The sequence below is a fragment of the Furipterus horrens genome, unplaced genomic scaffold (assembly GCF_987537825.1).
Source record: "Furipterus horrens unplaced genomic scaffold, mFurHor1.1.pri manual_scaffold_13, whole genome shotgun sequence".
NCBI lineage: Eukaryota > Metazoa > Chordata > Mammalia > Chiroptera > Furipteridae > Furipterus > Furipterus horrens.
The window spans coordinates 30,892,560-31,180,917 of NW_028327183.1; the positions used below are offsets into that span (position 1 = coordinate 30,892,560).

General features: G+C 46.9%; 8 protein-coding genes and 1 long non-coding RNA gene across 9 annotated transcripts; 6 read left to right on the plus strand and 3 right to left on the minus strand.

Moving 5' to 3' along the window:
* The first annotated feature begins 3,589 nt into the window (after window positions 1-3,589).
* On the plus strand, window positions 3,590-8,276 carry LOC149994372 (speedy protein E4-like). The gene is made up of 7 exons (XM_090259058.1): window positions 3,590-3,698; window positions 4,234-4,446; window positions 5,097-5,155; window positions 5,521-5,606; window positions 7,164-7,335; window positions 7,519-7,593; window positions 8,247-8,276. The coding sequence occupies exons 1-7, from the start codon at window positions 3,590-3,592 to the stop codon at window positions 8,274-8,276; spliced, it is 744 nt and encodes a 247-aa protein (XP_090115184.1).
* Window positions 8,277-8,392: 116 nt separating this feature from the next.
* LOC149994373 (F-box only protein 31-like) lies at window positions 8,393-44,447 on the minus strand. The gene is given in 10 exon segments (XM_090259059.1): window positions 8,393-8,498; window positions 8,743-8,798; window positions 10,849-11,002; window positions 33,324-33,433; window positions 37,462-37,536; window positions 38,121-38,243; window positions 38,245-38,311; window positions 40,575-40,697; window positions 43,375-43,573; window positions 44,420-44,447. Coding segments are annotated over 10 exon segments (1,041 nt in total).
* Window positions 24,547-29,857, plus strand: LOC149994374 (speedy protein E4-like). The gene is given in 7 exon segments (XM_090260871.1): window positions 24,547-24,655; window positions 25,191-25,403; window positions 26,054-26,112; window positions 26,478-26,563; window positions 28,121-28,292; window positions 28,476-28,550; window positions 29,684-29,857. Coding segments are annotated over 7 exon segments (888 nt in total).
* A 6,334-nt stretch (window positions 44,448-50,781) lies between the features above and the next one.
* LOC149994375 (speedy protein E4-like) lies at window positions 50,782-56,804 on the plus strand. Its single transcript, XM_090259060.1, has 7 exons — window positions 50,782-50,890; window positions 52,772-52,984; window positions 53,634-53,692; window positions 54,058-54,143; window positions 55,702-55,873; window positions 56,046-56,120; window positions 56,775-56,804. Exons 1-7 carry the CDS (start codon window positions 50,782-50,784, stop codon window positions 56,802-56,804), a joined length of 744 nt encoding a protein of 247 aa, XP_090115186.1.
* Window positions 56,805-83,509: 26,705 nt separating this feature from the next.
* LOC149994376 (speedy protein E4-like) lies at window positions 83,510-90,164 on the plus strand. Its single transcript, XM_090259061.1, has 7 exons — window positions 83,510-83,618; window positions 85,503-85,715; window positions 86,366-86,424; window positions 86,790-86,875; window positions 88,433-88,604; window positions 88,782-88,856; window positions 89,991-90,164. Exons 1-7 carry the CDS (start codon window positions 83,510-83,512, stop codon window positions 90,162-90,164), a joined length of 888 nt encoding a protein of 295 aa, XP_090115187.1.
* Window positions 90,165-119,682: 29,518 nt separating this feature from the next.
* FBXO31 (F-box protein 31) lies at window positions 119,683-155,504 on the minus strand. Its single transcript, XM_090260042.1, has 9 exons — window positions 155,139-155,504; window positions 141,313-141,384; window positions 133,521-133,597; window positions 130,748-130,915; window positions 130,089-130,163; window positions 125,938-126,047; window positions 124,085-124,238; window positions 122,516-122,841; window positions 119,683-119,964 (listed from the first exon to the last, which is right to left on the minus strand). The coding sequence occupies exons 1-9, from the start codon at window positions 155,485-155,487 to the stop codon at window positions 119,742-119,744; spliced, it is 1,554 nt and encodes a 517-aa protein (XP_090116168.1). The 5' UTR covers window positions 155,488-155,504; the 3' UTR covers window positions 119,683-119,741.
* A 7,299-nt stretch (window positions 155,505-162,803) lies between these two features.
* MAP1LC3B (microtubule associated protein 1 light chain 3 beta) lies at window positions 162,804-175,168 on the plus strand. Its single transcript, XM_090260350.1, has 4 exons — window positions 162,804-162,922; window positions 169,482-169,537; window positions 172,606-172,712; window positions 173,345-175,168. Exons 1-4 carry the CDS (start codon window positions 162,883-162,885, stop codon window positions 173,517-173,519), a joined length of 378 nt encoding a protein of 125 aa, XP_090116476.1. The 5' UTR covers window positions 162,804-162,882; the 3' UTR covers window positions 173,520-175,168.
* A 6,644-nt stretch (window positions 175,169-181,812) lies between these two features.
* ZCCHC14 (zinc finger CCHC-type containing 14) lies at window positions 181,813-240,217 on the minus strand. Its single transcript, XM_090260122.1, has 14 exons — window positions 239,663-240,217; window positions 216,820-216,940; window positions 207,373-207,446; window positions 198,060-198,131; window positions 194,927-195,036; window positions 193,479-193,573; window positions 193,341-193,395; window positions 191,990-192,269; window positions 190,454-190,545; window positions 189,750-189,877; window positions 188,720-188,860; window positions 187,159-188,637; window positions 185,463-185,936; window positions 181,813-183,357 (listed from the first exon to the last, which is right to left on the minus strand). The coding sequence occupies exons 1-13, from the start codon at window positions 240,215-240,217 to the stop codon at window positions 185,881-185,883; spliced, it is 3,258 nt and encodes a 1,085-aa protein (XP_090116248.1). The 3' UTR covers window positions 181,813-183,357; window positions 185,463-185,880.
* Window positions 240,218-251,176: 10,959 nt separating this feature from the next.
* On the plus strand, window positions 251,177-255,447 carry LOC149994380 (uncharacterized). Its single transcript, XR_016507719.1, has 3 exons — window positions 251,177-251,260; window positions 252,365-252,459; window positions 254,068-255,447. It is a non-coding gene; the product is annotated as an uncharacterized LOC149994380 (long non-coding RNA).
* Window positions 255,448-288,358: the final 32,911 nt, after the last annotated feature.

Sequence of the window (288,358 nt, forward strand, 5' to 3'; positions counted from 1 at the left end):
TCACAAGGGGAGTCTCAGAGGAACAGACCCACGGAAATGACTGAATACATAAAGGCACCAACTAGCCCCCAGACCGGGAAGAAAGCCGGAGTGCTTCAGCGCCCAGTCACCAGCCTGGCCCACAGCGAAGCCCCACCGCCCTGCCTGCCTACTTCTCCGTCCCCAACCACACATGTTTCCATGGAGGAGCGCGGCCCTCAGTTCCTGGGGGAGGTACTTGGTAAGAGGACATCACCTGCTCCGCTTTCAATTGACAACAGGGTAGGAAGCGCTAAAGCAAGTAATAACCACAATCTTCCGAGACGGGCTTAAGGGGAACGATGGTCCTTTTCAGAGAGGTGAACAGGTCAACTTCGGGCCCAAGAGAACGGGGTCGCCACGACTTTCTTACTCTGTTCTTTCATCCCCAGTCCTGGGTGCTAATGATGCACGCCACACCCAACAAGGGGGTGAGTGAGCAGGCTGCTCCCTGTGACCCCGCTGCTCCTGGGCGACATCAGCCTTAACAGGAGCCTTCGCAGCCCCCTCCAAAGGGGCACAGAGGAAAGGCTGGCTGGGGAGGCATTTGGGGCTCGGGACACTTGGTGCACTCACGGAGCGTTGCTCACGACTCTACAAAGTAACAGAGCAAAGGACAGAAATGGCGGGCTGGGGGACTGGGAGGCTGGGAGAGGGGCAACACATGGAGAGAAAACTGAAGGAAAGACCACCACAGGGCTGGAGCCGGATGCTGGGCTGGAGTGGGGAGCGGGCCCACAGGCAGCCCCGTTAGCTGAGGGCCTCAGCGGGAGGCTCACGGATGCATTTCTCACTTCCTATCCGCCATCCGCGCATCCAGTCAGGCTGTCGGCCCAGAAACCAAAAGAACGGACCCCTGCAAGCACCCCAGAGCTTCTTCTTAGGGCAGACAAGTTTCTCACATCTAAAGAAGTGGATACCTAATATCCTCTGACGGGATGAAAAGTAAGGGTACAGACACGCCTAGAAAAGCGAGAAGAGAGCCACCCACCCAGTTTGGGCACTGTAACTACCAGTGCTGGCTTTAAAACATCAATCATAACATTAAGATTAAGGTGTCTAAAAATTACACTGAATTTGGGGACAAATTACTTCATTATCCATCGTTGATGCTCATGCTGTCTGGACTTAGAACAAAGTTAATCATGGATCATATTAATTTAGGCTTTGCAAAGATGTCTTGACAAGACAGACCAATGATCTCCAGCTTCTACAACTTTTCACAAAAACCACGCTCTGGAAAAAGAAACATTTGCTAAGCAACACAGCAAAGAAATCAGAACGAAAAGGAAACAAACTGCTAGAAGGCAGAGAATTTGCTTCCTCTGTCTGGTTTCTTTCACTTCACGTAACCCCCTCGAGGCCTCTATCCCCACTGTCCCAGATGGCTGCATTCCGTTCCTTCTCCTACTTGAGTAACGTGCCACTTGAAAAGGACATCTCACGTCTTCTGTACCCGCTCATCCACTGACGGACCCAGGTTCTTTCCACACCTCGGCTCTGCTGAATAATGCTGCAACAAACCGGGAGGTGCACATAGCTCTTCCAAGTTCTCCTTTCATTTCCTTCCAAGAAATTCCCAGACCTGGAATTGCTACGTCATAGAATGTTGAGGAGCTGCCATACCGTTTTCTGGAAGAACTGATGGGACTTCACTCAGGGTTGGTACAAGCAGATTAGAAACATGGACGTGAACAAATAAAAAATACAACTTCGGGTACATCCTGACTGTCTCATCCAAGTGTTCAAATGATGGATCAGAAGCACGACTCACGGCCCAAGGGTGGAAACAACCCGAGTGTCCATCAGCCCATGGATGCAGCAACAAGATACGGTTTCTATAATCGATATCATCCATCCTATAAAAAGAAGGAAATTCTGGCGCATGCAACAACATGCATGAACCTTGAAACCTTACGCTGACAAAATAAGCCTGAAATAAATGTACAGACACTATAGGATTCCACCGATACGGGTTCCCTACAGTAGTCAAGCTCCTACGGACAGGAGGCGCAAGGGTGGCTGGCTACCAGGACCAGGGGGAGACGGATAAAAGTTCATCTTTGTTGGGTGCAGAGTCTCAGTTTGGGAAGACGACAAAGTTCTGCGGACGGACGGCGGTGACTGTAGCACAAGGTGCATGCGTTCGATACCCGCGAATTTAACCTCTGTTGTGGTTAAAACGGTAAACTGAGTATGTTATTTCACCACAATAAGAAAGCAAGGGAGGGAGGGAGGGAGGATAAACAAAAGGAAGTAAAGGGTTCCGTGCCCAGGAAAACAGGAGAGCTGTGAGGCTGGCAGGTGGTTCAGAAACAGCATCCGCTGACCCTGCGGCGTAACGGGTTGGTCGGTACCTTTTCTGCATCTGCCCTCCCCACCTGCACAGGGAACATTCTGTTCTGTCTTCAACTGGAGACCTTTCCACTTAAGTCTTCCTGTGTGGGTGACATTTCATTCATAGGGTACCTGAGCGGTAGTGAAATGTCTGACTCAAGAGTGAAACACAGGCTGAAAACGTGGATATGTGGACGAGAGTTCCTTCCCTGGACTTGAGGGGCAGGCTTTGGGTGCTTCATGGACTCCCTCAAATCGCAGACACCGTCTGAAGCATGTGAGCGCATGTGCGGCTTTCTAGGATTTTAGGTTCTCACAACGTCTCTTGGAATGAAAGCTGCCTGAGGGTTGAGGATGCGTTTCCCCTGCTTCCAAATCCTGAACATCGTTTCCTGAGACATCGAGCGTCGCCAAAACCTGTGCTTGCTGGTGCTGTGCTTGTCGTTTTCCAAAGTGCCTGTACCGCGCTCAACTGATTTTTTTAATAAGATCAACTCATTCAATATTGTACAAGGGAAGAGCTGGGAAGAGAGAAAGAGAGGAAGACAGGGAGAGAAACCGATGTGTGAGAGAGGCAAAGACCGCTTGCACAGGGCCCCAGACGGGGACCAGCCTGCGACCCAGGCAGGTGCCCTGACCGGGAATCACACGGGTGAAACTGTCGCTTGCAGGATCAATGCTCAGTGCAACGAGCCACGCAGGTCAGCGCACCAAATTCGCCGTTTGAAACTAAATTGTCACTTGGCAGGGCCACGGACCCAGGAACTTTTTTACACTTTTACCCTGCTCTTGAAAGGTCTTAGTATTTCTGCTTTACCTCCCTCTCCCGCCAGGCAACACTCTGAAATGGAAATGGGAGAGAAGACCTGCCAACCCAGTTCAGGCTCAGAATGGAGACAACAGCGCACTGGCTGGGGACGAGGTAAAGAGCGATGCTGACACTGGAGGACAGCTCTGGAGGCTGGTCTGAGCTTGTAGGGTCAGCAGCAGGAGACACTGTTTACCCTGACCGTCAGGAGAAGTAAGTGCATGCGTGGCACTTACATGGATTCTATGTATGGCAAGTACATATGTGTGTTTGAGTCTTTCAAACTGGTGGCCGGGTGGGAATAACCGATGACATCAGAGGCTTCCGAACCTCCTGATTGGGAGGATCCATTCCGTGGCGCTAGGCAGCCCAGGTGGGCAACTACTTCTGTGATCGCCCACATTTACGGAAGGAGAACAAGGAGCCATGGCTGACACTGACTCAAGTGCCAACTGTGACCACCTTGGCCCAGAGCCGAGCACCTCAGGGAGCCCGATGGAGCTCAGAGTTACTCGGGGGAACGCAGGACAATCAGGTGAGGAAACGGGGGGCGGCGGGATTTGGCACGGTTGACATTAAGGAGGAAGGGGGCCCTGAGCAGGCTGTGTGTGAAAGAAAGGAGAGATTCAGAGCACCACCGGATTACAGGAGATGACAGGAGCTGGGGACCAGGAGATCCCCATGAAAGGACAGCCTGGGAGGCAAGCAAGGAGGGATAGGAGATGAGATTCAAAGATGAGAGAAGGGAAGGGAAGAAACAAGGACGGTCCTTTTGTCCCCCTTCAATGGGAGAAATCCTCTCAAACGAGGAAGACCTTTGAGGACACAGAAGAATAACGGCAAGGTGAACATGGGGGGCGGTGGAGGGGCGGAGTATTGGATTCACCAAAGGAGGAAGATGAAAAGATGGCAGGGGAGAAGGCCGGTAGCCTATGAGACAAGAAAGAATGGAGGGGTTGGTTTCTAGGGACGGGGGGAGAGGTGGGGTGGAAACGAGGTCGGGTTTTGGTGACCAATAGTTGAATTTCAAAGGCAAAAGCCTTATAACGTACCCTGGGTTCTTAACTCAGGCGCCTGTGTGGAATCCACCACCGCTGCTCGGACAACCGCAGCAAAGCGGAAGAGGGGGCGAGCAGAGAGGCGGGAGGCACAGGAGGAGACCGTCCCCACGCCTAACAACACCTGGCTCGTGGAGGACCGGGACGGTCTCAAAATGACCCTGAAAAGGAAGCGCGGTACAACGGTCCAGAGAGAACACCAGGAGGCCTTTGCCAGGCTTCTCAGTAAGCAGATACCCTGGAGAGCCCCCTCCTAGCCTACTCTTAAGTCACAACTTTGAACAACTATACTTTTCCAACAGAAAAGAACTCCCTGCTGGTTGGTGGGCTCTCCTTCCTAGGTGGGCTCCCTATCGAGTCTCAGTGGGGACCCTTAGATTAGGCTAGACTTGAGGAGGGTTTGCACTGGGAATCACGTGGCCTGTGAGTATTGCACCCTCGGAGACTTCTGAGCTCTCACTGGCCTTTTGAATCTAAATACCTTCACGTGTGTAAGGGGAGAGAAGGAGGCCAACTTCACGCCCTGATGTGACTGTCAACAAGACAAAGGACGGAATGGCTCTGGCATGAATGAGCAGGGCTGCATTCATGCGTGATGGGGGAGCAGCACTGAGTCGCTAAGATCTCAGTCACGCAGATAAGCTGCTGCCACCCTACGTGTCGCTCGGTCCCCCGGGACTGGGTGGGTGAGGGTGGTGACACACCCGCTTCCTTTCCCAGGGAACGATCTCCTCTATCCCTCTTCCTGGCAGCCTCACCCTTCGCCCCGCTCCTCAACCTTCCCCCAGAGCGGCACGCTTCCCCTCTTGAGCCCGGTACGCTCCCACGGAAACTCCGTTGCTGTCATCAGGCTCACACTTGCCCTCTCTTCACAGAGGACCCTGTCATCAAACGTTTCCTTGAGTGGGACGCGCAGCTGAGAATCTCAGATAAGGTGAGAGGGGTTCCTGCTCTACCATCGACCCTCGGATCAGGCGGCAGTTTCCTGAGCCCGCAGTCTCCCCCCCAACCTGCCTTCGGGGACCTAGGCGTGTCTCGCAGTGCGGACGGCAACCCTGCCTCTGCCCCGGCTCTTCTGGGACCTGAGCCCAAGGCTTGTCCCTCTTCTCTCAGCTCTTGGGGACTCCCCCTCGCTCCAGCTTCTCAGAGACCCTCCCGATGCCGGCCGGCCCAAACACAGAGCATCTCTGAGACCCTAGGCGCCTGCCATGCCGGGAGCATCAGCCTTTCCCTTATCCCGCTCTTCTTCCTCTTTCACAATGTGAGTCCTCGTGTGTGTCTTCCTCCTCTTCCCACCAGTACCTGCTCTCAATGGTCCTGGCCTATTTGAGCCGCGCCGTCCTGTTCTCCTGGCAGTACCGGCGCATCCACTTCTTCCTGGCCCTGTGAGTACCGTGCTGAACCCCATCAGTCACTTTCATCCTCTGGGGAGCGCGGGGACACGAGCGGGTCTCCGACCTCTCACCTGCTTTCCACCCCATTTCTACCGTGTACACTGGGGATGAACTTGATAGGACTGGACTACAGCGTGTCTTACACTGTTCTTAGGAAGACCCAACAACACCAATGTCCGTTACAAGACTGAAGAAACCACAAGAAAACATCAGGTCCTCACAAACATTTCACACCACCCTTCCCCTGAGTAAACAGGCTTGAGACGAACCGTTCCTAAGTCTTCTCCCCCACATCCCGCCACACCTCTCGACGACACCAAATGTCACGGTCTTTCTCCTCAAGGCAGGACCCCGTCACATACCACAGATCGATTGTGAATACTCGCCCCGGGTCCCGGGCCGGCCTGTTCGGCTGTCTCGAGTGCCGTGCGGTCCACCGAAGTGTTGCGGGTTCGGTCGCGGTCAGGGCTCCTGAAGGAGGCGACCGATCCGGGTTTCTCGCTCACGTCAATGTCTCTCCCTCTCTCTGAATCAATGCACATCTCCTCGGGGGAGGAGAACAAACAGTAAGACCCAGGGCTCTTCCTTACCAATCTCCCGGAATGGACTTCGAAACACAGCTCTAACCACTTCCCCACCCCCCCACCCAACAAGTCCACTGGCTCATGTTGTTCTCAACCGAGGCCAGAGTTCTCGCTGTGAAATCAGCTCTCTCTGCACCCTCCATCAAACCCGGTGACCACCCTGACACTCCCTTCTTCGTTTCGCTGCTCTTCCCAACACCCTTCCCTGACTGTATATTGTGCTTTCTGTCGCGGTACTTTTACACGCATGTAACTGAAAGACACAATCTCCTCTGAAACTAACTCAAACGCCAAAACCTTCGGACCTCCTCACTTCTGCACCCCGGTAGCCAAGGAAAAGCATTGCTAATTTAAATAAACAAACAAACAAAAAGCACATATATATCAACGGGTTCTTAAAACACTCGGCACCCTCCTCTTCATGTCGCACAATCTGTATGACATTGAGTCTCTGAGGGCATCAGTTTTGCACTTGACGAGGACACAAAGCGTTCGGTCATTCGTCCTATGAAACCTTACAAAGTGCACCTCCAGGGCCAGGGAGTGTGAGGATGGGAGCATTCAGAAGGGCCCCTGAGGGAATGCGCCAAGGAACCCAGTCCTGCCTCAGTCACTTGGTAGGAAACCGTGAGGACTGAGATGGGCCAGTCGGCTCCTGCCCGCAGGAGCTGTCCAGGGGCTCACACGACAGGGAGACGGGTGTGCGCGCGCACGGCAGGGTCAACGAAGGGGGTGGGCTTCCCCACTCAGTTCACTGTATCTGCATCGTCAAGGTAGGAGAGGGGCCCTTCAGCTGCCTGCTCAGCAGGGGCTTCTTGTGCCTGGGAGGCGCTCTGCGACCCTGCATGGGGCTCCTGCGGGTCCTGTGTGAAGGCCGTCCTGCCTGCGTCCTCTCTGGGAAGCTGACTGCAGGCAGGGCCCCTCTCCGTCTGCTCTCAGCTGACACCCTGATGGCTTTCCTCAGCTACCTCGCCATTGACATGGAAGAGGACCGCTGCGCCCCTAAAGAGGCCATCATTTTCTTCCTCTACGGGAACAACAACCGCGCCTGGCGTCCCATGTTCCAGAAGCAGCGGTTTGAATTCTTCCGCTCCATGGGCTACAGGGCATGGGTCACCAAGGAGGAGTGTGAAGAGGTAGGTGGGCGGCGGGGCTCTGGTGGAGGGCGGTGCCGGGCAGCGGAGGGAAAGGGTCCTGGGCCTCACAGCTGGGACTGGGGGGGTGAGAGAGACGGGGGTGGGGGGAAGGGGCGGACAAGGGGAGGGTCGTGGGTCCACCTGGAGAGCCCTCACCTTTTCAGGGACTCTTTGTCTTTCCAGATCCAGGCCTTCGATCCCCAGCTCTGGGTGTGGCGGCGAGACCGTGCCCTCCTTTCTCAGACCCCGAAGGCTAAGGTAGGTGTGAACGGAGGGAGGGCTGTGTCCCCACGGGTGCAGACGGAATCATCTGTGGACCCTGGAGGAAACCCGACACATTTAACTGCACCGCCCATGATCGTCGACCCCATCCCTCTCCGTCACCCTGCCACACGTCTGAAGCACACCCACCAGGCACACAGCCAGGCATGTGCCGGAACTCCTTTAGCTTTACCTTGTCCCAAAAGCACTTCCCCTGCCCCTCCATTCTAAACGATAGCTTTGCGGAATAGAGTTCTTTATGAAACAGGGCATGAAACGCACTCCTGGTGTGGCAGGGCCGCTCCCCACTCCCGGCTCCACTCTCTTTCTCTTGTCTTCAAACTTTCCGCTGCTGTGGCAGGAAGGCGACAGCCTGGAGAGCAGGAAGGCCGCCTGCCCCTGGCCTGCGCTGGCCTGACTGGGACATCCTTCGAGCACACTGTCCTCGGCACCAGGTTGGTGTCTCAGACCCCAGGCTGGGGAGAAACCACGGGAACCAGCCCCTCTGGGCCAGCACTGCCCATCCCTGGCCTTGGTTCAGAATGCACCGACCCTCTGCTGGGCAGAGCTGGGATTCTTCCCATCTGAGAAGTGGGCGGCCTCTTGGGAGCCTATCTCATTTCACCGGCCTTCTCCCAACATCCCCTAAGGGGCGCCACGCCACTACCACTTCTCGGTGAGGTGGCTCACGCAGTCCTCGGTGCATTGGACGGTCTCTTTGACATTCTCTCACAGCAGAGTCTCCGGCTCGGTGCAGCAGGCATTCCTCCGGGTGCTTCTCAGTCACATTCGCGGTTCATTCACTGAGGCTGCTTTCACCCGCGGCAGCAGCTCGGCTCACGTTCTCCAGCATGATCTTTCCAAAGGATGGTTTTCCTCCAATGATGTCTTGTCTCCGGTCCCTGAACAGCCACCAGACAGCCTCCTCTTCTCAGGAAACCAGACACGTTGTTTCCCAGAGGAGAGGCAAGGCCTGCAGGGAGTGGCCTCGAGCTCACTGTGCTCCCTGGGAGCTGGCCTGGCTCTGTGGGAAGGGAGGCGGACAGGTTGCCACACTCCTGGGGCCTGGGTCTCCACCCTGCACTCGCATGAGTGGCCACCCCACCTGGGGAGCACTTGTGAGCCTGCAGGGTACCTGGCACCTACTGAGAGCTCAAGCTGAAGATGAGGCAGACACGGAAGCCATTGTCCGCGCGCTCACACTAAAAAGCCTTCAAAGGCAAGAAGCTGATGAGCATGTCTCGAGCTACTACTGTGACCAGGGTCCTGAGGCCTCGCTTGGGTCCCATGGTGCTGTCATGTGAGCCAGCAGGGAGGGCGGGTCAAGAGCAGCAGCCACAGGGCTGTGGTTTCGCTGCCCGGTGTGTTAGCGGCTCAGCGCACACGGCTGGGTATCTGTTTATTTCATTAAAATAAAGTTTTCTTTTTATTAACCTTGGGGAGAGAATGAGTGATATCAACGTGGATCGTTGTTCCACCTATTTATGTATTCACCGGCTGCTTCTTGGATGCGCCCTGATGGGGGATCGGACCCACAACTTAGGCACACAGGAACGCCACTCTAAGCAACTGAGCCTCTCAGCCAGGGCACGCACATGGCCGTTCACAGTTAAAATCAAGGGTACAAATATCAAAATTCAGAACCTCAAGTGCAGTGACCACATTTCATGTGCTCAATAGCCACATGTGCCTTTTGGCTCCTCTACTGAAAGGTACTGATCTAGAATATGCCACTGTAGAAAGTTTTCCCGGATGGAGCTGTATTACACGGTACTCGCTCAGTAAATAGTAAGGCACAGAGAAGGGATAAAGAGAGTAGCAGGAAAAAAGAGAAGAGGGGGGTAGATGTTGCTTTGTGCTACCAGACTGGAGACCGAGGTGCCACGGATCACGGGAACAACTTTCCCAAAACCCCTTCACAACTGTTTGGAACACATTCTGCCCAGAAGGTCTCAGAGGTCAGGGCGTTACCTGGAGACAGCAGTCCGCAGCCACAGCAGACAGCAGGTAAAGTCGAGGCCAAGCTGGGCCATGGAGCAGCAGCTTCCAGTCCTGGCCTCTGAGGAAGTGCCAGACCAAAGGCTTGCAGACAGCGCCCTCTTGTGGCTCCTCGCGCCAGCTTCAAGAAAACACACACAGGCAGGGAATGCTGGGGCTCAGGTCTCATAAACTACACAGCACCCTGATGGGTGGGGTCACTGCAGCAAAGCTGCCACTGCATTAAGGACAGGTGGCTGTCACTGCCCTGGAGCACATCTGGACCGATTTCTGAACGATGGGACCAAACCCTCCCCCATACCTGGAACAAAATCACCACTGCCGCCACTGAGGCCCAAGCGCCACGTTCTCCACAGCACCTCCCCTGCCACGTTGTCTGCCGTAGCCTCTGAGGGGGTCTCCCTTGTCCACTCGCACCTTGCATCCCAGGCCATCGATTCGGCCATAATGCCTTTTCCCAAACACAAGTGTGACGCACTTGTGATCTTCTAAAAACCCCCCACTGTCTCGCCCCAGCTCCATCTTCTATCGCCGTCCCCTCCCAAGCATGAGTCTCCTACGTGGCTTGCACACCCCGCACTGTCACCTGGCGGCCTCCACACGGTGTGCCTCTGCCCAGACATTCTGTTCTCACCCTTCACTGGTGGAAAATGAGACTCATCTTCAAGTCTCAGCTCAGATGGCCCTGCCCCTCGGAACATTCCCTCACCCTCAAGACCCAGTCAGCGTGCCTTATCTTATCGATGGTTCCTCATCCCAGAGCCTGAGGCAAGGGCCGAGGACCAGGGTTTTAGTGGGAGTAATCCAGGCGGGCTGGTAAGGGAGGGCGGAAGTGAGACAGGGAAGGAAAGGAGCCAGGATAAAGGACATTTCCAGAGGGGGACTTTGGAGGGGGACATTTCCTGGCGCCACCGCAGGGATCTCCAATGTCACAGCCCTTGGGGTCACCCGGGGAGCCTGCGGAAGCCGTACCCAGCCCGCTACCCATTACGTGAGAATCCGCAGGGTGGAGCAAGGGCATCAGTGTTTTCTCTGTGTGGGAAAGACGAACTGCTTACAATCTCCTGAGACCCAGCTTGGGTGCGTCTGGGTCAGGCCTGAGGACCTGGATTCCCAAACACATCCTGGGGAAGCGGTGCTGTGGTCTGGGCCCTACCAAGGAGCCAGGGTGCCTGCCGCCCAAGTCGTGCAACTCCAAGGCCCGCCTGACAAATCCGCGCAGGGCTGAACCCGCCCGGTGGCCCGAGGACTTACCGTGATCTTCGTGGCCCTGGCATGCTTCCCATGGAAGCTGAGCACGACACTCTCCAGGCCGTGGCTGCCGTAGGTGCCTTTGAAGAGGCCCGGCCTGATGAGGTCCTCCGGGTGGCTGGGCGGGAGGTAGATGCGGCGGCAGGTCAGGCCGTTGCTGCGGGGAGGGTGACGGGAGAGCGTGGCAGAGCCGCACGGGGCTGCAGCGGTGCAGAGCCCGCACCTCCCCGCCCCACCGCGGGGCCCAGGCCGTGTGGCTGACCTAGGATGCCACATCCGTAGGGAGCAGGGGCACCCCATGTTCCCGAGCCATGCTCACCCCACCCACAGGTGCACAGCACCCTCACACCTTCTCTGATTCCAATGAGGCTTAACCCTTTGAGCGCCATGCGTCACTGTTAAAGTTTGTAGGAGAAATGCCATGTTATTTTGCTCAGAAATGCAGTTGATGGAAAATGTCTATAAGAGCATTATTCATGGGCTGAAAATTTCACGACATGTAGTAAATACCCCCTTCTTTTGTAAGCCGTGTCCTTTGACACCATTTAGCAAAAAGTTTACTGCATTAAAATTATTTTGTGACAACAATTATTTTAGAAAAAAAACTCTTTCCTTCAATATGGCTTTTGAAGTATAATATGTGGCATAATATAAAACCGATGATTACAATCTGAAGAAACACTGCGCTACAATGATAACAAGCACTTGTCCAAGGCGATTCTTAGAGCAGGAAAAAGGGGCTATCATTTAGTAGTCTCAGGGGTATTGAAAAAACAACAGTGAGGAATGGTGTGGTTGGAAAGAACAAATGCTTTTAATTGGATGCAGAACCAGTGGAGAGGTCCAACTAGTGACTCTTTGGGGAGTGACATACAGCACCACAGCCTAAACAACACACAGAAGTAGTGGGGGTAGAGCCCTGTTTCCTCCCATTTCTCCTGCTCTGTACGGACACGGGCTTGTAGCTACAGACACCATGGCAAACTCGCTGGCACCAAGACCGGGAAGAGAGAGGAGGCCTGGCCCCTTGCCCGCACACGGCTGCCGTACCTAAGGGAGCCCGAGCACACACTCACCTGGATGTGGCCGTTGTGCGGCCCGCTGTGGCCATACATGCACTCCGCCGTGGGTCGATTTCTTCTCCGTCAGGTGAATTCTAAACCAGGGCTTGAATCGCATGGGGTCATCCACATCAGGGCCATGGGGAGGCAGGTACATCCAACCGATAATGAACGAGCCGTCCCACCTGTAGGAAGGACAAGGGCGCACGTCCACAGGAGGGTTACCTGAGGCACCAAGGCAGAGGTTCCTCACCCGCAGCTCTTCACAGTGACCACCCACGTCTGCATGCTCCAGGCCCACGGAGCACCTCAGGGCCAACACACATCAAGATACCCCTGATCTATCACAATGGGACAAGCATGGCCCTGCCCATCAAGTGCTTGTTCATGACAGAGTCGTTATCTAATGAAAAACAACGTGAGCCCTGGCTACTGTGGCTCAGTGGATTGAGTGCCCGACTGCAAACCAAAGGGTCACCGGTTCCATTCGCAGTCAGGGCATAGGCCTGGGTTGGGGGACAGGTCCTCAGGTGGGAGCGTGTGAAAGGCAACCACACATTGATGTTTCTCTCCCTCTCCTTCTCCCTCCCTTCCCTTCTCTCTAAAAATAAATAAATATTTCTAAAAGTCAATGAGACTATACTTAATAACAGTGTATTTGATCACTGAAATTTACTGAGAAGACAACTTCAACGTGAGATGATGGATACGTTAACTACCGGTAGCTAGATGGTGGGACCATGCAGTGTGCCTTAGAAATCTTACATTTTTGTCAATTATATCTCAATACAGCTGAAAAATGAACTCTTTAAATGCAAAAAAAGCAGTTAGACCTGAATCCAAGAAAGCCTTTTAGAAAGGGGAGGCAGCTAAACGACACGAGGAAGAAGCGGAATAATCTCCTAAGTGATGCCCAATAAATAGGGCAACTGACCTGAGAAAAAAACGGGGTGCTGATTTCAACAGGACATCACGAGCAAAACACACAACTACAGCGTGCGGGCCTGCTTTGGGTCCCGATTGGAACGAACCCGCTGTCAAAGGCAGTTTTGAGACTATCGGGGAACCTTACATATGCACAGGGTCTCAGGTAATGTCAAGGAATTACCGCTACTTTTGCAAGATGTGATAAGAACGTGGTGCATATGTAGGGAAATACCCACATTTGTAGAGATCCACATTGAAGGATGAACACATGAAGCAACACAGGCCTGGGATTTGCTTGAAACCTCCTAAGAACAGAACGGCAAGGGGCAGAGACAGAGGCCACAAACTTGGCGCACTACCAGTAACTGCTGAATCCCGGTGGCAGGCATTGGCAGTTCATGCTACCATTCCCGCTATTCTTGTGTGTTTGAACCAGTGACAGATAGAAAGGGACAGAACTCAGATCAAAGGACACGCAGTCCCCACACACACGCTCAGCACAAATGCACCCACATTCTCAGTGCAGGGACACGGACAGCCCGGTCGGGAGGACCCCGTAGTCGCTCCTGCCTGCCCAGGAAGAGCCCAGATCTACAGCTTCTAGCTCTAGCCACGGGAGGAGAGAACTTACTCACTCCTGTGGCTGCCTGTCTGAGACGAGAGCCAGTTGCTGTTATTCAGTCATGGCATCCATTTCCCCTGCTTTGAGAAGCTTCTTTTTATTCATTTTTATGACTCACTGCCAGTATGAAAAACAATTCTCACCCCCACCCCCCACCCACCCCACGACTAAAAAGAAAAACATACGCCCACGCTGGGAGCTGTTGGGTTGTCCCTGAGAAAATGCTTTAATAGCAAGGCTTTTGCCCAGTGATATCAAACGTAACATATGTAAAGTGTGTTTCTTAACGAACGCTCCCACCAAAGAATATAAAGCCATACTTATCCCCGTGCAAACCCCACTCGGTGAGCAACCAGAGTCCCCAGGTGGCCCGCCTGGACCACGCTCGGAAGAGCCACACTGAGGCTGTCCGGGGCCGCTGAGAGGCAGACCCACCACTGTTACATGGCGAGCAGCCGGTCTCCCGGACCGGGCTTCTGGCCTGAGCCAGCGAGAAGGGAAGCAGGGGCAGAACACCAGCGCTCCCCGGGGCACCCGACTGTTTCCACTGGGACATCAGCTACAGCAACACCTGGGCCCAGGCGCCTGCCCGGAGCTGGCAAAGTATTAACCGCACATGCCTGGCCCTAGGATTTCTGTTCAGGAGGCCCTGTTCAGGGCACATGCACACCTCACGGTGGGGGAGAAGCTGCTCTACAGAGAACCACCTAGGGCCGCGAAAAATAACTGATGAGAGGTTCCTTGTGATTGCTCCAATGACATATAGCAAGCAGCTGACTTGCCCCTCGGGTAGAAAAGGCACTAAGTTCCATCCACATGGGGCAGCAGTCCTGACTTCACAAGAAACCACACATGAAGAGAAAAGAAAAGAAAAGAAAAGAATTCACACGCGAGGCTCTCGGACTCACCACCACATTCAGCAGTCCTCCACAGGGCCCGATATCCGGCTGCCACAACCCCGAGATGTGTCTGTATCGGTGGAGCACTACAGGAAGAGACAAAGCGGGTCTTCATTTTAGAGCCAGCCAGTCTTCACTTGACAGTGCATCAGGGGACAGGGCAGGAGGGGGAAGACAGGACTATGAAGAAATTACAAAGGCTTGTAACAGCCTTGCACACAAGGAATTCAGCAAAGCTTACCTACAAAACTTCCTAAAGAATTCTAAGAATGAAAACGTCTTTGAAAAGCATAGTAAAACAGACAACGGAGTCCTTTGGAAACCCAGCCTCAGTGTGAGCAGCTCCAATGACAGGGAACTGCTGTCTTGCAAGACATGGACTGAGCTGAGCGCCTTTGTGAAATGACGAGCCTCGCGTCCGTTTACACAGCTGAGGGGGCACGGGAGTCCTTAAGAGGTGGCGGCAGAGCCCACAATGTCATGGGACTGTACATTAAGAATTAAGTTGGGTCTTCTCTCTTTTTTTAAAAACATCGCACTTCCCCACCTGATTTCAAAAGCAAGGCAACCGTATTCACTGAAGACGACTGGAGAGAAGGAAACCCAGTGCCAACCTGAAATCTCACTAGAGAGAGGACCAGCTGCAGTAAACCTTTTGGAAAATGTCCTTCACTTCAGTTTTCCTCTGCCTTTGCACACGTACTTGTTCGGTGAAAGCTGACTGAATTAATGGGCAACCAACTCACGTAAAGCCCTGACTGCCAGGCGTAGGGTCTGGGGTCTCTGTGCAGGCACTGTGTGGTAGGTAACGTCGTGTACCAACTGGACTGGACCACAGGGTGCCTAGACACTTGGCCAAACATGATTGCACATGCGCCTGGGAAGGTGCTTCTGGCTGAGGTTAACACTTATACCGGCGGACTGAGTAAAGCCGACCGCTCTCCCCACTGGGGTGGGCCTCGTCCAGTCAGGTGGAGACCTGAGTGCAAGGCTGATCTCCCACCAGTAAGAGGGAACCCCTCCTGCCTGGCTGCAAGAGCTGAGACATGGCTTCTCTAACTACAACAAGATAATAACCCTCCTGTGAATGAGGGGGGATTTCCTCCTCCTGCCTGACAGCCTTGAGGTGCACACTGGCTGAAAGTGGCCTGTCCAGCCTCACTGTATACCAAACTCCTTCTATCTACTAGAGCAATTTGGAGCACTGCCAGGATTCTAGGTTAGAACCTCAAAGCCAGAGCCCTACAGGTCGTTATTTTCAAGTTCAAAATGCACTTCAACAGTCACCATCAATTTGCACACAGGGACACGTGGTAGGTATGTCATAAGGACAGCACATCGCCCCATGATGCTTCCACCTTCTTACACACACAGATTAGTAAGATAACACATGGCCTGATATGGAGAAAAAGAAACACAAGTGATACTGCAAAAGCCACTAATCTGAGGCCACAAAGCTCCTGACAGTCCCAATCTGCAGCCTCAGGTGATGCTGACTTGCTTCTCTCTAGGACAGCGTCGTGCACTCGGTCAAGACTGTGGATCCTTTCTGGTCCAGCAGAACACGGCCTAGAGGCTTCTAGAAGACCAGGGGGACACGGGCCCTCAGTAGCTCCAGGGACGGAGCGAACGGAGGAGGAGGAAACAGTGCAAGGTCCCAGGCACCTCGCAAACCAATCGTCACAGCGCTTCTCTGGAACGTCTGGGTAACAACAGAGAAGAAATTCGAAGCTGCACTGCATCAGAACATTTTAGGAGCACTGGGATACTGGGGCGTAGAGAGGTTTGAAATTAGGATTGAAATGACTGTTTTTTCCCCTCAAATACTTTATTTATTTATTTTTAGAGAGAGGGGAAGGGAGGGAGAAAGAGAGGGAGAGAAACATCCATCTGTGCTTGCCTCTCATGCACGCCCGATGGGGACCTGCCTCGCAACCCAGGCCTGTGCCCTCACTGGAAATTGAACGGGCCACCCTCTGGTCCACAGGCCAGCGCTCAATCCACTGAGCCGTGCCAGCCATGGCTCTCTTTTCACACATTATATATTTTTTCCTCATACTCATGGAGGCAAGAGACCACTCAGTTTAAATATGTCCACAGAGAAATGCAGCCAATGCTTACCCACATCGTATTTTCATTATGTTTTCTGGATCTTCCTAATTTCCTACAACACAATGACTACTCCATTTTTATAACTACACCCAAAGCTTAGAGAGGACAGCAATCTCCAGTTAGAACGGTGCCTTCTAAGCTGTTGGCTATCAGCAGCTGGGGGACATCATAACACGTGGCTAAAGTCCAGAGGCCCTGGAAGGCGTGGTGAAAAGTCTGGACTCACGATACATTCTTACAAGCTACAGAAAACGTCCGACCACAACACACGCCCAACACAACTCCAGGCACTTCCTAGCTCCCAGCCCCCGAGCCTCCCTCCCACACGTGGGTCACAATTCCATTCTCGGTCTTGGCTATCAGTTCCAGAGACACTGTTGTTCTAGAAGAATCCCGTGGCAAATGTATGACATAATGACCCTCTAAGTGCTTGTCCACTGCATTTAAAAGCCCGTGCCAGGCTGTTCCCGTCAGCACAGCCATGGCGATTGATCGACAACTCTCATTAAGAAGTGCTACGTCATATTCTCTGCCACGGGCCTGGAGAAGGCACCGTGGCTCACTGACTGCCAAGCAGAGCGAGAGCGGGGCCGTCTAAGACAGAATGTTCTAGAGAGGCTGCTTCCAACAGGTTTTGGAGGAGAACACAATTCATGCCTTCAGATTTGGCCCACCTCACCCCCTTGTGGCCCGGCTCCTCCTGACCGCTTATACACACTCCTGACGAGCCCCCTCGCCACTGGTCTTCACTCAGGCAGCTCAGCTCTGGGCCCGACGACACAAGCACTGTGGGCTGTGCACAGCGCTCAGACACTGCCCCCAGCACGCCCACCAGTCCTGGCGTCTCCACACTGACTCCTGGGGGGTTCCCCGCTGTAAGTAAAATGGGACAAGCGAGCTCGTCAGCCGCACGTCCAGAGCCTGGCAGGGCTTAGGAGAAACGCCACAGATGACTCTATTCCTTGTGTTCCGAGTAGGTTTTATTAGAAACCGTGCCCTTATAAGACTCAGAAGTGGGTCTCGTCCACACAGGCGATGCCGACACGGGGCCCACTCAGCGGGGCTGAGGTAATAAGCAGCAGCGGGTCCCTGCAAGCAGATATTTTTAACATCTTTCTTGACAACTGAAATTCACACTCTGCATCTCAGCTCAACCTAATAAAAACTGGAGATAGCCTTAATCACCATGGAATATGGCTTAGGAAAAGTTCCAGAGCCCAAGTAATGTCCATCAAGAGGAATCCGGTTCTAAATAATTAACTCTTTCTACGGCGTTTTGTCTCACGTGCATGTGGGTACAGGTACGCAATTTCTTCAGATTCACATATGCTGTCTAAACGCAAGTGACTACTGAAGCCTAGGACAAACCACTTACACTACCTTTTGGAATACAAGGGCTTTAGGGCTTCGACCCTGCTCTCTCCGCTCGGCCTTAATAAATAATAGGTGCTAAGGTATGCATCAGAGCGATCGTGCTGGTACTACCCCAAAACACAAAAGATGCTGCAGAAACCTGGCCCGGCCCAGCCCACCGCTCAGGTACGACGCTGGTTACGGCCACCCCACAGGGAACAGAGCGGAAAGGTGAAAAGACAGCACAAGCCAAGGGCAGCTGGCTCTTAGGACCAAAGCGTCCGCGTGCCGTGAGTCAGAGGTCCCTCCCCATGCAGCTTCTCACCATGCTGCCCTGCCAAAGCCAAAGCAGCAGGAGGTACATACGGCAGGTGTACGCATCTCTGTACCTCATGTGCTCGTAACCGGGAGGAATTTTCACGAAACGTCCTGACCTCACGCGAGGGTTTACACCTGAACAGACACAGCAGGGAAAGGGCTAAGGATGGTTCCACTTTCACGATGGTATAAATAGTTTTCATATGACTCAACACCCTTTCCCTCTCTGCCATCGCACTCAATCCCTGGTACCTTGGGAGGCAAGCACTTGTCAAAAATGAGAGGCCTGGCTGGGAAGAAAATGTGCTAGATCTTCATTTTAATCAACAGATTCACACCAGAAACTCATGAGGGAGGGCAATCTTGGGACACTCTCTTCCTGTCCCTGTCATGGATCCATGGAGCTCACAGCAGAGGGCGCAGCCTGTGGGCATTTAGAGTGGCTCTTTTGGGAACCCTTGTGCCCCGACTAAGATATCCAGCTTGTATAATGTATGCCTAGTGTTTTCCTCTGCTTGTGCTCGTTCTGCTGTTGAGTATGGAGGATGTCTGCCAGCTCCTAACTCAGACCCTTCGCTTCTGAATCAAGGCTGGCTCACGCTCCCACCTATGCCAGGGAATAAGGGTGAGTTGCCTTCAAAAGCAAACTCACAAAAATATGCTCCTGCATTGTGAAACCTGCTTTCGTTGGGGGCAGATTAAACACTTTAGGATACCAAATGAAGATAATATAAATTATTCTCTGAATTTCCCAACCGTTTTCAAGGGGTCAAGAATAACCAGTCAAAAGAAACCTCCAGATAGCCTCCTTTGTCTGCCCACATCCCCGCACGCACGTGTGTGTGTTCACCTCGTCATGGCCCTTGTCCCCAGTCTGTTGCTCACATCCTGACCTACCCCTGACCACACCAGTTCCTGCTCCCCAGAAGTCCCTACCCACCTACGGAGAAGATTGTTCTTTGACGTGACTGTGTCTGTCCCACAGGTTGGACCTGAGCCAGAATGGAGGCTCATTTCTGCAAACACCTCTCAGAGACTGGTTGATCAGAAATGATCTTCATTTAGATTTAAATCGGCATCCTCCATAGTCTCCTGCTGTGTACTGGTTCCCAGAACAGGTGCTTGTCCCACCCGGGCCAAACATGTAATTACCTATACCTGGCTGCACTCATGTACTAGTACCTGTGACTTTCACCCCTCTTTCCTATGTCATTCTTTGGTGCTTGCCAAGTGGTGTGGGGATCCATTTCATTCTTCAGCTGCCCCAGACGTACCTCATATGTAAGTTTGGCCAGCCTCTGCTTCAGTCTGCTCCCTGCTCTCCCTTACAGAGGTAGATTTTCCTATCTCACGGCTTTTCCCTGGGTCTGCGTGCACAAACACCAGCTACCTGCCCGACCCCCTACACTCACAGCCAAGACGTGCTCTGCAGGGGCCTTATTGACCACGTATGCTGTCCTCTGGGGGTCACAGCCTGTAATGCCTGGGACACGTGAGCACCTGCCTCCCTCTACGATGCTATTTGGAGTGCTCGCACTCTTTTTGCCTTTTTGAAGATTTTATTTATTTACTTTCAGAGGGAGGGGAAGGAGGGAGACAGGGATGTGAGAGAGAAACATTGATTGGTTGCCTCTCACATGCCCCCAACTGGGGACCTGGCCTGCAACACACGCATGTGCTCTGGCTGGGAATCGCACTGGCGACCCTTCAGTTTGCAGGCCGATGTTCAATCCATTGAGCCACACCGGCCACGGATGACAACCATCTCCATGCTGCTCTAAGATGACATCATCAAATAGCCTCACAACACTCAAAAAGCAGTTATCAAAGAGAAGAACTGGTCATATTACTCATAAAAGCCAGCTGGTCGTCCCTAAGAGTCACACAACTTTTCTTGAGTGTGTGTACACAGGGACTGGTGTAGCGAGCTTGGTTCTAACTCTAAAGAGATTTAACACACTGAGCTATGGACAAATAACAGAGGAACTGAGGGTACAGCCAGGACCACGCGGGCTCCCACAGGATAAAGGCGGGGAGGGCACCGGCGGAGCACCAGCTTCCTGCCCCTGAAATTCTGGGCTTTAGAGGAATCACAGAAGCGTTGTTCTCGCCCATGAGACGAGAGGACAGCAAGGGTTACATTTCCAGGAGAGATGACCACTCGGGCCTCCCCAACACACTTCCTCTGGAGGGACACACGTCTCCTGGGTTGGTGAGATGTGAAGCAGGGGCAAGACAAGAAACTAAAGTCTGGACGTGCACAAGGCAGGAGGATCGGAAGATCCTGAGCAGATCGGCCTTGCGGTGGGACCCGCAGTCAGGGGGGACAGCCGCGCCGGAGGCAGCAGCCAGCATGAGAATCATTCTGAGGGCAAGGGTGAAGCCCAAGGACCACAGGAGCAGGGGGAGGGGATGCTAGGAGCTGGAAGAACTGCAGAGGAAATGTGGCAGGGCAGACGGGTCCCGACAACAGCCTGAGGTTCCCTGAGGCAGACAGGAGGGGGCAAGAGCTTGGAGCGCACAGCTGAGCCACCCAGAATGGCGCATGGACGTGGAAGGCCCATGAAGAACTTACAGTCGTTTGACAGGAAATCGCCCCAAATGTCACCAAATCCCAACCCAGAAACACTAGCCAATACAGCACTCCAAAATGGCCATGTGATCACAGCGTGGAGAGTCTCTGGTGCGATGCGGAGGCAACAAGACAATGAAATCGGCCCAGCTATAGGGACTGAACGTATCTCCCCACACAGTCAGCTGCTCTGCAGGAACGCCACGCTCTACCTGTGCTGGTGGCGCAGCCACGTGAAGGAGGGGCACCTCACAAGGGGAGTCTCAGAGGAACAGACCCACGGAAATGACTGAATACATAAAGGCACCAACTAGCCCCCAGACCGGGAAGAAAGCCGGAGTGCTTCAGCGCCCAGTCACCAGCCTGGCCCACAGCGAAGCCCCACCGCCCTGCCTGCCTACTTCTCCGTCCCCAACCACACATGTTTCCATGGAGGAGCGCGGCCCTCAGTTCCTGGGGGAGGTACTTGGTAAGAGGACATCACCTGCTCCGCTTTCAATTGACAACAGGGTAGGAAGCGCTAAAGCAAGTAATAACCACAATCTTCCGAGACGGGCTTAAGGGGAACGATGGTCCTTTTCAGAGAGGTGAACAGGTCAACTTCGGGCCCAAGAGAACGGGGTCGCCACGACTTTCTTACTCTGTTCTTTCATCCCCAGTCCTGGGTGCTAATGATGCACGCCACACCCAACAAGGGGGTGAGTGAGCAGGCTGCTCCCTGTGACCCCGCTGCTCCTGGGCGACATCAGCCTTAACAGGAGCCTTCGCAGCCCCCTCCAAAGGGGCACAGAGGAAAGGCTGGCTGGGGAGGCATTTGGGGCTCGGGACACTTGGTGCACTCACGGAGCGTTGCTCACGACTCTACAAAGTAACAGAGCAAAGGACAGAAATGGCGGGCTGGGGGACTGGGAGGCTGGGAGAGGGGCAACACATGGAGAGAAAACTGAAGGAAAGACCACCACAGGGCTGGAGCCGGATGCTGGGCTGGAGTGGGGAGCAGGCCCACAGGCAGCCCCGTTAGCTGAGGGCCTCAGCGGGAGGCTCACGGATGCATTTCTCACTTCCTATCCGCCATCCGCGCATCCAGTCAGGCTGTCGGCCCAGAAACCAAAAGAACGGACCCCTGCAAGCACCCCAGAGCTTCTTCCTAGGGCAGACAAGTTTCTCACATCTAAAGCAGTGGATACCTAATATCCTCTGACGGGATGAAAAGTAAGGGTACAGACACGCCTAGAAAAGCGAGAAGAGAGCCACCCACCCAGTTTGGGCACTGTAACTACCAGTGCTGGCTTTAAAACATCAATCATAACATTAAGATTAAGGTGTCTAAAAATTACACTGAATTTGGGGACAAATTACTTCATTATCCATCGTTGATGCTCATGCTGTCTGGACTTAGAACAAAGTTAATCATGGATCATATTAATTTAGGCTTTGCAAAGATGTCTTGACAAGACAGACCAATGATCTCCAGCTTCTACAACTTTTCACAAAAACCACGCTCTGGAAAAAGAAACATTTGCTAAGCAACACAGCAAAGAAATCAGAACGAAAAGGAAACAAACTGCTAGAAGGCAGAGAATTTGCTTCCTCTGTCTGGTTTCTTTCACTTCACGTAACCCCCTCGAGGCCTCTATCCCCACTGTCCCAGATGGCTGCATTCCGTTCCTTCTCCTACTTGAGTAACGTGCCACTTGAAAAGGACATCTCACGTCTTCTGTACCCGCTCATCCACTGACGGACCCAGGTTCTTTCCACACCTCGGCTCTGCTGAATAATGCTGCAACAAACCGGGAGGTGCACATAGCTCTTCCAAGTTCTCCTTTCATTTCCTTCCAAGAAATTCCCAGACCTGGAATTGCTACGTCATAGAATGTTGAGGAGCTGCCATACCGTTTTCTGGAAGAACTGATGGGACTTCACTCAGGGTTGGTACAAGCAGATTAGAAACATGGACGTGAACAAATAAAAAATACAACTTCGGGTACATCCTGACTGTCTCATCCAAGTGTTCAAATGATGGATCAGAAGCACGACTCACGGCCCAAGGGTGGAAACAACCCGAGTGTCCATCAGCCCATGGATGCAGCAACAAGATACGGTTTCTATAATCGATATCATCCATCCTATAAAAAGAAGGAAATTCTGGCGCATGCAACAACATGCATGAACCTTGAAACCTTACGCTGACAAAATAAGCCTGAAATAAATGTACAGACACTATAGGATTCCACCGATACGGGTTCCCTACAGTAGTCAAGCTCCTACGGACAGGAGGCGCAAGGGTGGCTGGCTACCAGGACCGGGGGAGACGGATAAAAGTTCATCTTTGTTGGGTGCAGAGTCTCAGTTTGGGAAGACGACAAAGTTCTGCGGACGGACGGCGGTGACTGTAGCACAAGGTGCATGCGTTCGATACCCGCGAATTTAACCTCTGTTGTGGTTAAAACGGTAAACTGAGTATGTTATTTCACCACAATAAGAAAGCAAGGGAGGGAGGGAGGGAGGATAAACAAAAGGAAGTAAAGGGTTCCGTGCCCAGGAAAACAGGAGAGCTGTGAGGCTGGCAGGTGGTTCAGAAACAGCATCCGCTGACCCTGCGGCGTAACGGGTTGGTCGGTACCTTTTCTGCATCTGCCCTCCCCACCTGCACAGGGAACATTCTGTTCTGTCTTCAACTGGAGACCTTTCCACTTAAGTCTTCCTGTGTGGGTGACATTTCATTCATAGGGTACCTGAGCGGTAGTGAAATGTCTGACTCAAGAGTGAAACACAGGCTGAAAACGTGGATATGTGGACGAGAGTTCCTTCCCTGGACTTGAGGGGCAGGCTTTGGGTGCTTCATGGACTCCCTCAAATCGCAGACACCGTCTGAAGCATGTGAGCGCATGTGCGGCTTTCTAGGATTTTAGGTTCTCACAACGTCTCTTGGAATGAAAGCTGCCTGAGGGTTGAGGATGCGTTTCCCCTGCTTCCAAATCCTGAACATCGTTTCCTGAGACATCGAGCGTCGCCAAAACCTGTGCTTGCTGGTGCTGTGCTTGTCGTTTTCCAAAGTGCCTGTACCGCGCTCAACTGATTATTTTAATAAGATCAACTCATTCAATATTGTACAAGGGAAGAGCTGGGAAGAGAGAAAGAGAGGAAGACAGGGAGAGAAACCGATGTGTGAGAGAGGCAAAGACCGCTTGCACAGGGCCCCAGACGGGGACCAGCCTGCGACCCAGGCAGGTGCCCTGACCGGGAATCACACGGGTGAAACTGTCGCTTGCAGGATCAATGCTCAGTGCAACGAGCCACGCAGGTCAGCGCACCAAATTCGCCGTTTGAAACTAAATTGTCACTTGGCAGGGCCACGGACCCAGGAACTTTTTTACACTTTTACCCTGCTCTTGAAAGGTCTTAGTATTTCTGCTTTACCTCCCTCTCCCGCCAGGCAACACTCTGAAATGGAAATGGGAGAGAAGACCTGCCAACCCAGTTCAGGCTCAGAATGGAGACAACAGCGCACTGGCTGGGGACGAGGTAAAGAGCGATGCTGACACTGGAGGACAGCTCTGGAGGCTGGTCTGAGCTTGTAGGGTCAGCAGCAGGAGACACTGTTTACCCTGACCGTCAGGAGAAGTAAGTGCATGCGTGGCACTTACATGGATTCTATGTATGGCAAGTACATATGTGTGTTTGAGTCTTTCAAACTGGTGGCCGGGTGGGAATAACCGATGACATCAGAGGCTTCCGAACCTCCTGATTGGGAGGATCCATTCCGTGGCGCTAGGCAGCCCAGGTGGGCAACTACTTCTGTGATCGCCCACATTTACGGAAGGAGAACAAGGAGCCATGGCTGACACTGACTCAAGTGCCAACTGTGACCACCTTGGCCCAGAGCCGAGCACCTCAGGGAGCCCGATGGAGCTCAGAGTTACTCGGGGGAACGCAGGACAATCAGGTGAGGAAACGGGGGGCGGCGGGATTTGGCACGGTTGACATTAAGGAGGAAGGGGGCCCTGAGCAGGCTGTGTGTGAAAGAAAGGAGAGATTCAGAGCACCACCGGATTACAGGAGATGACAGGAGCTGGGGACCAGGAGATCCCCATGAAAGGACAGCCTGGGAGGCAAGCAAGGAGGGATAGGAGATGAGATTCAAAGATGAGAGAAGGGAAGGGAAGAAACAAGGACGGTCCTTTTGTCCCCCTTCAATGGGAGAAATCCTCTCAAACGAGGAAGACCTTTGAGGACACAGAAGAATAACGGCAAGGTGAACATGGGGGGCGGTGGAGGGGCGGAGTATTGGATTCACCAAAGGAGGAAGATGAAAAGATGGCAGGGGAGAAGGCCGGTAGCCTATGAGACAAGAAAGAATGGAGGGGTTGGTTTCTAGGGACGGGGGGAGAGGTGGGGTGGAAACGAGGTCGGGTTTTGGTGACCAATAGCTGAATTTCAAAGGCAAAAGCCTTATAACGTACCCTGGGTTCTTAACTCAGGCGCCTGTGTGGAATCCACCACCGCTGCTCGGACAACCGCAGCAAAGCGGAAGAGGGGGCGAGCAGAGAGGCGGGAGGCACAGGAGGAGACCGTCCCCACGCCTAACAACACCTGGCTCGTGGAGGACCGGGACGGTCTCAAAATGACCCTGAAAAGGAAGCGCGGTACAACGGTCCAGAGAGAACACCAGGAGGCCTTTGCCAGGCTTCTCAGTAAGCAGATACCCTGGAGAGCCCCCTCCTAGCCTACTCTTAAGTCACAACTTTGAAGAACTATACTTTTCCAACAGAAAAGAACTCCCTGCTGGTTGGTGGGCTCTCCTTCCTAGGTGGGCTCCCTATCGAGTCTCAGTAGGGACCCTTAGATTAGGCTAGACTTGAGGAGGGTTTGCACTGGGAATCACGTGGCCTGTGAGTATTGCACCCTCGGAGACTTCTGAGCTCTCACTGGCCGTTTGAATCTAAATACCTTCACGTGTGTAAGGGGAGAGAAGGAGGCCAACTTCACGCCCTGATGTGACTGTCAACAAGACAAAGGACGGAATGGCTCTGGCATGAATGAGCAGGGCTGCATTCATGCGTGATGGGGGAGCAGCACTGAGTCGCTAAGATCTCAGTCACGCAGATAAGCTGCTGCCACCCTACGTGTCGCTCGGTCCCCCGGGACTGGGTGGGTGAGGGTGGTGACACACCCGCTTCCTTTCCCAGGGAACGATCTCCTCTATCCCTCTTCCTGGCAGCCTCACCCTTCGCCCCGCTCCTCAACCTTCCCCCAGAGCGGCACGCTTCCCCTCTTGAGCCCGGTACGCTCCCACGGAAACTCCGTTGCTGTCATCAGGCTCACACTTGCCCTCTCTTCACAGAGGACCCTGTCATCAAACGTTTCCTTGAGTGGGACGCGCAGCTGAGAATCTCAGATAAGGTGAGAGGGGTTCCTGCTCTACCATCGACCCTCGGATCAGGCGGCAGTTTCCTGAGCCCGCAGTCCCCCCCCCAACCTGCCTTCGGGGACCTAGGCGTGTCTCGCAGTGCGGACGGCAACCCTGCCTCTGCCCCGGCTCTTCTGGGACCTGAGCCCAAGGCTTGTCCCTCTTCTCTCAGCTCTTGGGGACTCCCCCTCGCTCCAGCTTCTCAGAGACCCTCCCGATGCCGGCCGGCCCAAACACAGAGCATCTCTGAGACCCTAGGCGCCTGCCATGCCGGGAGCATCAGCCTTTCCCTTATCCCGCTCTTCTTCCTCTTTCACAATGTGAGTCCTCGTGTGTGTCTTCCTCCTCTTCCCACCAGTACCTGCTCTCAATGGTCCTGGCCTATTTGAGCCGCGCCGTCCTGTTCTCCTGGCAGTACCGGCGCATCCACTTCTTCCTGGCCCTGTGAGTACCGTGCTGAACCCCATCAGTCACTTTCATCCTCTGGGGAGCGCGGGGACACGAGCGGGTCTCCGACCTCTCACCTGCTTTCCACCCCATTTCTACCGTGTACACTGGGGATGAACTTGATAGGACTGGACTACAGCGTGTCTTACACTGTTCTTAGGAAGACCCAACAACACCAATGTCCGTTACAAGACTGAAGAAACCACAAGAAAACATCAGGTCCTCACAAACATTTCACACCACCCTTCCCCTGAGTAAACAGGCTTGAGACGAACCGTTCCTAAGTCTTCTCCCCCACATCCCGCCACACCTCTCGACGACACCAAATGTCACGGTCTTTCTCCTCAAGGCAGGACCCCGTCACATACCACAGATCGATTGTGAATACTCGCCCCGGGTCCCGGGCCGGCCTGTTCGGCTGTCTCGAGTGCCGTGCGGTCCACCGAAGTGTTGCGGGTTCGGTCGCGGTCAGGGCTCCTGAAGGAGGCGACCGATCCGGGTTTCTCGCTCACGTCAATGTCTCTCCCTCTCTCTGAATCAATGCACATCTCCTCGGGGGAGGAGAACAAACAGTAAGACCCAGGGCTCTTCCTTACCAATCTCCCGGAATGGACTTCGAAACACAGCTCTAACCACTTCCCCACCCCCCCACCCAACAAGTCCACTGGCTCATGTTGTTCTCAACCGAGGCCAGAGTTCTCGCTGTGAAATCAGCTCTCTCTGCACCCTCCATCAAACCCGGTGACCACCCTGACACTCCCTTCTTCGTTTCGCTGCTCTTCCCAACACCCTTCCCTGACTGTATATTGTGCTTTCTGTCGCGGTACTTTTACACGCATGTAACTGAAAGACACAATCTCCTCTGAAACTAACTCAAACGCCAAAACCTTCGGACCTCCTCACTTCTGCACCCCGGTAGCCAAGGAAAAGCATTGCTAATTTAAATAAACAAACAAACAAAAAGCACATATATATCAACGGGTTCTTAAAACACTCGACACCCTCCTCTTCATGTCGCACAATCTGTATGACATTGAGTCTCTGAGGGCATCAGTTTTGCACTTGACGAGGACACAAAGCGTTCGGTCATTCGTCCTATGAAACCTTACAAAGTGCACCTCCAGGGCCAGGGAGTGTGAGGATGGGAGCATTCAGAAGGGCCCCTGAGGGAATGCGCCAAGGAACCCAGTCCTGCCTCAGTCACTTGGTAGGAAACCGTGAGGACTGAGATGGGCCAGTCGGCTCCTGCCCGCAGGAGCTGTCCAGGGGCTCACACGACAGGGAGACGGGTGTGCGCGCGCACGGCAGGGTCAACGAAGGGGGTGGGCTTCCCCACTCAGTTCACTGTATCTGCATCGTCAAGGTAGGAGAGGGGCCCTTCAGCTGCCTGCTCAGCAGGGGCTTCTTGTGCCTGGGAGGCGCTCTGCGACCCTGCATGGGGCTCCTGCGGGTCCTGTGTGAAGGCCGTCCTGCCTGCGTCCTCTCTGGGAAGCTGACTGCAGGCAGGGCCCCTCTCCGTCTGCTCTCAGCTGACACCCTGATGGTTTTCCTCAGCTACCTCGCCATTGACATGGAAGAGGACCGCTGAGCCCCTAAAGAGGCCATCATTTTCTTTCTCTACGGGAACAACAACCGCGCCTGGCGTCCCATGTTCCAGAAGCAGCGGTTTGAATTCTTCCGCTCCATGGGCTACAGGGCATGGGTCACCAAGGAGGAGTGTGAAGAGGTAGGTGGGCGGCGGGGCTCTGGTGGAGGGCGGTGCCGGGCAGCGGAGGGAAAGGGTCCTGGGCCTCACAGCTGGGACTGGGGGGGTGAGAGAGACGGGGGTGGGGGGAAGGGGCGGACAAGGGGAGGGTCGTGGGTCCACCTGGAGAGCCCTCACCTTTTCAGGGACTCTTTGTCTTTCCAGATCCAGGCCTTCGATCCCCAGCTCTGGGTGTGGCGGCGAGACCGTGCCCTCCTTTCTCAGACCCCGAAGGCTAAGGTAGGTGTGAACGGAGGGAGGGCTGTGTCCCCACGGGTGCAGACGGAATCATCTGTGGACCCTGGAGGAAACCCGACACATTTAACTGGACCGCCCATGATCGTCGACCCCATCCCTCTCCGTCACCCTGCCACACGTCTGAAGCACACCCACCAGGCACACAGCCAGGCATGTGCCGGAACTCCTTTAGCTTTACCTTGTCCCAAAAGCACTTCCCCTGCCCCTCCATTCTAAACGATAGCTTTGCGGAATAGAGTTCTTTATGAAACAGGGCATGAAACGCACTCCTGGTGTGGCAGGGCCGCTCCCCACTCCCGGCTCCACTCTCTTTCTCTTGTCTTCAAACTTTCCGCTGCTGTGGCAGGAAGGCGACAGCCTGGAGAGCAGGAAGGCCGCCTGCCCCTGGCCTGCGCTGGCCTGACTGGGACATCCTTCGAGCACACTGTCCTCGGCACCAGGTTGGTGTCTCAGACCCCAGGCTGGGGAGAAACCACGGGAACCAGCCCCTCTGGGCCAGCACTGCCCATCCCTGGCCTTGGTTCAGAATGCACCGACCCTCTGCTGGGCAGAGCTGGGATTCTTCCCATCTGAGAAGTGGGCGGCCTCTTGGGAGCCTATCTCATTTCACCGGCCTTCTCCCAACATCCCCTAAGGGGCGCCACGCCACTACCACTTCTCGGTGAGGTGGCTCACGCAGTCCTCGGTGCATTGGACGGTCTCTTTGACATTCTCTCACAGCAGAGTCTCCGGCTCGGTGCAGCAGGCATTCCTCCGGGTGCTTCTCAGTCACATTCGCGGTTCATTCACTGAGGCTGCTTTCACCCGCGGCAGCAGCTCGGCTCACGTTCTCCAGCATGATCTTTCCAAAGGATGGTTTTCCTCCAATGATGTCTTGTCTCCGGTCCCTGAACAGCCACCAGACAGCCTCCTCTTCTCAGGAAACCAGACACGTTGTTTCCCAGAGGAGAGGCAAGGCCTGCAGGGAGTGGCCTCGAGCTCACTGTGCTCCCTGGGAGCTGGCCTGGCTCTGTGGGAAGGGAGGCGGACAGGTTGCCACACTCCTGGGGCCTGGGTCTCCACCCTGCACTCGCATGAGTGGCCACCCCACCTGGGGAGCACTTGTGAGCCTGCAGGGTACCTGGCACCTACTGAGAGCTCAAGCTGAAGATGAGGCAGACACGGAAGCCATTGTCCGCGCGCTCACACTAAAAAGCCTTCAAAGGCAAGAAGCTGATGAGCATGTCTCGAGCTACTACTGTGACCAGGGTCCTGAGGCCTCGCTTGGGTCCCATGGTGCTGTCATGTGAGCCAGCAGGGAGGGCGGGTCAAGAGCAGCAGCCACAGGGCTGTGGTTTCGCTGCCCGGTGTGTTAGCGGCTCAGCGCACACGGCTGGGTATCTGTTTATTTCATTAAAATAAAGTTTTCTTTTTATTAACCTTGGGGAGAGAATGAGTGATATCAACGTGGATCGTTGTTCCACCTATTTATGTATTCACCGGCTGCTTCTTGGATGCGCCCTGATGGGGGATCGGACCCACAACTTAGGCACACAGGAACGCCACTCTAAGCAACTGAGCCTCTCAGCCAGGGCACGCACATGGCCGTTCACAGTTAAAATCAAGGGTACAAATATCAAAATTCAGAACCTCAAGTGCAGTGACCACATTTCATGTGCTCAATAGCCACATGTGCCTTTCGGCTCCTCTACTGAAAGGTACTGATCTAGAATATGCCACTGTAGAAAGTTTTCCCGGATGGAGCTGTATTACACGGTACTCGCTCAGTAAATAGTAAGGCACAGAGAAGGGATAAAGAGAGTAGCAGGAAAAAAGAGAAGAGGGGGGTAGATGTTGCTTTGTGCTACCAGACTGGAGACCGAGGTGCCACGGATCACGGGAACAACTTTCCCAAAACCCCTTCACAACTGTTTGGAACACATTCTGCCCAGAAGGTCTCAGAGGTCAGGGCGTTACCTGGAGACAGCAGTCCGCAGCCACAGCAGACAGCAGGTAAAGTCGAGGCCAAGCTGGGCCATGGAGCAGCAGCTTCCAGTCCTGGCCTCTGAGGAAGTGCCAGACCAAAGGCTTGCAGACAGCGCCCTCTTGTGGCTCCTCGCGCCAGCTTCAAGAAAACACACACAGGCAGGGAATGCTGGGGCTCAGGTCTCATAAACTACACAGCACCCTGATGGGTGGGGTCACTGCAGCAAAGCTGCCACTGCATTAAGGACAGGTGGCTTTCACTGCCCTGGAGCACATCTGGACCGATTTCTGAACGATGGGACCAAACCCTCCCCCATACCTGGAACAAAATCACCACTGCCGCCACTGAGGCCCAAGCGCCACGTTCTCCACAGCACCTCCCCTGCCACGTTGTCTGCCGTAGCCTCTGAGGGGGTCTCCCTTGTCCACTCGCACCTTGCATCCCAGGCCATCGATTCGGCCATAATGCCTTTTCCCAAACACAAGTGTGACGCACTTGTGATCTTCTAAAAACCCCCCACTGTCTCGCCCCAGCTCCATCTTCTATCGCCGTCCCCTCCCAAGCATGAGTCTCCTACGTGGCTTGCACACCCCGCACTGTCACCTGGCGGCCTCCACACGGTGTGCCTCTGCCCAGACATTCTGTTCTCACCCTTCACTGGTGGAAAATGAGACTCATCTTCAAGTCTCAGCTCAGATGGCCCTGCCCCTCGGAACATTCCCTCACCCTCAAGACCCAGTCAGCGTGCCTTATCTTATCGATGGTTCCTCATCCCAGAGCCTGAGGCAAGGGCCGAGGACCAGGGTTTTAGTGGGAGTAATCCAGGCGGGCTGGTAAGGGAGGGCGGAAGTGAGACAGGGAAGGAAAGGAGCCAGGATAAAGGACATTTCCAGAGGGGGACTTTGGAGGGGGACATTTCCTGGCGCCACCGCAGGGATCTCCAATGTCACAGCCCTTGGGGTCACCCGGGGAGCCTGCGGAAGCCGTACCCAGCCCGCTACCCATTACGTGAGAATCCGCAGGGTGGAGCAAGGGCATCAGTGTTTTCTCTGTGTGGGAAAGACGAACTGCTTACAATCTCCTGAGACCCAGCTGCGGGGAGGGTGACGGGAGAGCGTGGCAGAGCCGCACGGGGCTGCAGCGGTGCAGAGCCCGCACCTCCCCGCCCCACCGCGGGGCCCAGGCCGTGTGGCTGACCTAGGATGCCACATCCGTGGGGAGCAGGGGCACCCCATGTTCCCGAGCCATGCTCACCCCACCCACAGGTGCACAGCACCCTCACACCTTCTCTGATTCCAATGAGGCTTAACCCTTTGAGCGCCATGCGTCACTGTTAAAGTTTGTAGGAGAAATGCCATGTTATTTTGCTCAGAAATGCAGTTGATGGAAAATGTCTATAAAAGCATTATTCATGGGCTGAAAATTTCACGACATGTAGTAAATACCCCCTTCTTTTGTAAGCCGTGTCCTTTGACACAATTTAGCAAAAAGTTTACTGCATTAAAATTATTTTGTGACGACAATTATTTTAGAAAAAAAATAAATTCTTTCCTTCAATATGGCTTTTGAAGTATAATATGTGCCATAAGATAAAACCTATGAGTATAATTTGAAAAAACACAGAGCAACATGGATAACAAGCAAGAACTGTGCCAAATATTACATAAATTTGGGGGGAAAAAAGAAAATTTCATAGCGTACAAGAGAAAGGGACACAAGCAGCATTCACACTAGAGACCTCTATCAATAGATATCAACAGAGAAAAACAGTTTAGAAACAGAATGCTAATTCTATACCGTGAAGCAGTGAAAATGTCCATTAGCAAAAGCTTCCTTATCACGCACGCTGCACAGTATCAACGATTATTGCAAAGATAAATGAAATTAAAAGGACCATTTGAAATGTAAGTAAAAATTAGCCCTGGCTGCTGTGGCTCAGTGGACTGAGCATCGGCCTGCGAACCAAGAGCCGCTGGTTCGATTCCCAGTCAGGGCACATGCCTGGGTTGCACGTCAGGTCCCCAGTTGGGGGCGCGAGTGAGAGGCAACCACACAGTGATGTTTCCCTCCCTCTCTTTCTCCTTTCCCCTCTCTCTCTCAAAATAAAATAAACAAATAAATACATTATTTTAAAAGACAAAATAAAATAAAATGTAAGTAAAAATTATATCAGAATTAATGTCAGAATTGGAACAAACATAAAAGTTCGAAATCTCGATCAACATGAGCAAAAGTTATATCAATACATAACCTGAACTACAACAAAAGAGAACAAAACATAAAATATGAATTCTTCCATTGTTATTTACATTCGTAGCCGTCGAAAACAGAGTTGCTGGGAGCGACGGCACTTTTGGGAAAATTTTCAGCGTCGCTCACAGCGACGTTGGCACTCAAACGGTTAACAGGGGCTCCCGTGTCCCTGCCAGGGGCGCTGCAGTGGAGCACTCAGTGACCGGAAGGGAATGCCACTCCTGCTCTGGCACTCTGGGACAACAATCCAAGACTGCACGGGGAACATGGCAAAGGAGCTAAACAGGGGCTGGAGGGACCGGCTCCAGGGACAGAGAGGTGGGACAGCAGGCCTTCCGGGACGGACGTGCGAAAACAACCCCAAGGATTAGGCGCACACACCAGGGCTGCTGGAGCATCCGGATGCAGACGGTGACGATAAATAAGACGGAAGACATATGGGGGACAAGTGAGGAGGTGGGCATGGGCACCGTGCTCACAGCAGCCAGAGAGGGTGGCACTGAGCTCATGCTCCCACAGAGCGGGGCTGCACTCACCCGTACTGACTGGCGCAGACGAACGTCACCAGGACGAGCTCCCGCATGTGCTCGTGGAAAATGTCCTCCAGCGTCCGCCCCCATTCTTCCCTCAGCCGCGTTCGGAACTCCTTCCAAGAGAATTCAGGTCATGACAACCACCATGACACAGGGGCCCGGGGAGGCTGCTCACTGTAATACTGAGTGGACAAAGCAGCATTTTTGTAGTTCTGGGTGATGCTCTGGGCACACCTATGATGAAGGAACCCACCCGGGTGGACAAATGAAGACGGGGCCGGACAGGAGCATAGCACTCTGCCATGTGTTTGGTGTCCCAGCACCTGGCCTCCCTTCCTGTGGAAGCATGCCACCACTGAAAAATGAGGGGCTCTGGCTCCTGCCTTCCCAGAGCACATGAGCCCACACTTCAGGGGAAGCAGCAGGAACATGGGGTCCCTTCGGGTGAGGCTGGGGCCACAGTCCGTACCCACAGCTCCAGGGAACAGCCGCATGAACCTCACGTCGAGCCCAGCCAGGAAACGGGAGGCTGAGCTCGCTTGACACTGCACAAGCCTCTGAGCCTAGTTCTCGGGCCTCTGCGAGAGCAGGGCACACAACAGGACTCGGTCACTAAACCCTGTGCTGGCTGACTTAGCCAGAGTTGCTTTCTGTAGCTGCTGCTCAGCACCATGATGGGTACAGCTGGAGTCAGGAGACTGCGGGTGGGTTTTCCTTTCTCAAACGTGCCTTCACACTTATGGTGTAGGTTCAGTAAGTATATGCACAAAAAGAGAGCTTTTATAAACACCGAGTCCCCAAAAAGTCCCCAAAACTCACTCATTCATTGTGGAATCGAACACTGGGAAGGATATTTAGCGCTTAATTGCTTGATTCTGCACATTTAACCTAATCCAGAGAATGGAGTTTCTAACTCAAAATAGTGTTTCTAATGATTAGCTAGAATTAGCTCTATAAACAGAAGCAAAAGCAACTTGCCAAAACAACAAAAGAGCTACAATCCGTCAACCGCTTTACTACGTTACTGCCCAAAGTCCGGCAAAGAACAAAAATTGCTACGGTGGCTGAACAAAACTACTGCTATAACTACAAAGTCAATATAGAAAATCAACTGAATGTTTATATACTAGCAGCACTAAGCTATCAAATAAAAATTTTGAACCCAATTTACAATAACCAAAAATAAAACAAACCACAGGACTTGGGAATAAATATTACAAAATATATTCAAGCCCTCCACTCTGAAAACCCCAACACCGCAGAGAGAATCCTAAAGAGGCCTCATACTAGTCAGAGGTCTCTACAGACTGGAACACTCAGCATCAAGTCTGCAACTCTCGACAAACTGACCTAAAGGTTCCATGTCAATCATCATCCCACCGAGCTAGCTTTTCTGGAGAAACCAACAAGCTCATTCTGAAACTCATAGGGAAATGAAAAGAACCTAAACATCCTACGCAGTCTTGCCAAAGAACAAAGCCCAAGGAACAACACTAGTTCGTGTTATGACTTACTACAGAGCTACAGTAATCAAGACGGTGGCATGACCATAAGAACTAACAAATATATTAATAGAACTAAACGGAGAGCTTGGCATCAGACCCACATTTATGTGGTCAGCTGGTTTTCGACAAAGCTGATAGAGCTACCTGGTGGGGAAAGAAAAGTCGTTTCCACAAATGGTACCCCAACAACTAGACATGCGTACGAAGAAGATCCACAATCCCCACCTCACACCATACGCATAAAATCGTTCAAGCTGGGTCACAGACCTAAACAGAATGTGAAGCTACCAAACTTCAGTGAGAGAGACGAAGAACGAGACAGCAAGAGAGAGACAGAGAGGGAGAGAGACTGATTCTCTGTCACTGGAAGACAGGCAAAGGTTTTTAGAACACAGAAACCAATAACCAGAGAACGGTTTTAAAATTATTTCACCAAAGTCAAAACCTTTCACTGAAAAGGCTCAACTCCCGGAGGAAAGGCCCTTCAAAATAAATCAAATAGATAAATAACAGGTAAAAATGGAAGCAAGTGAATGTAATAAACAAGGATTTCAATGTTGCCATGGTGAATAACCAGACTCGACCTAAATGCCGAAGCGCAGACAGCTTGCCGACAGTCACAGTCTTATTTACTTTGCAGGAAAAGGTCAAAGTCATTATACCAACCAGACCCAATTACTCAGAACCAAGAACTTTCAAATACGTATGCTTACTACAGAATAATCTTAGAAGGTGTAGATGCATACGAAAAAACACAGGGGCCCAGAACATATGAGACATATCTGGGGCCGACTCAACCATGTGCTAGCATTGTACAACACTGTCTTAATCTGCACAAAAGGCCTAGGAGATGAGTGCTAACGTTTTCCTTGTTCTACAGAGGCTTGGGACTTATAAAAGCAGAGAAAGCTTTCCAAAGTCACCCAGCTAGTGAGTGACAGAATCAGAGCTAACTCAACAGTCCACGTGCTAAATGGTCTTGCCTCCACCAAGGCCAATACCAGAGCCAATCGGAGCATGGGAGGTAGGGCTTACCTGCCCTGGTGGGCTGTACACAAGGACCATCAAACCGACAACGTGCAACAAGAATCTGGAACACCTTCAAGGCCTTTGACCCTTTGATCTGCATGATCCGAAATCCACATAAGGTTTTTCATGGACTTCAGACAGTGGCATGGCAGGAACAACACTTGGCATCCTCCTGGTGTGGTATCCTAGTCAACTCTCAGGAGTCAGTTGAGGTCCACAGGTAACCACATGGTCTTAGTTTACAGAAAAGGACTGAGGCGCCCATAGGTTACATCACTCCAGCACGTGGTCAAGAGGATAACAGAAGAAATGCGAACAGTTAAGCACAAACCCCATGTCCACCCGCAGCAGCATGCTTACATCCCATTACATCATACCGAGATGACGGGATGCTGTGTTGAATTAAGACTCGGTCTTGGGAACGGTTCTGAGGAGACCGGGAGATAGCTCTGGAGTAACAGCAGTTACGTGAGAAATGCCGAAGCACAGAGGGAGGCTGGGAAATGGGCGTGGAGAGGGCTCCCCGGTGGGGCTGTGCCCGCGCCTTTCCCTCCAGAGTCTGCTGGCTTTGTGTTGGAGGATAAGGCATCGTTTTAGTAACTGGGTGATTGCTTCCCCAACTCTGCTCTTCCCTGCAGCTCCCAGGTGTCTGGAAGCCTCGCGTAGGGGACCTGGACAGGTAGGAGCAGGGCAGTAAGGTGGTGGCGGGGCCTTGGCCATCATCCATGAAGACAAACCAGGCAGCGCCTGCGCTAGGGAGACACAGCCTGGGCAGCCCGAGAGCCACACCGCTGCTCACCAGACAGCCTGGACTTGGCCTTCAAAGGTGCACAGAGCTGGCAGAAATCCTGGACCTAGAGTTCGCATGCAAGCAGGTCGGAGAGTTGGGAAGCCCTGTGGATGCAGTTTATGACTCCACAAGGCTGGCTTCTTGTACCGATGAAGGGTCTAGCCCACATGAAGGGTTGGGCGGGACCACTCACTGGTTCCTTCGTGAGCAGGATGCTAAAGGGACTCGAAAAATGGCTGAGAAATGCACACCCAACAAATGCAAAGAAGCTGTCATGAGGCTTCTGTGTTTGAAAAGTTCAAGTTCTTCTTAAGAAATGGCAATATTTTGCAATGGCAGAATGACACAGATCCTCAGAACACTACAACTCATAAAGATAAGGGACAATTACTCGTGCAAACAAAAGGAAGCACAAGGAAACTCCTGGTGGGACTGACACGCAGGTTTACCCACTGTGCGGCCGGGGCTGAAAATCTCAATCTCCGGGTCCACCTGTGGGAACAATAGCCCCTCGTCTCCCTGCAACTCACCTCCAACAAGAAACCTACATGGCACACAAACACTCTTGACAAAGGGGTGAAGGAGAACGACCCGGTGAAAACTCTTTCCTTTCCGTCATATGCCCTGAGGGTTGGCAGGAAAACAAAATCCTATGCCTGTGCACACACATCTAGGTGAGGTCACTCAGACACACTCTCTGTGCCAGCCACGTGAGGATCAACCGCAGGAGAGGGCCCTCTTGTTGGCGGCACGCTGAGGACGTCCAGCCACGCAACCTCATGTCTGGTCCCTGTGCACAGAAGGGGTACGGGCTCACCTCTTGCCTCCCACCAGACATCCGGTGGTGGTCCGTCTGGTTGCACTTGGTGGAGAACTCGTCCTTCCTCACAATCTTGAGCATTCACGACACAGGAGCGAGGGGAACAAATCACTCATGGCATCTCCACCAGACAATAAGCCCCTCTTGCTGGGTGCACCCCGCTCATCGACAGAAGCCCAGCATCCCTACAAATTGGGACCAGTCCAGAGAGAGGAGCTCGGCACCACCCTGACCGTGCACCTCCTTCTCAGAGGAGCAGTGCATCCAGGAGACAGGTGCTTACGTGTTTCCAAGGCGATTCTTAGAGCAGGAAAAAGGGGCTATCATTTAGTAGTCTCAGGGGTATGGAAAAAACAACAGTGAGGAATGGTGTGGTGGGAAAGAACAAATGCTTTTAACTGGATGCAGAACCAGTGGAGAGGTCCAACTAGTGACTCTTTGGGGAGTGACATACAGCACCACAGCCTAAACAACACACAGAAGTAGTGGGGGTAGAGCCCTGTTTCCTCCCATTTCTCCTGCTCTGTACGGACACGGGCTTGTAGCTACAGACACCATGGCAAACTCGCTGGCACCAAGACCGGGAAGACAGAGGAGGCCTGGCCCCTCGCCCGCACACGGCTGCCGTACCTAAGGGAGCCCGAGCACACACTCACCTGGATGTGGCCGTTGTGCGGCCCGCTGTGGCCATACACGCACTCCACCGTGTGGGTCGATTTCCTCTCCGTCAGGTCAATTCTAAACCAGGGCTTGAATCGCATGGGGTCATCCACATGAGGGTAGGTCATCCACATGAGGGCCATGGGGAGGCAGGTACATCCAACCGATAATGAACGAGCCGTCCCACCTGTAGGAAGGACAAGGGCACACGTCCACAGGAGGGTTACCTGAGGCACCAAGGCAGAGGTTCCTCACCCGCAGCTCTTCACAGTGACCACCCACGTCTGCATGCTCCAGGCCCACGGAGCACCTCAGGGCCAACACACATCAAGATACCCCTGATCTATCACAATGGGACAAGCATGGCCCTGCCCATCAAGTGCTTGTTCATGACAGAGTCGTTATCTAATGAAAAACAACGTGAGCCCTGGCTACTGTGGCTCAGTGGATTGAGTGCCCGACTGCAAACCAAAGGGTCACCGGTTCCATTCGCAGTCAGGGCATAGGCCTGGGTTGGGGGACAGGTCCTCAGGTGGGAGCGTGTGAAAGGCAACCACACATTGATGTTTCTCTCCCTCTCCTTCTCCCTCCCTTCCCTTCTCTCTAAAAATAAATAAATATTTCTAAAAGTCAATGAGACTATACTTAATAACAGTGTATTTGATCACTGAAATTTACTGAGAAGACAACTTCAACGTGAGATGATGGATACGTTAACTACCGGTAGCTAGATGGTGGGACCATGCAGTGTGCCTTAGAAATCTTACATTTTTGTCAATTACATCTCAATACAGCTGAAAAATGAACTCTTTAAATGCAAAAAAAGCAGTTAGACCTGAATCCAAGAAAGCCTTTTAGAAAGGGGAGGTAGCTAAACGACACGAGGAAGAAGCGGAATAATCTCCTAAGTGATGCCCAATAAATAGGGCAACTGACCTGAGAAAAAAACGGGGTGCTGATTTCAACAGGACATCACGAGCAAAACACACAACTACAGCGTGCGGGCCTGCTTTGGGTCCCGATTGGAACGAACCAGCTGTCAAAGGCAGTTTTGAGACTATCGGGGAACCTTACATATGCACAGGGTCTCAGGTAATGTCAAGGAATTACCGCTACTTTTGCAAGATGTGATAAGAACGTGGTGCATATGTAGGGAAATACCCACATTTGTAGAGATCCACATTGAAGGATGAACACATGAAGCAACACAGGCCTGGGATTTGCTTGAAACCTCCTAAAAACAGAACGGCAAGGGGCAGAGACAGAGGCCACAAACTTGGCGCACTACCAGTAACTGCTGAATCCCGGTGGCAGACATTGGCAGTTCATGCTACCATTCCCTCTATTCTTGTGTGTTTGAACCAGTGACAGATAGAAAGGGACAGAACTCAGATCAAAGGACACGCAGTCCCCACACACACGCTCAGCACAAATGCACCCACATTCTCAGTGCAGGGACACGGACAGCCCGGTCGGGAGGACCCCGTAGTCGCTCCTGCCTGCCCAGGAAGAGCCCAGATCTACAGCTTCTAGCTCTAGCCACGGGAGGAGAGAACTTACTCACTCCTGTGGCTGCCTGTCTGAGACGAGAGCCAGTTGCTGTTATTCAGTCATGGCATCCATTTCCCCTGCTTTGAGAAGCTTCTTTTTATTCATTTTTATGACTCACTGCCAGTATGAAAAACAATTCTCACCCCCACCCCCCATCCACCCCACGACTAAAAAGAAAAACATACGCCCACGCTGGGAGCTGTTGGGTTGTCCCTGAGAAAATGCTTTAATAGCAAGGCTTTTGCCCAGTGATATCAAACGTAACATATGTAAAGTGTGTTTCTTAACGAACGCTCCCACCAAAGAATATAAAGCCATACTTATCCCCGTGCAAACCCCACTCGGTGAGCAACCAGAGTCCCCAGGTGGCCCGTCTGGACCACGCTCGGAAGAGCCACACTGAGGCTGTCCGGGGCCGCTGAGAGGCAGACCCACCACTGTTACATGGCGAGCAGCCGGTCTCCCGGACCGGGCTTCTGGCCTGAGCCAGCGAGAAGGGAAGCAGGGGCAGAACACCAGCGCTCCCCGGGGCACCCGACTGTTTCCACTGGGACATCAGCTACAGCAACACCTGGGCCCAGGCGCCTGCCCGGAGTTGGCAAAGTATTAACCGCACATGCCTGGCCCTAGGATTTCTGTTCAGGAGGCCCTGTTCAGGGCACATGCACACCTCACGGTGGGGGAGAAGCTGCTCTACAGAGAACCACCTAGGGCCGCGAAAAATAACTGATGAGAGGTTCCTTGTGATTGCTCCAATGACATATAGCAAGCAGCTGACTTGCCCCTCGGGTAGAAAAGGCACTAAGTTCCATCCACATGGGGCAGCAGTCCTGACTTCACAAGAAACCACACATGAAGAGAAAAGAAAAGAAAAGAAAAGAAAAGAAAAGAATTCACACGCGAGGCTCTCGGACTCACCACCACATTCAGCAAGCAGTCCTCCACAGGGCCCGATATCCGGCTGCCACAACCCCGAGATGTGTCTGTATCGGTGGAGCACTACAGGAAGAGACAAAGCGGGTCTTCATTTTAGAGCCAGCCAGTCTTCACTTGACAGTGCATCAGGGGACAGGGCAGGAGCGGGAAGACAGGACTATGAAGAAATTACAAAGGCTTGTAACAGCCTTGCACACAAGGAATTCAGCAAAGCTTACCTACAAAACTTCCTAAAGAATTCTAAGAATGAAAACGTCTTTGAAAAGCATAGTAAAACAGACAACGGAGTCCTTTGGAAACCCAGCCTCAGTGTGAGCAGCTCCAATGACAGGGAACTGCTGTCTTGCAAGACATGGACTGAGCTGAGCGCCTTTGTGAAATGACGAGCCTCGCGTCCGTTTACACAGCTGAGGGGGCACGGGAGTCCTTAAGAGGTGGCGGCAGAGCCCACAATGTCATGGGACTGTACATTAAGAATTAAGTTGGGTCTTCTCTCTTTTTTTAAAAACATCGCACTTCCCCACCTGATTTCAAAAGCAAGGCAACCGTATTCACTGAAGACGACTGGAGAGAAGGAAACCCAGTGCCAACCTGAAATCTCACTAGAGAGAGGACCAGCTGCAGTAAACCTTTTGGAAAATGTCCTTCACTTCAGTTTTCCTCTGCCTTTGCACACGTACTTGTTCGGTGAAAGCTGACTGAATTAATGGGCAACCAACTCACGTAAAGCCCTGACTGCCAGGCGTAGGGTCTGGGGTCTCTGTGCAGGCACTGTGTGGTAGGTAACGTCGTGTACCAACTGGACTGGACCACAGGGTGCCTAGACACTTGGCCAAACATGATTGCACATGCGCCTGGGAAGGTGCTTCTGGCTGAGGTTAACACTTATACCGGCGGACTGAGTAAAGCCGACCGCTCTCCCCACTGGGGTGGGCCTCGTCCAGTCAGGTGGAGACCTGAGTGCAAGGCTGATCTCCCACCAGTAAGAGGGAACCCCTCCTGCCTGGCTGCAAGAGCTGAGACATGGCTTCTCTAACTACAACAAGATAATAACCCTCCTGTGAATGAGGGGGGATTTCCTCCTCCTGCCTGACAGCCTTGAGGTGCACACTGGCTGAAAGTGGCCTGTCCAGCCTCACTGTATACCAAACTCCTTCTATCTACTAGAGCAATTTGGAGCACTGCCAGGATTCTAGGTTAGAACCTCAAAGCCAGAGCCCTACAGGTCGTTATTTTCAAGTTCAAAATGCACTTCAACAGTCACCATCAATTTGCACACAGGGACACGTGGTAGGTATGTCATAAGGACAGCACATCGCCCCATGATGCTTCCACCTTCTTACACACACAGATTAGTAAGATAACACATGGCCTGATATGGAGAAAAAGAAACACAAGTGATACTGCAAAAGCCACTAATCTGAGGCCACAAAGCTCCTGACAGTCCCAATCTGCAGCCTCAGGTGATGCTGACTTGCTTCTCTCTAGGACAGCGTCGTGCACTCGGTCAAGACTGTGGATCCTTTCTGGTCCAGCAGAACACGGCCTAGAGGCTTTGAGAAGACCAGGGGGACACGGGCCCTCAGTAGCTCCAGGAACGGAGCGAACGGAGGAGGAGGAAACAGTGCAAGGTCCCAGGCACCTCGCAAACCAATCGTCACAGCGCTTCTCTGGAACGTCTGGGTAACAACAGAGAAGAAATTCGAAGCTGCACTGCATCAGAACATTTTAGGAGCACTGGGATACTGGGGCGTAGAGAGGTTTGAAATTAGGATTGAAATGACTGTTTTTTCCCCTCAAATACTTTATTTATTTATTTTTAGAGAGAGGGGAAGGGAGGGAGAAAGAGAGGGAGAGAAACATCCATCTGTGCTTGCCTCTCATGCACGCCCGATGGGGACCTGCCTCGCAACCCAGGCCTGTGCCCTCACTGGAAATTGAACGGGCCACCCTCTGGTCCACAGGCCAGCGCTCAATCCACTGAGCCGTGCCAGCCATGGCTCTCTTTTCACACATTATATATTTTTTCCTCATACTCATGGAGGCAAGAGACCACTCAGTTTAAATATGTCCACAGAGAAATGCAGCCAATGCTTACCCACATCGTATTTTCATTATGTTTTCTGGATCTTCCTAATTTCCTACAACACAATGACTACTCCATTTTTATAACTACACCCAAAGCTTAGAGAGGACAGCAATCTCCAGTTAGAACGGTGCCTTCTAAGCTGTTGGCTATCAGCAGCTGGGGGACATCATAACACGTGGCTAAAGTCCAGAGGCCCTGGAAGGCGTGGTGAAAAGTCTGGACTCACGATACATTCTTACAAGCTACAGAAAACGTCCGACCACAACACACGCCCAACACAACTCCAGGCACTTCCTAGCTCCCAGCCCCCGAGCCTCCCTCCCACACGTGGGTCACAATTCCATTCTCGGTCTTGGCTATCAGTTCCAGAGACACTGTTGTTCTAGAAGAATCCCGTGGCAAATGTATGACATAATGACCCTCTAAGTGCTTGTCCACTGCATTTAAAAGCCCGTGCCAGGCTGTTCCCGTCAGCACAGCCATGGCGATTGATCGACAACTCTCATTAAGAAGTGCTACGTCATATTCTCTGCCACGGGCCTGGAGAAGGCACCGTGGCTCACTGACTGCCAAGCAGAGCGAGAGCGGGGCCGTCTAAGACAGAATGTTCTAGAGAGGCTGCTTCCAACAGGTTTTGGAGGAGAACACAATTCATGCCTTCAGATTTGGCCCACCTCACCCCCTTGTGGCCCGGCTCCTCCTGACCGCTTATACACACTCCTGACGAGCCCCCTCGCCACTGGTCTTCACTCAGGCAGCTCAGCTCTGGGCCCGACGACACAAGCACTGTGGGCTGTGCACAGCGCTCAGACACTGCCCCCAGCACGCCCACCAGTCCTGGCGTCTCCACACTGACTCCTGGGGGGTTCCCCGCTGTAAGTAAAATGGGACAAGCGAGCTCGTCAGCCGCACGTCCAGAGCCTGGCAGGGCTTAGGAGAAACGCCACAGATGACTCTATTCCTTGTGTTCCGAGTAGGTTTTATTAGAAACCGTGCCCTTATAAGACTCAGAAGTGGGTCTCGTCCACACAGGCGATGCCGACACGGGGCCCACTCAGCGGGGCTGAGGTAATAAGCAGCAGCGGGTCCCTGCAAGCAGATATTTTTAACATCTTTCTTGACAACTGAAATTCACACTCTGCATCTCAGCTCAACCTAATAAAAACTGGAGATAGCCTTAATCACCATGGAATATGGCTTAGGAAAAGTTCCAGAGCCCAAGTAATGTCCATCAAGAGGAATCCGGTTCTAAATAATTAACTCTTTCTACGGCGTTTTGTCTCACGTGCATGTGGGTACAGGTACGCAATTTCTTCAGATTCACATATGCTGTCTAAACGCAAGTGACTACTGAAGCCTAGGACAAACCACTTACACTACCTTTTGGAATACAAGGGCTTTAGGGCTTCGACCCTGCTCTCTCCGCTCGGCCTTAATAAATAATAGGTGCTAAGGTATGCATCAGAGCGATCGTGCTGGTACTACCCCAAAACACAAAAGATGCTGCAGAAACCTGGCCCGGCCCAGCCCACCGCTCAGGTACGACGCTGGTTACGGCCACCCCACAGGGAACAGAGCGGAAAGGTGAAAAGACAGCACAAGCCAAGGGCAGCTGGCTCTTAGGACCAAAGCGTCCGCGTGCCGTGAGTCAGAGGTCCCTCCCCATGCAGCTTCTCACCATGCTGCCCTGCCAAAGCCAAAGCAGCAGGAGGTACATACGGCAGGTGTACGCATCTCTGTACCTCATGTGCTCGTAACCGGGAGGAATTTTCACAAAACGTCCTGACCTCACGCGAGGGTTTACACCTGAACAGACACAGCAGGGAAAGGGCTAAGGATGGTTCCACTTTCACGATGGTATAAATAGTTTTCATATGACTCAACACCCTTTCCCTCTCTGCCATCGCACTCAATCCCTGGTACCTTGGGAGGCAAGCACTTGTCAAAAATGAGAGGCCTGGCTGGGAAGAAAATGTGCTAGATCTTCATTTTAATCAACAGATTCACACCAGAAACTCATGAGGGAGGGCAATCTTGGGACACTCTCTTCCTGTCCCTGTCATGGATCCATGGAGCTCACAGCAGAGGGCGCAGCCTGTGGGCATTTAGAGTGGCTCTTTTGGGAACCCTTGTGCCCCGACTAAGATATCCAGCTTGTATAATGTATGCCTAGTGTTTTCCTCTGCTTGTGCTCGTTCTGCTGTTGAGTATGGAGGATGTCTGCCAGCTCCTAACTCAGACCCTTCGCTTCTGAATCAAGGCTGGCTCACGCTCCCACCTATGCCAGGGAATAAGGGTGAGTTGCCTTCAAAAGCAAACTCACAAAAATATGCTCCTGCATTGTGAAACCTGCTTTCGTTGGGGGCAGATTAAACACTTTAGGATACCAAATGAAGATAATATAAATTATTCTCTGAATTTCCCAACCGTTTTCAAGGGGTCAAGAATAACCAGTCAAAAGAAACCTCCAGATAGCCTCCTTTGTCTGCCCACATCCCCGCACGCACGTGTGTGTGTTCACCTCGTCATGGCCCTTGTCCCCAGTCTGTTGCTCACATCCTGACCTACCCCTGACCACACCAGTTCCTGCTCCCCAGAAGTCCCTACCCACCTACGGAGAAGATTGTTCTTTGACGTGACTGTGTCTGTCCCACAGGTTGGACCTGAGCCAGAATGGAGGCTCATTTCTGCAAACACCTCTCAGAGACTGGTTGATCAGAAATGATCTTCATTTAGATTTAAATCGGCATCCTCCATAGTCTCCTGCTGTGTACTGGTTCCCAGAACAGGTGCTTGTCCCACCCGGGCCAAACATGTAATTACCTATACCTGGCTGCACTCATGTACTAGTACCTGTGACTTTCACCCCTCTTTCCTATGTCATTCTTTGGTGCTTGCCAAGTGGTGTGGGGATCCATTTCATTCTTCAGCTGCCCCAGACGTACCTCATATGTAAGTTTGGCCAGCCTCTGCTTCAGTCTGCTCCCTGCTCTCCCTTACAGAGGTAGATTTTCCTATCTCACGGCTTTTCCCTGGGTCTGCGTGCACAAACACCAGCTACCTGCCCGACCCCCTACACTCACAGCCAAGACGTGCTCTGCAGGGGCCTTATTGACCACGTATGCTGTCCTCTGGGGGTCACAGCCTGTAATGCCTGGGACACGTGAGCACCTGCCTCCCTCTACGATGCTATTTGGAGTGCTCGCACTCTTTTTGCCTTTTTGAAGATTTTATTTATTTACTTTCAGAGGGAGGGGAAGGAGGGAGACAGGGATGTGAGAGAGAAACATTGATTGGTTGCCTCTCACATGCCCCCAACTGGGGACCTGGCCTGCAACACACGCATGTGCTCTGGCTGGGAATCGCACTGGCGACCCTTCAGTTTGCAGGCCGATGTTCAATCCATTGAGCCACACCGGCCACGGATGACAACCATCTCCATGCTGCTCTAAGATGACATCATCAAATAGCCTCACAACACTCAAAAAGCAGTTATCAAAGAGAAGAACTGGTCATATTACTCATAAAAGCCAGCTGGTCGTCCCTAAGAGTCACACAACTTTTCTTGAGTGTGTGTACACAGGGACTGGTGTAGCGAGCTTGGTTCTAACTCTAAAGAGATTTAACACACTGAGCTATGGACAAATAACAGAGGAACTGAGGGTACAGCCAGGACCACGCGGGCTCCCACAGGATAAAGGCGGGGAGGGCACAGGCGGAGCACCAGCTTCCTGCCCCTGAAATTCTGGGCTTTAGAGGAATCACAGAAGCGTTGTTCTCGCCCATGAGACGAGAGGACAGCAAGGGTTACATTTCCAGGAGAGATGACCACTCGGGCCTCCCCAACACACTTCCTCTGGAGGGACACACGTCTCCTGGGTTGGTGAGATGTGAAGCAGGGGCAAGACAAGAAACTAAAGTCTGGACGTGCACAAGGCAGGAGGATCGGAAGATCCTGAGCAGATCGGCCTTGCGGTGGGACCCGCAGTCAGGGGGGACAGCAGCGCCGGAGGCAGCAGCCAGCATGAGAATCATTCTGAGGGCAAGGGTGAAGCCCAAGGACCACAGGAGCAGGGGGAGGGGATGCTAGGAGCTGGAAGAACTGCAGAGGAAATGTGGCAGGGCAGACGGGTCCCGACAACAGCCTGAGGTTCCCTGAGGCAGACAGGAGGGGGCAAGAGCTTGGAGCGCACAGCTGAGCCACCCAGAATGGCGCATGGACGTGGAAGGCCCATGAAGAACTTACAGTCGTTTGACAGGAAATCGCCCCAAATGTCACCAAATCCCAACCCAGAAACACTAGCCAATACAGCACTCCAAAATGGCCATGTGATCACAGCGTGGAGAGTCTCTGGTGCGATGCGGAAGCAACAAGACAATGAAATCGGCCCAGCTATAGGGACTGAACGTATCTCCCCACACAGTCAGCTGCTCTGCAGGAACGCCACGCTCTACCTGTGCTGGTGGCGCAGCCACGTGAAGGAGGGGCACCTCACAAGGGGAGTCTCAGAGGAACAGACCCATGGAAATGACTGAATACATAAAGGCACCAACTAGCCCCCAGACCGGGAAGAAAGCCGGAGTGTTTCAGCGCCCAGTCACCAGCCTGGCCCACAGCGAAGCCCCACCGCCCTGCCTGCCTACTTCTCCGTCCCCAACCACACATGTTTCCATGGAGGAGCGCGGCCCTCAGTTCCTGGGGGAGGTACTTGGTAAGAGGACATCACCTGCTCCGCTTTCAATTGACAACAGGGTAGGAAGCGCTAAAGCAAGTAATAACCACAATCTTCCGAGACGGGCTTAAGGGGAACGATGGTCCTTTTCAGAGAGGTGAACAGGTCAACTTCGGGCCCAAGAGAACGGGGTCGCCACGACTTTCTTACTCTGTTCTTTCATCCCCAGTCCTGGGTGCTAATGATGCACGCCACACCCAACAAGGGGGTGAGTGAGCAGGCTGCTCCCTGTGACCCCGCTGCTCCTGGGCGACATCAGCCTTAACAGGAGCCTTCGCAGCCCCCTCCAAAGGGGCACAGAGGAAAGGCTGGCTGGGGAGGCATTTGGGGCTCGGGACACTTGGTGCACTCACGGAGCGTTGCTCACGACTCTACAAAGTAACAGAGCAAAGGACAGAAATGGCGGGCTGGGGGACTGGGAGGCTGGGAGAGGGGCAACACATGGAGAGAAAACTGAAGGAAAGACCACCACAGGGCTGGAGCCGGATGCTGGGCTGGAGTGGGGAGCGGGCCCACAGGCAGCCCCGTTAGCTGAGGGCCTCAGCGGGAGGCTCACGGATGCATTTCTCACTTCCTATCCGCCATCCGCGCATCCAGTCAGGCTGTCGGCCCAGAAACCAAAAGAACGGACCCCTGCAAGCACCCCAGAGCTTCTTCCTAGGGCAGACAAGTTTCTCACATCTAAAGCAGTGGATACCTAATATCCTCTGACGGGATGAAAAGTAAGGGTACAGACACGCCTAGAAAAGCGAGAAGAGAGCCACCCACCCAGTTTGGGCACTGTAACTACCAGTGCTGGCTTTAAAACATCAATCATAACATTAAGATTAAGGTGTCTAAAAATTACACTGAATTTGGGGACAAATTACTTCATTATCCATCGTTGATGCTCATGCTGTCTGGACTTAGAACAAAGTTAATCATGGATCATATTAATTTAGGCTTTGCAAAGATGTCTTGACAAGACAGACCAATGATCTCCAGCTTCTACAACTTTTCACAAAAACCACGCTCTGGAAAAAGAAACATTTGCTAAGCAACACAGCAAAGAAATCAGAACGAAAAGGAAACAAACTGCTAGAAGGCAGAGAATTTGCTTCCTCTGTCTGGTTTCTTTCACTTCACGTAACCCCCTCGAGGCCTCTATCCCCACTGTCCCAGATGGCTGCATTCCGTTCCTTCTCCTACTTGAGTAACGTGCCACTTGAAAAGGACATCTCACGTCTTCTGTACCCGCTCATCCACTGACGGACCCAGGTTCTTTCCACACCTCGGCTCTGCTGAATAATGCTGCAACAAACCGGGAGGTGCACATAGCTCTTCCAAGTTCTCCTTTCATTTCCTTCCAAGAAATTCCCAGACCTGGAATTGCTACGTCATAGAATGTTGAGGAGCTGCCATACCGTTTTCTGGAAGAACTGATGGGACTTCACTCAGGGTTGGTACAAGCAGATTAGAAACATGGACGTGAACAAATAAAAAATACAACTTCGGGTACATCCTGACTGTCTCATCCAAGTGTTCAAATGATGGATCAGAAGCACGACTCACGGCCCAAGGGTGGAAACAACCCGAGTGTCCATCAGCCCATGGATGCAGCAACAAGATACGGTTTCTATAATCGATATCATCCATCCTATAAAAAGAAGGAAATTCTGGCGCATGCAACAACATGCATGAACCTTGAAACCTTACGCTGACAAAATAAGCCTGAAATAAATGTACAGACACTATAGGATTCCACCGATACGGGTTCCCTACAGTAGTCAAGCTCCTACGGACAGGAGGCGCAAGGGTGGCTGGCTACCAGGACCAGGGGGAGACGGATAAAAGTTCATCTTTGTTGGGTGCAGAGTCTCAGTTTGGGAAGACGACAAAGTTCTGCGGACGGACGGCGGTGACTGTAGCACAAGGTGCATGCGTTCGATACCCGCGAATTTAACCTCTGTTGTGGTTAAAACGGTAAACTGAGTATGTTATTTCACCACAATAAGAAAGCAAGGGAGGGAGGGAGGGAGGATAAACAAAAGGAAGTAAAGGGTTCCGTGCCCAGGAAAACAGGAGAGCTGTGAGGCTGGCAGGTGGTTCAGAAACAGCATCCGCTGACCCTGCGGCGTAACGGGTTGGTCGGTACCTTTTCTGCATCTGCCCTCCCCACCTGCACAGGGAACATTCTGTTCTGTCTTCAACTGGAGACCTTTCCACTTAAGTCTTCCTGTGTGGGTGACATTTCATTCATAGGGTACCTGAGCGGTAGTGAAATGTCTGACTCAAGAGTGAAACACAGGCTGAAAACGTGGATATGTGGACGAGAGTTCCTTCCCTGGACTTGAGGGGCAGGCTTTGGGTGCTTCATGGACTCCCTCAAATCGCAGACACCGTCTGAAGCATGTGAGCGCATGTGCGGCTTTCTAGGATTTTAGGTTCTCACAACGTCTCTTGGAATGAAAGCTGCCTGAGGGTTGAGGATGCGTTTCCCCTGCTTCCAAATCCTGAACATCGTTTCCTGAGACATCGAGCGTCGCCAAAACCTGTGCTTGCTGGTGCTGTGCTTGTCGTTTTCCAAAGAGCCTGTACCGCGCTCAACTGATTATTTTAATAAGATCAACTCATTCACTATTGTACAAGGGAAGAGCTGGGAAGAGAGACAGAGAGGAAGACAGGGAGAGAAACCGATGTGTGAGAGAGGCAAAGACCGCTTGCACAGGGCCCCAGACGGGGACCAGCCTGCGACCCAGGCAGGTGCCCTGACCGGGAATCACACGGGTGAAACTGTCGCTTGCAGGATCAATGCTCAGTGCAACGAGCCACGCAGGTCAGCGCACCAAATTCGCCGTTTGAAACTAAATTGTCACTTGGCAGGGCCACGGACCCAGGGACTTTTTTACACTTTTACCCCGCTCTTGAAAGGTCTCAGTATTTCTGCTTTACCTCCCTCTCCCGCCAGGCAACACTCTGAAATGGAAATGGGAGAGAAGACCTGCCAACCCAGTTCAAGCTCAGAATGGAGACAACAGCGCACAGGCTGGGGACGAGGTAAAGAGCGATGCTGACACTGGAGGACAGCTCTGGAGGCTGGTCTGAGCTTGTAGGGTCAGCAGCAGGAGACACTGTTTACCCTGACCGTCAGGAGAAGTAAGTGCATGCGTGGCACTTACATGGATTCTATGTATGGCAGGTACATATGTGTGTTGGAGTCTTTCAAACTGGTGGCCGGGTGGGAATAACCGATGACATCAGAGGCTTCCGAACCTCCTGATTGGGAGGATCCATTCCGTGGCGCTAGGCAGCCCAGGTGGGCAACTACTTCTGTGATCGCCCACATTTACGGAAGGACAACAAGGAGCCATGGCTGACACTGACTCAAGTGCCAACTGTGACCACCTTGGCCCAGAGCCGAGCACCTCGGGGAGCCCGATGGAGCTCAGAGTTACTCGGGGGAACGCAGGACAATCAGGTGAGGAAACGGGGGGCGGCGGGATTTGGCACGGTTGACATTAAGGAGGAAGGGGGCCCTGAGCAGGCTGTGTGTGAAAGAAAGGAGAGATTCAGAGCACCACCGGATTACAGGAGATGACAGGAGCTGGGGACCAGGAGATCCCCATGAAAGGACAGCCTGGGAGGCAAGCAAGGAGGGATAGGAGATGAGATTCAAAGATGAGAGAAGGGAAGGGAAGAAACAAGGACGGTCCTTTTGTCCCCCTTCAATGGGAGAAATCCTCTCAAACGAGGAAGACCTTTGAGGACACAGAAGAATAACGGCAAGGTGAACATGGGGGGCGGTGGAGGGGCGGAGTATTGGATTCACCAAAGGAGGAAGATGAAAAGATGGCAGGGGAGAAGGCCGGTAGCCTATGAGACAAGAAAGAATGGAGGGGTTGGTTTCTAGGGACGGGGGGAGAGGTGGGGTGGAAACGAGGTCGGGTTTTGGTGACCAATAGCTGAATTTCAAAGGCAAAAAAAGCCTTATATCGTACCCTGGGTTCTTAACTCAGGCTCCTGTGTGGAATCCACCACCGCTGCTCGGACAACCGCAGCAAAGCGGAAGAGGGGGCGAGCAGAGAGGCGGGGGGCACAAGAGGAGACCGTCCCCGCGCCTAACAACACCTGGCTCGGAGAGGACGGGGACGGTCTCAAAATGACATTCAAAAGAACGCGCGTGGCAACGGTGCAGAGAGAACACCACGAGGCCGTTGCCAGGCTGCACAGTAAGCAGATACCTTGGAGGGCACCCTCCTAGCCTACTCTTAAGAAACCACTTGGAATAACTATACTTTTCCAACAGAAAAGAACTCCCTGCTAGTTGGTGCGCTCCCTTTCCCAGGAGGGCTCCCTATCGATTCTCACCGGGGACACTTAGAAGTGACACAGGATTAGGTTAGACTTGAGAAGGGTTTGCACTGGGAATGACGTGGCCTGTGAGTATTGTACCCTCGGAGACTTCTTAGCTCTCACTGGCCTTTTGAATCTAAAGTCCTTCACGTGTGTAAGGGGAGAGAAGGAGGCCATCTTCACGCCCTGATGTGACTGTCGACAGAGAAACGACGGAGTGGCGTCAGCAGGGGTGCCATCATGCGCGATGGGGGAGCAGCACTGATTCGCTAAGATCTGAGTCACGCAGATATGCTGCTGCCACCCTACGTGTGGCTCGGTCCCCCGGGGCTGGGTGGGTGAGGGTGGTGCCACCCTTGCTTCCTTTCCCAGGGAAGGATCCCCTGCACCCCTGTGTTCTGGGCAGCCTCACCCCTGGCCCTCACGGTGCCCCCTGGTGCTAAGAGTGACTCGGGTGAAGGCAGGACCATCAGGAGAGGAAACAGGGGGATGAGGGGTACGACAGGGTTGCCATTACGGAGGAAGGGGTACCTGAGTAGGGTGGGTGGGAAAGAGAGGAGGGGTTCAGAGCGTCACAACGTGGAGGAGACTTCGGGAGCTGTGGACCGGAATATCCGCATGAAAGGACGGCCTGGGAGGCAAGCAAGGAGCTTAGGAGTTGAGATTCAAAATGAGAGACAGGAAGGGAAGAAACCATGACAGTTCTTTCGTTCCCGCCCAATGGGAGAACCTACCTCAAACAAGGAAGATTTTTGAGGACACAGACAGAGAAAACAGCAAGGTCAACTTGGGGGTGGGCTGGGCGGAGACAGGGACACCGCCAAAGCAGGAAGATGAAAAGACGGCCGGGGAGAAGGCCAGTAGTCTATGAGACTGCAGAGAAGGGAGGGGTCGGTTTGTAGGGGGTGGGGGCGTCAGTGGGGTGGAGAGGGGGCCAGGTTTCGGTGACCAGTAGCTCAATTCCAAAGGCAAAAGCCTTACATTGCGCCCTGGGTTCTTTACTCAGGCCCCTCTGTGGATTCCAACCGCCCTGCTCAGACCACCACGGCAAAGAGGAAGAGGGGGCGAGCAGCGAGGCGGGAGGCACAGGAGGAGACCGTCCCCGCGCCTAACAACACCTGGCTCGTGGAGGACCGGGACGGTCTCAAAATGACCCTGAAAAGGAAGCGCGGTACAACGGTCCAGAGAGAACACCAGGAGGCCTTTGCCAGGCTTCTCAGTAAGCAGATACCCTGGAGAGCCCCCTCCTAGCCTACTCTTAAGTCACAACTTTGAACAACTATACTTTTCCAACAGAAAAGAACTCCCTGCTGGTTGGTGGGCTATCCTTCCTAGGTGGGCTCCCTATCGAGTCTCAGTGGGGACCCTTAGATTAGGCTAGACTTGAGGAGGGTTTGCACTGGGAATCACGTGGCCTGTGAGTATTGTACCCTCGGAGACTTCTTGGCTCTCACTGGCCGTTTGAATCTAAATACCTTCACGTGTGTAAGGGGAGAGAAGGAGGCCAACTTCACGCCCTGATGTGACTGTCAACAGACAAAGGACGGAATGGCTCTGGCATGAATGAGCAGGGGTGCATTCATGCGTGATGGGGGAGCAGCACTGAGTCGCTAAGATCTCAGTCACGCAGATAAGCTGCTGCCACCCTACGTGTCGCTCGGTCCCCCGGGACTGGGTGGGTGAGGGTGGTGACACCCCTGCTTCCTTTCCCAGGGAACGATCTCCTCTATCCCTCTTCCTGGCAGCCTCACCCTTCGCCCCGCTCCTCAACCTTCCCCCAGAGCGGCACGCTTCCCCTCTTGAGCCCGGTACGCTCCCACGGAAACTCCGTTGCTGTCATCAGGCTCACACTTGCCCTCTCTTCACAGAGGACCCTGTCATCAAACGTTTCCTTGAGTGGGACGCGCAGCTGAGAATCTCAGATAAGGTGAGAGGGGTTCCTGCTCCACCATCGACCCTCGGATCAGGCGGCAGTTTCCTGAGCCCACAGTTCCCCCTCCAACCTGCCTTCGGGGACCTAGGCGTTTCTCGCAGTGCGGACGGCAACCCTGCCTCTGCCCCGGCTCTTCTGGGACCTGAGCCCAAGGCTTGTCCCTCTTCTCTCAGCTCTTGGGGACTCCCCTTCGCTCCAGCTTCTCAGAGACCCTCCCGATGCCGGCCGGCCCAAACACAGAGCATCTCTGACACCCTAGGCGCCTGCCATGCCGGGAGCATCAGCCTTTCCCTTGTCCCGCTCTTCTTCCTCTTTCACAATGTGAGTCCTCGTGTGTGTCTTCCTCCTCTTCCCACCAGTACCTGCTCTCAATGGTCCTGGCCTATTTGAGCCGCGCCGTCCTGTTCTCCTGGCAGTACCGGCGCATCCACTTCTTCCTGGCCCTGTGAGTACCGTGCTGAACCCCATCAGTCACTTTCATCCTCTGGGGAGCGCGGGGACACGAGCGGGTCTCCGACCTCTCACCTGCTTTCCACCCCATTTCTACCGTGTACACTGGGGATGAACTTGATAGGACTGGACTACCGCGTTTCTTACACTGTTCTTAGGAAGACCCAACAACACCAAGGTCCGTTACAAGACTGAAGAAACCACAAGAAAACATCAGGTCCTCACAAACATTTCACACCACCCTTCCCCTGAGTAAACAGGCTTGAGACGAACCGTGTTCCTAAGTCTTCTCCCCCACATCCCGCCACACCTCTCGACGACACCAAACGTCACGGTCCTTCTCCTCAGTGCAGGCCCCCGTCACATACCACAGATCGATTGTGAATACTCGCCCCGGGTCCCGGGCCGGCCTGTTCGGCTGTTTCGAGTGCCGTGCGGTCCACCGAAGTGTTGCGGGTTCGGTCGCGGTCAGGGCTCCTGAAGGAGGCAACCGATCCGGGTTTCTCGCTCACGTCAATGTCTCTCCCTCTCTCTGAATCAATGCACATCTCCTCGGGGGAGGAGAACAAACAGTAAGACCCAGGGCTCTTCCTTACCAATCTCCCGGAATGGACTTCGAAACACAGCTCTAACCACTTCCCCACCCCCCACCCAACAAGTCCACTGGCTCATGTTGTTCTCAACCGAGGCCAGAGTTCTCGCTGTGAAATCAGCTCTCTCTGCACCCTCCATCAAACCCGGTGACCACCCGGACACTCCCCTCTTCGTTTCGCTGCTCTTCCCAACACCCTTCCCTGACTGTATATTGTGCTTTCGGTCGCGGTATTTTTACACGCATGTAACTGAAAGACACAATCTCCTCTGAAACTAACTCAAACGCCAAAATCGTCGGACCTCCTCACTTCTGCACCCCGGTAGCCAAGGAAAAGCATTGCTAATTTAAATAAACAAACAAACAAAAAGCACATATATATCAACGGGTTCTTAAAACACTCGACACCCTCCTCTTCCTGTCGCACAATCTGTATGACATTGAGTCTCTGAGGGCATCAGTTTTGCACTTGACGAGGACACAAAGCGTTCGGTCATTCGTCCTATGAAACCTTACAAAGTGCACCTCCAGGGCCAGGGAGTGTGAGGATGGGAGCATTCAGAAGGGCCCCTGAGGGAATGCGCCAAGGAACCCAGTCCTGCCTCAGTCACTTGGTAGGAAACCGTGAGGACTGAGATGGGCCAGTCGGCTCCTGCCCGCAGGAGCTGTCCAGGGGCTCACACGACAGGGAGACGGGTGTGCGCGCGCACGGCAGGGTCAACGAAGGGGGTGGGCTTCCCCACTCAGTTCACTGTATCTGCATCGTCAAGGTAGGAGAGGGGCCCTTCAGCTGCCTGCTCAGCAGGGGCTTCTTGTGCCTGGGAGGCGCTCTGCGACCCTGCATGGGGCTCCTGCGGGTCCTGTGTGAAGGCCGTCCTGCCTGCGTCCTCTCTGGGAAGCTGACTGCAGGCAGGGCCCCTCTCCGTCTGCTCTCAGCTGACACCCTGATGGCCTTCCTCAGCTACCTCGCCATTGACATGGAAGAGGGCCGCTGCGCCCCTAAAGAGGCCATCTTTTTCTTCCTCTACGGGAACAACAACCGCGCCTGGCGTCCCATGTTCCAGAAGCAGCGGTTTGAATTCTTCCGCTCCATGGGCTACAGGGCATGGGTCACCAAGGAGGAGTGTGAAGAGGTAGTTGGGCGGCGGGGCTCTGGTGGAGGGTGGTGCCGGGCTGCAGAGGGAAGGGGTCCTGGGCCTCACAGCTGGGACTGGGGGATGAGAGAGACGGGGGGGCCGGACATGGGGAGGGTCGTGGGTCCACATGGAGAGCCCTCACCTTTTCAGGGACTCTTTGTCTTTCCAGATCCAGGCCTTCGATCCCCAGCTCTGGGTGTGGCGGCGAGACCGTGCCCTCCTTTCTCAGACCCCGAAGGCTAAGGTAGGTGTGAACGGAGGGAGGGCTGTGTCCCCACGGGTGCAGACGGAATCATCTGTGGACCCTGGAGGAAACCCGACACATTTAACTGCACCGCCCATGATCGTCGACCCCATCCCTCTCCCTCACCCTGCCACACGTCCGAAGCACACCCACCAGGCACACAGCCAGGCATGTGCCGGAACTCCTTTAGCTTTACCTTGTCCCAAAAGCACTTCCCCTGCCCCACCATTCTAAACGATAGCTTTGCGGAATAGAGTTCTTTATGAAACAGGGCATGAAACGCACTCCTGGGTGTGGCAGGGCCACTCCCCGCTCCCGGCTCCACTCTCTTTCTCTTGTCTTCAAACTTTCCGCTGCTGTGGCAGGAAGGCGACAGCCTGGAGAGCAGGAAGGCCGCCTGCCCCTGGCCTGCGCTGGCCTGACTGGGACATCCTTCGAGCACACTGTCCTCGGCACCAGGTTGGTGTCTCAGACCCCAGGCTGGGGAGAAACCACGGGAACCAGCCCCTCTGGGCCAGCACTGCCCATCCCTGGCCTTGGTTCAGAATGCACCGACCCTCTGCTGGGCAGAGCTGGGATTCTTCCCATCTGAGAAGTGGGCGGCCTCTTGGGAGCCTATCTCATTTCACCGGCCTTCTCCCAACATCCCCTAAGGGGCGCCACGCCACTACCACTTCTCGGTGAGGTGGCTCACGCAGTCCTCGGTGCATTGGACGGTCTCTTTGACATTCTCTCACAGCAGAGTCTCCGGCTCGGTGCAGCAGGCATTCCTCCGGGTGCTTCTCAGTCACATTCGCGGTTCATTCACTGAGGCTGCTTTCACCCGCGGCAGCAGCTCGGCTCACGTTCTCCAGCACGCTCTTTCCAAAGGATGGTTTTCCTCCAATGATGTCTTGTCTCCGGTCCCTGAACAGCCACCAGACAGCCTCCTCTTCTCAGGAAACCAGACACGTTGTTTCCCAGAGGAGAGGCAAGGCCTGCAGGGATTGGCCTCGAGTTCACTGTGCTCCCTGGGAGCTGGCCTGGCTCTGTGGGAAGGGAGGCGGACAGGTTGCCACACTCCTGGGGCCTGGGTCTCCACCCTGCACTCGCATGAGTGGCCACCCCACCTGGGGAGCACTTGTGAGCCTGCAGGGTACCTGGGACCTACTGAGAGCTCAAGCTGAAGATGAGGCAGACACGGAAGCCATTGTCCGCGCGCTCACACTAAAAAGCCTTCAAAGGCAAGAAGCTGATGAGCATGTCTCGAGCTACTACTGTGACCAGGGTCCTGAGGCCTCGCTTGGGTCCCATGGTGCTGTCATGTGAGCCAGCAGGGAGGGCGGGTCAAGAGCAGCAGCCACAGGGCTGTGGTTTCGCTGCCCAGTGTGTTAGCGGCTCAGCGCACACGGCTGGGTATCTGTTTATTTCATTAAAATAAAGTTTTCTTTTTATTAACCTTGGGGAGAGAATGAGTGATATCAACGTGGATCGTTGTTCCACCTATTTATGTATTCACCGGCTGCTTCTTGGATGCGCCCTGATGGGGGATCGGACCCACAACTTAGGCACACAGGAACGCCACTCTAAGCAACTGAGCCTCTCACCCAGCGCACGCACATGGCCGTTCACAGTTAAAATCAAGGGTACAAATATCAAAATTCAGAACCTCAAGTGCAGTGACCACATTTCATGTGCTCAATAGCCACATGTGCCTTTTGGCTCCTCTACTGAAAGGTACTGATCTAGAATATGCCACTGTAGAAAGTTTGCCCGGATGGAGCTGTATTACACGGTACTTGCTCAGTAAATAGTAAGGCACAGAGAAGGGATAAAGAGAGTAGCAGGAAAAAAGAGAAGAGGGAAGGGTAGATGTTTCTTTGTGCTACCAGACTTGAGACCGAGGTGCCACGGATCACGGGAACAACTTTCCCAAAACCCCTTCACAACTGTTTGGAACACATTCTGCCCAGAAGGTCTCAGAGGTCAGGGCGTTACCTGGAGACAGCAGTCCGCAGCCACAGCAGACAGCAGGTAAAGTCGAGGCCAAGCTGGGCCATGGAGCAGCAGCTTCCAGTCCTGGCCTCTGAAGAAGTGCCAGACCAAAGGCTTGCAGACAGCGCCCTCTTGTGGCTCCTCGCGCCAGCTTCAAGAAAACACACACAGGCAGGGAATGCTGCGGCTCAGGTCTCATAAACTACACAGCACCCTGATGGGTGGGGTCACTGCAGCAAAGCTGCCACTGCATTAAAGACAGGTGGCTGTCAATGCCCTGGGGCACATCTGGACCGATTTCTGAACGATGGGACCAAACCCTCCCCCATACCTGGAACAAAATCACCACTGCCGCCACTGAGGCCCAAGCGCCACGTTCTCCACAGCACCTCCCCTGCCACGTTGTCTGCCGTAGCCTCTGAGGGGGTCTCCCTTGTCCACTCGCACCTTGCATCCCAGGCCATCGATTCGGCCATAACGCCTTTTCCCAAACACAAGTGTGACGCACTTGTGATCTTCTAAAAACCCCCCACTGTCTCGCCCCAGCTCCATCTTCTATCGCCGTCCCCTCCCAAGCATGAGTCTCCTACGTGGCTTGCACACCCCGCACTGTCACCTGGCGGCCTCCACACGGTGTGCTTCTGCCCAGACATTCTGTTCTCACCCTTCACTGGTAGGATAATGAGACTCATCTTCAAGTCTCAGCTCAGATGGCCCTGCCCCTCGGAACATTCCCTCACCCTCAAGACCCCAGTCAGCGTGCCTTATCTTATCCATGGTTCCTCATCCCAGAGCCTGAGGCAAGGGCCGAGGACCAGGGTTTTAGTGGGAGTAATCCAGGCGGGCTGGTAAGGGAGGGCGGAAGTGAGACAGGGAAGGAAAGGAGCCAGGATAAAGGACATTTCCGGAGGGGGACTTTGGAGGGGGACATTTCCAGGAAGGTGATCACTGTGGGCAGTCGCGGCGCAGTCCCATTGGGACTCCCAGGAGACAGTAGAGAACACAGCTCAGAGGGGGAAAGAGCCTGGGGGTTCAGGCACACCTCCCACCACCACTGGCTGAGGGCTGCTCCCTGGGGTGGCACTCCCCAGCACATCAACCTGTCCCAGCACAGGCTGGCTCCCACAGTCAAAAATCACCGCAGGCAGGGCAAAGTGGCAATGTGGGTAGGATGTGACGTGGATGCGGTCCCCTGCCTCCCACCCCCATGCTCATGTGGAATGAAGAAGTAACGATCTGACTTTGGAACCACCTCCATCACATCGACAGAGAACCCACGACAGGCCTTACCTGCAAGGACATCCAGGTGAACTCCAAGCAGGCTTTCTACGTGGAGAGGTGTGGGCTGAGGGAGAGTCTTCCTCCTCGCTGTCTGCTTCAATGCTGCCTCACATCCTCGCTTGGATCCCTTCTACCTTAGTAATTATGTGACACGAGGCATTCTGGGAGGAGTCTTCATGCCTGGCAGTCCTAATAACCCCCGTCGGAGGCTCCCGCTGGGGGTGTGACAGCTGACTGGTCAGCCCAGGAAACAGTGCCATCTGTGTGGGTCTGAGCTGGGGCGCAGACCAAGCCCTCAGAGGCTCCCATTCTGGGGCCCGACGGCCCCACGCCAGCCTGTCAAGAGCCCAGGCCCACCTTGCAGTCAAGTCTTCGCCCACCCTCGTGTCCTTACCACATCCTGCAGCTTCAGGGGGAGACCTCGTTCATGGGGCTCACGCCCACGGGCAGAACAAACTGGACAGGCTGCTCCTTCAAAGCTGCAGCCCCTTTGTCCCCAGGCTCCCTGACCTTCTCAGTGGGGAGCCCAGCACCCTCGCCGTCCTCAGTGCTGTCTTCTTGCTGCTGCTGCTGCTGCTGCTGCTGCTCCCGGCGCACCTGCTCGTGAACCTCCAGGACGATGCGGGAGAGCTCGTGAAAGCTGCAGAGGTTCTCGGCATCGGGCAGCTGGGCGCGGTGCGTGAAGTTGATGTCTACCGGCTGCTGCCCCACAGGGATCTTGGGGTCACCCTGTGGCGTGCGTGGGTGGCGGTCAGCAGGGCTCAGAGACCAGCACAAAGAGGCTGCAGCCTACATCCTGCCTCTGGCCAGGTGAGCTCACTCTGGTGTTCCTCCTGACTTACAAGCAATCCCTTGAGAAGTAAAAATATTTTAGAAGCCCTTAAAAAATTAGCACCTGGAACAGGCATCCCCTGCTACGTAGGTGTTACAGAATGGGGGTGTCTAAAAATCCCCAGAGCCTGCCGGTTCGGGGATGAGGAAAGGAAACAGCTTTTCAGATGCCTTCCCACGCCTGTGGCTAGTGCCTACTGTCTCTGCTACACAAACGCCTTTGATGCTTCCAAGGCCCCGAGAAGATGGGAGGGGTTTTTGGACCATGGAATGGTACAGAGAGCACACAGAGCCTGCGCAAGGTGATGTGAATGCTCAGAACTGGTTACCACATCCGCTGCATCAAAGAACGCAGTCAGGGCTTCAAAAATAAGCAGCAGACATTTTAGCACCGTTCTCCATGCCATTTTAGAAGAGGGTCTCCATGTGGTTTTGGGAAGAGCTTCTCCATGCGGTTTTGAGAGCATCTCCATGCGACTTTAAAAGGGCAAAGGGAGAACCATGCGTGATCCAGTGCCACATGACACATGTTTTCCTGGACTGTTATACGGGGGGTGATGGCATCGCACCCGGATCCGGAAGGAGACAGCTAGCTGACAGATAAGGGATGGGGAACTTCTGTGCATGTTTTTGGCTTCTAGCTTCTTGGGGAGCATGGGAAGTGCTGGCTCCCATGGGAGAACAGGTCTCTGAGCTGAAGTACTCACTGCCCTCCCCAGGTTGGAATATTGTAAAGAAAAACCTGTTTTCCTCAACATTAGTTGTTGGGTTTTACACCAAGGCGCCACGTGAAAGAACCCCCTTTCGCTCTGCAACAGTTTTGGCGAGCCCGGATGGGACTAATGGAACCTGTGGACTGCTTCGCTCTGTAACTAAGGGATCTTTGAGGCCAGAAAATGTCAGCAATTGCTAGTGACGTGCTGAGGGGTCTGCAGGCACAATGGCCGATCTGTACTCAAAGACCTCTGATGAGACCTGGCTGGTGTGGCTCAGTGGATTGAGTGCCAGACTGCAAACCAAATCGGGCGACCCGACCCTCTATTTCTCCCTCCATTCCTCCCTCTCTAAAAACAAATAAAAATCTAAAAAGAAAAGACCTCAGGTGGGAACTAGCTTGTATGACAGTTGAAGAGACCGGGACTTAGATAACTTCACCCCGGCCCAGGGTCAGGAGGAGGGTACCAGGCCTGAGAGGCCAGCCCACCCTGGTCTGACTGGCATGCAGGAGCTCCGAAGCCTGAACCCCAGGAGATCCCCCAGGCCCTGCAGTTCTACACGAGTCCCAGGAGCACACGGAAATCCCTGCAGGCGAGCCCCACCGTGCCAGGGATGAAGGCCTGCTTCCAGGCTCACAGTCACAAAGGGCTTTCCCAAACGCAGAGGGACCCTGAGGACACAGGCTCAAGAGCAATGCTGCGTGAGGACTTCAGGAGGCTTTAGTGCACCTCCGCAACAAACTATGCAAAGGACAGCTGAGCACAGCCTGAATGGAACTGGACGGGACAACACAGGGCCTACTCTGCTCAACAACCTTCCAACGGCTTGCACAAGCTATGGAAGCCGGGACTGGCAGTGGGGCCCGTGCGCCACCGCAGGGATCTCCAATGTCACAGCCCTTGGGGTCACCTGGGGAGCCTGTGGAAGCCTTACCAAGCCCGCTACCCATTACGTGAGAATCCGCAGGGTGGAGCAAGGGCATCAGTGTTTTCTCTGTGTGGGAAAGACGAACTGCTTACAATCTCCTGAGACCCAGCTTGGGTGCGTCTGGGTCAGGCCTGAGGACCTGGATTCCCAAACACATCCTGGGGAAGCGGTGCTGTGGTCTGGGCCCTACCAAGGAGCCAGGGTGCCTGCCGCCCAAGTCGTGCAACTCCAAGGCCCGCCTGACAAATCCGCGCAGGGCTGAACCCGCCCGGTGGCCCGAGGACTTACCGTGATCTTCGTGGCCCTGGCATGCTTCCCATGGAAGCTGAGCACGACACTCTCCGGGCCGTGGCTGCCGTAGGTGCCTTTGAAGAGGCCCGGCCTGATGAGGTCCTCCCGGTGGCTGGGCGGGAGGTAGATGCGGCGGCAGGTCAGGCGGTTGCTGCGGGGAGGGTGACGGGAGAGCGTGGCAGAGCCGCACGGGGCTGCAGCGGTGCAGAGCCCGCACCTCCCCGCCCCACCGCGGGGCCCAGGCCGTGTGGCTGACCTAGGATGCCACATCCGTGGGGAGCAGGGGCACCCCATGTTCCCGAGCCATGCTCACCCCACCCACAGGTGCACAGCACCCTCACACCTTCTCTGATTCCAATGAGGCTTAACCCTTTGAGCGCCATGCGTCACTGTTAAAGTCTGTAGGAGAAATGCCATGTTATTTTGCTCAGAAATGCAGTTGATGGAAAATGTCTATAAGAGCATTATTCATGGGCTGAAAATTTCACGACATGTAGTAAATACCCCCTTCTTTTGTAAGACGTGTCCTTTGACACAATTTAGCAAAAAGTTTACTGAATTAAAATTTTGTTGTAACAATTATTTTAGAAAAAAAATAAATTCTTTCCTTCAATATGGCTTTTGAAATATATTATATGGCATAATATAAAACCTATGATTACAATCTGAAGAAACACTGCGCTACATGGATAACAAGCACTTTTCCAAGGCGATTCTTAGAGCAGGAAAAAGGCGCTATCATTTAGTAGTCTCAGGGGAATTGAAAAAACAACAGTGAGGAATGGTGTGGTTGGAAAGAACAAATGCTTTTAACTGGATGCAGAACCAGCGGAGAGGTCCAACTAGTGACTCTTTGGGGAGTGACATACAGCACCACAGCCTAAACAACACACAGAAGTAGTGGGGGTAGAGCCCCGTTTCCTCCCATTTCTCCTGCTCTGTACGGACACGGGCTTGTAGCTACAGACACCATGGCAAACTCGCTGGCACCAAGACCGCGAAGAGAGAGGAGGTCTGGCCCCTTGCCCGCACACGGCTGCCGTACCTAAGGGAGCCCGAGCACACACTCACCTGGATGTGGCCGTTGTGCGGCCCGCTGTGGCCATACATGCACTCTGCCGTGGGTCAATTTCTTCTCCGTCAGGTGAATTCTAAACCAGGGCTTGAATCGCATTGGGTCATCCACATGAGGGTCACGGGGAGGCAGGTACATCCAACCGATAACGAACGAGCCGTCCCACCTGTAGTAAGGACAAGGGCGCACGTCCACAGGAGGGTTACCTGAGGCACCAAGGCAGAGGTTCCTTACCCGCAGCTCTTCACAGTGACCACCCACGTCTGCATGCTCCAGGCCCACGGAGAATCTCAGGGCCAACACACATCAAGACACCCCTGATCTATCACAATGGGACAAGCATGGCCCTGCCCATCAAGTGCTTGTTCATGACAGAGTCGTTATCTAATGAAAAACAATGTGAGCCCTGGCTACTGTCCCTCAGTGGATTGAGTGCAAGACTGCAAACCAAAGGGTCACTGGTTCGATTCGCAGTCAGGGCATAGGCCTGGGTTGGGGGTCAGGTCCCCAGTCGGGAGCGTGTGGAAGGCAACCACACATTGATGTTTCTCTCCCTCTCCTTCTCCCTCCCTTCCTTTCTCTCTAAAAAATAAATAAATATTTCTAAAAATCAATGAGACTATACTTAATAACAGTTTATTGATCACTGAAATTTACTGAGAATAGAACTTCAACATGAGATGATGGATACGTTCATTACCGGTAACAAGATGGTGGGACCATGCAGCGTACTTACAAATCCTACATTTTTCTCAATTATATCTCAATAAAGCTGAAAATTTTACTTTTTAAAAAGAAAAAAAAAAAAAAAGGCTTTTACACTTGAACCAAAGAAAGCCTTTTAGAAAGAACTTTGAGATCGAAAGTGTGTGTGTGTTTTGGGGGGTGGGGGGGGTGCGGTAGCTAAACGTCATGACAAAGAAGCGGAATGATCTAGTAAGTGATACCCGGACACCACGCCCAGGGAACTCGGTGGCATGGGGGGTGCCAGGCCTCAGGATTTCGATGACATCATTTTAAACGAAGCAATTGTGTCCAAGCAGCAGCTTTGTTGAAATAGTGAGTTTTATGAAGAGTAAGTTTCCAAATTTGTCCATCAAGTGCGTTTTTACTTCTTGCTGTTCATTCACCTGAGCCTGACATCCCTCAGGAACACCAACCTAGGGACGTACCTACAGAAAGTACATGTGTAACACTAGGCTATTACATGCTACGGTCCCTACATCCAACAATAAAAAGTAAACCGTGACTAGCTCGATCTTCATCCAAATTGACTCTCCAACAAATGGCTTATGGCCACAGCACCGCTGCGTTCTTCATTTCTCCTGGCTCGCCAATCTCCCCACTTGCACAAGGCCACGTTTTACCCTCGAGCAGCTGGTCACGGGGGTTGGTCAGAATGAGCGAGGGTTGAGAAATACTTGCTCCCCCAAGGCTCACTATCACACACACCTTAGACTCACAGCTTTGGGCAGAGCAACAGGCAAAGATTTGGTTTCCGCCTTGGGAACTAGCTCTCTCAGAGCCCGGTGGCTGCCACAACAAAAGACCACAGGCTGGGTGGCTGATAAAGCACAGACATTTCCTTCTCAAGTGCCGGCACAGCTGGGTTCTGGTGAGGACCCTGGTCTGTGCGGCAGACGGCAGACTCCCCGCCGGGCACTTCCATGGTATAAGGGGCGAGGCGTGGCTCTGGGCACTTTTCTAAGGACAATAATCTCATCTGTAAAGCTTCACCCAATGACCTAATCACCTCCCAAAGGCCCCCACTTCTTTTTTAAGGAATCCTCTCCCGAGGGTATGTTTCTGGATTTTAGACACAGAGGAAGGAAGAAAGAGAAACAGACATCGAGCTTAGAAAGGATCAAACCCAAAGCCTAGGGATGTGCCCTGACGGGCGAACAAACCCACAACCTTTTTATGTATGGGAAGACGCTCCAACCAACTGAGCCACCATCACCCTAGTCGTTTTGAATTGGGAGGAACACAGGCACTGTGACTGTAGCGCTAGCCAAGAGCACACTACCTGTTACGGTTAAACTCAGAATCCAGGCTTAGCGTTCGGAGCAGGCCTCTGCGCCCACGCTTTGTGATGCTCATGTGTCAGGAACGTTTGTAGTGTGATTCCAAGTTCAGATTTCCACGTGTACAAATGGACCAAGCTGTGAGTAACGCAAGCACAACTCTTCTGATGCGCGCTGGTCCCCAAACGGAATCACCTCGGGTCCTTGCGAGGATGCAGGTTCCTGGGTATATGAAGAAATTTTTAGGCTCCGAGTCATCACACTTCAACAATCATCATGAAAATGCATGGTTCGAGAATGGCATTGAGGATGGAGAATTAGAGATAAAATAGGATTTGTAACTTAGTCTAAACTCTGGCTACAAGGGACTGAGAATTTAGATAATCTTCCTATTTGGAGATTGGCCTGTTGGAAATGTCTCTCTCTCTCTCTCTCTCTCTCTCTCTCTCACTTCTAGGTCGCTGAGCCCAGGGGAGATTCCAGTGCTCAGCAGCAAGTGAATCCAGGCGCTAATGACGGGCAGGAGGAAGGGAAAGAGGAGCCTCCTGTGCGGACAATCTAACAGAGCCCAGAATATTCTCCAATGAGCTGGACAGTTATCATGTTCTGCTCTTCAGAACACTTTTACAAGCCGTTTAAGGACAACAAGAAACCAGGGTGTTTTCAGGCTTTATCCCTCTCCCAGTCAACACCCAAAATTTCAGATAGTTTCATTCATATCTCCCAGGGCAGAAGCTGGATGTCCCGTTTTCACGCACTTGCTTACAACGGTCTAGAGCCATGTGGAGGTGAAGTTTAGGGGTCGCCATGTTACAGAACCCCTGGGCTGCTCCAATTGAAAACAAACCCACGGGCTCTTTAGTTTGGGGCCCGACTGCCCGCCGCCAAAATCATAACTCTTGATACCAGAGTTTGGCGAAAAGAAAAAGAATAGTTTATTTAACAGTTATATAGATTTAGTTATTTGCGGATTTCGGTTGTTAAGTCTTATGTTCTTTAAAACACCCATAAACACATATTCTTGCCTCCCCCTACCAAACCAGGCCAGTTTTAGAAAAGTCAGAGAAACCGTTTCCCTACTTTCCAAACACAGTTCAGCTTTACCAGTAGCTGCCGATCATTCAATCTGATTGGGGAGACCTCGTCTGTGTTATGGGGTCCACCAGCTTTTAATCCAGAACCTCGTGGATTCTCAGCCTCCTTGTAAACTGCATAGTTAGTCCTTTTGTAATTCGCACAGTCAGCCTCAGCCTCAGTCAAATCCACACAGTCAGCCTGGCTAAAATGTCTCCGCTTATTTTTAAATCCCTGACTATGTCCTCTGATGCAGTGGGTGCGGTAACCAGTTCTGACCATTCACAGAACCTCACGCAGGCTCTGTGTGCTTTCTCCATACCATCCCCTGGTCCAAGTCCCCTCCCATCTACCTGAGGCTTTGGATGCATTAAAGCCATTTTGCAAAAAAAAAAAAAAAAAAGACACTAGCGACCAGCCTCAGGCATTTGGTAGCATTCTAAAAGCTGCTTCCTTCTCCCCATCCCCCAGCAGCAAACTCTGGGGATTTTTGGACTCCCCTGTTTCTGTAACAGGCATAGGAGGAAATACTTTAAAACTATGAACTTAGAGCCCTAAGAGTGTGATAGTTGTATGTATACCATAAATTTTATTGATTTATTTGCAAAATGTTCCCATAGGATTAGTAGAGTTCTTTTCCTGCTTAATATTTATATACTTCTGTTAGTTTTGAACAGTCATAGTTTTGAAAACATGCTGTTTCCACTGAGTATATTAGGACTACTTTTACTGTTATACATAGGTACATTTAATTTTGTTTACGCTTGCAGGGGAGGGGTTTTGTGAATTTATCTGTTACATCATATCAATTATCTTACAGGTAGGTGGGTAGTTCTCCCATATTCGCATCAACATGCATTTTCATTTTATGGTCTCTGTTACTGAGTCGTGGGAATTCATTGTAATTTTTTAACCAGCCTGTGTGACCTGTCTGTATGCTATTTTACAAACATCAGGGAAGAGCACAGGGCAATGCCTCTCTTGAGGAAATAAAATAAAGATGAAGTTCTCACCCTCGTGATGTGTGTCGCTTTCCCGGTTTGATTAGCTGTTCACTGTCAAGTGAGAAGGAAGCGTCGTGGGGTTGCGGTTACTCAACCAAACTTTTAACTCTCTGAAGTAACCCTGAACTGTTTTGCACGTCAGCAGGAAAAACAAGAGATTGAGGCAGATCTCCGGCTAGAGCCCGAGAGCAGGAGAGAAGGGCACGAGATTGAGGTACAAGAATGGAAAGAGCAGAGAAAAGGAAGAAAGCACCACAGGCACCTAGACAATAACCTGAAATTCAAAAGAAAGCACAAGGGTCTCCACAGGACCCGCTTTCCTGGAAATGGGCTGTGACAGGACACGAGAGGACACACACAGTGGTCACTACCCCAGCCCTAATGAGAGTCCATTTCACAACCTCCAATTGCAGCTTCATGTGGTTGAACGACAACTGAGCCTGTGACAAAGCAGCAATCACGAGAGAGAAACGAAGGTATTAGAGAAATTCTGGAGGAAAACAGAAGAGAACAGAGGAAGAAGTAGGTCTGTTAAGTGAAATGGGCCCAGAAGGAGGGGCTAATATTGGGAACACTGGGTCACAGACTAAAGCAAAGCGTCCTGGGAGATGGCATCGTCAGTGAACGCCGGGACGGTCCCCATACCAAGTTCCCGAGTCCTCAGGGAGTGCCTCCCTCACAGCACACAGATGTGTTTCACCCACCAGGGAAGCTCACCTGAGATTCGGTGACTTGTGTTTCCCTTAGGGCTGCAATACGTAGGCAGGGTCTTTTCAATCACTGGCCTCGCGGTTGAGTTCAACCTCCAGCCGCCTCTCCTCCCCAGAGATTGGGCTCTAATCCCTGACCTCTAATCACAGGGTTGGTCTTTCCGGCCTCACTGACCCGCACCAGGACTCGCCTCCTTAGCAGGAACCCAGGGGAGCTACCAGGGCACCAGCACACTTCACAGGCACTGCTGTCACTCAGGAAATTCCGGGGATTGAGGACCTTCCTCCAAGGAAGCAGGGTCAAGGACCTGCCCAAATGTTCCTTACACAACACGTGGAGCACGGTTGGGAGCTCGGTCAGAGCTCTCAGGTGGCCGCGGGGGGAGGGAAACTGGTCCGGGTGCAGGAGCCATTTCAGCCGGAGCTGTGGCACAGGAGACAGAAGCAGCTGAAGAAGTGGGCAGTGAAATAATGGGGTGCTCACAGACCACTGGAATAGCACGGGAGGTGCACAAATTCAGGACACAGGGGCAGCTGATGACATGTGAGTAACTGAGGGACGGGAAGCCAAAGAGAAAATATGGCAGTGTGCCGGGTGTGGGGTTGTTTTTCCCAACGAGCGGGGAGCGGGGAAGAAGTTACCCCAGGTCAATATTCTCCATTATCACAGAACTCTATTCACTAATATTTCAAATAAACCTGTCACTTACAGGTGAGGACGGACACCCCTTTCCCTTATATGTCACTCATTGGCAGACACTGATTCTAAGACGTAAGCTCTCAAGGTAAGGAAAGAACTAGGGCTACGAGACACCTCGCACAGTGGTGACATACAGACAGTCCTCAAAATTACAGGGAAACTGCAGTTCAGGATTCGGATGGACAGTCTCCTACACACAGTGTCTGCGAAAAAGGAGTATGGGAGTTCTTTGTACAATCCTTGAACTGTTGGGTCAGCTTGAAGTTTTTTTAATTAAATGTTGAATAAAAGAGAATGCTATGAAATGTTAACAGGTAGGGAATGTTTAAAACGCACTCTACATCAAATATGAAGTGATTCAAAGATGGACCCACTTAACCATCAAAAAGAGTAACAACTTCGACAGACCAAAAGACCAAAAGGTCACTTAAACCCATGGCTTAACAACGGTAACAAAAAGGAAGAGAAATATAATGCTGTCCATTAGGATTTGGGAGATGTCTTTCTTGTAGGAACCACAGAACCCAGTAGCGAGGACATGGTTTTCTCTAGGAAAGTATTCCAGCTAATGAGGGAAGAAGAGGTGCTAAAGGAGCATGTTACCACTTAATTTCCCCTGACGAATTAGTGGATTGGTGCAATGAACACCAACCGGGGCAATGAACACCAACCAACAGATGCTAACGTCGCACAACAAAGACAGGAAGATACACAGGCCTCCAGGAGAAAGAAGACAAACGCACTGGACAACGGTCTTGCCAAAAGAACTAAACCTAAATCTGAGTACTTTTGGATCTAACTACCAACTTTACAAGCCATACAGACATTTCTTTCTTTAAGTAGAATTAAAGCAGATGGAAATATGATCAACACAATCCAGACTGTGCGAAATTGATGCTAAAAAACCCATTTTCTTCAAAACACAAATGGCAAAGAAATAACAGAAGAAATACAGGGGGAGCTACTACGAAAAGATTTAAAAACCTCTCTACTGACCAAAACATAAGAACTCTCTATCTGTATCCTGACTGAAAAGAGCAAACCAAAAACCATTTGGAAAACTGGGAAACTTTGAACACTGAATATTATTTAAGAAAGAATGGTATCGTGGGGTATCCCACCCACTTTTCCATAGACCCCTTTTCATTCAAAGATACATACAAAAATACTTCCAGGGAAAAAATTTTAAAGCCATGTAAAGGGAGAAAGTATCACTTAGGAGGAAACAGATGTGAGAGGCACGTGCATGGTCGCATGAGGTAAAGGACCGGAAAATGTGTCCATCGGACTTGAATGTAACTACGCCAAGGTAACCTCTACCAACAGATGCGGGAAAGCAGTAAGGGCAAAGCCAACACACTGAGAACTGAAGCGGGAATGGGAAGTGAGGACATCTTTACTAGAGGATATTTTGAGCCCTGGATTGAACAGTATAGATGGAAATGTGTCTATCTGGATGGCACTGTTTTGGTGCCTGGAACAATCACAAGCACCAAGTTCTTCTTGGGCAGGAGGCCCTCTGCTTACAAAAGCGAGAGTAAGCCACACACTGAAGTGACTTCCTGGTTGTGACAAAAGCTATCCGTTTCATATCAGCTTTATTAAAGAAAACTTTCCAAGTCCTCAGAAATCTTTACAACCCACAAATAACAGAAACGGTTCTTCTTCTTGTAGTCTATACAAAACGTATCACGGATAAAACTTTCCTTTTCCTACGACTGTCACGGACATTGGTCCTATGAACATCTCAACTTCCACGGCCCTAAAGTAGCATACTACTTCTACATGCGAGTTGGACAAAGCTTCTCAGCGCTCACCCGATACTGTACCAGCTACGTTTTACATGATGTCATTTATCTATTTCTCTGTCCCCATGTTGAAGCATGGGCCCTTCAGAACCTCCTCAAGTGCATTACCAAGCAAAGTGGGAAAACTCACCCGGAACCCATGCATTTTCTGCTGCTCTTGGAAAAGTGTAGAGATTGTGAACAGTGCACCTAGGGGAGATGAAACAAGTAATGCAGTCATGAACCTCTTGCCTAAGAGCCAGCAAAGAAAGCTCAATAAAATGACATCCTATGAACACTCGGAAGGGCCCAAAAGGGTGACAGAGGACAAACACACACCCGAGCCAATGTAATGCCAAAGACATCCCAGGCAATTCCTCGGGTGGCTCTCTTTGGTGAGCGGAAACCTTGACTCCTGTTTCAAACAGTTGGCCACCACTAAATAAAGGGTGAAAAATTCCCCTGACACTGTTGACAAACTCTCCTCCTGCTGCTTTGCATTTCTAAAACTCAAAGAACCCTTGGAACACAGAATAGGAGCTCCCAAGTGTGGGATTAGTGTGCATCCAAGGCATGGCCTGTTTACCTGACTAAACTCGGTTACCGCTGCACTTAGTCTCTTATGAAAGAACACCGTAGGACAGTGCACAGAACACCTGGCCTGAGAGTCTGAGTGCCTGTAGCAATCCCACCTACAGGCCCAAAGACAGCGGACAAGTCACCACCCTTCTCAGGCCCAATTCCGATCTCTGTCACCGCGGCAGGAGGGGCTGACCCCTGCAGACTTATCCTTTCCTGCACTCTGGGATCCCCAGGGCAGATCCAAGGGCAATCAGCAGTCGCTTCCATCAGAGGTCAAGGGTCCTGATGGATGTGTAGACTCAGCTTTGAAATTCGGGAAGGGATGTAGGAGGAGGAAGGGGTGTTGGCTGTACAGGTAGAAGAGGACATGGGAAATCCACAGCCTAGGCTGTGATCCCCCAACCCCCGTAAGTCACAAGGCCCAGGGGAGCTCCCATTCCAGAGAAGCCTGACCCTGACCTCTGACCCACTCACGCCCAATTCCGGGAATCGGTCAAATGCTAAGGAAGACAGAACACACGCGCGCGGCCTCGGTCCCTTGCTGGTCCCCCCATCCCTTGCACACCGCTGCGCAGAAAGATCAGCAACTGACTCAAGGCTGCAAAGCCCCACCTACCCCTTCGGGGCTCGCTGGTCTGCACCAAGGCCCCTCCGCCTTGCCGGGACAGGGTGCTTTTTCCGGTGCTTCGCTTCCAGGGTCCTCGTCTCTGTGCCTCCCCAGGCCGCCTCCACCAGGAGCCGGATCTTGACCTGCAACTCACCCAGGAGAACGACACGCCCCACTGAAGGCTCGCCAGGCGGGATGCAGCAGGCAGACGGGCTGGGCCTGGACGCCAGGCAGGCCGGCCCAACCGCCCCCCCAATGCACACGGCCCTCTCCCGCGGGCTCCGGGGCAGCGCTCCGGTTCCCCGCTGGACACTCGGCCCACCCGCGCGACCCCTGCCCGCACCTGCGCATGCCCACACCGTGGCGACTCCACGGGACACCGTCCAGCCACCAATACGCCGGCCTCCTCGTCCTCCTTGTCCAACGGAGGCCAAAACCTGGCGAACCTGGGCAGGCCTGGCAGCCACAGCAGCGCGGCGGCGGGGCGCGGCCCCGGGCGCGGGAGCGACCACGCGCACCCGGCGGGCTGCACAGGCGCGAACGGACGCCGCTCTCCGCCTCCCAGGGCCTTCTCAGGGAAGCGGAACAAACGCGGGGACTCTCCTTCCCACTCGTCTACAGCCCTCCAGTTAGGGACCGTCTTCATTGAATCGGCCTCTGTCAGCCCCGTTAGTGGTGCGCAGCTGAGGGGACTCGCCCTCCCGGGACCCCGCAGGCCATTTCCCATTTGCCTTCACTCCTGTTAGGGATCAAGGAAAGGTGTCTGTGTCACTTCCTCCTGCGGCCCTGCTCCTTTCCTCGCTCTGAGACCTTTCCTGTCAGAACGAACCACATTCCCCCACAACAGGGCTGGGCGAAGAGAGGGGCGTTTCATGTCCCCTTAACTCGAGAGGTGTCGCTAAAATAACAGGAAACACTAAATGCCCTCGCCTGACGTAAAGGCGTATTACCAATGTGCGTATGGTCTCTCCGAGGAAGGAAAGGATCACAGAAACATAAACGTTTTCTACATTACACACGTCATGCTGTAATACTGTAAAAAGTCAGAAAACACACACTGGAAAAAATGAAACGCATACCCGAGGCCTCGCCTCTCAGGAAGAATTGGGTATCTGTCAGGCAAAAGTGTCACTTTTCAAAAATGACATCGTAAGGACACGTCTCTGTGGTGAAGTAATACAACTCCGTTTGGGGCCCGTCTTGCCTTCTGTCGTCCTTGTTGTATTTTTTTTTATTATGCTGTTACAGGAGTCCCAATTTCTTTTCCCTTTGCTCCCCTCCGCCCAGCACACACCCTCCATCCAGAAGTCCCACCCCCCTTAGTACATGCCCATGGGTCACGCATATAAGTTCTTTGACTTTACCCTTTCCTGTACTATCCTTGACATCCCTCTGTCTATTCTGCACCCTCCTGCTATGCTTCTTAACTCCTGCACGCCAATTGTTTCTGAGAAGCTGGACAAGGGGGGCAGGATTAAAAATATGTAATCACCTGCCAACCCAGAAAATCATCTCCGCAAATGCAGAGATTTAAAAAAGAAGCATCTGTTTGCTGTCAAATAACCATTAAACCGGGTAGAGGCTGCAGAGAGAGAAACGCACCTCATCTGTTCCTACAGCTCGGCGGGTAGGATCGTTATGGACAAGCTCTCGAGCTCAACGCTAACTCGTCTCATGTCAAAGAACACCACCATTTGCTATACATTCTTTCACAGTCCACTACAAATTCACTGGTAATCTGGGTCTCCATTTGTGCTAGGTAGTTGCCCTTATCCCAAGGAAAAAGGCAACCTCTCCTACTTCCATGACAAGCAAGTAGCGCCTAGCCCAAGGTCCCTGGGTCACAGACATACGGACATTGTCCTCCTTGAGCACCACCTGCAGCATTAAGCTAATCCCGCACCAGGTGTGTGCTACGCGAAATGTGCTTTCGGAAGTGGCTGCCGCGTGCTCAGGACCGGTCTTCTCCAGCTCTTGCTGCCACTGAGTGTGCCCTGTGCCTGAATTCTCACCAATGGGAGGCTGGGATGTGAGTGACAGTGGCCACATCTCTGGGGCTGAGCCAGGAAACCCACAGGGTGCATTTATTTACTTTCTTTTCCTCTTTCACCGGGTAAAGGATGAAAACTGTGCAGAGTACCTTAGAAGGCTTACCGTGAAGATGAGGAGAGCGCCCATCAGCCTGGGTTCCCTGACTCCAGTTCTCACCTGCCAGCGCTCAGTGGAAGTCAGAGGTGCCCTCTGCCCCTTGCTCCCCTCTCGTTCTCTGCCCTGCGAACCCCCGCTGCAATGACCCCTCGGCAGCCAACTCTGTCCTTTTCGCTCAGAGATACGCTGGGTAACCCGAGAGCCTCGTCCCCTGTATCATGGCCTGGACTCTCCCTGGGCGGTGAACTGGACACTCTCAGGAATCGCCTGTTTCTCCAAATAACTAAAAACTGTCATTTTACCTATTTACCCTTCTGAAAAACGTGTTTCAGCTGGATGGGTCTATCTGGACCCCATGATTCCGTCTTGGACAGAAGCAGGAGCAACCCACCTCTTCCTGTGGCTTCATGAAGCTATTTTGTACTAGTAGAAAAAACAGATATTTACCCCAATCCGTCAACTATCTTTTTAAAAGTTATTTATTGGTTTTCTATTGCAGTTCTCCCATTTTCTCTTCCATTGTTTCCTCCCGGCCCACCCCTTCTGCTACAGTCAATCCCTAACCGTTGCCCATGTCCATGGGTCATTTATACTACTTCCTTGACTAGACCCTTCCCCTACTTCATCCCCTTCTCTCCTCCTCTCCTGCACCCTGGTTACAGTGAGTCTGTTCCTTGTTTACATGTCTCTGGTTCAATTTTGTTCATTTCTTTGTGTTGTCATTAATTTCCTGTATTAGGTGATATCATATGGTATTTGTCTTTCGTTGCCTGGCTTATTTTGTTAAGCTGAACTCTCTCGAGTTCCAAACAGGTTATCGCAAATGGTAGGAGTTCCTTCTTTCTGCTGCGTAGTATTCCATTGTGTAAATGTACCACAGATTTTGATCCACACATCTACAGATGGGCACTTAGGCTATTCCCGGCACTTGGCTATTGTAGGTAGCGCCGCTATGAACACAAGGGTGCATAGGTTCTTTTGAATTGGTGTTTCAGGATTCTTTGGGTATAATCCCAGCAGTGGAATCACTGGGTCAAAAGGCAGCCCCATTCTTAGTTTTCTAAGGACATTCCGTACTGTTTTCCATAGTGGCTGCCCTAGCCTTCATTCCCACCAACAGTGCACGAGGGTTCCCATTTCTCTACATCCTCGCCAGCACTCGTTTCTTGATTTGTTGATGATGGCCATTCTGACCGGTGTGAAGCGGTACCTCATTGTGGTTTTAATTTGCTTCTCTCTGATGACTAGTGATGTTGAGCATTCTTTCCTATGCCTATGGACCCTCGCTCTGTGTTTGTTCAGGTCCTTTGCCCATTTTTTTAATTGGGTTGTCTGTCTTCTTGCTGTCGAGTCCTATAAGCTCAGTCCCTTGTCTGAGGTGTCAATGGCAAATATGTTTTCCCATGTGGTTCATTCCATGTCCATCTTGCTGATGTTTTCTTTTGCAGAGCAGAAACGCTATAGTTTGATGTAGTCCCATTTGTGTATTCTTTCATTTATTTACCGTGCCTTAGCAGGTATAGCGCCGAAAATATTGCTACGTGGGATATCTGAAGTATTCCTGCCTGTTTTACCCTAGGCCTTTTATGGTGTCACGGCTTACATTTAATCTTTTACCCATCTTGAGTTTATTCTGGTGTACGGTGTAAGCTGGTGGTCTAGTTTCATTCTTTTGCATGTCCCTGTCCAGATCTCCCAACACCATATGTTGAAGAGGCTCTTTTCACTCCATTTTATGTTCCTTCCCACGTTGTCAAATATTCGTTGACCATACAGACCCGGGTTTCTTTCTGGTCCCTCTATTCTCTTCACTTGATATACATATCTGTTCTTATGCCAGTACCAGACTGTTTCGATTACCGTGTCCTAGTAGTATACGTTGATATCAGGCATTGTAATTTCTCCTACTGTGTTTTTCTTCCTCAGGATTGCTGTTCAGGTCTTTTTTCGTTCCATATAAATTTTTGAAGTGTTTGTTCTAGGTCTGTGAAATATATCAGTGGTATTTTAATGGAGATTGCATTGAATTTATACATTGCTTTGGGTAGTATAGACATTGTTATGATGTTGATTCTTCCCATCCATGAACATGCTATGTGCTTCCATTTATTTGTATCTTCCTTCATTTCTTTCTTCAGTGTCATGTAGTTTTCCGAGTACAGGTCTTTGATCTCCTTGGTTAAGTTTATTCCTAGGTACTTTATTTTTCTTGTTGCTATAGCAAATGAGATTTTTTTTCTAGTTTCTATCTATGATATTTTATTGTTGGTGTACAGAAATGCCTTTGATATCTGAATACTGATTTTGTACCCTGCTCTTTTGCCAAATTCACTTATTAGGCCAAGTAGTTTTTTTCGTGGAGTCTACAGGGTTTTCTAAGTACACGCTCATGTCATCTGCAAATAATGACAGTTTTACTTCCTTTTTTCTAATTTGGATGCCTTTTATTTCTTTTTCTTGTTTGACTGCTGTGGCTAGAAGTTGCAAGGCTATGTTGAATAGGAGTGGAGAGAGTGGACATGCTTCTCTTGCTTCTGACTTCAGGTGGGACGCTTCCAGGTTTTGCCCATTGAGTATGACTTTGGCTTCAGGTTTCTCGTATACGGTTTTTGATCATGTTGAGCTATGCTCCCTCTATTCCCATTTTGCTGAGTGTTTTCATCATAAATGTCTGTTGAACTTTATCCAATGCTTTTTCAGCATCTACTGACATGATCCTGTGATTTTTGTCTTTCATTTTGTTTATGTGCTGTGTTACGTTTATTGATTTGTGAATATTAAATCATCCTTGCATCCCTGGGATGAATCCCACTTCATCGTGGTGTGTGATCTTTCTAACGTGTTGCTGGACCCCGTTTGCCAACATTTTGCTGAAGACTTTAGCATCTATGTCCATCAGTGAAATCTGACCTGTAGTTTTTTCTTTCTTTCTTTCTTGTGTCTCGAACTGGTGTTGGAACTAGGGTAATACTGGCTTCATTGAGAGAGTTTGGGAGTCTTCCTTCTTCCCGGATTTTTGCTAATAGTTTGAGAAGGATAGGAGTTAGTTCTTCCCTAAATTTTGTAAAATTCACGTGTGAAGCCTCCCGGTCCAGGGCTTTTGTGTGCCAGGAGTTTTTTGAGTACCGCTTCAATTTTACTCGTTGTTATCGGTCTACTCAGGCTTTCTGCTTCTTCTTCATTCAGTTTTGGAAGATCATATGGGTCTGGAAGTTTGTCCATTTCATGTAGGTTGTCAAATTTCTTGTCATACAGTTGTTTGTAGTAATTTCATACAATCCATTGTCTTTCTGTGGCATCGGCTGTGATTTCTACTCTGTCGTTTCTGATTTTGTTTACTTGGGTTCGCGCTCTCTTTTTCTTGAGGAGCCTGGTTAAACACTTGTCGATATTGTTTATCTTTTCAGAGAACCAGCTCCTGGTTTTATTGATCTTTGGAACTGTTTGTTTAGTCTCTATGTCCTTTCACGCTGCCGTGAGCTTGACGATTTCCTGCCTTCTACTAGCTCTGGGCTTTGTTTGTTGTTCTTCTTCTAGTTGTTGTAGCTCTAGGATTAGATGTTTTTATTCGAGATTCTCTTATCTTTCTTAGGTAGGCCTGTATTGCTAGGAACTTTCCAGTCAGGGCTGCTTTCACTGTGTCCTATAGTTTTGGGGCTGTTGTCTGTTCATTATCATTTGTTTCCAGAAACTTTTTGTTTTCTTCCTTGATGTCATTGTTAACCTATTCATGACTGAACAGCCTGTTATTGATAGTCCATGAGTTTGAATGTTTTTGAGCTTTTTCCTTGAGGTTCATTTCCAGTTTCAGGCCATTGTGGTCTGAGAAGGTGCTATTGATATAATCTCCATTTTCTTGAACTTGTTGAGGCCTGTTTTCTGTCCTACTACATGGTCTAGCTTCGAAAATGTTCCATGTGCACTTGAAAAGAATGTATATTTTGCTTCTTTGGGGTGAAAAGTTCTACATATACAAATTAAGTCCATTTGACCTAGAGTGTAGTTCAATGCCTCAATATCCTTGGTGTTCCTTTGCTTCGAAAATCTGTCCATTGTTGACAATGGGATGTTAAAAGTCCGCTACTGTGAGTGCGTTGCTGTCGATGTCCTTCTTGTGGTCTTTAAGATTTTCCTGATATATTTGGGTGTTCCTATTTTAGGTGCATATATGTTTACAAGGGTTATGTCTTCTTGATGGATTGTTCCCTTAAGTATTATGAAATGTCCGTCTTTGTCTCTTTCTAATGGCCTTTGTTGTGAAATCTATTTTGTCTGATGTGAGTATTGCTACCCCAGCTTTTTTTTTTTTTTTTTCATGTCCATTTGCTTAAAATCCTTCTTCCCATCCCTTCACTTTCAGTGTGTGTAGGTCTTTTGTTTTGAGGTGTGCCTCTTGTAGACAGCATTTACGTGGGCCGTGTTTTCGTATCCATTCCACTACCCCATGTCTTTTGATTGCAGCATTGAACTCATTTACATTTAAGGTTATTATTGATAGGTATTTCTCACTGTAACTTTTTCACTTTGTTCCTGCATTCCTCTCTCTCTGTTTCTTCTCCTTCTTAAAGCATCCCCTTTAGCATGTCTTGCAATGCTGGTTTGGTGGAGATGTATTCTTTGAGTCTTCCTTGCTCTGGGAAACTCCTTACTTCACCTTCCATTTTGAGAGAGAGCCTTGCTGGGTACAGTCGTCTTGGTTGGAGGCCTCTGCTTTTCATTGCTTGAAATACTTTTTGCCATTGCCTTCTGGCTTGTAGTGTTTCTGTTGAGAAATCAGTGGACTGACTCATCAGGGCTCCCTTGTATGTCATTTGCTGTTTTTCTCTTGCTGCCTTTAGGATTCTCTCTTTGTCTTTGAACGTTGCCATTTTAATTATGATGTGCCTTGGAGTGGGCCTCCTTGGGTTCCTCTTCATTGGGACACTGTGCTTTCTGTACTTCTGAGACCTTTTTCTCTCCTCACGTTCGGGAAGTTTTCTGTCATTACTTTATCAACCACATTTTCTAGCCCTTGCTCATCTTCTCCTTCTGCTATCCCTATGATACAGATATTATTACGCCTCATGCTGTCCTGCAGCTCTCTTAAACCCTCTTCATTCTTTTTCCATCTTTTTTCATTTTGTCGCATTGTCTGGGAATTGTTTTCGACGTTCTCCTCTAGCTCATCGATCCGATCCTCTGCTTCATTTAGCCTGCTTTGGATTCCCTCTACTGTGCTCTTCAGTTCAGAAATTGTACTCTTCATTTCTTCCTGGCTCTTAATGATAGCCTCTATGTCCTTTTTAACGCTGGTGTAGTTCTCAGTGAGTTGCTTTGGTTTCCCTGGAGTCCTTTGTACTTTCCCTGGACTTCTTTGTAGTTCCCCTGGAGTTCGGTGATTGTAGTTTTCTCTGAGTTTGTTGACTTCATTGAGCCTCCGCATTACCATCGTTTTGAGTTCCATGTCTGAGAGTTTGCTCACCTCTATTTCATCTCTCTCTCTCTCTCTCCTTCTGGGAATTCCTCCTTTCCTTTCGACAGGGTGTTGTTTTGTCCTGCACTTCACGTGGCTCTTCTTGTTAGTTTCTGCTTCTTGGGTTGATCTGCTTTTATTTCCGACCTTTGTTCTGTGACCTTCTGTGGTAGGAATCTTGTGGGATTCAATGGTCCAGGCTCCTTAATCTCCTGAACTTGATGCTCTTCGGATGCCCTTTATGCCTTTTTGTTTGGACTCTGGTATTGTTTTCATTTTGCTTGTTGTGGTGCTGCTCTTTGGTGGGTCCTTCCCTCCAATCAGCTGACTGAGAGTCACTCCACCCACCCTGCTTGTAGACAGTTGCTGAGCTGCTGCTACAGCAAAGCCACATGTGCAGGCAACAGTCTCACACTCACAAAGATATCCCCCACCCACAATCACTGTACCAACTGCAAATAGGCCGGTATTAATGAGGACAGAGAGAGCAGGGGACAGAAACGTCCTGTAGAAGATCTCAGTGGCATTGGTCTCTGCAGCAGCTGCTGTTGTTTTTCTTCCACTTCACTCTCTTTCTGGACCCACCCCTGATGTGCCAGGCCGGATCTAGGCAGGCTATTTGAGCCCACTAGCGTCCCACTGCCGGTGACTGTCTCTTATGGCTGTTTGTTGCTCTAGTCGCTGTTTAATGGGCAGTCAGGCTTGATCCCATGGGGGGCGGGGCCGAGGCATTTCTCTGGGATGGGCTACTGCACACCCTCCGGCTGATGCCACTTGGAGCGGAGTAGTCTGCTTAAGAGATTCCCCCCGTAGCACCGGGGATGAGTCCGCACTGGGATCCGGTCCACTGCTCCCCAGCTCTTTCTCCAAAAACAGCGGCCAAAACTTCCCCAAAGCACCTCTAGTTCACCTCACCCTCCTTCGGCCGCAGCCCTGATCGAGCGGGTGAGTGAGCTCCCTCGCGCGAGCCTGTCATCCACCTTCTTATCTTAACTGTTTAATTTTTATTTTCTGTCACGGAGACACTTTTTACTTTTATGCTTCAAATCTTTCACTTCCATTCACCCTTTCATCTGTTTTCACACTGTCCTTGACGAAACCTTTCCCACCTTTCATTATCTCATTCGTTGCCTGTGTTCCCTTCTGTTCGCTTTTTCTCTTCAGTGCATCAATTCAAGTAACATAATTGGCACCTGATTTCAAGGCTTGTCAATCGGTCTTCTCCAACTCAAAGTTGCTTTCTAAGGGTTCACTATGTACAGCGATGGGACACAGGTCGACATGTGGCCGTGCCCTCCCCATCGGCGGGGACTCTTGGGACAACTTGACTTTGAAAGCCTCAGAGGATTCTCTGAGTGCGCGCTTGATCGATGAGACCGCGTCCACCCTGGAAAGTTCACGACCTCATCCAAGAGACATGCAATCCCTGCACTGCCGATGCACAGACTGTTTACCTTGCAGCTTCATCGAAGAATAGCAAGGGCATGAAACGGTAGTTAAAGTGTACATCATGGTGATTTGGTGTCTGCGTACATTGCGACAGGATTCTCCTTCTCCGGAAACATATCCAGCACCTCACGTACGTACCTTGTGTGGTTGCTGTTGTTGCCGTTACTTTTGGTGGGAACCCTTCAGTTCTCCTCCCTGGGCCAGTTTCAGCGACACTCAACAAGGGTGTGATCGCCCGTAGCCGCTGTGTGGGGCGGGAGATCCTCAGACCGCATTCATCTGATAATTGGAAGTTTCAAGGTCTTACCAGCAATTCTCTATGCCCTCACCCACAGCCATCCTCTATGTCACTGTCTCTTACTATGAGCTGGGTTTTTTCCTCCTCTTTTACATTACACATATTAATGATACCATGCAGAATCTGTTTTTTCTCTGCCTCGCTAAGCATTACAGTGAACAAGTCACAAAAAACCAGAAAAGAACTCCTAGAAGGCAGAGGATTTGCTTCCTCTGTCTGGTTTCTTTCACTTCACGTAACCCCCTCGAGGCCTCTATCCCCACTGTCCCAGATGGCTGCATTCCGTTCCTTCTCCTACTTGAGTAACGTGCCACTTTATAAGGACATCTCACGTCTTCTGTACCCGCTCATCCACTGACGGACCCAGGTTCTTTCCACACCTCGGCTCTGCTGAATAATGCTGCAACAAACCGGGAGGTGCACATAGCTCTTCCAAGTTCTCCTTTCATTTCCTTCCAAGAAATTCCCAGACCTGGAATTGCTACGTCATAGAATGTTGAGGAGCTGCCATACCGTTTTCTGGAAGAACTGATGGGACTTCACTCAGGGTTGGTACAAGCAGATTAGAAACATGGACGTGAACAAATAAAAAATACAACTTCGGGTACATCCTGACTGTCTCATCCAAGTGTTCAAATGATGGATCAGAAGCACGACTCACGGCCCAAGGGTGGAAACAACCCGAGTGTCCATCAGCCCATGGATGCAGCAACAAGATACGGTTTCTATGATCTATATCATCCATCCTATAAAAAGAAGGAAATTCTGGCGCATGCAACAACATGCATGAACCTTGAATCCTTACGCTGACAAAATAAGCCTGAAATAAATGTACAGACACTATAGGATTCCACCGATACGGGTTCCCTACAGTAGTCAAGCTCCTACGGACAGGAGGCGCAAGGGTGGCTGGCTACCAGGACCAGGGGGAGATGGATAAAAGTTCATCTTTGTTGGGTGCAGAGTCTCAGTTTGGGAAGACGACAAAGTTCTGCGGACGGACGGCGGTGACTGTAGCACAAGGTGCATACGTTCGATACCCGCGAATTTAACCTCTGTTGTGGTTAAAACGGTAAACTGAGTATGTTATTTCACCACAATAAGAAAGCAAGGGAGGGAGGGAGGGAGGATAAACAAAAGGAAGTAAAGGGTTCCGTGCCCAGGAAAACAGGAGAGCTGTGAGGCTGGCAGGTGGTTCAGAAACAGCATCCGCTGACCCTGCGGCGTAACGGGTTGGTCGGTACCTTTTCTGCATCTGCCCTCCCCACCTGCACAGGGAACATTCTGTTCTGTCTTCAACTGGAGACCTTTCCACTTAAGTCTTCCTGTGTGGGTGACATTTCATTCATAGGGTACCTGAGCGGTAGTGAAATGTCTGACTCAAGAGTGAAACACAGGCTGAAAACGTGGATATGTAGACGAGAATTCCTTCCCTGGACTGGAGGGGCAGGCTTTGGGTGCTTCATGGACTCCCTCAAATCGTAGACACCGTCAGAAGCATGTGAGCGCATGTGCGGCTTTCTAGGATTTTAGGTTCTCACAACGTCTCTTGGAATGAAAGCTGCCTGAGGGTTGAGGATGCGTTTCCCCTGCTTCCAAATCCTGAACATCGTTTCCTGAGACATCGAGCTTCGCCAAAACCTGTGTTTGCTGGTGCTGTGCTTGTCGTTTTCCAAAGTGCCTGTACCGCGCTCAACTGATTATTTTAATAAGATCAACTCATTCAATATTGTACAAGGGAAGAGCTGGGAAGAGAGAAAGAGAGGAAGACAGGGAGAGAAACCGATGTGTGAGAGAGGCAAAGACCGCTTGCACAGGGCCCCAGACGGGGACCAGCCTGCGACCCAGGCAGGTGCCCTGACCGGGAATCACACGGGTGAAACTGTCGCTTGCAGGATCAATGCTCAGTGCAACGAGCCACGCAGGTCAGCGCACCAAATTCGCCGTTTGAAACTAAATTGTCACTTGGCAGGGCCACGGACCCAGGGACTTTTTTACACTTTTACCCCGCTCTTGAAAGGTCTCAGTATTTCTGCTTTACCTCCCTCTCCCGCCAGGCAACACTCTGAAATGGAAATGGGAGAGAAGACCTGCCAACCCAGTTCAAGCTCAGAATGGAGACAACAGCGCACTGGCTGGGGACGAGGTAAAGAGCGATGCTGACACTGGAGGACAGCTCTGGAGGCTGGTCTGAGCTTGTAGGGTCAGCAGCAGGAGACACTGTTTACCCTGACCGTCAGGAGAAGTAAGTGCATGCGTGGCACTTACATGGATTCTATGTATGGCAGGTACATATGTGTGTTGGAGTCTTTCAAACTGGTGGCCGGGTGGGAATAACCGATGACATCAGAGGCTTCCGAACCTCCTGATTGGGAGGATCCATTCCGTGGCGCTAGGCAGCCCAGGTGGGCAACTACTTCTGTGATCGCCCACATTTACGGAAGGAGAACAAGGAGCCATGGCTGACACTGACTCAAGTGCCAACTGTGACCACCTTGGCCCAGAGCCGAGCACCTCGGGGAGCCCGATGGAGCTCAGAGTTACTCGGGGGAACGCAGGACAATCAGGTGAGGAAACGGGGGGCGGCGGGATTTGGCACGGTTGACATTAAGGAGGAAGGGGGCCCTGAGCAGGCTGTGTGTGAAAGAAAGGAGAGATTCAGAGCACCACCAGATTACAGGAGATGACAGGAGCTGGGGACCAGGAGATCCCCATGAAAGGACAGCCTGGGAGGCAAGCAAGGAGGGATAGGAGATGAGTTTCAAAGATGAGAGAAGGGAAGGGAAGAAACAAGGACGGTCCTTTTGTCCCCCTTCAATGGGAGAAATCCTCTCAAACGAGGAAGACCTTTGAGGACACAGAAGAAGAATAACAGCAAGGTGAACATGGGGGGCGGTGGAGGGGCGGAGTATTGGATTCACCAAAGGAGGAAGATGAAAAGATGGCAGGGGAGAAGGCCGGTAGCCTATGAGACAAGAAAGAATGGAGGGGTTGGTTTCTAGGGACGGGGGGAGAGGTGGGGTGGAAACGAGGTCGGGTTTTGGTGACCAATAGCTGAATTTCAAAGGCAAAAAAAGCCTTATATCGTACCCTGGGTTCTTAACTCAGGCTCCTGTGTGGAATCCACCACCGCTGCTCGGACAACCGCAGCAAAGCGGAAGAGGGGGCGAGCAGAGAGGCGGGGGGCACAAGAGGAGACCGTCCCCGCGCCTAACAACACCTGGCTCGGAGAGGACGGGGACGGTCTCAAAATGACATTCAAAAGAACGCGCGTGGCAACGGTGCAGAGAGAACACCACGAGGCCGTTGCCAGGCTGCACAGTAAGCAGATACCTTGGAGGGCACCCTCCTAGCCTACTCTTAAGAAACCACTTGGAATAACTATACTTTTCCAACAGAAAAGAACTCCCTGCTAGTTGGTGCGCTCCCTTTCCCAGGAGGGCTCCCTATCGATTCTCACCGGGGACACTTAGAAGTGACACAGGATTAGGTTAGACTTGAGAAGGGTTTGCACTGGGAATGACGTGGCCTGTGAGTATTGTACCCTCGGAGACTTCTTAGCTCTCACTGGCCTTTTGAATCTAAAGTCCTTCACGTGTGTAAGGGGAGAGAAGGAGGCCATCTTCACGCCCTGATGTGACTGTCGACAGAGAAACGACGGAGTGGCGTCAGCAGGGGTGCCATCATGCGCGATGGGGGAGCAGCACTGATTCGCTAAGATCTGAGTCACGCAGATATGCTGCTGCCACCCTACGTGTGGCTCGGTCCCCCGGGGCTGGGTGGGTGAGGGTGGTGCCACCCTTGCTTCCTTTCCCAGGGAAGGATCCCCTGCACCCCTGTGTTCTGGGCAGCCTCACCCCTGGCCCTCACGGTGCCCCCTGGTGCTAAGAGTGACTCGGGTGAAGGCAGGACCATCAGGAGAGGAAACAGGGGGATGAGGGGTACGACAGGGTTGCCATTACGGAGGAAGGGGTACCTGAGTAGGGTGGGTGGGAAAGAGAGGAGGGGTTCAGAGCGTCACAACGTGGAGGAGACTTCGGGAGCTGTGGACCGGAATATCCGCATGAAAGGACGGCCTGGGAGGCAAGCAAGGAGCTTAGGAGTTGAGATTCAAAATGAGAGACAGGAAGGGAAGAAACCATGACAGTTCTTTCGTTCCCGCCCAATGGGAGAACCTACCTCAAACAAGGAAGATTTTTGAGGACACAGACAGAGAAAACAGCAAGGTCAACTTGGGGGTGGGCTGGGCGGAGACAGGGACACCGCCAAAGCAGGAAGATGAAAAGACGGCCGGGGAGAAGGCCAGTAGTCTATGAGACTGCAGAGAAGGGAGGGGTCGGTTTGTAGGGGGTGGGGGCGTCAGTGGGGTGGAGAGGGGGCCAGGTTTCGGTGACCAGTAGCTCAATTCCAAAGGCAAAAGCCTTACATTGCGCCCTGGGTTCTTTACTCAGGCCCCTCTGTGGATTCCAACCGCCCTGCTCAGACCACCACGGCAAAGAGGAAGAGGGGGCGAGCAGCGAGGCGGGAGGCACAGGAGGAGACCGTCCCCGCGCCTAACAACACCTGGCTCGTGGAGGACCGGGACGGTCTCAAAATGACCCTGAAAAGGAAGCGCGGTACAACGGTCCAGAGAGAACACCAGGAGGCCTTTGCCAGGCTTCTCAGTAAGCAGATACCCTGGAGAGCCCCCTCCTAGCCTACTCTTAAGTCACAACTTTGAACAACTATACTTTTCCAACAGAAAAGAACTCCCTGCTGGTTGGTGGGCTCTCCTTCCTAGGTGGGCTCCCTATCGAGTCTCAGTGGGGACCCTTAGATTAGGCTAGACTTGAGGAGGGTTTGCACTGGGAATCACGTGGCCTGTGAGTATTGCACCCTCGGAGACTTCTGAGCTCTCACTGGCCTTTTGAATCTAAATACCTTCACGTGTGTAAGGGGAGAGAAGGAGGCCAACTTCACGCCCTGATGTGACTGTCAACAAGACAAAGGACGGAATGGCTCTGGCATGAATGAGCAGGGCTGCATTCATGCGTGATGGGGGAGCAGCACTGAGTCGCTAAGATCTCAGTCACGCAGATAAGCTGCTGCCACCCTACGTGTCGCTCGGTCCCCCGGGACTGGGTGGGTGAGGGTGGTGACACACCTGCTTCCTTTCCCAGGGAACGATCTCCTCTATCCCTCTTCCTGGCAGCCTCACCCTTCGCCCCGCTCCTCAACCTTCCCCCAGAGCGGCACGCTTCCCCTCTTGAGCCCGGTACGCTCCCACGGAAACTCCGTTGCTGTCATCAGGCTCACACTTGCCCTCTCTTCACAGAGGACCCTGTCATCAAACGTTTCCTTGAGTGGGACGCGCAGCTGAGAATCTCAGATAAGGTGAGAGGGGTTCCTGCTCCACCATCGACCCTCGGATCAGGCGGCAGTTTCCTGAGCCCACAGTTCCCCCCCCAACCTGCCTTCGGGGACCTAGGCGTTTCTCGCAGTGCGGACGGCAACCCTGCCTCTGCCCCGGCTCTTCTGGGACCTGAGCCCAAGGCTTGTCCCTCTTCTCTCAGCTCTTGGGGACTCCCCTTCGCTCCAGCTTCTCAGAGACCCTCGCGATGCCGGCCGGCCCAAACACAGAGCATCTCTGAGACCCTAGGCGCCTGCCATGCCGGCAGCATCAGCCTTTCCCTTGTCCCGCTCTTCTTCCTCTTTCACAATGTGAGTCCTCCTGTGTGTTTTCCTCCTCTTCCCACCAGTACCTGCTCTCAATGGTCCTGGCCTATTTGAGCCGCGCCGTCCTGTTCTCCTGGCAGTACCGGCGCATCCACTTCTTCCTGGCCCTGTGAGTACCGTGCTGAACCCCATCAGTCACTTTCATCCTCTGGGGAGCGCGGGGACACGAGCGGGTCTCCGACCTCTCACCTGCTTTCCACCCCATTTCTACCGTGTACACTGGGGGTGAACTTGATAGGACTGGACTACAGCGTGTCTTACACTGTTCTTAGGAAGACCCAACAACACCAAGGTCCGTTACAAGACTGAAGAAACCACAAGAAAACATCAGGTCCTCACAAACATTTCACACCACCCTTCCCCTGAGTAAACAGGCTTGAGACGAACCGTTCCTAAGTCTTCTCCCCTACATCCCGCCACACCTCTCGACGACACCACATGTCACGGTCCTTCTCCTCAGTGCAGGCCCCCGTCACATACCACAGATCGATTGTGAATACTCGCCCCGGGTCCCGGGTCGGCCGGTTCGGCTGTTTCGAGTGTCGTCCGGTCCACCGAAGTGTTGCGGGTTCGGTCGCGGTCAGGGCTCCTGAAGGAGGCGACCGATCCGGGTTTCTCGCTCACGTCAATGTCTCTCCCTCTCTCTGAATCAATGCACATCTCCTCGGGGGAGGAGAACAAACAGTAAGACCCAGGGCTCTTCCTTACCAATCTCCCGGAATGGACTTCGAAACACAGCTCTAACCACTTCCCCACGCCCCCACCCAACAAGTCCACTGGCTCATGTTGTTCTCAACCGAGGCCAGAGTTCTCGCTGTGAAATCAGCTCTCTCTGCACCCTCCATCAAACCCGGTGACCACCCGGACACTCCCTTCTTCGTTTCGCTGCTCTTCCCAACACCCTTCCCTGACTGTATATTGTGCTTTCTGTCGCGGTACTTTTACACGCATGTAACTGAAAGACACAATCTCCTCTGAAACTAACTCAAACGCCAAAACCTTCGGACCTCCTCACTTCTGGACCCCGGTAGCCAAGGAAAAGCATTGCTAACTTAAATAAACAAACAAACAAAAAGCACATATATATCAACGGGTTCTTAAAACACTCGGCACCCTCCTCTTCCTGTCGCACAATCTGTATGACATTGAGTCTCTGAGGGCATCAGTTTTGCACTTGACGAGGACACAAAGCGTTCGGTCATTCGTCCTATGAAACCTTACAAAGTGCACCTCCAGGGCCAGGGAGTGTGAGGATGGGAGCATTCAGAAGGGCCCCTGAGGGAATGCGCCAAGGAACCCAGTCCTGCCTCAGTCACTTGGTAGGAAACCGTGAGGACTGAGATGGGCCAGTTGGCTCCTGCCCGCAGGAGCTGTCCAGGGGCTCACACGACAGGGAGACGGGTGTGCGCGCGCACGGCAGGGTCAACGAAGGGGGTGGGCTTCCCCACTCAGTTCACTGTATCTGCATCGTCAAGGTAGGAGAGGGGCCCTTCAGCTGCCTGCTCAGCAGGGGCTTCTTGTGCCTGGGAGGCGCTCTGCGACCCTGCATGGGGCTCCTGCGGGTCCTGTGTGAAGGCCGTCCTGCCTGCGTCCTCTCTGGGAAGCTGACTGCAGGCAGGGCCCCTCTCCGTCTGCTCTCAGCTGACACCCTGATGGCCTTCCTCAGCTACCTCGCCATTGACATGGAAGAGGGCCGCTGCGCCCCTAAAGAGGCCATCTTTTTCTTCCTCTACGGGAACAACAACCGCGCCTGGCGTCCCATGTTCCAGAAGCAGCGGTTTGAATTCTTCCGCTCCATGGGCTACAGGGCATGGGTCACCAAGGAGGAGTGTGAAGAGGTAGGTGGGCGGCGGGGCTCTGGTGGAGGGCGGTGCCGGACTGCGGAGGGAAGGGGTCCTGGGCCTCACAGCTGGGACTGGGGGGTGAGAGAGACGGGGTGGGGGGGCCGGACAAGGGGAGGGTCGTGGGTCCACATGGAGAGCCCTCACCTTTTCAGGGACTCTTTGTCTTTCCAGATCCAGGCCTTCGATCCCCAGCTCTGGGTGTGGCGGCGAGACCGTGCCCTCCTTTCTCAGACCCCGAAGGCTAAGGTAGGTGTGAACGGAGGGAGGGCTGTGTCCCCACGGGTGCAGACGGAATCATCTGTGGACCCTGGAGGAAACCCGACACATTTAACTGCACCGCCCATGATCGTCGACCCCATCCCTCTCCCTCACCCTGCCACACGTCCGAAGCACACCCACCAGGCACACAGCCAGGCATGTGCCGGAACTCCTTTAGCTTTACCTTGTCGCAAAAGCACTTCCCCTGCCCCACCATTCTAAACGATAGCTTTGCGGAATAGAGTTCTTTATGAAACAGGGCATGAAACGCACTCCTGGGTGTGGCAGGGCCACTCCCCGCTCCCGGCTCCACTCTCTTTCTCTTGTCTTCAAACTTTCCGCTGCTGTGGCAGGAAGGCGACAGCCTGGAGAGCAGGAAGGCCGCCTGCCCCTGGCCTGCGCTGGCCTGACTGGGACATCCTTCGAGCACACTGTCCTCGGCACCAGGTTGGTGTCTCAGACCCCAGGCTGGGGAGAAACCACGGGAACCAGCCCCTCTGGGCCAGCACTGCCCATCCCTGGCCTTGGTTCAGAATGGACCGACCCTCTGCTGGGCAGAGCTGGGATTCTTCCCATCTGAGAAGTGGGCGGCCTCTTGGGAGCCTATCTCATTTCACCGGCCTTCTCCCAACATCCCCTAAGGGGCGCCACGCCACTACCACTTCTCGGTGAGGTGGCTCACGCAGTCCTCGGTGCATTGGACGGTCTCTTTGACATTCTCTCACAGCAGAGTCTCCGGCTCGGTGCAGCAGGCATTCCTCCGGGTGCTTCTCAGTCACATTCGCGGTTCATTCACTGAGGCTGCTTTCACCCGCGGCGGCAGCTCGGCTCACGTTCTCCAGCATGCTCTTTCCAAAGGATGGTTTTCCTCCAATGATGTCTTGTCTCCGGTCCCTGAACAGCCACCAGACAGGCTCCTCTTCTCAGGAAACAAGACACGCTGTTTCCCAGAGGAGAGGCAAGGCCTGCAGGGAGTGGCCTCGAGCTCACTGTGCTCCCTGGGAGCTGGCCTGGCTCTGTGGGAAGGGAGGCGGACAGGTTGCCACACTCCTGGGGCCTGGGTCTCCACCCTGCACTCGCATGAGTGGCCACCCCACCTGGGGAGCACTTGTGAGCCTGCAGGGTACCTGGCACCTACTGAGAGCTCAAGCTGAAGATGAGGCAGACACGGAAGCCATTGTCCGCGCGCTCACACTAAAAAGCCTTCAAAGGCAAGAAGCTGATGAGCATGTCTCGAGCTACTACTGTGACCAGGGTCCTGAGGCCTCGCTTGGGTCCCATGGTGCTGTCATGTGAGCCAGCAGGGAGGGCGTGTCAAGAGCAGCAGCCACGGGGCTGTGGTTTCGCTGCCCAGTGTGTTAGCGGCTCAGCGCACACGGCTGGGTATCTGTTAATTTCATTAAAATAAAGTTTTCTTTTTATTAACCTTGGGGAGAGAATGAGTGATATCAACGTGGATCGTCGTTCCACCTATTTATGTATTCACCGGCTGCTTCTTGGATGCGCCCTGATGGGGGATCGGACCCACAACTTAGGCACACAGGAACGCCACTCTAAGCAACTGAGCCTCTCACCCAGGGCACCCACATGGCCGTTCACAGTTAAAATCAAGGGTACAAATATCAAAATTCAGAACCTCAAGTGCAGTGACCACATTTCATGTGCTCAATAGCCACATGTGCCTTTTGGCTCCTCTACTGAAAGGTACTGATCTAGAATATGCCACTGTAGAAAGTTTTCCCGGATGGAGCTGTATTACACGGTACTTGCTCAGTAAATAGTACGAAACAGAGAAGGGATAAAGAGAGTAGCAGGAAAAAAGAGAAGAGGGGGGTAGATGTTTCTTTGTGCTACCAGACTTGAGACCGAGGTGCCACGGATGACGGGAACAACTTTCCCAAAACCCCTTCACAACTGTTTGGAACACATTCTGCCCAGAAGGTCTCAGAGGTCAGGGCGTTACCTGGAGACAGCAGTCCGCAGCCACAGCAGACAGCAGGTAAAGTCGAGGCCAAGCTGGGCCATGGAGCAGCTTCCAGTCCTGGCCTCTGAGGAAGTGCCAGACCAAAGACTTGCAGACATCGCCCTCTTGTGGCTCCTCGCGCCAGCTTCAAGAAAACACACACAGTCAGGGAATGCTGCGGCTCAGGTCTCATAAACTACACAGCACCCTGATGGGTGGGGTCACTGCAGCAAAGCTGCCACTGCATTAAGGACAGGTGGCTGTCAATGCCCTGGGGCACATCTGGACCGATTTCTGAACGATGGGACCAAACCCTCCCCCATACCTGGAACAAAACCACCACTGCCGCCACTGAGGCCCAAGCGCCACGTTCTCCACAGCACCTCCCCTGCCACGTTGTCTGCCGTAGCCTCTGAGGGGGTCTCCCTTGTCCACTCGCACCTTGCATCCCAGGCCACTCGATTCGGCCATAACGGCTTTTCCCAAACACAAGTGTGACGCACTTGTGATCTTCTAAAACACCCCCACTGTCTCGCCCCAGCTCCATCTTCTATCGCCGTCCCCTCCCAAGCATGAGTCTCCTACGTGGCTTGCACACCCCGCACTGTCACCTGGCGGCCTCCACACGGTGTGCCTCTGCCCAGACATTCTGTTCTCACCCTTCACTGGTAGGATGATGAGACTCATCTTCAAGTCTCAGCTCAGATGGCCCTGCCCCTAGGAACATTCCCTCACCCTCAAGACCCAGTCAGCGTGCCTTATCTTATCGATGGTTCCTCATCCCAGAGCCTGAGGCAAGGGCCGAGGACCAGGGTTTTAGTGGGAGTAATCCAGGCGGGCTGGTAAGGGAGGGCGGAAGTGAGACAGGGAAGGAAAGGAGCCAGGATAAAGGATATTTTCGGAGGGGGAGTTTGGAGGGGGACATTTCCAGGAAGGTGATCACTGTGGGCAGTCGCGGCACAGTCCCTTTGGGACTCCCAGGAGACAGTAGAGAACACAGCTCAGAGGGGGAAAGAGCCTGGGGGTTCAGGCACACCTCCCACCACCACTGGCTGAGGGCTGCTCCCTGGGGTGGCACTCCCCAGCACATCAACCTTTCCCAGCACAGGCTCCCACCGCAAAAAATCTCTTTAGGCAGGGAGTGCTTTTCCTTGGGGCAACGTGGGAATGCGGGCAGGATGTGACGTGGATGATGTCCCCTGCCTTCCCACTCCCATGCACAGGAATACTTTGCTCTTAACACCACTGGCAACCTCCCTGAGGGCAACTTGGGGGTCAGGTCCATCTTCTTACACTCTCTCCCGATGACTGGCATATAGTATGCACCCATGTTTGTTGACTGAATGAATGTTTAATGTAGCCCTTGGGGCACTGAAAATATACCCAGGAGAACACAGCTATGACTCCCCAAGGGAAGCCTGGGGGCCCTTCACAACAGCCTTCTCAGAGGGAAGCCACTGGGCCAGTGACTTAAGCCCTCGCCGTCCTGCATGTCTGAGACACCCAGTCCTCTCCAGAGTAGACTTCTCCCTGTCCCTAACGTAGACACCCACTTTCATGCATCCAAGTCTGGTTTCTGTGAATCTGTCTGTTCCTTTCTGCCAGGGCAGCGAGAGAGGTTAGCTCAGCGTGGGGGATTTGAGAGGCTTCTTTTTTCTTCTTTGTACTTTTCTGTATTCTCTAGATCTCCCAAAACAAATTGTACTGCTTTTCTAATTAAACTTTTATCTTGAAATCATTGTAGATTCACACGCACTCACAAGAAACAATAGAGATCCTTGTTACCCTTCATCCAGTTTGCCCCAGTTGGTTACATCTTGCAAAACTATAGTATGATAGCATGACCAGAACACTGATAAAAGTCAAGATACAAAATATCTCCACCACACTATGCCTCATGTTGCCCTTGCATATCCACACCCATTTCCCTCCTACCTCACCTGCTCCTGAGCCCTTGGCACCACTAATCTGTTTTCCATTTCTATTATTTTATCATTCAAACAATGTTATGTAGGACAACTGCATATCCACATGCAAAATAATGAATGCAGACCCCTACATCACACCATATACGAACATCACAAAAATTAACTCAAAATACATTAAGAAATCTAACTGTAAGAGTTAAACTATGAATCTCTGAAGAGACAACTAGGTAAACCTCTGTGAACTTAAATTATGCAATGGTTTCCTACAAATAACCATACGACCTAGAGCACCAGCATCGTAAGATAAAATAGAAAACTGATTTTATTGAAATTACAAACTTTTGCACTTCAAAGGACATCAAGAAACTAATAAGGCAACCCACAAAATAGGAGAAAATATTTTCAAATGATATATCTGATAAATTTCTATCATCCAGAATTCATTCATAACACACACTCAACAGTAAAAAAGATCATCCAATTAAAATATACACAATAGATTTGAATAGACATTTCTCCAAAGAAAATTTACAAATGGTCAAAAAGCACATTAAAAGATGTTCAGCATCATTAGTAGTTACGGAAATGCAAATGAAAACCACAATGAGATTCTACTTTACACCTACAGGGATGGCTAGAATAAAAACAAGAGATAAGTGTTGGAGAAGATGTGGAGAAATCCACACCTTCATGCCTTGCTAACGGGAATATAAAATATTAAATGGTGCAGTTTTCCCCTGTGGAAAACTGAAACAGCTCCTCAAAACATTAAGCAGAGTTACCATAAGATCCAGCATTCTTAGGTACCCACCCAAAAGAAATAAAAATATGTTCACACAAAACTCTGTGCACAAATAGTCATAGCAGCACTAGCCCCAATAGCCAAAAAGTGGAAACAATCCAAAGGTCGACCAACTGATGAACACATAAACAGGATGTGGTTTATCCATATAAGGAAGTGTCATTCAGCCATGAAAAGGCATGGAAGCACCTTACCTGCTACACTGTGCTTGAGCCTTCAAAACATTAAGCTCAATGAGAAAAGCCAGACACGAAAGAGCCACATATTACATTATTACACTTATATGAAGTGTGCAGAATAGGGAATGTCAGAAAGTAGGTTAGTGGTTTCAGGGGCTGAGGAAGGAGGGAGGGAGCAGTGGTTGCTTGGTAGGTACAGGGTTTCTTTCATGGATGATGAGAAAGGTCTAGAATTAGAGCGTGGTTAATATAATCAAAACCACTGTATCATATACTTTAAAAAAGTATATTTTATGGTATGTGAATGGTGTCTCAGTTTTAGAAAGTCAATTCATGAACAATTTTATTCTATTCAAAGTGAGACCCACCTGAAACAGATGTCAAAAGCATTTCAGGTCCCATGTGCAGAGGGTCTGCTGTCCTCAGCAGAGAGAAGGGATACTTGGAAATGGCCCCCATCCCACAGGGACACAGAGGTAGAGGACAACTCACTCATTCATGAGGGAAAATCATTATCAATAAAAGCGTGGCCACTCCAGAGTTTCACAAATAGCATTCATAGACTACATTTAGAACAGAATCTCGCCCACATTCACAGAAACTCTGTACAACCAAGAATCCCCCAATGATAAGCCAAGAATCCCCCAATGATAAGCAATTTGGATTCAATCTTGGGTGTGAATGATGTGATCTGAGAAAACAGTGGCTATCGCAGACTCCTCCTGATTTGATGGCTTTTGTTGATTGACATTTTTGTTGATGTTCTGAGAGAAGCTGAAGATCTCACCTTCCAACCTCCCCCAAATGGCTGGAAAACTAAGAGAAAGGCAGTTACCAGGAACTGTCCCACAGCTGAGCACACACAGCCCTTGCAGGGCCTGTCAGGAAGCCCCCATGTAAGGAGTGTGGAAGGTCCCCCACAGTGGAGGAGGATGTCATTCGGGACCCCAGTGCGCTCAGTCCTGAGGAGCCCAGGCAGAAGAGGTGTGCGGGGAGGCGAGGCCAGGGTGCAGTCTCAGCTGCTCACTTTCCAGCCATGGGACCACAGGCGAGCCTCTCCATCCCTCAGAGCCGGCTCTCTCCTTCTAGAGCAAGGGGAAGGGTCCCAGATTTGCAGAACTGGAAAGGGAGTTGAATGACATGAAAGCTACAGCAAGTCTGATCGAAAAGGCAAGCACTTGACCTCTGCTCCTCGGGTCTCCCTGCTGGGAAGGTTCTGAGCTCACCTGCCCTCCCAGATTTCTGCCAGGCCAACTGACGGGCTTCTCAGATAAGCTGGGTATATAAGTTTGGGGTATCTCACAGGGCATCCCACATACACCCCAGGCAGGATCTCTCTCCTAAACAACGGTTGCTGCCTGCACCTCCTCCCTAAGAGCCTGACTCAAAACCAAATACCTCCCATTAAGCATCAGCAGTTTTCCTTCTGGCCTACCCTGAGCAACTAACTACTTAACAGTCAAGTTTCTTCCTTTGCTGTTCCCAGAGTGGGTACAGCAGAGTCCCACTAAATTTGACATTGAGCTGGCAATCGTAAAAACAAAGATGAATCTTCATGAAAAGCAAAGGGGGAAAACCTCACAATGCTGCCCTACTCATGTTCGCAGGTCACACCAAGCTGACAAACCCCTGCCCCAGCCCCCTTCCTGGAAGCACGCACCCTAGACAGGGTGTCACCCAGCTCCCTCATAAGTGAACGTGCATCACAGGGCTGTTTGTCACTCCAGGGAGTCCAACACAGAGAAGAGACAAGCAGGACACAGAAGAGAGGGACTTCCACTTCTGGCCGTGGCACAATGGTGAAGGCAAAGCTAACCTGGCATTAACAACTAGAAAACTGGGGAAATGACACCTACAAGTGTTTTCAGGTACCGGACATTTTCTAGAATATTCCTCTTACAATTACATGGAGGAGACCATTAAAAAATCAAAAGTCAATACATGTAAATTAGAATTGCATACATTTACATATCAATGTGTTTGCATGTCTTCTATTTGCATATACATGTGTTTACCTACAGGTGTGTTGAAAAGGAATTGGGCTGGATAAAGATAATGTTTGGGAAAGAATGCGTAAACTGTGGCAGGGGCCATTTGGAGGAGGAAGAGGGGCAAGTCTCTTTCAGGGGAGACTCAAGGAAGAAGCCGGGTATGGGGAGGCCCGAGCTTGAACCCCAGTGTCATCCTGGAGGAGGGAATCAGCAGGGTTCCAGGTGAGAAATGTGGAACCTGGCCAAGGTTTGTGGGGGCGGGGACAGGGGAGAAGCAGCCAGTCCCCACCCCAAAGGTGTGCTCCAACCCCAGAGGGCCAGCTGGGGGAGCAGCCTCTAAGATCTGCTTTCAACCCCGACGTGATGAAAATGTATGAGAACTGGAGCTGGTGATCTTTCAGGGGCAGGGGAATTTTAGAACTGGGTGACACAGAAGAGGTGAAGAAAGTAGGTGGGTGGCCCCAGGGTGTCCCGGGCCCCACCATCAGCTCTATCATATCTGTGTTCCTCTTTCAGTAACCAGGCTGAAATGAGAAGACACCTGCGTTGGGTATGAACAAGACTGTGGATGGTGATAACAAAACAGTAATCATGGCCACGCCCATTTTTCACCCTTTTGTTGGACTACAACCAAGTTCTCCCACACCCTAGACTAGACTAAACCCCAGCAGACCCTGGGGGAAGCAGCCCAGGGAGTGAGATGGCCTGGGCCACCTCAGCCCGCACCCCGAGCCTGCTCACCGAATGACAGCGATGACTCTCAAGACATCATGGAGTAAGGTCAGGAGGCTGAGTCAGAAAAGCAGTAGGGAGGTCTGGGGGCTCTCTCCCCTCCCCGGGGCCAGCAGCCCATCCTGGTGAAGGACCTGAAGCTGCTGCCCCTTGAGGCAGAAGCATCTGTTGCAGCAAATCTGTCAGCAGTTGTGCAGGGAGCATGGGTCCAGGGGCTTTCTAGGCAGAGAAAGTGGGGTCAGGCCCAGCCTGGCGTGAAGATGGGCCAGTGCTGAGTTTGTACAATGCACTGCAGACAACCCTGCAGAACTCAGGGCGGGAAGCCCAGGGTGTGGACGCTGAGCCAGCACTCATGGAGATGAAGAGACCTGTTCACTTTTTTCCAGGGTGATCGTGGGGCCTCCTGGATGGGTTTTTTTGTTTGTTTGTTTGTTTGTTTTGAGTCTTTTTTTAGGGCTGCATACTGAAATATTTATGGATGAAAGGATATGGAATTTAGCTGGGATCTGCTTCACATTAATCTTTTCTTTCCTTCTTTTTCATTCTTTCTTTTCTTTTTCTTTTTTCTTTTTTTCTGAGAGGGAATTGGGGTGCTGAAGCTCAGATGAATCCAGGTTCGCAAAGAGCTGATGACGGGAGGGCAGTGAAACATGCGGTTTATCTGAGTGTTTGGAATTTCCCACAGCGAACACTTTAACAGCAACCACAGCCGCCAGTGGGATTCCAGGGGTTCCACCTCCTTGTCACCTCCAGCCTGCTCAAGACTGGCTTTGCCAACATGTGCCCTCCTGATATTACAACTCATTAATTTTTTAGCACACTATTAATATGCAACACTATAAAAGGTACACTCTAATTATACTGATACAAAGATGCACTGTTAATATACAATATAACAAACATATTTTCCCTATAAGAACTTCAACTGCAAAAGTATAGAGAAGAAAAGCATATAAGTCCCCTCGTTACAAGGAAAATACGAGATGAGAAATATGGATTTTCTCTTTCAAATAGAAATCAGCTGGGTAAGAGGCCCAGAGAAACACATCTTTCAGTTCCTCCCTATGAAGTGCGAGAAGAGACACATGCTACTTCTCCGTGTGCAGTGAGACTGCCCTCTCAGCCCTGACCTGGGGACACCTCTGAGGGCTTGAAACACCATTAATATAAACTGCCTGAATTATAAAACCGTGGCTGGAGTAACAGTTAATACTGTTTTTTAACAATGTATCAGCTCTGATACTTATGATTCGGTAATAAACTGAGCTTTTAGCTTTTCTTAATGATGCAGAGTATTATTCAAAACCCAAAACAACCAATAAAGAAAACATAAATGAGTGTGATTATATGGTTAGAATAGCAGTTTCTCTTACTGTTCTTCTCCTACTGGTGTGGAGCTTTTCCAATAAAGCGATTTTGGCTCTTTTACCTGAAACTAGAGCCAAAGCATTGCTTCCTGTTTTGTTCATTATGCATCCCCTCCCCCACCCCAGTCTCTTTGAGGGGCCTTTACCTACCCTCTTCCCTGCCCTCATGGGTTACCAGTGACTGTCAGCCCAGACACACACCACCCAGCCCTTATCTACATCCTGACAACTTTTGCTTTTTAAATTTATATTAGTGGAGTCCTATTGTATGGGCTACAGAGAATTGCTTTTGTTTTTCTCTGTTGCAACGTGTCAGGGGGTCCATCTCATTGCCCCTAACAGCTGCACACTCTAGGTGGCAAATGCCTCATTTCAAACACACCCCCAGGATGTCCATCCTCCCACTGAGAGATGCTTATGTTGTTTCCAATATCTTGCCATGAAAACCACTGCTGCAGATGGGGGTGCACATGGGAGTATCTCCGGGGGTGCACATGGGAGTATCTCCAGATATGACCCAGACATGGGCCCGCTGGATTAAGGTTAACCACACTGGGAAATTTGATAGACACCTCCAAATTGCCCCCCTGGCAAAGGCTGTGACAGTTTACACTTCTCATGTGTTACTTTCATAATCAGGAAAAAATATGACTCTTTTGCAGCATGAAGAGGTGGCTGTGTTGGGTAGCGGCCACTCACTCCCCAAGCTCTCTCCCACGCAGCCCCTCTTGGGCCCTGACAGGGCCGCTCAAATCACTCGCTCGTCACAGGAACCCTGGCCACCTCTCAGATCCGTCCATCCCCGCCTGTGCTTACAGAATCCACCAAGCGGTACTCACTACGCAGCGTCTGGCTACAGCATGCCAAGGGGAGGATGCGGCACAGCCCACAGAACACGTCCACGGCTTTGCTCACGTGCAATGCTGAGAAAGCAGACATGTCAGCCACCAGCACCAGGAAGTCACTTCAGGAGCAAGTCCAGCCCAACCATTTTAGAGACAATACATGTAATGGTCAGGGTGCAGATGCCACCTCCTTGCGCAGTGTGACACGAGTGCGTAACTGACTTTATATACTAGGTCACAAATAGGTACATATATGAACACACTTCGTCATAATTTATGCTCTCATGAACATACAGATGTGTGTAATGTGTCTGTCATGGACATGAATGTATACATACTAGGTCACAAACATGCATGTATGGAGATAGAACACATGATATGTTATGAATATACAACGTAGGAATGTGCACAATGTCACGAATATATAAATATACTGTCATAAATATACATATATACAACACACAATCACACACTATGTCATAAATTATAGATGGTGAGAGCTTTAAAAACACACCTTAAATGTCATCTAACTCCAAAAAGGAAAAAAAAGGATTAAAAAATACCATCTAACTCCCAAATGCAATTTGGTTTCATCTTAAAACCAATCCTGATAGATTGGTAGAGTCTGAGGCTTCACTGGGGTCATTGGGAGAAGATGGTGGGTGATTAGTGATGCCCGATGGTAGCAGGGGTAGGAAAAGTGCTATACGGGCCAATCTGTGGACACTTTTGTGTTACAGGCATCTGGGATGAGAGAAGTCTCCCCATCCCCATCATGAAGATCACAAGACCCCACCTTCCAGGGGGAGACTTACCTTTGATGCTTTTAAAACTCTGCTGCCTTTTCACCGCCTGAAATGAGAGCATGTGGGCAAATGTGTCCACCTGGGTGATTCATGGGGGCAATGATTTGGTCTGGAAACATCCAAAGGGGCCATGGTCCATGCAAAAACATCAACCCTGGTCTCTCTTAATTCTGGAGACAGTTGACTGCTTGATGATGGAAAACCAGCACCTGGAATGTGGGGAAGGCAGAAAGGAAGCCTCTAACTACCACCCAGGACACACATGGGAGAAAAGGAGCCAGGGGGCTAAGGAGGGCAGGACTTGGCCAACCTGCATCAGTGCCTTGGAACCCAGAGCTCTGGAGGGTCAGATCATGTACACCTGGACTTTGGTATATGCTAATCAACCTGGCCCTGGACTTTGCAGTTCCCCAAAGATATGTTTATGACTGACACTTTCCCAAAGGAAATGCTAATAGACTTAGCCTGATATGTTAACTAAGCTGGTGTGGGAGGGGGAAAGCCATGAGATGTAAATGACCTACTGAATAGGTCAATAAGCAAACTCCCCCTTACCGAAAGGTGTATAAAAAAAAGGTGCCTGCAGAAGTGCAGGTGGCGATTCACTAACAGAACCCCTGGGCTGCTCCGATTGAAACAGAACCCACAGGCTGTTTAGTTAGGGGTCCAATTGCGCCGCCAGAATCATAACTCTGAATACCAGAGTTTGGTGAAAAGAAAAAGAATTGTTTATTTACGCAAAGCCCTGCCTCCCCCTCCCAGACCTGGCCAGACTTAGGAAAGTCAGAAACACCGTTTCCCTACTTCCTAGGCACAGTTCAGCTTTACCAGTAGCTGCCAATTACTCAGTGCTGATTGGGGAGGTCCTTTCTGTGCTGTGGTGCCCTCCAGCTCTCAATGCAGGAACGCCTGGATTCTCAGCCTCCTTGCAAACTGCCTTCTTCCTGCAAACCGCATGGATCTCCTCTCCTTCTCAAAGCAGCCTGGCAAGAGCCTCTTCTTAAAGCCGCCTGGAGACCCCTGCTCCAAGCCAGATGGAGGGAGCCCACAAGAGCCAGAGAGTGAGGGCGTGAGGGCCAGAGAGAGCCTGAGAGAGAGAGCCTCCTAAAGCCAGAGCCAGCCCAAAATGTCCGCAGCTCCTTCCCTTCCTCCCTGCCTCCTCTCTCCCCCTGCGTCCTCTCACGCAGTGGGTGTTGCAAACAGTTCTGACCATTCACAGAACCCTACGTAGGCTCTGTCTGCTTCTTCCGTACCAGCCCACAGTCCAAGATCCCTCCCATCTTCCTGAGTCTTGGAATTAAAGCGGATCTTTGCAACAATGTTTCCAGCCACTAGCTTGAGGCATGCAAGGGCATCCTGAAAGCTGCTTCCTGCTGCCTATCTCCCAGCCGCAAACTCTGGGGTTTGTTTTTGGACTCCCCTGTTTCTGTAACACTAGGGCCCACGAGTAGGACCGGGAGCTACCCCCCTCCCCCTGCCGCCGTTTCTCTTGCTCCTACGGGACATTGAGTCAGACTGGAGAATTGCCTCTCCCCTTAACCCCCTTCCCCCTTCCCCCTTCCTTCGGTCCCTCAATAAACCAGTTGTCTGCTCCCACAGCAGTCTCTGGGCGATTTCTCAGAGCAGGGCTACCCTGACATGGAGGAACCAAACAGAGCAAAGAGTGGGGACAGAAACTTGGGAGCAATGGTCGCCCCCTGACATCCTCCCTCCTACCACCAACCTCCATGCCTGCCAGGGCTGGGGCTATAAGCACAGGATGCTCAGACAGGCTGGGAGAACTGGGAGGGGGTGAAAAAGGAGGAGGCAAGGAGGTGAGCAACTAAGCCAGGTGGTGGAAGAGAGGGAAGAGGAGAAGGAGGCACGGGAGAGGAGAGGGTGGCAGTAAAAAGGGTGGGGAAGAGGGCAGTAGAGACAGGCACCCTCTTCAGAGGGCAATATACCCACTTTGCAACCCCCACCAGGAGACATGACTGGGCCCCATCCCACACAGCGACTCTGTGCCCCTTTGCCATGGCTTTCAGAGGACCTCTCCCCCGCAGGACACCAATGGAGGCCTCTGTGTGGTAAGAGCCCTGCACCCTCTGCCCTCATCTCTGGGTCCCTCTGAAGGCCCGCCCTCACTCTCAGGCCTCACTGCTGTAAGACCCTCCCTCTTACCTTCTTGTGGGGCACCCAGTAGGGCATCACAGCCTGATTCATGGGCACTGGGCAGGAGCACACCTTGGTGGCTTTCGGTGCATCAACCCAAAGCTATGCCCCAGACAAACTTAGCCCCAGGGACAGGGCCTGGGGAGCTCCTCTCTACAGCAGCCACATCTGGCCCTGAGCCAACAGATCCTCACAGGTTTCTAGCTGCTCTCGCTCCTCCTTGTCACTGCCACAAGAAGACCGTGCCTGAGCAAGCCCACCAGCCCCAAGATCAGGGACACATGGGGAATTGCCCAGCAGAAGCCCCCTCGGATACACAAGTAATAACAGTGACGGCTGTTTCAAGCGAGAAGTTTGGGTGACGTGTTATGCATCACTGGTGAAAGGGTACGGCGCAGATTATGTCCAGGACACACAGGAGGCCTTGGGGGGGGGGGGGGCAGCAACAGGAAAGGGGGCGGGGGGTGCAGAATTGTGTTCATTGAACTCCTTTGTATGCTGAAATTTCCAACCATGTGGTCATGTCACACATTATAGAAAATAATGAAAACTTTTGAGTGACCCTGTTTGTTACAGAACCCCTGAGCTGCTCCAATTGAAACAGAACCCAAGGGCTGTTTTGTCAGGGGCCTGATTCCCTGCCGCCAGAATTATAACTCTCAATACCAGAGTTTAGTAAAAAGAAAAAATTGTTTATTTAATAGTTACATAGATTTAGATTATTTGTGAATTTCTGCCATTATGTCTTATTTTCCTTAAAACATCCACAAACACATATTTCTGCCTCCCCCTAACAAACGAGGCTAGTTTCAGAAAAGTTAAGAGATACAGTTCAGCTTTACCGGTAGCTGCCAATCATTCAATTCTGATTGGGGAGGCCTCTTCTCTGTTATGGTGTCCACCAGCTTCTAATCCAGAGCCGCGTGTATTCCCAGCCTTTTCTTTCCAAAACCACAAACGTATTCCCCCTTCTCCAAGCCGCAAGGTGTGTGTCCCCTCTCAAAACAGCATGGAGAACCTTCCTTTTTAAAATCGCATGGTCAGTTCCGTTAAAATGTCTGCCGCTTATTTTTAAATCCCTGACTGCGTCTTGTGACGCAGTCGGCAGGGTCCCTAGTTCTGACCATTCACAGAACCTCACGCAGGCTTTGTTTGCTTTTTCCATACCATCCCCAGGTCCAAGACCCCTCCCAGGGCCTTGGATGCATTAAATCAATTTGCACAACAAAGACACTAGCCACCAGCCTCAGGCATGTGAAGGCATCCTGTAAGCTCCTTCCTTCTTCCCATCCCCCAGCCGCAAGCTCTGGGGGTTTTTGGACACCCCTTTTCTGTAACATGTTGACTTCCCAGGGCTGCCCGGAGCACCAGACAGCCTGTGTGAGTTGTGCCGCAAAGCACAGACGACTCTGCAGGGGAAGGGCTCAGGGCCTGAGGGCTCATGCCAAGGGGAAGGCCTGACAAGGCCTGCAGTGCTCGGGCCCCTCCTTCACCTCTGCACCTCTTGCCACCATGGCATGAACACCCCTCGCTTGTGACCCTTTTGTGCGGCAGGAGGAGGACACTGGTCGGTTCTACCCAGTCTGCTAAGCAATTGCTGAGCGCATGCTCCATGGCCGGCACTGTGCTAGAAGCACATAAAACTCCATCAGGCCCCCAGGGGCCACTACACCACACTGTCCTCAAGAACTAATAGATGGCGGGATGCTGAGGAGCAGAAGGAGGTGGGGAAGCGTTCCTGGCCAAAGCATTCCTAGAACGAGTCACTGAGCCAGGTCCCAGGGGGCTGGCTACATAGAGAAGGCGGCAGAGGAGCAGGTGCCTCATCCTCATGGATGAAGATAACAGCACTAGCTTTACAGGGCAGACCTTACAGCTTGTCCGAGTAGCAATCATCTCCTCCCTCTTGTTAAAAGAACCCAAGTTTGCTAATGGGGCAAAGTGCCCCGTCCCAAGTGTTCAGCATCAGCCAGTTGGGGCTTTGCCAGGAATGGGTCTGAGGTGAAGTCAAAGAGATGAAAGAGAAGTTGACTGGGGTTTCTGGGAATTTTTTTAGTACTGCCCTCACTACATGCTCATTAGAGAGTAGCACAACCCAAAGAAAATTATCTGGGAATTTTTTTACCCCTGATTAGAAAGAGGATGGGAGAGTAAGCTTTCTATGCCTTCCTATGAGCTTTCTGCCCTGTGCCTCACAGTGTGAGAAAGCCTCGCAGCCACCATCTAGAAACAGTAGCAGTGACAGCGCCAACACTCTGAGCTGACAGACGAAAAGAATCTGGGTCCTTGAAGACACTGTTAAGCCATAATACCAATCTCAGAAGAATAATCTCTTGCCAAAGATGCTGGTTGAAACCACTGTTGTTCACTTTTCTGTTACTTGCAACCAAACACCTTTTCTCTGATGGAAATTGGAGCCCCTGGAGAACAGGAACCCATGCGGCAAGCAGAAATGGGGCTGGGGAGCCAAGCAGAGGCAAGATCAGCAAGGACCCCAGCAGTTGTGTCAGGCAGGGAGGTCAATACTCTGAGGAAAGCGGGAAAACCCGAGGGAGTGACAGGACCAGATCCTCACAGAGATCCAGAGCACAAAATGGATGGTCACAGCCAGAAAGGATGGAGGTCACAGCTAGGAGGCAGGGTAGTCACTGTGGTGAGACATGTTGGCACCCTGACTTCTATATTCCTTCCACCCTGTTTAGAGCCACCTCCTGCCTGGTCCCAGCTGCACACCTCAGTGGGGACTGGACTCGGAGCCAGGGACCTGAAGTCTAATCCTTGATCTGCTATGGACTGACTGTGTGACCTTGGACAAGGCCCTGTCCCTCTTTGGACCTCAGTTTATCCATCTGTTAAAGGAGTGTGATAATACCTACTTTCCCCAACTTTAAATGATACCGTAACCTAAGGTCATCTTCACTGCCTCGAACAGTATGACCTAGTTATCTTGAAGTCACTGACCCCTTCTTTGAGAGTTTATTAAGAGATGGATCACTACAGATTCTTTTGATATCAAAAGGGTAATAAGAGAATATTATGAACAACGTTATGCCAATAAATTCAACAGCCCTGACCTAATGGAGAAATTCCTTGAAAGACACAAACTACTAAAGCTTACTCAAGAAGAAAAAGATAACCTAAATAACTCTGTATCTATGAAAGGAATTAAATTTGTAGTTAAAACCTTCCTACAAAGGACACTCCAGACCCATATGGCTTTACTGGAAAATTCTACCAAACATTCATAGAAGAAATATTGTCAAGTCTACACAAAGTCTTTCAGAAAAATGATGGTATACTTACCAATTCATTTTTCAAAGCCAGTATTACCCTAATACAAAAACAGAGGTGCTACAAGAAAAGTGCAGGCCAATATTCCTCATGGATATGGATGCAAAAATTCTAATCAAATATATCAAAAGTATAATACATTATGATTAAATCAGGTTTATCCTAGGAATGGTTGGTTTAACTTTTGAAAACTAATCAATGTGATTCATTATATTAAACAAACCAAAACAGAAAAACCATATGACGATCTCAGTAGATAAAGGCAAAATCCAACAGTCCTTTCTGATAGAAGCTTTCAGCAAACAAGAAATACAAAAGGAACCTTTTCTGCCCAGTAAGGGCATTTAAACTTAAAGCTAACATGATATTTAATGGTGAAAACCCGAACGCTATTCCTCTAAGATCAGGAAAAAGACAAGACTGTCTTGTCTCCCACTTTATTCAACAGTGTACTGGAAGCTCTAGCCACTGTACCAGGCAAGAAAAATAAGTAAAAGGCATCCAGGTTGGAAAAGAAGAAATAAAACCATGTTTATCTGCTGGTGACATGATCATCTATGTAGAAAATTTGATGAAATCTACAAAAGAAAAAGCTACTAGAATAAATGAGTTTAGCAATATTGTGGGATAAAAGATCAAAGTACAAAAATCAATAGTATTTCTAAATACAATGATCAATTATAAATTGAATTTTAAAAACAATGTCGTCAAAAATATGAAATACAAAATGGAACTCCCTTTTGACCCAGCAATTTCACTTCTAGAAATTTATCCAATGAAACCTGAGTCACTAATTCAAAAGAATATATGCTCTCTTATGTTCATAACAGTGTTATTTACAATAGCCGTGATTTGGAAGGGGCCCGAGTGTCCATCAGTAGAGGAGTGAATAAAACAGCTATGGTACATTTGCACAATGGAATACTACTCAGCCATAAAAAGAAGAAAATATCACCCTTTGTGATAGTATGGCTGAACCTGGAGAACATTGTGCTAAAGTGAAATAAACCAGTCAGAGAAAGACAAATAACATATGATTTCACTCATATGTAGAATCTGATGAACAAACTGAACTAATAAGCAAAATAGAAAAAGCTCATAGATAGAGAGCAGGTGACAGCTATGGGGGACAGGGGCAGGTTGGGGATGGCGGGATGGAGGAAAAAAGAAAAAGAACTCATGGACACGAACAACAGTGGAAACTACTGGAATGAATCAGAAGGCTGCAGCTATGGGCAACTGGTGATTGGCAGCTTCATCACGACAATGCGCCAACTCATGCATCATGTCTCATGAAGAATTTGGGGGGAAACATCAGACCACCCAGGTGGCTCAGCACCCGCTACGGTCCATATTTGGCGCCGTGCAACTTCTGGCTTTTCTCAACACTAAAATCACCCTTGAAAGGGAAAAGATTTCAGACCATCGATGAAATTCAGGAAAATATGATGGGGCAGCTGATGGTGACTGAGAGAACTGTGTGAGGTCCCAAGGTGCCTATTTTGAAGGAGTCTGCGGTGTCATTGTCTTATGTACATTGTTTCTTATATCTTGTATCTTCTTCAATAAATGTCTCTATTTTTCATAGTATTTAGCTGGATACCTTCTGGGCAGACCTTGTATAATGTTACAGCAACTAGACATCTGTATGCAAAAAACTAACTCAATACACACCTCATACCATATACAAAAATTAACTTAAAATTAACCACAGGAACTAACATGAACTATAAACTATAAAACTTCTAAAAGAAAACATGGAAAAACCTTTTTGATCTTGGGTTAGGCAAAAATCTCTAGAAATGCTTAGTAAGCATAATCCACTCCTTGCCAGGGGTGAGCACACCTAACCAAGGTCCTGAAAAAGGTTAAATTGATAAACTGGACTTTGTTGCGTGAATATTTGTGGAAAGAGATGCAGAGATAATTCCAGCAAGCAGGATGAGTGGCCAGCTACGCACGAAGGACTGTGGCTCGCTCAGGCCATCAGCAATTGTTCACAGCCCTCCGTTTCTTTTATTGGGTTGCAGAAAAAAATTTTTTTTAAGTAAAACTAAATAGAAACTAAAAAGGATTACATAGTAACAAACATTCTTCCCACTAGAAGGGATAAACATTAACCTATAGAGCTACAGAACTAAAAGGCTTACGTGATCCCACTAAGAGGAATAAACATTAACCTATAGGGCTACAGAGCAAAGCCATAAATCACAAAGGTCCAAGGGTCTGTTCCACATCTGATATAGTCGCTAGGGGAGAGGAGAAACTAATTTTCAAGCTTCTTTGTTCTTAGAGACTTGTAAACTGGCCCCCAAGAACTGTGTGCGGGTAAGGGTCCAAGGGTCTGCATCACATCCGACGTTATCACTATGGGAAAGGAGACTTAGGTCTTCAGCCCTCTTTGTTCCCTGGATTCCGTGACTCAGCCACCAGGAGGCACGTGCAGCCGCTGGCGTCGGCAAGACTCGCTTGCAACTTCTTGCAAGCTGAGGTCACAGGACACCTGGGCGGGGGGCCCGCTTGGAGGCCCTCCGGCAGAGGGCTTGTGACTTTCGCCTACAGGACTTCATCAAAATTTAAAACCTCTGCTTTTTGAAAGATTAAGAGAATATAAAGACAAGCAAAAACCATGGAGAAAATATTTGCTCATTCAATACCAGATAAAGGACTTGCATTCAGAATACATAAAGAACTCTCAAAACTCAGTAGTAGAAACAAACAACTCAGTTTTTCTAAATGGGCAGAATATCTGAACAGACACTTAGATATCAAATAAGATATGCAAAATCATATGAAGAGACATCAACACCCTTTGTCATAATAGAATTACTAATTAAAACCACAATAAGATAGGCACATATTAAGATGGCTAAAACTTAAAAGACTGACCAAACCAAGTGTTAGAGAGGATGTGGAGAAACTTGAACTTTATACTACTGGATGTAAAATGGCACAACCAGTTTGGAAAAACAGGTGATAGTATACACCTACTGTATGATCCAGCGATTCCACTCCTAGGCATTTGCCCAAGAAAAGTGAAGGCATGTTCATACAATACAAAGACTTGTACACAAATGTTCTTAGCAGCTTTATAATGTACAAAGTTTCTAAAAGCGATCTAAATGTCCTTCATTGGTCAAGTGGATAACCTGCAGTCTATTCATCTAATGGGAACACTAATCAGCAATAGAAAGGAATGAACTATTGATACAGACAACCACGTTAATGAATATCAAAAATAACTGTGCTGAGTGAAAGAAGCCAGACCAAAGAAAGAGTATATACTATATGATTCCATTTATATAAAATTTGAGAAAATGTGAACTAATCTAGAGCAACAGAAACAGATCAGTGGTTGCCTGGGGACCATGGCAGGGCAGGAAGAGTTAGATGGGAGTTATAAAGCGGCAGAAGGAAATTCTTAAGGGCTGTGTATATGTACATTATCTCAATTGTGGTGGCGTATACATATGTCAAGACTTAGCAACTGTAAACTTTACAAATGTGTAATTTATCATATGTCAATCATAACTCCATGAAACTGGTTTTTAAAAGAGTCTGGTTTTAAAAACCACAAACTATCTCCCATAAATGTTAAAATACCACTCATATAATTCTGATAATTTTTATGATTCTGAGGGAGTGACTGGTCCCCCTGGACCCAGGTGAAGAACCCCTGGTTCAAGTTACCTACCTGCTTTTGGGTTCCCAGGGACAGAGGAACCCACTAAGGTAGCGCTGCCTCAGCCCCGGGCACCTGTATGTGGCCTTTGAATCTAGACTGGTACTCACAGCAGATGGGCTCTTGGTGAACAGTCCTGGGGACAGGACACATCTGAGTAATAGCTAGAAAAGATAAAATTGAACATGATACTGTATTGTGGTGTGAGCCAAGAAACTCTCTGGAAGGGTAAATCATTGCTCAGAGCAAGCCAGGATTGAGGCAGGGTGTCCAAGGGCAGGAACAGGGCCTTGTCTCCTACCATAGATCAGAAAGAGGCCGGCTACAGTGGCTCACTCTCCAAAGTCATTTAGAGGGGCACCACCAGAGCCTGCAGAACAGGTGTGCTGGGATTGATGACCACTGACTGCTGCATTATCATGAGCAAGTCTCAAGTTCTGGCTCTGAAAGTGGGGAAGTACAAACAGCTCTAGTGGGAGATGATTGCTCTTTTTCTGGTTATGTGTCAATCTGCAGACAGTGCTTTCCATTTGCAAAGACTTCCACATCCATCGCATGGGATACTCCCCACACCTACAAGCTGAAGGAGATGGGAAGTCATCCTCTCCAGGGGCAGATGAAGGAGCTGATGCCCAGAGCAGATGCTTTAGGGGGCAGTGTTGGTTCTCCCAGGTCTCCTGAATCCCTGTCTTTGAAGTGTCACGAGGAACTGGAGGTTAGGGATAAGCAGTAGATGACACCCTACATAGAGATTGTTGGGGCTCCATGGTGGCCCCTACAACCATGGACTTCTGTGTATGACACATCCTCTCATGAGATGCTGCTTCTAGGCCCCCATTCTCCACTCTCCCCACCCCAAAGGAGTGTGTCGGGGCTGGGGTCAAGTAGCTGAGGGTTTGCTTTCCTTACTGAAAGATCTGTGAGGCACATTTCCTCCCCAAAGGTTTGAAATGTGTACTTCCTAGAAAAGAAGAAAATGAAGGCTTAGAAAGCTCTGGGCTCTGTGTAAACTGGGGACAGGAGTACTAGGGTGAGGGCCTGGGTCAGCCTTCCTGGGACAGGCTCATACTGTTAAACCCCAGGATAGCAGGGGTCATCCTTCTAAGCCTAAGAGTGGGTTGGGGGTGATAATAACAGAAGGTGTGTGCAGCATCATGTGCTAATGTCTGGGGGTTCCCGGGTGTCGGGTTATTGCAGAATCCTGCATTTCTGAACCTACTTGCTCAGGCACACTCCAGCTAAACCTGTGCCAGGCCCTTTGGGAAAGACAGGAACATTCCAACCTGGTGAGAACTTTCCAAAACATGGAGCTGCCAAACACAACTCCTATGATGCTTTATCAGTCACCCCCAACTTACTTAGAATTCTGAAGAAAAACATTGTCAACACTGCACATTTAATTAAATTCCTTCCAGCATAAACAGCTGGGTGCTTTGTCTCTGGGATGACAGACTCTGGGTTACTCTTCCTCATTCTTACCCCCAAAATTCCAAATGTTGGCCATATGGAATCTCCAGTGGGCATAAATGGAATGTATCAAAAGTGTTTTGTAATATGGAAACCATACGAGTGATACAAGTGTTTCTGTGTTTCATTATCATCATCACTGCAATTTTATTACAGCAATAACATGGAAACCATGAGTGATAATAGTGTTTTTGTGATAATAATTATTATCATAGTTATTGTTGCTATTTTATTACAGCAATAGCTTCAGGTCATTGAGAGCAACTCATCCAGCTAATATTTGAAAACACAGAGGATGTGGGATGTTGCCCTGCACAGCATCCAAGCACCCCGCTGCTAATGACAGCATTGCTGTTTCCTTGGGGGACCACGCCCATCTCAGTTCCTATAGTTCGCGTGGACTGGAACCTCTGTTTCCCCAAGTGGAAAAGTTTGGCCCAGATCATCTCAGAGATTGGCTCAAGATAATATCATCAACCAAGGCGGTGCAATGAAACTAATTCTGTGACTTCGTGCTATAATTACTTGTAAAGACAAGGCACTCTGAGGCCCACCCCTCTGGCACGACCGCCCTTGGGTGTGCTCCGTTCGGCCCCGCTGATTGGTGAGTCTACACCCAATAAAACGCTGCCTCCCAGGCATGTGCACTTAGGTGCCACCCGATTGGTTCTTATGGAACTGACGTCAGGCCTTAGCGGGGCGTGGTAGTCCTGGTGTGGAAGGGAGGTCCAACCCGCGCTGTCCCGACCGGCGTCCTTATCCTTGTTTATCTCGCCCTGCGGCCTATCCGGTTGGGCATCAGCCCGAAAAGCCCTCCTACCATTTCCGACAGATTGGTCTCGGGGCGCTCCAGCCTGGATTGGGGGTGGGAGGGTCTGCCCCCTGGAAGGAGAGGAGGAGGTGGGACCCGCAGCCTCGCAGGGGGTCGCAGACGCGGTCCAAAGGTTGATTTCACGGAGCCAGGCAGCATCTCGGCATGTGTATATCCCACGCAGGATTTGGCATATACTTGTATTTAAATTCTAAGTTGTTTTAATGAAATTCATATTTAACTGTGCATCCCTCATTTCACTTGCTGAATCTGACACCCCTACTGATGGGCTCAAATTGTGACTTTTAGAGAAATGTGTGTTTCTTGAGCACCCTGAGGTTTAAAAGGCCCTGGAATGCAAAACAGCTGTCATGCTGAAGGTCCCACTGCTGTTCTGAACCCTTTGGCCTCTTTTCCTCTGCATCTTAGTCTCCCCTCCCTCCACCCTCACTCTCGTGCACATGTGCGTACTCTGGACAGTTGCTAAAGTGAAAACGGGATTGTCTTTACATTTTTGTAAAGCAAAATGCTTTCTGCCTCTATATGTTAGTTTAGTTCATCACCAACTTCAATCTGTATTTCTTGGAAACGAGTTTTTACGCATTTTTCAGTATTTTCACACTGACTTTAATACTCTTGGTACCAGTGTTTGCCCAAACCATCATAAAAGGAACTATGGAGCTCTGATGGGCAGCACCTCAATGTGCTGTGCTCTAACCATGGAGCAAACAGGGTGCTCAGAAGCACTGCTCAGCTTTCTTGGCTCTGCTCTTTAACCATTAAGGTGGCGACCTGTGATCAGGACTGCTTCCAAGCCCGTACACCTGTGCACGATCTTCTGGCCAGCACCCATGCTGACTGGGCAGTGCCCCTACCGTATTAGCTGCTAAATATCTGAAATGTTACCCCTTGTATCCGTGTGTTTATAAAAGTTATCAGTGGTCTCTTAAGAGCTAATGACAAAATTATCCAGGAATCACGTCATTAACCTAGCATTTTATTTACAGATAACTGTCTTGTTTCTGCCCACCTTGGAGTGCTCTTGGCTACCCTGCTGTTTCAATTCTCCTGAGCCCACTAGAACATGGCTATAGCACAGAGGACAGGCTTAGGCCCCCTGGAAGTCTGGCCATGATTAATGGAACACTTGTCTTGCCCTTTCATGTCAAGAATAGCTCATTGCTGTCCCCATCCCCACCAGGAATGGCTAAAATTAAAAGGACTTAAGATACCAAGTTCTTGAGGATGTGGCAGTTGGAACCCCCATACATTGCTCATGAAATAAATACAATCATGTTGGCAAACTGTTTGGCGGTGTTACAAAACCTAAACATGAATACTTGATGACAAAGCAGTTTCTTGCCCAGGTATACACACCCAAGAGAAATGAGAGCAAAAATATCCACAGCGATCTTCTGTTAATAGCTCCAAACTGGAATGACTCAAGAGTCCATAGGAGAAAATATTTTCTTAAAAAAATGTATGGCATATTCACTATGTGACAGTGAAAAAGAACACACAGTTGCAACCCACAACAAAGCAAATGAATGAAGCACACAAAGAAGCCAAACCCCAAAATGTGCATGTGATTCCACTTGTATGATGTTCAAAGCCATGAAAACAATTCCACCATCACATCAGCTGATGATCCAAAGGAGACCCCACCCACCCTGCCCCAAGTGTTCAGAGTAACAAGGGACCAGATCCCAATCCTCACCCTGCCTCTTGTTCATGATATCAGGCAAGTCTCCTAACTTTTCTAAGCCTGTTTCATCAGTAAACCAGTGATAACTGTAGAACCAGTCCCACAGGCAGTTTGAGATCAGCTAAGACAGCATGAAAGGTTCTGAAGGGCCAGGCACATCAAGCACCACTACGTGGGTGGGGCAAAATTGTATCCTCCCCACCGTTTCCCTTTCCCTTTCCCTTCCCACATGAAGCAAGGGTTGACTCATTGCCACTGTCTCAAGGGAGGGAAGTGAGACCAGAGTAGCCTGTGACTGTCAAACGTGTCTGTGCTCGCTCCTACTTCCCCAACTTCCCAGGTAAGGAAAGGGGGAGAAGAGCAAGGGCTTTAAGTCCCTGAGTCATGGTGCAGATGTGCAGTGTGTTCACCAACGAAGGGTCCCTGCGTGAGAGCATGAGGAGGACTTGCATCTAGCCTGCGTTCAGCCTAAGCGACCCACTACAGGCACAGAAAAGGAGTTCTACAAATCTAAATGCTGTGGTTAAAACACACTTTTAAAATAAAATCTAAGAACTATAATTTTTAAAAATTTCAGTTCTTTATTGGGGGACTTGTGTGTTACGTGCCTGGTCCCACCAGTGGACATCATCCTGTGGAACTCTGCTGCCAAACCCTTACCCTTTCCTCCTGGAATCACAGGTTTCATCGTTCCTCTGCTTCTCCTCGCCTCTCAGTCTGTGACGGTCTAGCACTCTCTCTTCAATGAGCTGTAGAACTTCAGCGTCTTGGTCTTTCTTCTACTTCGCTGTGTCCTCCTACAATCTGCTGGGAGACACAGAACCCACCATCCTCCTCCTTCTGACCATCATCAGAGTGCTGTGAAAGGGGCATAGCCTAACCACAAAGCCAGGCTCTGAGTCTGTTCATTTCCAAATGCCTCTGTCACCATCACATTGCCCCCCCCCACACACACACAACAAGGACCCACATCCTAGTGCTTTCCTGAGACCACCAAAATGTCCTAGAGGAGACCAGAGGTTCTGAGAAGTGTCTCACTTGCCTATGGCGACCAATGAAAGCTTGCCTTCCAATGCAACCATGAACACAGGGAACAGAGAGAAGCTCTGTGGTGATGCAGCGCATCCACTGGGCTCAGCCAGCCTCCGTCTTCATCCTGCATCCTGGAGGGAGCCAGAGGTAAGGGTAAGAATTGGGTCTAGGTCCTTGCCTGCCTCCTGGCCAGTCCACATAGTGCTCAGCAGACACTCTCTGAATGACTGTCTGAACAAGGCTGTCCTGTGAATTCTTCCTCTGTTGCCTGGGTTCCCAGGTTGGGATGGCAGCCGCCCTGAGCCACTGTCCAGGTGTCACCCAAAGTGGGGTTCAGCTGCCCACCGCCACCAAAAGGCAAACTCCAGAGGCAGAGGCTGGTGAGAAAAGAGAGGTTTTTTTTTTTTTTTTTTGGTAAATTTTAATTTTTATTTATTTAGATGCTGCACAAATTAGAAGAAGGGCAGATTTCAAAGCCCATCTTGCAAAACCCACACAAAACACAGCTGTCTTCAGCAAGACCAAAACAAAAGACAAGATTCTACGCTGACCAATGTGGCTCAGTTGGTTGGGCATCATGCAGCAAAGTGAAAGGTCACCAGTTTGACTGCTGGCCAGGACACATGCCTGGGTTGCATGTTTGGTCCTGGTCGAGGCACAGACAAGAGGCATCTGATCGATGTTTCTCCCTTGCATAGATTGTTTCTCTCCCTGTCTTTGTTCCTCCCTTCCCTTCTCTCTACAAATAAATATATTTAAAAAAAGAGTCCACAGTTCCTGCTCCCATTTAAAGTACTGTCCCTTGGGACCCACAGGTGGCTTCTGAGTGGTCAACCAGGTACCTTAGTTTGTTCCTGGCTGCTGTCCAGCTTCAGGCTCTCTGTTTCTGCATGTGGGGTCAGCGCTGTCATTGGCCATGTAGCTTCTACAGCCACAAGGTCCCACAAAAACACCGGCCAGTGTGGCCACCTGGTGAACAAGAGCATTTCTTCATTTCCCTGGGTCTGTATCTGCTTGGGAGGGACCAGGTGCTTTGGGTGGATCCACCTCCCAACCAATCCCTTCTCTCCCCTGGCTAGACCGACAGATCTCCCCTGTTAATATTTTAACTTCTATTTGTGCACCGGCCATCCTTTCCCCTGGTGCCACCCCCAATCTGGTACCGGAAGGGGATAGGAGGGCTTATCCAATTATCTTGCTAGCCTTATGCACGCTCAGTGTAAGGACTTCTTTCTGCCGCCATCTTGTCCTAGTAGGGGAGGCAGGGATGCGCTGTTACCCAGGCAGTGGCCCTCCCTTGGACTATCTCACCTTGGCCCCCAGCTGTTTGCCATCTTCCTGGGGGTGGGTGGGGAGGCCCTTCCTGTCCCTCCACCTTAGCCCACTCCCAGAGGTCTGGACAGCCTCATCAGTATCACAGGCACCTGTTGTCCACTGAGTGGTCATGGTGGCTCTGTGAGGTGGGCTCTAGGACTGAGCCACTAGCAGGCCAGTCCCCTGAGGCCACATTTGGGCCAGTGGCACACAGGGGTGGAAGTGGCATCAGATCTTTCTGATCCCCCCGACCCAGTACAGCAGTCTGTAACTCTTCACCCAGTCGTCACTTCCTGGAGTTCAGGCTGTCATCCCTTACCAGAAGCCCCACAGCAGCCTCCTGGGAGACATCTCCAACCACCTTCTTTACCTGCAGTCCTTCCTCAGCCTGGCAGTCAGAGCCATCTTCCAATCAGAAGTCTCCAGGGGCTCCCAGGGAGGGCCCCGGTCCTCACAATGCCTAGAGAGTGCTGTGTGATGTGTGTTTCCGTGAATACCAGCACATGTGTGCACATCGCATTCCCAAAGACAGTGTCAGGCAAACTGATGGCATTGTGGGGTTACCAAACTCAAGGGATTTGCCACTTGGGGCGTTCTATTCAAGATGGGCATGTGGTGACATGGGTAGTCTGGTTTACTTGCAGCATGTGAACAAGATAGATTCACATCCAAAGCTGTCTCCCCCAAGGGAGGCTTAGCCATTGCTTGTTTATATTATTTGGTCAATTACATGTTCATTTCTTCTTGGCAGTTGGGTTATGAGGTTGGGTTCTCCTCAAGCTCATCCTTTACAGCTGCCTCTGCAAAATACTGTGCTATATTTTAACATTTAGCAAGAATAGCATTTAGTAAAAACTGTTCAGACCTTGAGACCCTTGTGCTATCTAACAGTGGCTTTCTTTTACTCTCTATAAATAGTTTTGAGAGCATTTAGTCAAATTACATTCCAGATCTCAGAAAATAGACAGGGCTTAGCCCATGTTAACACTGGAATGGCCCATGAATTGGGGTGTTTTCTCCTCAAGCCAGGTCAGGGTTACATGAGGACATTCCCACAGCATTCCTAACACTTGGAACATGAAGGTAGTGAACAGAATAAAAGGTTCCAAGGGAACATGACTGCTTCCTCCACGCTCTGAGTCATACATTGGGCTCGAAGTCTATATACCAGACACCATGACTGCAAGGACCTCAGGAAATTCCAAGATTCCTGTGACCAAGTCCACCAAATGACAAGAGACTGAGCAGGATTCTGTTCCTCTCCATCACACCTCACGAGCTCTAAAAAGTGACTCACTCTGGCAGTGCAAGAAAACACGGGCAGCCGACAAACTGAAATCCAACCCTGAAGTGTCCTTCAGGTGGAATCAGCTGGCTAAGGGACGAGTCTTGGCTATCTGGGCTACAGCAGTCAACTCCCAAGTTCTCAGTGAAAGAGAAAGCCTGTCATGGCAGCCCTTGGGCTAGTTCTGCATGAAGTGGGAGGGAAAGTCTGTCTGCATCTAGCTGGTCATCCTGCCTTCCGTGCTAGCCAGGTGGATGCACTTGGTCCTGGTGTCGGCACCAAAGGGTGGGGGAGAAACGGAGCAGGGCAGCTGTGGCAGCAATAACTAGCCACAGGGAGCCAGAAGCCCAAACCCGGTGTGTGGTTAGAAAGGGAGTCCCCAGTCTGGACCGCGAAAGGAGTTGCAAACTCCCCCACTGCCAGGAGGCCTTCAGACTTGTTCACACTCAGTAGACGACACTGGCCATCTGAGCTGGAAGGGTAGATATAAGTGAATATATGACCAGGCCCATGTCACATAGTTGGAAAGAGGTTCATTTGCAACAGTCTCATGCAGTGAACATTCAGCCCCAATACAGAATTCCAATGACTCGTGTCTGAAATCTCCAATCACACCCTCTTCAGTTGAGTAGCAGAGAGAGGAGCACCTTCGAGCGTGCAGATACAGAGGTTCCTTCCAGTCCCTACAACAGACTTACCGCACAGCAGCAAGGTGGCAAGTGCAGGTAGTGCCAATGATGGAAAAACGTCTAAGGACCCTCCTGGGTCCACCTGCCACCTTCCCCAAATCAAGCACCACATGGACAATGCTGGTCCCTCAAGTGGGTCATTCAGATCCAGTTAATTCATTGGAAGTTAATTCATGCAGCAAGTTCTAATGAGCTGCCTGACCATTCCCTTGACCAAGGAAAGCCAGCTGGTGTTGGGTCCCCGCATATTCACTTGCTAAGCTGAAAACCAAGGGCTGGCTGAGGACACATGAGCGTGGAAAACGACACATACTCCGGACAACCAGCTGCTGGCCCTGCCTGGCGTCACTGTAGGCCACTGCCAGATGGACAGACCCCACAGGCTTTGGGGCTTCACCTCACACCAGAGACAGGGCTGACGTGAATGCAGCCAACAGCCTACAAACAAGGGTTATTTTAGTCATTATTAGGAGACACCCTGTATAGACCCAAACACCAGAGGCAGGTTACATCATTCAGGCTTTAGACTGGTTTATCATCAAAAGTGCTCATCTTCAATCCATGCATGCTTTACAATGCTTAGCAGAGGCCTCAGACAGAGATGGAGTCCTTTAAAGCGAGCCTCACTCAGAGTCTGGGTAAAATAGGTATTTTCCTGATTTTATTTAAACAATAGTGAAACTTAAGAGAACAAAGAGCCTGCATGCCCAGTTGCCCTTCATCTTCATTTTTCTCAAAGCTTCATGGCCAGTTATCATGCATGGTTCAGGGCTGGCCACAGTTGGCACAGAAGTCATACTGCAAGATGGGAGCAGTGACGATGCTTGTAGCCTCAGTACTGCGAAAGATGTGGAAACTGGAACCATGCCTCAACTTGACTGCAGGACCTGCTAGAAGGATCTGGAAGGTCAGCCCTGGGCATGCATCTCTGATGAGATTCAGCTGATAATGTTGGGCGACTGAACCCGGTGGCTGCCCAGGTGGGACCTCACCACCACCTGCCTCTCTGGGTATCCACAGGACCTCCCAGGAGGGACAGTTTGCCATTGACGGAATGTCCCAGAGCTTGATTTTGATACTGGGAAGCAAAAGGTCAAAGCTGCCACATGAACTTAAGTTAGGGCAGTGGGATATGTTTTATTTTAAAAAAAGAAAAAAGAAAGTCCAATCACGGGAAAACAGAGGACACATTGCATGAGACAGCTCAGATCGGTCTCTGTATAAAGGCACCACAAAGCTGCCCCCCTTCCCTGGGGATCCTCGCACTCAGCACAGCCCGGCCAACAAGGACAAGAAACAAAGAGCGGACAAAACTCTGCCCAGCCCTCCATAAAGCACACACCTGGCAGGTGGTGTGGAGATGGCTCTCTGCAGGCTGAGGGGAGAGCTGAAATATTCCTGGAGGCCAGCACACATTTAGGGCTCCATTCTCCAGGAGATGCTAAGATCAGCAGGGACCTCAGCAGGCGGTTCCCAAATGCAGTTGTCAACCCAACTTGGGAACCCAGTAGCAAAGTCAGTGCTCAGGGTCTCCATGTGGGAGGGTCCTGGTCTCCAAAGTGCTCCCTGATGCACACACTGTGACTTTTCTAGAAAGCTGCCCTCTCGGCTGTGAAGGGGCTGCACAATCTTCACGTGCAGCCACTTCTGAGGCTTTAACACTTTCCAGAACAGTGACAGTGTACACCGTGCAGATGGAATGAATGCAGGGTCTGCGATCAGAGCATGTGTATATGGGTGTGTGTGTGTGTGTGTGTGTGTGTGTGTGTGTGTGTGAATGCAGGGTCTGCGATCAGAGCATGTGTATATGGGTGTGTGTGTGTGTGTGTGTGTGTGTGTGTGTGTGTGAATGCAGGGTCTGCGATCAGAGCATGTGTATATGGGTGTGTGTGTGTGTGTGTGTGTGTGTGTGTGTGTGTGAATGCAGGGTCTGCGATCAGAGCATGTGTATATGGGTGTGTGTGTGTGTGTGTGTGTGTGTGTGTGTGTACGAGTACTGACTAGAACTGGCTGCAGGGAAGGTTCTAAACCTGGAGAGAGGCCAGGGCAGGACCAGGAGTGGTGTTCACAGGGCCCCCAAGCTGCTCAAAGGCCCACAGAGACATTCTCTAGTGACCCATATTGCTAGCCCCATTTCCCTGATTCAGAAACTGAGATGGGGGTGAAATGCTTTTGTCCAAAATCCAGTGAGTCAGTAGAGAAATGGGAATTCACAAAAAAGTGAAAAAAAGAAAAGAAAAAAAAAAAGACAACAAAAACAAAACAGAAATAAAACAAAGCACAAAAAGAAATGGGACTTCATTCCTCAGTCCCAAGACTGACACCCGGACATGCTAGGGCTCTCTTTCCGCAAACACTGCCCCTCCCTACCTGCCCAGGCTGCACAGAAGTTCGCCTCACCTAGGCCCTCACAGGCCCATGGCCACTTCCATTTGCTTCATTTGGAGCAGACGGTGGAGCTGGCACTCCACACACCGCACCCCTTAAATCAAGAGACTGAGTTATGTCGTGAACTTCCCTGAAGGAGGATTTTGTTTTCCCTAGAAAACCGTCTGTGAACCAAATACAAATTCAATTTCTCGTTTTTTTTGTTGTTGTTGTTGTTGTTGTTGTTGTTGTTGTTATAAGACATGCTCAGCTCAGCTTTCCCATCAGCTACTGACAAATGTGCAGGCCTATGTTGCACACTCTACAGAAAGCGTGTCAGGTGGCTGGGCCGAGATGCCTACAAGAAGGTGGGTGTTCTGGTCAGAAGGCTGAATCTCAGAAGTGCATGCTGCTGCTCTTCCCAGGTCACGGTGTCTGGAGCCGCCCCCGGCAGGGAAAGGGGCCATCAAGAGGTCAGGGACTGAATGTTCTTGAGCATCTCCTCGAAGGCCTGTGGGGACGGTGCGTCCGCATTCCGGAAGGTGGCCTGGACTCTGCTGTACAGGCTGAAGGATTTCAGCTCCAGCCAGATGAACCCGAAGCGGTCCTCGTCGAACAGGATGAAGACCCCAGGGGTGTGCTCAGGGCTGGTGAAGCCATGGTCAGCGATGAGGCCTGTGCCGTAGAAACTGAACAAAGAAGGAGGAAAAGCACAAGGGAGAGAAGAGTGAGAGGGACTTCGAGGCACTGTACTGGTCCAAGTCAAGCACCATGTCATCCTGGAGTGTTCTAAAACTCCTTCATTCCATTTGAGCCACTTTTTGCTCTTTGTAAGTAGCAGGCACCCCAAGAGAGCCTGAATTCATGGGGCCCCTGCACAATTCTCAATTTCCAGCACACTGAGTCATCATAGCAGAGGGGCAGGGCTCTGGGTGTGTTTGGGATGCATGTTCACTTATGGAGCACGTGAGTGGGTGTGCTGAGCTCACCGCAGACACTTGGGTTCACCTGGCCAGCCAGTGATTTCTACCACCTCACCCAGCTATAGGAAGAGGATCTCAGGCAGCCCCACCTCATGACTCTGTCCCAAACCAAATGTCCTCATCATGCAGGCCAAGGGCACAAAAATCTTAATTCTCGGGTAGTTCTAGCAACTTATGAACACTTCAAATATAATCAATAAAGACTTATTGGCACGGAAATGACATTAACTCAGAAGGTAGAACTTTCAATTATCTATATGGCCAAGGTTTGATATCAATGTCAGGCTGAAATACATATGTCTTTCTTGCAAAGAACTCGGTGTTTCTGCCAAGGACAAGAAGTCAGGGGGTGGCCTGAATGGATGTGGAATGAGCCTGAGACCCACCATCTCCTCCCACCATGCTGAGGATCTGCTGGGTGGAAGAGGGGAAAGCAACCTGTGGTTCAGAGGGTTTCCTGGGTGAGGAAAAAAGCACCACAGCCCACAAAGAGGCAAAGGAAAGCCTACGTCCCCTACATAGGCCCTGTGACAAGGTCTCACAGACACACAAACCAGACAGGGAGGGATTGCAGCAGGCCCTCCCAAGCCATGGAGCCTCTGATATTCAGCATGGGGGTGGAGGACTATCCTGCAGCTCTGCCAGGGGGCTGGACTGGACTTCCAGACTGGCTGGCCACAGCAGTCTGCAAAGCTGCTAATGGGCTCCTGGCTGGCCACGAGCTACTAAGAGTTGTCAAGTTTTACAGAGGTAACAGAACCTTTTTATTTTATGGCCTTTGAAACAGGCACATAATGTAGAGCATAGGGAAAATAGCGAACATTAACCTAATAACTTTGTATGATGATAAATGGTTACCAGACTTATTCTGGTGACCACAATGTAAGGAATATAGGTGTCAAATCACTATGCTATATGCCTAAAACTAATATAATATTGAATGTCAACTATACTTTAAAAACTTTTTAAACTTTATAAAAAATTTAGATCAGGTGAAATTATATTGGAATGCTATTTGTATGTCCCCCTCTGGAAAAACCAAATTCAGTCACCTTTATCGTAATTGTATAACAAGAAGAAAATGTAATAATTTTTTTCCACCAAGCCCATGTACCTACCTAAATCCCCTTCAGGGAGCTCGGCGGGCAGGGCACACTGTTAGTCTTTAGGTAAATAGCTGCTTAGACCACCGCAGGCACACGGCACAGCAGTTGGCCCAGAGGTAAAGCAAAACAAACCTTTATATATAACTTAAAAAAGGTGGAGAATCACCTCAAATGCCAGGAAGCAGACAGATTACTCGCTCAAAATATCCACTAGGGCAGCTGCACAGGGGTACTTTCTGTGATGATGGAATGTTCTAGACCTCCATGTGTAATATGGTAGCCATCAGCCACGTGGGGCTACTGAACCCTTGTAGCCAGTGCAATTGAGGATGTGAATTTTTTATTTTACTGATTTTAGTGAAAGTTAAATAGCTCTAGAGTATAGAATCTAGGGCAAGGGTTTCATAATCCATCTAGCAGGAAATGGCCTTAACAGCAGGGCTGGGATGGAGTGCTGACAGCAGAGGCCCAAGACAAAACCATAAGAACAGCAGTCAGGTGAGAAGCTGGAAGCCTGGGGGAGGCCTTATTGCAAGATCAGGGATCCTGACCTCTGCAGGGAGGGAAGCGGCAACGCCAACCACTTTCCACATGCTGTCTGGGCTGGGGTTCACTTTGATGGCCAATTAGGTGCTCGCCTAAAGTAGCAGAGGAGGGCAGAAAACTAAAAGAAACAAGGAAGAAAGGGGAGAAATCATAGGAAGAAGTAACGATCTAACTTTGGAACCACCTCCATCAGATCGACAGAGAACCCACGACAGGCCTTACCTGCAAGGACATCCAGGTGAACTCCAAGCAGGCTTTCTACGTGGAGAGGTGTGGGCTGAGGGAGAGTTCACCTCCTCGCTGTCTGCTTCAATGCTGCCTCACATCCTCACTTGGATCCCTTCTACCTTAGTAACTATGTGACATGAGGCATTCTGGGAGGAGTCTTCATGCCTGGCAGTTCTAATAACCCCCGTCGGAGGCTCCCGGTGGGGGTGTGACAGCTGACTGTTCAGCCCAGGAAACTGCCATCTGTATGGGTCTGAGCTGGGACGCGGATCAAGCACTCAGAGGCTCCCATTCTGGGGCCGGACACCCCCACACCAGCCTGTCAAGAGCCCAGACCCACCTTGCAGTCAAGTCTTCGCCCACCCTCATGTCCTTACCACATCCTACAGGTTCGGGGGTAGTCCTCGTTCCTTGAGCTCACACCGACGGGCAGAACAAACTGGACAGGCTGCTCCTTCAAAGCTGCAGCTCCTTTGTCCCCAGGCTCCCTGACCTTCTCAGTGGGGAGCCCAGCATCCTCGGCGTCCTCAGTCCTGTCTTCTTGCTGCTGCTGCTGCTGCTCCCGGCGCACCTGCTCGTGAACCTCCAAGACGATGCGGGAGAGCTCGTTGAAGTTGCAGAGGTTCTCGACATCGGGCAGCTGGATGCGGTGCATGAGGTCGATCTCTACTGTCTGCTGCCCCGCAGGGATGTTGGGGTCACCCTATGGCATGAGTAGGTGGCGGTCAGCAGGGCTCAGAGATCAGCACAAAGAGGCTGCAGCCTAGATCCTGCCTCTGGCCAGATGGGCTCACTCTGTTGTTCCTCCTGACTTAAAAGCAATCCCTTGAGAAGTAAAAATATTTTAGAAGCCCTTAAAAAATCAGAACTTAGAACAGGCATCTCCTTCTATGAAGGGATCTTTGAGGCCAGAAAATGACAGCAATTGCTAGTGACGTGCTGAGGGGTCTGCAGGCACAATGGCCAATCTGTAATCAAACACCTCTGATGAGGCCTGACTACTGTGGCTCAATGGATTGAGTGCCAGCTTGTAAATCAAGGGTCACCCCTCTATTTCTCCCTCCATTCCTCCCTCTCAAAAAATAAATAAAAATCTTTAAAAAAAAAAGATCTAAGGGGGGAACTGGCTTATGTGATAGTTGAAGAGACCGGGACTTAGAGAACTTCACCCCGGCCCAGGGTCAGGAGGAGGGTACCAGGCCTGAGAGGCCAGCCTACACTGGGCTGACTGGCAAGCAGGAGCTCCTAAGCCTGAATCCCAAGAGATCCCCTAGGCCCTGCAGTTCTACATGAGTCCCAGGAGCACACCGAAATCTCTGCAGGCGAGCCGCACCGTGCCAGGGATGAAGCCCTGGTTCTAGACTCACAGTCACAAAGAGCTTTCTCAAAAGCAGTGGGACCCTGAGGACACAGGCTCAAGAGCAATGCTGCATGAGGACTTCAGGAGGCTTTAGTGCACCTCCCCAACAAACTATGCAAAGGACAGGTGAGCACAGCCTGAATGGCACTGGACGGGGCAACACAGGGCCTACTCTGCTCAACAACCTTCCAACGGCTTTCACAAGCTACGGAGGCCGGGACTGGCAGTGGGGACCGTGTGCTACTGCAGGAATCTCTAATATCACAGCCCTTGGGTTCACCCAGAGAGCCTGTGGAAGCCTTACCCAGCCCGCTACCCATTAAATGAGAATCCGCAGGGTGGAGCAAGGGCATCAGTGTTTTCTCTCTGTGGGAAAGAAGAAGTGCTCACTATCTCCTGAGACCCTGCTTTGGTGGGTCCGGGTGAGGTCTGAGGACCTGAATCACCAACCACATCCTGGGGAAGCGGTGCTCTAGTCTGGGCCCTACCAAGGAGCCAGGGTGCCTGCCGCCCAAGTCGTGCAACTCCAAGGCCCGCCTGACAAATCCGCGCAGGGCTGAACCCGCCCGGTGGCCCGAGGACTTACCGTGATCTTCGTGGCCCTGGCATGCTTCCCATGGAAGCTGAGCATGACGATCTCCAGGCCGTGGCTGCCGTAGGTGCCTTTGAAGAGGCCCGGCCTGATGAGGTCCTCCGGGTGGCTGGGCGGGAGGTAGATGCGGCGGTAAGTCAGGCAGTTGCTGTGGGGAGGGTGACGGGAGAGCGTGGCAGAGCCGCACGGGGCTGCAGCGGTGCAGAGCCCGCACCTCCCCGCCCCACCGCGGGGCCCAGGCCGTGTGGCTGACCTAGGATGCCACATCCGTGGGGAATAGGGGCACCCCATGTTCCCGAGCCATGCTCACCCCACCCACAGGTGCACAGCACCCTCACACCTTCTCTGATTCCAATGAGGCTTAACCCTTTGAGCGCCATGCGTCACTGTTAAAGTTTGTAGGAGAAATGCCACGTTATTTTGCTCAGAAATGCTGTTGATAAAAAATGTCTATAAAAACATTATTATTCATAATAATTGGCTGAAAATTTCACAACATGTAGTAAATACCCTCTTCTTTCGTAAGCTGTGTCCTTGACACAATTTAGGAAAAAATTTATTGCATATAATTTTCTTATAATAATTATTTTAGAAAATATAAACTCTTTCCTTCAATATGGCTTTTGAAGTATAATATATGGCATAATATAAAACCTATGAATACAATTAAAAAAAACACAGAGCAACATGGATAACAAGCAAGAACTGTGCCAAATATTACATAAATTTGGGGGGAAAAAAGAAAACTTCATAGCGTACGAGAGAAAGGGACACAAGCAGCATTCACACTGGAGACCTCTATCAATAGATATCAACAGTGAAAAACAGCTTATAAACAAAATGCTAATTCTATACAGTGAAGCAGTGAAAATGTCCATTAGCAAAAGCTTCCTTATCATGCACACTGCATAGTGTCAACGATTATTGCAAAGATACATGAAATTAAAAGGACCATTTAAAATATAAGTAAAAATTAGCCCTGGCTGCTGTGGCTCAGTGGACTGAGCATCGGCCTGCGAACCAAGTGTCGCTGGTTCGATTCCCAGTCAGGGCACATGCCTGGGTTGCACATCAGGTCCCCAGTTGGGGGCGCGAGAGAGAGGCAACCACACAGTGATGTTTCCCCTCCCTTTCTTTCTCCTTTCCCTTCTCTCTGAAAATAAAATAAACAAATACATTATTTTAAAAAATAAAACAAAATAAAATAAAATGTAAGTAAAAATTATATCAGAATTAATGTCAGAATTGGAACAAACATAAAAGTTCGAAATCTCGATCAACATGAGCAAAAGTTATATCAATACATAACCTGAACTACAACAAAAGAGAACAAAACATAAAATATGAATTCTTCCATTGTTATTTACATTCGTAGCCGTCGAAAACAGAGTTGCTGGGAGCGACGGCACTTTTGGGAAAATTTTCAGCGTCGCTCACAGCGACGTTGGCACTCAAACGGTTAACAGGGGCTCCCGTGTCCCTGCCAGGGGCGCTGCAGTGGAGCACTCAGTGACCGGAAGGGAATGCCACTCCTGCTCTGGCACTCTGGGACAACAATCCAAGACTGCACGGGGAACATGGCAAAGGAGCTAAACAGGGGCTGGAGGGACCGGCTCCAGGGACAGAGAGGTGGGACAGCAGGCCTTCCGGGACGGACGTGCGAAAACAACCCCAAGGATTAGGCGCACACACCAGGGCTGCTGGAGCATCCGGATGCAGACGGTGACGATAAATAAGACGGAAGACATATGGGGGACAAGTGAGGAGGTGGGCATGGGCACCGTGCTCACAGCAGCCAGAGAGGGTGGCACTGAGCTCATGTTCCCACAGAGCGGGGCTGCACTCACTCGTACTGACTGGTGTAGATGAACTTCATCAGGATGAGCTCCTGCATGTGCTCGTGGAAAATGTCCTCCAGCGTCCGCCCCCATTCTTCCCTCAGCCACGTTCGGAACTCCTTCCAAGAGAATTCAGGTCATGACAACCACCATGACACAGGGGCCCGGGGAGGCTGCTCACTGTAATACTGAGTGGACAAAGCAGCATTTTTGTAGTTCTGGGTGATGCTCTGGGCACACCTATGTTGAAGGAACCCACCCGGGTGGACAAATGAAGACGGGGCCGGACAGGAGCATAGGACTCTGCCATGTGTTTGGTGTCCCAGCACCTGGCCTCCCTTCCTGTGGAAGCATGCCACCACTGAAAAATGAGGGGCTCTGGCTCCTGCCTTCCCAGAGCACATGAGCCCAGACTTCAGGGGAAGCAGCAGGAACATGGGGTCCCTTCGGGTGAGGCTGGGGCCACAGTCCGTACCCACAGCTCCAGGGAACAGCCGCATGAACCTCACGTCGAGCCCAGCCAGGAAACGGGAGGCTGAGCTCGCTTGACACTGCACAAGCCTCTGAGCCTGGTTCTCAGGCTTCTGGGAGAGCAGGACACACAGCAGGACTCGGTCACTAAACCCTGTGCTGGCTGACTTAGCCAGAGTTGCTTTCTGTAGTTGCTGCTCAGCACCGTGATAGGTACAGCTGGAGTCAAGAGACTGTGGGTGGATTTTCCTTTCTCAAACGTGCCTTCACACTTATGGTGTAGGTTCAGTAAGTATATGCACAAAAAGAGAGCTTTTATAAACACTGAGTCCCCAAAACTCACTAATTCATTCTGGAATCGAACACTGGGAAGGATATTTAGCGCTTAATTGCTTGATTCTGCACATTTAACCTAATCCAGAGAATGGAGTTTCTAACTCAAAATAGTGTTTCTAATGATTAGCTAGAATTAGCTCTATAAACAGAAGCAAAAGCAACTTGCCAAAACAACAAAAGAGCTACAATCTGTCAACCGCTTTACTACGTTACTGCCCAAAGTCCGGCAAAGAACAAAAATTGCTACAGTGGCTGAACAAAACTACTGCTATAACTACAAAGTCAATATAGAAAATCAACTGAATGTTTATATACTAGCAGCACTAAGCTATCAAATAAAAATTTTGAATCAAATTTACAACAACTGAAAATAAAACAAACCACAGGACTTGGGAATAAATATTACAAAATATATTCAAGTCCTCCACTCTGAAAACCCCAACACCGCAGAGAGAATCCTAAAGAGGCCTCATACTAGTCAGAGGCCTCTACAGACTGGAACACTCAGCATGAAGTCTGCAACTCTAGACAAACTGACCTAAAGGTTCAATGTCAATCATAATCCCACCGAGCTAGCTTTTCTGGAGAAACCAACAAGCTCATTCTGAAACTCATAGGAAAATGAAAAGAACCTAAACATCCTACACAGTCTTGCAAAAGAACAAAGCCCAAGGAACAACACTAGTTCGTGCTATGACTTACTACAGAGCTACAGTAATCAAGATGGTGGCATGACCATAAGAACTAACAAATATATTAATAGAACTAAACAGAGAGCTTGGCATCAGACCCACATTTATCTGGTCAGCTGGTTTTCGACAAAGCTGATAGAGCTACCTGGTGGGGAAAGAAAAGTCGTTTCCACAAATGGTACCCCAACAACTAGACATGCGTATGAAGAAGATCCACAATCCCCACCTCACACCGTACGCATAAAATCGTTCAAGCTGGGTCACAGACCTAAACAGAATGTGAAGCTACCAAACTTCAGTGAGAGAGACGAAGAAAGAGACAGCAAGAGAGAGACAGAGAGGGAGAGAGACTGATTCTCTGTCACTTGAAGACAGGCAAAGGTTTTTAGAACACAGAAACCAATAACCAGAGAACGATTTTAAAATTATTTCACTAAAGCCAAAACCTTTCACTGAAAAGGCTCAACTCCCGGAGGAAAGGCCCTTCAAAATAAATCAAATAGATAAATAACAGGTAAAAATGGAAGCAAGTGAATGTAATAAACAAAGGATTTCAATGTTGCCATGGTGAATAATCAGACTCAAGCTAAATGCCAAAGCGCAGATAGCTTGTGAATAGTCATAATCTTATTTACTTTGCATGAAAAGGTCAAAGTCATTATACCAACCAGAGCCAATTACTCAGAACAAAGAACTTATAAATACCTATGCTTACTACAAAATAATTTTAGAAGGTGTCATATGTATAAAAAAAACACAGGGGCACAGAACATTTAAGACAAGAATCAGTTTAATATTTATCTGGGGCCGACTCAACCATGTGCTAGCATTGTACAACACTGTCTTAATCTGCACAAAAGGCCTAGGAGATGGGTGCTAACATTTTCCTTGTTCTACAGAGGCTTGGGACTTATAAAAGCAGAGAAAGCTTTCCAAAGTCACCCAGCTAGAGAGTGACAGAATCAGAGCTAACTCAACAGTCCACGTGCTAAATGGTCTTGCCTCCACCAAGGCCAATACCAGAGCCAATAGGAGCATGGGAGGTAGGGCTTACCTGCCCTGGTGGGGTGTACACAAGGACCATGAAACCGACAACGTGCAACAAGAATCTGGAACACCTTCAAGGCCTTTTACCCAGCAATTCCTTTTCTGCATGATCCGAAATTCACATAAGGTTTTTCATGGACTTCAGACAGTGGGATGGCAGGAACAACACTTGGCATCCTCCTGGTGTGGTATCCTAGTCAACTCTCAGGAGTCAGTTGGGGTCCACAGGTAACCACATGGTCTTAGTTTACAGAAAAGGACTGAGGCGCCCATAGGTTACGTCACTCCAGCACGTGGCCAAGAGGATAATGGAAGAAATGTGAACAGTTAAGGACAAACCCCATGTCCACCTGCAGCAGCATGCTTACATCCGATTACATCATACCGAGATGACGGAATGCTGTGCTGAATTAAGACTCGGTCTTGGGAACGGTTCTGAGGAGACCGGGAGATAGCTCTGGAGTAACAGCAGTTACGTGAGAAATGCCGAAGCACAGAGGGAGGCTGGGAGATGGGCGTGGAGAGGGCTCCCCGGTGGGGCTGTGCCCGCGCCTTTCCCTCCAGAGTCTGCTGGCTTTGTGTTGGAGGACAAGGCATCGTTTTAGTAACTGGGTGATTGCTTCCCCAACTCTGCTCTTCCCTGCAGTTCCCAGGTGTCTGGAAGCCTCGCGTAGGGGACCTGGACAGGTAGGAGCAGGGCAGAAAGGTGGTGGCGGGGCCTTGGCCATCATCCATGAAGACAAACCAGGCAGCGCCTGCGCTAGGGAGACACAGTCTGGGCAGCCCGAGAGCCACACCGCTGCTCACCAGACAGACTGGAATTGGCCTTCAAAGGTGCACAGAGCTGGCAGAAATCCTGGACCTAGAGTTCGCATGCAAGCAAGTGGGAGAGTTCGGAAGTCCTGTGGATGCAGTTTATGACTCCACAAGGCTGGTTTCTTGTACCGATTAAGGGTCTAGCCCATGTGAAGGGTTGGGCAGGACCACTCACTGGTTCCTTCCTGAGCAGGATGCAAAAGGGACTCGAAAAATGGCTGAGAAATGCACACCAACAAATACAAAGAAGCTGTCATGAGGCTTCTTTGTTTTAAAAGTTCAAGTTCTTCTTAAGAAATGGCAATATTTTGCAATGGCAGTATGACATAGATCCTCAGAACACTACAACTCATAAATTTAAGGTACAATTACTCGTGCAAACAAAAGGAAGCACAAGGAAACTCCTGGTGGGACTGACCCGCAGGTTTACACACTGTGCTGCCTGCTCTGAAAATTTCAATCTCCGGGTCCACCTGTGGGAACAATAGCCCCTCGTATCCCTGCAACTCACCTCCAACAAGAAACCTACACGGCACACAAACACTCTTGACAAAGGGGTGAAGGAGAACAACCCGGTGAAAACTCTTTCCTTTCCGTCATATGCTCTGAGGGTTGGAAGGGAAACAAAATCCTATGCCTGTGTACACACAACTAGGTGAGGTCACTCAGACACACTCTCTGTGCCAGCCACGTGAAGATGAACCGCAGGAGAGGGCCCTCTTGTTGGCGGCACGCTGAGGATGTCCAACCACGCAACCTCATGTGTGGTCCTTGTGCACACAAGGGGTACGGGCTCACCTCTTGCCTCCCACCAGACATCCGGTGGTGGTCCGTCTGGTTGCACTTGGTGGAGAACTCGTCCTTCTTCACAATCTTGAGCATTTATGACAGAGGAGCAAGGGGAATAAATCAGTCATTGCATCTGCACCAGACAATAACCCCCTCTTCCTGGGTGCACCCCACTCATCTACAGAAGCCCAGTATCCCTACAAATTGTGACCAGTCCAGAGAAAGGAGCTCAGCACCACCCTGACCGTGCACCTCCTTCTCAGAGGAGCAGTGCATCCAGGAGACAGGTGCTTACACGTTTCCAAGGGGATTCTTAGAGCAGGAAAAAGGCACTATCATTTAGTAGTCTCAGGGGTATTGAAAAAACAACAGTGAGGAATGGTGTGGTGGGAAAGAACAAATGCTTTTAACTGGATGCAGAACCAGTGGAGAGGTCCAACTAGTGACTCTTTGGGGAGTTACGTACAGCACCACAGCCTAAATAACACACAGAAGTAGTGGGGGTAGAGCCCTGTTTCCTCCCATTTCTCCTGCTCTGTACGGACACGGGCTTGTAGCTACAGACACCGCTGCAAACTCGCTGGCACCAAGACCGGGAAGAGAGAGGAGGCCTGGCCCCTCGCCCGTACACGGCTGCTGTACCTAAGGGAGCCCGAGCACACACTCACCTGGATGTGGCCGTTGTGGGGCCCACTGTGGCCATACATGCACTCCACCGTGGGTGATTTCCTCTCCGTCAGGTGAATTCTAAACAACGGCTTGAATCGCATTGGGTCATCCACATGAGGGTCATGGGGAGGCAGGTACATCCAACCGATAATGAACAAGCCGTCCACCTGTGGTAAGGAGAAAGGGCGCATGTCCACATGAGGGTTACCGAAGGCACCAAGGCAGATGTTCCTCACCCGCAGCTCTTCACAGTGACTACCCACGTCTGCATGCTCCAGGCCCACGGAGAACCTCAGGGCCAACACACATCAAGATACCCCTGATCTATCACAATGGGAGAAGCATTGCCTTGCCCATCAAGTGCTTGATCATTAGAGTTGTTATCTAATGAAAAACAATGTGAAAAAAGGCATAATTCTTGGCGCTGGCTTCTGTGGCTCAGTGGATTGAGCATCGGCCTGCGAGCCAAGTGTCGCTGGTTTAATTCCCATTTAGGGCACATGACTAGGTTGCACATCAGGTCCCCGGTTGGGGGCGCGAGTGAGAGGCAACCACACAGTGATGTTTCCCTCCCTCCCTCTCTCCTTTCCCCTCTCTAAAAATAAATAAATAAACAAACCAACAAATAAATTATAAAAAAAAAAAAAAACACAGTGTGAGCCCTGGCTACTGTGGCTCACTGGATTGAGTGCCCGACTGCAAACCAAAGGGTCACCAGTTCGATTCGCAGTCAGGGCATAGGCCTGGGTTGGGAAACAGGTCCCCAGGTGGGAGCGTGTGAAAGGCAACCACACATTGATGTTTCTCTCCCTCTCCTTCTCCCTCCCTTCCCTTCTCTCTAAAAATAAATAAATATTTCTAAATATCAATGAGACTATACTTAATAACAGTGTATTGATCACTGAAATTTACTGAGAATAGAACTTCAATGTCAGATGATGGATATGTTTATTACCGGTAGCTAGATAGTGGGACCATGCAGTTTGCTTTATGAATCCTGCGTTTTTGTCAATTATATCTCAATACAGCTGAAAAATTAACTTTTTAAATGAAAAAAAAAGAAATAAAGCAGTTAGACCTGAATCCAAGAAAGCCTTTTAGAAAGGGGAGGTAGCTAAACGGCACGAGAAAGAAGCGGAATAATCTCCTAAGTGATACCCAATAAATAGGGCAACTCACCTGAGAAAAAAATGGGATGCTGATTTCAACACGACATCATGAGCAAAAAACACAAATACAACGTGCGGGCCTGGGTTGGGTCCCGATTGGAAGGAAACAGCTGTCAAAGGCAGTTTTGAGACTATCGGGGAACCTTACATATGCACAGGGTCTCAGGTAATGTCAAGGAATTACCGCTACTTTTGCAAGATGTGATAAGAACGTGGTGGATATATGTAGGGAAATACCCACATTTGTAGAGATCCACATTGAAGGATGAACACATGAAGCAACACAGGCCTGGGATTTGCTTGAAACCTCCTAAAAACAGAACGGCAAGGGGCAGAGACAGAGGCCACAAACTTGGCGCACTACCAGTAACTGCTGAATCCCGGTGGCAGGCATTGGCAGTTCATGCTACCATTCCCGCTATTCTTGTGTGTTTGAACCAGTGACAGATAGAAAGGGACAGAACTCAGATCAAAGGACACGCAGTCCCCACACACACGCTCAGCACAAATGCACCCACATTCTCAGTGCAGGGACACGGACAGCCCGGTCGGGAGGACCCCGTAGTCGCTCCTGCCTGCCGAGGAAGAGCCCAGACCTACAGCTTCTAGCTCTAGCCACGGGAGGAGAGAACTTACTCACTCCTGTGGCTGCTGCCTGTCTGAGACGAGAGCCAGTTGCTGTTATTCAGTCATGGCATCCACTTCCCCTGCTTTGAGAAGCTTCTTTTTATTCATTTTTATGACTCACTGCCAGTATGAAAAACAATTCTCACCCCCACCCCCCACCCACCCCACGACTAAAAAGAAAAACATACGCCCACGCTGGGAGCTGTTGGGTTGTCCCTGAGAAAATGCTTTAATAGCAAGGCTTTTGCCCAGTGATATTAAACATAACATATGTAAAGTGTGCTTCTTAATGAACGCTCCCACCAAAGAATATAAAGCCATACTTATCCCCGTGCAAACCTCACTCGGTGAGCAACCAGAGTCCCCAGGTGGCCCGTCTGGACCACGCTCGGAAGAGCCACACTGAGGCTGTCCGGGGCCGCTGAGAGGCAGACCCACCACTGTTACATGGCGAGCAGCCGGTCTCCCGGACCGGGCTTCTGGCCTGAGCCAGCGAGAAGGGAAGCAGGGGCAGAACACCAGCGCTCCCCGGGGCACCCGACTGTTTTCACTGGGACATCAACTACAGCAACACCTGGGCCCAGGCGCCTGCCCGGAGCTGGCAAAGTATTAACTGCACATGCCTGGCCCTAGGATTTCTGTTCAGGAGGCCCTGTTCAGGGCACATGCACACCTCACGGTGGGGGAGAAGCTGCTCTACAGAGAACCACCTAGGGCCGCAAAAAATAACTGATGAGAGGTTCCTTGTGATTGCTCCAATGACATATAGCAAGCAGCTGACTTGCCCCTCGGGTAGAAAAGGCACTAAGTTCCATCCACATGGGGCAGCAGTCCTGACTTCACAAGAAACTACATATGAAGAGAAAAGAAAAGAAAAGAAAAGAAAAGAAAAGAAAAGAAAAGAAAAGAAAAGAAAAGAAAAGAAAGGAAAAGAAAAGAAAAGAAAATAATTCACACGCGAGGCTCTCGGACTCACCACCACATTCAGCAGTCCTCCATAGGGCCCGATATCCGGCTGCCACAACCCCAAGATGTGTCTGTATCGGTGGAGCACTACAGGAAGAGAGAAAGCGGATCTTCGTTTTAGAGCCAGCCAGTCTTCACTTGACAGTGCATCAGGGGACAGGGCAGGAGGGGGAAGAGAGGACTATGAAGAAATTACAAAGGCTTGTAACAGCCTTGCAAACAAGGACTTCAGCAAAGCTTACCTACAAAACTTCCTAAAGAATTCTAAGAATGAAAACGTCTTTGAAAAGCATAGTAAAACAGACAACGGAGTCCTTTGGAAACCCAGCCTCAGTGTGAGCAGCTCCAATGACAGGAAACTGCTGTCTTGCAAGACATGGACTGAGCTGAGCGCCTTTGTGAAATGACGAGCCTCGCGTCCGTTTACACAGCTGAGGGGGCACAGGAGTCCTTAAGAGGTGGGGGCAGAGCCCACAATGTCATGGCACTGTACATTAAGAATTAAGTTGGGTCTTCTCTCTTTTTTAAAAACATCGCACTTCCCCACCTGATTTCAAAAGCAAGGCAACCGTATTCACTGAAGACGACTGGAGAGAAGGAAACCCAGTGCCAACCTGAAATCTCACTAGAGAGAGGACCAGCTGCAGTAAACCTTTTGGAAAATGTCCTTCACTTCAGTTTTCCTCTGCCTTTGCACACGTACTTGTTCGGTGAATAGCTGACTGAATTAATGGGCAACCAACTCACGTAAAGCCCTGACTGCCAGGCGTAGGGTCTGGGGTCTCTGTGCAGGCACTGTGTGGTAGGTAACGTCATGTACCAACTGGACTGGACCACAGGGTGCCTAGACACTTGGTCAAACATGATTGCACATGCGCCTGGGAAGGTGCTTCTGGCTGAGGTTAACACTTATACCGGCGGACTGAGTAAAGCCGACCGCTCTCCCCACTGGGGTGGGCCTCGTCCAGTCAGGTGGAGACCTGAGTGCAAGGCTGATCTCCCACCAGTAAGAGGGAACCCCTCCTGCCTGGCTGCAAGAGCTGAGACATGGCTTCTCTAACTACAACAAGATAATAACCCTCCTGTGAATGAGGGGGGATTTCCTCCTCCTGCCTGACAGCCTTGAGGTGCACACTGGCTGAAAGTGGCCTGTCCAGCCTCACTGTATACCAAACTCCTTCTATCTACTAGAGCAATTTGGAGCACTGCCAGGATTCTAGGTTAGAACCTCAAAGCCAGAGCCCTACAGGTCGTTATTTTCAAGTTCAAAATGCACTTCAACAGTCACCATCAATTTGCACACAGGGACACGTGGTAGGTATGTCATAAGGACAGCACATCGCCCCATGATGCTTCCACCTTCTTACACACACAGATTAGTAAGATAACACATGGCCTGATATGGAGAAAAAGAAACACAAGTGATACTGCAAAAGCCACTAATCTGAGGCCACAAAGCTCCTGACAGTCCCAATCTGCAGCCTCAGGTGATGCTGACTTGCTTCTCTCTAGGACAGCGTCGTGCACTCAGTTAAGACTGTGGATCCTTTCTGGTCCAGCAGAACACGGCCTAGAGGCTTCTAGAAGACCAGGGGGACACAGGCCCTCAGTAGCTCCAGGGACGGAGCGAACGGAGGAGGAAGGAACAGTGCAAGGTCCCAGGCACCTCGCAAACCAATCGTCACAGCGCTTCTCTGGAACGTCTGGGTAACAACAGAGAAGAAATTCGAAGCTGCACTGCATCAGAACATTTTAGGAGCACTGGGATACTGGGGCGTAGAGAGGTTTGAAATTAGGGTTGAAATGACTGTTTTTTCCCTCAAATATTTTATTTATTTATTTTTAGAGAGAGGGGAAGGGAGGGAGAAAGAGAGGGAGAGAAACATCCATCTGTGGTTGTCTCTCATGCACGCCCGATGGGGACCTGCCTCGCAACCCAGGCCTGTGCCCTCACTGGAAATTGAACGGGCCACCCTCTGGTCCACAGGCCAGCGCTCAATCCACTGAGCCATGCCAGCCATGGCTCTCTTTTCACACATTATATATTTTTTCCTCATACTCATGGAGGCAAGAGACCACTCAGTTTAAATATGTCCACAGAGAAATGCAGCCAATGCTTACCCACATCGTATTTTCATTATGTTTTCTGGATCTTCCTAATTTCCTACAATACAATGACTACTCCATTTTTATAACTACACCCAAAGCTTAGAGAGGACAGCAATCTCCAGTTAGAACAGTGCCGTCTAAGCTGTTAACTACCAGCAGCTGAGGGACATCATAATATGTGGTAAAGTGCAGAGGCCCTGGAAGGCGTGGTGAAAAGTCTGGACTCACGATACATTCTTACAAGTTACAGAAAACTTCCGACCACAACACACGCCCAACACAACTCTAGGCACTTCCTAGCTCCCAGCCCCCGAGCCTCCCTCCCACACGTGGGTCACAATTCCATTCTCGGTCTTGGCTATCAGTTCCAGAGACACTGTTGTTCTAGAAGAATCCCGTGGCAAATGTATGACATAATGACCCTCTAAGTGCTTGTCCACTGCATTTAAAAGCCCGTGCCAGGCTGTTCCCGTCAGCACAGCCATGGCGATTGATCGACAACTCTCATTAAGAAGTGCTACGTCATGTTCTCTGCCACGGGCCTGGAGAAGGCACCCTGGCTCACTGACTGCCAAGCAGAGCGAGAGCGGGGCCGTCTAAGACAGAATGTTCTAGAGAGGCTGCTTCCAACAGGTTTTGGAGGAGAACACAATTCATGCCTTCAGATTTGGCCCACCTCACCCCCTTGTGGCCCGGCTCCTCCTGACCGCTTATACACACTCCTGACGAGCCCCCTCGCCACTGGTCTTCACTCAGGCAGCTCAGCTCTGGGCCCGACGACACAAGCACTGTGGGCTGTGCACAGCGCTCAGACACTGCCCCCAGCACGCCCACCAGTCCTGGCATCTCCACACTGACTCCTGGGGGGTTCCCCGCAATAAGTAAAATGGGACAAGCGAGCTCGTCAGCCGCATGTCCAGAGCCTGGCAGGGCTTAGGAGAAACGCCACAGATGACTCTATTCCTTGTGTTCCGAGTAGGTTTTATTAGAAACCGTGCCCTTATAAGACTCAGAAGTGGGTCTCGTCCACACAGGCGATGCCGACATAGGGCCCACTCAGCGGGGCTGAGGTAATAAGCAGCAGCGGGTCCCTGCAAGCAGATATTTTTAACATCTTTCTTGACAACTGAAATTCACACTCTGCATCTTAGCTCAACCTAATAAAAACTGGAGATAGCCTTAATCACCATGGAATATGGCTTAGGAAAAGTTCCAGAGCCCAAGTAATGTCCATCAAGAGGAATCCGGTTCTAAATAATTAACTCTTTCAACGGCGTTTTGTCTCATGTGCATGTGGGTACAGGTACGCAATTTCTTCAGATTCACATATGCTGCTGTCTAAACGCAAGTGACTACTGAAGCCTAGGACAAACCACTTACACTACCTTTTGGAATACAAGGGCTTTAGGGCTTCGACTCTGTTCTCTCCACTCGGCCTTAATAAATAATAGGAGCTAAGGTATGCATCAGAGTGATCGTCCTGGTACTACACCAAAACACAAAAGATGCTGCAGAAACCTGGCCCAGCCCACCGCTCAGGTACGACGCTGGTTACGGCCAACACACAGGGAAGAGAGCGGAAAGGTGAAAAGACAGCACAAGCCAAGGGCAGCTGGCTCTTAGGACCAAAGCGTCCGCGTGCCGTGAGTCAGAGGTCCCTCTCCATGCAGCTTCTCACCATGCTGCCCTGCCAAAGCCAAAGCAGCAGGAGGTACATACGGCAGGTGTACGCATCTCTGTACCTCATGTGCTCGTAACCGGGAGGAATTTTCACGAAACGTCCTGACCTCACGCGAGGGTTTATACCTGAACAGACACAGCAGGGAAAGGGCTAAGGATGGTTCCACTTTCACGATGGTATAAATAGTTTTCATATGACTCAACACCCTTTCCCTCTCTGCCATCGCACTCAATCCCTGGTACCTTGGGAGGCAAGCACTTGTCAAAAATGAGAGGCCTGGCTGGAAAGAAAATGTGCTAGATCTTCATTTTAATCAACAGATTCACACCAGAAACTCATGAGGGAGGGCAATCTTGGGACACTCTCTTCCTGTCCCTGTCATGGATCCATGGAGCTCACAGCAGAGGGCGCAGCCTGTGGGCATTTAGAGTGGCTCTTTTGGGAACCCTTGTGCCCCGACTAAGATATCCAGCTTGTATAATGTATGCCTAGTGTTTTCCTCTGCTTGTGCTCGTTCTGCTGTTGAGTATGGAGGATGTCTGCCAGCTCCTAACTCAGACCCTTCGCTTCTGAATCAAGGCTGGCTCACGCTCTCTCTCACCTATGCCAGGGAATAAGGGTGAGTTGCCTTCAAAAGCAAACTCACAAAAATATGCTCCTGCATTGTGAAACCTGCTTTCGTTGGGGGCAGATTAAACACTTTAGGATACCAAATGAAGATAATATAAATTATTCTCTGAATTTCCCAACCGTTTTCAAGGGGTCAAGAATAACCAGTCAAAAGAAACCTCCAGATAGCCTCCTTTGTCTGCCCACATCCCCGCACGCACGTGTGTGTGTTCACCTCGCCGTGGCCCTTGTCCTCAGTCTGTTGTCCACCTCCTGACCTATCCCTAACCGCACCGGTTCCTGCTCCCCAGAAGTCCCTACCCACCTACGGAGAAGATTGTTCTTTGACGTGACTGTGTCTGTCCCACAGGTTGGACCTGAGCCAGAATGGAGGCTCATTTCTGCAAACACCTCTCAGAGACTGGTTGATCAGAAATGATCTTCATTTAGATTTAATTCAGCATCCTCCATAGTCTCCTGTTGTGTACTGGTTCCCAGAACAGGTGGTTGTCCCACCCGGGCCAAACATGTAATTACCTATACCTGGCTGCACTCATGTACTAGTTAGTACCTGTGACTTTCACCCCTCTTTCCTATATCATTCTTTGGTGCTTGCCAAGTGGTGTGGTGATCCATTTCATTCTTCAGCTGCCCCAGACATACCTCATTTGTAAGTTTGGCCAGCCTCTGCTTCAGTCTGCTCCCTGCTCTCCCTTACAGAGGTAGATTTTCCTATCTCACGGCTTTCCCTGGGTCTGCGTGTACAAACACCACCTACCTGCCCAACCCCCTACACCCACAGCCAAGACGTGCTCTGCAGGGGCCTTATTGACCACGTATGCTGTCCTCTGGGGGTCACAGCCTATAATGCCTGGGACACGTGAGCACCTGCCTCCCTCTACGATGTTATTTGGAGTGCTCGCACTCTTTTTTCCTTTTTGAAGATTTTATTTATTTACTTTCAGAGGGAGGGGAAGGAGGGAGACAGGGATGTGAGAGAGAAACATTGATTGGTTGCCTCTCACATGCCCCCAACTGGGGACCTGGCCTGCAACACACGCATGTGCTCTGGCTGGGAATCGCACTGGCGACCCTTCAGTTGGCAGGCCGATGTTCAATCCATTGAGCCACACCGGCCACGGATGAGAGCTCACAACTCTTTGAGAACAATCTCCATGCTGCTCTAAGATGACATCATCAAATGGCCTCACAAAACTCAAAAAGCAGTTATCAAAGAGAAGAACTGGTCATATTACTCATAAAAGCCAGCTGGTCGTCCCTAAGAGTCACACAACTTTTCTTGAGTGTGTGTACACAGGGACTGGTGTAGCGAGCTTGGTTCTAACTCTAAAGAGATTTAACACACTGAGCTATGGACAAATAACAGAGGAACTGAGGGTGCAGCCAGGACCACGCGGGCTCCCACAGGATAAAGGCGGGGAGGGCACCGGCGGAGCACCAGCTTCCTGCCCCTGAAATTCTGGGCTTTAGAGGAATCACAGAAGCGTTGTTCTCGCCCATGAGACGAGAGGACAGCAAGGGTTACATTTCCAGGAGAGATGGCCACTCTGGTCTCCCCAACTCACTTGCCCTGGAGGGACACACGTCTCCTGGGTTGGTGAGATGTGAAGCAGGGGCAAGACAAGAAACTAAAGTCTGAACGTGCACAAGGCAGGAGGATCGGAAGATCCTGAGCAGATCGGCCTTGCGGTGGGACCCGCAGTCAGGGGGGACAGCAGCGCAGGAGGCAGCAGCCAGCATGAGAATCATTCTGAGGGCAAGGGTGAAGCCCAAGGACCACAGGAGCAGGGGGAGGGGATGCTAGGAGTTGGAAGAACTGCAGAGGAAATGTGGCAGGGCAGACGGGTCCCGACAACAGCCTGAGGTTCCCTGAGGCAGACAGGAGGGGGCAAGAGCTTGGAGCGCAGAGCTGAACCACCCAGAATGGCGCATGGACGTGGAAGGTCCATGAAGAACTTAGTCGTTTGACAGGAAATTGTCCCAAATGTGAGCAAATCTCAACCCAGAAACATTAGCCAATCCAGCACTCCCAAATGGTCATGCGATCATAGCATGGAGAGTCTCTGGTGCGATGCGGAAGCAACAAGACAATGAAATCGGCCCAGCTATAGGGACTGAACGTATCTCCCTACAGAGTCAGCTGCTCTGCAGGAATGCCACGCTCTACCTGTGCTGGTGGCGCAGCCACGTGAAGGAGGGGCACCTCACAAGGGGAGTCTCAGAGGAACAGACCCACGGAAATGACTGAATACATAAAGGCACCAACTAGCCCCCAGACCGGGAAGAAAGCCGGAGTGCTTCAGCGCCCAGTCAGCAGCCTGGCCCACAGCGAAGCCCCACCGCCCTGCCTGCCTACTTCTCCGTCCCCAACCACACATGTTTCCATGGAGGAGCGCGGCCCTCAGTTCCTGGGGGAGGTACTTGGTAAGAGGACATCACCTGGTCCGCTTCAATTTAGAACAGGGTAGGAAGTGCTAAAGCAAGTAATAACCACAATCTTCCGAGACGGGCTTAAGGGGAACGATGGTCCTTTTCAGAGAGGTGGACAGGTCAACTTCGGGCCCAAGAGAATGGGGTCGCCACGACTTTCTTACTCTGTTCTTTCATCCCCAGTCCTGGCTGCTAATGATGCACGCCACACCCAACAAGGGGGTGAGTGAGCAGGCTGCTCCCTGTGACCCCGCTGCTCCTGGGCGACATCAGCCTTAACAGGAGCCTTCGCAGCCCCCTCCAAAGGGGCACAGAGGAAAGGCTGGCTGGGGAGGCATTTGGGGCTCGGGACACTTGGTGCACTCACGGAGTGTTGCTCACGACTCTACAAAGTAACATAGCAAAGGACAGAAATGGGGGACTGGGGGACTGGGAGGCTGGTAGAGGGGCAACACATGGAGAGAAAACTGAAGGAAAGACCACCACAGGGCTGGAGCCGGATGCTGGGCTGGAGTGGGGAGCGGGCCCACAGGCAGCCCTGTTAGCTGAGGGCCTCAGGGGAGGCTCACGGATTCATTTCTCACTTACTATCAGCCATCTGCGCATCCAGTTAGGCTGTGGCCTGTACTCCAGAGGAAGGGGTCCCTGGAAGCACCGTAGAGTTTGTTCCCAGTACAGACATGTTTCTCAGATCTAAAGGACTTAGCACTTAAAATACTCCGATGGGATGAAAAATAAAGGTACATACCCAGAAAGGGAGAGAAGGGAGCCCCCTACCCAGTTTTAGTGTTGTTACTACCAGTGCTATCTTTAAAATGTCTATGACATTAAAATTAAGGTGTCTGAGAATGAAACTGGGTTTTGCGTCTAATTAATATATGATCCATTGTTGATACTCACAGTGTCTGCTCCTGGAACGAAGTTAATGATGGATGATATTAGGTTAACTTACGCTTCGCATAGACGTCTCGACAAGATACACCTGTGATCTCCAGCTTCCGCAAGTTTTCACAAACGCCATACTCTGTAACAAGAAACATTTGCTAGACATTACAGTCAAGAAATCAAAAAAGGAACAGAAATAGATGGACTGATAGGAGGGAAAGGAGAAAAGGGGAGGGAAAAGGGAGGAAAGACTGGGGGAAGGGGGGAAGCAGGGTGCATGTATAATCCTTGGCCTTGTCTTGTTAGTCTAATCAGACGATCCCAAAATCAGACAATCCCAGCTTATGAATATGGTGTGGTAGAAATTCAGTGGTCTGAAATGATGCATGTTCCCGTGAAAATGAGATTGTCATTGGTGTCAGGGTTCCACAAAGGCCTATTTTACCCCCAGTTTGGCTCACCACACTACCAATTCTGTTAAAAAAAAACACAGTTCCTGCGACTGAAGACCCAAGAAGACACTGGAAGGAGGAGCTGGACACTCTCTTAGAATAACTGCTATTAAGGAGAGATCCTTGACGCCCTCCCCGCCTCCCTGTCTTCCCCACCCGCCTGGCTGATAGCACATACCCTCCTACTTCCTTCTCCCTGTCTTTACTGTGACCCCACCATGGCCCCACTTTTCAAAATCACCCTGCCCCCCACCCCCAACCCTGCAACTTCCCAACCAAAAGTCAGGTCCTTCTGTTCAGGTCGCAGCAAGGCTCTGAAAGGAAAGTGCCTTAATCCACACTAACACAGAACTGCCTGTTGGCCAAAAGCTAATGACAATGCCTGCCTCATACCAACCTTTGTGCATGCTGGGCACCATGCCGAGCTCCTGCCAGGCACCACTACAGTCTATCCTGCCAGCAGCCCATAAAAGAGGTGCTACTGTCATCTCCATTTTAACGATGAAAAAACAGGGGCAGAAGAAGGTGGCTGGTTTGCACAAAGGAGCATGGGCTTGTGATGGGGCCCCAGAATTAAAGCCTAGATGGGAACGCCTCATAGTGGTGAGCACAGACAGCTCTGGCACAGGTGTGTGCTCAGCAAGTATCTGATGGCAAAAACGGGGGGCCCCTAGGACCCCACAGCAATAACCACCAGGACTCTCACTCACTATGCTCATACCAGGTATAGGCATTCATCTGGGTCTTCCCAGAATGACCCCGTAACAAAATCCTGGCAACTACCTCTAAGGTCAGTACTATGCTCACATCATAGGGAGGAAAACAGGCTTGGTGACACTGGTGACTCAGCAGTCATTTGGCCAGTGGACTCACAGTGCTATCCTTCATCTCAACATTTTCGATCATGCCTGAATCTGCCTGAGGTCTGGTCTTTTCTTTCATTTTTTTTAACTGAACCGCACATTATTTTCCTTGAGGCAATCCTTATACTTCTATATACAGCCTGGTCTTTTCAATAAAATGGATGCTATGAACCCAAATGCTTCCCTGTTAGGATTTTGACAGTACACAAAGTACAGCTCAAGATGCACACAGGCTGGAGAAGCTATCTAGGGGCGAGGCAGTTACTACTCTGCAAACCCCTTTGATCAGGCCTGCCTCGGGACTCTTCCTTTCCCCTACTCCACTACTGATGAATAGACATGACATTAAAAGACCTAAAACCATGGCTTTGTTCATTATCAGGCAAAATACACCTGCTTTATCCTCTTGCCAAGAGGAATGTGGACTCCATTCTAGAGGGTTATAGAGATTATAAGCACTTGTAAGGAAACATAAATCATAAAGCATGCTGTTTGAGAATCTGGGGCAGAGATAAAATAATGTAGTCATATAACATGAGTTACCAGCAATCTGAGACCACAGTTTGTCAAAATCCTTGCAGATCACCCCTGGCTGGTGGAACAATTGGTCTACCCCACTCTCACTGAAAAGAGCTCTGCTTTATCTTAAATTATCTTCACACTTTCCTGTGGCTCTGTGATGCCAAGGGGCTCCCTCCTGAACACCATCAGTCATTGTCACTACTTTGTCCAGATCTCCATAAACACACTTTGTCCTTCTCTTGTACAAATGACGCACTTGAACTGTTACCCAAATAGTAATATAGGGGCTTCGGTTTGTTTTCTGTGTGGCTTTGAAAGGCCAGCTCCTTTTCTCAGTTCTAGTGTGCTACCAGTGCATGAAGCAGCCAAGGACCAGCCTCTTTCTGCCTCGCTGACAAAGAAGTTTGATTGTAGGGCAGGGGTTGTGGGAGGATGTCCTCCTTTGAATTGCACACTTTTGTAACCTGTGTTAGTGGTATAGACCAATGTAGTGTACAGATATGATGTTAAATATGACCAGGGACGCTGAGGTAATTCCAATAAGCAGGATGAATAGCCAGCACACACGGAGGACTGTGGCTCGCTCAGACCAACAGCAGAGAGCTGGAAGCCTCATCCTCCTTTTACTGATTTTACAGATATGCTAATTAACAGGGAAGGTCCAGGAAAGAGCTCACAGGCAGATCCTGGGAATGTTTACAAAATACTTGAAACTTACAACAGAGGAAGCTTAAAGGATTAACCAAAGAGAACGCTCCCTGACCAACAAGTCTATATAGCATTCCTAGACAGAAAGGAAAACAGAAATCTAATCACTTACTCTTTTAAGGCTAAGGAACAGATGCACTCTTCAGAAAGCAATTAAGGTTAACACCATTTGTCAGAAAGCAATTAAGGTTAAACACCATTTGTACTTAATTTTGTCTGATTTCCTTATCAACCTCAGGGAAGATGGAGTACTCAGCAAGATTCTGTTTAAGTCACAGGATGTCTTTAAGATCCTGAGTCCTGAGCAGTCAGAGACTGTCAGCAGCAGCAAGTCTAGCTCGCTGCTCCGATCATAAGACACCTGGACCGAGAGGCATGTAAAGATACCTCAAATCAGAAGTCTTGATTTCCAGCATCAGACCAACAGTTACATGCAGGGCAAGAGCTGAAATGTGCTCTTGGCGCCTGAAGTCAAAAGCCAGGCCTTTTGTGAGGCACTTGGACTGTCTCTTGGGCATTCCTCTGTGCTCAAGACTGCAGAAGGATGGTGACTTGGTTTATGATCTCTCTCTCTCTCTCTCTCTCTCTCTCTCTCTCTTTCTTCCCCTAAGGATATTTTTTCTATTGCTTTTGAGAGAGACAGAGAGAGAGAGAAAGAGGAAGGAAGGGAGGGAAGAGGAGACAGGAGAGGGAAGAGTGAGAAACATCGATTGGCTGCTTTCTTGTATGCACCTCGACAGGGGATCGAATCTGCAAGCTAGGTATGTGCCCTAACCACGTATCAAACCCACGAGCTTTTGGTGTACAGGATGATGCTCCAACCAACTGAGACACACTGGCCAGAGCTGGCTTATGATTTCTATGAGTCCAATGGATACTCTAACCTTATAGAAACTACCATTGACTCTCACTAATCACTTGGACTTCTGAGTGATTCTAAGGTTTTTAGCTTGGATGACCAAATCATCATAAATCTCTGTAAACTTTCTCAACAAGTAGTGTTGCTAATATCATATAGGAGATGAACTTGTACAACCAGATAAAGCATCCACAAAACCCGCCATTAACAATCAGAAGAAAAGTAAAGTTATGATGTAGTGCTAATGAATACAGCAATCCTTAGTGGACTTTTCTTAATGTTCCCAAAAGATCACAATATCCTCCGAAGTGAAATAATGTCATTCTGACCCAAATGTTCCTGTAGGAAATGTTCGGTATTTTCCACATGATGGAAAAATCTTTTTTTCCCCATCCTCTGATTGTTCTATAAACCCTCCCATAAGTCATAAAGGGAAAATGCCCTGAAAATAGCTTTAAGGCCAGTTTACTTGCCAGCTCTACTTATTCTTCCTTTCAGAAAAACTAACAAGCGTTACCTCCATCCTTTGGCAGAGTTCCTACCTATAAGGATTAAAAGTTAGCACACCAAACCATGCTGCCTACTGCTGCTCTTTAAGTACGGAATTTGGTGTTGCAGGATGTTAATTCAAAAAGTCTCCTTGTTAATCTAGTATACAAGGTAATTTATTAAGTTCTTTTTTCTAAGTGCCTACATAAAAATATAGAAACAAAGTATCAGAAACTTGGGAAAGGGGAGGAAAAATGGGAGAGCTGGACTTGGGAAAATTTATACAATTAAATGGTCTTATTCTGGCAAACAGTCTGGTGCATTTTCTCAAACAATAAAACATAGAATTACCATATGATCCAGCTATTATTCTACTTCTGATATATAATCAAAAGAATTGAGAGCAGGGACTCAGATATTTGTACAGCCACCTTCACAGCAGCATTACTCATAAAAGCCAAAAGGTGGAAGCAGCCCGAGTGCCTACTGACTGATGAATGTATAAACAAAATGTGATCCATCCATAAATTGGAATATTATGCAGTCTTTTAAAGGAAGGAAAGTCTGACATGTGCTACAACGTGAATGAACCTTGAAGACATTATGCTGAGTGAGATAAGCCAGTCACAACAGGACAAATACTGCATGATTCCATTCACATAAGGTTCCTAGAAGTTAAATTCATAGAGACAAAAAGGAGAAGGGTGGCTGCCGGGGACTGGCGAAGGGAAAATGGGGAGTTAGTTTTTTATTTTTATTTTTTAGTATTTTATTTACTTATTTTTAGAGAGAAGGGAAGGGAAGAGAAAGAGAGGGAGAGAAACATCAATGTGTGGTTGCCTCTTGTGCGCCCCCAATGGGGAACCTGGCCCATGTGCCCTGACTGGGAATCGAACTGCGACCTTTTGGTTCACAGGCTGGTGCTCAATCCACTGAGCCACACCAGCCAGAACAGGAGTTAGTTTTTAATGGGAATGGAGTTTCAGTTTGGAAAGATGGAAAGAGCTATGGAGATGGACGGAGGGTGATGATTGCACAACAATGTTAATGTGCTTAATGCCACCCAACTGTACACTTAAAAAGTGATTAAAATAGTAAATTTTATTTTAGGTATATGTTACCACAATAAAAAATTAAATTGCTACTTTAAATATTCCAGTCAGAAAATTTTCAAAAAGCTACATAAAAGATGTTTTGCCAAGGGTTAAAAAACAGCCCAGTAGTTTGGCCTGAGAGAAGTCCACACTGAAGCTGCTGCCCCTAACTGCCAATGGCTGCCAACCTCTCGTCACTCCTTTCCTCTCTGATGAGGCCAATACTGGGTGATGGGGCTTACCAAAACTGTCCCCACAGCACATTTCTGAATATGCACTGAATCTAATCATTCTCTGTGGTGGGAATGAATTAGAAGACTTTTCTCTCTCTTTTTTCTACTCCCTCACCCCCACAGGAGAGTCCAAGACACATCGACTTCTTTAGGCTCCTTCCCTAAAAGAGAAGATGGAGTAATGGAGATGGTACCTGTGCCAGGGTGACAGATCTGCACATACTTTGCACTGGAACAGAAGGGGACAAAGAAAGTTAATATCTCAAGGAACATGTATAAATGACCCATGGACATGGACAACAGGGTAGGGACTGACTGTGGAAGTGGGGAGGTGGAAGGGGCAGGGGAGAGCAATGGGGGGAAATTGGGACAATTGTAATAGAACAACAATATAAATAAATAAATAAATACTGGGGAGGGAGAATGATAATTAGATTTAAAAAAAGAAAGGAAGTCAGTATCATTATTCTGTGCACTGTCTCAGTAGTGGAAGACTACAATTAGAGGGGACACAGCCTCCTTGTCCTCCAAAAATGCCACTTACGAGGGAACTCTTGCCACATTGGGAAGGCACAGTGCTAAGACACCATCTGAAGGAAGCGGGTGGGCACCCAAGATAATTCTGGAAAGAGAGGCCTCTCCTGGTGCTGGAGGGGCTCGAATGTCAGAGACGGGAATCCATGGGCAACACAGAAGCACGGAAGAGTCCTAGGGAGAAAAGCAGCAGGGACAGGGCCTGCAGAGTAGACTATTAACCTGTTGGTGGAGCCAGCAGAGATGCACCTGAAAATGCGGCCTGGGTGGGTGGGTGGGTCTCCAGTGAGGAGGCCACTGTATCACACCAGGTAAGGCAGAAGCAGGAGGAAAGGAGGGTGCAACCCGGATTTGGTACCTGGCAAGCAGGAGGGAGCCGGGGAGAAGGGGTGGAGTGTGGACTGGAGGAACACTGCTGGCTTGTTTCCTATCTGCTATAAACTCACAGTTTTCTAAATAAAACTAAAAGGTGGTATTGATTAGAAAAACTATAACCCTTAATAAAATATAGTTAGAACTTACTTCTGAGGCTTCTAAGAAGTCATAGGCAGGGGGCAGAAGCTGGTGGGAGGGAGTAGGGCACTGAGGCCCCTCAGTGTCCACACAGCTGCTCTGAGCGAATATCCAACAACATTTCTCAAGAACAGAGCCCTGATTTCAAAGCCCCCTGTGTGTTCTCCAGTGGCTCAGCTATTACTGTAAGTGCATGTAATGCCCTTTAAAAAAATAATGTAGCAGATCTAGAAAAACACTGCAACCAGCTCCTCTTAGGATGAGTGAAAACCCAAACCTGGACATTGGTGTCTCCTATTAAACATCTTAGAACATTGGGATGCTGAACAAATAGTTTCCGAGGACAGCTGAAACCACCTACATAATCAGTGTGACATTCCCAACAAGTTCCATCTCTGCAAAGATAAACAGTCTCAGTGCCAATAGGAACTTTTGAGAAACTTCACTCTTCCAGCTAGATGACTCTGACCCCTATCCGGCTCCCATGACAGGCACCCCTCACCACCCCTAGTCAAGGGAGACCTGCTCAGGCTAAGGCCCATCTGCCATCCTGGACCCCTGTTCTTCCTGAGTGTACACACAACTGCTCTGTCTCAGTACCCGTTTTGAGACCAGGAGATATGCCCACGAGTCTGACTGCAGTCATCTCACACTGGCCCTTTTCTAATATTCCAGACACGTCCCTGTTCCTGTAATACCAGAGCAGCAGGCCTGGCGAGCCCAGGTTTACTCTCCATTGCCACGGGTGGACAGTGATGGCATCGCTGGCAAAGGATGCTGACTCATGAGCTTGGAACCCAGGCCATCTCCTGAAAGGATCTGGTTTTGGGGAGGACACTTGTTCCTCTCCAGAGGCCCAAAGACATCCTTGTGTTTATTTGCATGCCCTTTACAGCCAGAGAGGCAAACTCAGATACTCAAATGCATTATGTAACCACTTTATAAACAACAGTAAAAATGGCAGTGCCTGGACCTCTAACAACTGATCGATTCTTTTTGGCAAGTCACCAGTGCCTGACCAATTAAACAGGGCCAAGGGGAAATCTGTATGCAATATTTTCTGTGTACCAGATTCACTTTCCAACTCACTCTTTTAAGTTTTAAGAGGCACCATTTTTCTTTATCCTTTTCTACTTAGATAACTGAAAGAACTAGGTTTCTCTATGAAGCAGCATATGAGATTCAACTTGCAAAAATAACAGAGGACTGTAGCCCTTTCAATGAGCAAAGCAGAAGAATAAAGGTTTTCCCTATAGTTTTGAGATTCTGCTGTATGTCCAGGAGGTGGACTGGTTTCCTTTCCTCATGGTTGAGACACGTGTTTCTATGACTGGACAGTCTGTTTATCCAACTGCCAACCTACTCTCCCTACCACCAAAACTGGTGGGCTCAAGAAGCATCCATTTAACAGGAATAAAAAAATATTTCTCAAGCCAACCTTAAAATCAAAAATGAGAGTAGTCAACAACTTGCCCATTTCTTCTTCCAATTTCAGCCATATTTAACAAAAGCCACATCACTCGTATTTTGCATCAGCACATCAAACAGAAATAGCATTTTTTCTGCATGTACAAAACAATTAAATATTGGTTTTTAATTTCCCATTTCTGTCATAAAGATCACACATTATGGAAAAGATATTTTTAATTATGATGGAATGTAAACCCACTTTAGACTTACAACTGATCAAACTATTATACAAATATTATTCCATGTGTCATTAAAAACACCATAAAATTTAAAAGAAACATCATCAAAGAAACAGGAAAATTACATATTATTAATTCAAAACCTGATGCTGGCAGTAGGCTCTGAGCTGAAAAATATGAAATTTTTGTGACTCAATATTTAGAGTTCAGTATGGGATGGAAAAATACATGTATGAGCATTTCTTTTGTTTTTATATCTTCTGTTATTACTTGAATATTCTGATTTAGAACTATGGTCTGAATTTTGTAAACTCATTAGCCTTAGGTAGACTTCATAAAATATTGCACAAATGAACAGTGTTAAAGTTGTCAAACATTGCAAAAGTCACTAACTAGATGGTGAAGTATTAAACAAAAAAGCCCCATCAGGGTCAAAGGCAAAATAATGTACTTGGCTTCCACCCTGGGTACTTTGAGAAATGATGACTTATTTATAGCTCCACATGCAAGTAATTGCTGGAGGCCTGTAGCCAAAGGAATGATGCATCAAAAAGTGTTCACCCTCCATCTATCTGCCCCTGCCTGCAAGACTGGATTTGGTTTGGTTTCCTGTAAGAGGGTAAAATATCACCTATTTGTCATATACTTTCCCCAAATCAGGAGCACAAATTTGGCTTTTCAGTAGCAACCTTTTCACCTGCTCAGAGAAATACCACTAGAAAATATTACATGCTAGAAAGGCCAAAGTTCTATCAAAATAACTGATTTACCATTGCTAACTTATTATTGCTAGAACACTGGAAATTGTGAGCTTCTCAGCAAACTTTATAAAAAGCTACCTCATTTTAAGTTTCTAATGTATCTCCCTCCTTCCTGCCCCCAAATCACCCTATCACTTTAGGAAGAGCTATTAAACATACATGCCTTGTCAGCACCCTGAAAGTTAAGCACAGCCAACATTCTGTGAAGCAATATCCTCTTTCCCACACCCACTTTTTGTGTGGTTTTTTTTCTATTCTGGAAAATCCAATTACCTAAATACAGAAAGCAAATATGTAAATTGAGTAGTAAATATTCAAATTCATTAGTCTCACTCACAACTTCCAAGACACTAAAAACTGGAGCCACAATTATACTCCTATCAAGGCCAGACCTGAAGGTTGTTCCAGGGAGCCTGAGGAGCTAGGACCATCCACCTCCTCTACCAGCCTGAGATTTTGTCTCCTATTCACCAAGGCTGGGAGAGCTTTGGTTTTTTACCCACTGGGGCTTGACTTTGGCTTTATTAACACCCACTATAACCAAATGTCTAGTTCAGGAAAGATGAAGTTTTGAGGCTCACACACAACTATTCTTATAGATAAATCCAATTACAATTACACTAACTCTATGAGACACCTATGAACACCACGTGGGATTATCCAATTATTGACTAGATAAGCTGGAAATTAAAGCTACCAAAATGAAATAATGAAACTGAAACCTAGCTATGGAACATTTCCATAACCTTGGGACAAAAACTATTACTTAAACCCAAAGTTAAAATTTTGTAATTTTGGCGCTCTCTCTCTCTCTTGCTCTCTCGCCCCCTCCATGCGGCTTGGTGAAGGGGCCTTCTCCATGCGGAATAAAGAAGCTAAGTTCTCCATGTGGCTTGGAGAAGGGGTCTCCAGGCTGCTTTAAGAGGCTCTCGCCAGGCGGCTTTGAGAAGGAGAGGAGATCCATGCGGTTTGCAGGAAGAAGGCAGTTTACAAGGAGGCTGAGAATCCAGGCGTTCCTGCATTGAGAGCTGGAGGGCACCACAGCACAGAAAGGACCTCCTCAATCAGAATTGAGTGATTGGCAGCTGCTGGTAAAGCTGAACTGTGTTTGGAAAGTAGGGAAACGGTTTCTCTAACTTTTCTAAAACTAGCCTGGTTTGGTAGTGGGGAGGCAAGGATATGTGTTTATGGGTGTTTTAAAGAACATAAGACTTAACAACAGAAATCCACAAATAACTAAATCTATATAACTGTTAAATAAACAATTCTTTTTCTTTTCACTAAAAAAATTAAAAGAAATAAATAAAATAAAATTTTGTAATTTTGACTTACCTTGTAACATTCACAAGTCACTATAAATGAAATTAAAAAGCAAATGACTATAGATAAGAAAACGTTTTGCAATATGTTAAATAGAAATCTATCCAGATTAAATTAATAAAATCCACAAATCAATAAGAAAAATAACAACAGAAAAAGAGCAAAGATTAAGGATAAGCAATAAGAGAAATCCAAATTGCCAGTAATTTTTGAAATGTGCATCCTCACTAGCTATCAGGCATATACAAATTTAAATGAGATTTTGCTTCTGCCTCAGACTAGTACACTTTTATTTTTTAAATCCTCACCTGAGGACATGTTTTTTGATTTTAGAGAGAGAGGAAGTGGGGAGAGGATGACAAACCCACAACCCCACAACCTAGGTATCTGCCCTGACTGGGATTTGAATCCACAACCTTTAGGTGCACGGGAGGATGCGCCAACCAACTGAGCCACCAGGTCAGGGTTGGCACACATTTTTAAAGATGTATCATTCATGTTAGAAAAAATCTAGCAGATAATGGATTAAATAAGATAACCTGGACCACAGAAGGCAGCTACTTTGTGATGACACATATTAGGTATTTGTATTTCATATTTTGTGACATGCCTATTCATGCCCGAGTGACAGGTGTGTAAAGAGGTAAAATCACTCCAGCAAATAACTGGATAGTATCTAGTAAAACTGTAAATCTCAAAGCCCATTGCCCAGCAACACTGCTTCTGGATATATATAGTCCTTTGAGAAATTTTCAAATTTATCTGCATCCAAGCAAACACATATGAGATGGTTCACTGTCACACTGGGTATAATAAAAAGAATAAAAATAAGGGAAGGAACAAATGTGTAGTGTCTTCAAATCATGAACAGCACATAGCATTTAAAAAGACTTAACCAGACTTAAATGTATTATCATGGACAGAACCTAAAGAAACACAGGTTGATGGGGAGAAAAGCAGATGCACAATACTTACAATATGATATAGTGATAAAATTTAAACCACCACAAAACAATATAATGTTCGAGATGTATACAGGTGTATTTATATATAAGTAAACTAAATCCATGATAGTTAGTGGGTGCTTCTTAGAATGGAAGAACAGTGGTGATCAGAAGGGACTTGAGTCTTAGCTGAGATGTTTTCCTTAAAACACGAAGAGGAATCAAAAGCAAATATGACAAAAGCCTTTTTTGGGGGCGGGGGATGGCTAGGAATATGCCTGTTTTATCATTTTTATCTTTCATTTTTTAAATTTCTCAAAATGAAAAATCTCCTAGTATGTCATACTACCTGGATAAGCAAGATGCCTGAATTCCACTGTCATGATCTCTGGTGTCCCAAGAAAACTGAACTGAGAAATGCAGCAGCAAGAAAGGAAGGACTCAAGGGTCCCTCCATGTCTGCTGCTCAACTTCTTTCTATATCTTTATCTGGACTTTTTATATTTCCATTAACAATTCTAAGAATTTACCCGGAGTTTTAACTCCAGTTAATTTTACCCTGTGACATGCCTTTGAGTTTTCTAATTACACAAGTCTTCTGTTACCTTCCATTCCTAGAGTTGAACTATACACACACACACACACACACACACACACACACACACACACACAGTTCCCAAGAGACCACAATATGGGTTTGCTTGACTGATAAAACTCCTCAAAAGCACAATGGAACATCTGTGATGAATCTGGGTCTTAAAGGTGTCCAAGATACAAAACAAAGCAAATGGAATTCATAGAGAAGGAGAAAGTGGAACTTTTTAACCTTTATTTTAAAATATCAGAGGAAATTTACTTGCCACATATATGGCAAAGGGTTAATACTGCTAATATTCAAAGAGTTCTTACAAATTTGTAAGGGAACAGACTCCCTGCCCTAGCCTGTGTAGCTCAATTGGTTGGAGCATAATCCCATGAACCAAGAGGTTACAGGTTTGATTCCTAGTCAGAGCACATACAAGGTTGAGGGTTCAATCTCTGGTAGGGGCACGTACAAGAAGGGGTGAGTGGTCTATCACATCAATGTTTTTCTCTCGCTCCCCTTCTAAAAAGCAATGGGAAAAAAAAATGTCCTCAGGTGAGGATAAAAAAAGAGACAATAGATTTCCTAATGGACAAGAGACAAACAGAAAAAAAACCTCACAAGAAATTCACAGAAGGTGAAATGAAAATGGTCAAAAAGTGTGATAACTAAATACCTACCATTTAGAGGGTGACGGCTTCACATGCATCATCTCATTTAAACCTCAAATCATCTCATTTAATCCTATGGGACAGCACTTCCCACTAGCACTTGGGCAGGTGAAGCAGCTTATCCAGGATCTCTCAGTGGATACAGAGCCTGCCCTTATGATTACAAATCTAGAATCTTGGCTATTGAGGTTTACAGAAGAGAGAAGATGACTGGCTGATCCCCTTGTTGGAGAGGATCTGAGAAACGAGGCGGGCTCATGTAGCCTTCCTGGTGGTGCAGATTCTAACAGCTCGGCAATAGGTAGCTGAGGTGTTATCAATATGCACATCCCACTACCCATAACCTCACTTTGGGAAGTGTGCACTAAGAAGATAATCTCAGAAGCTCTAGAAGGTACATGTAAGTCTCATAAATTCCTATGAAATGCACAAAGGCAATCTTGATAGCACTGTTTATGACAAGAAAAAATTGCAAATTTAAAAGTCTTTCAGCAAAGGACTAGTCTGAAGCATATGTATGCAGGGGAATAATATGAAACTTTTCTATACTAAACTGTCTCTAAACGAATATATATGGTATGATCTCATTTAAGTAAAAACATGTACATGATTTTATATTTGAATATGTAGAGATGTTTTCCAAAAATTTAAGGGTGCTTTATCTTTGAGAGTAGAGGCTCTGATGATTTTTTTTTTTTTTTTTTAAGTAACAGTTTATTTGAGCCACATTGATGACATATGCCAGGGAGCAAGATCTCAAATGCTCCCATGATTACTTTCATCCTTTTGCTCTTCTGCGTTGTTCAGATTTTTTCTTACCTATCCCGTTTACCAATACATGGCAGCTTATTGAACACCAAAGATGTGTTAACGTTTAAACGCAAAGAGCCTTGCACTCTGGATTAAGTAAACCTTTCCTCCTGGGATTTGTTACAAAACTACTCATTACCCTCACTACTGCTGCCAGCATCGAGACAGCAACCCCTCCAGCGCTGCCCGGCTCCATCTACCTGTCCACAGACCTAGTCCTTTTCTCAGGAGACCTTCCAAATACTCGCCCCCACCCCCGCCCGCTCCCTAACTACTCAGGCTCACTCTCATGCTCTCCTCAGCTTGCCGCACGCAACCCCCACCCGCCGCTTCCAAAGGGATGGGGACGCGGAGCGCGCCCGCGGACATCTGCTTACTACTCATCACTACCCGGTCTGGCCTAAAACTCCAGTCTCACACCTACAAGGATTCCCCCCTCTCCTTCTCGCCTTCAAGGCCAGCTAGCTTCACTTCCCTTGGCTCCACGGCATTCTGTCCCGGCAGCTGAGAGACCACTCACCTCTCTCTGAGCACCCCAGTGCCCACTGGGAACTATACTTCACACGCACCACACGCCCTGTATCTGCTGCGGTTCCCCCACACCCCGCACAGCTGGGTCCGCCCCTTGGAGCCCCCGTCTGTGGCAGGACCCCATCCAGAGCCCATGGGGACCCGAGACCCACAGTCGCCTCCAGGCCCGAACCCCTCGCCCAGCCAAAACCCTGCCCATGGATCCCCGACTCTTGGGGAACTCCGACTCCCCACTCCAAGCCTGTACCCTCACCGCCAGGACCTCTGAGCACCCTCCCAACCCCGGAACCTCCTCCTACTCCCGGACCTCTTCCCGAGCCTCCTCCCAGTCCCGGACCCCCACTACAACGCACTCACCCTCCCGGCAGCGCCGTCTCCAGATGGTGTCGGTGTGCAGGATGTGACGGAACTTGGTGCAGACCTGGGCCAGGCTGGGTAGGTCGGTGCCGGGTAGCGAGGCGAAGATCTCCACCAGCAGCTCGGGAGGCAGCTCCAGCAGCGAGCAGCGCGGGGGCGGCGAGGGACTCGCGCTTCGGCCGCTTCCCCCACCGCATAGCGCCGCCACGCCCGCCTCGATGCGCTCCTCTTCCGGGTCTGTGTCCGGTTCGCTATCGGCCGCCGCAGTCTCGGCCGGGCCCCGGCGCTGCTGTCGACGCCTGCATCCCCTTGAAGGGCCCACGCCGCAAAGACGAGCGCACACCGCCATGCCGGTCAGAGTAACAGCCGCCGCCGCCGCCGCCGCCGCGCGTGCGCCGCGCCGCCGTGAGCGGGCGCCGCTTGAGCGGGCCCCGCCCCTCCCTGCCCCTTCCCGCCCCTCCAAGAACCCCGCCAGCCTCCCAGGGCCTAGTCACGCCCCCTTAGAGCCTTGTCTCGAGCCAGCGCCGCCATCTCGTCTCTCAGCCCGCCTCCTGGGAGGAACCCGCAGAGGCACCGTCCCTGGAAGCCCCGCCTGCCAGGGGGCGATCCGCCTGTTGGGGGGCGGGGGGGAGGGGCGACCCGCCGGGGCTTTCTCTTAGCCAGCCGGCAGCCCCCGGGTGAACCAGACCTGGGCTCACCTGAGGTCTGAGGGCTCCTGTCCCGCTCCCGGACCGACCACGGGTAAAGAATGTCACCCACAATCGCGCGACGGCCGTCTCTTCCCGACGGAAGAGGTACTTGTGGGCAGCAAAACGGCGCGCTGCCGCGTGTGAGGGCCAAACCTGCTGATGCGCTCCCCATTGCACGGACCCGGCTTGCGGAGGCCGCCTCTCACCCTGGTACGCCTTCGGATGTGTCTGCCGTCCCGAGGATGGCCCCAAGGACCCCCCCCCCCCACCCGATGGCTCCGAGGACTCCCCCACCAGAAACCCCCGGAAACCCTCCCCAGGACGGTGCAGAGTACCCCTGGAGAACCCTCCTCCATGAATCCCGCCAGGACCCTCTTTGAGGATACCCCTCCGAGAAGACCCCGAGGTCCCCCGATCACAACCCCAGGATCTCCCCCTGAGGACAGCCGCAAGTACTGGCTCCCAGAATTCCCCAAAGAAACCTTCCTCCTCAGGAACCCCCTCCGTGACCCCCTGCAAAGCTCCAGATGACTCTCAAGGACTACTGCACACAGAAGGCTGATTAAGTGGCGGGAGGAACCAATGCCAACTGCGAAAGCCCTAAAACTAGGTAAGCAAAATAGACCCCTGAATTGTGGCTGTCAACTCCTCTTTTATCTAGAAACTAACATTAACTCCTCTCTGCGCTTATAATAGTGAAAAGGGGAAAATCATGCTAGTTGATAAATCCTGTGTCACCTCTCAGTGATCTGGTTGTACCCTCCTTTCCTTGTTCAGTGTGGTCCACGGAAGGTATGTTCTAGAGACGCAGTAAAGCCATCTGAAATAGTGGCTTCACCTTAAATTGCTCTTAACAAGAAACTGTTGTTTGTTGTTTCCAGAGAGGAGGGGGTGTGGATGCTATAGAAGCAGCTCTACAACTAGATGTGCCCACCTCCTTTCTGGTGGAGACTTGGTTCAATGACCTGAAGTGGTGGAGGAGTTGCCCAGAACCCAAATGGAAGCTAAAAATCCGTTGGCCACCCCAGTTTTTCTAGTTGAGTGTGGGGTCTTGCTAATCTAATTTTTAAAAAGTAACCCTGCCAGGTGCCCTGGGCCCTGTCTCCACAAATTCCTGGCTGTCCACTACCACCTCCATGAGGAAATCTAAGCAGAAAAGAGGGGAGCCTACCCCAGTCCACAGAATCCCATAAATGGGGAAGTAGTGCATCTTCTGACAAAAACTTAACAGTACCTTAGTTCAAAATTTGATCATCTCAGGTCCACACAATTGAAGAACAACAGCAAATGGCCCTTCCCGCCTCTTGAAGGTTTTTCAGTCCATCCTGTGCAGTTAGTTACCAGAACTCACTTGCTTCAAATAGTAACAAACAAAAGCAGGCTCATCCCATTTAAAAGTACTTAGCAGGCCCATTGACTCCTTGACACATCACACAAAGTTACATAGCTCACTCTCAGGTCCTAACCTCCCTGCCTGGCCTCCTTTCCCTTCCCACACACCTTTCAGTGGGAGCCATCAGATTCCTTAGCCAAAATTCACGATGCCTGGTCACATCTCTGTCACTTTGCTAAAGCTGTCTCCTCTGCAAGGAAGTCCCATCTCCCCAGTCTGTGCCATTAAAACCAACCCCCTTCCTCCTTGTCCTCTAATGGCACCCCCTTCTAAGAAGGGGCTGCCTTTATTACAGCACCATCATATGGTTTTATTGTGAACACTTCCTTCCTTTGGCACCAGCCTTATTAATGTATCCCTTGAAATATGATAGACACACTAACATTTCATGTAATCAATGAATGTTTACTAACTACATGTTTGTTGAATGAGAACAAATAAACTAGCGAAAAGATTAAGTAGGGAGGAACATGAACCAAACAGATGAGAGGAGACTGCTGGGTTATCACCATCACCATCGAAGTTAGAAAGTATCTCAGCAATGTATCAACTAATATAATAAATATTTACTGAATGGCTGACTAGCCTATGGGCTACGTTCTGTGTAGTTCCATAGATTCTAAAGCATGATCCTTGCCACTGTTACATTTCAGATTAATATATATATATATTCCCTACTATAACAGAGCGGGGGAGGGGTCCCCAAAGTCCCTACAGCTCATGGTTTTTGGGATGGGGAAAGGGGATAATATAGTTTTTAAGGTACTTTGCATATCTATGGAAAGTTGGTAACTGGATAATGGCTGTGCTGCAACCCAGAGCAAAAGGGCTGTTGATAGGCTTAATATATTTTTATGCGACCCCCCAGGTAAAAGGGCAGATGATAGGCTTAAGATACTTTCATAACAATGAGTATAGTGCCCTGGGTCAGCATTTAAAATAAGGGCAGGCAGCCATAAAAGAAGAGGAACCACACAGTCTGAAGGGGTATAGACCAGAGTTGACTAGGAGGTCTAGGGTATAAGTGGGAAGCCACCTAGTTTGGAGAGAGTCCGCCACAAGGTCTGGAGTAAGAAAAAGGAGACCCACTGGGAAACCTGCCTGGAGAACAGGGTGGCACAGCTGATGAGGCTGGAATTGTGGGGACCTGCCTAACCAAGCATGGATTAGTCAGAGATGCCTGAAATGCTGAACTGTGACCCGGAATACAGAGCTGTAGACTTCTGCTTTTCTGAAAGACGGTATCTCTGACTGGCGTATTCTGAAACTGGCCTGACTTGACAAGGGGAGGCAGTAGTAAGTGTTTTGGGGTGTTTTAAAGAGAGTGGGACATAACGGTAGAAACCTGCCGTTATTCTGAATCTGTATAACTTTTAAATAAACCCCTTTTCATTTTCCACCAAACTTTTGTATTGAGAGTCATGATTCTTGGCAGTGGGCAGTGGGACCCCACAGCTGTTCCAGAACAGCATGGCTGGGGTTCCGTAACACTATCAGGCCCTATTCATAAACTATAATTTTCTTCTAGAGGAGCCTAGACTATATTAAAATGTATAAAATAATTTGCTCAAATTTCCATCTTTAGTAGAATGGCTAAACTGTTATATTCATAATTTGAATTAAGCACCTAGCTATACAATTAAAAAATATATCTATATATTCTTTACAGCAGGAAGGCTGTGTACAGTAACTCACAAAGATGTTGAAGGATTGAATTGGTACAAACCACCAGAACAGAAAGAAAAAGCTGCCAGAGCTTGGATGATCAATGGTGGTATAAAGGAACCAGAAGGGGAAGACTTTGCATATAACAGAGAACTATTACATGGTGAACCCTGAAAGCTTTATGTGTCCTTGAATGATTTTATAATCCCTTATACTGAACCATATCCTTTTCAAGGAACACTAAGGTGGGTGTGTTCATACTAAAATGAGGAAAAAGTAGGCAAAAGAGATCATTTGTTTTAAAACTATGAGACTACAATAATCAACTCTTTGTTAGTGAGAGCTAATAACATCGAAGGAAATAAGTAAAATACAGGGGGCAAGGCATTTTCCAGTTGGTAGAAAACACTGTTAACTTTCCTCATGCTGTTTCTCAGAATCCAGATGTGAAAAATGCCATCTTGTCATTGCTCAACAGAAATGGTCAAGGTAAATGGGAAGGGAAAACTTCAAAGGCTAAACAAGAGGTTCATGGTTAAAAATGAGAGTCTGAACAGTTGCATCCCTTTGATGGGCAAAAGTTGGAAAAACAGCAATCCTGTGAAATGTTTTAGAATTAAACAAGCAACAACAAAACAAGCTGTGGAACGTCACCCAGTTCCATCGTTTAAGAAATAATGTTAGGTTATCCGAGTGATTTCTGGTGGCTCTCCTGCATGCACTAGTTCGCTGTTTCCTGAAGTTGTATCCCAGAGGCAGAGCTTCACCAGGAGAGGAAGCAGTCTCTCCCAAAACAAAACCTCCCAGGAAGCAGGGAAGACACTCCCACAGAACTGCACCTATTGCGTGCCAACTTCAAAATCCTCCTGACTGAATCCTTTCTGAGAATAGCTCCTGTAACTCCTCTTGAGCAATACTTGTTTGTTTACTTGTTCTAAAGAGCAAAGAGATGACACACGACTGATTGGACAACTGGCCAATAGTGGCCCAGACAACTGCCAGGGTGAAATATGTCTTCCAATCAGAAAGAGGAGAGGTGGGACAGGCCATTCAGGCCTCAGGAGGTGAACTACTTCTCAGTGTGACTTGCCCTCCATATTGAGTGTGGCAAAATAACCTTTAGGAGTTCTAGCGGCAGGTTAACGTTTCATGCCCCATTTAACAGATTCTTAGAAATTGCCAGACGGCATGATTTACAGATGTCATAGTCATTCTTTTATCAGTTAAATTATGTTCCCCATGATGATAGTCATTTAATGACAGGAAAAAAGGAATACGGTGAGAGTTATTTAAAACTGACACTACTTGGCTTTCTACAATGATTATTTGATAGTTTAAAAGCACCATGAGATTCCTGGAGAAAACACTAAAATTTAAAAGAAAGACGTGCTTTTATTTTTTCCCTTCATATGGGTTGTTTTAAGGAACAGTAGTATTTATGTTATTCATCTAAAAATAAATCATACTATGCTTATATTACTAGCTTAAAAATAATAAGTAATATTATTTACCACTCGAATATTGTTCACTACACGAAATTTCTATTAAATTGCAATCTGGGCACATGAAATTTTTCAGATATGCTCAAACACTTGTTTTCAAAAGTTACATTAGGTTCCTTTTTTTAAATATTGATTTTAGAGAGAGAGAAAAGGGGAGAGAATAACATCAATTTATTGTTCCACTTATTTGTGCATTCATTGGTTAATTCTTGTATGTGCCCTGCCTGACCAGAGATTGAACCCAAAACCTTGGTGTATCTGGAGGATGCTCTAACCAATCGAACTACCCAGCCAGCGCCTAAAGTAATACATTTTAAATATAATTTATTATTTATTCAAATATGCTAGCCTAATATGGAGATTATGCTTATGAGACACCTTTACACACCTACTGTACTGGATGATTTTCAGAAGTATGTAGGGTTATGCAGTTTTAGATTCAAGTTGGAATTCAAGGTTGGGGCAGGACCGTAACAGTCCATTATAAATGTGGACCTCAGTACTTGAAAATCACACAGAGTAATCCTGTCCCATCACTAGCGCAGTTCTTGAGGCTAATCCCGGGAGGCTATGACAGTGACCCCCAAGGCCCCCGGTAATTTGGTAAAGCTTTATGAATGCCTAAGGGACTAGGAAAATATGAAACCCTCCTGCCCCTCCCCCACCTCCATATGCCAGATAATGGATTTTCCCTCCCCTTTCCTTGCATTTGAAACAGTTGTCCAGCAAGAGAACAAGAAGTCCATTTCTTACAAAGCAGCGCTATGCCAAGAAAGCACTCACCAGCCAATACTTAGTATCATAAAAAAATCCCTTTTGACTTCAAACTGATCATTTTGTGTTTGGCAGAAGGTGGGTACATAACAAGCACTTACTGGATTTTTTTTTTTTTTTTTTCAATCCTCAGAATAATCACAACCACCAAGATAGTACACTTAGGAGCTTAAAACCTTCTATGGAACTTTGGAAACCAGATTAAATGCCTTAGTACTATCAGATTTTCAAAGTAAAAAACTGATAGAAAGAGGAAAAAAAGACCTGGGAAGGAAAGTGACACATGCACAGATGCACTGTTCTATTGTAGAAAGTGGTAGACTAAAGAGCTACAACTAACATTATTGTTCTGGTGGTGGGGGAATAATTAATTACACAAGGATCTCATACTTGCTTCTCTATAAAGAAAGCAATCCCAGCTGTATTAAAGTCACTTTGAGAAAAGTATCTTAGAAAGTTTTGTATATTTGTATAATAATACATATTAGTACAATCCAAGTACTTTATCGAACAGGCACATAAGGCAAGTTTTTCAAACTAAAAAGGGGGAAAGCTTGGAAATAGTGCTGATCTTTCAAAGTATTAGATATTAAAGACCAAAAACAGCCAAAGAATCAAGTGCTGTATTCATACATATATGTTCATCAGACGTTGAGATGGGCAATAACTGAACTGATAACTAAACGTTGCATGGTGAGCTAGATTCTGCAGGCCACTTCCATTTGCTCCTCAAAAACACCTGGAGTTCTAAAACAGCGCCCCTTTACAAGAATCTGAGACTCAGAAAATGGCTTATTTAAGGTTGCTCAGCTAGTTAGTGGTTGAAATGAATAAGAGTCAGGATCTGAGAGTTTGGAAATTCCTCCTTAAATGAAACCAGCACAGGAATGGTGTTGGGCAGGCCCACTACTCCAGTCACGTGCAGGTGCACATAAATCAAAACCGTTCAAAGGGCCATCCAGAAGTCACCTAAAGGCTGTTGCACAGTGTCAAAAGAGGAATTCACCCAATATGAAGAAGATCTTAAGCCTAAACAATTATCCTTAGACTTTCTTCCAAATTAGATTCTCGTAAACAAAACCTGAAGTAACCAGTTGCAGTTCTTTCCTAGTTGGGACATGTGACAGAAGTTACCAGTGGAGATTTAAAAAATTAAAACACACGCACACACACACAACTGAATATACTTGATCTAAAGGCCAATGAGAACAAAAAGCTTACACCTCAAATAACCAGCAGCTCCTAGATCGGTGATACTCGTGAAATAAGCAGCACAAAAGTATTCTATTTTCAGGTAGAATCGTTAAGCATCACGGGCACGGAGCGCTGGAAACACTAGTGCACGACTAACTCAAAGAAGCTAGCCACTCAGGACAGCACGACGCGACGGGGACCCTGGGGATTGCACCCACGCCTCTCCGTGGGGCGAGGGACAACAAGGCCGGCTGGCTGGTTCCGCATTCCGAGCTCCCTCCTACGGGCCACGGCGAAGCATCCTCACTGGGTGCTGCGAACTGCTCACGCAGCAACTCTTCCGCCACGCACAACATGGCAGCCGCAGAGAGCAGCCCTTGGCCCCGCCCCCAGGGGCGGTGCGCTGGTCACCTGATGCGGCTGCGGTCTTAGGAGAGACAGAAGTCGCTGTCGCCACTGTCGCATCCGCCGCCACCTGAAGCTACCGGGAACCTCGGCCTCGCTGTCCCCTCCAAGCCTCTCGCGCCATGCCGTCGGAGAAGACCTTCAAGCAGCGTCGCACCTTCGGTGAGTGCCGCGGCCGGGCTGGGAGGACTCAGGGGCCCAGGCGGAGGTCCGAGGTTTGACGGAGGGCCGGACAGGTCTGAGGGGCCGAGACGGCGGGCAGGGCCCGGCCGGCAGTTGACGGGGGCCGGAGAAGGTTGAGGGGCCGAGCTGGCGTCCGGGGGCTGACGGAGGGCCTGGCCCAGATGGCGGGCCAGGCCCAGGAAGGCCGGGGGCTGACAGGCTCCCGAAAGGGCTGAGGAGTCGAGACGCCTAGCCGGGCTTGGGGGCAGGGGGCTGACGGAGGGCCGGGCACTGTAGGGTTGAGGTGTCGAGATGGCGGGGACGAAGCGGAGGGCCGGGTTCAAGGTTTAGGGGCCGCGAGGCTGAGGGCTGAGGAGCCGTGGGATTTGGGGTGGGGGCTCGGGGCCTGACGGGCCGCGGACGGAGTCGCGCGCCTGACTGGCCGAAGGTTTCCGGAGAGGGTCTGCGAGGGGGCTGAGAGGCGGGCGGCGGGGTGTTGTTTGTGGGGGGCGGAGCGTTAGAGAGCCGGGCCTGGGGCGTTCACACCTGGCGCCGCGACTTGCGCGGAGGTGCTGGATCGCCTTTGGCCCCTTGTCAGCCCCCCAGCCTAGGAAGTGGGGGCGGGCGGACGGTGACTCTCCCTCCCCAAAGCGCAAACCCAGGTGAGAAATGTCGGACTCGTGGGGAGGCTGTCCCAGACGCCGGCAGTGACAGGTCCTTTGACGTGGTTGATGGCTCTGTGATGCAAGCGAATCATCTGCAGGTAGGGTGTCCGGCTCGCATGTGGGCACTAAGAAACGTCAGTGCCTTAATTGAGAGGAGCGAACACCGGTGAGCCCCCGAAGCCGCCGTTTCTGCTTCCCTGCAGCGGCCAATATGGACCGGACGGGCCGCGACATCTGGAACCTGTGTGTGGCCGGAGAGCTGGGGTGCGCGCCTTCTTCTCCTGGCTTGGGAGTACATTCTTACTTTTACACCGGCAGTAAATGAAATCAGTTCTCTCCCACTTCAGACGACAAACCCAGCTTAGGTTTACTGGCATTTGGTTGAAATTGAAAGTAACATCATGATGTTTACTTCTTCACAAAAAGGATGAGAAGGAAGTGATCAGCGCTTCTTTTAAGCAAGAAAATTCTGCCATAAGGACTTGTCTCTAGCAGCCTGGGGAGAGCAGGGCGAGTAGGGAAGCACGGGGTCCCTTGGGTTGCAGTTTTAAACCATGTAGTAATCTTCTTCACGATCTCAGCAGTGATACCTTTGTCTGGATTCCTGGCCTCTAAGACGAGGTGAGCCTTCATTAGAGCTTGGCTAGGGTTTTCTAGATCTCATTATTGATAGGTATGTGATTTCTTGTGCCTGAGAAGTTCCAGTAAATGAAATTCATGTTGGCCTGCCCAGCACGTCTTCAGACAGTTTGTTGGTTAACAAGACTTAGATGTGCCTCTTTTGTTGGAAATTTTCTCTCCAGTGGCCTTAGCAAACTTTTAATATTGTTTAGCTTTTATGTGACCCGGAGAGCAGCATTTGAGGCAGATTGGCTGTATCTGGCTTCCGTTCTCACTGATTCTGGCATTTGAAAGTTAACTGGGGACATTTGTATGGGAAATATGCCCATTTTCTCATGACTGCAACTATCCTTTGCTTAAAGAATTTTTAGGTTATTCTGGAAAGATATGTTCTAATGAATTAGAAGGATTTCACCTGGGACCTGTGGCCCTGGGAGTAAACAAGCTGGAATGCCCACCTTTGCTCCCATTAGTGCTATGCTGTTGTGACATTCTTTTGAGTTAATAAAACTGTTGTAATAATCATAAGCCACATGTCTTTTCACATATGAACTGTAAACCTACTTTTGCCCACCCCATATATTGTATCTGGGCTTTCCCCTTAGTTCACCTTTCCTCCTCGCATTTTCAAGATATCTTTAGTAGTAATTTTGCAGAAAAGTATCAAATATCTTTTAATGACTGCTGCCTTCCCTTGCTCCTGATTATCGTAACAGCACTGGCAATTGACAGTTTTCGGAAATTTTTGTAGCACAGTAAATGAGGAGAACCAATTCTTTGGCGAGAACCTCATTATAGAATCTAAGACCAGACCTGGTTAGCTTAAGCAGTTTTTTCTTTCCAGTGAGTTTAGGTTAATTTAAAATTGAGTATAGTTCTATTGATATACCATAATTGAAAGGGTTGAAATGGATCAAACAACCCCTTCCTTTCGTAGCTTAAGAAACTGGGTGGAGCCCAGGAAGGTGAAGATTATGGTTCCCCTAGTGGCAGAGCATGAGCTTGTACTTCTTACCTTCTGAGATGAATCTTCCATCCTCTAGTAGGTGCCATCATTTTCAACACATGAAGTTGATCAACACTCTCAGTCAAGATGCATAGTGTATCCTTGCAGATGGTTTGAAAAATATAATGAACTTCAAAAGTTGTTATATGAACAAACAATTTTGGATTCTGTCTTTTCAAATGTTATAAAATTTCACTCCATTTTATTCTGGGGTTGGCTCGTTTATTTAAAATCAGAACCATTTCCCAGACACTGTTCTGCTGAGATTCGATGGTAAATATAGGTCTTAAGCTTCTACATTGATAATGAAAGGGTTTGCATGTCTTAGGGGAAGTTTATATGTTGGTTTAGAATAAATAGCTCTAATAGGTTGACTGGAGAGTGAGATTTATGCCAAAACCTAGGTGGCACTCCATGAACTTAGCAAGCTGTGGCACTCATTGATAGATTGGATATTACATTTGTGATTTATAGACAGATTGGGAAAATATTTTTTATGGCTCTGTTTCACTCAGTGAAATAAATCCTGGAAATTTTATGTAAGTGAAGTTTTACTTTCAGTGCTCTGGAGAATCTCAAAGCAACTTTGCAGATGATATGTTGATAAAATAAGGTACCTTAGACTCCTATCCTCTATTTTTATCTGTTTGTAAGGCTTATAAGGATTCTTAGAGACAGGAGGGAAAGGAATCTGGGGAGGCATATCTTGATGTGCATTTGGAGCAGTATTTCCATTTTACAGCCTTAATTTGTTTATTAACCATCTTCTATGTACAAGCCTGGGCCCTGGAGGAATAAAGACATGAGTAGAGCTGGGTCCTCCACTGCCAGGGCAGTTTGTTGAGGAAGACAGATGATAAACATTATTAAAGCACCAAGAAAATAATTGAGAAAATGAATTGCTCTTTTTATGTGCCTTTGATTTGTGTTGTTGGTGTGCTCCTTTCAAATGTACTGTTGGCCTCTGAACATAACTGTCTAATAAAAAAAAGTAAGGTATCAGCATATACCGTATTTACTCAATTGCTTCAGCTTCACTGGGCCAAAAGACAAAAGACATTTCTATGCTACTCTTTTCACCTTAAAGAAGTCACTTGTCTTTAATAAAAAATAATCATTTTTGTCTTCCTTTTAGGGCCATATTTTGGGGATAAGTCAAGATAAAGAAAAGACTATAGGTTGAAGCTTCACATTTAGAGTCTATTTTGTTTTTTCCTTCTACATTTACCAAAATAAGCCTGTTTCCTTGTGTGAAAAAAAATCTCTTCCTCTTGTGCCTAAATGTTTTCCACTTACCTTGTAGATTTACTAGGATAAACTTTTAAATATGGAACATATATCAGGGTATATTAAAGAATTGCCATCCATTTGCTAGAGTGAATTAATTAAATTCTGATTTCCCCTGCCTCTCAAAGAATCTCAAGGTTTTGTTGTGAAGAGGGCTGATAGCTAAGTCTAGATGGTAAAGCACCTTTTCTAGGCTAGGAGAGTCATAGGGACAGGTCTTTTTTTTTTTTTTTCTTTAAGATTTTATTTATTTATTTTTAGAGAGAGGGGAAGGCAGGGAGAAAGAGGGAGAGAAACATTAACCAGTTGTCTCTCACGTGTCCCCAACTGGGGTCCTGGCATGTGCCCTGACTGGGAATTGAACCAGCGACCCTTTGGTTCTCATGCTGGTGCTCAAGCCACTGAGCCACACCAGCCAGGGCAGGACAGGTATTAGAGCAATGAAGAGAAATCCACACCCTCAGAAGTATAGAAGGATTCAAAGGATGGTATAAAGGAAAAACCCCTCCTCCTGTATGTTTCCTTTACTCTCAGTATCCTACTAAACACTGCGTCTGACAGCAGACATATGGGGTTTTACACACCAAGCAGTTCAGCTGGGTGTCAATTTAACACTGTCTACTTAGTGATAGGCCTCAGATCCAGCAAGTTGAGGGTTCAGTCCCACAGAGTGCCCCTCCCCCACTAACACTTCAATCACTAATTGCAAGTGCAGGTTGTTAACTTATGCCTCTGACCAACTGGCTACAAATCAGAGGTTCCCACAACCCCCTTGTATTTGATTAAATTGCCAGAGTGGCCAGAGAACTCAGGAAAACCATTTACTTACTAGGTTACCAGATTATTACCAGGAGTATTAAAGGTTACAAATGAATAAGCCTATGAAGAGATATACAGGTGAGGTCCAAAGACTCCCTCCCTGTCCCTGTTTGGTGTGTGCCACCTGAAAGCTTTCCAAACCTGTCCTTTTGGACGTTTATGGAAGCTTCTCACATCGGCATGACTGATTTAACTATTGGCCATTGGTGTGATTTAGCCTCTAGTCCCCCTCCCTTCCCCTCCCAGGTAGTTAGGGAGTGGGGCTGAAAGTTTCAACCCTCTGATCACTGTTGGTCCCCCTGGCAACCAGCCCCCACCCTTGAAGGCTTTCCCCAAGTTACCACATGAATGTAAAGTCAGGAGTGGTTGAAAGGGGCTTGTTATGAATAAGGAAAGACATCTTTTTTTTTTTTAAGTATATTTTATTGATTATATTGTTATAATAGTTCCAATTTTTTCCCCCTTGCTCCCCTCCACCCAGCACCCCCCTCCCCCAGCAATCGTACATACAAGCTCTCCCGCTTCACCCTTTCATATATTCTTCTTTTTTTAAAATAAATGATTAATTATTTTAACAATAAAAAATAACAATCCCTCCCTCTCAGACTTAAGACCCTTTATAATCTTAAAAAGAACAATGGGCGAAGGTCTCGAGCTCCTCTAGCTGCTTCGAAGGAAAGACATCTTTATCACTCATATTACTTAGGAAATTCCAAGGGATTTGAGAGCTCTGTGCTAGGCCCAAATATATATATTTCTTGTTATAAAGAATTATTATTAACAATAGCTAAATTTATGTTTATCCATATGTATTGAATAAAAATATGCACTGGGTCTAGTTGGAGCGTCATCCCGTACACCGAAAGGTTGCAGGTTCGATTCCCTGTTAGGGCACATACCTAGGCTGAGGGTTCAATCCCCAGTTGGGGAGCCTATGAAAGGCAATCAATCTGTATATTTCTCTCTCTTCCTCCTCTTTCCCCCTCCCTCCCTCCCTTCTTCCCTCCTTTGTCTCCCCCTCCTCTCTTTCTAAAATGCAATGAAAAAATGTCCTTGGGTGAGCATTAAAAAAAGAATATGCATTGGTAGGAACCCATGAGTTTGCAGTCTTGTTTGTCTATAGCAAATATGTTTATATTTAGTAATTTATCTTAGCTGATTTAGAAATGGATGGGAAAATAGAAATAGAACTTGTATGTTTATATTTTATTGTGGAAATTATTTCAGTAGTTTTTATGAGTACTAAATATTTTTTTAATCCAAACCAAATTGGCAGTGATATTAGAATAAATTCATAGTGTCTTTTTTCTGGAGCCACCAGTATAAGCACTTTCTCAGGAGGTTCATGACATTGATCATATATTTGCAAATACCATGAGAATGAGTCCTACCATAGTAAATCAAGGTGATTTTTAGGTTTTTTTTTTTGTTTGTTTGTTTTTTACTTTACTGATTCTGGAGAGAGAGAAATCAATTTGTTGTTCCGATTATTTATGCATCTATTAATTGATTCTTCTATGTGCCCTGACCAAGGATCAAACCCGTAATCTTGGTGTATCAGGACCATGCTCTAACCAACATACCTACTGAGCCAGGGCCATAGAAGGTTTTAATTAATGCCGTCTTAATCACATGTTTATGGATTGCTTTATATATGACATGTTCCTCCAATAATATAATACTTTATTAGGAACTGAAGTTGGCTTGTTTTTTTCCTGTATTCTTTCCAGAGAGCCTAGTTATAATTATTGAAAATATTAATAAGTGATTATATTAAGGGGCAGAATACAGGGATATTCTCAAAAAAAGTATTCAACAGTAGACTGTGCTTTAAACTTTTATTTTGGGTACTGTACAAAATGTATTTAAAACTCAAATAGAGCATTCTTTTTCCTTGTGGTCTTATGTCGTACCAGCTGAGAGAGCCATGTAATTGCCTATTAGTTTTCATGTAATAATTGCCTGTGGCCTTGCATACCAACCTTTGCCAGATATGAAGTATTAGTGCTTTGTTTCTCTCAGTTCTAGGAGAGATGTGTCTACTGCTTTGCTCTGCCACAGCTAAGGAGAAGTGAATGCAGATATGGAAGTCACCAGCAAAAATGCAGACAAGAAGCTGTATTTGGGCCCTTAATAATGTCTCTGTCTCTTTTCATTGCAGAACAAAGAGTAGAAGATGTCCGACTTATCCGAGAGCAGCATCCAACCAAAATCCCGGTAGGTAGTTTCAGGTACCTATGTTTGTTTCAGTGGTTAATGATGTATGAAAAGGAGAGCACTGCTTAAGTATAACTTTAGTGCAGTGCTGCTGTGTGCAACTACCTGACACAGTTTCTACAGGAATCCTAATTCTGAGATATCTTAATGTAGTTTTTAATCTAATCACAATGTTTCCTTTTAAATCTGAGCTTGCTGTCTTAATGTTACACACTTCACAAATCGAATGTATTTTGGGGACAGGGAGAGAGAGGCTAGAACTGTTAGTATTTTATATATGGAAGGAAATATCCACTTTCTTCTAAAGACAGCAAAAACTGCTGTGGGAAACTAAGTAGCTCTCAGGATTTGAGCGTGACTGTATATATAGTCCAGGCTGCCTGACTTCTGATGCCCTGGAGAAGTCTCTTCTTCTTTTTTTTCTTTTTTTATTGTCCTCTTCTCACATCCATCCTTCCAGACCTCTTCTTCTGTTTGACTTATTTGCAGGTGATGGAGGAAAGACACTGCTCTTCATTGTTGTGTGTAGGCCTCAGATGCTTATCACTGTGCCTGGCCAACAGTGTGCTGTGCCCTGAGTCCTTTGGTGGAGGATCTTAAATAGGCTTCTGCTGAGGCACTATCTAGGTCTAGAGAGAAACTGTCAAAAGGAACGTTTGGTTTCAGGCAGAGGCCAAGTTCAGGCCCCCTAGGTTCAAGGTTGCTAAGTAATCTTGGACTAGTTAGTAAAATTCTGAGAGGAGCCGCCATAGCTTCATCTGTAAAATGGGGCGGGGGGCGGAGGGGGGGGGCAGGATTCCCATCCTATATGGCTGTTGGAAATATTTGCAAAATTCTGGGTACATGGTTGTTAACTCCTATAACTTTTACAGACCACTTACAAAGAAACTCCACTGCCAAATACTATAGAAGCATTCACGTTTGGCTCTCTGACTGATCATCTCATACTGAAGTGAGGGGAAAGATGATGAAAGATCCCTGGGGTTGGGGCTGAAAGGTACACAGAAAAGAGAATAAGATGGGGCTGCTCAGCAGTTTCACCCCTGTAGGATTCTGTAGTAAAAGACTTGTTCTGTTTTCCTTGGACTGGTTGGAAATTTCACAATATGTCCTTGGGCTTGGTGTCAACGTATGGCTTAGAAGTGAGCCTTCTGGGGAATTCCCTTAATTGTAAGGTCTGTCTTCACTTTTGAGTCCCTGCTGTGTCTATTTGCTAATAGGTACTACCCTTTGGAAACAAAGAGCCGGCCCAATAGTCCGCCAGGATTTGTTCCACAGACTCCTTTTGAAATGTGACTATCTATATACATTAAAAAGTCATCTTTTCTGCTAGTAGTTTCAGGGTTTATTTTTTCTTGCAGCAATCACATATTTATACTTCTGTGCATGTGCTTGTGACATGCTGAACAAGTTTGAGAAGCAGACTCAGAGCCACTCACATGTTGAAAATACGATGGGTGGATGGACAAATGATGGGTGGACAGGCAGACAAGGCACAGGCAGTTTCCTGGCCCTCCAGTCTCCATTCCCCAATGGTGGCTTTTTCTTCTATGCTCCTGTCCATAGCCCTATCATCTAAATGAAAAATTGAGATGGCACTTTTCAGAGCTAGTCAAATACCATATTCTACGAGTTATACATTTCCCAAATTAGAAGAGTTAAAGGAAAAATTTTTTAAAATAAGAACTGAAAAGGAAACTAATCATTTATAGGTGATTATATTGTCATGAAGATCACCATATGGTGAGTAGGAGCAGCTACAACAGCTTTTCCCCAAGCAGACCAGACTCAACTGAAAGCAGGAGGTACCCAAGGTCATCTTATCCAGCATTTTTTCCAGGCTGCTGTATATTCCTTTAATGGAAGGATTCTAAGGTCTTGAATTTTTCTTTTCCATTCTCTACTTCTGCTTCTTCCTGGGCCAATAATCTAAGATTTCTGTATTGTCTCTGATTTCTGCTACCACTTAACCCCAGGCAGATATAGTCTACATACTGATACTTGTGGATAGCATGCTTTTAAGACACAGCTGTAGATAAGCTCTTCATTTTAACAAGGAAGGAAGGTGATGATAGCTTAACTTGGCTTTAACACAGTACCTCATGTAGGTCCCATAGAGTGGAACAAAGTACAGATAAGCATTTTCCCTCTTCTAAAGAAACATATAAAGGTTTTTAATTCATCTCTCTCAACTTCTCATTGTTGTGACAGGGCAGAGAGTTGCTGTACATGGAGGATGTCTGTGGTACTCAGTAAAGAGATGATAATGAGTCTCAAAAGGCAGTCACCAGTCTGTGGTTGGAGCTTTTATGGTGGCTTAGAACTAGAAAAATTTTTTTCTCTTTTTCTCTACAGAAAGCAAGTATGGCAAGGAGCTAATGGATTTATTTCAGTTCATAATGTGAAACTATTTTTGTTCCCTGCATAGTTCAAGATTCTTGACTTTAATACTCATTAAAGGAATAACAAGGATATTTTATCAAAATGAAAGAAATCTTCAAGTAACAAATTTGTCTCTGGAACCAGCTAATCATGGTCTCTACTTATCAAATATTTACTTAAGATTATTTTCATGTCAAATAGAGAAACATGTCTCTAGTATAAAAAAAAATTGAGTCTTTTTACCATAATTAAAATCTTACATTTTTATTAAGGTTCCTTTCCATGTCATAGGAAATAGTGGTATTAGAACTGATATAGACAGATTCAGATCTTTACACTTTAAGCTGCTACCCAGCCTCTCTGTTCTTCTAAAACTTAGGGTCTTTTTCTGACTAGGTAGTATATTTTCATGATTCCAAATAACAGAATGCATAGCAAGTTTCTTCCTCCACCCTGCAGCCACCCTGCTTACCTCTCTGGAGGCAGCTACTTTTTCTCTTGTTTACCATTTTATAAGAGAGAGTCTAAGCTAATAAATGATCACTCTTCACAGGGGAGCTATGAGGAAACTAACAAATGTGCTGTTTTAAACCCCATTTTGGCATGTGCCAGTTACAACATGGGAAGTATTTTATTTTTCTCTGTTAATGGCTATTTTAAAATCACCTTTCTGGCTTCATTTCTAGGTGATAATAGAACGATACAAGGGTGAGAAACAGCTTCCTGTCCTGGATAAAACCAAGTTTCTTGTACCTGATCATGTCAACATGAGTGAACTCATCAAGATAATTAGGTAATCATATTTTTGTTTTTTCATTTCTTTGGGTAACTTCTCATTCTTCATCACATTTACAGATCAGTCTTTAATTCTAATTAAAATTATGCAAGCTTAGTAAAGCTATAGGATGTTTCATTTCTCAGTTTTTTAATATTTCTTACCTCCTGGATCTCATGTTCCTTCTGATCCTTTCATAATATCTAGTGGAGATGTTGTCCTTTAATAAGAAAGGTTACAAGTTTTGTATAGCAAAATTAGTAAAAGAGGATGTAGACTTGATACACAATGGTAATAAATTATACCAGCTTAGGTCTTAGTTCATAAACATTTTGAACTGTTTTTCTCACATTTTAGACACTGATGGCTCTTCAGTCACCATACTAGTTTAAAACTGGCCTCAAGAAGGTAGTAAGAATAATCTATCAAGGATTATCACTAATATTGATTGTGAAGATAATCATAGAAAATGTTTTGTGCTTTGCAAAAAGAAATATTTAGTCACTCTCAGTAAAGTATACACTTTAATTTGCCAGAAGCAGCATTTAGAAAATCTTTATGCTTTTAAATCATCTGGGGTGAGTGATATTTTTACATATGCTCCCTACTTATTGATGTATCAATATTTTTTTCACATTTTCTTTCAATAGAAGGCGCTTACAGCTCAACGCTAATCAAGCTTTCTTCCTGTTAGTGAATGGGCACAGCATGGTGAGCGTATCCACACCAATTTCGGAAGTGTATGAAAGTGAGAAAGATGAAGATGGATTCCTGTATATGGTATATGCCTCTCAGGAGACATTTGGAATGAAATTGTTGGTGTAAGACTAGAAAAATGCATCTGTTCTAGAATTTTTAAAACCCTTACCAAAAGGAAAAAAAGGGATGTTATCACCTGAGATTGATCAGTTCATCTAATTACAGATCATCAAAACAGTAGAGTTCCTGCCTAGGAGTTTTAGAAAGTTGTTTTTGTACTTCAAGCAGAAAAACTGAGCTCCAAATGAGCACATTCAGCTTTGGAAACTATATTATTTAACCTAGGCGGTCTTGTTTTCAAATTTAGAAGTTTAAAAATAAAATACTTTACATTCTGAGTTACCAATAAAATAGATCTTCAGTTATTTTAATGCTCTTTCCCCAATAGGAACTTGCATTTTGAGCATTCAGAGATAATAAGTCTTTTCTCTAGGTTCACAGAACCTACCAACTTTTTCATTGAAGGGTTTCTTCTCAACTAGAGAGGTCTCTTAAGAGGACCTTTAAGCATAAATTGTCAAGCATAGCTCCCCCAAAACACATTTGCCATAATAGTTGGCAAAAAGCAGGCTGAATAGGGGTGTGTAAGAAAACTGTGAACTGCTGTTAACAAGGTTCCTGATTTCTAGTGCATATACCCCAAGTCAACACTCTTGTAGTGTTAGGAAGTTCTTAATTGGTTTGTTCTCCAGACAATAACACAGAAAAATACCACTGCTCAGTAGAAACCCTGAATAATTTATTTTGGTCTAGTTTCTCAAAATACCCAGAGAGAAAAAGTGACATTTCTTCTTCTGTTTTGGATATTCTCTGATCAAAGAGCTCAAACTAGTGCCTGCTTTGGTAAATAAATAAGCACTTGTATCAGTTTCATTCTTTAGGATAGTGGTGGAAACTGCAGAATCCTGAAACTAAAAACATTAAAATTCAGATGCACTTCCTCTACCTTTATGCTGAAAGCTACAGATGATCCATGTTTTATGTTCACTATGTGACTATGTTATTAAAAAGTTACATTTTTAAAAGTATTTCAGTTATCACTGTTAGGTCAAACAGCCATCAAAATTCCTGCACTCTTAAGTGCATGTCAGTTGTGAAGAAAACAGTAAAAGGAGATACAGTCTCTTCACAGATATGAATGTCAAAAGTTAAACTTCTTTTCCAAGTCCAACTAGAATAACCAGTGCTTCCTACTACCTGCATGGGGTTCATTATTTACTGTTTTCATGGGCGTATCAGAAAAAGATCACAGACCACTTTAGACTACATGTAGCAGGTCATGATTTGCCCTTGTATATTTAGATGTGTATGGAATATATCAGTTAGTGGAAATTATTTACTGTAATGGAGGGATTAGGCAATATTAGTGCATATGGGCCTTCACTTGCCAACCTCCATCCCCTACTCTTTACTGCTGCATGCGTCTGTCTACATGGCTAACTTTTAATATGTATATTTTTACATATGTAATTCTTAATTGGCTTCTCTTGTTTGGATTGTATATGTCATTATATCTGACATTCTCATAACTGCTGTGTGATCAATAAGTTTCCTGTAAGAAATTCTGCTTTTTTAAAAAAAATACCATGGTGAGAGGGGTGACTTGCATCCCGTATTAGTGGGTGGTCACTCTATTTATAGGATCTTTAAAACAAGTACATTTTTAATGAACTAAGGTGAATAAAGGCACAATTAAAAACTGTCATCAAAACTCAGTTTAATGGATCAATGTTTGAGACTGCAATCCTGCATATCATCTGTAGTAGCCAAAGCCAAACAAGTACTAATATCTTTCCCAAGAAGGAGCACGCAGGCTGATTTTGCTGTGCTGGGAGAGCAGTTGAGTAGAGGGATGCCCACCTTTGAAGGTCTCTGCCTTGTCATGGGCACCTTATTAACCTCTGCTACCTGGTTGAGGGCCCTGGCCAGGTATCTTGGTTGGAGCATTGTCCCCATATGCCAAGGTTGCAGCTTTGATCCCCAGTCAGGGCACATAAAAGAATCAACCAATGAGTGCATAAATAAGTGGAATAACAAATTGATGTTTCTCTCTCCTCTCTTTTCCTCTCTACAATCAATAAATTTTTTAAAACCCTAACTTCTCCTTAGAACTTAGATGTCACAAAGTATGCAGAGGATAGATGTGGGATCTAGGTGTATTGTGGGAATAAACACTTAAAAACTTAATTGCTCTGGCCCTGCCTGGTGTGGCTCAGTGGATTGAGTGCTGGCCTGAGGATCAAAGGGTCACTGGTTCGATGACTGGTCAGGGCACATGCCTGGGTTATGGGCCATGTCCCTAGTTGGGAGCACGCAAGGGGCAACCAACCACACATTGATGTTTCTCTCCCTCTAAAGTAAATAAAATCTTAAAAATGAAACAAAAAACTTAGCCCTTGCTGGTGTGGCGAAGTGGATTGAGTGACAGCCTGTGAACCAAAAGGTTGCCGGTTTGCTTCCCAGTCAGGGCACATGCTTGGGTCACGGGCCAAGTTCCCGGGGGGTGCGGGGGGTGGGGGTGGGAGGAGTGCGAGAGGCAGGTGATTGATGTATCTCTTGTACATCGATGTTTTCTTTCCCTTTCTCCCTCCCTTACCCCCTCTCTAAAAATAAATATTTAAAAATAAAATTACTGGCTGCTGTGGCTCAGTGGATTGAGCGTCGGCCTGCGAACCAAATGTCCCTGGTTCGATTCCCAGTCAGGGCACATGACTAGGTTGCACACCAGGTCCCCAGTTGGGGGTGCGTGAGAGGCAACCGCACATTGATGTTTCTCTTCCTCTCTTTCTCCATTTCCCCCCTCTAAAAACAGATAAATAACCTTGTTAAAAAATAAATAATTAAAAAAAAAAAACCAACAACAAATAAAGGCAATGAGGAAGAAAATGTCCTTGGGTGACGATAAAAGTAAATAAAATTAAAAGTAATTGCTCTGAATGAACAATAAATAAAATAAACACAAAAGTATAGAGAGTATGTGTGTGTTGTGTGGTCACAAAGGCATACATGGCTTATGATACCTCAGTTGACTACAGAGAGCTGCACCAACACAGATAGTGTACAAACATCAGCCAAGTAAGTGGCCATTGTTATTTATGTGGAAAATGACCCAGACCCAACTCAAACTGATGTGGGCACTGTAACGTTAGTGGAGGAGCACAGGGAGCGAGTTACAGAAACGTTCTGCTTTCCCAAATTTTGTGTTCAGCAGATGTGCACGTCTCCAATCTCCAGACACCTGGCCTGGATGGTTCCTAGAGAAAACCCAGAGGCCCTGGGAGTAACCAAAGAGCAAGATGCTCCATTTCAGGGGCTGCCAGCAGGTGCCAGGATGGACCAGCTGTGTCTCCTATGTTATTTACCTAACAACAGCCCTGACCATGCCTGAAAAAACGGAAAGTCGTAGGGACCTCTATGGGGAAAAAGCACTAGGGTCCCCCCCCTAGTGCTTGGCAGTGCTCATGACAAAACTGCAGTCCTAGGCGTACTCAGACCTGCCCACCTCAAATGCATAGTACAGCTTTAGATGCCAGGGCACATTAAAGTCATACCACACATTTGGAAATGTTCAAAAGATACTTAGATCTACATAAGAATTACAACTAAACTATGAACAGCCATCATTCAGAACCATCTGAAATCTGAATGGAAGTCCTATAGGGATATATAGAAGAAGCCACATTGAAATTGGTAGAAGTGGAGGCACAGAATGGGCTGGTCTACAACCATGTGTGGTGAGTCAGCAGAGATATCCTGGCTGTGGAGGTCTCTTGAGTGAGGGGTCCTGGCCCCACACCGGGCCCTCTAGCCTAGGGTTCCAGTTCCAGGAAGAGGACCTCCTAACTTCTGGCTGTAAACACCAGCAGGATTGTGGATCTGTGACACAAAGGGCTTCTGGAGTCCCAGGAAGTTCCTCTTCAAGGGCCCACACACTTGGACTCACTCTCTCTGAGCTCCAGTGCTGGAGCAGCAGCTCAAAATGGTGACGGCTGGAGGGGTAGCTTTCTCCCAGACCTAAGTGCTGGCAGAGGTCATTGTTCCTTTGCTGAGCCCTTCCCCCAACAGTAGGCAGGTAGTGCCTGAGTGTTCATCAACCTGCCTCGTACTGCTCGTAGGCTCTGCCCCACCCAGCTTTCAGCTCACCCAAGCTGTTGCCAGTGGTTTTATACAATGGCCTGACTTGTCTTATACTGCAGACTTTCCAAAGCTCTCTCAAACAAGCAGCAAGCCCTGCCGTGCCCTATACCTCTTGCTAAGTGGCCCCAGGCTTGGCACTAGCAGTAGCCAACCTTGGTTCTCACAGCTTGGCCTCTCCTGGGCACCACTACAAGTAGCAGTCATCTGCAGATCACTTTGCAGCTCATGCTGGGAGGCCCCAGGCAGAACAATGACAGTGGCTGACCTTGGCCTGTACCTCCCAAGTGGCCTCAGAGCCATTGCACCTGGTGAACAGCTCCAGACCATGTTGAAGCACCACTCAACAACCTCTATAGGCGACGAATTCAAGAGATGGACTCAGCATGCACCAGAGCACCACAGAAGTGAGTCTTGCTCCATGGGGTGGACCTCTGCATAGCTGCTCCTTTGTGGTAGTAGCAGCCAGTCCTTGCAGATCAGCCTGGGTTAAATCCATCCCACAGATGTGCCAATGTCAGTCAAGGCTCAACTACAACAGGAGGGTGTACATAGCCCATGGGGGGTTGGGGTGCACACTTGAAATGCCCAGCTCTGGTAAACAGGGAGGCTGTGCCACTGCACCCTACAGGATGCCTACTAAGTTAGGCCATTGAGTCACAGCAGTTCTACCTACTACATAGAAACAAACACAGGGAGGTTGCCAAAATGAGACAAAGAAACATGTCCTAAATGACAGAATAAAACTCCAGTAAAAAAAACTTAATAGAATGGAGACAAGCAATCTTCTAGAGTTCAAAACACTGGTTATAAGGATGTTTAATGAACTCAGTGAGAACTTCAACGGCATAAGAAAGAACCACTCAGAAATGAAGGCTATACTAACTGAAATGAAGAATAATTTACAGGGAATCAACAGTAGAGTAAATGAAGCCAAGAATCAAATCAGTGATTTGGAATATAAGGAAGCAAAAAACACCCAATAAAAACAGCAAAAAGGAAAAAGAATTTTAAAATATTAGGATAATAATAAAGAGCCTCTGGGACAACTTCAAGTGTACCAATATTTGCATCACGAGGGAATGCTGGGAGAAGACAGCAAGAAATTGAAAAGAAAACGTATTTGAAAAAAATGACAGAAAAATCCTTAACCTGGTGAAAGAAATAGACATGCAAGTCCAGGAAGCCAAGAGAAACAAGATGAACCCAAAGAGACCCACACCAGGAAGCACAGAGAACCAAAATGAACCCAAAGAGGCCCACATTATACTTAAAATGCCAAAAATTAGACATAATTCCTATAACTCTTGTTAGCTGATTTCTCAACAGAAACTTTGCAAGCCAGAAGGGATTGGTACAAAATATCTGAAGGGATAAAAGCAAGGACCTACAAACAAGATTACTCAGTAAATCTATCATGTACAGTCAAAGGACAAAGGATAGATACAGAGTTTCCCAGACAAGAAAAAGCTAAAGGAGTTCATTATCACCAAACCAGTATTATATGAAATGTTAAAGGGTCTTATTCAAGAAGAAGATGAAAAATATGAATAAAATGGCAATAAATCATATCAACAGTTCAATCTAAAAAACAAAATGAAAAAGTGGAACAGAAACAGAGTCATAGCTACAGAGAACATTTTGATGACTGCCAGATGGGAAAGGGGTTTGAGGAATCGGTGAAAAAGGTGAAGAGGTTGAAAAGAACAAACTGATAGTTACACAATAGTCATAGGGATGTAAAGTACAGCATATTCAATATAGTCAACAATATTCTAAGAACTATGTATGGTGTCAGATTGGTACAAGATGTATCAGGATGATCACTTAGTAAGTTATATAATGTCTAATCACTGAGGGACACCTAACACTAATATAATATTTTATGTCAATAGTAATTGAAAAATAAAAAAAGATTTAAAATTTAAAAAAAAGATGCTTAGATCTATTAACAGCAACTTTAATTGTTATGAAACCTAGAGCTATAACATCTTTAAACCCCAAATCAAGAATTCAAATTTCTGTTCACAGCAAGGGCATTTTTTAAAAACCTGGAAAACTTGCTAGAAAACAGATTAAGACCAAGTATCCCTTTTGTGAAGTTGGGAAGAAGGCAGAAAGGATTGACTCTCCAGTTTGGAGATCAAGAATTACGATTTAGGACTTCCAGCCAAGATGGAGGCATAGGTAGACACGCCACGTCGCCCTCCACAACTAAAAAGGAATACAACTACTGCAAAACGGGAGACAACCAGAGTTCCATAAAATTGAGCTGCATGGCAGTCCAACAAAGATATAAAGAAAAAATACTCATCCAGACAGGTAGAAGGGGCGGAGCCAGGACAGAGAGGACACGGTGTGAAGGTGGCAGCAGTGGCTGTTGCAGTGGCTGTGGCCAGCTGGTGGAAAGCACAGTCAGACATTATAAAAGCTGAGAGGGACACCTGGGGAGCAATCCCAGCCCCAGACCAGACTGCACAGCTCACAGTCCCAGTGCCAGGGAAAATAAAGCCTCATTGCTTTTGACTGTGAAAACCAGCGGGAGTTGGGGCAGAGGAAGAAACTGCCAGTCTCTCAGCAGAGTCCATTTGCTTAGAGGCCCCCACAGTCCTAGAACATCCACAGACTCACCCACTCTGGGAACCATGGCCAGGGCAACAGCTAGAGAGGTGCCAGTCCCATACGGGAAGTGGGAGAAGTGCCTGCAAAAGGGTGAGTGCTGAGCAAGCAGCATTGTTCCCTCTCAGACCCCTCCCCCACATACAGCACCACAATGTGGTGAAACTGGTCACTCTGTACTGATGAATACCTAAGGCTTTGCCCCTAAAAATGTAACAGCTGCAACACTCTACCTAAGACACAGAGGAAAACACAGGAGCCTGTCAAGTTGAGGAGACAGAGAAGTATGGTCCAAAAGAGGGAACAGATCAAGGTTCCAGTGAGAGAACTAAGTGATGAGGAGATAGCCAACCTGACAGACGCAGATTTCAAAACATTGTTGATAAAGATGCTCACAGACTTGACAGATATGCTTGAGTACAACAAATACATAAGGGAAGACGTGAAGGCGAGGCTAAGTGAAATGAAAGAAAATCCACATGAAACCAATGGTGAAGGGAAGGAAACTGGGCTTCAAATTGATTTGCAACACAAGGAAGAAATAAACAGTCATCTAGTACAGAATGAAGAAACAAAAATGGAAAAAACCAAGGACGCTAAGTAACCTATGGGACAACTTTAAATGTGCCAACATCTGAATCATAGGAGCGTCAGAAGGAAAAGAGGAAGAGCAAGGAATTGAAAACTTAGGTTAAAAATTGAAGGAAAACACCCCAAGTCTGGCAAAGAAAATAAGACATACAAGTCCAGGAAGCACAGAGTCCCAAATAACCTAGACCCAAAGAGGACCACACCAGCACACATAATTAAAATGCCAAAGGTGAAAGATAAAGAGAGAATCTTAAAAGCAGCAAGAGAAAAGCAGAGAGTTACCTACAAAGGAGTTCCTCTAAGACTATCAGCTGATTTCTCAAAAGAAACTTTGCAGGCAAGATGGGACCGGGAAGAAGTATTCAAAGTGATGTAAAGCAAGGGCCTACAACCAAGATTACTCTGTCCAGCAAAGCTATCATTTAGGATGGAAGGTCAGGTAAAGTACTTTTGAGACAAGGTAAAGCTAAAGGAGTTCATCATCACCAGGCCATTATTATATGAGATGTTAAAGGGACTTATTTAAGAAAAAGATCAAAACTATGAACATTAAATTGACAACAAATTCACAACTATCAACAACAGAACCTAAAAACAAAACTAAAAATAAAAACAATAACTAAGCAAACCAGAATAGAATAGAATCATAGGTATGGGGATCATTTGGAGGGTTATCAGCTGGGAGGGGGGAGGGGGAGAAATGGGGAAATGGTGCAGGGACTAAGAAGCATAATTGGTTGGTACAAAATAGACAGGAGGAAGTTAAGAATAATATAGGAAAGGGTGAAGCCAAATAATTTATATGCATGACCCATGGACATGAACTAAGTGGGGTGGCATTGCTGGAGGGAAGTGGGGTACTGGGCAGAGGGTGGCAAAGGAAAAGAAACTGGGACAACTGTAACAGTATAATCAAAGATATACACATTTTAAAAAAACCTGTGATATATTTGAAAAGATACGTCCTTCATATTGAGACAAAGACCTCAAAACTAAAATTTTTTTTTCCATTTTTATTTTCAGTACATTAAATTTACTCATAAAAACATTCTAAAAATGTACAATTTTCCTTTTTAACAAAGTATAATAAAACATAAAAACCCCCAAAACAGAATACTTGACATTTACAATTCAAAATCAAATTAGCAGAATATTAAATATTTACAAAACTATATTTTTAAAAAATATTTATAAAGTTACATGCAATTTTGTAGAATTGACATAAAAGAATGGCTCAAAAATGGGAGACTTTTCCTTCATTCCTAAAAAGAAATATGTCCAATAGAAGCTATGAAGATTCTTGTGTACGAGGTCTTCAGTTTCAGTACCAAAGCCTTTGTCTTTGTGCATGTAAGAACTTATGCATGTGAGGGGCTTGTTACAAACCCAAGACGGAGAACCGGCACTCCCCTCCCTCCATTCATTAACGGTGTATGTAGTAACATTGACCTTTGGCCTCAACCAGCACAGTATGTAGTTTTGTGAATGTTGATTGAAAGATGTTTTCTTTCAGAACCTTGGGACTTTTCAATAATTGAGCCTCTTCAGAACCCATGGCTTTAAATGTCACCTGACTCATTCTTTGGGAGTCATCTGTACTTTGGAAAGGATGGCTGACAGAGTCAGGTTCCACAAGCCCATCCTCTGAGACGGGTGGTCAAGCTGAGCAGAGACATGGTTTCCCTTATAACCTTTAAGACTCTTCAACATGTAACGCCATCAGTTATCAGTATGTAAAACTAACAAGGTATCAAATAAACCACCATAAAAGCAGGAAGAGTGACAAAACGATAGGGAGTGAGGAGGGTAGGGTGCAACCCAGTTCCCGCTTGGCAAGTGCTCACTAGAAACACTGGAGTGAGTGGATGAGTGCAAGCCTCGGTCAGCCTGTGCTCCAACAGGAAACACGTTACAGCTGTGTGATGTTAGGCAAAGTTACTACCACTGCTACTGCGCCTCCATACATAATATGTAGTGTGAACTAACTATGTTAACTTCTTGTGATAAAGGACCTATAGAGTTCTAAATATAGTGAATTAAAGTACTCAACCTACTAACTACTATATTAACAAGCTGACTCCTGTAATCTTTTAGAGATTATAAATGATGCTGGTTTTTTTTTTAATACCCAATCACATATCTGCTTTTAAAAAATAAATTTGTCTACTTTTATTAGAAGTGCTAGCTCCCATTTCCTCAGTGGTCTTTAATAATTAGGAGTTTTAATGTTTATAAACGCTTTCCGATTTTCAGTATTACCATTAAATAAAAATCAGAAAATAAGGTGTAAAACTGAGTGTTTTGCTTTTAAAATAAAGATTAAATGTTGTTTCACCCCGACATTGTATTCTACTTTGATCTGTACATGCCTCTTTCCCCATTCTTGGAGATAAAAATGGGGTTAGAAACTTTAATATATGACAGACTACACAAAGCAAAGTGGCTGATGCCACACCTACCTGGTTGCCACAGCACTTGGAAACAGCCACGATTTCAGGAAAATGGCTAAGTAGTTGAAAGGATCAGTCTGATCTGTGTTTCTAACTGGTGAGGACATCTTCTGAGGAAATGCAAAATGCTCTTTTAAGTTTACTGACTTTGGTTGCTTTTGGAGAGAAATTCATCAGAGATAATGCTGCTAGCAAATATTCCCAAGTCCAAGTATGCGATTCACTTGGGAAGAGAGCTGACGGATCAGTAGCTTTGTGTCCTGTGTACTTCATATTTACATTTTACAATTGTCAACTTGGAATGACTTCATTGGAAATGTCACACCACATATGTACTTTCAAAGAAACCGGAAAATTTTCTAAGACCTTTGATGACTGGAACACCACCACACAATGTCTGAACTTATTTACCTCAATCTGAATGTCATACTTCAAGTCAAAGTTTTAATTTTTTGTTGTATTTAATGCTAACCTTTAATATTTATCAAAATAGTTATAAGGGCAACAACACACTTTCATTCCCCAATACTGACCATTAAAACAAAAAACTAAAATATGATTTTGTCTTTTGTTGTGAGACAGCTTTCAACAATTTTACTATGTTGAAATAGGATTTATTTAAAATACTTCTTTGTTTAAAAAACCAAAAAATTTAGAAGTTTGGCTTTCAGCACATATCCAGGCCACTGTAACGGGCCTTCAGAAATATTAAAATCGTAAACATCGATGAACACTCTAAGTCTTCCTTTAACATTATATGACAAGTTCCAGTCTAATATTCTTTAAGGCAAAGTTGTGTCAGTTCTCATTATTTTGACATTTTTTTAGTGTTTATAATTTTAGAGATCAATGTAACATTCCCCCCAAAAGCTGTTTTAAGTATCAGCACTGCTTAAAAACTGTATGTGATAATACTGTGTACCAGGAAGAGAGATTAGAATGGAGATCTGTCAATTCTGCATTGCATAGAAATAAAATTCTACTAAAATAAAACTCTAGAAAATTCTACTAAAAGCCTTTTTAAAAAATGTAACAACTTTCTACTTTAGTTTCCATGAAGCCAGGAAACTGATCTCAAAATTTGAAGCCTCACATTACGATGCCTCAAACTCTAAGGTATTCTTTTAATTTACATCAATTTTGCTTGAGGCTGATTGTCCCATTTTAAGAAAGGTCTGAATATTGTGATTTTTTTTAAAAAATAAATATTCATCTGGAAAATCCCTGGACAAGGCCTTACCAATCAATATTTTAATACTGAAGGTTTTAGCATTTAAAATAATGTTATTTGAGCATAAAATTCCCTTTACTCTTAAAAGATTTAAGTCTCTGAATTTCAGACCAAAAAGCTCTCAGGGCAATGGGGTGAGACTGAGAGTTGCGTGGTAAGGGCTATTTCCCACCTCAATAAAACTAGACTTCTGCAGGTCCTGGAGCTCTGTCCTGCTGGTGTGGTCTCTTTCAGAGCCTACCACTTTCTACTGTAGTCTTCCAGGTAATTTTTAACAGAACTAACTCTTAATATACAGCCTAATGTAAAATAAGTTGACAGGAGAAAATTTCAAATTTTTTGCTCATAAATTACAGGACTGTATTAATGTTGAAATGTATGTCTGAAGTGTGAATCTGTTAGTGTAAGCCTTGGGGTCTCTGGGAAGTCTGTGTGAGATTAAAAAACTTGCAAACTTTGCTAAGGACAGATTGCATCTGTCAGAGCCAACTCACAAAGGGCCATGCTGTCACTGTGTCTGCAAGTTTCTTCATGGTGGAAGATGACAGGACTGAAAGCTCTGGAAGGGCCAGTAAAGAACATATTCTCAAAGCTTTGACAACTAGGGATTCTCTGGGACTTGGACCCTCAGAAATTAGTTGTTGTAACTATCTCTACTTAATAATATACTTTAAACTTACTTGCAAAAAACAAAATTAAAAACCTGAAACTGCTACAAAGTGTTCTAAGGAGGGAAATACTAAAATCTGCTGTGTACTAAGTCACATTGGCCTGCTGGTGCCAACTCTGTAAAGACAGATCCTCTGAATGTTTTGCACTGACTGGTCTCAGGGAGTGAGTCTCCCAGAGCTGCACAAATTGACATCAGTTTACATTCTTCTGTAGTGCAATCCTTAAAAAGCCCAGAAATTAGTGCCTAACCACTTTAGGAACAAAACAAAACAGAACAAAACAAAACAAAACAAAGGTGACATTTTCCCTCACCCAGGGGTGTCAACAGTCCGACTGGTGGAACTCCACCTGGAGAACTCCAACCTTCAGCTCTCACTTCCGATCTCGCGTAGCTGCCCTGGAATTACGTGGGAGCCTAGAAGGACCAGTTACAGCAATGCTCTTCCAGAGACGGCAGGTCTCTGCATTGCAACCAAGGGTGGAGGTGGCCAATTTCACCCACTGTGGAGATACCCACTAGGCAAGTCCTGACATCGAGCTCCAATCTAAAATTTTGGCAATAAAACTGAGTTTGATGCACTCCTATGCTAGGTTTTCTATCCAGTCTAATAAAGTAAAGCACCTTTGGATTAAAAATATTAAGCTCAACAGCAACTAGACTTCTCAGTTTTGTATTTAATTTTCCTTATGTCTCCATGGCTTAATAGTGTTCTGTTGCCAGAGAAAAATATCAATCTGTGGAGTCCAGACTTTCTGCTGGAGGGGCATATTTCAACCTAAAAGTACCTAGAGAGAGGGAAAAAAAGAGATCAAATTTGAATCACTGTAGAATTACCACAAACAACTGATCTGTCCAAAGTTATTTCCAGAGTCACTGGTCAAGATTTAGGTGCTGGTAATCTAGACCACCTGTTGCTAACGACTGCCAGCCCCCCTCTCCCACCCAAAAACTGGATGCTATTTTACTATTTTATACAATCAGACAAGAGGTGAAATAACTGAAGAGTTACCAATCCATTCCTTTATTCTTTTAGCAGCTCTTTTTCTGATTCCGACAGCACGTAGATGGTGGGCTGTCCAGCATGCATCCACCCAGGGACAAGGGCCATGTGCTCTGTCTGGGCTTGCTGCTTCAGGAGATGCAGCACCATCTCTATCAACAGGGGTGGTCACAGCCCACAGCTGCCCGCACCTGCCACCAGACCTACCGAGTCTGAGTTATTTGTCTTTAAAGCTCTCCAGTTGACTACGATACACAGGCAGGTCTGGCAAGCACAGGTCTAAAGCAACCCTCACACCTATAGAGATCAAGTGACTTTTCAAGGCTGCACAGTGAACAGTCACAGAGCTGGGACCAATGTTCCCAATGCCCAGTTTAATGACCTTTCCAAAATGAACAGCAAGAACAAACCCATTGTAATAAATACATCAGACATACATGTGAATTTGACTAAAGAAAACAAAAGAGCGAGTGGGAGAAGGGCGGGGGGAGAAGATGGCAGTGCAGTATGAGCGCTTCCACACGCTCACGTACACACAACTGCAGCCATGGGTACCCTGGGGTGGGGACAACAGAAGTGGGGACACTGACTTCCATCCACAGCGTTTCAATTTAGGTGCTACACCCTAGGCTTTCGGATAAAGGTTGGGGATGACATTAAATCACTCATACTTGCTCCCCAGTCACAAGGGAAGAAATAATATACCAAGGAGCCATCAGGCCAGAAACCTTCTCCACAGCCAGCTCATCACGTTCTAGAAAAGGAGCAGGCTGAAATCATGAGAAGACAGTCTTAGAAACAAAGTAACCCTCCTTTTGGGAGCTTCACAGCCTACCAAGAATTTCATGCTTTTTCAAAGAGCATTTGAAAATTATTTTGCTTTTAAAAAAAGTTTCCTATTATTTTCATGAACAATAACCTTCGACTGCACCTCTGGGCAGCGCTGCACTGCTAACCAGTGTAGCCAGTTTGCCTCCGGAGCTTCGACGGCTGCGGTCTGCCTTTACCTTGCCGATTGAAGTCCATGGACGGCTGCTTGCAGTCCTGAGCACGGTGACCGGTGGCCCCACAGTTGTAACATGAGAGATTGCCGCTCTTTTTGTGACTGGAACCATTGCTACTGCCCACCAAGCCCTGGGCCTGGTACACACCGGCTGCCCCAGCCATGAAGCTCTGCATGGGAGGGACGGTGAACGTGGACTGGCCACCCAGCACAGGCTCGGCAGGCACGCTACTGCCATAGGGCGGGGGCATGACTGGGAAGGCGCTGCTGCCATACTGCTGGGTGCCCACGTAGCCACTGCCGCACACGGGGCTGAAGGGCAGGAAGGGGAAGGGGAAGACTGACGGCCCCGAGAACGGGTGCTGGAAATAGTTGGCATAGCTGACGGTCAGGCCGCCAGATCCGCAGCTCCCGCTGCATCCACAGGACGTGCACACGACGCAGCCAGGTGGCGGGCCGGGTGAGGGTTGCTGGGGTGCTGGTGGCTGCTGATGGTGGTGGTGGTGGTGGTGGTTCTGAGCAGAGGCAGGAATGTTCCCAGGGGAGCCGCTGCCACTGCTGCTGCTGCTGCTGCTGCTGCTGCTGTAGAAACTGCTTTCAGGGACTGAGGAGAGCGCAGGGCTAGAGCTGGGGGCAGGGCAGCTGGGCACAGTTGCCATGTTTGGGAAGGATGGGGCAGCGTGGCTACTGGAGGAGGCAGTGTTGCTGTTTGCACAGAAGCTGCCCTGCAGGGGGCCCACAGGCACACTGCTCATTGCAGAGAAGGCAGCTTTGGTGTTGGCTGTGTACAGAGCAGTCCGCGGGTTTATTATTGCAGGGGGCACACTAATCTGCACGTTATTAGAACAGGAAGTTTGCCCAGAAATGGCAGAATCCGCAGGGACAGATGAAGACACCAGAAGTTTCATGGGTGGCCGGGCCACGTGGAAGACCGTGCTGGATGTCCCCATGGCAGCAGTGCTCGTCTCCACCACCAGGGCCGGCTGCTGGGTTGGCTTTATCACCCTGTCCAGTGCAGATGCATGGACGACTTTGGTGCGAGGACCAAAGGACACAGTGGGTGCCACGGAGCTGCTCTCAGTAAGACCAGAGAGGACCTGTATGGGCTGATGTGGGGCAGACGTGGGTAACACGTCCATCATGGCATTGCCAAAGCTCTTGTCCACTTTGATGCTGCTTCTTGGTCCAGAGACTTTATTCCTTTCTTCTAGAGATAGCAGCGAGTGCACAGAAGACGAGAGGAGCTTCATGTCTGCGCCGCCCCTTTCTGATTTGTGCACAGAGTTCAGCATTCGAATGGGTGCGATGTGTGAGGCTGCAGTCATCATCTGAGGAGGCAGGGTGTGGAGGCCTGACGGATTGGAACCTGCTTCATTCTGCACAGGGAGAACCTGGGCCGTGGGTCTGGCGGATGTTGAACTGAAATGGTTCAGTAGCATGACAGGCTTCTCCTTCTCAGAGCCCTCCAAGTGCATCTCCACACCTAGAGACGGAAACAGAGGTTAGCACAGTCTCAGAGGCCAGGGCACAGGCAGTGCAGTGCTGGCCAGGCTGGGTATCCTTACGTCTGTCATTCTCCTCGGCACTGTCTGAGCTCTCTTCCCGGGCCTGCACCCCCATCGGGCTGGGCGAAGAGCTGGAGCACTCTGAGGAGCTGCCTTCCCGAGCCGTCTGGTGAGGCGTCTGCTCCACTTCCACCCGCAGCGCTGCACAGAAGGGACAGTGATAGTCTGAAGGCAGTACCCAAGTCCACATGCTACAGGACTCAGACAGGGACCTCTCCTCGCCCACCTCAGTGCAAATCTATCACACAATGATTTCTTTACACCAGCCCCACGAAGGCAGTATGATTATTCCCCATATTCCAACAGGGCTCTGACATTCTCAGAGAACCAACTGCCCAAGGTCACACAGCTGGTTATGTAGCAGATACAAACCCAGCAACGCCCTCAGCCAGATGCACCAGTGCCTCCCTACTCAAAACACTAGGGAATGAGGAAAAAGGTTTCCAAAAGGAGTCATCCACAAACACTCCATTTCATGAAGCTGAGGGATATCAAGACCTTTTTAGTGAAATAACCACTTAAAAGATACACTGGCATTTTTTCCTTCCTCGTTTACTGTTACTCTTAATATTATATTATATACAGAAAACAACAGAGCATCTTATATGGGGGTCTTCAACCTTTTTCTGAGGAGAGAGAGAGGCAGGAGGAGGGGGATGGGGGGATGCTGGCTGAAAAATCAGATCACTGGAACTTCAAGTCCCCACAGCAGGAAGGCTAGTGGTTAGGCATTAAAGAGAATTTCCAAATGGATTTGCTGGGCAGTGACCTAAATATGACCTCTGTGCCCCGTCTGGGGAAAGAGATATGTTTTTATCTATTCATCATCGTAGTTTATGTATTTAATTCTTTTGCCCAGAAAACTTCAGGTGAGCCACCAGTCTCCAGCTTCTAAGCCAAATGACCCTTCTAATTTTCTGCGGTAGAGACTACAAAAGCTAAAATAATGACCAGTAATTGTAAATACTAAAAAGTGTATATAGCGAAGGACTGAAGTCTGTGTGTCCAGGCTGAGCCAGCGCTCGCGCACCTGCAGTGTGGGTGCTCCGCACGTTCTGCACAGGCCCCACGTGACTGGTGGGGGGCACGCGGGCCACTCCGCTGCTGGTGACAGTGGGTGGGGCTGAGGGGTTTATGCACCGTTTCTCTGACTTCTCCCTGTGCAATAAGAAAGCATGCAAACAGGTGAAAAACCTCATGTGTCAGTAACTCTGCTTATGTACATCTATTCCACACAGAGGTGACTTTCATCACCAACATCTCCAGGTGGAAAATGACACATTCTCACTTGTCAGGTTCACTGCAAAGAGCCTTACCTAGCAAACCAAAGCCACATTTACAGAGCTGGAAAAGCATTAAGGTTCGATAAGCTATCAAAACTAATACTATCACTGACAGGTAAAAAAATTCCAAGTCCTAGCATCTCTTTGTTCAGCATATCAGAAACTAAAATGAGCAGATAGCCCTGGCCAGTGTGGCTCAGTGCATGCGCGCTGGCCTGCAAACCGAAAGGTCGCTGGTTCAATTTCCAGTCAGGGCACATGCCTGCGTTGCAGGCCAGGTCCCCAGTTGGGGGGAGTATGAGAGGCAACTGACCAATGTAGCTCTCGTACATCGATGTTTCTCTCCCTCTCTTTCTCCTCCCTTAGCCTTTCTCTAAAATTAAGTAAATAAAATCTAAAAAATAAAATAAAATAAAATAAGCAGTTATTTTACAAACAACTTTACACTTACTTCTCCAGCTCCAGTTGAGTCTTGAGTTTTTTCTTTGCTCCCATGGTGAGGGATTCAAATTTATTTAGATCTTCTTCAGTAAGGCTCAGAAACTTCCATAGAAGAAACAAATTACAAAGTTACTGAGAATCAATTACGATTCTAAAAACGAAGAACTTTGATTCTACCTCTAGAATATGTAAACAGATTAAACTTAACAAGATAATAAAAGACTTGGGACACTAAAACATTTACTTGCTAAATGTTTTGGTATTCACAGTTCAAAATACAAGACGCTCACTTTGCATCTAAGGGGCACAGGTGCCTCACAACAGCTTGGTGAAGACAGGGTCCCCTGGAAGGTCCATGCTGTATGGGTGGGTGATGAGAGATGCAGTTTGTGGAAATGCCACCCTTCCTCCCTGGGACATCCCCTCAAAGGCAAGCATTTATCCTCTCACAGACAAGAGGACAGTTCCTTGTAATGGCTTTTTTTCTTGGAATCTGGGACAACAGCAACTTTGCCGGGCATCAAGTGATCCAGAAGAGTAGAGGCCATCAGAACTAACCCGGCCTTACACTAAGCAAACAAATGATACTGTGGTCTCAGCAGCCCATGACATGATTTGCGACTGTAGCCATTTTACCTGATACAATAGTCAAATTTTTAAAACTGATCATCACAAAGGTTAGTAAAACCTCTTGTTTTTAAGATCTATGAATCCTAAACCGAGACTATTACAAATATACTTAAAATTTGTTTATTAGTAAGTAACAGCTGGATTTCTAAGTTCAATTGCAGAGTTTTGGACAAATGAAATTTGTACTTAGATAAAAGTCACAAAGTGATTTTAACCAACAGGGGGAGCTCAGAGTTCAAACACCACATACAGGTCTAATTTGGTTTTATTAGTGATACCAAAACTTAAGAAATTTCAGAATTTAACAGTGAAAAAATGCTCCTAATCAGAAATTTCTGTAAAAAATAGTTTTTATGAAGGACTGCTTTAAAGCCCTGAAATTCATCTATTCCTTTAGTTATATGGCCCAAATCAAGCCAGGTCATCAGAAAGCCACTTACTGAGACCAATGTATTTGGGCCCCTCCTAGAACTGGCCCCCCTGAGATGGGCCTCAGCACAGGCACAGGCCCACACCGAAGGACATCCATCTAAGACGGGGCTGAGGGGTATGGGCACTACAATTCACTATTTCTACCCACTGCGGGACTGATGGAGACATCACATCCTTCACATCACACAGAATACCTAAGTTGTAAAGACCCCAAACTACCTAAGAAAGCTGTTTGTTTACAACCAATCCTGTTCCATTTTTGCTTCAGCTTCAGGCAGCCTTCAAATTCCATCCACTGCCAGCCTCCAGCAAGCATGCAGGACTTAGGGCATGCATCCATAGGTGTTAAGTCAGGCACTGTCATTCCCATGTGATGTACAGTTTAGAAATCCAACTCAATTCCTCTTGGAATTAGGTCAGAAGAAAGACGGGTTACCTGAGGAAACAAGCAAATTCTACACTGCCTGCTTAGTAGCCAACATACCTTCTCCATTGTGAGCTGTTTAAAGACGGGGTAGTACTTGTGCAAACGCAGTTTTCGCAGCCAATCTAAAATCCCATTTTGCTCCTGGGTCTGAGGAGCCTGCAGACTGGAAGGCATTAAGATGGCGGGCGAGGTGTCCATCTGGGTCCGGTAGGTGAGTGCTGAGCCCCCGCCCCCAGCGTGGGAGCAGTGGGGCAAGGCTGCCGCACCAGCTGAGTGCTGCATGTGGTGCTGGGTGCCACTCTGAGAGGACGGGATGCCGGCCACTCCACACACAGGCCTGCGAAGACAGTAGACAGGTGGTTTCAAAAGAGGGCAATCTCCACTGAAGGTCACTATTGAGAGGTACACACCAGCCAGTTTCTACATCCTAGACTGCACCTGTGGTCACATCCACTGCTCACTTCAGCCTGTTCTGCCACTTTCCTACCCCACCCCACCCCACCCCCATGCTGTAGTTTGAGGTCTGCAGGTACATATGTGTACATGTGCATGCATACATATTTGTATGCTGTGCCTGAAACACGTATGAATGTGTACACGTGTTTCTATGCAGTGCTTAAGACTACGTGTATCTGTGTATACATGTATATGTGCGTACATGTGTGTGTCACGACCAGACTTCTGGCTGAGCTGCCTAGTTTCTTTCTGTTACTTGTATCACAGAATGATACTCATAATCACAAATTAAAATTGACTCCTAAATCTTTAATATTCAATTTTTTTACAAAAGTAAATCCTAGAAGCTGAAGGAACACAAAGTATCTCCTTTCTTTCCTCGCCCCTTCCACCCTAAACTGTAATTCTATGTGCCAGCTAAGTGGTGTGCAGTAGAGATGAAAGCGCTTTCAGAGACCTCATTAATGGCCTTGCTCTTCACACAACTGAGCATGCATGCATGCTCTGTGTGAGTTAGCCCATTAGAACGTCAGCTCTCAGAGAGGCAGGCAGCCTGCTTGTCACTGAGCGCTCCCACAGTTGCTGTCAGGCCTCAGGAGAACAGAGGACCCCTAGAGCAGCACTGTGGCATCATGGGCATACTCACCTGCTGGGAGCGTGTAAAAATGAAGATTCTCAGAAACCTGGTTCCCTAGAGTGTACAGGGCCCAGAAACTGGCATTCGCAATAGGGGTCTTTGGGAATTCAAATTCCAGTGACTCAGAGAACCCTTTCCTTCTTTCCCTTCCTACCTCTCTTTCAGAAATCTTAAATTGGATTATCGCTCTACAATTCCTCTCTCAACATTATTCAAGACAAAGATCAAGAATGACTTAACTCTAGAAACAGTTATTTACACACAACCAAAAGCAACGTTATTTGAAAGGTGTTGGTTACGAGGTAGAAGTCTCACCTTCCAGACACACCCATCATGGTGCCGACTTTAGAAAGGGAAAGGTTGCCAGGACCTGTGATTAAAATAGATGTCATCAAATTTACAGACAATAAAAATGTTCTTATTTTTACTTAATATTACATTTTACAAACTCACTTGGACTTTGAAGCTGTTGGGTGGGAGATGAAGTGCTGAAAAATTTCTTAACATGGTCATTTTTCAGTACATGAGAAGGTAATGAAGCCAAATACCTAAAAATTAAACAAAGGGATTTATCTGCATTAAAATATTACTAAAATGCCCTGGCTGGTGTGGCTCAGTGGATTAAACATCAGTTTGCGAATCAAAGGGTCACCAGTTCGGTTCTCACTCAGGGCACATGCCTGGGGTGTGGTCCAGGTCCCCAGTTGGGGGGGGGGGGGCATGTGAGAGGCAACCACACATTGATGTTTTGCTCCCCCTCTTTTTCCCTCCCTTCCCCTCTTTTTAAAAATAAATAAATAAAATCTTAAAAAATATATTACTAAAAACCGACAGGGAAAGATATTTAAAATTTCAATTAAGAGAAGTATATATTAGGTAAAAGTGAACAGAAGTACTTTAATGTATATTCATCCTGATTTAACTAAATTTAATCTTTATTATGACTGTGTTACACTGTATGAATACAGCCTTTGGGGGTCCACAATATGGTCCGTGAGCCATAATGTGAACGCGATCAGTGCTATCACAATCACTAGGAGCTTGCAGCCACTGTGTGACAACTGCATCTCAGGCGCTAAGATGCTGGTGTCCATTCTGGAGCCCAAGCAGCAGGCCTCCTCCTTCCTGCACATTTATAAACCCACTATGCCAGGAGAGTATCCAGGGTCCAGAGATACCTGGCCTAGGAGACTTTTTATTAGGCTCTGGATCAATCTTAACTTTCAAGAATAGGGCAGAAATAGTAATCAGATGTAATTTTATAAGACTGTCAAAAGTACATGAAATAGTAGCGTATACTTTGATTTTTTTATTCACTGAGTTTAGAGAAAGTAAAAGAGATTTATCGTTCTACTTATTTCTTTTAAATGTACTCTTCATTGTATTTTTTCCATCGCCATTTAGTCAGTCCCCTTATACCCCGACCCCAGCAATGACCACACTGGTGTCTGTGTCCATGAGTCCTTTTTCCTTTTCGCTCCATCCTTCCACCCTCTACCTCTCCCCACCCACTAGCTGTCACCTGCTCTCCGTCTGTGAGTCTATCTGCATTGTTCCACTTATTTATGCATTCACTGGTTGCTTCTTGTGTGTGCCCTGATCGGGAGATCAAACCTGCAACCCTGGTGTGTTGGGATGACACTCTAACCAACTGAGCTACCTGGCCAGAGCAAGTAGCATGTACTTTGAAATTCCTTTGCTCTTATCCTCAACTGTCTATAACTGATGAAAATCCCTAGAAATCAAAGTAGATACACAAACCACCAAGAGCTCCTTGGATGACCAGGCAGCTTGTCTCTGGATCTGCCTGGCCCTACCCACACTGCACATGGCCATTGGTCACCACTGTGCCACCAACAGGACTGCTCCCTATGGCTCTGGAGTGGGGTGAAGAGCATTACCTCAGGTCCGCTTCCAGATCTATGTGGTTTCGCTCTACATAAAATGAATCTGGGCCAGCTAAGCAAGGAATGAATTTCTCCAAATTTTCTTCAGGGTATAGCTGAGATAACTGAAAGAAATGAAAAAGCACAGGAAGTATGTCAAAATTCATTTTATAAAACCAGAACTCTTCCATGTAAGAAAAACTTGGACAAGTGTTGGATGGTGACATCTGCTGGTATGATACGAAGTACCATTCTATTAGCTACTTTGGGGTTCGACTTCCATTTAGGATGTGAAAAGCCACAAAAGAACATAACAGTCCCATCACAACATCAAGAAATAGCTTAATATTCTACACAATCATACCTTTCCTTGAGCCCAGAGAAAAAAATTGTAAGGCCACCACCTGAACTGAATTTCAGAGGGACCTGTCCCTCCAAGGACAAACAGGACATGTGAACCATCTCAGCTGTGACAGAGCACTAGCAGGAGGTGGCCACCATGTAAGCAGGTAGAAGAGATTGGCCAAGATGGACACATTCCCATAGTCTGAGTGTGGGCCAGACATCATCAGCCTGGAGCCCCAGACACAAGGGGATTGTGCCCTCATTCCCAAGCTCTCTTTCACGGGCAGAAGACTGGCAAGAGCCTTCACAGGTGGTGCAGGTATGGGCTGGCTTGCCCTGGGGGTCAGGCAGGAAACTCTGTGCCTTTCCTTGGAGCCTTTACTCAATCCAAGACAAAAGCCCTTAAGCTGTTGGGGGAGGAACAAGACTGCTCCTGCTCCCAGAGCCCAAGCAAAGTCCCCAAGTGGCTGGGAATGAGGCAGAAGCAACGCTTTCCTGCCTCTGGGGGTGAGGTAGGAAGTCCTCCCGGCACAAGGCCATGGGCAAAGATACCGTGCTTTGGGGGAAGGTAAAAGCAGAACCCCTCTAGTCCTGAGGAAGGGGTCCACCTGAGTTGAGGATCCTGCACCAGCACAAAGTGGAGGTCAGCTGCTGCTGGGGGATGAAGGGCAGGGATGCCGAGAAAGCCCTTGCCAAAGGCTTTGTGCATGGGCCTAAGGCTGGACCAGAAGGAGGGAGAATCCCCCTCCCCAAGTCCATCACCAGGCAACAAGTAACAGCTGTCTCCTGAGATGGTGGTGGTGGTGGCGGGGGGTGGGGGTGGGGGGTTGAAGGGTTAACAGAGTAGGGAGATCCCCTTCCACACCACAGTCACATAAGCTGCCAAAAGCTGAGTGTGAAGCAAGACCATTGAGAACCTTCCTACACTCCAGGCCCCACTTAGGGCTCAAGGTACCCACAGCTCTTTGCTGGAGAAACCGGAAGCCTGTGGTACATGGAAGGTAACCACAGTAACAACAAAACCCAAACTCAGGTCAACCCTTGACTGAAGCAACTTGAGGACCTAGAGTGGCAGCATGCCCATTTCCAGGCATAACACTCTTTTCCCCAGTCTCTATATTTTCTAAACATGATTTCTAACATTCAGTCAAAAATTGTAAAGCATACCCTAAGAAAAAAGGAGAATAAAAAACTTGTCAAGGTAACCATCAGAACCAGACTCAAAACCAACCCAGATGCTGGAATTAACTATCAGACAAGGATTTAAAAATAACTATGATTAACATAATAAAAGATTTAGTAAAAACAAAACAACAACATGTATGAACAAAGGGAATTTCAGCAGAGATGGGAAGTTGATTAAAAGACATGTCAAATGAACAAATGAGGGAGAAAAAAAAAACAAGTAAGAAAAAACAATAACAAGAAAACCATGGTATCAGATGAAGAATTCAGCACATTCAACAGGCTCATCAGCAGCCTGGGCTGAGCTGAGGAGTAACATCAATAAACTGCAAAAGAAATCATTCAAACTGAAACAGAGTGGAACGAGTAAGAAAAACAATGAGCATCCGAAAGCTGTGGAGAATATCAAAGGTCCAAGTAAATGTAACTGAAGTCCAGGAGAAGTGCAAAGGAGAGGGGCAGAAGAAATATCTGAAGAGATAATGGACAAGCATTTTCCAAAATTACTGAAAAGATAGCAAACCAGACACCCAAGAATGCCCGAGAGCCCGAAGCTGGGTGAGTGTGAGCCACTGCAGATACCCAGACAAAAGACCACCGTAAGGTCAGAGTTCCCGCCAGCATCAGGGAATCCAGAGAAATTTTCGTTTTTTTTCTCTAACAAAATGAGAGGATGGGCACAAAGGAGAGGAATATTAGTGTTCTAAATGCTACAGAGGAAAGGTGAACTCCAGGGAGGGTCAGTAATCCTAGAGGGCACGGCACTGTGGTATTCTTCTGTGCCTTAGAGGCCAACAGGATGGGCAGAATCAAACCACCTCCTGTGTCCAAGGTTTTAACCCAGGATCCATCAATGGGATTTTCTCTTATAGGAGTAGTCAAACCTCGGTCCTGAAATGCCTTGGTTCTTGAACAATTCAGTTCGCGGCCAACCTGTTCATGGAAAGATGGTCTTGGGTGTCTAACAAAATTTCAGGTCTCGATTCTCTACCTGATTAACCCTCTCAGGCAACAAAGGAGATTCTGTTTTTGAACAAATTGCTTCTCAGTTTTCTGGAACAAGTTAAATTGGAGAACTGAGGTTCCAATGTATAGCTTTGATTTTATAATGAAAATGTCAGACTCACTTTGGAGACACTTCAGATACATGTAGGTAAGTACGTATGTATTCATGTACACATGTATGTGTATGTAAAGAGGTGTTTATTTAGTAGTGGAAGCTTTTGTTCTGATACTTGTTGAATCAATTTTTAAATGAACAGGAAGATCCAATGTGTGAAACAAGTAAAGGTGAGACTAGGTAAAGCCTCTCCCTCAGCCTCTGCTGAAGAGGAACCAAATCCACCAAACACCCTCAGTCATCTGTGCAGTTGCATCTTCTGCCTCATCTCGTTCTCCACAACCGGAAGGAGGACAGATCGTGGCATCGAAGACCACGTGTTTATTGCTACACACCGCTAGACGCAGCCCTCGGACGTCCTGTGCGCGGGCACGGGTTCCAGGCACCGCACACACTATGCTAGCAGAGGGAAGCCGCCCACTGAAATTACTCTGCAGTACCACCACCACAGGGGGATGAGAGCCTTCTCGTTTTTAAAAGAGCCCTTAATCACCTTACCTTTGAAATAAATTCAGTCACTTCAGAGGAAGATTTGGTTACGGATGTTATTGAAGAGTCAGACCACAAGACCTTAAAAACAAACAAACAAACAAATCTTAAAAATAGACACCACATATGTATCCACAGCATGCTTGTCCAGCTATTCTTGCTGGCACAGGTGCCGTGCACACAACAGGCCCTAGGGTACCGTGCACCTTGTGAACGGAGCATCTACATATCCCCTAACTTGTTACAGAAAGAGCATTCACTCAGGCCCAAAGCTCAACTTCGTGTTTTGTGCAGTTATTTAAACAGCACCAATTTACTCAAGCATGAAGTCTAAGGCTTGCTCCTCAAAGTTCTAGCCAGTCAGACAGTTACGACGTGGGATGCCCATATACATCATCCTCGAGTGGACCTTCTCTTCTTAGCTCAGTGTACATAACTTTGGATGCAAATCAAAGTTACCAGAAATCAGCTCATGCATCCACATAGTAAGTGCTTATATGAGCCCCTGCCCTCAGGAATCTCACAGAACTGGGGGCCCCATGGGAGTAAATCCATGACAACAGGCCAGGGCACCAATACTAAATAGCAGAGAAAATCTTCCAAGGTGGAAGAGCGGAGGAAGAATTTGGAAAGAAAACTTCGGAAGGAGGGCTTTCTGGAAAAAGTTCTACGATGCCTGGTATGCCAAAGACCTGACATACAAATGTCTGTTTTCCTTGCCTGCATGTATGACAATGGGTGGTTTTATTTCATTTCTTTATGAATGTCAGTCTCCCCAAATGGACTAAACTCCCTAGGGTAGAGGGCTGGGTCTTTTTCTCCAGTTTCCTCTCAGCGAATCTCACAATAGTTCCACCTAAGGTGCTAAGTGAACACAAGCGCAGGGGAGACAGCCCCTGTGAGCATCATCAGAGGGCTTTTCTGCATGAGAAAAGCATGAGCTGTGCTCAGATGGGCAAGCAGGAAGTCTGCTAAAGGGATGAGACAAAGGGGACAGAACGCAAGGAGATGCAGGAAGAGCCCAGAACAAGAAAGGTTCAACCATGAAATGGAAACTTGACCCTAAAATCCAAAAGAAGCCATTGGATGATTTCAAGTCAGGAAATGAAAGGACCAAATATATTTTACTGCCAAAAAGAAAGCACTGTATTTACACTGATTTAGAGCAAACAGCCTGGAGATATCAAGAGCATCTGCTCCCCTCACCTGCCCTCACCATGGATGCTGAGGGTCTCCTTTGGCGTGGAAGGACTGCCATCTCCCCTTCTGTCTGCTGAAATCCACAGAAGTTCCTTTCTATTTCAGTAGCTGTCACACCACACAAAAATTACTATGGCATTTGTTTCACTGAGATCCCATTAAATACAAGCGAACTAAGGAAAAGCGCCATCTTCTTCATCTTTGAATTCCCAGCACCTACAGGAATCACCCACAAGGCAAGCACCGGCATTCTTTGAACAAACTTGCCTTGCCATCTTAAATCTGTCTACACAAAAATGAAAACACCCAAACTGTTTTTGTCTAAAATAACCAATCTTACGATAACATTAAAACGAAGTTTGGTGGTGGGAGGTGGGGGACAAGCTGCTACCCACATAAAATACAAGTAACATCTGATTGAAAGTGAAAACTCTCTAGTCATTAGATGTTTGACTCAAAGCACTGTTGGCATCTTCTGTGATGTGGAAAACTTTTCTTTTCCTTATGGTAATAATCTGTTCCTAATTTGAATCTCTTCTCTCTTTCCTTCCACATTCACATCCCATGAATAAATCCTAACCCAACTAAAACATGAAGTCCAACACCCAAACAGTACGGGTAGCATGGACAGACCATTTTATGTTGAATTGAGAATCTGCATCCCCAACAATTATGTACTTCAAATAAGTACAACTATCCTAGGTTGTCTGCTACTGATATGTTTTTCTTTTACTTCCAAATAGAGTTGATATTTCAAGAGAAGGCAGACAGGAAGCCAAGGCCTGGAAACAAGAGCTCACTTCCAGGCTTGAGTTCAGCACCACTGTGCTCTGCAGATGATGCAGGATTATTTCACCCTCACATCCTCTGCCTCGTATGCCAGCCCATTCTCCTGCACTGGATGAAGGGACAGGCCGCAGATGGGCATGGATATGAGGGCATGTCATGCCACATGCTAGAGATGCATGCCCTGTCAAATCCCAAGGTGGCATAAACTGTAATCAACCCCTTTATGTACCAAGAAAACATGTTGCCAATCAAGTTATGGCACAGTATTTTCCTACCACTTAAAGAGCTATGTGGCCTTACTGTGGCAGATCTAACACAGCATACACAAAAAGCAAAATATGCACGAAATAGATACATACTTAGGATCTCTTCACACTTAGAATAATTCTGACTCACTTTTCACCTCAATTGTGTTTTTCCACATGGCATCACACTCCAAAGCATATGGAGTGACATTTTCTTCACCCTACACAGGAATCTGCCCAGCCAGAAGCCCCTTTGCACTGCTCATGCCACACCTGAAGGTGAGTGGGAGACTCAGTGCCACCACACCTACCACCAGGCCTCTGAGAATCCCAAACCAACTACGAAGACAGGCAAAGCAGTCACACAGAACAAGGCAGCCTGGAGGAAGCACAGACCATGCATGGAGAAGAAAACTTTTAAAAAAGTAAAACTATCATTAATATTCTCAGTGAACTAAGAAAGCATAACCAAGAACAAGATGCTATGGAAAAAGAGTTGTCACAAAAAAAGTGTTCTTTGAAATTAAAAATAGGATAGCAAAAGTGAAATGAATTCAATTGAAAAGATGAAAGATGTGGTAATCTTCCATAAAGTAGATCAAAAAAGAAAAAAAATCAAAACAAAAGGAAGTAAGAGGGAAAGACCAACCAACAAACCTAAGGATCATTCTTGAGGCCCAACATGCAGATAGGTAACAGAGCTCCAAAACAAGAAAACAGAAAAATTTAGCAAAGGAAATCAAAAGACTGATTCAAGAAAAAGTCCCCAAATTAATGGATGTGAGTTTTAAAGGGCCCACTGAATCTCAGCACATGACGACTCCAGACCTGCACCCAAACACGTCTCTGAGAAATGTGCAAATACTTGGGACTAAGAAAATCCTGAAAACTACTAGAGTCTGCAAAAGAGGTCATAGTGCAGGATCAGGAACCAAAACAGACTTCTGATTCCCAACAGCAACACTGCAAGATGGTCAATAAGCAGTGCTTTCAAAGTCCTAAGGAGAAAGATGCCCAATTTAAAACTGTATTCTCAACGTCAGAGTGAACAGATAAAGGCACTTCCAGACATGAAAAGTCTCAAAAACTGTACCTCTCAAATACCCTTCCTAAGGAGTGACCAGATTAACTACTAAACCAAAACCTGAGACAAAAGATGACTAAGATTCAAGAACATGGGACCAGAGCTGGGAGGGAGGGGAGGAAGGGACCTCCAGGTGATGATGAAAAGGGACCCTATGATGAGAACTGTGGGTGGGGCTGAGGAACGGGAGTCCAGGTTGGAGCAGAGCTACAGCTCCAAAGATGAAACCAATGGGATACCAGACACGTCTCAAACAGGGGAGTTGCAGACACCTTGGGGAAGCCTTTTTGTAAGTACTTGTCCCTGAGCAAAACAAACAAACAAACAAAAAGAGACACTCAACTCCAGGAAAAACATAATGCAGGAATGAAAGAGCACTAAGCATACACCATATGGCTCCAGTATCAACCGCCTTCACAGTCACACTAATGATGACACAGCCACTGAGGCATGTACCAAGTTCCCTGTGACTCCTGGCAATGCATGCAGAATTACTGAGCTCTTGAAACTGTGTGTGTGTGTATCTGATGAGAACAACTAAATTTAAAAAATAGTCACTGAGATTCACCCTTTGCTCACAGTGACAAAATAGAACAGTTTAAATTGTTTACCAATGAAAAATTAAATTTTAAAGAAAACATATAGCACTAAAACAATGTCTCAGTTTTGAAGGAAGAATGACATAAAAAGAATGCTTTTTAATTCACAGTGTTCTATAGTTCCTTTTAAGTCAATAAAGCTCTACAATGTAGTAGGTGTTTCAAGGGTTTGGGTAGTCTTTTGGCATTATTTTCCTCCCTTTCCTTCATGTGTAATAGGTAAAGAAAACTTTTTTAAAAAGTTTTTTAGTTATTCTAGTTTCTCAATAGAAAATCTGGAAAAGCTGGCAACATTCAGACATTTCACATAAACCTAGTTACATACTAATTTGTCACTTGCTTCCTATATAATGATTTGGTTTCCTCAGTAACTAGTAACTAGCAATTATAACTTCAGCAAAAACAAAACCATCTCCATAAAAAAAAAAAAAAAAACCAGGAAACTCCAACTCCTATCTGTAGTAATTTGGGTATCTTGAAATCATCTTGATCTGGGATTAAGTCTTCCTTCCTATAAAAAGAGTAACTTTTAGCTTGTATCCTGGAAAACAATGATACACAAAAATTAAGACTAGAGCTAAACAAGGTTGAGAAAATTAGTGGGTCAGAGTCATTAATTTCTCCCTGAATAAGGGAAGGCTTTCAGAAAAAAAATTTCATTGAGTCTTTCCATATTGTTAGCAACAAACTGTCACATCTCATTGAGGTTGGTAAGCACTCCTAATAAGATTTTTTTTTGTTTGTTCTGGTCACAGTATAATAGCTATTTATTTCCATATAGAAAGGACAACCTACGTAAAGAACTCTTTAATCTTGATTAAACTGATCTTGATTAGTTAGGGTTCTATAGACAAAAGGCAGGTAGTTTTTAAAAAAAGTTTTATTATAACTGACATTGAACTGCACATACGAAGTCTGTCAGGAAAATGTCCAACCATGGTTAATATAACAAGAACAGTTTGCGCCACATCGATATAACCTGGCAGCCCAGGATAGTGGACTGGAATGCGCATGTGTGAACAATGACTACTTCACTGTACTAGTCAGTGGGGGCAGCAGACGCCATTGAGTGAGCATGTGTACTGTGTGGCCGTCACATTCAAAATGACTGAGCAAGTAGAGCAACTATACTGCATCAAATTTTGTGTTAAGCTTGAACATTCCTCCACGAAAACTATTTGGATGATTCAGAAGGTCGCAGCTATGGGCAAGCGGTGACTGGCAGCTTCATCACAATAAAGTGCCCACTCATGCATCATGTTTCATGCAGAGATTTTTGGTGAAACATCAAATCACCCAAGTGACTCAGCTCCCCTTACAGCCCAGATTTGGTGCCCTGCCCTGTGGCTTCTATCTTTTCCCAAAACTAAAATCACCTTTGAAAGGGAAGATATTTCAGTCTGTCAATGAGATTCAGCAAAATACAACAGGGTAGCTGATGGCAACTGGGAGAATTGTGTGAGGTTCCAAGTTCCCTATTTTGAACGGGACTGAAGTATCATTGTCCTATGTACAATGTTTCTTGTATCTTCTTCAATAAATGTCTCAACATTTTTCATAGTACATAGCTGGATACTTTCTGGACAGACCATGTATTTCAAGGGCACAATTTGATGTTTCAACATACGTATATACCCATGATGAAACTATCACTCCAATCAATATAATGAATATGTCCTTCACCCCCAAAATTTCCTCCTGCCCCTCCCCAGAAAGCCCTGATCTGCTGTCACTGTAGATTGTGCAAATGCACCCTTTTTATATACTTTTTTTGGTTGGGGGGAGGGGAGGTGGTTTCTTTCACACAACATAATCGAGTTGCATTCATATTAGTGACTAGCAATATTTCACTCCTTTTTATTTTTAGTGCTCCACTGTATGAATATGATACAATAGTTTATCTATTCTCCGGTGGAGGGATATTTGGGGTGTCACGAATAAGGCTGTTATGAACATTCATTATACATCTTTGTATGAACATTTGCTTTCATTTCCTTTGGATAAATACCTAGGAGTGGCATTGATGAGTCATATTTTAGGAATACGTTTAATTTTTAAAAAAACTATAAAAGTTTTTCCAAAGCATTTGTACCATTTTGCATTCCCACCAGCAGTGTAGGAGAATTCCAGTTCTTCTGCATACCTGCCAACACTTGGTGTGGTGAGCCTTTAATTTTGGCCATTCTAACAGGCCTCTAATATTATCTCACTGTGGTTTTAATTGGTATTTTCCTAACGACTAACGATGTTAAACATCTGTTCATGTGTGCTCTTTACCTTCCATGCATCTTCCTTCGTGAAGTATCTGTTCAAATCTTTGGCACATTTTTTACTGAGTTGTTTTCTTATTGAGTTTGAGAGTTCTTTATGTATTTTGAATACAAGTAATTTATCAGATATGTAATTTGTAATTATTTTCTCCTAATCTATGCCTTGCCTATTCATTTTCTTAACAGTGCCTTTTGAAGAGCAAGTTTTAAATTTTGATGAAATCTAATATATTTATTTTATATCTTATGGATATTTTTGGTACTGTATCCAAAAAACTTTGCCTCATTTAAGTCACCAAGTTTTCTCCTATGCTTTCTTCTAGAAATTTTGTAGCTTTAGGTTCTACATTTAGGTCTATAATCAATTTTAAGTTAATTCTGTATAAGAGGTGAGATTTGGTCAAGGTTCATTTTTTTGTGTATGGATATCTTTTCCAAAACTACTGAAAAAAAAAAAATCCTTTCTTTATTGAATTGCCTTTATACCTTTGTCAACAATCAATGGACTGTTTACACTGGAGTCTAATTCTGGACTGTTTGTTCTGATTAATGCCTCTACCCTTTCACCAACACCACGGTGTCAGGGTTCCTATAGTGTCACAGCAAGTCTTAAAACCAGGGAGTGGGAGTCTTCCAACTTTTTCTTTTCCAAATTGTTTTGACTACTCTATAGTTATTTCTATATAAGCTTTAGAATCAACTTAATTTCTGAAACAGAAAAATCCTATTGGGACTTATTTTTGAGGGGAGTCATTAAAACGACGGAAAGTTTGAAGTTACGTTGTCGTCTCCTTGTAGGATCTGATAACGGCTAGTGAGAGTGACTGCAGTGAAACACCAGGAGCTACAAAACCATAAGGTGGTTCCACTTTTCCTACATGTGAATAATACATATCTGTATCCTATAAGCAGCTGCTCATGTAAGAGTAGAGGACTACAGCTCACCAGCACACAAGCACAAAGTTTAAGCAGTGCAAATTAACAGTGTGTTTTGTAAATAAGATAATTTTTTAAAATGTTGATTATATCTTTCCTTTGTGCCTTGAATACCATCCAACAAATGAACTTTGGACTGTAAATTCCTTCGAGTACGTCAAGTTCGTGCCTCAAAACAATCGCTAGTTGGACTGCTCGGTAGTGAAAGATTATCACATTCCTAAACACAAGAATACTTTTAAAACCAGTTATCACATCAGGAAAGGTCAGCTTTTCAGACACTTCAGCTTAACCTTTGGGGTAAAACATCCTCAACTGAACATCTAACCCTGTCCAATAGTCCCTGGCCGAGTGCAGCCACCTCAGAGCTGTGACTGGCTGGAAGGCCATCAGCTCCAAGCTCCTTTCAGAGCCACCCAGCTTGCATTCAGAGGACTCAGGGCACGGGTCCCCATTCCTGCGCCAGTCTGCTGCTGCCTCTTTCTCCTGATCATAATCCCCTCCTCCTCCAAGAGGCTGTGAGCAGCCAAGTGTGTATTTTGCCAAAGCTCATTTTTTAGCAAGTAGCTGCAGGCAATTGTGTTGTATGCAGTTTCCACATCTCACACCGCATAAGCCCAATTCCCCGACACAAGTAACAGAACTGAAGATGGGGGCAAATCAAAGCCCAGATGATCAAACTGTGAGTGGGACCAACCACCCCAGATATGCTCCATGCTTAGCAGTCCCCCTAATGGGTAGTCCCTGTGGAGGCAGATGGTGATCGTCAAGAACCCCTAAAGGAATACCTGATGGGGCAAAAGGCAGAGAGTTGGAGGGAAGAGACAACATGTCCAGGGTCAGGGGACTTGCTGGTCTCCCAATGCCTACTAGGCCTGGTGGAGGCTGGATTCTGAGGTTCTTTGGGTGCTAAGACTCGAATGCTAGTCACAAGCTTTAACAACCTAAGTCTTTCCCATACATTTTGAAAAGACATTTATAGCTTAGTAACTGATTCTCATAATGCGGTACCTCACAAATCAAAGGAAGATTTTATCCCTTCAGTGGAAAAAGTATTTAAAGTATTTTGACACAGCTACACTCTTTGAAAAACTAGTAAACTGCACAGAGCACACAAACCAGATACTAACTAGTAAACTGCACTCAGTATACATACCAGATACTAAGCAGAAGCTTTTATTTCTGAGAACATTCCCCCATAATGTAGGAAGCAGATTTTCCACATCAGTCAGTATTCAGGTGTGTGATCAGAGGAGAACCTCACACAACATGATGGGCAAGTAAGAGAAATTCATTTCCCAACCACTTCCACAGCTAAGTGGGCCCAAGAAACTAAGTCATGATCAACAAAGCATAAGAAGTGTCTAGTAGCTGCTTTTAGGAATGTTCCTTAAAAGAAAGATAAAACCCTTCCCCTTCCCTTCATCCTGTATCTTGCTATGGGGAATGAAAATGTGAGGACAAGAGCCCTAGCTGCCATCTTGGGCTATGAGATTAAGGTTCACCTCCTAGGGACATCCAAGCAGTCAACTGGAAGGAGCCTGGACTCTAAGAATTTTAGAGAAGCATTACTGCCATACCAGCACCAATCCGCCTGTGTGGTCTCTAATCCTAATATACAGTATCTCAATTTTCACGATTCTCCACTTCCAGCGAATTTAGGTAACCAACTACCAGCAGTTGAGCATGTCAGTCTCGAGAACATTCACCCCACAGACCAAGAAGCTTTTGTCATCAAGTGGGTACAGAAGAACAGCTTTTGTTTGCAGGCTTTACTGTTTCCAGACTTTGTGCTGAGTGCTCTGAAGGGGCTGTCTCCTTTGATACTCCCCAAACCCCCTCCTCCTTTACTGACTGGAGGTGTTAGGGCACAGAAATTCAGCATTATCCTCAGTCACATGGCCAACAGGGATAGAACTGGACTGTTAACTCCAGGCTCTTCTAGAGCCTGGGCCCCTCCCCCTCGTGAAGGCTGCTGAGGTTAGGGAGTGAGCACCCGGTAGACCAGAAGCCCAACAAGCCCCATCCTGGAGGTGGCCCACCCATAAGCTGAGTCCCAGCTTTCTCTCCCACAGCACTGACAGTGCTTTGCAAAAAGGCCCATCTTTTATTTAGGCAAATAAAAGTATCAATTCATGGTAAATGTTTCCTTCCTATCCCTTAGAGGAGAAAAGGGAAAAAAAAAACTGAGCATCTTACCTCAAAGGAACATTCAACATTTCTTTCATTTTTTTTGTGTGATAATCCCTTCAGGTCTATCTTTTCAACACTCACTGTAAAAGTAAAAAAACAAAAACAAAAACACACACACACACAAAAAAACAAACAAACAAAATTATAAAAATGAAATAAAACCTTGAGGTACATATTATTTTATTTAGCATTTGATATTTTAGCAATTTTCAAAATAAGGCTTTCAACACCCAATGCTGCTCAGTCTCTTCTGCGGTGTGTTCACCTGGAATGAGAAACTCAAGAGGAAGGCAAAAAGCTGTCAGGCTGAGGAATGGAGGGTGAATTCAAAAGTAAAGCAAGAAAAATAGGCAAAAAATAAATACAAATTATAGAAAAGGAAGAGAACAGTGCTTGGAAAGAGAACGTAAGTTTTTTTGAATGCATGAGAGTATGAACACCAATTATAATGAAGATTAGTTATGATCTGTTCCAATTTCTGAAAAACTAATGCTCAACATTTTCTACTGTTACTGTTTTAGACAGAGCTGCCCCAAAACCTCTTATTGAATTTTCTTGCCAATAGAGCATGGTCTCACCCTTCTCTGACAGGGCAAGGCTGGAGGGGACCAGGGCAGCAGGAACAGAAGAAACAGTGAAGGTTCCTAATGCCGCCTCTGAAGAACACACTGAGGAGACCGGCTGTACAGACAATGACAACAAAGACAAACCACCATTAAGCGAGAGTTCTAAAGTCATTAGTCTCTTCATACTGTTCGTCTCAGATATGTGAGAGCATTTTTTTCCTGCTCAAAAATAAAATGATACATTAGACACACCTTCCTCCATTAATTTTTACTATTTCTAGCAGACATATGACTGTTCTATGAGGATTTCTACAGATCTTTCAACCTAATATGAAATAACATAACTTATCACTACTTATAATTCCTGCAGATCCCCAATCTCCTGGTCTGCCACACCAGTGTTTCCCAAAGTATTCTCCAAGGAACACCAGTGGTGTAAGACGTTCAGAGCCACCCCTGAAACCTTCATGGTCAAAATGTTTGGAGGAAAAATCTGAAAAACTCCTCCTTGTAGACTGTCTATGTACATCAGTAAATTAAAGGCTCTGAGAAGCCATGCAACAAATAAATCTTTTTGTTAACAATTCCCCAGTTATTTTTGGCCATAGAACTCTTTCTTCCTTAATGTGTATGAACATCCCAGAGAAAACAAACTGCTCTGTGTAACATCCTTTGGGGAAGGTTCTCACCCTACACTACCCAATACTGTAGCCACGAACCACATGTGACCATTTAAATTTGTATTAATTTCAACTGAATAAATTTAAAATCTGATTCTTCACTTGGATTAACCACATTCTAAGTGGTCAACAGCTTCGTGTGGCTGGTGGCTACTGTACCTTAAAGCACAGACACAGAACATTCAGTCATCAGAGAGTTCTAGGGGACGGTGCTCTTCTAGGCCAGGGGCTAGCCAACTGCAGGCTGCCCTCTGCCTGCTGGTGTAAATGGTTTTATTGGCACACAGCCACACCATTTGCTTACATATCGTCAATGGCTGCTTTCCACCCCCAAAAGCCGAGCCGCTGTATGCCATCCAAAGCCAAAAATATTTACTATCTGGATCTTAGTAGAAAAAAATTTGCCAAGTTCTGCTCTAAACCAACAATTGTTCATTCATCAACATGTCTTCTGAAGTTCCGGCTGTGGGTCAGGTTTTATTCTAGGGGCTGGGAACACAGCAGTGAACAAGACAGGTGGGTTCTCGTACTTGCACAGGTTGCATCCTGAAGGGGAAAAGACCCTTCCTTCACTTGCTAAATTATTCTCTCGTAAATCTCCCTAATTTTGTAAAGTTGCATCAGGGTTGATATGCACCTTGGGAAATACTAGAACTCATTGGGTTTAGAGTATTTTAAGTTTAAAATAGCACCTTACAGGAAGGAATTACTCTAAAAAATAAGAATGTTTGTTTCATTCCTGGCAAAACAAAACACTACAGTTAGAGGTTGTACACCTTATTTTCACTCAAACTACTCACTGTTCCTGTTTGACTTCCTGTCAGATTGTCAGCAAATAAACAGCTTTTATGTTTTCCCAACCAGTATTTAAAAAAGTTTACCCACAATAACATCACTTTAATCCAGATCTTTAATTTTTTTAAATAGAGTATATAAAGTCAATGAATACAGGAAAGTGTAGTCAGCATTTTCTCTGGCCACATAACACCAACGTGTACCTAAATATCCCAGAACTGAAGAATATTAGGATTTATGGGGAGGGGGGAGGGGAATAACAACCACCAAAAAAATCATCTGGACTGAAAGCAGGAAGTGATTCATATCAGGATAGGAAAATGTGAAAAGTAGATGAACATTATTCATCTCTTTTCAAATAAAAGAGGTATTTGAACTCCAGGACTAAAATGTTAGTGAGAACTCTTCAAAATCATCAGACCAACTGACATGGTGCTTTGTGTCAGCCCTGTGAGTACAAGGAGCTGCTGCACTGATTTAGCTACCTGGACAGCTCTGGATCAAATGAACGGTTTTAAAGTTCTGTTAAGTTTACTCCCAGTGAAATTCTCTCCATGTTGCCGTCCCTGAAAACAACACCTGCCATTATACAGGGCTCTGAAAATGGGAGAAGGGGGAGCCTGCTGGAATGGAGGCAGGAGGGCATCTACTGAATGATTTTCTGTAGCAGATTATCAATAGTGACAATGGCTAATGTGAAGGGGGGCGGTTATGAGATATTTAATTAGGCTTCAAAGATGTTTAAGCACATTCTCAATTTTGGAGCTATATTAAAGACAATTATAAAAACAAAACCATGAAAAAAACTTATAATATCAACTGAAAAATTATAAATTGTAGGTGAAACATGATTATAGTTGTTTAAAATGTAAAAGAAAAACAATAAAAACAAATCATCAAAAATAGCAGTAAATGGCTCAGTTGGTTGAGCACTGCCCCGCAAAGCAAACGGTCACCGGTTGGATTCCTTGTCCGGGCCATGCCGGGGTTGTAGGCCATTTCCAGGTTGGGGCGTGTGGGAGGCAACTGACTAATGTTATCTCACACATCGATGCTTCTCTCCCTCTTTTTCTCCCTCCTTTCCCTTCTCTCTAAAAATAAGTAAATAAAAAAAAATCTTAAAAGAAAAGCAATGATAGGAATAACTGTGATTGCTGGTGAAATTATAGGTAGCTTTTCCCCCAAATTTCTAAAATGTGGTTTAATTTTAAAGTGTATATCTATATACATACAACTATCTACTTATAATCCATTCAAAGTCAACTCAGTCTTGCAGACTCTATTGTCTAAAAGTCCCACTACTTTCTGGAGTATAAGCAATCCATTATCTGAAGGGACAGAACAGAGTGAAAGATGACTGTGAAGACAGGATTTGCATCAACCTGAAAGACTCAAAGACTGAAAGGGTCCACTTCTATCTGGCCGGAGACAAGCCAGTCATGGCCCAGAATAGCACTCTAAAAGGCAGTCTAGGAAGGACAGGAGCATCCATCTGGGGAGAGACTTGGGAAAGGAGGAGAAAGGGGGCTGGGGTCTAGACTGTGTATAAGCACTTCTCTGTAGGACAGATGGGGCTGAGACTAGACCATGCGGAGATAAGAAAGAAAAGGATGGTGTACTTTTTTCTTTTAAAATTTTGTTCAAACTTTTCTTCTTCATTCAAGATGCACATTAGAAATTCTCAAATCTTATAAGTTAGATAACATAGCCTTTAATAAAATGTGTAATTGCCTTAAGCTATTTTTATAATTGAATCAATAATTAATTTGAAAAACCAATACACTGATGTAACTAAAATAAGAGGGAGAGAAATTTTTAGAGAGAGAAAAAGTACAAATCTGCCCTGATAAAGGCCCAGGCCAGCTCTGAAAGGCCCGAAGCAGGGCCAGGCAGCTGCACAGGGATGGAGGCTAGCAACGTCACAAAGGACTTAGGATGAGGGCGAGCAGGAGGCCACACCGCCAGCAGATGCCAAGGCCAGGACCAGGACACACATTCTCTTCATTTCAGCCCTGGGGGCTCCTGGATAACACTGCCACAGCCCAAGGACCACTTTTGCTACTAAGCATCTTTAAGTGATTTGTAAGAGCCAATTGTCATGTCAGTACTTAGAAGACACCTATTGATAATGGCTTTAATATGTTTCAAGAATGAACCACTCTTTTGAAACATTTTCCCTTTCTAAAGTCTTCTAGAAAAAACTGGGTGGTTGGTAGTTCTCTGCCATATGTTTTTTATTTGATTTTGCAGTACCTTTATTAAATAGTTTAATTCTATATGTTCAATAAGAAACCACTTCAAAAATTACCAAAACTACACTAAAATAAATCATAGTACAGAAGATATTATTATGATTGAGGAAAAAGATGAAAAAATTAATTTTCTAGTACAAACACCTCATTATCCTAAGTTCTGTCCAGTAGAACTCAAGTCTTCATACTTCAAATAAAGAAACTAAATCAGAATACTTAAGATGCTCCCTGCTTTAAAATTTTATTAGTGAAATCCAGTTTTCATTTAAAAGTTAAAAAACTGTATTCTTAAAAGTCACAGCTAAATAATGTTTCTAAAATACCAACTTAGTCTCTTACTTTCATTTACTTGCCTGTGTTAATGGTGGTAATTTTTAGAAGCATTGCTTCTTTCAACTGTCATTAAAATGTGAACATTCACTACTACACTGATTAAGTTGATCCTTCTTTTCTACATCTTTTTAGGATATATATCATGTTATATTTAAAAACTCTATCATATATTTGTTCTTTGTATTTTTCTTTTTATCATCTGGCTACCTTGCATTATTTGATTTACTAGGTTCTCCAGAAATAGAGATGGGAACAAAAGTAGTGCATAACTGAGAAAACACAAAGCTGATACAAGATATTTCTAAAGTAGCAAACACAGAAAATGAATACACATTCTCCATTTGAGTGGTTAAAATTACAGAGTTCAAAGTAGTAATGCTTGAACTAGGCCTCAAAGGGAAGGGCCCATTTGGGCAGAGCCATACGGAGACCCAGGCCCAGGTATGACAGCACATGGTATTTGAATAAGTTTAGTCACAGCAGGAGCCATGACATGAAGAGAGTGGTGACAGAAGAGCAAAGAGGAGAGGGCAGTCACAAGAAGGCAAGAGCACAGACAGGGCCAGCCTACCAACCTCACAACAGGCACATAAACTTGGGCCTCCCTGCAGGTCAAGGTAAACCCATGGGCTCTGCAGTCAGATGGGCTCAGTCTGAAACATGACACTTCCCAGCTCAGTGACCTTGGGCAGTTATTTAATCCATGAACAAAAGGAATAATGGTTCTTACTTTGTGGGATTGTGGTATCAACTAGGTGATCACATGCAAACTGCAGGGTCGCACTGGGTGGTGGTTAGTGCTGCATGACATCAGTTGCTGCCATCAGTGCTTCTGACAGACTTCCTATGCAGGGGACCATGATCCAAAATGCTGGACAGGTCCCTGCTCAGGAAATGGGCTACAGAAGTGAACCCACAGATGGCAGATCAGATGGAGGCCTGAACCACTAGGACAGGGGTCCAGCAACAATGAGAAGATGCCGTGATGGCTTTACTGGGTCAGACATTCCAGGACTGTGAGGGCTGAGACACCTCAAGAGGGAGAGAGAACTGTTATGGATTTCCAGGTTTTGCCCCAAAGCACCTGAATGTTGGTGTCAATCACAAATGCTGGAAACCCACCTTAGGGGGTGGCAATGACCAGGTACCAGTGAACCATCTAGACGGAATAGTCAATGACTGGCAGGTTCACAGGAATTTGAGGTCCTGGAGAAGGGTCTCAGCTGGACTCAGACCTGAAGTCATCAGCATATCGACAGTGGCTTCAACACAGGCTCAGAGAAGACTGCTCAGACATGTTAAGTGGGAGACCAAGAAGGAGCCTGGAGAGCACTGATGTTTGAGGAGCAGAAGAAGAAGGAATTGCAAAGGAAACAAAAGTGAACAGAAAGGCAGGAGGAAAACTAGGCCAGAGTGTTGTCAGGAGACCCATGGAGCATGCCACACCAATGTCTATGTGTGTCGAATGTTTCACAATTTAAAAAATGAAAAAAAACCAAGGGAGGAAAAAGTCTGGAGTGGGGTGATCACAAATGCCAGGTCAAGAGCCAATTTGTCAGCAAGGAGTCATTTGTGACCTTCCATGAGAGCAGCTTCAGAGAGGAGGATGCTGAAGTCAGGGGTCATGGAGAACCTGTTCTTCCAGGAACTAGGCTGTGGACTGTGGGCATGCAACACACATAATCATACATGACAACTATGGCAGGTCAGGAGAACTATTCCAATGGTTAACAACTTACTTGGAAATGCATAAAAAACATGCAATGTCTTGATGGATGGAGAGATGGGCAGATAAAGGAGAGGCAAATAAAGTAAAATGAAATTGTGAAATCTATGTGGCAGCTAGTCACTGTAAAATTCTTTGAACTTTATTATATGTTTGAACGTCTTCATAATAAAATGTTGAATAAAGAGCCAATAGAGCAATTAAAATTATGAAGGCTTCTCAATTACAAATGCATATTAGAATCCCTAATACAACCCAAGGAAAATAATATACTACTTGTATATTAGAATTTAGGCTTTATTGTAATTCTTATCTTATTAGAATTCATGTTCTGGTTCCCTGGGTTGGGTTTTGTTTTACCAAAAGCACACGACTTTTGGGTTTAGTCTTTATCTTTCTTCATGATAATGCTGCATGATAAACAAACAACCTTATCAACACACAACAAAAAGCATTTCTTTAGGTTAAAAAAATACCAGTTTTAACCTACAATATGCTAAATATCTATAGATATAACCTACATAAACAAAAGCTTTTGGAATTGATTTTTAAGAAGTCAAAGGGGTCCTGAGATCAAAAACTTTCAGAACTTCTGGTAAATGATCTGCAGTTTAAGTTCAATGAAACTTAACTTTACAGTTATCACAAAAGGATAATTTTTTAAAATAACTACTCAAAGTCTAGAGAACGAAGTTATAGGACTTCTTTCACTTAGAATATTATTAAAAGTAATTTCTACACCAGCTTGTAACAATCTCCCTAAGTTTTAATAATAATAAATGCCAGTGGCAAGGTGTGGGAAGACTTGGAGCTCTCCCAGAGTGTGTACAATAGCCCTGTACAGCATTCCTGAGTAACTCAAGGCCCCAAAGGAATACATAATCGGTTACTTGTTGCTGAAACCAGATGTGGGCAACTACTACACTGTTCTCTCTATGCCATTACTTGAAAATCTTCACAATAAACGTATAGAAAAAAAGGGTAATGCTTTCACTTTTTAATGTGTCCCTTTAAGCATTGTCACCTTGATTTTTGTTTTCTGTTCTCTTCAGTCTAACGTAAGTGTTTAAGAGCATTAGCTCTGGGTTGGAATCCCAGTTTACCCTGGGAATGTTACTTATCTGTCATTCAGTTCTTCCTTCTGTAAAATGGAGTAATAATCTCTCAGTGGAATTGTTGAGAGAATTAAATAGGTATAACTGAGCCCCTACAAGCTCTTCGGAAGATGATGTGCGTTAGTCTAGGTAATAAGCTTGGAACATGACCTGCCCAGAACAGTCAGCGTTTCAGACTATCTTCACTGCTATTCCCTGAGCTTATACACAAAAGAAATGGAAGTCTGAACTCTTTTTAAGTTAAACTGTATCACTGAAGACTTCCAAATAAGCAGAGAAAAACAAAAACAGAAGTTGGTTACAGAAAAGACAATGAGAAAACTTCATAATAATACTTAAGAGTGACTGTAGACTGCCAGAAGAACGATAACATAGGCCCAATAGAATAGTATGGGAAGTGCGACTAACAAAACCAAGTTAACTTGCTTGCCAGTTTCTGGATAGGAGAAACTACTATTACCTATGACCACTAAATGTAGAATATTATAGATAATTAATGATGTTTTGGCACAGGTGATGCTAAAGCTGGCTTACCATCTCTCTGGGCACCAACATACACAGACATGAGAATGACAGAGGTAACAGCCACATAGTCTGCACTTATATTTTAAAAAAGGAGTGAGGGGTTCTTGATAATTATGTCTCAAGGAAAAAACACTGTGTGAAGAAAAGGCCAGCCCTTCAGATCAGGCAAATGCAGGGCACAGGTTCTATGCTGGAATGGCCTGGAGACAAAGGGCACCACATCCCATCAGAGGCCCCGCTCCCTGGATGACACACAGAAGGAAAAAGGACAAGAGCAGCACTGGGGGGGAGTGGGGGGAGTGCCTATGACTGACTGACAACTACCCATTCTGGGAGCTGAGGCCCTGCTGTGTCCCAAGAATGACGCTCCCTGGAGCGGAGTATATGTAACAGGCTGACTGTGCTCCCAGGGCTGCTACAAGCGTTTACCGTTTTAGCACCATAACATGGTTACATATATATAACACAGGAGCAGGCATTAGAAGACAGAGATATTCACCATAGGACCCAAGTCAGGGACAGGTGGCTCGCTATGACTGTCAAAATGGGGCTTTATTTTAAAAACAAAGCGTTTACTAGGCATCTCTGAGGTACAGAGCACTGTGCCTGAGACAGGAGGGAGACAGAACAGAAAACACAAAATAAGCAGGCATGGCTCCCACATTGGCATAGGTTCAGCTCTAGAAGAGACACAAACAAAAAGGGGAAGGAATGAAGGCCACTTGAGTGGGGGAGGGGGTGCCCTGGGCCCTCATGATGACCATCCGAGTCAGGGGCACCCTGGCCCTTCTGACAACTCTGCAGACTCGGGGTTCACTGTCAAGCCATCTAGTCCTACACATCACCTTCATTCGTTTGGAAAGTCCCCCACACCTCCACTCAGCTCACCAACTGACTCTGCGACTGTCCAGCTGGCTGCAAAAGTCAAGCAGATGAGAACCAAGGAACTCTCACAGCTTCCTCTGAAACATGCCCTCCATCAAGTCCAGAGCTGCGCTGCCTAATATGGCAACTGTGGTCCACACCGAGCTACTGCAATTACGATTGCAATGGGAAAAAAGTTCAGGTCCTTGGTTGCAAAAGCCATGTTTCAAAAGTGCTCAAAAGGCACATGTGGCTGGGGGCGACCAAGTCAGTGCAGACACAGACCATTCCAACACCACAGGAAGTTCTTTAGGATAGTGCTGCTCTAGAATTTAGGCTTATTTTGGAGTGGGATGGGGAGAAGGGCATAACAACTTTCTTTTTATCTCTCTTAATAAATATCAATATTTGAGATTTTTTACAGCCAAGATACATATTCATGTACTACTTACAGAATTAAGAAAATTAAGAAATTACTTAGTACGACAAGCGCTGATGAAAGATCTGAAAGCACTTAACCAAAAATCATCGCAAGATCTCCCCTCCTACACTCTCATACAAGTCCTTCACTTCAACCCTGTAGGTGGACAGACTCACCTTTCGAGTGTTTTCCTACAGTCCTCTTGGGCAGTGACTCCTCAGTGGAATGTGACGTATGTAGTGCATTCTCCAAACTATTACTGACACTGGTGACAGGGGTCTCAGTTCTTGGAGTGACCTAATGGGACAAAAATATAATCATCTTATTTTCTTCCCTTTGGCTCATATGGAATGATTTTCATGGTTATTTTAAAGTCATTTGTTTATTAATAGTTTCAAATATTTCTATAAAACATGACTTACTTGTGTAATAAGCACTTCCTGTGAAAGACAAAAGTCTCACCAATCTACTATTCACCAATGAAATTTTAAAACAACCCAGAGAACTTTAAGCAAACATGGGACTTTATGTCTTGTGTGCATGGTTCACTTGACTGGATAAAACTATGTCAGCCAAGCTGTCATGAATTATAACCTATTAATTTTATAGGTGGACTTAATGCTGTCCTCCTACAAATTTTGAATAAATCATTAAATGCTCTAAAACAACAGTAAAGAACGGAATACACCTGGATCTAGTTGAGAATACATTTTACAAAAGCATATTCTGAAATTATATTACAACTCCATTTCTAGCAATTCATCAAACCAAGGACGTAGATGTGAAGGAGGTGTGAGAAGCGAGGATGCTCACCGCAGCAGCGTTTGTAATAGCGAGAAGGTGAAAACATAATAAATAGCCACCAACTAAACCAAGGACAGCGCATCCACAGATGAACTATGAAACAATCGTAAGACCACCATGAAAGCTTGTCAACATGTGGAAAGATTAAAAAACAAGCTATAGAGTATCATTACATCCCCTCTTCCTTTTCTTTGGTTTAAAGTGCATGTGTTTGTGTGTAAATGAATAGAAAGGGCCCTGGAAGGATACGGCAAACCCGTAACTGTAGTGGACTGAGAAGAGAGAAGAGAGAGAAGAGGAGGCTTTCTTGGGTAAGGTGGGGAGGATGCAATAACTTTTTCCTCCTTAACAACAACTTGGTATTTGAAAATTTTATAGCAAAACATATTTATGACTTATAGGATTTAAAAGAAAAAATAACCAATGCTATAACTTCTTCAGAATCACAATGGAATGTATGTAAAAATTTCAAACAGTAATAGAGAAAGGTAAGATTTTAAAGTTTATCAAAAGAGGCGTGATTTTTGACAGGTGGAGAAACACTACACTACACACACAATAAAGGGGGAAAGAAGCATGACTTTCAGTCCTAATTCTTAAACAGATTTGACTTGAGACATGTATGTACACCTGAGCTCTCTGGCCCTCATTCTCATTAGTTTACTTCATTACCTGGAGAGTAGGTGGGAGCTGATCAAGAGAAACTGTAAGTGCGCTGCAAGCACAGACCCCATCACCCGTATGAAGCTCTGGAGGTGGGGGCAGAGTCAGTAGAAGATGCAGATGGTCACCACTCCTGTGCGGCTGAGCTAGCATTTGCCACGTTCAAGACAGTGACATCCAATCATTGACAGAGAACTGCAGTAAGACCACATGCCATGTATACAACAAGCTCTCAGTACTCCCACCTTTGTCAAAGTCACTGGAGTAGGAAGGCCTCCCTGCTTTGCGCAGACGAGTCTCACTGTGCATGCACAGCACAGAACTGACAGGTCCTGTACCACAAGTGCAAGAAAAGGGACTCTTCACAAGTCTAAATAATCTGGAAGTTAATGTTTAACTCCAGGAAGTGACCCCACCGATCTAATACATCACCAAAAGTCAGTTCTTTTGATAACATTACCAATATATTAGCTATGAAAACAGTTAAAAATATAATTCACTTAGATAATTTTGGATTGTTCCCCCAGATTTGGCAAGGTTTCCTCCAAGATCCAATGGTCACAGTACGCCAGAAGTGAACTTTTTTTCTATTAAGATAATAGAACTAATAGGTACAGGTAATTACTCAAAGAGCACAATTTTTAGTTCCAGTAGTAAATACTACTATGGAGAACAACTCAGGAAGTTAACATTCATAACTATATAATTAACACAACCACAGCAGATTCCATCCTATTTGGCCTGACTCATACGAACCCCAATGTTCTCTTAGCTTCCTGGTAAGTATTTCTAAATCCTGGTCCTGGGCTGAGGCCAACTTGTCTGCATAGCGACAAACCTCTCCTGCCCCGAGTTCGCCCACACATGACCGCTACATTCTGTACACATATTGCTTGCCCACCCTGAAACGTCCCCAACAGCCACAAACAGAACCAGCCTCCCAACTCTCAGCCTGCAGGGAGGAGGGAAGAGGGAGGTGGTAGGTGAGTGGAGGAGAGTGTGTTTAATGCATTTAATGCTGCGGCCAGAAGGACACAGCTTGTGAAATAAGGAGAGCTGGACCGAAAGGGCGCTTTTCAACTTTGGCTGCATGCAGAACCCCCGAGGCACTGCAAGAACATACACCAACGCTAAATCCCACATACCCCAATTGAATCAGGATTTCTGAAGTGGGGCTGGGACACTGCTTGTGGTTTTCTTATGTTTTGGGCGTTAAATTCCCCAGGTGAACCTAACTGCAGCCAGGGAGTGAGTCACTGATAGCTCCACGTCCACTTTTTTGACTGTACCCATCATCTTGTTAATTCTCAGCAAAGTCAAGGGGAAACCAAGAGGGAACTGGAGGCTCCTTTTGTGGATTAACAGGAAAAGCTAAAAGGTGTGTTCAACTGCCATGCTACAAAGAGAAAGGGAAAACCTCTGAGTTAGCCTTTAAAGATGTACAGCTTGCATCTGACATAAATACACGAAAAAAAAAAACCTCTTTTAAAGTTATTACTAGAAAAGAAATATTTGTTTTCCTCAGTATTTTTTTCCCAAAGCATTTCTTTAGTTTTCCCAATGTTCACTTTTTCACGAAACCTTTATCTTTACTCTGCTCCTTTGTTTACATTTAAAGCTGTCTTCACTTGCATTTCCCAGAAATGCTGTTTTTGGGGTTATTTTTGGTTAATTTGCCCATGTGACCTACGCATTCAACTCAGATGCTCTCTGACTCATGCTCACAGCAGAGCTCCAGTCATCAGCTTGATGTGCATGAGAAGGAAGACTTGATCAGTTCCAAATGTCGTCTTCTGCTACTGAAAGGAAGGCAAGGAGAAAAGGCTCTCCAACGACAGAGCCCGACTCAACCTTGACAGATGTTTTCCATTAAGTTCAAAGTCCTTTTTTGTGCAAGCTCCTTGCTTTATTTCTAAATGAACGCACGGTATGCAACCTCAGGCTAGTTAACCATTCTCTGCATCTTCACAGCCAGCCTCTCCTAGGAGCTACAAGGGCCTGACTCCTGCCATCGCCCACACCGCCCCTGTGCTCAGTCCACTGCAGCCATCAAAGGCGGACTCGGCAGCCAGGTTCTGCCTGGAGGTCTTCACCCTGGCTGTACCCTCTGCCTGAAATGGCCCCCTCATTGCTGTCACATCTAGAATGTCACCTTCTTAGCAAGGACTTCTCAAAGCTCACTGAGGGCAGAAACCTTTTGTCTGTTTTGTTCACTGCCGTACCCTCTATACTTCAAACAGTGCCTGGCACCAAAATAGGCATGTAACATATAGCTGTAAAATATATGAGTGCATCCACCAAATTTTAATGAAATTCAGGCTTAACCTAACAAAAAATCAGCTCTATTTCAAAGTAAAATTTCTGTAGTCTGAATTATGTACTACACAATCATCAGAGTATTCTGTCAGGTCCAATAAAGGACTGAGAAAGCTTTGGCCATGAATGAAATCCGACTCTGAAGTATGCTACTAGTCACGAGGCACTCTGTTCTGTGGTTCTGCCAGGAAAGTGATTTTGGTTTGACATTTGCCACACACCTAGGGAGACCATAATGGGCTACAATGTCCCATCCCCTGGACTCACAGCTCGCACCCTGGCTATGAGACAGCTAACCCTCTAATTGTTACAGCTATTTAAATAGAGACTAGGCCTCTGGTTCCAAACTTTAATACGCAAAATGCCTTCAGATCTTGTTAAAATGCAGGTTCTGTTTCAGAAAGTCTGGGGTGGGGCCTGAGAGATTCTGCATTTCTAACCAGCTCCCAGGGGGTACCAATGCCGCAAGAGTATTTCAAGATAAAGGAGTTCATCATGATCAGAACATTCACAACCTTTTTTAAATGTATTGATTTTAGAGAGACAGGGGAAGGGGGAGAGAGGAAAGAAGGGAAGGACAAAGGAAGGGAGAGAGGAAGGCGGAGACAGAGAGAGAGAAGGAAACATCAATTTGTTGTTCCACTTACTTATGCACCATTGGTTAATTCTTTTTTTTATTTTTAAATTTTATTTTTAGAGAGAGAGAAACATCCACGTGTGGTTGTCTCTCACACACCCCCAACTGGGGACCTGGCCTGCAACCCAGGCATGTTCCCTGATTAGGAACCGAACCAGTGACCCTTTGGTTTGCCAGCCAGCACTCAATCCACTGAGCCACACCACCCAGGGCCACTGTTTGATTCTTGTATGTGCCCTGACCAGGATCAAACCTGCAACCTTGGCGTATTGGGAGGATGCTCTAACCAACTAAACTACCTGGCTAAGATTTCATAACTTCCTTTTAGGCAGGATGTAAAAAGAAATCCAGTGCTGTGTAGAGAATTAGGTCAAATTAACTCAAAGGCCCCTTTCGAGGGTGAGGTAGGAAGATGAAAACCATGTAAACCATCACCCGAGAGAAGGGGCACCTGTCGGACAGCATGCCTCCTGCTAATTCTCTCCCTCAGATATTTACACTTTTCTTTAAAGGTCTTCCTCAGTCCATGACTCTGATGAAAGAGACCTAATGCTACATAGTCTACTTTAAAGATTTGTGTTTAAAACTCACTTTAGTATTCATGGACCAGAACCACAATTTTATGAAGAGTTTTAATAAAAAGCCTATTTCATTAAAGATCAGTTAAAGTCATCCAAATGGGGAATGCTAACATGTAGCTGGACTGAAGAAGAACCCCAAAACACAGATAAGATGACTGGGGCCCTGGATCTTACAAAATCTTACTTTATGCCACCAAGAGACAATTGAAATGGCTCTAAAAACTGCAATAAGCAGCAGAGCAGAGGTTTTTTAACTTTCTTTGTGAAAAAAACAAAACAAAACAAAAACCTGTAGCTGTTTGATCTGCTCCTTCCCAGAAATATGTATTAAAGGCATAAAATACGCGAGATTGCAAATGAAGCCAATTATACTAAAACTAGTTTAGATCTTAAAAGACGAACTTCTTTAACGCACTTAAGCAAGCAGGTGTCATATAATCTGAAGTAATGATGAGCACAGGGGATATCTTAAGGTGCCTCAGCCACTGCAATATGAAAGTATCTGACTTCTGTTGGTGACAAGTCACAAGCACTGTTAACACCACTGTCAGTTTCTTTGTTTTCATAATGGCAACCAATGCTACATTTCCAGATGAGAGGCTAGTGGAAGTAAAACTGTGATCTTCTCCCAGCCTCTGGGGTGGGAGGGCAATGGCAGGGTTGGTCAGCAAGCCATCGATGCGAAGGGGACTGGGCTGGCAGGTAAGCTGCTATGCCATGGCGCCCTCAGATCAGGGCACAGTGATGGGTGCTCCCTTCTGAACCAGAGTGCCCAGGGACCACCATATTGAAAGCACTCCGACCATCTGCCCGCTTCACTTTTTTTTTAACCTGAATACTATTAACATAAGCACTGTCTTATAAAAATGAACCCCGACAGGAAAATCCTCATAGTCACTTTAGAGTTCAGGTGTTTTTCAAGGGGGAAAAGGTGTCTTTATGATGCCTACAAGTAGCTTCTTATCATCTAATGCACCAAGTTTGAAACCCTTTACCTAATTTTTAGAACTCTTCAAGATTTCTACCCTTATTTTACTTATAACGTCTTATTTTCCAGTAATCTTAACATTCCTAGAGGCCACAGGGAAGACCATAGTTAAAATTCTGCTACCTTCTAACTGAAAATGTAGCGTTTACTGCCACTATGAAAACAGGCAGAAGTTAACAATACATGTGACTCTGCAGTAGGTCAAAACTGCGGGCAATCCATCCAGCGGAGATGGCCATATCTGGAGCCATTTTTGGTTGTCAAAACTGGGGGTGGGACTCTGCAGGAATCTAGTGGGTAGAGGTCAAGAATGCTGCTTAAATATCCTACAACACACTGGGCAAGCTTCCAACAAAGAATTTTTTGGCCAAAACCTCAATAGTGATAAAGTTGAGAAATTCTACTCTCATCCAATTCCTTTTCTGTACTATAACCCTTAGGACGTTTAAGGCCAAAGCAACCTTCCTTCTAACCAGAAGGAAACCCAGCCCAAATTGGAAAAGGTCTACAGAAGGCCTTCCTTAATCATCTTATCCTCACAACCCAATCCCTCTAAAACAAATGCAATGCTTTACTCTAACTGGAAGTATGAGTAGATTTGTTTTCCCTACTCACTAGGTCCTGGAAGATGGACCCCAAAACTTACCCCATACATATGTGCCCTCACAATGCCCAGCAGAGGGCAAGGCATGTAGCGTGCACTCAAATGTCCAATATGTAAGTGTTGCAGAGGTGGTTTTAAGAAAACCTGGTAAAACGATGGGTTAATCTCTTAAGAATCCAAAGTTCCCATGTCTTAGCTGCACTGTAATTGAATGATCAGTAATAAGAAAAGAAATGGAAGTGGATGCAGTAGGCACGCAGCAGGACAGCCCACTTGTTAACAAGGCAGTGGTTCTGTAGTGAGGCCCTCCACAAATCACTTGGGAATGCCTACAAGAAGACAATGGTGTACCTTCCCCTCACATATGAAGTTGAAAGTTCCAAAAACCTACCCTCAGATACACTCAAACACATTCAAAATAACATCTCTACAAGGTTTCCACTATAATGATGTATGTACTAGCAAAAAGACTGGAAATAATTAAGTGCCATTAATATGGGACTGGTTAAATAAAATGATACATCTACACTTCTAATATTAGACAGCTGTACACAAAAGGGACAGTGACAAGAAAAGACTGTTAAGATATGAGTTAAGTTTAAAAAGAAGGGGGCACACTGAATGCCTAAGATGTGAACACTTTGTAAGAGGCCATGGAAAATAACAAAAAACACTAGTATTATAAGCACACTGTTTAGTTCTTCTATCACTTATCCAATATGCTTATACATACACAGATCTACATAATGGTTGCAGTTATCATTACCTCCACTTGAATACTAAGGACTGACACTCATTAGAAACTTCTCCAAGGTCATCTGGCCAGTAGGGAGCAGTCATACAACTACAGAGGTTTATGAGTTGATGCAGATTCAATCCAGGAAGAAGAGGAAAGCTCCAGACAGCCACCAGTTCCCACGCCCTTTTTCCTGTAATCTGGGGTGCGGGGGTCTCTTCTAAATAGACACTCCACTAAAAAATGGACTCTACCATCACAACTAATCACCTATTCTAAAACCAGCACACAACAGCTTGAAGATTACTTGAACTACAGTTAGACAAAATGTCTTAAAGAGTCAGTGCTCATAAAATGTTAAGAGGGAGACATTGTCATCCTCAACTAAAAGTGCAAATCAGTGCAACTGTCTTGACAGCAATTAGGTACATGTAACAAACTCTCATTACATCTGTACCTTTGGATCCACTAATCCTCCTGGAAGGCATCTATCCTAAGAACATAATCAGTGTTACAAAGGTTTGTGTGTTTAGGAGAATCATCTTAGCTTTAGAAGAGCAAAAATAAATATGAACATAAATATCCAGCAAGATTAATATTTAAGTAAATATACATCCCCATCATAAAATATTACGCAGCCTTTAAAAAATAATTTCAGAAAACATAGGCGTGGGACATGCTCACACTTAAATGACACAATATAGAATTTTTTCTGGGTTATTTTTATTTACTTTTTAAAAAAATACATAGTTGGTATAAAATATATTAGTTTCAGGTGTACAGTACAGTGATTTGACATTTTTGTACCTTACAATGTGATCCCCTCACTAATTCTACAATAGTAAACATCCATCTGTCACTTATCACAATATTATTGACTGCATTCACTTTCACCTTTTTCACCCATTCCCCCTCCCCCACCCCTCTGGCAATCATCCCTTTGGTCTCTGTTTCTATGAGTCTGTTTTGAAAACAAGGTAGAATTATAACATGTCAATTATGTGTATACACAAACAGGCACTGAAAAAAGAAGAAAGTGCAGCATATTAATAATATTTATTATTGCTAGAGGATTTAACACTTTTTGTTTACCAACTTTTCTGCAAGAAATGTGACTATTAGAATTTAGGAAAAAAGTTAAAAATATTAAGTCTAAATGTAAGTACCTTCCTATAAGATATGAACAATATAAAAAAGTAAAATGGAAGCAACTTCTAAAACTAAAACTGCTCATCTTGTCGATGACTGTCCATCATCTCCCTACCAAGCTGGGCGCTATTAAGGAGCTGTCACAGGTGCTAAGCAGCATCCAAAAGATGTGAGAGATGCTGGCCTCCTGGGAGAAAGAATAAGGTAATTTCAAGGAAAATGGGGAGCAGGGGAGCGTGATTCCTGTTGATCCAGAAACAACGGCAGAGCTGAAGTCTTACCTGGAAAAGGGCCAGCCACACCAGGACCCGTAGGAAGGACCTTTCAGGCACAGCAACAGGAGGGGTGGTGCCTCGGGGCAAGCAGAGCTGGGCAGAAAGACCTTCCTGACTGAAGCTTATGAGTGCCAAGGGGGCAGAAGGGCCAGGTACCCTCAAGTAAGAACATGAATTTCAATGTGTCCAGAGTCATTTATTTTCAATTTGTTTTCCAAGTAACCCATCTCTACACAGCAAAGAATAACATCTGTTAAACACTTTTAACTCAGTGGAAAAAAAAATACATAAAATCAAAAAGAAGAGTGATTTGTAAGCATTTTATTAAAATAGTAATTACATGTCTCTAAAAACCAGAACAAGAAAATAGATAGTTTAATAGTGAAAGCTATTTGCTGACTTAGGCCAAGTGAAAGCCAATGCTAACCAAAAACTGTTTCCCATATGAAAACATTCGTTTTAATATTTCTTACCCTAGAGCTGTACTCTTTAAAAAAAGCAGAAAAAGAAAATACTGCTCAAAAATCTCAGCAAAAGGTACCAAGGACTTAACTAGATGAGCTCCAGCAATGTGATTACAGAGCAAAGTTCTTCCACAAGCTGCCCGCAGAACAGTACAGCTTCTATAATACCAAGAGTTCCCAGCCCTGACTGTGCACACCTGAGAAACTTTAAGAACTTCAGACACCCCCAAGAAGGCGAACTAAACCAAAACCTGGGGGTGTGGGGGACATGGCCCCTGTACAAACAGCTTTAAAAGGGTCCAGAATTACTGTTTAGGTGACTCTGCAGTGCAGAACAACATGGATTTGAGGCAAAAGCCCTGGGTTGACTAAAGACAATACTTCCTAAGTTATGGAAACACAAAAAATGGGGTTAAAATAGCATCTTAGTCAATTTTCTATAGGTTACAGGATTAAAGTATCTAGTACTTGGAAAATTTACAGAGCCTGCCACATAGCAGGTGCTTGATAAACAGACATAGTTATCCAGGTTGGTGGCACAACTGAGGAGCAGGGTGTACCAAGAAAGGCTTTTACATGAACAGCCAACACTATCCAGTCCCTCATTCAGAGCTTTATTTAAACACAATTCCAACAGGCTTAGGTGTATTCTCCTAGAGCAGAGCAAATAACAGGCAGCAAATTTAAGGGGGGCTGGTGCTAAAGAAATCAATAGTTACTGGGGAAAGGTACAATGTTAGTAGTAAGAAGCCACAAGTGACAGCAAGGGAACATAAAGAAGCATTTTTAAAAGCATAAGTTTGAAAGGCACAACCATGTGGGAACAAACAACCCAACCCAAATAAACTCTGAAGGCAACACTGTTTGAATATAAAACAACACATTCAGGAAGACAGTCCCTCCTCCAAGAAAAACTTAAATTATATGACCATGTAATATTAAAAACAGTTAACAGTGAAAACAAGTTCAGATGCAGAGGCTGCAGTTGCTTCTTCTCCACACGCAATTTCAGGTGGAATTTCATCCTGTGAAGGTCACATCCAAAAGGATGGCAGATGAGGCATTCGTGTAGCTTAGTTTTACCTCCAGGACTTTTGATGTTAAGTGCACACCATAAACAATATTGTTATTGTGCATATTTTGGCCAGAGGTATGTTTAAATATTGAGATTTTCTTTGAGAAACTGGCTGAATGTCTAATCATAAGTAAACTGTGCTATAATGACCATTTTGGTTCCCAATATAATATTCAGCTGCCTGAGATGAACCATTCAGAACACTTAGCACATTAAAATGGTTGCTTCACGATCCCTGTGGGGTACTAGCCACAATATAAATTCAGTTGCAGAACTCTTAGGGATCCTGGCAGAGAAGATCAGGCACTGAAATAGACCAGCAATAGGCCAGGTAGATGTGGCTCAATGGAAATAAACCAGAAATGTATGGGAAGCATCAAGGGTCCAGAAAGTATCAGTAAAACAGGCCCTTGGGTTTTATTTCTATAGAAGCCACATATTCCATTCAGTGAGTCTTGACTGGATGTCTATTATGAGCAAGGCAAAGCTGCCCAGAGTCAGAAACCAAATCTCTTTTATGGCCAGTTATGCAGGGAAAGATCAGGCCAGAAAAGGCTCAACTAGAATGAACAGAGGAAAGAAAAGCCTTTGGGGGTCAAGAAATTCAAGATTTACCTCCTTTAGCAGATATAACCAGACTCTGCACCCAACAGGTAAATGGTATTTCCTTAAATGAATTCCATGACTACAAGTAAAAGAGAGACCAAATTTGTCCTTTCACATTTCTGCAAGTTCATCCACATACCTGATTCTCCAGTCAGTTATTTAGCACATATGAAGTGCCAGAACGTTAAAAGTCATCATCTTGTGTTCTCTGGAAGAACCCTCTAATTTCAAGGCCAGCTCATTTTTTCTCTTCTGCACAGAACCTTAGTCTTTATAATGACTAATGTCCTAGATAGTGTAAAACCCTCCTTTACAGCTATACTTCATGAGAGAGAATTAATCCTTCCTAGAACACATGCTCAATATTTATACTTGCATTTGGGATTGTATAAAAAGCAGGTGATTCTACTTTCAATAGTGGTTGAATAGTCAGACCAATCTTCACTCAGATAACCATAAAGTCTGTTTGGACAAAGTATAAGAAAACAATAAACTTAACACAACCAAAAGCAGGCAGAAACTAGAGGGAGGTGTACTTGGAAAAAGAGATATGCACTGGAGGAGTTTCATATCCTGTAGGCCCAGTCCCCAGAAGAAAAAGGAACCGCTGGATCTCTCACTCTAATTTGAAAAACTACTAGAATTCTAGTAGACTACAGTGGCTGGAAATAAGGGGAAAATCCCGGAAAGGAGAACACCTGGGAAGGGGATCACCAAATTCTGCATACAAATTCTGCCCACATCTCCAAGTGAGCTCAGACATAGCCGTGCCTGGGACAGACTCCAAGAAGCCAAGCTGAGACCAGACAACTGAATGGAGATCGCAGCTGCTCATCAACACAGGAAAGAGAATTCTGGAGTTTCAGTCCAGCCATATTTACTGCTGGCTAAACAAACAGAACAACATCAATAATCTTTAGGAAAATAGAACAAAATCCAGTTTCTACAATGTCTCATTCACAAAACCCAAGAAGCAATCCATAATTACTAGTCATGTAAACAAACAAAAACATGACCCATACTAAGAGAAAAAGGAGACCAAGCACAAGATGAGTCACATGCTGGAATCACAGGGAGTATTAAGTGGCTGTTATAAGGAAGCTCAAGAACACAAAGGAAAATATGCTCACAATGTTCAAACCAGAAAGATATCTCAGGAGGGATACAGAAATGATTTAAAAAAGGAAATTCAGGAAGGAACCAAAATGTCCTTCATTAGATGAATGGATAATGAACTGTGCACAGGCAGAGTGCACATATTATCCAGTGATACATAATATTATCAGTGATAAAAAGAAATGAGTTGTCAAGCCTTTAAAAGACATGGAGGATATGATTGTGGGAGAAGGGATGGGCTGGGAGTGGGGAGCAATGGGGGAAAAATGGGACAACTGTAATTGGAAAACCAAAAAATAAAATAAAATAAAAAAAGACATAGAGGAATCTGAAATGCATACTACTGTTGGAATCATACAGTGTGTAGTCAATGTGAAAGCCTACACACTGTGTGATTCCAACTATGTGACATTCTGGAAAAGACAACACTATGAAAACACTAAAAAGATCAGGGACTGCCAGGAGTTGGAGGAAGGGGCGGGATGAATAGGTGGAACACAGAGAATTTTAAGGACATTGGAAATGCTCTACGATACTATAATGGTGGACATATGCCACGATACATTTGTCTAAACCTGCAGAATGTACAACAAGAGTAAACTCTATGTAAATTGTGGACTTTGGGTGAGTTTAATTCTTAATCTTTGTGTAAACCTAAAACTGCTTTTAAAAAGTCTTAAAATAATAAAAAAAAATTTTAATGGAAGTTCTGAAATGAAAGATGCTATTTCTGAACTAAAATATCCACTGGATGAGCTTAATAGTTTGCAATTGACTATCAATACAGATTGATGGACATTATCCAATCTGAAAAACAAAGAAAGATTTGAGGGGGAAAAATGAACAAAGCTTCCGGGACCTGTGGAATAATATCATAAGATTTAATATCTTTGCAGCTGGAGTCACAGAGGGAAAAAGATATTGAAAACAGGAAAAACTATGGAGAAATTATGGCTGAAATGTCCCCAAATTTGATAAAAGACAAATTTATCACATCCAGTAAATTCAGAGAACACCAAACAAGATAAATTCAAGAAAACAACACTTGGTTAAAGGGAGGATAAATGATGGAAGGAGACTTGACTTGGGGCGGTGAGTACACAGTGCAACAGTACCCATTCTGAAAAACAAAGATTTGAGGGAAAAAATGAACAAAGCTTCCAGGACCTGTGGAATAACAGCAGAAGGTTTAATATACGCACAACTGGAGTTGCAGAAGGAAAGAGGTGGTGTGTTGTGGACCTGTACACTTGAGACCTATATAATTTTGTTGATCAACATCACTCCAATAAAGTCAATGGAAATTAAAAAGAAAACAACACTTGAACACATTATAGTCAAGTTGCTCCAATACCAAGACCCAGAGAAAATCTGGAAGCCAGCCGGAGAAAAACAGCATTTTGGATACAGCAGAACAGTAAAACAAACTATGGCCAGAAGACAATGTCTCAACTTTTCTATTCTTTTCCTTTCCTCCCTCCCTCCCTTCCTTCTTTCCTCCCTATCAATCAGAGAGGAGAAGGGGAGGATAAAGAGACGGGAAGAAACATCAATATGTGAGAGAAACATCAATTAGTTGCCTCTCATGCGCCCCCAGCTGGGGACCTGGTCCACAACCCAGGCATGTGCAGGCCAGCACTCAATCCACTTTGCCAGGTCTCAACTTCTTTACGTGCTTGAAGAAAAAAACTGAAAACACAGAATCCTACATCCAGTGAAAACATTTAGCAATTGGCCAAAGCAAAACATTTTTAGATAAAAGAAAACCTAGAGAATTTCTTGCCAACAGACCCACACTCCAAAAACTGCTGAAGAAAAGTTTCCTAGACTGAAGGGATATGGTAACAAACTGGGTTTTCAGTAAGGAATGAAAAGCACTGAAAATGGTAAGTCTGTGAGGAAATATATAAGACTATCTTTCCTCCTTAATTTTAAAAATTGCATTCATATTAATGCAAAAAGTGAAGTTTATAGCATATGTAGAGTAATACACAGGAAAACCATAGCATGAAGGACAGAGAAGGTAAATGGGTCCAATTTCAAGACTGAAGAGGTCATCAAGAGACTGAAAACTTAAGAATATATACTGTAATCCCTAGACCAACTGCTAAAAATAATGCAACAATGTAAGCACAAGGCAATCCAATGGCTAAAATGAAGTTCCATGATTCCACTCACTTAAATGATGTTCTAGAATAGACAAAAGTAATCAATGGGGGGGGGGGGAGCACAACAGAAAAAAAAAAGAAAAAGAAAAAAGGCAGGGGTTTGGAAGGGGGGATTGGTGGTGTTGAAAGTGGAAACTAACCAGAAAATGGCATGAGGCAATTTTCTGGGTAATAGAAATATTCTGTATCTTAACAGTGGTTTGGTTACACAGGTATATGCATTTACCTGTGTATACCTGTGTTACACTTAAAATACAAGTTCTGTGCAGAATGTATCTAGCCATGTACTATGAAAAATAGAGAAGATACAAGAAACATTGTACATAGGACAATGACGCCTCAGTCCCCTTCAAAATAGGCACCTTGGGATCTCACACAGTTCTCCCAATTGCCATCAGCTGCCCTGTTGGATTTTCCTGAATCTCATCAACAATATGAAATCTCTTTCCTTTGAAAGGTGATTTTAGTTTTGGGAAAAGCCAGAAGACACAGGGTCCCAAATCTGGGCTATAGGGGGCCTGAGTCACCTGGGTGATTTGATGTTCACCAAAAAGTCTGCATGAGACATAATGCACGATTGGAGGCACGGTTGTGATAAAGCTGCCAATCAACAGTTGCCCACAGCTACAGCTTTCTGAATCATCCAAATAGTTTCCACTGGAGGAACATTCAGGCTTCACACAAAATCTGATGCAGATTCGTTGCTCTATTTGCTCAGTCATCTTGAATGTGATGGCTACACAGTACACGTGTTCACTCATCAGCAGCTACTGTCTCCACTGATCGTACAGTGAAGTCATCATTGTTCACACATGCACATTCCAGTCCACTCTCCTTGGCTGCCAGGTTACATCAATGTGGCTCAAACCATTTTCATTATATTAACAATGGCTGGACTTTTTCCAGACAGACCTCATATGTCCATTTCATAAAATGTTTTAACTTCAAATTTAAAAAATATAGAGCGCTTAGTACTGAGGATTATCAACTAAAGGTTATTGAATGAATAAAAATGAATAATTGGGGATGGAGGTAGTGGGGAGAGGAATCATGTTATAAAGACAGTAGATTCCAAACAAGGAACCGGCAGCAGGCCCAGTGCTGGCTGGGTGCTGGCAGTGCAAACAAAAGCTGTGAATGATGTCACACTTCCTACTTCTACAAGTTACACAGAATTTAGGCCTCCCTTTTTCTTCTCATTTCATATTCTTCAGGTTTTTCCTCTCACTTTTGACAATGTAGGAAAATATTTTTAAACACAATTTTGGCTTCACATAATAAAAATAGCCACTTACAAACGTCACCTTTGGCAAATTACTTACACTTAACCTTTCTGTGTGTGTTTTCCCATTGCTAAAATGAGGACAAAAATAGAACCTAACTGACTGACTTGTTATGAGGATTGAATAAATACATTCAAAACACTTAGAACAGTGCCTTACACACAGTAAATATTTAAAATGTTATTTATCATTGGCATCATTCCCTTTTTGACTACCTGCTTTCTACTTCATCTCTTTATTAATAATTCTAAAAGAAAAAAATAATTTTGATTGGTAAATTAGCCTCCCTAATACAAATATTAATAGCACACTGGTTCATGAGCTTCATACCTAGTCTTTAAAATAAAGAAAAAAATCCCACACAAGTAAATATTCTCAGAAATACGACATCTTGCAACAGTTTCCATGTAAGAAAATACTCTGTCAGGAAGCTGGAGTCAGAAGAATCCATCCTTCCACAGGTAGTGTGTAAATTCTGAAAAGTACTCTGAAATTTAATCGTGTCCAGGTAGAGTACACGTACCAGACATGCTTCCCACACAACTCAATACTGGGTACATTCAAAGTATCTTGTCAATTTTATTAACTTTATTATATCTAGGTTGTTAGTACTATTCTCAAGCTTTTACATTTTATTAAAATGCCCAAAAGAGGGAAGAGGATTGTTTTTCTTCCCTGTAGATTAATTCTCTTCCTTTTTCAAAGTTATTTTTTCTAGTCAAGACTTCAGTATTTCTAGAAGTAGCTCCTAACATATACAAGTTTTAATTAAATTGACTGAATCAGTGAGAAACCTGAGGATATAATAATTTCTTCCTGGTAAATCTATTGAAGCTTTTATGTATAAGTCCCAAATAATTAGGAGACAGCTCTATAATGCTCCCTTCTTATAATTAATTTGGTGTCATGTTTAAAGTGTAAAAAATATAACTAAACTTTAATTGGGATGATTAACAGCCACTCCGTTTACTGCCATTCTATAGCAAACTAAAATATCTAGGCTTACCAAGATTTACAATTTTGAAACGTTAAAGGAATAAATTCAGAACAGGTTTCCTTTTAGAACTACAAACACCACTCCTAATCCGTATGGATAGCAAGGAACAGAGTCTACTAGAGCATCAGAAGATGGTACGCCCTTCCCCAGCTCTCTGTGTACTTTGTTCATAAAACTTGGTTTTGTCACGGGGTAATATAAAGCCAAACAATCATGTTCAGAGAATTTCTCCCAATGAAAGCGACTGCATATCAGCTTCTGAAATATAAGAAAGCAGAATACCAGTGTTAAAATTCACTAGCATCTACAGCTATGAAACGCATATGAGAAATGGCCATTAGATGCAGGCAACTAAGGAAGAACCTTAATTAATAACAGGTATTACTAATAGGGCCATAGAAAAAAAGCACTAAGAAAAAAAATGCTTTCACTAGGATGGCCTTTCATAAGCACCCAATACCTCCCTCCCACTAGATTTTCAGTTTAGGACACAGCCTTGTTGGGTGGCAGGGACCACTAGGCTCTGGGATTGAAAGAGAAAGACAATCTCTGCCCTCTAGTAAGTCAAAGTCTGGTGATGGAAATGTAAAGAAGCCTACTATAATATAGTATGCTAAGTTCTAGGACAGAAGGAGGAAACAGAAGGTTTGGTATGTATGAGCCAAAAACTCAGGGCTAGGGTGCCTCAGTTAGGTACCAGGTATCCCATCTGAGAGAACAGCATCTGCAAAGGCTCAGGGGAAAGAGAAAACACAGTGAATACAAGGGACTGTAAGTACAGATGGAGATGAGTATAGATAGGCAATGGACAGATCACAAGAACACAGAATACCATGCTAAGAATTGTGCGCCAGAGAATAAGAATCCTATAGGCATCTTACCAAGACCATTCCAGTGACACTGTTGGAACTTGTTAGAGGCTAAGAGTGGGGCCAGGAGACTAGCTGTTATAGTGGACTAGATTTAGGTTAGGGAGACTACAAGGTGTTATGATTGACTAGACCCAGGTCAAGGTCAAAAGCTGAGTTATTTCTAAAAAATAAAAATAAAAACCACACACACAAAAAACGAAATAGAGCAGGTATAAAGTTTTCTCTTGTTGACTTTAAACAATGACATCAGCTGAATTCTAAAAGGAGATCATCACTCATTCACATTCCAGTATGTGTTCTTGACTCAGGGGAGAGTGGTGTTACATGAGGCTAGGGTTGTGCTTATTCCCCGAAGACTAATTTTATCCATTCCCTGGCTCACTGGCAAATCGCCCAAAATCTAAGTCTGCCTTCAGAGAAGTGTGTCACATTTGTGACCATTGTGCCAAGCGTGGTGGAAACAGGTTGAAGGAGAGGGACAGAGACAGGGAGAACAGTGACCTGGGTTGTGGTTGTGTTGAAGGAAAACAAATCTACAGGATGTTTAGGACTTGGAAACAAGCTGGCTGGAGGGATAAGAAGGCAGGCAAACTATCTATGAAAGGTGTGCGCTTCTCGCTGGAGGGACTGGGGACAAAGGTAGAGTGGTCCAGGGTGGGAATAGAGAAACTTACACCTTTGGACAGACTGAGCTACCTGGAACCTCCAAGCTGGAGCTCAGGTCTAGCTGAACATACAGGTTTTGGATTTGGATTCATCAGTGTGAGTGGCAAAATCGTAGCTGAAAACGTCATGAACTGTAAGGTAACAAGAGAAGGGAAAGGAAGAGAGGAGAGAAACACCATCATCAAAAGAGAAGGAAAACAGCTGCAAATACTCAGGGAAGCAGGAGGAACATCAGTGGTGCCAGAGGACTACTGAGGGCTCTCAGTGGGCTGCCCAGGCCACACTCAGACTCCTTTAAGCCAGAATCTGTGGGAGGCATCTCAGCAGCTATATATTAAAAAACGACAACAACAAAAAAACACTCTCTCTGAGGAATTCCACTGTGTAGGGAACCCACAAAACAAATGAGATTTAAAAAAAACAAACAAACTTAAAAGTATCCAAAGAAACTGACAAATAAGTCATCAGATAAAAACATCAATGAAACCAAATATAGTCTAGAAGTAAACCTAAATATATATGGAAAATGAAGCAAATGATAAAAGATATTTCAAATCTCGGAGGGAAAGATGGATTATTCAACAAATAGCACTGAGGTAACTGGGTTGTCATCTGGAAAATATAAAACTAGCTTTGTACCTTACACCATAATCAATTCCAGATGAATCTGTTAAATGTAAAATGAGAAACCACACAAGTTCTGAACCAGAAGAAACCACAGAGAATGTCTGTATAATATATAATGCATATGTATAATAATATGTACAGTGCATAATGTATAATGCATTTCTAATTATGACACAAAACCCAGAAGCGATACAAGGCTGGCAAATTAAAAACAAGAAGAACAAAAAACAGCACAGCAAAGTCCCAAGGCAAAGGAAAAAAATACCTGGAAAATAAATATTTGCAACTTCTAAAGACAAAAGGACAATTTCCTTGAAATTTAAAAGAGCTCCTAAAAAACAATAAAGATCAACAACCCAAGAGATATGGGCAAAGGATATGGGGAGCTTGCCAAAAATAAAGGTTCACTTGAAAAAAATATTCATCCTTACTCAGAAGACTGCAAAATAAAATTATACTACACTGAGATGTGTTTCTCACTTAACTAAATAGCAGAGCTCTGGGGAAGGGGCTGAGGGGTGCTAACTCTTCACACTAGTTGAAGGTATACAGGCGCTCACACATTGCTGTGGGAATTCCAAAAGGGGGATCTCGGCAATATCTAAAAGTAATTTCAGAAGTACAGAACCACCAATCCCACTTCCAGGTTTTTATTCTATTCTACAGATACACTTACTAATATGTGAAAGGCCATGCATGCTGTTTGTCGTATGCACGGGGTGGGCATAGAAGTCTGTTACATTTTTTCCATAAAATAAAAGATACCTTTTTCATATTCACCAATAACTTTATTGGTTTGGATATTTTGAGTATGTTGGCTATCTCCTGCTAGAACCATCGTACGAAAAAGAAGGAACGGACTTTCTGACCAACCCATTAGATAACACATACATAGTATGTCAAAGGCACTGAGTTGTCTGTAATGGTCAGGTGGAAACAAAATGTCCACCGATAAGGACTAATTAAATAACACATAGGCTAGAATGAAGAAGCTCTATGGAATGATAGGGAATGCTCATCAGGAAAGACTGCCAAGAGACAGAAACAGACCATGTGGGAAGTGAGACACCAGTTACCTGTTTGTTAATACAGTCTCTCTGGAAGGTTCTATAAGCAACAAAGAGAGGAATGAAACTCGATGGCTGGACAAAGGGTAAGAAACCCAAAGGAAGACCACCACCCACCACATTCCTGCAGTGAACACTTTAAAATCATTGTTTCAACATCCCCTTTAAAAAAAAAAAAATCAATCTCATAAAGTAGTTCCAGTATGATCCCTACCATGAGGATTCTGAAACACAAAGATGAGAGGACACAATTCCCTAAATGTACTGCAAGCCAATGGATTGTATACTTTAAGGTAGTAGATTTTATAATATATGGGTTGTTTCAATGAAGCTGTTATTTTAAAATATAAGCATACACCATAGCACATTATCACTTACATAGGATAAACTTAAATTTTTCCCAAACCTATGGCTGTATATTTAAATAAAATGCAGAGAGAAAGGTAGTGTAAGTCCACACCAACCATTATCACTATTCTCCACCGTGCCCTAAGGAACGTCACACCTACAGAACCTGTCAGCTACTGAGTACAGTAAAGCTACTGCAATCTACCACCAGCTTCTCTTTCTGAAAGTAAAAATGTCTGTTTTTACATTCCTCACACTTTTGAACTTCTGTAAGTTCCTCAGAGCAATAAGAATTTCAAAATAACATGGTAAGGGTTTGGAGAAGCAAACGTAAATAATGCCTATATCAGAAAATACAGTTAAAAGGAGTGTCACTAAACAGGATAAAGAATGAAGCACTCAACATCTTTATCTCTAAAAGACAAACACAAAGTCTCCAGGGCCCAGACTTTAAAACAAAATACAATGGCTTACAAGAGAAATACAAATAGAGCTTTAATGGGGCTGCTTTCTCAGGATTACAGTAAATGTTAGATTTAGAGAAACTAAGGCAGCAAAGGTTAGATTTCATCTGGGGTCGCTACTCCAAGCAACAGAAGAGTTTATCAATGTCAAGCCTTAACTTTAAAGCAGCAAAGGAACAGAAAGTTAAATGAATGTGACTGAAATTAGTTTAGCAGTGACATAGGGGATATAGGGAAAACTAGATACCCTGGCTGTTAGGAAATATGGAAGCAACAGCTCCAAGGTCTCATTATAACCTCATTATTAAAAGTCAAGCAGAATTCCCCAATTTCCCAAGGATGAACCAAAAAAACCTGTCAGCTCTAAGTTAACTATTCAAAACTCAATTTGGAAACATGAACACTCCAAGACATAAACATTTTACTCTATAACTATGTGCCTTGCTCAAGTTAGCATTCCTCTGTAAGAAGTCAGAGAGGACATAAGGAAGCCCTACTGCACGTCTGCTGGGCACCTCACACGTGACCCCATGTGACCCTCCAAACAAGTCCACGAGGCAGGTAAGTTGCCCTCCAATAGGGAAACACCAGAGGAGGGAGGACTCTGGCCAAGGTCACATAGTTGGTTGAGTCAGTGCCCAGTAGGGAGGTGGGGGGATAGATTAGCCCCTTCATCACATTGGAAGGATTTCTGGCTTGACAGAAAGCCACTCTTAAGATATTTTTTTCCTAACTTTTAGCTTACTGACCCACCAAAATGATCACCATCTGCTTTTAATAAAGTGATGTTTCTGCACACACAAAAGACCCCCTTCAAAAGATGACTACAACTGGAATCACAGCCATGGACATTATCTGTGTGTGACATTTAACCTTAAGACTAACACGTGAAGCTGACCTTAGAGGACTGAAATCCCATGAACAGGTGACACTCCACAGGCACCCCAAAGCTTTCTGAGCTCCCAACAGATCACCACATTCTCTGGGACCCAGCTTTCCCTTTGTTGTAGCCAGGGTAATGTTTTTCTACCCAGTGCACAACATGGGTGGGATCTGAACACACAATTATAAAAAACAACAACAAACAGTCTCAGAGGTCAACGTCACCAAAAAAGATAAGACACAGATTAAAACCAATGCAGGGACCACAACCACTTCTTAGAGGAAGACATTAAAGAAAAGCCACAACCGGGGGTTGAAAGATAGCTTAAAACAACCAGTAACCAACCAAAGAGTATCCGACATTTAGCTTAAAAGAGCTTAGCCACCATCAAAGAAAGATACTCAGCACTACTGGTCTTGACTGTAATCTCGTTTCCCTAAATCAGTGTGTCATCTTAAATACAACACACTTGGTCAAAGAAAGATCTCTTTTCTGGGAGCACAATTTTAGCATTGGGTCGCAAAGGGCCCTTAAAAAGAAGTCTGAGCCCCACTTTGTTTGCATAGCCTTGGAACATTTAGACAAAAGTTCACAACTCTAAGTGGATGACCACAATGCCCTTCCTGTTTAATTTGGAGACTGGAGATCTTTAACTTAACCTAGCATTCCTTAGGAGACTGACACCTTCAACACCCACAAAGGAAGGCCTTGAGAAATAACTGTTTCACATGCCACTGTCTGTTAAATACAAACATAAACAAAGATATACATGTGCATCCATAAATACAGGTACAATATCAACACATTCATATGCATACACGCAAGCATGCACTCACAAGTACACGAATAGATGCGTACATGTGCTACCCCCACCCCGCGACCTCACCCCGCAGCGTAGACTGGACCTCTCCAGCTGTGACACCCGCCCGCCCACTTAGGGGAAACAGGCACCCAGGTCTGGGGTGCCGCACTCGACATCCGCTAATGTCTGCGAAGGTTCTAGTGCATTCTCATCTCCATTTCATAATGGCTTCCTTTTTTAGTAATAAACAACAGATTTAGAGAAACTAAGGCGCCACAACGTGTAAATGTTATCTGTCGCCCAAGAGCTCCATTAAGGGGACAAAGGCCTGATGGCGCTTCAGCTGACGAGGTGAAAGGACCGCACAGGAGCCGAGACCTCTGACTGGGGCCATCTGTCCCTCTAGGGGAGCTAGAAGCGTGGCCCTCCCTGCTTCCCGCGACAAGACCGATGCAACAGCCCCAACGGCGTGAGGTACCGGACTGGCCTGGGGTGCAGGACTTGTGGGTTGAGGTGGGGGCAGAGGCTTTGGGGTAGGATGAGGATCTGGGGTACAGGGTGGAGACTTGGGACACAAATGTGGAGTGGAAGCTCGGGGTTGCGAGGCGGCGATTGCAGGCACAGGATGGAAGCCTGGAGTTCGGGTGGGGGTTTGGAGTGGAGGCTTGATGGACGGGTGGGGGTTTGGGACCCCAAGTGAAAGCCTGGGGAGCGAGTGGTTTTGAGGTCTCGGGTGGAGACTTGGGTGTGGGTAGGGTTCTCGGGAGCGGACTGGAGGCTTGGGGTGCGAGTGGGGGCGCCGGACCCGCCTCCTGCGTGGGCACTCACCTTGTGGCAAGATGGGCAGGTGGGCAGTGCACTCTTGCCCCCGTGGCCCCCGCTGCAGCCGCTCAGGCTGCTCTGAATCTGGGTGAGCTCCTGGCGCAGCACCTGCTTTTGGTGGAAGCTAAAGGCCGGGTGGTTGGAGGCCATGGTGAAAAGCAGCAGGAACTCATCGCCCGTGCGGCCCTCGTTGAGCTGCAGCCCGTAGTTGTGGATGATGGAGTCGATGTGCGTGAGCGTGCGGTAAAGCACGCCAGCCGCCTCGCGCTGCTCCGAGCCCAGCAGCGCCAGCGACACCAGTAGCTTGCTGCGCACCACCTCGTCTGTCAGGTTGGTGAGACTGCCCAGGTCGGCAGGGTTGTTGGCCTTGATCTCTGAGTCGCGCAGCGAGTGGTAGTCCTTACGCGCCAGGTCCTCCAGGCACGAGCCGAGGAAGCGCAACTCGAGAGGGATGCACAGGTCCAGCAGGCCGCAGAGGAACTCCACGCGCTGCGGCGACGGCAGCTCCGAGAACCAACGGTACACGCCGTCCCTCTGCAGCGGGCAGCGCTTCTCCACCATGCTGCCGCCCGTGCCGCGCCGCCGTCCGGGGCCGGAGGCCGCTGCCCGGGGCCGGGGGCGCGGGGCACGGCGGGTGCGGGAGGGGGGCGCGGCGGGACCGGGAGAGGGCGGGCAGACGCCGCGGGCTGGGCCGGGGGCGCGCGGCGCGGGCGAGACACCCTCCAGGGGCGGGCGGCTGGGCGCGCGCGGGGCGCCTGGGGGGCCCGGGGCGGCCGGGGGCGGCGAGCGACCTCGGGCCCCCCGCTCACGGGCGGGCTCTTGGCCCGCGCCCGTCCCCAGCGGTGGCCGGTGCGCGGCGGCGGCGGCGGCGGCTGCTCCTCGTCGTCGTCGTCGTCGCCCGGGAGGCGGCCGCCCCCATCTCCCCAAGCGCCGCAGGGTCTGTCACTGCGGGCCGCCCCCCGTCGGAGCCGCCCAGGCCATGCCGACGCCGCTGCTGCCGCCGCTCTTAAGCTGGCCGGCCGTTACTAGGAAGGAGGCCGCGGGCGGGTGGACAGGCGTCTCGGGAGCGGCGGTGGAGGAACACGCGGGGCGCGGCGCGCGGGCGGACGGCGGAGGGATCTGCGCCGACACTCGCGCGGCCTCGCGTCCAGGCTTCTCGCGCACAGGCTTCTCGCGCACAGGCTCCCCGCGCCGCGGACGGATCCAGGCTAGCGCAGCCGTGTTTGCTGCTGACGGACACCGGGACGAGGCTCAAGTGGGCGGGGTGGCGGCTTCTCGCGACAGCCGGGCCGGCAGGGCCCACCCCCCATGCTGATTGGCTCGAACTGCTGCTTCTAGGCCCGTGATTGTTTCAGGTCCCCAATCTCTATTCACCCCCGCCGCGACCACGCCTCCCGGAGGCTGTCGATCTCGTTGGAACGCCCCGTTCCGCCCCTCAGCGGCCAGCGGAATCGATTGGCCCGCGGAGCCGGAGCGGCGGAAAGCTCGGGGCGGATTTCTGGTTGCTTTTGTTCTGACAGATTTGCTTGGAGCATTGTTTTAGGTAAAAGCCGGGCGTCCAACCTGTTTTATTCCTGTGCAGCGCAATAGAGAGATAGCAGGTGTCTTCGAAAAACCGCTGGAACTGGGCTCCGGAGATCGGAGTCCCCCCATCCCTGCTCTGTCTGCTAAGCTGTGTGACCTTGGGCGAGTTGCTTGGCCTCTCTGAGCACTGGGCGCCTTCTAAGAAAATGAGAATAATAATAACCGCCCCAGGTACTTGTAAGCAGGTTGTGAGCTCACAGAGGGCGGGCGCCCTCATTTCTGAGGCTGTTGGCCTGCCTTGGGCATGTGACGGGAACAAGCTTTCTCCGTTAAATAAGCCTCCTTTCATTGGGTTACTACCTTAGATCAGGAATCAGGGGATGCAAATACACCCACCAGGGGTCAAAGAGCAGGTGAACCTCCCCCTTCCCTGCCATTTGCATTGTCACCGAATGACAAGCTGGGGAAAGGTGAGGCACCCAACTACATTTAAATTCCGCCACTGCAAGCAGCGGTCCTACCATCTACAAATAAGGGAACTGAAACCCAGGAACAAGAAATACCTTCCTCCCCTGTCCTACCTCTAGAGCCCTTCTTTTGATTTCTTGTGATCAAGGATGAGTGTGTTAGCAACTCTATGGAGGCCTTGTGTGTACCAGGTTCTAAGCCCTGCTGGGCAGCCATGAGCAAAGTAGGGCCCTTACTGCCCTAGGGAGCTTACAGCTTGGTTCTGGGCAATACACAATAGAGAACCACTGAATACGTGAATTTCTTCAGGCATGGTCCAAGGTACTAGAAACTTCTTAACAAGACATTCCCCATCCAGCCTTGGGACTTCTAAGTTAGGAGAAAAAGAAAATTTGCTTTCCTTCTCTCTCCGCACCTTGGACAAAATTTCCCAGAGCCACCCTTGTGTTCTTGGCCAGTGTATGAAGGGGCAGGAATCCCGGACAGCCCCCCCCAGGGCATTAAATACACATAGGTAGTAGGGGCAAGGCAGGGTCCAGTTGGGTCTCCCCACCTTACTTCCCCAGTCCAGACTAATTTCTACAAATAATTGAATCAATCTTTGTTCTCTTTGACCCCACTTTTTCAACTGATTCCAAGGAAGTAGTCACATTCCAAAATTACAATATGAGGGAGTGAAGGAACATGAAAATTAGACAGTTAACACCTTTGCCTTCTATTGATAAATTAAATTCCTCAGAATCGAAAGATCTTGGGATCTTATCAGCGTTGGGGTTCCAACCTGGCTGTGAAACCCTCAAGCTCTGGTGCTAAGCCAAACTGGATTTCAGTCCCACCTCTAGTCCACTGGGGGACCTTGGCTGTTCACTCAACACCTCTGAGCCTCAGTTTCCTCATATGTAAAAGAGAGTCAGGAACCACACCCTGCTCCAGCTGACAGTGGAGCTCAGAGATACTAATGGGAGCTCTTGCTAGCTAGGAAAATTGAGGCACAGAATCCACTGGATCAAGATTCCTAAGCTCCCCACAGCCTTATCACTTCTTGCTGTGCTACCTAATGTTTGTATTGGGTTGAATAGTGACTGCCAAAAGATCATGTCCACCCAGAACCTCAGAATGTGAACTTATTTGGAAATAAGGTCTTTGCAGATATAATTCAGGTAAAAATCAAGATGAGATCATGGATTAAAGTAGACCCTAAACTCAATGAGAGCGTCCTCTAAAGAGACAGGAAAGAACAAGCAGAGACTCAGAGACAAAGGCCATGTGAAGATGGAGGCAGAGACTGGAGCCAGGGATACTGGAGACACCAGAGCTGGAAGAGGCAGAAAGGATCCTTCCATAGAGCCTTCAGAGGGAGCGCAGCTCTGTCCACACCTTGACTTTGGACTTCTGGCCTCCAAAACTGTGAGAGGATACATTTCTGTTGTGTTAAGCCACCAAGTTTGTGCTTGTTTGTAATGGCAGTTTCAGGACACATACTGTGTCATATCCTCCTCAACTTGAGTCTAGTTCAATTTAACGTAACTCAATGGATAATAACTTGTTACTATACAGGATTAGACCCCACTAAGTGTTTGGGGGCCTCTAAGGAGAATGGGATCCAGCCCCTGCAACATGAAGGAACTGGCAGCCTGAACTCCCTGGCCCAAAGTAGACGAGCCCCCTGTCTGTAGGAGCTGTCCCTTCTGCACACTGTTTCCTTCCCTGGGAAGCAGCCAAGGGTCTCTCAGGGGGAGAAGGGTGGACACCCACATGGCAGTCCTTCCAAACATTATCTGTCAAGCCTGCCCCTGAGACTGTACCTGCTCTCCCTCCCAGCCAGGGCTCCTACTCTAAAACAGACTCCATCTCCAGGCTATTTGGAGCTCCTCATTTCCCTTTCTCTGCAAAAGATGACCCCTAGCTGTAACATTTATCCACCTCCGCATTGACATAGTGGAGGGGCTAGAGGTCTGTGGGCAGAGGTTGGGGAGGGGGGCACAGGGTAGGTCAGAGGGTGGGGCATTCCTCCTCATGAGCAGGTAAAATGTGGGGCTATGTGTTCAGATGGGGAGCGAGTCCCCACACAATGCTGAGTGGGACAGCAGGTTCACTCGCTACTTCAGGCCATACTTGCCTTGTGTTTAACCCGGGATCAGGGGCTGACGGAGCAGTGGGCCCTGCTGTTGGGGAGCTCACTCACAGTCTAGGATAGGACAATATGTCTGTCTGCATTTTCCATAGGGCTAGAATCAAGCATCAATTAATATTATTTCTGAGAAAGAGAGAGACTTGGAGTTCACAAATTCCCCCAACAAATGATCTTGCAGTAGAGATATGATGTGTCTGCGATGGGAAGTGAGGGAGAAAGAGAGGGAGAGAGACATCAACGTGTGAGGCATGCATCAATTGGTTGCCTCTTGTTTGTCCCCAACTGGGGATGGGGAATCAAACCAGTGACCCTTTGGTTCCCAGTCTGGTGCTCAATCCACTGAGCCACACCAGCCAGGGCTGGGATTACTTCTTATATCTGAATTAGTGATACTGACTAAATTACCAAAGTAGGAGATGACCAGGCTGAGACCAGATTGGCCATCTGGACTCCAGATATAGCACCCCCTCCCCCGGCCCCTCCACCCTATAGCCTTGTTTTTCCTTTCTCACTTAGAATTGGGCAGAGAGGAGGAGCCTGGAGGCCAGGCTGGGATTAGGAAAATGAGAACAGAATTAAGACTGAGGCATGCATTAGGACAAGGGTTCCTTAAAAAGTTGGGGCCAGAGGTGCACACACAGGCTCCCAGCCTGGATCTGCCACTTATTTTTCCCTGGGAATATGTCATCAGGATGTGTGTGGTCTCAAGTGGGATGGGCTTCCTGAGTTTCGTTTTTCCATTGTTCTAGACCCTGCTTTCCTGTGACTGAGAGGGAAAGCAAAGGGACCTCAACCTCTAACGTGGAGGCCTTAAGAAGTGGGTCCCTAAGCTTACTGACAGGATCCTTGTCCAGTGCCTCAACTCCTGTTAGCCTCCTATGACTGCCATAACCCCATGTGACTGGTCCTGATACTATCATTGTTCCCATTTCACAGATGCTCAGGGGTCAGCCATGGGTCCAGGGCCATGCAGTTCATATGTGTTGGAACCAAATTCTAACCTAAGTCAGTAGCCCAGACTGTCCCTCCAGGAGGAAAGCACAAAGGTAACTTGTCATTTATTCACTATTTCTGCAAAACAAAGACTCCAAAGGTGCCTGTCACATGCCAGTTTTCCTCGCTGTGACTACTGACAAAATCCACCTGGAATCATAAATTAGCAGTTGTCCCAAACTGCGTCCAGCCCTGTTTCTGCATAGCCGCACACTTTTCTCTATGCAGACCTGCTCCCCAGGGTGTCCTTGGCCTTGGGCTAGATGTGGTATTTCCCTAGTGGGGACTACCTGGGCTCTTATTTAAGATGCAGATTCCTAAGCCTGACCATAGATACTGATTGAGTTAGACAGCTGGAGAGGGACCTTGGACTCTGCATTTGCCAGCTCCCTGGTGATACCCATACCCTAATTTGAACAACTGCTATTGGGGTGGAGGTCATACTTTCAGGCTTCTAGTGTGCTTCTCTGGATCAACCAACAGCAACCATAATAATAATCAGAGTTAAGTTCATATTACATGCCTACCAGCCAGCAAGGATCTGCCTTATTGACAGATTGGGAAACTGAGGCTTAGAAAGGTCACACAGCTAATGGCTTGTAGATTGTCATAGTTAAGTTCTGCAGTCTGTTTCTGTTGTATACTTTTTTGTTTTTCACATTTTTATGCTTATACCACAGTAATGAAATACTCTGAAAACCAACAATTAATTCACTGTTGCTCTGTTTTGTGTGTTTACCTTTTTTTACTATGGCAATTTTCAAAAATACCCCAAATGAAGGAATAGTCCAGGAATTCCCCATGTCTCTATTGCCTAGCTTCAAAAGAGATGGCATTTTGCCATTCCTACTTCATCTACTCCTCCCACTCCACCCTGGCATAACATTTTCTTTCTATACTATTTTAAAGCAAATAAATTGGAGAATACATATATTACTGTGCTGTTGTTTTTTTTATTATGAGGTAATGCATGCTCCTTATAAAGAGACTATATCTTACTAAAAATAAAATAATCTCACTCCTTGGTCATAACCAATGTTAACATTTTGAAATACACCTTTCTAGACATTCTTATATTCATACATATCTATACACACCTAGTTTTACAGAAATGGTATACTCCACAAAAATAGGATTGTATTCCATATTTCATGATCCATTTTATTCCACTTTACCTATCCCAGATGTCTGTCCATGTTGTGAACTCGTTTATAAATCATAGTTTTTAAGGGCAGCCCAGAATCTTGTTTAGATCAAGATGATTTATTCAATGGATCCCCTCTTGTTTAGCATTCAGGTTGTTTCTGTGCTTTGTTGATTGAGTTTCAAAAGGCAGCTCTGCTTACCTCTAGACTTTGCACTAGGCTGAAACCAGATCCATCTTCTGTAGAATCCTGCCTGGGTTTCAGAAAGGTATCAAGCAGAAATAAAGATGGAGGTGTTACAGAATGGGAGTGTCCAAAAAAACCCCAGAGCTTGCGATTGGGGGATGGGGAAAAGGAAACAGCTTTTAAGATGCCTTTGCATACCTGGGACTAGTGGCTGGAAACTTTGTTGTGCAAATAGCTTTGATGCTTCCAGGGCCCAGGAAGATGGGAGGGGTCTTGGACCGTGGGATGGTACTGAAAGAGCGGACAGAGCCTGCGTAGGGTTCTGTGAATGGTCAGAACTGGTTGCCACACCCACTGTGTAAGAGGACACAGTCAGGGATTAAAAAAGCAGCTGCAGATATTTTTAGCAGGGCTCTCCAGGCTGCTTTAAGAAGGGAGTTCTCCATGCAGCTTTGAGAAGCTAGATTCTCCATGCAGATTAAAGAAGCTGAGTTATCCATGCGGTTTTGAGAAGGTTCTCCATGCTGTTTTGAGAGGGAAACACCATGCAGCTTTGAGAAGGCAGTTTACAAGGAGGCTGAGAATTCACGTGGTTCTGGATTGAAAGCTGGCAGGCACCACAACACAGAAAGACCTCCCCAATCAGAATTGAATGATCAGCAGCTACAGGTAAAGCTGAACTGTGTCTAGGAAGTAGGGAAATGGTATTTCTAACTTTTCTAAAACTAGCCTAGTTTGGTAGGGGGAGGCAGAACTATGTGTTTGTGGGTATTTTAAAGAACATAAGACTTAATGGCAGAAATCCGCAAATAATCTAAATTTATATAACTGTTAAATAAACACTTCTTTTTCTTTTCACTAAACTCTGGTATTGAGAGTTATAATTCTGGCAGCGGGCAATCGGGCCCCTAACTAAACAGCCCATGGGTTCTGTCTCAATCGGAGCAGCCCAGGGGTTCTGTTACAGAGGGACTAGATTGCTTCCTAGTGCCATCCTAATCAGGTCTTCGCTGCTTGGTTTGAAGTCCCAAGACATACTGAGACTCAAGTGTGGGTGAAAAACACATTCCAAAGGCAGGTAACATATTGTTTGGGTGACAAGGTGTGACTCAAAATATGAAAGGTTTCTTTTTAAACAAACATACCAGAGCTCTCCCAACCCAATAACTCTCTCTCCTTCAAAATAGGCACCCCACAAGGCAGCACTCTCTTTGCAATTAAACTGTGATTGCTTGAAAATATATCAGTGAACTCCTCTTTTAAAACTGTCTCCAGAAACTGGTGTAAATCATTTTTGAATGTACTGTGTGCTGGAAAGTCTCCATGCTTCAAAGAGGATTGATATCTGGAGATAGCGTGTGTTGATAAATTACAAACAGCAGGATCTATTTTGCCTACTTTGAGCAGAAACATTTATTAAATTATAACATGAAACTCAGAGTCTCTAGCAGGGTCTGGGAACCTGGTGTGGAAGCCATTCTTGTATCTTTTTAAAAATGATGTTCTTTGCCCAGTTTTCTATCAGGTTTTGGGTCTTTGTTTCTGTCCATTTTTAAGAGTTCTTTAGATATTAGGGATATTAGCCCTTTAGTGTGATTTATGTTGAAAATATTCTCTCCCAGTTTGTCAATTGCTTCTGACTTCATTTTTGGTGGTTGTTTTTTTTTAGCCTTGAAAAAAATTGCTTTTATTTTTACGTATTACATATATTGATGTCTGCTTTTATTGCATCTAAGTTTTGAGTTTTGGTTAGAAACCTTTCTCTACACTCAGGCTATAAATAAATTAACCCATGTTTTCCTCTATTATGTATATTGTTTCATTTTTTAATGTTTAGATCCTTGATCCATTTCAAGTTTACTGTTATGTGAAGTATGTGGTGTTGCTTTTGAAACCAGTTTTATGAAATGTATTAATTAAACCAAGGGTTGCAAATTAAAATGCTTTAAAGAGCCAGGCAGAGACTAAATGAGTGAAACTAGGTGGTAGAATAAAATAGGGAGTAGCGAGGTCAGTGGCCAATCAGAGGTCAAATTTAAAAAACACTCACATAGTCAGTATATTAGTTTCCTAAGGCTGCTGTAACAAAGTAAAACAAACTTGGTGGCTCAAAACAACAGACATTTTGGAGGCTAGAAGTTTGAAATCAGGATGTTAGCAGGGTCGGTTCCTTCTGAGGGCTTTGGTGGAGAAGATGCTCAGGGTTCCTCTTCCAGCTGCTCCTGATTGCCTGGAATCCTTGCCTCGCAGCTGCATCACTCCCATCTCTGCCTCTGTCTTCATGGGGACTTCTTTTTGTGTGTCTGTGTCCAGACTCCCCTCTTCTCATAACGACATCAGTCATTGGATTTAGGGGCCACCCTAATTCAGAATGCCCTCATTTAACTTTGCATATTATATCTGCAAAGACCCTGTTTCCAAATAAGTTCACATTCATAGGTTCCAGGGGGACACTATTGGACCAGTAGAGTGAGGGGAAAAGCAGAATGTCTGGAGCCCTCTGTGACCTGCATGCTTTGGGACCCTTCACAGACATCTTGCTGTTGGAACCATCTGTGTCTAATGATTAAGAATCTGCTATGTTGGGAAACTCAAATTCACTCTGAGAATCGGTTTTGAAAGGCATTGACAGCTAGTCACTTTAAGATGTCCAGGAAAGACGGAAGAGGAAATCCAGGTGTCAACTCTTCTAAGTCTGAACTAATAGATGGCTTGTCCCACAGCCTTACAGAAGACAGTTTTGTTCAGTATGAGTATTTGGGTTTACTCTTGGAGGCTAGGACTCTGTTATATTTTTTCCATCACTGTAAAGGGTGAATTTCTACAAATTCCTCTGTGCCAAAAGAGGGCCCATTTTGTACTAGGAAGGAGGAATATGGTGCCTTCCCTACCCAGAGATCCAGAAGAGGGGCTCTCGTTGCAGCTAACCTTCCAGGGTAGGCAGAATTCTAAGGATAGCCCCCTAGGATTCCCAACCCCTAGTTATCCAAACTCTAATCTAGGTGCTTCTGTGAAGAGATGTTGCAGATATAAAGTCCAAGGTCAGGTGACCTTAAAACATGGAAATATCTGGGTGGGCCTGACCCAATCAGGTGAAACTTTTTAAAAGCAGAGCATTTTCTCTGGCTAGTGTCAGAGGTGTTAGAAGGGTCAGAGGGACATGACATGCTGCTGCTGCTTTGAAGACAGATGGGACCATGTGGGGAGAAATGTGAGCATCTTCCGGGAGCAGAAATATCCCCACCCTAGAGCCAGCATGGACTTTAGACCTACAGCCTCAAGAAAGTAGGTTCTGCCACACCTGAATGAGTTTAGAAGCAGATTCTCCAACAGACTAGAGCCCAGCTAGGTGACACCTTCGTTTTCACCTGTGAGACCTGAGTAGAGAGCCCAGTTGAGCCTGTTCAGATTTCTAGTCTGCAGATTGTCAGTTTTAAGCCACTGAGTTTGTACTAACTTGTTATGCAGCAGTAGAAATTAACACACCTCTGCTCTTGGGTTGGGGACACTAGATGGGGGGAGAAACAGATTTGGGATTGAGCAATTTCATCTCTTTCTTCTGTTGCACCTCCATTCATATCTTCATCCATTCAGCTTACAAGAACTTCTGTTCCCTGTGCAAGACATAAAAATACCAAAATGAACTGGGTGTGGAATGTCCTCAGTGGCTCCACAGGTTGATGGAAATCACACATATGTGCCCTCTTCTTGCAGTTAGTTATGAAGACCAGGGAACCAGGTGTGTCTAGCCACATTTTATCCTGACTAGAAGGAATCTTGGTAAAGTCTTTTAACACAATTCCCCTTTGGGGGTAATGTCCCAGAAAATCGCATTACCCCACCTTCAAAAAGAAGTAAGCAGCAAAGGCTTTTGTGCATCACAGCTCAGGGTACACTTAGCCTTGGGCACGTTACCTTCCACTTCCCAGTAGCTCTACCTTATAGAGTTCAAGAGGGTAGGCATGAAGAACTGACTTGTAGCAGGTACTCAATAAATCTTAGCAGTTGGGATTATGGTCCTCACGTATCCACCATTTGTTTACCGGTATGTTCCTTTCCCCACCTACACCAGAGTGTCGGGTCTGTGCGGTGATCTTTGGCTGCAAGTTCATTGAGACCTCAGCTGTGCTGCATCACCACATCCAGATGCTGTTTGAGGGCATCATGTGCTGGACATACTGCACAGGGAGAGCAAAGAGGTCAATGCACATCAGCAAGCAGGTACCCAGTGGCGAGAGATCGTTGGCAGCCCAGGACACCCGTCCAGTCGTCGAGGCAAGGGCCAGGAATGTGCAACACTGCTCATGAACTACCTGAAAGCCATTTCCAACCTATTCTCTCACTGTCTCAGACTACAAAGGTTGGAAAACAAAAGTTTTACATGCCCACTTCCCTTCCATCCAGGAGTGATCATGTGATCTAGTTCTGGCCAATAAGACCAAAGTAAGTCTGCCCAAGGGTTTCTGAAAATGTCCGCTTCTCTAACAGAAGAGGAAATGTGTCAGACGTACCTCTTCACCCTTTCCATCAGAGCCTCTTTGAACACAGTGTGGTTCCAGCATGGCTGTCATCTCGTTATCTTGTAATGCAGTGGTTCTCAACCTTCCTAATGCTGCGACCCTTTAATATATAGTTCCTCATGTTGTGGTAACCCCCAACCATAACTAAAGCATAGTGATTAATCACAAAAACAATATGTAATTATATATGTGTTTTCCGATGGTCTTAGGCGACCCCTGTGAAAGGGTCGTTTGACCCCCAAAGGGGCCACAACCCGCAGGTTGAGAACCGCTGTTGTAATGACAAGCATGGAGACTTGTCCAGACCCTGTGCCTGGCATCCTTCAGCGGCTCAACCAAGCTTGTCACATCAGAAAAATAAACCTACATTTGATCAAATTAGTGGGTTCTCTACCTGCTGCTGAATGTTTTCCTGGCTGATACCATGCTCTGCCCACAGGAGTGTTCCCAGACCCCTCTTCCCTCTGGTGGACCAGAGAGGTTGAGGGCAGGAACTCTGGAGGTTGGAGTGAGCAGATTCTAATCCCAGCTCTCTCACCCCCAGCTTGGAATTCATCCCCTTCTCTCAGTGCCCACCCACTTCTCTGCAAAATAGAGATAAAGCTATCTACTTTAGAAGATGTCTGGAGAGCAGGTAAGGGTCCCACAAAAAGCTCAGCACTATAAACAGTCAAGGCCAGGGTGAGAACTGTCTAATTTCTCCTGGACTTTGAACAAGCTCTTGACACAAATGGGTACCCCTTTCCTCTGTGTGTGTGTGTGTGTGTGTGTGTGTGTGTGTATCAGAGACACTACCCTCCCTCCTACCCCCCTCCCCAGCTGGGCTCAAGTCATTCCCAATTCAGAGAATAATGGCAATAGATGATTATGGTCTCTGCCATTTGAGTGGTTTCTATGCATGGGGCACAGAGCAGTAAGTCCCTTGCCAAAGGACAAACAGCTAGCAAATGACAGAGCTAAGTCTTGAGACGGACAGCACACTGTGCCTACTGCCAAGTTCAAGCTAAGGGTTTTGGCACTGAAAGCAGGAAGGGCAGAAGTGCCAGGGGACAAAGCACTTTCACGCCTCATTTAACCTTTCTGACATGCTTTGAGATCAATAGATCATTATCCTCACCTGGCAAAGGAGGCAGTCAGGGCTTGGGGAAGGAGAGCAGACACTGGCTGGCAGAGTTCAGACTAGAACAAAGGTTTCTTGATCCCAAATTCTGATGCCTTGTCCCCTCTAGAATGGCTGAAGATCAAGGCTGGGTCCAGATTATAGCTCATGGGTGATGAGAAGGGCCACTGTAGAGCAAGTTTCTTCAACACGATGCAGGTGACCCTGATATCAAGGAACTAAGGAGCTAACAACACCTGTTGAGACCTACTGGAGTCTGGGTACTTGGCATCATCATTATATCGGTTCTCCTTTTACAGATGAAGAGATTGAGGCTCAGAGAGGCCACTTGTCCTATGTAGACAGCCAGCAAGGACAAACCCATATCCTCTCCATTGTGTGAACCTGTCACATTGGGGATTTCCTGATCACGTAGAGGCCTTTGCCCTCACATTTTAACCACAGCAGCTCTAATACATATATATGTATGTTTGTATGCTTTTATATGTAATATCTATTTGACTTCAGCTTAAGATTTTGTTTGAAGAGTGGTTTCTGAGGCTAACATTTTTTTTAAAACACTGGTTCATATATCACACATTTGATTCTTGGCACTGAGACCTATTTTCTTTTATGCAGGAACAGCATTCCATGAGGACATCGGCACAGAACTGTCAGAACCATCCCCTGGCTATAAAACACCCTAAGGCCATGCCAACATGTCCTAATGGAAGGTCAGTCCCGTTGATACCATTATACCACTGACTTAATCAAACTCTAAGCTCTTTGAGAGCAGGGACCATACTTGATACTTTTTGTGTGTGTGTGTGTGTGGTCATTTTGGGTTTTCAGTTCTATATGGATACCTTATACACAGTAGGCACTTATGAAATGTTTGCTGATGGTCATTCCATCAGCCAAGTCTTTGCAGTGCAGCTCCCAAACAAATATTTTCTTCTGTAAAGATGATGATACTGTGTCAATTTCTCTAGTTGTTGGGAAATCTTTTCTATTGATTATTATTTGTTATGTATAATTATGGTTCCACACAAATGCTTGTAAAATGAAATATTTTTCCAAAATATTGTTAATATTTCCTTGTAACATAAGTGTTAATCCCAGGATAGGAAAGACTTGAGCTGGAAGAGAATTTAGCAGTCAGCTGAGTTAACTTCTTAATCAGCAGATGATGACACTAGAGTTCACAGAGGCAAAGGCAAAGGGTCTGTCAGGGATCACCCAGCCAATCCACATGTCAGTCTGCCTTGGGAGCTGATTGCTGGTGCAGAAAATGATTGATTTGATTCACACATCTTCAGGTTTTTGATCAATTATATGTTTGACCAAATTCTTCTGCATTACATATGTGATAACATTTTGCAATAACATGTTCTATTCACTATTGAGCCATGCTTCTGTCATTAGACATGACTTTATCCATGTAACCTGCTAACTAGCAGCTCTCAGAGGGCAGGGCAGATCTGTTTGCTCACAGTGACTAATAGATGCAAGGTAATCAATATAGATTTGTTGAGTTAATGATGAAACTTGGATTGAAACCCAGTGTATGACTTTCTCATTACTCCAGTATTCCACTTAGCATAGATACTAGTGATAAAATGAATCCACCAATTGGAGGCCATCTGCCTTGGTGGCCTGGCCCACGTCACAAATCTAAACCTAAATCAGCCTGTACTTATGAAAACACATGTCAGGGAAGCCTAATATACACCAACCACAATCCTCCAACTCAGCTTTAGCTTACTTTAGAAAGAAGGATTTATTGGCCTCATCAACAAATTCCTGACTTCCTGTACAATTATGCCCTGATTCCCTGCTGCCTCTTCTAACATTCTGTAAAACTTGCTCTTTCTCAAAAGCCCTGGGGAGCAGTGCTCCACCGCTAGTGAGGCCCTGTACTCCCCCAGTCCGTGGATGGTTCCCTTGAATCAAGGACATCACACTCATGACTAAATTGTTTTAGCTTTGTCATTTGACACTAGACCATCCTGTTTAGTTGCAATGGTGTTTTAGTGAGATAAATCTTTGGCTGCACTAAACAATGGCATTAAACATATAGGGGTTTGTTTTTCTTGCATGACGAGAAATCCAAAGACAAGCAGTTGCCCTGCCGCTCCAGGAGTGATGTTCAGTGATGTCAGGGACAGCATCCTTGGTTCTTTTGGACTTCCCTTTCCTTATGGTAGCAATATGACTGTCATACTGCTACAGCTCTGGGCATCACATCTGTGTTGAATACAAGAAAAAGGAGGAAAGGATGAAACCTGTAGATGTTTTTTGTATGATGAAAAGCAAACACCTTCTGACAAACCCTCTTACAGATTTCTACTTAAATCTCATTTGCTAACATTGTATCAATGGCCACCGGTGAGGCAAAGGAGATGAGGAAGCAAAGTGCCCAGGTTCTGACCAAAGGCTTGGAGACTGGGCTTGCTCCCTCACACCTCTGCCGTCGCCCTGCGGGAAGCATGCCCCAGCCAGCCTGCCGAGCCTGGGAGGAGAATGAGACACATGGAGCAGAGCTGACCCAGCTGAGCCCAGCCTGAATCAACCAGCCTCCATCAGACCCACAGATGGTGAGCCCAGGGCTGCCCTATTGATCAGCTGACCTTCAGCCTATCTGCAGATGTATGAGAATTAATGTTTGTATTAAAAACTCATATAACTTAACACCAAAACAAACAAATCAATTAAAAAATGGCCAGAGGACTTGAGCAGACCTTTATTCAAAGAGGATATATAAATGGCCAATAGACATATGAAAAGATGCTCAATGTTACTAATCATCAGAGAAACGCACATTAAAACTACAATGAAGTACCACCTGACATCTGCCAGAATGGCTATCATCAATAAATCAATAAGCAACAATTATTGGCAGGGATATAAAGAAAAGGGTACCCTCCTGCACTGCTGATGGGAATGCAGATTGGTGCAGCCACTGTGGAAAACGCTATGGAGGTTCCTCAAAAAAATTAAAAAGAGAACTACCTTATTACCCAGAAATTCCACTTCTGGGTATTTATCTGAAGAAATCCAAAACACTAACTCAAAAAACTGTATGCACTCCTATGTCCATTGCAGTGTCATTTACAATAGCCAAGATATGGAAGCAAACTGAGTGTGTGTGTGTGTGTGTGTGTGTGTATAATGAAATGTTACTCGGCCTTAAAAACAAATGAAATCTTACCATTACCATTTGCAACAACATGGTTGGACCCAGAGGGCATTATGCTAAGTGAAATAAGTCAGAGAAAAACAAATGCCATATGATTTCACTTATATGTGGAACCTGAAGAACAAAAATAAATGAACAAACAAGATAGACACAGACTTATGGATATAGAGAACAAACTGAAGGTTGCCAGATGGGAGGACAGTTTAGAGGCTGGGTGAAAAAGGTGAAGGGTTTAAGAAGTTATGAATTGGTAATTACAAAATAGTCACAAGGATGTAAAGTACGGCATAGGGAAGATAGTCAATAATATTGTAATAACTATGTATGGTGCCAGGTGGGTACTAGACTTATAATGGTGATTGTATTGTAAGTTATATAAATGTCTAATTACTATATTGTATACTTGAAACTAATATAATATTGTATGTTGACTGTAATTGAAAAATAAAAAAGAGGAAAAAAACTCTTGAATCTGCATATTGGAAGATTATACCTTGTCTCAGAAAAATTAACAAAACAAAAATAAAACTGGACTAATACAAAAAAACATTAATGGTTGTCTTTGTTGTTTTTAAATACAATTTCTCACAACAGCTTTATTGATATGTAATTCATATACCATACAGTTTACCCATTTGAAGTATACAATTTAATAGTTTTTAGTGAATTAAGACTTGTATAACCATCACCACAATCAATTTTAGAACATTTTCATTGTCCAAAAAATAAGCCCCGTGCCCATCACCATCGCTTCCCATTTCTTCCCAACAACCCAAGCCCTTACCTATATCCATCTTTTATGGATTTACCTATCCCGGACATTTCATATAGGTAGAATCGTATACTGTGCAGTCTTTTGTCACTGATTTCTTTAACTTAGCATAATGTTTTCAAGGTTCATCCATGTTGCAGCATTTCATTTATTTTTGTTTTTTTATTTTTATTTTTCTTCAGCTTTATTGAGGTATAACTGACAAAAGTATATATATATCACTTAAGGTGTACAGCCTAAGGATTTGATAAATGGATACCTTGTAAAGTGATTATCACAATCAAGCAAATTAACATTCCCATCACCTCACAGTTACCCTTGATCTATATGTCTGTGGTGAGAACACTTACAATCTACTCTTTTTAGCACATTTCAAGTCTACAACACAATATTGTTAACTCTTAGAGTTGAGAGTTTGTGCCCTTTGACCAACATTAATGATGGCTACTTTGTGATGGTTTCTCACCCAGCATTACTGTGGCCATGGTTACCTGACATAGCAGGCAAACCTCATTGTTTGCCCTTGGGTCAGTAGCAGAGCATTTATTAAGCAGACACTATGGCATAACAAAGAGGTCCAAGACATTGTCTCCCTTAGGCAGTTTATATCTCTAGCTGAGGAGAAGAAAGCTCTTGGAATCATGGTGACTTGTTATTTTTGTTTCTCATATCATTACCTTGCACTGCAAAGAAAGCTATTGTGTGCCAGGAAGTACAGTAAGTGCTTTGTATATTTAATCCTCAACACAGCCCTTTGATGGGCAGGATGCTTTTGGCTATGTGTACCAGAAAATCTAACTCAAGGGAACTTAAACAAAAAGGAAGTTCATTTTCAAGAAGTCCTCAGAGATGAAGGCTCCAGAGATAGTTTATGCATTGGTTCAAGTACATTGTTGAGGATGCAAGCTCTTTCTGTCTACTCCTTCTGCCCTCCTTGTGTGTCAGCCTTGACCTTAGTCTGGCTCTCCTCATGTTCACAAGTGGCTGCACTGTTTCAGGAATTACACTGAGCATCCAACAAAAGAAGAACTATTATCTTTCTTTGTGTATCGATTTTAAAGGAAAAATCAAAAACCAAAACAAAACAAAATCTTTCCCTGAAGCCCCTCAGCTCATTGGCCAGGTTCTGTCACATGCCCATGCTTAAAGGAACCACCGACAAGAGGAAGAGTCATCATGATGGCCCTTGGATATGCCTTCTGGGGCTGAAGTCTCCCCTGAAGCCCATGGCTGTGCAGAGTGTGTGGAAAGCAGAATAAATTTAGAGTTCTGTTTTCACATGAGGACACTGAAGCTCTGAGAGGTTATATAACTTGCAGGAGGTCACATCTGGTATGCTGTTTTGCCAAGCGTCCAACCCAGATTTGTCTGACCCCAAATGTCTCTCCACTAGACCATCCTACTGCTTTACATGAGGTGGCAAACTTGGAAGAGGAAGGGCTTACATCATTATAGAGTTGTCATTACCCTTTAAGTATCATAATCACTGTGGCCAGCATACTCTATTAGAATCAACTTTTGATCATCACATAGGTGCTCTGTAATCATTAAAGTTATAACGAGGCAGGTACAATATAGACTCAGATAACCACATGGACTCACCCCAACATTGTCTTAAAGCCAAGTTGGCCAGGTTAATCACCTCCACATGTGGGGGATAGACTTGCTGCCTCCTGGTATGCTTTCTTCCTTCTCATTTGCCCCATGGCTAGTTCTCTGAGAGTGAGCTGCCACACTAGGAAAGGGAAGGGACATCTCTGGACCCAGTATTAACCCATTGCCATGGATAACCGAGGATTAGGTGCATCAGCAGCAATCTTCTCTTCTTCATCAGTCACTTGGCACTCACACAGCATGTCACCAGCATGAACACAGACCCATGTCATGTCTCAGTCTCAAGTTGATTGTGCAGAACCCTCTTCATTCTGTCTGGGTCATTAGTGGTCGGTGACATTGGAAGCAAAAGAGAGCTGAGAAAACCCAGAGCTTTGGAAACCTGGGTTCTGTAGTTCCTAGCTGTGTGGCCTTGGGTATACCACTTATTCTCTCTGAGCCTCAGTTTTCTTATGTAACAGGTGTTGCCTTACAGGGCTGCTGACCATGAACATGGATAACTGATATGTGTCTGGGCCCCCAAGAGCAGTGGCCATGAATGTCATTACCATTGGGCTTGAGTCAATAAAATTGGTATGAACAGTCAAGGCTCCTGAGTGAAACTGTTGAATCTGTAGACTCTGGTGCCAATTTGTTACAACATTTGGAGTGTGGCCGAGGTGGATTAAATGAAGTGAATTGATCCCTAGTAGTCACAGGACATCTTGGCATACTCTGAAACAAGTTTCAATTTTCCTATGAGTGCAGGCTTCAAAGTCTTGTGAGCTTCCTTGCTTTGTCCAGGGGAACTAGAAAAGAACCATTGAATGGGTTTAGGTTTCCATCTGTTTGAGTATATTAGCTTCCTGTGGCTGCTGTAACAAATTACTCCAAATGTAGTAGCTTAAGACAACACAAACTTAATTATCTCATAGTTCCGGAAGTTGGAAGTCTGAAGTGAGTCTTACAGGTTTAAAATTCAAGGTTTTGGCGGGGCTGCATTTACTCTAGAGGCTCCAGAGGAGAGTCCATTTCCTTGCCTGTTAAAGCTTTTAGAAGCCACTTGCATTCCTTAGCTGATGGTTCCTTCCTTCATTTTCAGGGTGCATCTCTCCAACTTCTGCTTCCATCATCCCATTCCCTTGTTCTCCACTGACCTTCTTACCTCCCTCTTATTAAGGACCCTATGATGACATTGGGCCCGCCAGATAACCTTCCATCGCAAAATTTTTAACTTAATCATATCTGCAGAGCCCCTTTGCTATGTAAGGTGACATATTCACAGGTCCTAGGGATTAAAATGTGGGCACCTTCAGGGCTATTATTTGGCTTGCTGCAATGTGTACTAAGGAAACCTATGGTCGAGGGGATGGAATATCCAATGTGCTCGATGCTCCAGTCAGTGATCGCACTCCCAGAGTGCAAGATGATATGCCGAGGACCAGGAAGGGGTTCTAGATTATCTCTGAAGACTGAGAGACAGATCTGGCCCTTTATTACTGGCTCTGGATTGATGCTGGCTCTTGTTATCCTTGAGAGTCTAGACAGAACAGACCACACTTGTTAGTTTGGCAGAGAGAAGTTAATACAAGAGTCACCCTTTTCAGAGGTTTTGCTTCCCATAGTTTCAGAGGTCTGCAGTCAACCATGAACCGAAAATATTAAGTGGAAAATTCCAGAAATAAACGATTCATAAGTCTTAAATTGCACACCATTGTGAGTGGTGTGATGAACCCTTGTGCTGTCCAGCCCATGATGTAACCCATCCCTTTGTCTGGTGTTGCCACTAGACACTCCCTGTCTGGTATTCACTTAGCAGCCATCTCAAAGATGAGATCAACTGCTGTGGTATCACAGCGCTTGTGATCAGGTAACCTTTATTTTCCTTAATAATAGCCTCCAAGCATAGAAATAGTAATGGAGAGGCCATAAAGTGTTTCCTTTTAGTGAAAAGATAAGTATGTATAGGAAAAAACAGTATATGTAGGATTCAATAGTATCTGTAATTTCAGGCATCCACGGAGGGTCTTGGAACATATCCCTCATGGGTAAGGGGGGGACTACCCTACAGGGCATTGGTTGATCATCTATTATAGGACTAAAAGGCAAAAAAGAACCTGAGGTAACACATAGAGGAAGTAGCTGTGGCCCCTTGGGCTTGCTTGGTCATGCTGCAGGTGCTCATGCCTCACCCGTCTCTCAGCATATCTCATGTGGAAGAGGGAGAGTTTCATAATAAAGGTCCATTGACCAATATGTTAGTTCTTAGTATATTACAATGTAGGGTTGTGAAGTATTGGCTTAGGAAAGTAGATTTGCAGGTTTTATACCTATCTTATCAAGTCCTAACTAAATTAGACATGTGCCTTAACAAGATTCCTGCAAAGACACTGTGGACTGAAGGAAATACTGTACTAGTAAATCAAGCACAAGTAAAGAGCAAGAAAATTGCAGAGGCAACTGTCTTATTTCTGGAACAGACTCTTCATCAGATCTATCCCAAGGTGAAAAGAAAACAGCCATCCAATCAGACAACAAAGGAAGTCAGCCCCAAATTCCAAATTGTCAAGAAGTCTATTTGAAACATGGAGTCAAAAACCCATGACCATTCACGAAAATCCTCACCCCAAAGATATCCTTCTGCCTTGAGGTATTAGTAATGATGGCAGCTGTCACAATTAGCAAGAGATTTTTAAAAACTTGTTTAATCTTTTACTCAGCACTTAAAATTTTTCATTTTGATATGATTTTTATGATTGTGCATTAAATATGAGAACAATGATGCATGTGTATATTCATAAATTTTGAAATGCACATGTATTACATGCTAGAAAGTTTTTGCCTAATGGGACTCATGATTAAAAAAAAAAATCTTAGGAGACTGCTGCCCTAAAGAATTCATGCCTTCTGGCTATCAAAACAAACACAACAAATTAAATGATTGTATAAAACATTTTAGCTTTGTTTTATGTAATCAGAACTACCTAAGGAGATGACTATAAGCAAATCATGAAGTTCTAGATATTTTTTTGTTGGTGCAGAGAAGTTCTTATATAGCAAAGGTGTTTGGTAGAGTTTGGTTTTTTTTACAGATTATTAGAACTGGACAGAGGAGTCCCTTCCCCTCTCCACATCATCCTTCTCAACAGAGTAAGAATTGGGTGGAGAGGAGATGAGAGCTTCCAATAGCCAGAAATGTTGTGGGGACAGCTCTGGCTCTGCAACTACACAGAGATTTCTGGTCATAAGTGTACAATACGGGGGGGGGGGGGCAAAAAAATTAGAATTATCTTCTGGATGGCAGGCCCCTTTTAGTACATGCTTCCCTTATTAGGTGAGAGTTCCAGAAACCCATACGTATAAGTGTACCAGCTGGTGTTGTTGTGAGAGGCTGCATTCAGCTTCAGTAATGGGTGATTTATGAGCATACCTACCCCCACACCGCACTGAATGTTTAGCAGTTTTTGACCCAAAAAAGCATAATCCCTGTGCCCCACCCTCCCTATTCACCTGATCTCACCCTGAGTGACTTTGTTTTGTTTCCGTGGATGAAAAAAAAGTCCCAAAAGGGAAACATTTTGCTGATGTGGAAGAGGTGAAACAAAAAGTGGCAGAAGCACTAAAAGGCATCAACATCAATGAGTTCAAAATTTGTTTTGAAGACTTCTGGTCAGGATAGGGGCATAGGTAGACATGTTTTGCCTCCTTGTACAACCATAAAAAGAATTACAACCAGGTCTTAAAGACAAATAACAACCAGGGCCATTGGAAAGTCGAGCTATATGAAGCCTGACAACCAAGGATTTAAAGAAGCCACATTCATCCAGACGGGTAGGAAGGGCGGAGTCGTGGAGAGGAGACGGAGTGGTGGCGTGGTGTGGAGAAGGGTGGCGGTGGTGGTAGAACAGACAGTCCCACAGTCACATTCACATGTGGTGGATAAAAATCAGGAGGGATACCCTGGGAGCAAGTAATACCAGCCCCAGGCCAAACCACACAGCCCAGGGCTCCAGCACCAGGAAAATAAACTCCCGTTACCTCTGGGAGGTAAAAACAAGTGTGGGTTGGGGCAACAAAAGAAATTGCTGAATTTTTGCCACTTAAAGGGCCCACATGCTCTTAGAATGTACTCAAACCCTAGGACAGCAGCTGGAAGGGCGCCAATCACATACTGGAAGTGGATGAAGTGACTGAAAATGGGGTTAGTGCCAGGAAAATTGCCAAAAGCCAGGCAGTGGTATTGTCCCCTCTCTGAGCCCCTTAGCCCACATAGAGCCACAAAGCAGTTACCTAAGGCAATTGCCCTCCTGGCAATTACCTAAGGCTTCACCCCACACAATTTACAGGTGCCTTTGCTACATAGGCCGCACTACTAAAAAGGCAGTAAAAACAGCTCTACCTAATACACAGAAACAAACACAGGGAGGCTGCCAAATTGAGGAGGCAAAGAAATATGGCTCAAATGAAAGAATAGAACAAAAACGCCAGAAAAAGAACTAAACAAAATAAAGATAGCCAACCTATCAGACAGTGATAAGGGTGCTCAGAGAACTCACTGAGTATGGCAAAAGCATAAGGGAAGAAATGAAGGCTACACTAAGTAAAATAAAGAAAAACACACAGGGAATCAAAGTGGAGCAAAGGAAGCTGGATTCAAATCAATGATTTGGAACAAATGGAAGAAGTAAACATTCAAAATATTCAACAAGAACAGAAAGAAGAAACAAGAATGCAACCCTGGCTAGTGTGGCTCAATGAATTGAGTGGTGGCCTGTGAACCAAAGGGTCATTGGTTCAATTCCCAGTCAGGGCACATGCCTGGGTTGCAGGCCAGGTTCCTCAGTTGAGGGTGTGTGAGAGGCAACCAAACATTGATGTTTCTCTCCTCTCTTTCTCCCTCCCTTCCCTTCTCTCTAAAAATAAATGAATAAAATCTTTTTTAAAAAAGAATGTAGAAATACAAAGATAGGCTTAGGAACCTCTGGAACAACTAAACATACCAATATCTGAATCATAGGGGTGCCAGAAGGAGAAGAGGAAGAGCAAGAGATTGAAAACTTATTTCAAAATGTAATGAAAGAAAACTTCCCTAAGTTGTCAAAGGAAATAGACATACAAGTCCAGGACGCACAGAGAGTCCCAAACAAGTTGAACCCAAAGAGGACCACACCAAGACACATCATAATTAAAATGCCAAAGGTGAAAGATAAAGAGAGAATCTTAAAAACAACAAGAGAAAAGCAAGAGTTACCTACAAGGGAGTTCCCATAAGACTATTCAGCTGATTTCTCAAAAGAAACTTTGCAGGCAAGAAGGGACTGGCAAGAAGTATTCAATGTGATGAAAAGAAAGGACCTACAACCAAGATTATCCAGCAAAGCTATCACTTAGAATGCAAGGGCAGATAAAGTGCTTCCCAGACAAGGTAAAGCCAAAGGAATTCATCATGACCAAGTCATTATTACATGAAATGTTAAAGGGAATTATTTAAGAAAAAGAAGATCAAAACTATGAACATTAAAATGACAACAAATTCACAACTATCAACAACTGAATCTAAAAAATAAAAACAAAAACAAACCAAGCAAACAACCAGAACAGGAACAGAATCGTAGATATGAAGACCATTTTGAGGGTTATCAGCTGGGAGGGGAAGGGGGAAAAAGGGGGAAATGGTGCAGGGATTAAGGAGCATAATTGGTAGGAACAAAATAGACAGGGGGAAGTTAAGAATAGTATAGGAAAGGGAAAAGCTGAAGAACTTACACACATGACCCATGGACGTGAACTAAAGCGGGGGGATTGCTGGAGGGAAGGGCGGTACTGGGCAGAATGGGGTAAAGGAAAAAGAAATTGGGGCAACACTAACAGCACAATCCATAAAATATACTTAAAATATAATATAAAGAAAAAAACTGTTTTGAGTGGTGGAAAAAAAAGTCTTGATATGTGTATTGCATCAAATGGAGAAACTTCATAGGTGAGTGAAGTTTAAACATGTAAGAATAAATGCACAATTTTTTAGAAATAAATTCTATTTGGAAGGGAATCCCTCCTTGTACATCTGCAGAGAAAAATAAAGATCTGGGTCATTCTTTCCTTCGAGACTGGGGTAGGAAGTGGAGACCAACATCCCTCCCTCGCCTTCACCTGGAGACTGTTCTGGGCCACAGTGATGGCGGGTGGAGGTGAATGTGTTTGGACAGTTGATGGGGATTCTTATCAAAGACTTCCAGGAGAACTTGACTGAGGCTCCCTGAATTGATACACAACATTTGCATGTAAATGACTATGCCCATTTTTAAAAATAGAGGCTTTGTACCTTTCACCATATTCTCAAAGGCGTCTGGGACTTGAGGCAGGTTGAAAAGGGATGGGAGAGCATCATTTTGAGCTTAGGCTATGTTCTGGCCATGAGATTGTCACTTCAATTCTCTGAGCCTCAGCTTTCCTCAACTGGGCCATGGGACAGTCCCGCCCCACCTTGGGTTGTTGTCATGGACACAGAGAGTCTATGCCTGGAGGAGCTTGGTAGTTGGCCATACCAGCATTTACTGACTGACTCCACCCTTCTCCCCAGGCTGCATGGGTCTCTCTGGGCTCCCAGTTACCAGTTTCCCCAGCAGCCTTTTTGTTTGTTTGGAATGGTTTCTTGGGGTCTCCTAAAGAAAAGATTCCCAGCTGAGTTCCAGAAAATGAACACACTCCTTACCCCACTCCCTGTCCTGTTTGGAGGGCTCCCAGCTCCTCCCTTCGTTGCCCAGCTGAGAGGAAATGATGTTCGGAATGTTTATCTCTTGAGCAAGCAGCGGAGCTCCTTCCAGCAGAACAAGAAGAAACCACAAAAGGGGGTACAGGGGTCTTGCTAAAGTACGGTGCTGCAGGAATATCCGTTTTCTTTGTCCTGCCTCAGCCCACAGCGCTTCAAAGAGAGGCTGAGTCAACTGGTCTAGCAGTGTTAGCTTTCTCAGTCTGGTCGTGCTTATTTTATGTCACAAAACACATTGGTAGCTCAGTACCAAAAAGACTAGAGTCCTCCGCTCCAGCTCTCAGCCTGTACGTCATAGCACTAGGGGTCCTCTGTGATCGCTATCTTGGCCTTCTTCCTGGTCATTAAAGAGGTGGTGTTTTTTTTAGATGCCCTCTCACATAAACAAGCAGCACTGGGTACAGTTTGGGTCTATAACATGATGGTTAAGGGCCTCTGTTCCGTAATCAGATTGACCAGGGTTTGAATCTTGGCTCCATCATTTAATAGTCGTGTGACCTTAGGCAAATTACTCAATCTTTCTGAGCCTCAGTTTTTTAACCAGCAAACTGACAGTAACAAGCATTTGTACCGCATACCCCAAAGCGTAGTTGTGCAACCTGAATGGGATCATTGTTGTAAAGCATTCAGCACAGGTCAGTGCTGACCTGTGGAAAGATCCCTAGTGCAAGCTATTGTTATTTTAGTCATCTGAGTATAAAATTAGAAAATTGGAAAATACAGAAAAATTTAAAGAAAACTGAAAACTCTCATAACCCTATGCCCTGGAGGTTCATACTGCTAGATTCTTGTTAGGTTTCCTTCCAGTTGTTTTTCTATGCATGTGTATTTCATAGACTCACCTTGTTGTTGAATGACTACAGCTTATATATGTACATTTATTACTTTTTCTTAATACCAGGCAGGAAGTTTCTTAGCCCACCATTTTTTTAGCTTAAAAATGTATAGAGAATATTTTCTCCAAATCATTTCATTTTACCACATTGTATGTGTTTCAGAATCAATGTCAAAAGAAATGTGAGAGCTGTTTCTTCTCTCTCTCTTTTCCCCTGTAAAACAGAGTTATGAAATGGGTGATAACATGTAACGAATGATCATGTCTCAGAGCGAAAGAAACATGGCGTCTCATTTGGAAACATGCTTCTTAAGGACCACATAGTATTCTTAGATGCCTTCTCTATAATTAATGTAATTGACCAATATTTTTGGACATTTTAGTTCCTACTGGTTTTCACTCTTATCAACAATGCTGCAAAAGAAAACATACAGCAGGAATTATAATCAAGTGCATCACTGACCAAGCAAAATGGATGCTGGGTGGAGAGGTCAAGGTCACAGCTAGCCTGTGCTGCTGACCTTGTAGGGAGGATAGAAAATAAGTACTCTGGCCATCTTCTTCCTCCTCCCTCCAATCTCATGCCAGGGCTCCCATTGATGGGTAAGGGAGGGATACTGTGCTTCAGGTCAGTCCCTCACCTTCATCCAGTCCCTGGCTGGGCAGAGGCAGTGCCCAGCACACCAGCCATGTTGAATTGTGAAGCCAGCTTTAGGCTGGGTGTTTACTACGTGGGCTTCCCCTTCCCATGCAGAACAGAAGGCACTGGAGAGCAGCCCCTTGCCAGTCAGTGCCAGGCACAGGCCACTTGTGAGCTCACATGCTCCAAGGCAAGAGAGCTTTCTCCTTTTCTGGAGTTCCGCCTCATGCCTACGTTTTGGGTTATTTTTAAGTGCCTGGCACTGTGGATTTGTATACTTGAAGTGGGGAGAGGGGGCTCAACACAGAACATGGCTGGGTGGGGTGGGGGGTTGGGGGCGCTGCGTTTGTGCTGCTGTAACAATGACACCTCAGGCTGGCGGGCTGTCACACCCACAGCTGACATTAATCACATCCTGCCTCGCCTTCTCCAGCAGCTCTGACACACGAGGCTGCACCCTGCTTCTGGAAAGCTCCTGCCAGACTATAACAGTGATTCTCTGCCGTACTTCCCATCTTGGGTCTCTGCTCCCCACCCTTGGATCTCTCCTGCCTGGCTCTGGGCTACCATGAGAAGCAAATAAAACCCTTTGTGTGGCAGGTTCCTTGAGGAGAGGACACAGGTCCCCTTTGGAGTGTTGGCAGCCATGTAGGGTGGGCGAGGAGGTGGTGCCAGCCCACTTGCTCTTTTCAGCTCGGGTTTTGGGGTTGCAAAACAGAAACTGACTCTTGCTGACCATTTTGGGGTCTGAGGATGGGGGCTACTGGAAGAAGATGAACTAGTCTACAGAATAGAAAGGAAAGATGAATAAAAGATTACAAGACAGAATGGAGCATCACAGTCTGCTAGTACATGGGAGGTAGGGACTAACAAGTAGTGGAGGGTGGGCGCAGGGGTGAGGGGTTGTAGAGGAGGTACAGGGAAGGGCAAATGCTGCTGGGATTAATCTGCTTCATTTTACACGTTAAGCAACTGGCAGTCAGAGGGGGAGGGCACTCACCCAGGGTCATGTGGCCCACTGGAGCCGCCGCCAGCACTGGACCTCAGACCTCTGGTGTGGTGCAGTGGGACCAGCCCAGGCCCTCAGAGAAACCCTCCAGGGTCCTCCCCCCAAGGAGAGGAGGTCCTTACCAGAGGAGCATGTTTAGTGGGGCCCTTTTCCTTCTCAGATCCTGAACGCTTGGGCCACACATCGCTTATATTGGATTGGCTCAGCCTATGCCCCAGGCAGAGGGAGGGGGCTCTGGCAGGATCTGGGAGTGACTCATTTCTGTCTACCCAGCCAAGCGCCAGAGAGGCTGGCAAGCTGGAGCCAGTCCACAGCCACTAACCAGCAGCTGAAACCATGCTCAGAGCAACAGGGCCTCCATTTACACCAAAGCCACTGAAGAGTGACCTTGGCAGGATGCCAGGCTTTGCCCCTCTGACCACTAGCAAGCCTGCTTCCCCAGCATCTGCTCCCATGACAAGTCCCTCCCCTTCTTTCTCTGGCCATACCAGATGACTCTCTAGTCCCTCCCTCCTCACGCATTGCGTGGGGAATGACCTTCTCCTGTGTTCCTCCCAGCCCCGCTAGCTTGGCAGGAAAGAATTTGGGCTCTGCAGTCAGAAAACTGCATGTCTGGCTTCATAACTTCCTGGTTGTGGAGCTTGAGCAAGTTGCATAGCTTCTGTCTATCTCAGTTTCCTCCTTTGTAACCTGGAGATAACACCTCCTTTGAAAGTTGCTGTAAAGATCAGGGGTAAGGTGTGCAAAAGCATGTTTGGCGCAGAATAGACGCCAGCTATGATGGCTGGTATTCTTCCTCCAGGCCCAGCATCTCCCTCCAGGACCCAGCTTGAGGAATGTTCCAGGCCCCAGGGTTGTGCTCTCTCTTGAGCTATCACCTTGATCTGAAACATTTTTGTAGTGCTTCCCAGAGGCTACCCTGTATTGTACTTGTGGCAGACGGAAATATTTTGGCTGCTTAAAAGAAGCTAAACAAAAAACTGTCATCAACTGTTGCTTTCTAAAGAGAGTGGCAAATTCACATGGAGGATTTTGGCCTAGGGATTTTGGTTAGTCAGGAACAGAGGAAAACATGCCATTTCAAAGCACCACCTAGTGCTTTGTGCTGCTAACCATTAGAATCCTGGCTTAGCCAGGCATCTTGGAGAGCTTGCAGTTTGTATGTTTCTCAGCACTCTTTTTGCTGCAAATGACAGAAATTTAACCCAAATCTTTAAATTTAAAATAATATTTATTGGTTTGTTGACTAAAAAAGAAAAGCTATAGGTGAGCCTAACTTCAGCTGCAGCTGGATCCAGGGTTTCTCCTCTTTGCTCTGTGTGTTAGCTTAGTCTGCGTATCACCATCCATTTGAGTAAGGATGATGTGGCTCTAGGCTTCTGTGGCAGGTTGTGTGTTTCAAGTTTGGCCACATCAACATATAACCTATCCCACATGCTCTTCTAAAAGATAATATTGATGCCCTGGCTGGTGTGACTCCGTTGGTTGGAGTGTTGTCCTATAAACCAAAAGGTTGTGAGTTCGATTTCCGATCAGGAAACATGCCTGGGTCGTGGGTTTGGTCTCTGGTTGGTCATGTACGAGATATAGTCAATCAATGTTTCTCACATCAATGTTTCTCTCCTCTCTCTCCCTTCCTTCCCCTCTCTCTGAAACCAATAAGCATGTCCTCAGGTGAGGATAAAAAAATCTATTAAAAAATAAATAAGAGATAGTATTGAGGGTTTATGTTCCCTTCTTTTGACCTTGAATGCCCTTTGTAACTATCTCAACCAATAGAAAATGGTGGAAGTGGCATTATTTAACCTCCAAATGTTTTAAAAGGCATATAGCTTCTGCCTGGCTTGTTCTCTTTTCGGACAATACTGTAGTCCTTGGAAACCAGCATGTTGATTCTCAGTGAGGATGCAGATTGATTCAGCTTGGGCAAGAGCCTCATTTCTAAACCAATATTTGTGGCCAGAGAGATGGAGAACCCTGGTTGTTTAGGCTGAATCATGAACCATGCTCTGGTCTGGTGAAGGGTGGGGACAAAGATAGTCAACCTGGCCAGGACCACAGGGAGTTGGCCAGAGCATGGCCAGTGTTGGCTCAGCAAGGAAAAGGGGGATGTATCTATTACATGAAGGAGGAACCATTCTAGGATAAAAAGGTATGTCCCCAGCTTATTTGTGAATTGCTTGCTTATTAAGATGTTTTATTTGTTAAGGCATAGGTTATGGGAAGTTAGGAGAAGAAACCTAGAAAAATAATATTCATGCATTTTTCCTACTATACATGGATAAGATTTGGAGAAGGCAAAACATCAAGCTATGCAAGCGACTAATGTCTGTATTAGCTGAGATTGTGTGAGAAACTAACATTTACTTAGGGCCAGCCCTGTGCTTAGCATTGCATTGGGTATTTCATATGATAATACATTCTCATTTAATGAGCCTGCAACTCTTGGAGGGAGGGACTGAGCCTCCAGAGCACATAATACTGTGTATTAATTAAGATTATATCTTGGTTGCAATAACAAAGACCAAAAGGAAAAAAAAAAAAACCTAATGACTTAAACAAAACAGAAGTTTATTTTCTTCTCTCCCAATTGCCTAAGATTAAGCAATGCAGGCCAACAGAGCAACTCTAGGTGCTCTTATATTTATTTTGTTGTTCTGCCAACCACAGTATGTGGTCTCCACCTTAAGATAACTGTCCCAGCTTCTGACAGCATGCCTACATTTCAGCCAGGACAAAGAGGGAACAGGAAATGGAGGACATCTCCTCTTCCTTGTAAGGATAAGGCCCAAAATTTTGACTTGTCTCTTATGCTTACATGTCATTGGCCAGAACTTAGTCACATGACTGCAAGGGAGGCTAGGAAACTCAAGGATTGTAATGTTAAAGAAAGAAGGGATGAATGGATGTTGGGTGAGAAACAGCAGACTTGACAAAAACACTCAAAGCTGTAGAGCTGGCAGTATTCCCTAACAAGAAAGTCAGTGTGTACCCTGGTTAAGAAGAGCTCAGGCCCCAGAGTCAAACCTCCACGGGGTTTTAATCTTGGATGTACCATTTAATAGATGTATGACCTTAGATTCAATTTTCTTATCCATAGCATAAGAGTGATGATAATACCATATTTCATTGATTCTAAGACCACATGTTAACACATCTAAAATTGGGATGTGTTTACAAGTTACTGACATATTGAATTGATAGTTTTCTTTCATTCTTAATAGCACATAACATAATGGTGTATGTTATATCTTACAGCAATGGTATCTAATAGCCATGAAATACAATTGTTTTGAAGATAAAATATGGAATATACATATTATATTAGTAGAACTATCAACAGAATATAGAAAGATTATATTCATATACATTCACTTGAATGGTTTCTAGGATTACAGTAAGAACTCAATAAATGCTGGTCATTATTGCTCTCCTCAAGTGTCCCAGAGGAGGAAGTAGTTTATTCAACTGGGGCTAAAATAATACTGAGGCTCAGTGAGTTCATAAACCACTTCCCTGTCAGTAAGGCAAGAGGCAGACAGGTGCTTCCTCCTTCCCACATACCCCTCAAGTTCTAGAAATCAATGGGGGTTAGATGGAAAGAGTTTGGGACCAGCTCATTTACTGTAATAGTCAGTTTGGACTACTGTAACAAAATACCATAACATGGGGGCCTTATATACAGCAGGAATTTATTTCTCACAGTTATGGAAGCTGGAAGTCCGAGATCAGGGTGCAGCATGGTTGGGTTCTGGTGAGAACCCACTTTCAGGTTTTGGACTTCTGATTGTGCCCCCACGTGTTGGAGAGCACAGTGAGGCAGAAAGCTCCTCCCTGACTCTCAGAAGGGCGCTGATCTCATTAATGGGTGCTCTTAAGCCCCATCTAATCCCAATCACCTCCCAGACGCTCCACCTCCTGGTATCATCACTTTAGGGGTAGGGTTTCAACATATGAATTTTGGGAGGATTCAAACATTCAGCCCATAATATTAATCTCCTTGGTTTTCCATCATAAGCTTTGGATGAATGTCCTGTGGTTGTCATAACAAATGACCACAAACTATGGAGCTTAAAACAATAGAAATTTATTCTCTCCTAGTCCTGGAGGCCAGAAGTCTGAAATCAAGGTGCCAGCAAGGCCAGACTCCCTCTGAAGGCTCTAGGGAGGATCCTTTTTTGCCTTTTCCAGATCCTGGTGACTCTTGGCAGTCTTTGGTGGTCTTTGGCTTATAGACACATCACTCCAACCTCTGCCTCTGTTGTCACCTGGCCTTCCACTCTGAGTTTAACCATGTCTTACCCTCTGTTTATAAGAAGAGGGCCCACCCTAATCCCATGTAACCTACATAACCTCACTATACACCTGCAAAGACCCTTTTTTCAAGTAAGGTCACATTGAGGTTTCAGGTGGACATGAGTAGTGGATATCTGGTGAGCACTGCTCAACGCAAAGCATCCTTCACTGCAGTCTGTTTCCTCGCCTTGGTTGATTCTACTCTGCATCATGTCATCTTTGCTTGTTTTCACTCCCTGGCACATCTGCCAGTTCTGTGCAGCATCCCTGACACCAGCCTCTTTGAACATCCCATTCCACGGGCAGATGGGAAAGGCAGCACCCAAATGTTCTGCTGGCTGCATTAGAGTATAATAAACTAGAGAGGAGATGGGAGAAGATAAGCCGGGAGAAATGACGAATAGAAATGAGTGTCACGTGACACGAACTCACTCAAGCACATCAAAATTTGTTGCCAACACCTTGGGATTCTATTTACTGTTTTATTTTTCCCTTTTAATAAAACATTCTGGTTAAGCACTGAACTCGTCAAAGCACAAAGAGGGCATAAGAAAGATTTTGAGTTTGAGGTATTGGCTTTTCTCTTTCTTGAGGTGAAAAGGAAGTAAACAAAGCAAGGGTTGTGTGAGTGAGTGTTACAAATGAGTAGTTTTTCTACTAGGGGACAAAAGGAAGCTTTCTAAGAGTCCATAGGGTCACTTAATTGAAATCAACCTCTAAATTCACATGGGCCACAGATGTGCGATGTTGCTTTGGGGATTATCTAAAAGGCATCATGCAGTTGGTTTTATTAGAATTATGGAAAAAGTTTTCTGAGATCGGGTGTAATTATTTTAAAGATGTCTGGAATCTGAAGAAATCACATAGCTCAATGGTTTCAAGGCCTATAACCCTGACACCTTTTTTTTTCCTTATAAGAAATATTTTGTAATTTTTTTTCATATTCTGAAATGAATCTTATAGCAAACATGACCTATCTATACTCCAATTGCAAGAAACAATTGTAATTCCCTAACTGTAACATAAAGAAAACATACAAAATGAAAATCACTTATAATAAAACAATATGGATTTCAAAAGGTAAATGTTCAGGTCTGGCAATACAAGACAGCATGATGACATGGTCAGATGCTTGCTCTTGGAGGGAGAATCACAGTGACACACAAATGTCACATAAAAGCTCAAATATCATGAAGGTATCTCTGCTGATGATACGATTTTCCAAAATAGTGAACAATTCTTAACAAAATTTCTAACAGAAGAGATGAAGTCTCCTTGACCACATGGTAGTTGCTCAGTTGCTCAATTCGTTAGAGCATCACCCTGATACACCAAGGTTTCGGGTTCAATCCCCATTCAGGACACAAACAAGAATCAATCAATTAATGTATAAATAAGTGGAACAACAAATCAATGTCTAGCTCTCAAAAAAAAAAAAAAAAAAAGAAATAAAGAAAGAAAGACAGAAAATGGTGCTAGGTTCTAGACCCAAAAATTATACGAAGATTTTTCATATACATGAAGTTCTGGTGGAACATTAGAAAGTGGAAGGATATTTATTTGGAAGACTACGCCAGTCATTGAAAGCCTGCAGATTTCCAGAATACTCCCTAAAAGGCAGGACCCTCCCCCTTGAGGACTGCTGATCTTTGGAGCCCTCATTATTTAACCAAATTGAGGCTAAGAGGCTGAAAGTGGTTTACCCTGTGTCACACACCCACGGGACCCTGTTACCTTAGTACAGGGCTTCTTTCCAGCAATATCGGGCCCTGCCAGCACTCTGTCTTTCTTGCTGAGGGACAGTGGAAAACAGAAGCTTCTAAGCTAAGCAGCCATACGAGCTGCTGAGTCACTGGGATTCTGGAGTTGTGGAAGGAAGAAAGAGGAGTCCTCCAGTGACCTGGGCCTCACTTTATCACCGCGAAGTGTTCAGAACACAGGCTTTGGAGTCCAAAGGACCTGGGTCCAAGCCCTGCCTCTGCCATCAACTGGCTGGGTGCTTTTGGGCCAATTGAGTAGTTTCTGTCTGAGTCTCAGTTTTCTTATCTCTAAATGGGGTTAATAATATTACCCAATTATCGGGTGGCTGAGAGCACTTAGTGAGAATGATGCATGTAAAATACTAACTTAGCACAGTACCTGGGGGGCATGTAAAGTCCTCCTCATTGATCATAAGTTTGTGAAAGCCACAGCCTGGGGGAGGGGGAGGCAAAGAAGATCCCTTTTCAATTAACCCTCCACACATCTTATTTGTTTTACAATTCAGTGGTTTTTAGGATGTTCACACAGTTGGGCAACCATCATTGCTATTTAATTCCAAAAGTTTTCATCACCCCAGAAAGAAGCCCCATATCCATTAGTGGTCACTCCTCATTCTTTCCTCCCTTCAGCTCCTTGCAACCACTTTCTGTTTCAGTAGATTTGCCCATTTTGGACATTTTACGTAAATGGAAACATACAATCTCTGGTCCTTTGAGACTGGCTTCTTTCACTCAGTATAATGTTTTTGAGGTTCATCCACATTATAACATATGTCAGGACTTCATTCCTCTTTATGACTGAATGATACTTTATTGTTTAGATAGACCACATTTGTCCATACATTCATCAGTTGATGGATATTTGTTTTTCCCCACTTTTTGCTATTATGAACAATACTCTAGTTTCAAGGCACTAGCCCTCACATGTTGTAGGTGTTGATTGGGAGCTGGCTGAATCTATTCTGAATCTGCTCCTTGTTTGGGTTTGGATCTGATTACACATCAGTCACTGTGTGCCTTAACCTCTCTGAATCTCAGTTTCCTCATCAGGCAATGGACAGTTATGAGGAATTAAGACAATGCTTATACATGACTAGCACACAGTAGGTATTCAACATTTGTCTCAAGCCAGCCTCTTTAATGCCTTAATTATTATCTTCTGGCCAGGGCAGGGCATTCCCCCACCACTCTGCTCAGATTTACAGAATCTAGCTGGGTTTTAGTGAGGGTTGCCCTGGAGCTGGCTCCGGCCAGCTCACAAGAACCAGCTGCGCATATCTCTTCCCATCTCTGCCTTCGGTGGTGTCATGCTGGTAGCTTAAAATCAATGTAATGGGAGTATCTACACCCTGAAAAGCAGAAAACCTTCCAATGATGGCTTCCCCCACCCTCCGAGCCAGTTGTTAAACACTAACCAACACACCCCAGGTTCTAGTGCTTTCTGTCAAGCTGGCCTGAGTGGCAACAGGATAGAGATTACAGAAGTTCAGAGAAGTTGAGCCCGAAGGTGCTATAGCAGAGGTGGCTTTCTGCCCACCAGGCCCCCCACCCCACCACTCGTGGCTGCAGGCCTGACGTCCACTATAGAGTCTGAAAGCTCCACATCCTCCTGTCCCAATCTTCCTCGGAGCCCGCCTCAGACAACAGGACCTGGCAGGTGGCTTACTGGGGAGGTGCTTTTGGGGAAAGCTTTCCTCCCCAATAAAAAGTGATGTACAGCATGAGATGCCCACACATGTGACTCCTGGAACTATAACAGCTGTCATGTAACCGTGTGAAGACAGACCTAAGAATCAGAGCAATCTGCTAAGGATGGGGGCATAGAGTTAGGGTCCTTGGTGGCATCATTGCACCCTGAACCAGCCCTGGAACTGCCTGCCTCTGGCCTTCCCACTTGCATTAGTCAAAAGGCTTTGATGTTTGAGCCATTTTTAGTCAAATGTTCTATTACTTGCAGCACAAGTCATTCTGATACAGACGCCAACATAGAAAGAGAGGAGCAGGCGGGCACTGGGGTTCCAAAGAGATTAGAAGGTAAATTCAGAGAGATCAGCTTAAGATTTAGAAGGCAAGAGTATACCCAAGGGGTGGCCAGGCAAGGGCTCTTCCAATGCAGAGAGAGGTAGGAAATGGAAAAATTCTTATAAAAAACATAATTGACAAAGGCTGAATGAAAAAGAAGTAGACAGCCTGAAGAGTCCTATAGCCAATAAAGAAACTGAACAGTAGTTTAAAATCTTCCCACAACAAAAACACCAGACCCAGTGGGTTTTAGAGATGAGTTCTACCGAACATGTAGTCTATCATTCTAGTCTTACACGAACTCTACCAAGGACTACAAAATGAAGGAATATTTCCACACTTGTTTTATGAGGCCTCTATTATCTTGATACTCAACCTGACAAGAATAGTGTTAGAGTGGAAAAATCATAGGTCAAAGTCACCCATGAAAATAGACACAAAAATTTTACACACAACAGTAGCAATCCCAATTTTTGATACACAAAAAAAGCAATACTAAAATAAACATCCTTTCATCATAAAAATTCTCAGCAACTTAAGAACAAAATTAAACTTTCCTAATATGATAAAGCACATCTATCAAAATGCTACAGTAAACATCACTTTTAATGGTACACATTCAAAACAGTGTCTTTAAAATCAGGAACATGACAAGGTTAACTCTATCTTTGCTTCTGCTCATCACTGTACTGGAGGATCTACCAGACTAAGAAAATAAAAGTAATAAAAGTTGTCAGGTTTGGAAAGGAGGAAACAAAACTACCATTACTCTCAGATGATGTGACTACATTAAACACTTGAATGTACAGAAAAAAATATTGTAATTAGACACGACAAAAAAGTTTTTAACAAGGCCATATCCATAATCAACTCTCAAATCTAAGGGTTAGAAGAACAAACAAAGCAGCAAGGAGCATGACTTAGACAAGAGGTACAGGGTACTGTCAGCAGGAACAGAACCCAGAGATTTTCAACCCGTGTGCTGCAAGAATTTTTAAAACATGTGATACCTGACTGTGTAGTCAGGGGCACTGGCCTCTTTTCCCTTAGATTGTCAAATTAAAAAATGACAACAGCCAACACAACAATAGCCATCTGGTGTGAATGAATCAAAATTATAGCTATCTTTTTGTCAGATCGGCAAGAAAATATATTTTTGGTGCACTGCAGAATTTTATGTGTGCCATGAGATGAAAAAGGTTCAAAATTGCTGACAGAACCCATCATAGAGCCACTTTTCCCTGGAAGTTGTTCTGCCCAAGGCCAGAGCTGGCACAAAAACATGGGTGGGTCTAAGCCCATATGTAACTGTGTGGTTCCACCTGGTTGGACAGGAGGCATGGGAGGGCGGAGAGCAAGGTGGTTCTGGTGACAGCCTTATCTCTTTCTTCACTCTCTTTCCATCCTGGCAATGCTTCTCTGAGTCTCTTTTAATCCAACTAGTAATGCAACCAAATGGTTGGGTTAGATTCTTTTATATTTGAGAGAAACAGACCCACCCAGATCCAGTGACCTTGCTCTGATGCTAGCAAGCCAGGAAATTTCTGTTTTTCCATGCCTCCCTTGCCCGTCTCACCTCTCACCTCCCCAGAAGAAAGAACCTAATGGAATAGTGATCATCTTGTCTCCTACACTCATCACCTCTTGTTCTAGTTATCTGTTGCTGTCTAACAAACTATCCCAAATTTAGTGGCTAAAAGAAAAAAAGTTATGTATTTTATGGCGATACATCTGTGATTTGAGCAGGGTTTGGCAGGGATGCGCATCTCTGCTCTATGTGAATTCAGCTGGGGCAGCTAAAAGCCTGAGGGTGATCTAGTGGCTGGGACTGGGCTCAGCTGAAGGTTCTCTCTCTCTCAGGTCTGGTAGGACCTTAGTTCAAACACCTGCATGTGACTTCTCCATGGTGGCTGGCTTCCAAGAGTGAACATCTTAAGAGAACCAGATGGAGGATAGATACGTCACCTTTTATGACCTAGCCTCAGTTGTCACATAGAATCACTTTAATCATTGTCACAAGCCCACTCTCATTCAAGGGAAGGAAATCTAGACCTCACTTCTTTATGGCAGAGTGGTAAAATCCCACTGTAAGAAGCGGATGTGGGAGCTTCTGGCAAAGATGGAGGCATAGGTAGACACGTTTCACCTACTTGTACAGCCATAAGAAGGATTACATCTACCTCAAAACAAAAACAACCAGAGCTGCCAGAAAATAAAACTGTACGGAAGTCCAACAACCAAGGAATTAAAAAGAAATATTCATCCAGATGGGTAAAAGGGATGGAGCTGGGGAGCTGGGGTGGAGAGGACCCAGTACGGTGAAGGTGAGAAGGCAGTGGCAAGGCATTGGCTGTGCTGGCAGAACGAGTGCTCTCGCATTCATGTTTGACATATAAAAGCCCCAGGCTAGACGGCACAGCTCATGGTTCCAGCACTGGGAAAATAAAGCCTCATAGCTTATGGCTCTGAAAGCCAGTGGGGTGGAGGGGTGGAGGAAGTTGCCTGTCTCTCAGGATAATTCATTTAGAGTGCCCCCCACAGTTCTAGAACATATGCAAACCTACCCACTCAGGGAATCATCGCCAGGGTAATAGCTAGAGGGGTGCCAGTTGCATACGAGAAGCAGGTGAAGTGACTGAAAAAAGGACTAGTGCTGAGCAAGCCACATTGTTCTCTTTCTGATACTTCCCCCCCACACAGCACCACAAGGCAGTGAAACTGGTTGCCTGGCACTGACGATTACCTAAGGCTCCACCCCTTACAATGTTAACAGGTATGACAGCTCTACTTAAGACATAGAAGCAAACGCAGGGAGGCTGTCAAATTGAGGAGACAAAGAAGTATGGCCCAAATTAAAGAACATATCAAAACTTTAGAAAAAGAACTAAGTGAAATGGAGATATCCCACCTATCAGATGAAGAGTTCAAAACACTGGTGATAAGGATGCTCAGAGAAATGATTGAGTATGGCCACAGAATAAAGGAAGAAGTAAAGATTATACAAAGTAAAATAAAGAAAACTATACAGGGAACCAACAGTGATGGGAAGGAAGCCAGGATTCAAATCAATGACTTGGAACAAAAGGAAGAAACAAACATTCACCCAGAACAGAAAGAAGAAACAAGAATTGGAAAAAAACAAAGAAAGGTTTAGGAACCTCTGGGACAACTTTAAACATATTAACATCTGAATCATAGGGGTGCCAGAAGGAGAAGAGGAAAAACAAGAAATTGAAAACTTATTTCAAAAAACAATGAAAGAAAACTTCCCTAATTTGGTGAAGGAAATAGACATATAAGTCCAGGAAGCACAGAGTTCTAAACAAGTTGAACCCAAAGAGAACCACACCAAGACACGTCATAATTAAAATGCCAAAGGTTAAAGATAAAGAGAGAATCTTAAAAGCAGCAAGAGAAGAAAATATATACAAAGGAATTCCCATAAGATTATCAGCTGATTTCTCAAAAGAAACCTTGTAGGCAAGAAGAGGCTAGCAAGCCCCTACAACCTAGATTCAATGTGATGAAAAGCAAGAATAGATTACTCTATCCAGCAAAGGTATCATTTAGAATGCAAGGGCAGATAAAGTGCTTCCAAGACAAGGTATAGCTAAAGGAATTCATCATCACCAAGCCATTATTAGATGAAATGTTAAAGGGACTTATTTAGGAACAAGAAGAAGATCAAAATGATGAACAGTAAAATGACAACAAACTCACAATTATCAACAACTGAATCTAAAAAACAAAAACAAACTAAGCAAACAACTAGAACTGGAACAGAAACACAGATAGGGAGATCATATGGAGGCTTATAAGCAGGCAGAGGGAAGGGTGTGAATGGGGGGAAAGAGACTGGGATCAAGAAGCACAATTGGTAGGTACAAAATAGACAGGGGGATGTTAAGAATAGTAAAGAAAATGGAGAAGCCAAAGAACTTACATGCATGACCCATGGACATGAACTAAGGGGGAGGATCAATGGAGGGAAAGTGGGGGTACAAAGTGGAAGAAAGAAAGGGGAAAAATTGAGACAACCATAATAGAATAACCAATAAAAATATACTTAGAAAAAGAAGAGGATGTAATATGGAAGATACTGAGGCAGCCACTTTGGGTAATCTGATCGGCCCCTCCTCTCCCTGCTCCCAGGCTCCCCATTTGCTTGATAGAAAAGCCCTTTCCCTATGGGAGGCTCATGGCCTGGGTTGGGCCAACAATAACCACTATCTGGCTAGCCACAGGGCTTGTGCCCAGGTTGAGCATGGGACCCAAACCAGCTCAACGGAAGCCAAGCCCCTCTTGCCCTTTGTTCATAATCCCCAGGCAGGGGGAAAGCCACACACTTAGGACACACAGCAGAACTGTATGATGATGTTGTGCAGTTGCTGCATCAACCATGACTCTTATCTTCAGACTTCTGATATGAAGAATTAAATCCTTAGCTGATAAGCCATGTCATGAGTTGCATAACATCACTTCTGCTGTATTCAGTTGGCCAAAGCCCTCTGCAGGTTTGCAAAGTCACATTGCAAAGAAGCAGGTATATAAGCAGCTTCTTTCAGCTCTAAATTGAGAATCACTTTCTCCCCAACCCCAGCATCCTTTTGATGATCCCCTCAAATCATCAATTTTCTTCCTCTGGATAGTTTCCTACTGCTGTTGTCAGTAATACAGACTTAGTCACTTAAAACAGTGGTCCCCAGCCTTTCTGGAACCAGGGACCAGTTTCGTGGAAGACAATTTTTCCACAGATGGGGGGGGCGGGGGGGTGCGATGGCTTTATAGCCTGCCACCAGATGCAGCTCAGTTGTCACTTGCTACTCACTGATAGGGTCTTGGTATGAGTCTGCAAGCAATTGATTTGTTATGGTCTCTGTGCAGTCACACCTCTCTGCTAATGATAATCTGTATCTGCAGCCGCTCCCCATCACTAGCATCACCACCTCAGCTCCACCTCAGATCATCAGGTGTTAGAAGTACGCAACCTCGATCCCTCGCATGCACAGTTCACAGCTGGGTTCATGCTCCTATGAAAATCTAATGCCACCGCTGATTTGACAGGAGGTGGAGCTCAGGTGGTAATGTGAGTGATGAATGTGAGCGATGGGAAGCAGCTGTAAATACAGATAAAGTTTGGCTCACTTGCCTGCCACTCACCTCCTGCTGTGTGGCCGGGTTCCTGACAGGCCTGTGGCCCGAGGTTTGGGGATCCCGACTTAAACAACATAAACTTATTTATCTTCAAGTTCTGGAGGTCAGCAGTGCAAAATAGCTGCAAGACTGTGTTCCTGCTGGATGTTCTAGAGGTAAATTCATTCTGTTGCTTTTTTCAGCTTCTAGAGCTGCCACAGTCTGTGGTTTGTGACCCCTTTCTCCACCTATACAGCCCACAGTGTAGCATCTTCTCTCCTCTCTGACTTCCTGCCTCCCTCTAAAAAGGACTCTGAGGGCCCGCCTGGATAATCCAGGGAACCTCCTCAATGTCAACACCCTTATCACATCTGCAAAATGTCTTTGCCAAGGGAGGTAAATTACTTGGCAAGTTACTACTCACAGGTTCCAGGGACTAGGACATGGATGTCACTGGGAGCTGTTATTCTGTCTACCACACTCTCATACTCTTTCTTTTTAATCTCGTAGTTTCCAAACTTTTTTGAACATATTCCAATATGAGGTTTTTTTTTAAAAAGAAATAAACAAACAAACAAAAACTTGGCTCAATACATGTAATGAAAAGCCTGGGCTCCATGGCCAAAGTACCAGCCCCCATCTCCTGGCTGTATTCACTGCTATGGCCAGACTTCTTCACCTCGCCACACCTTCATTTCCTTACCTGCATGAGGCGGGTGTGTTTCCTGTGGCTGCTGTACAAACTGGCACAGACTGGGTGGTTTAAACAACAGACATTGATTGTCTCACAATTCTGGAGGCTGTCAACCCAAGATCAAGTTTCCGGCTGACTTGGCATCTGGGGAAAGCCCTCTTTCTGGCTTGTAGATCATTTCCTTCTCACTGTGTGCTCACATGGTGGGGAGGGAGCAAGCTCTCTCGTGTTTCCTCTGTAAGGACACTGATTCTATAGGACCTCATCACTTCTTTATTATTTCATTACTGCAAACTCAGCCCTGTTGAGGGTTAGGGATTCAACATATGGATTTGGTGGGGGAACACAATTCAGTCCATCTCAGGGAGTAATAGCATCTCATAGAATTGTGAGGAGTAAATGAATGATTAGCTGTGAAAGGCTTGGTGCAGGGCTGTGCTGTGTAGGCAATATAAGGACTAGCTATTATTACTAATATCATTTATAAAGCATATATCCATATTCTGCTGCTACCATTTCATGCAATTATCAAACATAAATGAGAAACTTTAAGGGGATGAGCTAAATTGAAGTTGAAATTATAATGGTTTATTCTGGCAGTTCCAATAGATCATCTTGTATATGTCTTGGGGTGCACATGCCTTGCTGGCCTAGCCTGGGGGTTCAGTCACTTGTGACAGCTTCCCAAGTCTTACCACAGAGTTACTGAATCAGCCTATCTGGTGGAGGAGCCTAATATCTGCACTTTCAGAACATGTTAGTGTGTGACAAACTGCTACAGTCAACTATGAGATCCACTTCCATCCCTTGGACCACACAACCTCCAGGTCAGGGTCATTCCCACCCATCTGAGTGACACTATAGCTCACGAACATTGTGTTCTTATGTTCACAAGGTGGCAGTCACCACACCAACATCCAAACCAATTGGGCACCCCTGCAACAATCTAATCTTCTTACCTTGAGATGCAAAACCATTTTGAAAGTTTGAGATTCCGAGCATGGAGAGGCCCACATGTTTGTTTAAAGAGTAATGTTTCTGAGTTCTTGGTTTCCAGCGAAGCCCTCTGACGTTCAGCACTGGTGCCAGGTCTCCCCTCCTCACTGTTAGCACAGCCACGGTCAGCACATACACCAGTTCTCAAGGCCCAATTGCACAAGGGATCTGTAGTCACTTCAGAAATGTGAAAAACACACTTTCCCAGTCCTTTTATTCTTTTTCCCCCTCCTTTTCCTCAACTGGCCAATGATGTGGACTGCAGCTGGGCTGAGGGCAAATGTAGGTGCCCCCTGAGAGTGGCTTCTGGTTCATCCAGCTGATTCTCAGAGAATCCAAAAGCCCAGCCATCCTCTCCATTGGGAAAACAAATTCACAGGTTGTCCTTTGCCTCTCAGGAAGCATTTTCCAGCAGCCCAGAAGTTGATGCAGTATCAGAGAAAAGCACTCCCATACCTGGTTTACATTTGCTGGGTGGTTGATTGAAAGCATCCTAGGGCCAGTGACCTCTGACCTTCCAGCCATATAAAGCAGCATGAGAACTAGAAGAAATGAAGTTTTTTGCTTCCTTTTCCAACTTCGTCCCTTCCTCCTACCTCCTTTCCTCTTTCTCTCTACCTTTATCTCCGTGCCCCTGTTCATCTATTTTTAATTGAAAAATTAATGTATGCAAATAATAAAAGAAAACCCAAATATTAGAAAGAAGTATGCAATGAAAAGTTAATTTCCTTCCATTCCAAATCTCAGGGTAGCAGACTGGTCTTTTCAGAGCTAAGCAAAGTCATCGGTTTCTTGTGTAAGTTTTCAGAAATACCCCCATCCACATATATATGTGTATATGCATAGATATGTATGCATGTACATATATCCCTCCTACATGTACACACACATATACATGCATGTTCATTATACATTACACTTTTCTTCTTACATAAGCAGGAACGTCCATGCACCATGCTCTTTTTCCTTAATTTATCTCAGAGTGTCCTGCATCATCTTGCACAGACCCACCCCTTTTTTTTGTCTGACTGTGTGTTGATTGTTGGTATACAGGTGCCAGACTGTGTTATTCCACTCCTCCCTTCCGCTAGACATCAGGCTGTTCTCAGTCTTTGCGATAGTAAACAGAGCTGTGTGGAGCATCATTGCTCTTTGCATGCCTGTGAAATGTGCCTTGGCACACACATGTTGGGGCACGGTCAGAAGGGACCGTGAGAGGTGGAACTGCTACACAGAAGGATTTGCTGTCTCAGTGCTGACAGTTGTCATTTCACGGCCCTCCAAAGGGGCTACTCCACTCACACTCCTGCCCAGCGTTTGCCAGAGCAATGCCCTGCTCTTACTGCCACATAGTGTGCTGTGGGCCAGGAGCCCCCTAGAGTTCCAGGCATTCACGCTCCTCAGAGAGCAAAGGTATTCAGTTGGCTTGATTTCAAATGACAAAATCCTCCTCCTCATCTCTTGGTTTGGGAATGTGAGCCCTTTGCTAGAAACACTGTTATTAAAATGAATAAATGAATAAATAAGACAACCAGTTGGAAAGAGCATCTTTAGACATTGTAAGAAGTGCTGCCTGCACCGAGGGGGAGCCAGAGAGACTAGATCCAGATCCACTGCCCCTGGTCCCTCTGTTCTGCCAGAACTCACCTAGCCAAACCGGGACATTAAATAGACACTATTTTTGCCAGCACAGAAACAGTTCCAAGTCTGCTCCTCTGAGCCTTCTTCAATCCTCAAGTCAGCAGAAGGGATTTTTTAACCCTTTCCATCACCCCAACCCACGCAGCCCCCTGGCTCAGTGTGGCTGATTCAGGTCTCTGCATCTTTGAGGCAGACAGAGAAGAAACAGTGCCCTATATGGTCTCTGACGCAGAAACTGCAGTGGCATGGAGCGAGGCCACCCTTGCCCGGATGGATGCAGCAGGGCTTTAGGCAGACTCCCAGACTAAGACCTTGCTTCCCCAAGTGTGGCTGTTTCCTGTGCACGGTGACCTGGCCCACTGGCCACCACAAACCACCCTGCCGAGCCCACCCTGTCTACAGCAAAAACACTGATCTAGAAATTATTTATAGACCCGAACTCTACAGAAACCATTATGTCTGCTGTTGCTGTGGCAACAGGGATGTAGAGCGAGCATTGGGCTTGCAGGGGCCAAGGAGGCCAGGGAAGGCAGTGAATTTCCACCCTGGGAGCCCTGGTTCATATGCACTGTCAGGAGTCACCTGGGGATGAAAGGCAGTGTTCAATGGTGCTTCCAGTGGGGCTGGCTCCTGTCCCAGAAAACAGCACCACCTGGGTGTTTAGCTGCTGGCTGGTTGTTGGGTGTTGTTCAAACCTCTGATGAAATCATCCAGAACAATGCCCTCAAGTCAGGCATAAAGCATCTGTCAGCCAAGGAGTGTTTCAAGATCCTGGCTCCTCATCCCAAACCGGCTGCTTCAGGCTCCTTAGAGGGTGAAACCAGGAATCTGTATTTTATTTTCTGGAATGCTGAAAATCCACATGACTCTGCAATCTAAACATGCAGAGAGGTTATGAACTGTCACACTCTTGCACATTAAGTATCCACTTCCATTAGATTTATTTATTTATTTATTTATCCTCACCTGAGGACATGCTTATTGATTTTGGAGAGAGAGGAAGAGGGGCAGGAGAAACATTGAGTGGTTGCCTCTCGTATGCACCCCAAATGGGGGCCTAATCCATCACTTAGGCATGTGCCCTGACCAGGAATTGAACCCGAGACCTTTTGTTTATGGGATGATGCTGTAAACGACTGAGCCACAACTAGTCAGAGCTCATTAGTCTCTTAATTTCTTTTCCTTTATGGAGATGAGAACTCATATAATATACATTCTTATCCTTCCTTTTCAAAAATAAGAATACTTCATTTACACTTAGGCATCTTGCTTTTTTCATTTAATAGTATATTCTGAAGGGCTGGTTTGGCTCAGTGGATTGAGCGTCGGCCTGCGAGCTAAGTGTCGCTGGTTCGATCTTCCAGTCAGGGCACATCAGAGAAGGAAAACTCTGACTCCAAAAAACCTCCACTGCCTTGCGGCATACCTCTTCAGGGGAAAGGCTAGGGGAGTAAACCCCGACAGAAAATCCGGAGCCGGAGTCCCTAAGGCGGTTTGACGTTGTAGTCAACACCGGCAACTCCTGCGGCGCACCTGAACCCAAGCTGTATTGACTCCGTCTTTCCCTTGGACCCTTCAGCTGCGAAGAGAGGGGGGGTCTGCTGCACGGGCAACAGCAGACCCTCCATATCACCCTGCCCAGGCTCTGTAGCTTCAGCTTCACTGGAGAGGACACTCCAGCGTCATCGCAAGATGTCGATTCAACACGGGAGGAGACAGATACCGTGTCACTCCCGAGTCGGACTGCACAACCATTCTCGGCGGTGCAGATAGACTCTTAAGAAGCTACACCATCGTCTCTCGAGACGGACGGCCGCCGCCGCCGCCGCCGCCGCCGATATTCTAAAGGTATCTCCAAATCCTGTAGCTGCTACTGCTTCTCCTCCGCCTCTTTCATCTCCATCTCCTTCTTTTCATCTTCATCTTCTCCTCCTCTATCTTCATCTCCTCATACTCCCTGTTCTTTTTTTTTTTTTTTTTTTTTTTTAATAGCTGCGTATAGCACTGTTTCCTTTGTTGGATATACTAAGGAATCTGTATGCTTACCCAAATCTCTTCCTTAGGACAAGTTTCCCAGAAGCAAAGTCTAAGATGAAGATTTGTGTGTGTGTGTGTGTGTGTGTGTGTGTGATTATTAGAGAAGTGTTCCCTGGAAAAACAGGAATGGGGGTGAGGCATGCAGGGCAGGAGGACAGGAAGCCACACAAGGAGCTCGGGGGGGCAGGGTTTTTCACTCTCCCACCCCAAGCCCACCGTCTTGGTGAGGGGCTACCTAGAGTGACAAATTCCCAGGCATTTCACCTGTGGGGGCACAGCGGCCTGTGAGAACCCAAGGCAGTCCTCCAAACAACAGCTGCAGGTGGCAGAGGCCCAAATATACCAAAACTTTGAGGGCACAAAAATGGCAAAAAGGGATCCAGAAGATCTGGGCGGGAGCCCTGACATCATCTACTGCACTGTTGAAACGAATTCTGTTAAATATGGTTCAGGCTGGCAGCTTCTCAGCAGCTGGGAATCCAGGTGGCAAAGGCACTTCCCCATAGCTTAGGGACCATCAGTGAACAAATTATCATCCATTTATGGAGCGTCTCCATGAACAAGAGAGTGTGAGGAGTCCAAGAGCCACAGAACCACGAGACATGGTGCCCAGCAGGAGCAATCAAATAGGTCTGCATGGCTTAGTGGTAGCTAAGCCTGCATTCCCGTTGGCCTGCAGCAGACTCTCCAAAATAGGGCTCCTCTCTGCACCTCCCAGCCTTAGTGTGTGCTGAGCACTGCTATAGAAATCACTCTGGTCATCACCACATTTTATTTATCTGCTTATATATTATGACAAATATATAACTGTGTCATTGATTCCCAACATTTGATACTAAAGTTTAAAGTCTTTTCAGATAAGCAGAATCTTTGCAAGTGCTGGCAGAGATTGTATTATATTATCTGAGATTTATTTATTCATTTATTTATTTTTTAAATGTTTTATTGATTATACTGTTACAGTTGTCCCAATTTCTTTTCCCTCTGCTCCCCTCCACCTAGTAATTCCCCTCCCTCCAGGTGTTCCCCCCTTTTAGTCTGTGCCCATTGGTTGTGCATATAGTTCTTCTCAACCTCTTCCTGTCTACTCCACTCCCTCCTACTATGCTTCTTAATTCCTGCATCATTTCCCTCCCTTTTCCCCTTCCCCCTCCCTGCTGACCTCCCCCTATATGTTCTCCATACCTATAATTCTTTTTCCACTCTTGTTGCCTACTTAGTTTGCCTTTGTTTCGATTCCCTAGCTCCTGTTGTTGGTTGTTGTGATGCAGTTTTCACTTTAATGTTCATAATTTTGATCCTCCTTCTTCTAAACCAGTCCCTTTAGCATCTCATATAATAGTGTTTTGGATCTGATGAACTCTTTCAGTTTTACTTTGTCCTGGAAGCACTTTCTCTGCCCTTCTATTCTGAATGACAGTTTCGTTGGATAGAGTATTCATGGCTGTAGGTTTTCGATTTTCATTACTTTGAATATTTCTTGCCAGTCCCTTCTTGCCTGCAGGGTCTCCTTTGAGAAATCAGCTGATAGTCTAATTGGGACCCCTTTGTACATAATTCTTTTCTTCTCTCTTGCTGCTTTTAAGGTTCTCTCTTTATCTTTAATTTTTGACAATTTGATTATAATGTGTCTTGGAGTGTTTCTCCCTGGGTCCAGTTTTTCTGGAACTATCTGTGCTTCCTGGACCTGTATGTCTATTTCCTTCCCTAAGTTCGGGAAGTTCTGCTTCATTATTTTTTCACATAATTTTTCAATTTCTAGTTCTTCTTCTTCGCCCTCTGGCAATCCTATAATTCGAATGTTCGTTCACTTATAGCTGTCCCAGAGGTTGCTGAGCCTCTCCTCACATTTCTCCCTTTTTGTTTCTTCTTTCTGCGTTGATTGACTGTTTGTTCCTTCCCTATGTTCCTATTTGTTGATTTGATCTCTGGTTTTCATTTCCTCACCACTTGTCTCGTATGTGTTTTTGTTCGTTTCAGTATGAGCAGCTTTCATTCCTTCCCCGTCTTGTTCCAAATCTTTTGTTAATTCTGTAAGCCACCTTATGACTATAGCTCTGAACTGAGCCTCAGAAAGATTTCCTATTTGCCCATTGGTTAGGTCCCTCATTTGCTGCCTGGTGAGCTGCGTCACTGGGATTCCAATCATGGTCTGTTTCATCCTGACAGTTTTCTGTTTACCTTTGCTTTCTGGGCGGACTGTAGGGGGTGGCACCCTGTGCACTTGTCACTACCAGGCGACCGGCAACCAGCGACCTTTTTCACTGCTCTGTGGTTCTTTGTGTCGGTGCGGGTGTCCAAGATGGATTCCTGCCGTTACTCTCTGCTGAGAGATCGGGAGCCTCCTTCCCCATAGCCTCACCATCCAAGGCAAGGGGGGGCGGGGTCTGCCTTCCCCAGCGTTGGAATTTCGAGCTGCTAGGTCTCGACTGCAACCGGGATTGCTCCCCTGACATTTCTCACAGTCCCGCCGCTATCCCCGCTGCTACTGCGGACCGCACAGCCCGATCTTTCCATCCCAATTCCGATTTCACCCCTCCTACCCGTCCAGACAAGCACTGCTGGTTTATAACTTCATATGTTGGGCTTCCATGTAGTTTCATTTTCTGGAATTTCTGGTTATCTTCGGCTTTGAGGTAGCTGTATTCCTACATAGTTGTGGAGGGAGACAGAGCGTGTCAGTCTAAGCCTCCATCTTGGCCAGAAGTCCTATCTGAGGTTTCTTAATGGCCTGGGCAATGACTTCCCATATAGTCCTGCTGTGCGTGGTCTGTAAATCGTCCTACAGGTGAAGGCTTGAGCTCAGGCAGGGGCCATGTGGTCCTGCCTGAGCTGCACATTGTCCAGTCAAGATGACTTTCTAGAAGATACTCCTCCTGAGGATTTTCTACTTTTTGCTGGCCACCTGTTTTTACCATGACTGGCCTCGCCTACGTTGCAGTCCTGTGCTAATCTTGCTGTAGGGCCTTGTGTTTTCTCCCACGTGAGTCTTCAAGCCCACCAGGCAGGTGGGGGCTTGAGCCAGTCCACAAGATGTGTTTCCGCAAATTAGAAAGGCATGGCCTTCTGGGTGGATGAATTTTAAAAGGCACTCATAATGACAGGAACTAAATCTGTTTGGGCTGTCCATGCCTCCACATGGCCTGGTGTGTTAATTAGGATATCGATTGGGGTTCTGTAACAAAGATAGCCAACATAGCATGTCTCTCTCATATCAAGGTGAAGCTAGCATAGCTT

Bases quoted from the DNA above. Each gene is read 5' to 3' on its own strand.
- LOC149994375 (XM_090259060.1), top strand. From the start codon at position 50,782: ATGGCTGACACTGACTCAAGTGCCAACTGTGACCACCTTGGCCCAGAG. The intron at 50,891-52,771 runs GTGAGGAAACGG...TTCTTTACTCAG, and splicing joins GGGGAACGCAGGACAATCAG to GCCCCTCTGTGGATTCCAAC. The intron at 52,985-53,633 runs GTAAGCAGATAC...CTCTCTTCACAG, and splicing joins GGCCTTTGCCAGGCTTCTCA to AGGACCCTGTCATCAAACGT.
- FBXO31 (XM_090260042.1), bottom strand. From the start codon at position 155,487: ATGGCGGTGTGCGCTCGTCTTTGCGGCGTGGGCCCTTCAAGGGGATGC. The intron at 141,385-155,138 runs GTGAGTGCGTTG...TTCTTGTTACAG, and splicing joins GAGACGGCGCTGCCGGGAGG to AGTATGGCGTTTGTGAAAAC. The intron at 133,598-141,312 runs GTAAGTTAACCT...CTCTTCCTGTAG, and splicing joins TCGAGACGTCTATGCGAAGC to TGCTCCACCGATACAGACAC.
- LOC149994372 (XM_090259058.1), top strand. From the start codon at position 3,590: ATGGCTGACACTGACTCAAGTGCCAACTGTGACCACCTTGGCCCAGAG. The intron at 5,156-5,520 runs GTGAGAGGGGTT...TCTTCCCACCAG, and splicing joins AGCTGAGAATCTCAGATAAG to TACCTGCTCTCAATGGTCCT. The intron at 7,336-7,518 runs GTAGGTGGGCGG...TTGTCTTTCCAG, and splicing joins CCAAGGAGGAGTGTGAAGAG to ATCCAGGCCTTCGATCCCCA.
- LOC149994376 (XM_090259061.1), top strand. From the start codon at position 83,510: ATGGCTGACACTGACTCAAGTGCCAACTGTGACCACCTTGGCCCAGAG. The intron at 86,425-86,789 runs GTGAGAGGGGTT...TCTTCCCACCAG, and splicing joins AGCTGAGAATCTCAGATAAG to TACCTGCTCTCAATGGTCCT. The intron at 86,876-88,432 runs GTGAGTACCGTG...GGCCTTCCTCAG, and splicing joins ATCCACTTCTTCCTGGCCCT to CTACCTCGCCATTGACATGG.
- ZCCHC14 (XM_090260122.1), bottom strand. From the start codon at position 240,217: ATGGTGGAGAAGCGCTGCCCGCTGCAGAGGGACGGCGTGTACCGTTGG. The intron at 216,941-239,662 runs GTGAGTGCCCAC...TTGTCCCATTAG, and splicing joins CCTGCCCATCTTGCCACAAG to GTCACTCCAAGAACTGAGAC. The intron at 192,270-193,340 runs GTGAGACTTCTA...CTGTCTTCGCAG, and splicing joins ATGATGGGTGTGTCTGGAAG to GCCTGTGTGTGGAGTGGCCG.
- MAP1LC3B (XM_090260350.1), top strand. From the start codon at position 162,883: ATGCCGTCGGAGAAGACCTTCAAGCAGCGTCGCACCTTCG. The intron at 162,923-169,481 runs GTGAGTGCCGCG...TTTTCATTGCAG, and splicing joins CAAGCAGCGTCGCACCTTCG to AACAAAGAGTAGAAGATGTC. The intron at 169,538-172,605 runs GTAGGTAGTTTC...CTTCATTTCTAG, and splicing joins AGCATCCAACCAAAATCCCG to GTGATAATAGAACGATACAA.